At 44.5% G+C, this 288,358-nt stretch overlaps 2 protein-coding genes and 1 pseudogene across 3 annotated transcripts; all 3 read right to left on the minus strand.

The window, feature by feature from the left end:
• Window positions 1-59,380: 59,380 nt before the first annotated feature.
• Window positions 59,381-201,787, minus strand: LOC147433289 (DNA gyrase subunit B, chloroplastic/mitochondrial-like). Of its 2 annotated transcripts, XM_086492900.1 has the most exons (21): window positions 201,498-201,787; window positions 201,312-201,429; window positions 201,131-201,211; window positions 200,928-201,041; window positions 125,724-125,780; window positions 93,807-93,908; window positions 93,545-93,695; window positions 93,345-93,421; window positions 93,024-93,134; window positions 92,816-92,886; window positions 91,277-91,418; window positions 73,554-73,652; window positions 73,311-73,439; window positions 73,051-73,165; window positions 72,906-72,973; window positions 60,537-60,650; window positions 60,348-60,464; window positions 60,206-60,259; window positions 60,029-60,134; window positions 59,826-59,956; window positions 59,381-59,751 (listed from the first exon to the last, which is right to left on the minus strand). In XM_086492900.1, the coding sequence occupies exons 1-21, from the start codon at window positions 201,707-201,709 to the stop codon at window positions 59,683-59,685; spliced, it is 2,238 nt and encodes a 745-aa protein (XP_086349026.1). In that variant the 5' UTR covers window positions 201,710-201,787; the 3' UTR covers window positions 59,381-59,682. The 2 variants fall into 2 exon arrangements, with proteins under 2 accessions (XP_086349026.1, XP_086349027.1); XM_086492901.1 differs by lacking the exon at window positions 60,537-60,650.
• LOC147433290 (uncharacterized) lies at window positions 103,519-104,136 on the minus strand (annotated as a pseudogene).
• An 83,022-nt stretch (window positions 201,788-284,809) lies between the features above and the next one.
• Window positions 284,810-287,619, minus strand: LOC147433291 (pentatricopeptide repeat-containing protein At4g39530-like). The gene has a single exon (XM_086492902.1). The coding sequence runs from the start codon at window positions 287,365-287,367 to the stop codon at window positions 284,962-284,964; it is 2,406 nt and encodes an 801-aa protein (XP_086349028.1). The 5' UTR covers window positions 287,368-287,619; the 3' UTR covers window positions 284,810-284,961.
• Window positions 287,620-288,358: the final 739 nt, after the last annotated feature.

A 288,358-nucleotide genomic window follows, 5' to 3' on the forward strand; every position in this document is an offset into this window, starting at 1 on the left:
CAAGAGAGTGTTGATGTAGGCTTCTATCTCACAAGCTTGGAGTAGGTGATGAGTTCTCCATTAAAGCTTGGAAAGAGATAGTTTTCTCTTTCTTCACACATGAGCTTGTGTGAGTGTGTGTGTGATAATGCCTTGCAAAAATCAGCCCCCTCTCTCTCTTGGGCGAGCCCTCTTGCTAAATGCTCTTCCTGAAGCCTCATTGGCCCTCCCCAAGTCAAGCCAATTATAAAATAAGCAGCATAAGTGATAGCCTTTTGACATGTGTCCCCCTTTCCCCTTTTGTGAGAGCTTTAGGTAATTAAATAATTAAACTAAACTCTCATTGGACCCCTTTTCCTCCTGGCCAATAGGAATCAGGCAAGCCATGGGGCTCCTGAATGCTCATTAGACCCCTTGGGAGACTGCCCAATAGTCTTCTAGGAGACTTAATTCTCATTGGTTTCTTTTATTAAATGTTTTTAAATTAATTAAACTAGATTTACTCTAGCTTAATTTTCATTGGTCCACTTCAAGGGTCATCCAATAGAAATTGGGCACACCTTGTGGGCATCTGGTCTAGGGAGCTGACATGTGTCCCTCATTCCCTTTGTGTAAAGGGAGCCTGTGTGTGTGTGTGTGGCTTTCTCTCTCATCCCCTACCTTTAGGGCTCACCCCCTCCCATGTAGGGATGTGCAAAGACTTATAGGGCACACACAAAGCATCCAATTTTCCTTAGGGTTGACCTTTGGACACAACCTTTGAATTTTGGAACCTTAGCATTTTGGAAGTCTTAATGGGCTGAACCTTAGGGTCTTTTTAGCCCATTGTTGCACATGGTTCTTTTGCAGATGGCCCCCCCTTTGGATCCTTGTTTTCCCTCCTTTGGATCCCTACTGTGGCCGATCTGCTAGCTTAACCAATATTCTAGCTTTTTCTCCCCTGGCCTTCCCCACATTAAATGATCAGTTTAATATGAGAAAATCATTTAGGAGAATTAGATATTGATTATTATGACATTACCTCTCTCTTGAAATCATAGTCGTCCTCGACTATGGTGTAGAGAAGATAAAGCATGTTCATGAGTCCTTTTCTTAGCGGGTAGAGGATCCCTATGTTACCCTACAACATCATTCCACAATGGATGACTAGTCCATTTGGCGCTTGAGAGCTTGAGGCTGCCGCAAGCATGTCTGCACATTAGTCCTATCAATCTTCCATAGTAGAGTGACAAGCTCTACTTGGTGTTTGGGAGACTTCGTCTCCGCAAACTTGATCTAAGCATGCATACTACTTCATTTTTGTGCACAAATAAAGAAAAAGAGAGTCTTATAAGACAAAAATTTTGTTCATTTTTAACATTTTGTACATTTTCTTACTCTTGGGAAGCATTGTAAGCATTGACAAGGTTTAGGTTATCCTTTAATTGTATGCCTTGCATCCATCTAGCATCTTCAAAAGGATAATTCTTAAACTTAATAAGATATCGTCGGATAGTCTTACCGCCTCTTAGTACCTTGTCTTCATGTCGGAGAATGGACTCGGGCTGCAGCACCTCTTCTTGGTCCTCGATCTCCGGTGGGTCTTCAATAGTTGGTTCTTGAGGTGGCTCTCCTTTGTAAGGCTTTAATAGGCTCACATGAAAAGCATTGTGTATGAGCCAATGATTGGGCAACTTGAGTTGATAGGCCATCTCATTGATTGGCCTAAGAATCTGAAAGGGACCATAGTACCTTTTTGCTAGTTTAGCATAGTACTTTTGGTGACCCGTAGGATTCTTGCCCGTTGTGTGCCTTAATCGAGCCTTGGGAAACTTTAACAAGACCCAATCGTTTTCTTTAAAGGCTTGGGCTCTTCTGTGCTTGTCAGCAGCAGCCTTTTGCCTTTGCTGTGAGATAGAGATAGCATCCTTAATCTTTTGGAAAGATTCTTGTAGGTCTCGGCTATACTCATCTGTAGCGAAGATCTTCCCATGTACCTTAAGTAGCAAGGGACTTTTTGATCTTCCCTCAATTACCTCGAAAGGTGCTTTTCCTGTGGAAGTATGTACAGTGTTATTGTAAGCATACTCCACTAAGGGTAAGTACTTCTCCCATTGGGATCTTTGATCTACTTCCGTTACATAGGCTTTTAGTAGATCGAGAATTGTTGGGTTAGCTATTTCACTTTGGCCATCCGTTTGTGGATGATAGGCCAAAGAGAAATTTAGCCTTGTCCCTAAATTCTCAAAGAGACCCTTCCAGAAATTACTGGTCATTCTAGGATCTCTATCCGACACTATGGACATTGGCAAGCCATGGTATTTGAAAATTTGTGAAATGAAGAGGGTTGCCATTTGGTGGGCTTTGATAGTCTTTTTGACAGGTATAAAATGAGCTTGTTTACTGAACCTGTCTACTATCGTCCCTATTCCCGTATTCCCATGGATAGACTTAGGCAATCCAAAGATAAAATCCATGGATATGCTCTGCCATGGTGAATTAGGGATTGGCAAGGGTTGAAGCAATCCAGGTTGCTTCCCTCTATCAAATTTTGTCTTTTGACATACCACACATTTGGAAACATACTCTTGTATGTTCACTTTCATGGTAGGCCAATAGAAATATGTTTCAGTTCCCTTTAAGGTAGATTGAATCCCTCTATGCCCCGCATACGGGGGAGCATGAGATTCATACATTACTTTCTCACGCAGGGAGTTAGTAACACATAGTCTATTGCCATAGAGAAGATAACCATCTTGTAAAGTAAATGGTTCTTCTTTCTTCCCTAATGTAAGGGCTGAAATCACATCTCTAAAATCGGGAGCAATAGCATACTCATCTATCATTGAAGATAGATCATTGTGAGTTGCTATGGAAACCACATTCACTCTCGGCCGTCTTGAGAGTGCATTGGCTACTTGATTATGCTTGCCAACAATGTGAGCAATATGAAAATGAAATTGCGAAAGGAAATTTGCCCACCTCATTTGTTTGTCGGAGAGCTTGGTCTGCGTCATGAAGTACTTAAGACTTTGGTGATCCGTTCGCAGAATGAAAGGAGTCCCCAATAAATAGTGCTTCCATGAGTCTAAGGCATGTAGAACTGCAAGGAGTTCTTTTTCGTATATGCCTAGAGCTTGCTCAACAGGGTCGAGCCTTCGGCTCTCATAGCCTATGGCGTGCCCTTCTTGGAGTAAAACAGCTCCAAGGCAATCACCACAAGCATCACATTGGACCTCAAATGGTTTTGAGAGATCCGGTAGTGTAAGCACAGGTTGAGAGATAAGCTTTTCATTAAGCTTTTCAAAAGCATTGTTCTCCTTAGCAGACCATGTATACCTGACGCTTTTCTTTGTTAAGTCATGTAATGGTCCCGCAATTTGTGAGAATTTTTCTATGAAGCGTCTATAGTATGCGCACATACCTATAAAGCTTCTTAGTTCATAAAGATTCCTTGGTTTAGGCCATCCTTTTATTACCTCTAACTTGGATGGATCTATTTGGATGCCATCTTGAGAGATAATGTGACCTAAATACTGAATCTCTTGCAAGAAAAATTCACTTTTCTTTCGATTAACATAAAGTTTATTCTCTCTTAAAACTTGAAATATTACCTGGAGGTGTTGCTTGTGTTCCTCCAATGAATTAGAGTAGATGATAATATCATCAAAGAACACTCCAGTGAAGGTTCGATGAGGCCTGAACAACTTCTCCATCAAGCGGTTGAATGTGGCTGGTGCATTGGTCAAGCCAAAAGGCATGACAATGTATTCGTAAAGACCAAATGTAGTGCGAAACGCGGTCTTTACAATGTCTTGATCAACTATCCTTATGTGATGATAGCCACTCTTTAGGTCAACCCTACTGAAGTAGGTCGATCCTTGTAGCTTATCAAATAGGTCTTCTACCCGTGGAACGGGAAACCTATTCTTGATAGTGATCCTATTTAGTGCTCTATAGTCGACACACATATGATATGTGCCGTCTTTCTTTTGCACTAATAGCACAGGTGAGCAAAATGGAGATGAGCTAGGCCTAACCATGCCCTTCTCAACTAACTCATGCACTTGCTGCATAATCTCCTCTTGTTGAGCTTGAGAAACTCTTTAAGGAGGTTTATTAGGCAGTGCACTTCCTGGAAGAAGTTCAATTGCATGGTCATCATTACCTCGTTTAGGAGGTAGCTCACAAGGGATGTCGTCAATAAAAACATCTTGAAACCCCTTGAGAAAATTGGATAACTCTAATTCCTTTTGGTTGCTTTTATTTTCTTTTGCTAAAGCATTAGGTTCATTTTGAGAGTCTTTAAAAAAAATCATGTACACGGAAATAGAGCTCTTTATTGACTTATTGAAAGCTGGTGTATGTACAATGGGGATGGTGTTACCCATTTCCTTAGCATCTATATACATGTCTTTTTCCCTGAACTTAAAGGAGATTCTCCTTTCAGGAAATTTAACATCGGCAGCCAGGCGGTCAAACCATGGTGCCCCTAGGATTACATCCTCATGCTTGAGAGGAGAGATAAAGAAGTCCTCTTTGTCCACATAGCCTTGGACATGAAGCCTCAATTTCCCAATTGAGGGAGTAACTGAAGCTTCTTGCCCCTTGAAGGCACTGGTTGCGGGTAGGACATCTCCCATCTCATAGGATTGTATTCCTAGCTTGGTGGCCAACTCTATAGATATAAAATTGTGAGTAGAACCAGGGTCAAAGAGAATAAAAGCATCATGTTCTCTTACCTTTCCCCAAGCATGGCATAGAGGAGATCCTTTGTGGTGAGTTTGGTGAGTCTCCTCCTCTTGGATTTCAACCAAGGAAGCTCTAGGAGGATCTTGGCGGTTGTTCTTTTGGGGACAAGCGCGGTACGCATGCCCTTGTTTGCCGCACTTGAAACACCGGTTATCCTTACGATAACGCTCAAGCTCTTCAGGAGAGAGTTTATTCTTACCTTTGTAAACTCCCTTCTCTTTAGCTTTGTTGGAGTTGCCCTTAGGAGACTTTTGGACATTGTCCTTCCCCTTAGGCTCATTGGAACCCTTGTTTTCCGGGGGCTTATTATTTCTTTTTGCCCCCGTTTGGAAATTGATTCGAGAGGAGACCATAGTGTGGTGTGTTACCGCCGATATGGTACGTGGTCTTTGGGAGTTGACATACTCCGCAATTTCTTCGGTTAAGCCTGCACAAAATTGTTGCTTTTGCTCTCCAAAATCCAACCTTTTGAAGACAGTGGCTTTGAGTTGTAGGTCCCAAAACTTGTCTACATATTTGTGGATGGATTCATTGGGAGAGAGCTTTAAGCTTCGCCATTCGGTGAGTACTTTGTCTTTGGCATCGGTGGCCAAAAATTGCTTCATAATGGAAGCTCTTAAAGCCTTCCATGTTCGTGGAGCTTCACCATTGGCTCGTAGGCTAGACCACCATTGTCTGGCGGACTTTTGAAAGTGCATAGCTACATGGCGTAGCTTAGAGGACTCCGTGAAGCCCTCATCTCCAAACGCCGCATCGAATTGTTGGATAAAGGCCAAGACTTTGTCCGTAGCACCAAAGGTACCATCATAGGTAAGGAAAGAGATGCTCTTCCCTCCCTCTTTGAATTTCTTCAACTTGGATGACCTCTTCCATGAGGCATAGGATTTCCTATGGCCTCTTCTTTTTGATGGTTCAAAGGTTGCACCATCACTTTCTTCAAAGGGTGAAGAATTTGAAGAAGGTGGAGAAGAGGGTGACCTCTTTCTCGCCTTTTTCTTGTCTTGATCTTTGTCATCTTCACCATATTTTTCATAAGAGGAAGAGGATGAAGAAGATGGAGAAGAGGGTGTCCTCTTTCTCGCCTTTTTTTTCTCTTGCTTTTTATCATCCCTCTTTGAATTATGGCGTGGAGAAGAGTGTGATGGTCTTCTCCGCTTTGGTGGTGATGGAGAGCGTTTAGCCCGCCGTCTTCGTGGAGCCATCTCCGCCGAGGTGGCGAGAGACTCGCTTCTTTCTCGTTCCTTCGGTGGAGGCTCTTGAGTTCTCCTTTGGGAAGGAGATGCATCATCAAGAAGTAAATTCTTAAGCCCTTCATATGGATTCTCTTCTTCTTCCCGAATCGGAGAGAGACCTCTTTTGGTAGTCTCACAAGGAGGCTTCCTAGGTGTTCTCTCGTCATGGTGATGAGCTTGGAGAATCCCGTGAGCACGGAGCTGCTGTTGCACTTCACTTTGGAGAGATGGATTTCCCATGGCTTGTTGAAGCCTAGAAACAAGATAGTTAACAAGCATTGAAGCATCATTAGTAGCTTGCTCATGAGCAAAATCAAAGTTATCAACATTAATTTCACTCTCTTTACTATTGTCAGCCATTCTAACAACTTTTAGGTGTACTTTGGCACTTCAAGCCCTAGTTGCTACTCCTCTTTACCCCTTTAGAAAAAGCACTCAAGCTACTGTACCCGCGGCTCGAATACCATTAATTGCAAGGAATAGAAGAGAGGGTCTTTCGACACCAAAACAGCACCGGCTCCTGTCAAGCTTCTAATAGCTCAATAGTGGTTAAGCCGTAGGCAAGCCCCATAGGACTCCACTATTAAGACCATAGCTCTCGACGGTGATGCCCCGTTAACTGCACGAAGGCAGGCGCACTGCAAGGCTGAAAAATCCCTATTCTACTTACTCACCGGCAATTAATAATACCAACCATTTGTAGCTAGCTTGAGGACCTCCTTCTTGAGCAACAAAAGAGAAACCTTCAGCTCTGATACCAATGTAACATTTAATGGCCTAATAACTTTTGTGTAGTGGAAATTAGCATGAACATAGTGGGCATTTCATTAGAGTAGATTCCTTATGAGAATTACAAGAGTGCTTGGGTGGAGAGAGCAACAAAAAGCATAACACCTAGTTAGATAGCATCGACAATACTTTCAAAAGAGAGAGCAATTAAGCTATTGACAACAGTTGAGGACCGGATTTTTATGGAGCCGGTCCCCCCTCCAAAAGGCTTTGTATTATGGTTTCTCCCATCAAGAGAGACATTGTACAATAAAATTCTTTGTGTTCCTTCAAGACTAGCTAGTGCAATGAAGATGGAAACTTCATGCACTAAGCAAAACACTTAACAAACACAACTTGAATTATCCCCTTTCTCAGACCCAAGACCTCACACACCTTCGAAGATGGTGAGAGCTAGCAGGGTATGAGAGTAGATTGAGAGGAAGAAGGAGTATCTTACGAGAAAGATGTACATCTCCTCACATAATCACTCATATGTAGCATAGCTTAGCTTAGTAATTAGCTTGGTAGAGGAGATGAGCATGCATTGAAGATTGGATCTTGGTTGGATTTGCATCCACATGCCAAGAGAGTGTTGATGTAGGCTTCTATCTCACAAGCTTGGAGTAGGTGATGAGTTCTCCATTAAAGCTTGGGAAGAGATAGTTTTCTCTTTCTTCACACATGAGCTTGTGTGAGTGTGTGTGTGTGATAATGCCTTGCAAAAATCAGCCCCCTCTCTCTCTTGGGCGAGCCCTCTTGCTAAATGCTCTTCCTGAAGCCTCATTGGCCCTCCCCAAGTCAAGCCAATTATAAAATAAGCAGCATAAGTGATAGCCTTTTGACATGTGTCCCCCTTTCCCCTTTTGTGAGAGCTTTAGGTAATTAAATAATTAAACTAAACTCTCATTGGACCCCTTTTCCTCCTGGCCAATAGGAATCAGGCAAGCCATGGGGCTCCTGAATGCTCATTAGACCCCTTGGGAGACTGCCCAATAGTCTTCTAGGAGACTTAATTCTCATTGGTTTCTTTTATTAAATGTTTTTAAATTAATTAAACTAGATTTACTCTAGCTTAATTTTCATTGGTCCACTTCAAGGGTCATCCAATAGAAATTGGGCACACCTTGTGGGCATCTAGCCTAGGGAGCTGACATGTGTCCCTCATTCCCTTTGTGTAGTGTGTGTGTGTGTGTGTGGCTTTCTCTCTCATCCCCTACCTTTAGGGCTCGCCCCCTCCCATGTAGGGATGTGCAAAGACTTATAGGGCACACACAAAGCATCCAATTTTCCCTAGGGTTGACCTTTGGACACAACCTTTGAATTTTGGAACCTTAGCATTTTGGAAGTCTTAATGGGCTGAACCTTAGGGTCTTTTTAGCCCATTGTTGCACATGGCTCTTTTGTAGATGGCCCCCCCTTTGGATCCCTATTTTCCCTCCTTTGGATCCCTACTGTGGCTGGTCTGCTAGCTTAACAAATATTCTAGCTTTTTCTCCCCTGGCCTTCCCCACATTAAATGATCAGTTTAATATGAGAAAATCATTTAGGAGAATTAGATATTGATTATTATGACATACAGGACAGTGACAGAACAGTCAGAGACAGTACAGGTGCAGGACAGGTTTACCCACAGCTTACAGTGTCAGAGAGATAGTGTTTTTTGAGTTGTTTTTTGGTCTGTTTTTAGTACACTAGAGCCATTTTACAAAGGAGACTCTGCCAAAATTTCTGCAGAATCTGAAGCTTTCTTGGTTCATTTGACAGGTTGATATTGGTTCAGAGGTCAGTTTACAGGGGAAACTCTGCCGAATTTTTCCCAGAAAAGTAAACTACTGTGAAGCGTAGCTATGGTTGGATCACAGGACACTGCTCTTTACAATATCAAGAAGCTGGATGGAACCAATTTCCCATTGTGGAAGAAGCAGATTTGGCACGTGTTGGTACAAAAGAAGCAGATAAAACCTATAAAGCTCAAGGGGATAAAACCAGAAGATATGGACAAAGATGAATGGAGCCGAATGGATGAATTGGCACTTTCTACCATTATGCTGACTTTGGCAGAAAGCGTTTACTTCAATGTAGCAGACGAGATGTCGGCTTATCAAGCATGGTTAAAGCTGAGTGATCTTTATGAGAAGCAGAGTGCAGCTTCAGAGGTATACTGGCTTAAGAAGCTTGTTGACTTGAAGATGAAAGAAGGGACACCTATGTCCAATCATCTGAATGAATTCAACACAATCTATAGTCAGTTGTCAGCTCAAGGTGTCAAGTTTGATGAACCTGTTAGAGCTATGTTCCTGTTGATCACATTGCCGGAAAGTTGGGACACTTTTCGCACAGCTTTGAGTAATTCTGCACCTCTAGATGGTTTGAACATAGCAGGTGTAGAAGGAAGTCTACTTACTGAAGAAACCAATAGAAAGACAATGGACAAAGGCAAAGGAACAGCCTTAGTTGTCAGGGGAAGGACCAAAGAAAAGTACAAAGGTGGAAAGAGGAATCAGTCTCGTAGCAAGTCCCGCAGTGCTAAAGGCAAGAGTGACATAGAATGCTACCATTGTGGCAAGAAGGGTCACATGAAAAGAGACTGCAGAGAATGGAAAGCAGAAAAAGGCAAAGAGAAAGCTGAAGACCATGGTGAGAAGAACAAGTCCTCAGTGAAGATTCAAGAAATAAATGTGACAAACACTGTTGTAGAGGATGACAGTCTAGTGTCAGGAGAGATCTACTTCTTGAAGAATACAATGGACTCAGCTCTTCTTACAGCATCTGATGGAAATGCACTGAGTGACTGGATTATAGACTCAGGGGCATCACTTCATGTGTCTCCAAACAAGGAGTGGTTTACTTCTTATGTGACCACTAAAGATCATGTTCGGCTAGGCAATGGGCAGACATGTGAGATCTTAGGTGTTGGAGATGTTCAATTGAAGTTTCAGAATGGCTCTTCTTTCACGCTGAAGAATGTGAGACATGTTCCCGCAATTACAAAGAGCTTGATCAACACAGGTTTACTTGATGATGCTGGCTACGTCACTACTTTTGGACAGAACATGTGGAAGATATCCAAGGGTTCTATGACAGTAGCACATGGAGTAAAGTCTGGAGGACTTTACATGATTTATGTATCAAATGTCTCTAAAAATGTAATCAATGTAACCGAGCAGCCGAACGTTTCTTTGTGGCATTGCCGGTTAGGACATATGTCCAAGAAGGGAATGGAAATCTTGTCTCGTTCTGGTTATTTGCCTGGCTTTTCATTTAATGATTTTGAATTCTGTGAACATTGTCTGTATGGTAAGAAAACATAGCAGCCACATAAGCATAGAAGCAGTAGAAGAGATACACAGTTGGCACTTGTTCATAGTGATTTGTGTGGACCTATGCCTAACCTATCTCTAGGGGGAGCTTCTTACTTTATGACATTTATAGATGATTACTCGAGGAAAGTATGGGTTTACTTTCTCAAGCACAAGGATGAAGCGTTTAGTGTTTTCAAAACGTTTGTGACACTTGTGGAGAATCAGAGTGGCAAGAAGCTTAAATGCTTACGCACTGACAATGGTGGAGAGTATGTTTCAAAGGCCTTTCAGGACTTTTGTGAGTCAAAAGGTATAAAACGTGAACTTACTGCTCCTTACAATCCTCCTCAAAATGGTGTTGCTGAGAGGATGAATAGGACCATACAAGAGAAGGTCAGAAGTATGTTGTCTAATGCACAACTGCCAAATGGGTTTTGGGCTGAAGCTGTATCAACAACTGTTCATCTTGTAAATAGATCTCCTAGCAAGGTTTTGCAGAAGGATTCAGTGCCAGAGATGGTATGGTCAGGCAAAATGCCCTCATACAAGCATCTCAGAGTCTTTGGCTGTGAGGCATATACTCACGTTCCAAAGGAATTTAGGAACAAACTTGAGCCAAAGAGTAGAAAGTGCATCTTTCTAGGCTATGGTAATTCTGGTGAGATGGGGTACAGACTTTGGGATCCCGAATCCAGAAAGGTTGTCCGCAGCAATGATGTTCACTTTAATGAATCCAAATATCATTCTAAACCAGAGAGGGTTGAGGAGATTAGAAGAGTTGTCTTCCAAGAAGATGGACCTGCACGTGCAAGACAAAATGTCAGGGCTCAAGAGGAGCAAGGACAGGATAGAGTGGAACCACAGGTTGTGGCTGAGCCTGAGCCACCTATTGTGCGTAGATCTGGACGTGTCACGCGACCTCCTGATAGGTTTGTTCCATCTATGAATTATGTCATGTTGACTGATTGCAATGAGCCTTCATGCTACAAGGAAGCAGTGCAAATGAAGGACTCTGGGAATTGGCAATTGGCCATGCAGTCAGAGATGACAGCTCTGCATAAAAACAAGACATGGAAGCTAGTTAAATTACCACAGGGCAAAAAGGATCTACCTTGTAAATGGGTTTACATGTATAAGATCACCGCTCATGATAGTCAGCCAAAGTACAAAGCAAGGCTTGTTGCCAAGGGCTTTAAGCAAGAACAAGGCATTGACTTTGATGAAGTCTTCTCTCCGGTGGTCAAGATGACTACATTGAGATGCTTTCTTGCATTGGTTGCCATATTAGATTTGGTGTTGCACCAAATGGATGTCAAGACAGTGTTCTTGCATGGTGATTTAGATGTGGAAATTTACATGCAGCAGCCAGAAGGGTTTGTTGAGAAAGGCAAGGAAGATTGGGTATGCCAGTTGTTAAAGAGTCTTTATGGCTTAAAACAATCACCGAGGGCATGGTACCATAAATTCCACAAGTTTATGATTTCTCAAGGCTACAAACGTAGTGAGTTCGATCACTGTCTATATACAAAGAAGGCTAAGGATGGTAGTTGGCTGATCCTTATTTTGTATGTGGATGACATGTTGATTGCTGGCAAGCACTTGGAAGAAATTTCAGCTTTGAAGTCAAAGATGGCAAAATCGTTTGACATGAAAGACATGGGTGAGGCAAGTCATATACTTGGTATGCGCATTGAGAGAGACAGATCAAAGAAGTTGATTTGGTTATCTCAAACAGAGTATATTGACAAGGTTTTGCAACGTTTCAATATGGAGAAGGGAAAGGCACTGAGTGTTCCATTGCCACCATATGTAAAACTTAGCAAACAAGATTGTCCTGTGTGTGAGGAAGAACAGGTTGAAATGGATAAGATTCCATATGCGTCTGCGATACGCTCTAAGTCGAATGCCAGAGATCAATTCGCTCTTGTTCACGGAACTTCGTAGTGAATTTTAAGATTCTCTCAAGGGAAAATATGAGCATGATGAAGCATATTCCAAAGTGTGGAGCCATGTTCAAAAGAGGGATCCTTCTCACTCCAATGACGGTAGTGTACAGTTAACCTCCACACCTAGTTCGCCTTTATCAAGTGATGAACTATAGAGATGAAAGCATTTTACCATCGACAATGGGTACTTACTCCACAAAGGGAGAGTTTGTGTACCAACGGACACATACATTCGGTGACAAATTCTTTATGAATGTCATGATAGTCCAAGTGCAGGACACCCATGGATTAAAAAACTTATGCTCTCGTACGGCGACAGTTTTATTGGCCAGGTCTACATGGCTTTGTTCAAGCTTATGTCTTGCACTGCCAAAAATGTCAAGTTAACAAGGTAGATCGCCTAAAAGCAGGAGGACTCTTACATCCTTTGGAGATTCCCAATGGAAAATGGAAAAGTATCTCTATGGATTTTATTGTAGGTTTACCGACCACTGTACGAGTCATGACTTAGTATGGGTGGTCGTAGACAGGTTGACTAAACTATGTAAGTTTATTCCGACCAAATCAACGGTTAAGACGCTAGAACTAGCCAAGTTATTTGTGGAAAATCTATACAAATTGTATGGTTTGCCAAGTAACAATGTTAGTGACCGTGATCCCAAGTTTAACAGCCACTTTTGGAGAGCTGTATTTAAACGATTGGGTACACAACTAAACCTCAGTACAGCTGATCATCCAGAAACGGATGGTCAAACGGAATGGGTTAACCAGGTGCTAGAGAATATGCTAAGAGCATACGTCAGCAAAAAACAGTCAGACTGGAAAGAACACTTACCTATTCTCGAGGTTGCCTACAACAGTGCTAAGCATGTCACAACAGGTTTTAGTCCTTTCATGCTCATATACGGGTTTCAACCTAGGTCACCAGTTTCGGTGGGGTTGGCAATCGAAAAACTCCAACATGTTAAAGGATTTTCTCCAAGACCACATGGATATGCTGAAACTTGCTCGTCAGAATGTCAGGCAAGCACAGGATCGGTATAAGAAATACGCTGATGAGAAACGTCGGCGAGTTACCTTCGAAGAAGGGGAGGAAGTATTTTTACGTGTACCAGAACATTCAGAAAGTCTGAAAACTGGGCCGACGCCTAAATTATCTCCCTGATATTGTGGGCCTTTCAAAATACTCAAGCAAGTAGGTGATCGTGCCTACAAACTATTACTACCTTCACATTCTCGCATTCATCCGGTGTTTCATGTAAGCCGTCTATGTAAGCGGTTACATGGGGACGACAATGTCATTGACCAACAGGTTTTGGTTGATTACATTGAACCTCCTACCTTACCGCATGAACCTGAACGTGTTCTTGATTATCATGAGTTGCATACACATCATGACGTATGTCAACAAGCCTTAATCAAGTGGAAAGACCGACCTGAAGAAGGTGCCAATTGGAAAAACATTAGTGTTCTTAAGAAGAAGTTTCCCACTTTTGTTTTTGAGGACGAAAACTCTTCTTAAGGGGGGAGTAATGTCAAGACACCAGCAAGGCCGGACTAGACAAGGGCAGGGCCGGGCTAGGCGGTGTGGAACGGCGAGTCCAACTAGGATTACCGGATGAAATGACCGAGTATGTCAACTCACGACCGCCTAGCACTATCACCGAAGTCATCCACCACACTATGGTTGCTTCAAGGATCAATTTCCAGCAAGGGGCGAGAAGAAATTTCAAGCCCATGGAAAACAAGGATCAAAATAAAGCTAAAGGGAAGAGCAATGCTCAAAACTCTTCCCAAGGCAACACCAACACCAACAACAACAAGGCTAAGGAGAAAGGATCTTACAAAGGCAAAAATAAGCTCTCTTCCGAAGAATTAGAGGCCTTTCGTAAAGACCATAAATGCTTTAAGTGTGGGGAGCGAGGACATGTTTATCGTTCTTGTCCGAAAAGAAATGTACTCAATGACACTCCTAGAGCTTCCATGGTTGAAACTCCAAAAGAGGATACTCATTGCAACGGCTCATCACTCTCCTATGCTTGGGGAAAAGTAAGGGAGCATGATGCCTTCATCTTGTTTGACCCTAGCTCTACTCACAACTTCATATCAATGGAATTGGCCACCAAGTTGGGCATTCAAGCTTTTGAGATAGGAGATACTGTAATTGCTAACACAACTTTCAAGGGATAGCAAGACACCTCAAGGTAATCTTCAAGTTGTGAGAGAGAGTAAGCTTTTCATTAATCAAAAGACAAGTGAATTTTTCCTACAAGAGATTCAATATTTAGGTCACATTATTTCTCAAGATGGTATCCGTATGGATCCATCAAAGTTGGAGGTAATAAAAGCATGGCCTAATCCAAGGAATCTATATGAGCTAAGAATCTTTATTGGTATGTGTGCATACTATAGACGCTTCATAGCAAAACTCTCTCATTGCATGACTTAACAAAAAAGAACGTTAAGTACTGGTGGACTGCTAAAGAACAAAATGCTTTTCACAAGCTCAAAGAGAAGCTTACCTCTCAACCAGTCCTCATTGAAGGAGTACGAGCGGAAGTGCGACGCGAGAGAGTGCGAGAAGAAGAGCACGACGACATATTCTTGAAGGATCTCAGCCCACCTCCCTTTTCGATCCTTTAAATTTGTTTGTTGTGTAAACCATTTGATGCTTTCATGGTCAAACACAATCTCGAACTGAGCACCATACAGATAATGCCGCCATGTTTTTAAGGCAGACACTATTGCATAGAGTTCGCATTCGTAAGCAGAATAGTTCTGCTGAGCTGTATCAACCTTCTTACTTTCAAATGGAATCGGCCGTCCGTCTTGTAATAGGACTGCTCCAATAACACGATCACTGGCATCCGTTTCCAAAACAAATGGTTTCAAAGGATCTACAATAGTTAGTATAGGAGTTGTAGCTAATGCATCCTTGAGCGTATCAAAACTGTGCTGTTGAGCGGATCCCCACTGAAAAGCTTTTCCTTTGCCTTTTAGTTGATCCGTCATAGGAACAACAATTTGAGCATAGTTTTTAACGAACCTTCGATAAAAACCTGCAAATCCTAAAAATATATGTAATTCTTCCAGATTTTTAGGAGGAGGCCATTTGCTGATGGTATCCACTTTGGATTGATCCATGTATAAGTCGTTAGGTGAAATAACATGCCCTAAATAATAAATTTCATCTTTTAGAAAACCACATTTAGATTCCTTGGCATATAACGTGTTTGTGCGTAACAACTCAAACACTTGCCTAAGATGTTGTAAGTGTTCTTCTTCAAAAGCACGATAGACTAAGATGCTATCGAGGAAAACAATGACAAATTTGCCCAAATATGGCTTCAAGATACTATCCATAAGTGTCATGAATGTTGCGGGCGCATTGGTTAACCCAAAGGGCATCACCAAAAACTTGTAGTGTCCAAAATGTGTTCGGAATGCAGTCTTAGGTATATCGGCAAGCCCAATACGTACTTGGTGATATCCTGACCGCAAGTCAATTTTCGTAAAAATGCGAGCATGAGTTAGCTTATCAAACAACTCATCTACTCTTGGCAATGGGTATTTGTTCTTAACTGTAACCGCATTTAAGCCCCGTTAGTCTACGCAAATGCGCAGAATGCTGTCCTTTTTCTTCACTAAAAGGATAGGCGAAGCCCATGGTGAAGAACTGGGTTGTATAAACCCTCTTCTAAGGTAGTCAGCAAGCTGACGTTCCACCTCAGCAGCCTCTGAATAACTCATACGGTAAGGTGGTTTACTAACAGGTTTACAGCCTGCAACCACGTCAATGCTATGTTGTACTGATCGTGTCGGCGGTAATCCTTATGGCAAATAATTAGGAAATACATCTTGAAATTCCTTTAATAATTTTTGTAATTGACTAGCAACGTTTGCTTGTTTAGAATTAGCAATTGGTGGAATAGAGGAGAGAGAAGCATGTGGCGTTGATGAATGTTCAACAGAATCAATGTTAGAAAGAAAATGAGACAGTGGGTAACACAAGAAAACCTGATCTATTTCATTATCAGAAACGAGCTGCATAAGCTCAGCAGTATAAATCAGTGGTGATGAAGGTATATCTTTTTCTCCGAACAACAACACATGTGCGCCATGGGATTCAAACATCAAGCTGTTGTGCTCATAGCTACACTTCAGCGATGGTCCTAGGTTATGCAACCACTCCCTACCAAGAACCACATCAGCCCTTTCCATGTTCATAACCTGAAAATCTAAACAAGTAGAGTATCCTTGTACTTCCAATGGAACAGCTCGGCATTGAGTATCCCATATTTAATATCATGTCCATTCATCATTGCTCCTTGTAGTGGTGTGTACTCGGAGTTTGAGGCAGTTTGAGCTTTTTCACCAATCCGTAATTGATGAAATTGTCAGTAGCACCATCATCTACCAAGATACGCACCTTGTGCCCTTGCAGATATCCATGCATACGTACTAACTCATGTGGTCCAAAGGTTGGTTGCCACATGGAAGCTGTGAGACATCATTCATGCAGCACCTCAGTGTGTGTTACTTCCACTGTAGAGAATCTTGAGGAAGACTCAAGAGGCAGTAGTTGCACCATGTGCACTGCTTTCTCCATTCCCTGAGCAACAGATTTCCCCTTGGGACAATCCTTTTTGCCATGAACTCTTCCTAAACATTGAAAACATAACTTTTCTTTCTTGGCTTTATCAAAATCCTCAGGAGAGAGAGGACCCCTGGACCCCTTGGGTTTTTTAGATGCATTTGAATTAGCAACTAGAAATTTTCTTTTATTGTGCCCATACTGAGTGTGTGTATTACCATGTATGCTAGCAGGCACGTGACTATTATGTGTTTTCTTCTCATCAGGATCATCATGAATATGTGCTTTCACTATGGCTTCCTCAAGTGTTTTAGGGTCTTGGGTCTTGACATACTTCTTAAGCTCAGGTGTCAGACCTCGTATGAACCCTCGTACTTGTTGAAAGGTATCCAAGCCTTCCAGCTTGAGGATAATGTCCCGATAGTGAGAGATATATGCCAGGAGTGAAGGGTATTGGCGCATGGAACATGTGTTCCAAGCCATCCAATTCCGATCGGCCTCGTTTGTAGGCAAAAATTCCTTGCTAAACATGGCTTCGAAAGCTGTCCAACTCTGTGGTATCATGTTCTTCTCCTTGAGAGACATCTACCATTTGTAGGCCTTGCCTTCCAGAGTTAAGCTCGTCTGCAGAGCTTTGACTGCATCCGGAGTATGCCGTAAGGTGTGAATTCCATCCCACTTGCTGAGAAAGATATTCACTACATCCTTATTGCGGTCTCGGTCTTCTCCCTTAACGACGCCAAAGTTCTTTAACAAGTCATCCACCTCTTTGGCAGTGAGAGTATGCAATGTATCAATAGTTGGGCCTTGCCCTTGTGTGTCAACGTGCTCATGCATGTGGGTGTCAGCAGGACTCTTAGACTGCTGATGCATTAATTGAATTACTAATGTGGATAGTTTGGTAACATTTTCATTTAAAGCTTTAAAATTTTCATCCATGACTGTCATGCGTGTTTGAAGTGCACGAAATTCTTGAATATCGAGCAATTCATAAGTATCTTCTTCTGCCGTAGCATCACAGGTACTCTCCTTGAGAGAATCCGGCCGTGGGCCATCATTGGTAGGATCAGGAGTACTTTGCTCAAAATCGAATGTCATATTGATATCCGAATCCATGGCTACACAGTGCGGTGAAAGAAGTACTTAGAAAAAATACTTGATATTGAGAGCACTCGCAAAGTATAGTAGCCGTGCTAACTCCGTCAAAATCGAGAGTAGTCCGCTGTATATGGAATTCCATGAGCTCTTGATAGTTGAATCAATTAGGCTTGAAGATGCCGACCAAAAACTTGTACTGCTTGAGACGTAATTGGTTGCTTTGAAACGTCGTAGATGACTTAAGCTTCCCGAAGGAAGAAGTTGCGATAGATACTTGTTCAAAAATCTCAAATCCGTCGAAATTTAACCGCTAACAACTTCTGCAATTTTTGAAATTTTGACAGTTTGCCAAGAAGTGACGGCTTACCAAAGAACTTCGTGGCCCCTTCCTGATGAGCTTATGTCGAATCTTGGCCGACAACCGGTCTCAAATACTGTGTACGGGGTGTGTGCCCGGGTGCGCATGCACCCTTGCTTGAGTTAATTGAGGAAATTGCCCAAGGCCAAAGGCCTTAGGGCGTTTTGAGTGTGAAAAAGAGTCGCTGTAGTCGACTATGGCGACCAATAGCGCCGTGAGAGTGAGGGAGAGAGAGAGATGCTTGTGGGATGCTTCCCTCCCATCGCTATAGTGACGGGATCTGCTCCCTGTCACAGCGCGAGTCCGCCAAGCCGGGCCACACACAATATGGTGGAGGTTGAGGGTCTCTCCCTCCCCGGCACAAGCGGCTCTGCACACGCTATGTGTTTTCTGTTCCTCGCTTAGCAGCGGCTTTTCACGCCCTCAAGGAGATGAACATGAAAAACCTCAGTGGCTCCATGGCCTGTTGCCCAAAATAGACCATGCTCTGATACCAATGTAAGACAGGGGAGACTAGAGCGTGAGAGTCCACCACCCAACCACCCTTTATATAGGCAAGCCCCTGGCCCTTTGCCCTAGTTGGACTCCTCATTCCACACCGCCTAACCCGGCCCTTCCCTTGTCTAGTCCGGCCTTGCCAGTGTCCTGACACTTATGGGAGAGAAGATTCTTTTGGGAGTCTCTTGAAGAGGCCTCCTAAACTCTCTCTCCTCTTGGAGAGGAAGGGAAATCCCATAAGCATAAAGTTTTTGGATAACTTCCACTTGCAAAGTAGGGTTTCCCATAGCTTGATGCAACCTAGTAACAAGATAATTAACAAACATGGGGGCATTATCCTTAGCACCTTCATATGCAAAATCAAAGTTATCAATGTTCATTCTACTCTCTTGGTTATCATCAGTCATGCTAATTATACTTAAGTGTTTACTTAGTGTATTCTTTGGCAATTCAAAACCATAATTTCTACTCTTCTTAGCCTTTGAATTGCAAAGGGATAGCTCCTTTTGGACTCTTTATGGCGCAATAATGGTAAAGTCATAGGCAAGTCTAAAAAGACCCCATTATTAAGACCAAAGCTCCCGAGGTGTGCACCATATCCCACATAGTGGGCACAACAAAACCGATAATAGATCCTAGTCCCATTTATCCTAATATAATTAAAAAAATCAACCACTAATAATCTACTTAAGGGCCTCTCTTCTTAAGTAAGAAAAGAGAAATCAAATGCTCTGATACTAATGTAATGGAAATGGCCTATGAACTTTGAGAATAATGAAATTAAGAGAATTAGAGTGAGCATTTTTGTGAGATTATTTTGCGAACATAGAGGGTGAACTTAATTGATGGTAGCAACATAGACATAGTACTTAATTAACTTGGAATGAACAATACTTTTGCAAGAGAGAGAGTATTAGAGAACATGATAATAGTTGAGGACCGGATTTACTTGGAGCCAGTCCACCCTCCAAAAGGCGTTTGTATTATAGATTCTCCCATCAAGAGAGACTTGGTACAATACAATCTTTGTGTTCCTTGTGACCTTGGTGATGATATGAAGATGGAAAGCTTCATGCATCACGAGCATAACATAAACTTTGTAAAAAGCATTAACTATCCCAAATCTCAGTCCCAAGGCCTCAAACTCCTTTAAAGGTGGAGAGAGCTAGCGGGGAATGAGGGTAGGGAAGGGGAAGAAGAATCATCCATAGGAGAAAGAAATAGTTCCTCACTTATCATCACTCTTCTTGCTTAGCATAGCATAATAGCATAGTAATAAAGATGAAGAAGATGAAAAGATTAAGCATTGAAGCATGACTCTTGGTTGGATTTGCATTCCATATCCAAGAGTGTTGGTGTAGGCTCTCCACTTCTCAACAAGCTTGGAGAAGGAGATGGAGCTCTTGCACTTTGCACTTCACATAATGTGTGTGTATGTGTGTGTGTGTGGGACGATATACCGCCTCTCATGCTTGGTCCACCCATCTCTCTCTCTCTCTCTCGTATTATTTAATTATATCATTTGAACATGTGTCCTCCTTTTTCCTCTTTGAGAGAAAGAACTTAATTATTTATCTTTATGCATCTAAATTCTCATTGGACCCCTTTAAAGCCTATCCAATAGGATTCAAGCACATCACGAGGGCCACATGTGGAGGATTTTGACATGTACCTTTTATGCTTCTTAATTGGTTTGAATTGAACACTTCAAGTACCTTAGTCAATTAAGCATGGAAACCATTTATTCCTCTTGAGAGTTCATCTTTGAGTTGAACATTTCAAGAATCTTAGTCATTTAAGCATGAGAATCACCTCAAGCTTGGGCAAGGTTCCCATAAACACTTTAAGCACTTTAGTTAGCAAGCCGACAAGCACCTCATGCTTGGGTAGGATTCCCACCTCAAGATCAGTCCTAGCTTGCCTAAGGTCAAAGGACTTTTTAACACTAACTTTTGGAGGTCTTTAATGAAGCTAACCCTAAGGTCTTTTAAGCTCCATTAGATGCACTTTGCTCTTTGATAGACTACCTCCTTTTGGACCCCTATTGAGATGTAACCATCTCTCCTCTTGGTCCCTTGCAAAGGTAAATCTAAAAGCACTTATTACACATTGCTCTTTGGTAGACCGTCTCCTTTTGGACCCCTATTGAGTTGCAACCATTTCTACTTTTGGTCCCATGTTGAGATAGGTCTAGAAGCACATATCTACATCCTAAATCTTGTTTCCCTTTTATTTTCCCATTTTAAATGATTAGTTTAATATTGGAAAATCATTTGGTAAAGTTAGATATTATATTTTATGACACGTTCTTGTATTCCAAGATTGTACAAAGCTTGAGCACATTGAGAAAGATAGATAGATAGATAGATAGATAGAGAGAGAGAGAGAGAGAGAGAGAGAGAGAGAGAGGTACTTGTTACAAACAGATAACTGGAGACAAGTATTTTACAAGGCAGATTTTTAGGCAACGGTGCTTTTCAGATAGCACTGTGATTTTCAATTTTTTTTAAATAGAGACTATGGACAGCGGTAGCAAGCTGCTGGCCATGCAATTTCAATCAAGGACATTGGCGTAGATAATGGAAAGTGGCCACGTCCTCGTCTCCGGCCTTATCTCATGAGAGCTTGTAAAGCACAAGGGGATCCAGTTGGTTGTCCACGTTGTAATTGAAACCATCTCTAAATATATAATTAGATTTATCTTTTTTTTTTGAAAGCAATTAAGTTGGGTGACATCTATAGCATGTGGGATACCCATGCATTAACTACATACGGTGCCAAAGCTAATTGAAAGTTGTGTTGTTTCCGTGGATGCAGGTGAGGGTTACCTTCTCAAACATGGTTTTCAAAGTTCCTTGGATTGAAGATGGAGGATTTATATATCTTTAGGCTCTTAACTCTTCTTGTACTTATGTATAAAGTTTGGTGTTTATGTTATATTGTTATTGGAAAACACACACACACACACACACACACACACATGCCGATGTCCCGTATGAGGGTGTAATAGATTTTTGATAGGTACATTCTACTCTTTGTGCAATAGCTTGTGCTCAAGGTGGCAAGAGATTGATCATCGATCTACTGAGCATCCATGTTTTTAGTGTCTCCCATGCATTCCATTTCTTGGGTCTATTGGAGACCCGTGTTCACAAAAAAAAGGGTTGAGTGTATTTTTAACTGGCTAAAATTGTAAAACCCAGGCTACCCAAGCTTGCAGTGAAGAAAATCAATAAATTTTTGCAAGTTTTACTATAAATATCAACAATTCTTCAAATTTCAACCTAAAAATTGAAATAGTTTTATTTGTGCCCTTATTTATTGAATTACTTCAATTAGGAAAAATAGTATAAATAGATGACGCATTTCTTATTGTAGAGTCAATGTCCTAAGCATCCACGTTGTTAGTGCCTCTCGTGCCTTCCATTTGGGGTCTATTGGAGACGTGTGTGCACAAAAAAAGGATTGAGGGTATTTTTAACCGGCTAAAATTGTAAAACCGAGGCTACATTCCAAGCTTGCCTTGAAGAAAATCAATAAATTGTAGCAAGTTTTACTATAAATATGCCAATTCTTCATATTTTAACCTAAAAATTGAAATAGTTTTATTTGTGCCCTTATTTTTTAAATCACTTCAATTAGGAAAAATAGTATAAGTAGATGAAGCATTTCTTATTGTAGAATTTACTTCCTTTTTCTTGAAACAATATGTAGTTGCTCTTGATTAGCTTCCAAGTTGTTGGGGAAACTCTCTCTCTCTCTCTCATGGTGGTGCACCACGTGAGGATGTAGCAAATTTTTGACATGTGTACCCCTCCTTTGTCACATACTATCCTTGGGATGGTGAGAGAGTAACAATGGATGTACTGAGCTTCCAACTCTTCTACATCCATCATGCCCTTTCATTTTAGGGCTATTCAAGGCTTATGTTCACAAAAAATTAGAATTTAGCGTATGTGTAATTGGATAAATTTACAAAATCGAAACTAGATTCCAAGCTTGCCTTGAAGAAAATTGGCAAAAGTTTGTATATTTTAGTGTAAATATTGGCAATCCTTCAAATTTTGACCTAAAAATTGAAAGACCTTTTAATATGCCTTTATATATTTCCAATGTTTGCTAAACAACCAAGGTTAGTATATTTTTAACCAATTAAAATTGAAAAATCTTTGCTAGATTCCAAGCTTGCCTTGAAAAAGCCTGGAAGCATTTTGCAAGTGTTAATGGTAAATTCTCAAATTTTGGCCTAAAAACCAAAAGAGTTTTAATTGTGCCCTTGTTTACTTTGAGTACGTTTTTTTTCGAGCAAGCCTAGTTAATTAGTTCAATTAGGAAACATATTTTTGGCATGCCTTTATATATTTCCAATGTTTGCTAAACAACCAAGGTTAGTATATTTTTAACCAATTAAAATTGAAAAATCTTTGCTAGATTCCAAGCTTGCCTTGAAAAAGCCTGGAAGCATTTTGCAAGTGTTAATGGTAAATTCTCAAATTTTGGCCTAAAAACCAAAAGAGTTTTAATTGTGCCCTTGTTTACTTTGAGTACGTTTTTTTTCGAGCAAGCCTAGTTAATTAGTTCAATTAGGAAACATACTTTTGGCAAGACCTCACGTGCCGCATGGTCATGTTGTCCCATGTGAGGCACAGGTACTGCCAACTCGACTCTGAGACCTTCTAACTTTGCCTCTTTGAGTGAAGTTGTAGCATGTAGTGTGACACCTCACCTGCCACATGATTATGTGGTCCAACGGGAGGCACAAGTAGTGCCAAACCGACTCTGAGACCATCCCACTAGCGTATAGGTGCCTAGCACAAGGTTTTTGCTTGGCATTGCCCAACGTGTGGAACCATGAAGAGCTTAACATGTGCTATTCTTAGGTCTTCTTCTCCTTTTTCCTTGTATGGTTCATGGTGCGTGTTCATATGGTGTAATGGAAATGGCCTATGAACTTTGAGAATAGCGGAATTAAGAGAATTAGAGTGAACATCTTTGTGAGACTACTTTTTGAGAACAAAGAGGGTGAACTTAATTAGTGATAGAAACATAACAATAATACTTAATTAACTTGGCATGAACAATAATTTTTCAAGAGAGTGAGTTAGAGAATTTGACAACAATTGAGGATCAGATTTATGTGGAGCCGATCCCCCCTCCAATAGGCTTTGGTATTATAGATTCTCCCATCAAGAGAGACTTGGTACAATACAATCTTTGTGTTATTTGTGACCTAGGTGATGCAATGAAGATGGCAAGCTTCATGCATCACGAGCATAACATAGACTTTGTAAAAAGCATTAACCATCCCCGGTATCAGTCCCAAGGCCTCAAACACCTCTAAAGGTGGAGAGAGCTATAGGGAATGAGGGTAGGGAAGAGGAAGAAGAAACATTCATAGGAGAAAGAAATAGTTCCTCACTTATCATCACTCTTCTTGCTTAGCATACATGATAACATAGTAATGAAGATGGAGAAGATGGCAAGCTTAAGCATTGGAGCATGGCTCTTGGTTAGATTTGCATTCTATAGCCAAGAGTGTTGGTGTAGGATCTCAACTTCTCAACAAGCTTGGAGAAGGAGATGAGCTCTTGCACTTTTCAATTCACACAATGAGAGAGAGAGAGAGAGAGAGAGAGAGAGAGAGAGAGAGAGAGAGAGAGAGTATACCTTCCAAGAAAGCCCCTAGCTTCCTTGGTCGACCCCCTCTTCTAGCTCATGATCGAATCTCATTGGACCCCTTAAAGCCTAGCCAATCACATGCAGAGTGCATATCAAGCAAGCATGCTAGCCTTGGGACAAGTGTCCACCTTTCCCCTTTGAGAGAGAGGACTTGATAAGTACATACACAATTAATTAAATTAGCTAATTTATCATTGAACCCCTTGAGAGGCCAACCAATAGTCTTTAGGCACCTTATGAGTGCAGCATGGAGAGGAACTTGACATGTGTCCCTGTTGCTTCATTAGGCAAGGCTTGACTTGCGTGAGGGTGTGTGTGTTCTCTCTCTTGCTCCTACATTGAGTGTTTACCCCCCCTTGTGTAGGGATATGCTTTGAATTTGTGGAACACCTCAAGTCCCTTAAGCACCTTAATCATGGAGCACCTTAGCACCTTAGTCATCGAGCACGACAAGCACCTCAACCTTGGGACGAGTTCCCACCTCAAGCACAACCGCCTAAGATCAAAGGCTTTTTAACACTAACCTTTGGAGGTCTTTAATGAAGCTAACCCTAAGGTCTTCAAGCTCCATTAGGTAGCATTGCTCTTTGACAGACTATCTCTCATTTGGACCCTTTTACCTTGGCCCCATGTTGAGATAGATCCATAAGCACATGTCTATATCCTAACCCTTGTTCCCATTTATTCTCCCACATTAAATGATTATTTTAATATGAGAAAATCATTTGGGTTGGTTAGATATTACATTTTATGACTTACCTCTCTCTTGAAATCATAGTCGTCTTCGACTATGAAGTAAGAAGAGATAAAGCCTTAGTCATTAGTCGATGTTTCTTAGCGGGTAGAGGATACCCTTTTTACCCTACGACGTCATTCCAAGATGGATGAGTAATCCATTTGGTGCTTGGGAGACGTAGCTGCCGCAAGCATGTCTGCTCTTTACTCCATTTCATTCTCCCAAAGTAGAGTGACAAATTGTGCTTGGTGTTTGAGAGATGTCGTCATCACAAACATGATTCTAAGCATGCATACTATTTAGATTTTTGCACAATATAAAAGAGAATTAGTCTTATAAGACAAAAACATTGATCATTTAAAAGAAACATGTACATTTTCTTACTCTAATGTAGCATTGTAACCATTGAAAAGGTTCATACTATCCTTAAGCTGTATTCCTTGCATCCACCTACTAGCATCTTCAAAAGGATAGTTTTTGAACTTAATCTTACCATGTCATAGTATCTTGTCTCCATGTCGAGGGATAGCTTCGGGTTCTAGCACCTCTTCTTGGTCTTCAATTTTTGGAGGGTCTTCAATAATTGGTTCACTTGGTGGCTCTCCTTTGTAGGGCTTAAAAAGGCTCACATGAAAAGCATTGTGTATTAGCCAATGGTTGGGCAGCTTGAGTTGATAAGCCATCTCATTGATTGACTTCAAGATTTCAAAAGGACCAGAGTATCTTTTTGCTAGTTTAGCATAATACTTTTGATGGCCTATAGGATATTTGCCCGTTGTTTGCCTCAATTGAGCCTTGGGAAACTTAAGAAAGATCCAATCATTTTCTTTGAATGTTAAACCCTTCTGTGCTTGTGAGCAACATCTTTTTGCCTTTGTTGAGAGATGGATATAACTTCCTTAATCTTTTGAAAAGATTCTTGTAGGTCACGGATATACTCATCGGCAGAGCGAAGATCTTCCCATGTACTTTAAGTAGCAAGGGACTTTTAGGTCTTCCCTCTATGATTTCAAAAGGTGCTTTTCCCGTAGAAGTATGGACAATATTATTGTACGCATAATTTACAAGGGGTAGGTACTTCTTCCATTGTGAGCATTGATCTACTTTTGTACCATAAATCTTTAGTAATTCGAGAATTGTAAGATTGGCTATCTCACTTTGGCCATCCGTTTGTGGGTGATAGGCCGAAGAGAAATTCAATCTTGTACCTAGATTTTCAAAGAGACCTTTCTAGAAATTACTATCATTCTAGGATCTTTATATGACATGATGGATGTTGGTAATCCATCGTGTTTGAAAATCTGAGATATGAAGAGATTTGCCATTTGGTGTACCTTAATAGTCGTTTTGACATGAATAAAGTGTGCTTGCTTGCTAAACCTGTCAACTATTGTCCATATTCCCGTATTCTCATGGATAGACTTGGGTAATCCAAAGATTAAATCCATGGATATACTCTCCCATGGTGAATTAGGGATTGGCAATGGCTGGAGTAATCCAGGTTGCTTTCCTCTATCATATTTAGTCTTTTGGCATACCACACATTTTGAAACATACTCTTGTATGTCCACTTTCATGGTAGGCCAATAGAAGTACGTCTCTATACCTTGAAGAGTAGGTTGAATGCCTCTATGCCCCACAATAGGAGGAGCATGGGATTCATACATGACTTTCTCACGAAGGTAGTGGGTAACACATAGTCTATTTCCATGGAGAAGATAACCATCCTACAAGGTGAATGGTTCTTCTTTCTTCCCCAATGCAAGGGATGACATCATGTCTTTAAAGTCAGGGTCTGTAGCATACTGATCTATCATGGAAGATAGATCATTGTGAGTTGCTATAGACATGATAATAACTTTTGGTTGTCATCGTGAAAGTGCATTGATCACTTGATTGTGCTTACCAGCAATGTGAGAAATATGAAAATAAAATTGCGAAAGAAAATTTTTCCACCTCATTTTTTTGTCCGAAAGCTTGGTTTGCGTCATGAAGTACCGAGACTTTGGTGGTCTGTTTGCAAAATAAATGGAGTCCTCAATAGACAGTGCTTCCATGTGTCTAGGACATGTAGAACATCTAAAAGCTCTTTTTCATATATGCCCAAGACTCGTTCATTGGAATTGATCCTTCGGCTCTCATATGCTATGGCATGCCCTTCTTGAAGCAAAACTTCTCTAAGGCAATCACCATAAGCAGCACATTGGAACTCAAATGGCGTTGAGAGATACGGAAGCATAAGGAATGGTTGGGAGATAAGATACTCTTTGAGCTTGTCAAAAGAATTTTGTTGTTTAGTAGTCCATGAGTACTTAGTGTTCTTCTTTGTTAAGTCATGTAATGGTCCTGCTATTTGAGAGAATTTTGCTATGAAGCATCTATAGTATGCAACATACCAATAAAGCTTCTTAGCTCATGTAGATTCCTTGAGTTAGGCCATGCTTTTATTACCTCCAACTTTGATGGATCCATATGGATACCATCTTGAGAGATAATATGACCTAAGTATTGAATCTCTTGAAGGAAAAATTTGCTCTTCTTTTGATTGATAAAAAGCTTGTTCTCCTGGCAAAGCTTGAAAAATCACTTAGAGATGTTGTTTGTGTTTCTCCAAGGACTTGGAGTAGATGATGATATCATCAAAGAACACTCCAATGAATTTGCGATAGGGTCTAAAGATTTTCTCCATTAAACAATTGAACGTGGCTGGTGCATTCGTCAAGCCAAAAGGCATGACTAGATATAAAGACCAAACGTTGTACGGAACGCGGTCTTTAGCATATCTTCATTCACTATCCTTATTTGATGATAGCCACTTATAAGGTCAATCCTACTGAAGTAGGTAGAGCCTTGTAGCTTATCACACAGATATTCTACCCGCGATACGGGAAATCTTGATTCCTACCATTTACATTTGATGAAACATTAGGACCTTTTAGGGATTCTTTGACAAAAACCATGTACGCAAAAACTGAGCTTTTTATTGATTTATCAAAAATAGGAGGATTTACAAGTGGTATAGTACGACCATACTCACTAGTGTCTATATACATGCTCTTTTCCCTATAGGTGAAGTAGATTCTCCTTTCAGGGAACTTCATGTTGACAGCCATGCGGTTGAGCCATGGTGCCCCTAAGATAACATCCTCATGTTGGAGAGGAGATATGAAAAAGTATTCTTTGTCGATGTAGCTTTGTACATGAAGCATCAACTCCCCAATTAAGGGAGTAACAGAGGCTTGCTATCCCTTGAAATCTCTATCGGTAGTTACAGTGTCTCCCATCTCAAAAGCTTGAATGCCCAACTTAGTGACCAACTCCGTTTGATATGAAGTTGTGAGTAGAGCCATGTTCAAACAAGATGAAGGCATCATGCTCCCTTACCTTTCCCCAAGCATAGGAGAGAGGTGATCCTTTGCAATGATCATCCTCTTTTGGAGCTTTGATCATGGAAGCTCTAGGAGTCTCATTGTGGGCATTTCTCTTGGGGCAAGAACGATAGCCATGTCCTTGCTCCCCACACTTAAAAACATTTTGTAGTACTTACGGAAAGCTTCTAGCTCTTTAGGAGAGATTTTATTTTACCTTTTAAAACTCCCTTCTCCTTAGACCGATTGTTGTTGTTGTTGTTGTTGGAATTGCCTTGGGAAGAATTTTGGGCATTGGTTTTTCCCTTTGCATCACTTTTGTCTTTGCTTTCCATGGGCTTGGCATTCCTTCTAGCCCCTTGTTGGAAATCGATGCGCAAAGCAACCATAGTGTGGTGGATTACTTTGGTGATAGAACCAGGCCATTGGGAGTTGATGTACTCGACCATCTCTTCAGGTAATCCCGCATAGAATTGTTGCTTTTTCTCTGCAAAGTCTATCTTTTGAAAGACAGTAGCCTTGAGATGTAAATCACAAAACTTGTCCACGTATTTGTGGATAGACTCGAGTGGAGAGAAACTTCAAGCTCCGCCATTTGGTAAGCACTTTGTCCTTTGCATCGCTTGCAAGGAATTGCTTCTTGTAGAATTTTCCATGTCTTTGGGGCATTACTGTTGCCACAAAGGCTAGCCCACCATTGACAAGCAGACTTCTAAAAGTATATAGCTACATGACATAGCTTAAAGGAATCTGTGTAGCCCTCGTCTCCAAAGGCCGCATCAAATTGCTCGATGAAGGCCAATACTTTGTTGGTAGCACCAAAGGTGCCATCATAAGTGAGAAAAGAGATACTCTTTCCTCCCACTTTGAACGTGTTGAGCTTTTGGGACCTTCACCATGTAGGGTAAGATTTATGATGTCCTCTCCTCTTGTATTGCTTTCTTCGGAAGAGGAGGAAGGTGAAGAAGAAGGAGAAGAGGGTGACCTCGTTCTTGCATTTTTCTTCCTTTGTCTCCTCTCTTTCCTTTCGGAGTGACGAGGAGAAGGACTGTGGGTTGACCGTTTCCTCTTGGGAGGAGTTGACGACCGTCTAGACCGTTGTCTTTGTAGAGACACATCTTCAACGGAACTTAGGGATTTACTTCTTTCTCGTTCTTTGGATTCCTCTTCTCTTATGGGAGAGAGTCTTCTTTTGGGAGTCTCATCAAGAGGCCTCCTAAGCTCTCTCTCCTCTTGGAGAGGAAGGGAAATCCCATAAGCACGAAGTTGTTGGGTAACTTCGGCTTGCAAAGCGGGGTTGCCCACAGCTTGATGCAACCTAGTAACAAGATAATTAACAAACATGGGGGCATCATCATTAGCATCTTCATGTGCAAAATCAAAGTTATCAATGTTCATTCTACTCTCTTGATTATTGTCAGCCATGCTAATTAAACTTATGTATAGATTACTTTGTGCTTTGGTACCCTCAAAAACCTTACTCGCTACTCTTGTTTACCTTTGAAAATAAGTTCTCAAGCAGCCACACCCGTGGTTTAGACACTACTGATTGCAAAGACTAGCGGAGAGGGTCTAACATTGCTCGGTTTATTATGGTTCTTGTTAAGCTTTCTCGTAGCTCGATAATGGTTAAGCCAAAGGAACGCCCCGAGAGGCTCCATTATTTAGACTATAGTTCCTAATGGTGTACCTTGAACAAAATCCTTCTCAACCAAGATAATAGATCCATGTTCCACTTACCCTATTGCAATGAACATGAACAACCTTTCATGGACAACTTAAGGACCTCTTTTCTTAAGCAAGAAAAGAGAAACCAATAGCTTTGATACCAATGTAATGGAAATGGCCTATGAACTTTGAGAATAGAGGAATTAAGAGAATTAGAGTGAACATCTTTGTGAGACTACTTTGAGAACATAGATAATAGATCCATGTTCCACTTACCCTATTGCAATGAACATGACCAACCTTTCATGGACAACTTAAGGACCTCTTTTCTTAAGCAAGAAAAGAGAAACCAATAGCTCTGATACCAATGTAATGTAAATGGCCTATGAACTTTGAGAATAGCGAAATTAAGAGAATTAGAGTGAAAATCTTTGTGAGACTACTTTGAGAACATAGAGGGTGAACTTAATTAGCGGTAGCAACATAACCATTATACTAATTAACTTGGCATGAAAAATACTTTTGCAAGAGAGAGAGTTAGAGAACTTGACAACAATTGAGGACCGGATTTATGTGGAGCCAGGGTCCCCCCTCCATTACGCTATTGTATTATAGATTCTCCCATCAAGAGAGACTTGGTACAATACAATCTTTGTGCTCCTTGTGACCTAGGTGATGCAATGAATATGGAAAGCTTCATGCATCACGAGCATAAGATAGACTTTGTAAAAAGAATTAACAATCCCCGGCCTCAGTCCCAAGGCCTCAAACACCTTCAAAGGTGGAGAGAGCTAGTGGGGAATGAGGGTAGGGAAGAGGAAGAAGAAACATTCATTGGAGAAAGAAATAGTTCCTCACTTATCATCACTCTTCTTGCTTAGCATACATAATAGCATAGTAATGAAGATGGCAAGCTTAAGCATTGGAGCATGGCTCTTGGTTGGATTTGCATTCTATAGCCAAGAGTGTTGGTGTAGGCTCTCAATTTCTCAACAAGCTTGGAGAAGGAGATGGAGATCTTGCACTTTTCACTTCACAAATGAGTGTGTGTGTGTGTAAGAGAGAGAGAGAGAGAGAGAGAGAGAGAGAGAGAGAGAGAGAGTATACCCTGAAAGCAAGCCCCTAGCTTCCTTGGTCGACCCCCTCTTCTGGCTCATGATGGAAGCTCATTGGACCCCTTCAAGCATGGCCAATCACATGCAAAGTGCATATCAAGCAAGCATGCTAGCCTTGGAACAAGTGTCCCCCTTTCCACCTGCCCTTTCCTTGGATCATAGTCTAGGACACTAGGACTAAGCTCATACCTTACAATCCTCCCCTTGAGGTTTGGACTAGGAAGAAATTGAAGAAACTGACATCTTTGGCACACTCCAATCCAGGAGCAAAAAAGAATATCTCCAATCTAGGAGACCATCCCCAATCCAGGAGACAAACTATCTCTAATCCAAGAGACACTCAACACCTCCCCTCAAACACATGTATAAAACTAAGACCAAGCTAGTCCAAGCTATCTCCAAACAAATACAACTAAAGGGGAAAGGCAAAACAAAACAGCTAGAGAATGTCGTCGCATACTAGAAGGCTACTACCGCCTTCTTCTTCATCTTCATCTTTGTCTTATTCTACCAAATAGACTTTGGGCCTTGATTTTTTTTGGTGCTTCCTCTATCCTTTTTGAAAGACTTGGAAGGAAGGTCACCCTTCTTCCCACAAATGCTTCAAGTCTTCGATGCTAAATAGTCCTTTTCTATGTGCCCTTCTTTGCCACACTTGAAAGAATTTTTGTTACTAAAGCTAACTGCAAAAGCTCCTCGCCTGAAGTAGCATTCCTCCCTTGCTTCTTCTTCTTGGACATTAAAGAGTTGATTACATCTTGGAAATCTGGTCTTGGATCCTTCTCCTCAATGATTGTCATTATCTGGTCAAAGCTAGGTGGTAAGGCTGCTAGAAGAACTACGATTTTGTCCTCTGGTTCTGCACTGTTTACAAAATCTAGTTGTGTGGTCATGCTTTTGAGGGGATTGACCAACCTTACAATATTTTTATACCCTTGGACACCCAAGTTTGGGCTGACCCTAACAATCGAACCGACATAGCTATGTAGAGAGAGAGAGAGAGAGAGAGAGAGAGAGAGAGAGAGAGAGAGAGAGAGAGAGAGAGAGAGAGAGAGAGAGAGAGAGAGAGAGAGAGAGAGAGAGAGAGGATAAGATAAGGCACGCTGTTGAGGTACAAAATGAAAGAGAGTTTTTAATCACTTTCAAAGGCCATTATAAACCTTGCAACATGTTCACACTCTTGGCCGTCCAAGTTTGGGCTGACCCTAACAATCGCCCCCTTCAGTCAAACTTGGCATCATCATTATCATCATACGTCCCCTTGAGCTAAGTTCTTCACTCTCGTGACACAACGAGTTTTTGGTATACTCGTCAATTGTGAGTTTTAGGTTTTCTCACAACATGGTGCTACTACCAAGCTACCAACATGCAACGTTTATGGTTTACGCCTAAACCTTGGAGTTTTTGGTATACTCTAGCTAACCTCGGGTTTAGGTTACCCGTAACCTCATGAGTAGTGATGTGTACAAGGAATGGGGCTTTGCATCGGGAAGGTCTTACCACCGGCCACATTCACTCATTAGGGTAGTGTCTAATCCCCTTACAAAAAATATTATCAGAGAATGGCTCGAGGGGTTTGATTCATCAGCATACATCATCAAGAATGATATACACTATCATACATATTATCAATTTCATCACTATGTTCATGTGAACATGCTCTAAGATAAAAATAAGGCCATTTGAAATATTTTTGATAAAGTGAGAATTCAATATAAAAAAATGACGTGTAGACATGGTGATTTGCGAGCGTCAACGATGACGCGTGTGTGTGTGTGTTTCGTCTCTTTAGTGCACTAGTCTAGGCTTTTCAATCAAACCTGCCTATGTTATCTTCAGATATTTCCTCTTCCTTGACTCGATTTGATTCTCCTTCTTGACCTCGTGCTACAATCTCAAGCACATTCCTCTGCTTTGATACCAATTGATGACCTCCAAAGTAGAAAGAACACTGCTTCTCGAACCGACATAGCTATGTAGAGAGAGAGAGAGAGAGAGAGAGAGAGAGAGAGAGAGAGAGAGGATAAGATAAGGCAAGCGTTCTGAGGCACAAAATGAAAGAGAGTTTTTTATTACTTTCAAAGGCCTTTATAAACCTTACAATATGTTCACCCCCTTCTTACAATATGTTCACCCCCTTGGCCGCCCAAGTTTGGGCTGACCCTAACACTCAGAGTCACCCTTCAAATTTACAAAGGCCTTTATAAACCTTACAATATGTTCACACCCTTGGCCGCCCAAGGTTGGGCTGACCCTAACACTCAGAGTCACCCTTCAAATTTGAGGGATGAGTGTGGATTTTTGTAGAAAGAAAAGGGGGGTTTCTTTATGGCATTGAAAAAGAAAAGTAGAGCCACTCTTCAAATCGCCTTCAAGAGGAAAAATAGAGCCACCCTTCATTAAACAATGTTGATGCTTCTAGGACTCATCTTTGTGTGTGTGTGTGTGTGCGCGCACGCGTGCATGTGAGGATGCAATAGAAATTTAGCAGGTGGGTGCGCCTCTTTTCTCTTTGCAAAGCATGTCCTCGAGCTGGGGAGAAAGATCCTAGATATACTAAGCATCCAACTTTTCTACATCTATTATCCCCTTCCATTTTGGAGCTATTCAAAATCAGTGTTCTCAAAAAATCGAGGTTTGTTGTATTTTTAACCAGCTTAAAATTTAAAATCCTAGATAGATTCCAAGCTTATCTTGAAGAAAACTAGTAAAATTTATGAAAGTTTTAGTACAATTCTTCAAATTTTGACCAAAAAAAACCAAAATCATTTTTAATGTGCCTCTTATTTACTTTAAAATTATTTCGATCAAGAAAATTCGAGACCTCTCTCTCTCTCTCTCTCTCTCTCTCTCACTCACACACACACACACACACACACACACACACACACACACACACACACACACACACGACCTTCCATTTGGGGCTATTCGAGACCGGTGTTCAATAAAACTGAGGTTTAGTGTATTTCTAACGTACTGAAATGATAAAATGCTAGCTGGATTCCAAGTTTGCCTTTAAGTAAACCACTAAAATTTTGATAGTGTACATACAAACCATTGGATTTTAAAAATCAAAGTTGAGCCACTCTTCAATTGGCTTTCAACAGTAAAAGTAAAGAGTAAAGTCTGCTGCCTTCTTCAAAACAAAAAGTAGAGTCAACCCCTTGTTTTTTTTAAAAGCGGTGCAAGGGTTTCTGCAGACGGGTGAGATGGGGGGCATTGCAATTCTGCTACTCTACAGCCTTGCGCGCGCGCTCAAGTGTTGGGGGCCCCATTGGAGGCGATTTAGATTCTACTCGTCAGTAGGTAGTCACAAGGTTTTCATTACATGGTATCTTACAAGATACCTTGCTTTGGGGTGAAAAACATAAATCAAATAAAAAGAAAGAAAGGGGAAAGGGGACAGGTGGCGTGCAAGGAGGAGCAAGGGCTTGGGAGCGAAGGTAGGTAGGTATCCATGTGTCGCATGAAGCGTGGAGCCCATACAAGCAATTGGCAGCTCAGGGAGCAACACACACAGGCGAGGACCAAGGTCTTTTTTAAAATACTATGGCATCGACCTCGTGAACAGACAACGTTTCACGGTGCAGTGGTTAAGGCAAAAGGCTTTCATCTAAGCCTGTGAAGCCGAACTCGACTCTATCTAAATGCAAGGCAATTATCCCTATGTTTGATGCCACATCGGGGGGAGTATAAGGAGATTCAGGATAATAAAGTAATTGAGAGCTAGTAGATAGCTATCTTGTGTGATTTATGGTTTATAGAAGATTAGTTTTTGACCAAGTAGGTCTGCTCAAACCTAGTAGATAGCTATCTTGTGCGATTTATGGGTTGATAGGGTTTGGAAGTGAGAGTTCGATGGTTTATAGAAGATTAGTTTTTGACCAAGTAGGTCTGCTCAAACTAGCTCCGCTGATATTATATTCATCGAATACTCCTTAGATTCCAGTTCTGAGTTGAGATCTCTCTCACTGTTAAAGGCGGATAAGGAGTTTGAATGCGCGACATAATCATGGTACGACTTCACGTTGTTCTCGTAGCCAACCTAGCATGCAGCAGGTGTTGTGATCTTGAGCACAATTCCCTGCATATAAAAAATAAAAAATAGCCTGAACCTCCTGCGCCCCCATAGCTATCAGTTCCCTGCGCGATAGGATGCAGAGCAGCTGGAGCATGTGGTTGGAGCATGAGGAGCCGAATCTCCTCGCATCTCCCCCCTCGCTCAGACGTTTGCTTGCAAATTTCGACACCTCCCATTCAATTTAGAAATGGATCTCGCGTGATTCTATCGTTTTTTTGATTTTCCCTAGCTGGGTACCCCCTACTGGCTCACTAATAATAAAAAGCTACTTTTTATAGAGATACCTAGTGAATATGCCCCCCCCCCCCCCCCCCCCCCCCCCCCCCCCCCCCCCAACAATCTGCTTGGTCTGAGAGAGAGAGAGAGAGAGAGAGAGAGAGAGAGAGAGAGAGAGAGAGAGAGAGAGAGAGACTCGCCTCAACCACGCATTCGAGATCACCCGACTCTACCCCAAACCCCCCTACCAATGCCTACTCTGTAGATTGCAGAAACAACAGAAGCATTGCGGTCGCCTCCAACACTATGCATGAGAAAGGCATTGCAAATACATGTAGCTGCATTGCAACAACAAGAGAGAGAGAGAGAGAGAGAGAGAGAGAGAGAGAGAGAGAGAGAGAGAGTAGCATGCCCATTGTGGCCTCCACGAGGGCGCCGTCTCATTTGCCTGTGTTGGTGCTCCTCTGCAGAGTGTGCGAGCGAGAGAGGGAGAGAGGAGAGAGAGAGAGAGGAAGGCGGTTTACGAGGGGAGGGACATGGCCCCCATATGGCCACGATTGGATGGCCACGATTGGAGAGAGGAACAAGGTGATGAGCACACCCCACATGGCCCCGCACCCCCCTTGCCACCTGCAACAGCGGGTCCCCCACTACTCCTTTTCCTTCACCAAATGTGTGAGCATCCTTGTTAGATTCTGTCTTTCCACTATTTTTTGGAAATCGGGCACAAAACTACCTGCTCAATTTTCTTTGAACTGCTTTATTTGATGGAATCTAACAGAGATTCCATCTTTGAGCCTCAAATCAAAAGGTAGGCGAGGCACACATGGAATAGAGAGAAAAAGCTAGAGGCGGTGGGGTTATTTGGGGGTGCTTATCTTTCTCTGCAGGGCATCCTCAGGACTAAGTGGCACGGGCATGGGAGGGTGGGATTTACGGCGGGGGCATTGTGGGTCCTAGATCCCAGTGGCGACGCCAAAAGTAAATTAAGGTACCTTAGATTACTTTTTAAAATAAAAAGCAATTTAAGATACCCTAATTTACTTTTGACGTCCGCCCCTAATTTACATGTTTTAAGTAAATTACGACCCCCACGTTTCACAATGCATGCATGGCGTAGTGGTTAAGGTAGACGCTTCTCATGCGTGAGATCTCGGGTTCAAACCCGACGTTCCAAAATGGGGGTACCCTAGATTACTTCCGAAATGCGGGTACCCTAAATTACTTTTTACCATAGATTACTTTTGTAATCTATGGTACCCGCATTTGAGATCTACGACCCACAATGCCCCCGCCGTAGATCCCACCCTCCCATGCCCGTGCCACTTAGTCCTGAGGGCAGGGCATGGCCGAACACCCAGGTGCAACGCCCATCTCTCTCTCTCTCTCTCTCTCTCTCTCTCTCTCTCTCTCTCTCTCTCTCCGGCCTACCGTCGCCTCTGCACAAGGCTCGACATCGCAGGTCCCATATATATATATATATATATATATATATATATATATATATATATATATATATATATATATATATATATATATATATATATATATATATATATATATATATATCTCCAATGTCAGACTCTCCATATCTCTCTGTCGCTATCCACGTTTGCACGCCCTATCTCCTCCTCACAGGGCAATGGAGAACTGAGTTGCAATCCCTCACGAACGAAGCAAAAGATATATATGCACCGAGGTGGAGAAAAAAATGAACACGCCGCTTGTACACCTTGGCTTGGACCCTAGAGAGAGATAGATAGATAGATAGATTTTATTATCGTCCTCGGAGGTCAAATATGACCTATGGGACCAAAGTTACATGTGATGTAGTATGTGTATGGCTGATGAGTGACTCTCGATGCTCCAAAATTGTAGTGATGAGAGTCGCAATGGACAGCCCACACTTTGGCTGGGAGAGGAAAGTGTGTAGGTCTAAGTTATGGCTGAAAATGTGAGAGAAGCAAGTTCGGATGTGATCAAAAGCTGAGCACTCTAGTAGTGTGTGGTACTCAGACTCTCGAACTTGCAGTGAGCATAATGTGCACAATCGATTTGACTCTTCTCCATTGCCCCAACGCCCTATCTCGCATCGAAGGAAATGGGAGCTAAGCCGAATTGCTGCAACAGTGCGTATCGCGGACAAGGGAATAGGCTCAAGCATGTAAGTGTGAGTACGGTTTCCTCTTTCAGCGAAGAACATGGTTTTGTAGTTGGGGGCAATATAGGTGGTGTAATGTATGAAGCGTGACCCACCGGATTTCTCCCAAGCCGTAATACATTGGCGTTGTAGAAAAGCTTCATTCACTTGAGAGTCAATTGAAGCATCATGTAGCAAGTGTAATGCATCCCATCTCCCAAACCACTTCTTTATGTCTTGCATCCATCCCGTGCTCAAGATCTTGCTTTTATGCGTCTTTTGAACTTTTTTGCTTGCTTCCCATGCAATTGTAGGAAGTCGATGTGAGGGGTTTTGACACATCTTTATCATGTACTCCACAACCCTTTCCATGCCCATAACCTCAATTGGAAGAGATCCCGACTCAAGAAGTAGGAGCATATATGGTGTTTGTGTCTTAACTTGGAGAAAGTTTGTAAGACAACGCTTTTGGACATTCTCAAACTCTTTCCAAGTAGACTTTGAGATGCTCCCGCCCCACACTTCAACTCCATAAAGAAGAACCGGTGTCACCAATGCATCAAAAAGATACTTCTTGAGAACCCAACACTTGATGTTTCCCGCATTACACATGTTCTCAAATGCATAATATGCTCTCTTTCCCGCTTCCAAACGACGCATAGCACATTCATGCCGCTTGTGATTGGATGGAACCTCAAGGCCAAGGTACTTAAAGCTCTCAACAACTTCAAGTGTCTCGTTGTTGTACACAATGCATGGCTTCTCCTTATGGTTGGTTTTCACAAGCATAACCTTTGTTTTGGATTCAACTACAATCAGCCCACTATGCAAGAAAAAGTTCTCAAGGACAACCATAAGCTTTTGTGCATCTTCTAAAGTGTGTGCCAGAAGCACTACATCATCCGCATACAACAAAAGCATGATTACCGCATTGCAAATAGTGACCTCTTCAATGGCTTCTTCTTGCATAAAGTCAAGTACCATTTGTTCCAATTGATCGATGCATAGACCAAAGAGAGTTGGTGACAATGGACATCCTTGTTTAACCCCAATAGTGCTTACAAAAATTTCTGAAATTTCTCTTCCCATGCGCAATTGACAAATCACCTTCTCATAGATTCGAGAAACCGCAAGCATAAACTCACTTGGCACTTGGAGTTCTTCCATCCTTCTCCACAAATTGTTACGTGGAATCATATCAAAAGCTTTCTTAAAGTCCACAAAACAACAATACAATCGCTTGCCTTTCAACCGACTTTCCTCTATGAGAACACGAAGAGTGACAAGATGATCAATGGTGCTATGGCATCGACGAAAACCCGCTTGTCCCTTTGCACGCTTGTCATTCTCTTCAGCCCAATCACTCAATTTCATCTCCATTATGCACCCAAACAACTTTGCCATAAGAGACCCAATCATTATAGTCCGGTAGTTGCTTACATTCTTTACATCCCCTCCTTTATGCAAAGGCTTAACCCAATTAGTACTCCAATCATAAGGCATACCATGTTGAAGTGCAAGGTTGAACATATCACACATCCACTCATGGGTAAAATCTCCGTCCATTTGATCATCTCCGGCTTGATACCTTGAAGATCTCCCGCTTTGCGAGTGGCCAACTTTTCAAGCCCACCGCATACATCCTCAATAGTAAAAAAAGACGTCATACATGGGAGTGAACCATAAAATGGCATTTTTTCAGTATTTTCTTGCTCATATAATTGACTAAAATGTGTGTACATATCCACTAGACTCAAGTTACCAAAATTCTCAACCCGCTTGCCTCTCAAGTTTCTCTAAAATCTTCCACATGTATGTGCCTTTTCTTGGACTTGAAATTCTTGTTGCTTTACTTCCCATCTTCTTCTCTTCTTTTGAATCAATGCCTTGTATGTATGCAAATGACTTTGATAGTTGTCTTTGTCCATAGTTGCATCAAGCTTTATCAAGGACTTTTGAGCATCTTGACATTCTTTATCAAACCACCTTTTGCGTGATCTATCTTTGTTGATACCATGGAGATGCTTTATGGCAAAGCATTCTTCCGCACAAGAACAAATAGCTTTCTTGAAAGCTTCCCATTTAGTTTCCAATGGTGCATCACATTGAAGCTTTGTCATCCATAATTTTTGCTCAACCATTTCAATGTACATTGGTGCCCGTTTGAAATCCATACATAGTGATAACTTCTCTTTCCTTTGGCTGAGATTATCATGCTTAGTTGCTTCTCCACATGAAAGGTCAATACATAAGGTGCGATGGTCAGACTCCAGGGTCCATTGACCAGACATAAAACTCTTTATGCGATACATGATGGCTTCAGAGAGTAGCATATAGTCAATGACACTATCCCCATTATGTCTTCTTCATGGAAATCCATTGGTTCCACTCCACAAAGATACACCATTGGCAATGAGCATACCCGTGCTATTACACATGTGTAAAAGTAACTTTCCATAGAGATCCGGCTCTTTCTCATCCATTGAAGTACGATCATACAAGTGAACTTCCTCCAACTCCCTTGAAATGTATGGCATATCAAATTGTTGAGTATCATGTTGCAATGTTTTTGTGCGAGCATTCATATCCCCAAATACAATAACATCACCTTCACCTTTGAAATAAGCAATGTCCTCTTCCAAATCAGAAAATGGTTGATCTCTATCCATGCGAGCATAAAAGGGAGAATCATGATGAAGAATGTAGCAACCGGCTACAAAAATGGGTGCTCTTTTTGGTGTCATAATTTTCAGCCATACATAACGTTTGTACTTGTCATCTTTCACAATTGATACAAAATCTTCCAATCCTTTCTTAACCATACATGTTAACCCTCCTTGTCCTCTTCATTGCTTGAGATTCTTTGACCACATCAATGAATGTACATTGTAATCCTCCAAGCCGTTAATCCTTTGTGTATCATGCTCCCAAGTTTCAACAAGAAGTACAACATCGGCTTTGCTTGTTAGTTCATCAATGCCAACCCCCGCATTCCACGGGTATCCATTACAATTCCAAAAGCATATTTTCAATTGTAACTTGGTCTCATAGGTCACGCATCCCTATTTGCTTGAGAGACTTTCCTCCTCCTTGGGCACATTTTCTTCATAAGAGATCTCCTTGTTTTTATTATTCTTTTCCTCATATGCCTTGCGACGCATATTTTATTGCTTAATAGTACGATCTTCACATACAAAACATTTTGTATCCCTCAAATAGATCCAACTATTATCAAGGATAATCTTTCGCTTGGTCTCATCCGGCATGGTACATACAATTGGCCGTTCTCCCGAGCGAGGAGCTCCTTGCTTCCCCACTCTATGTGCTCCATAGACCATAACTCCGGACATGCCAAAGTGGGTTTTGAAGAAATCTTCAATAACAATGGCAAGAGAAGGAGGTGTCTCTAACTTCTCTTCGGGAATTCCATGAATAACAATGTTCTTGGAACGTCGCTCCTGTTCCTTCAACTCCTCCACATCCACATTCTCAACATTCTTTGTTTGAACCATAGCTTGCATGAGTGAGGAATTAGAAACCACATTGCTACCCCATACATCAGCCCAAGACTTGTTTGTGCATACATTTTTCATGTCGCATACATCCTAGCTCATAGTGTCAAATTTCTCCTCTTTCAATACATGGTCATGCTCTACTTTGCTCATCCGCTCCTTCAAAGCATTCAAGTCCACAAGAGAGCGTTTACATTCCTTGACTTCCTCTTCAAGTTGCATCAAACGTGTTGTTTGCATCTCAAGTGTCCTCTTGAGATTCTCATTCTCAACCACAAGTACCCTTAGTGTGCCATTCTTCATTGCAAGTGCTCGTAAGTCTTCGCCTTGTTTGTTTACGGTCTCTTGCAATGATACCAAGTACGCCATGATCATGGTTTCCGATGTCGTTGGTTGGGTGGTTGTGTTGCTATCTCCACACTTAGGAGATTTTGGATCATTTTCCACAATGGTTGTGGACCTTGTTGAAGAAGAAGAACCCTTGCGAGTGCCGGAAGACATTGTATGTAAAATAGGAGATGAGAATCAATTTTGTTGAACCTGTTCACTTCGGAAATGCTGCTACAGAAACGCCTTCCATAACTCTGAAAATTTTTGTCTTTACATCAATGCGTAGAGGTCTTCGTGCTCTTCGATTGAGGCTATAGATCACCCAAATCGGAGTTCGGATGAAGAAGTTATGATCAAAAGAGTGGATTGCTGTCTACTAGGTCAAAAAACGACTGCACTGAGAGAGAGAGAGAGAGAGAGAGAGAGAGAGAGAGAGAGAGAGAGAGGGAGAGAGAGAGAGAGAGGTCACTTGCACACATGTAGCAACACCATCGTCCGGAAAATATCTCCCACTGATCCCACTTCCCTCGTCTCGATGGACCCGATCCCTTGTCTGCTAGTTGAAGCAATGGGCACCGCTTGGCTCCTTTGATGGCCTTTCAGCTCACGTTTTGAAGTCTTCGATAGCCTTTGAGTAAGGCTTCAAGAGTTTTGCCGTGTGCTTGCTCTGCTTGACGCCCTCTCCACAAAATCTTATCCAGTGCCCCAAGTTGAGGCTTAGCTGTCGAGGGAGAGCAAGAAGATGTCATCGCAGCTACTCTGATACCCTCGGATAAGTGTTGCAGACTCTCTCTCTCTCTCTCTCTCTCTCTCTCTCTCTCTCTCTCTCTCTCTCTCTCTCGCTGATGTGGAGAGCCCTTACGCACGGCAAGTGATGGCACCCATACTCTAGTGGTCGGGGTTGACCTCCCTCCTCTGTTCTGGCTACTTTTGGTTGAATGGTTATGTGACTTATGGTGTGTTGAATGCTACTATCTTATGCCGGGTGGATGTATATGTTGTGTCTCTCTGGAAGCCATGTCTAAGTATGTATTCTTTTTGGGTTTAATACAATTAACACTCACAAATTAAGAAAAGGAAACCTCGGAAATGTGCCATATTTATAACCAAGCAAGTGAAAGGGTCACTATGGCTTTCAAAAACAATAAGAAGTGATAAAATTGTTAGGTTGAGTTAAACTGGTATTAGTGTTTGAGAAAAGATTGTCTCAGCTTAGTCTTGAGCCGATTGAAAATCGAAACTAGCTAGTTGCAAACCATGGTAAACAGAAGAAAACCGATGAAATATGTGAGAAAGTCGTCCAAAAATTTTACAAATCTCAAAATTTATGCTAGTATTTTCGGTTTTCTTCTTTGCGAAGAAGAAACTCGATCAACAACCGCTTAATAAAAGAGACTTTCTCGAACGTTAACACTGACTGGAATCGAGCTATAAAATGCAAGAAATGTAAAACCATGTGAGTTGTGAAATGAAAGGTGAAAAAAAAGAACTAATTAATATATGTGTGTGTGTATAGAATCTATTAGAATTATGCAAGGTGAAGCTTCACTTTCTAAAACAATAGAATGCAAAAAAAACATGTGTGTGTGTGTGTAAAATTTACTAAAATTATGCAAGGTGAAGCTTCACTTTAGCATTCTAAAACTATAGAATGCAAGAAAAGTAAACACATGTCACGATGTGAAACACATGTCACGATGTGAAATCAAAGGTAAGTCTCCATCATGCACTGAAAACTATGAAAGTCCCCCTAAGCCAACCCAACACTAAGGGTTTCTTTTAGAAAGCCAAAAATGTAAACTATTGACTAGATGGAAGTGTAGAAACTCTATAAGTGGGATGTTACAATGGTCATGCCAGTGATAAAAACAATTCTTGATTTATAAGATAAAATGTTTACTTATCCTTTAATTTTTTTATTTTTTATTTGGCAAAACTCACAATCGTGAGTGGATTATATTAACAACCCAAAAGGATTACAATTATTATTCTTGCAATTGTCGAGCCATGACATTTTCCAAACAACCATCAGTACATTGGCTAACAAGGGGACCACCCCATGGTAAATGTAAAAAACTTATCCATGTGGTTTCGATAATATTACAATCACAACCTTGTTCCACTCTTCAGAGTTTCTTTGTTTCCCAATGGCTATAATCGTTTCCTTGCTTTCTTGGATGATCTCGATGAATATGGCTGTTTCAATGATGTTCTCAGATAGCCGACTTCTAGATGTGTTTAACGTAACAAAACTTGACGATTTGTGTATAAATTAGCAGTGGTTGGCTCATGAACACCTTCCCACCCAAGAAGAGATCGTTCTTGTAGAACCCAATCTTCAAAGTCTTTTGAACCCACTTGCATGTCTTTCCTTCTAGGCCACAGATCCCCGGGAAATCCTTCAAGAGGTGGGAGAGGTTCTTACAAGTCTGGAAGATATCAAGAGTCCAACTCGTATCATTATTCCAATGACATATGTTTGCGAGACATTGGAACCTTTCAACCTTGTCAAGCCCAAGAATACTAAAAAAAAATGGTTCAACATCATGCTAAGAAGAAAGAACTCACAAGAACGTATTCCACATCATGTGCAAGCCCACACTTCCATAAGGCAAGAGGCATGAATGCTTCTTTATTATCGATCACCAACTGCATAGTTTGCAACAATGACATAACATGCTAGTAGTAGGACTGTACCCATGCCACGCCTTTTTACTAGGAATCTTGGAAGATACCTAAGCTTTAAGAGAAAGGGAAAAGGAAAGGAACCTACTTTTGTTTTGAAATCAATAGCTTGATGATTTAAGGGTTTTAATGGGAGAGCTCACAAATAAGTCACTGAAAGAGAGGAAAGGAGGGGGGGGGTTGTGAAAATTCAAAACACCTGGTTGAAGGTAGGGGGAGAAGGAGAAATTTCACTTGGAAAATTTAAGAAAATAGAGTTAAATTGTGAAATATTCCGATTCTTTTGGAAAATTTCACAAGTCAGACAATGGAGTCAATAATGGGCAAATAGGGGGCTTGGTGATTGTCCAACGCTCCCTATCGCTTGGTGTTGACCTTGGTGTTAAAGCCATTACAAGCGACAGTAAAGACCTTGGGGCCTGATAACCGACAACGGAGACCCTTGTGGTGATGTGATTACAAGTCATACAATGAAGTCAACACCGGGCAAATAGGAGGCTTGATGACTACCCAACGCTCCCCATAGCTTGGTGCTGACCTTGGCAAATGGACGCCAGTCCAGTTAATATCCATGGATATCACATTGTTTTGAGTCAGGGGTCGGGCTTGTTGGTCCAATTAGTGAGTAGGTGATTGCCGATGAGAGGTGCACCACATATTTCATTTGACACTATTTTTACTTGATCGCCAAGTGTGGACCCCCATGTGTGAATGGGATAAACTCTTATAAAAGGTCCATTTGACCTAAAAATCCTTATTCTCTGAGGTGTAACCTAAGAAGTGCTCTTTCTCCATCTCTATCTCTTTCTCCTTCGTGTGCTCACTGGTGTGTATGTGTGTGTGTGTATGCTTGAGAGAGAGAGAGAGAGAGAGAGAGAGAGAGAGAGAGAGAGAGAGCAGGTGCGGCGGCATTGACGTCAGCGAGGTGATTGAGCGTGGCATCAACAACGGCTCCTTCTTCTTCGCACCACAATATCCTTCACGACGGAATCATTGAGTGGTGAGTGACACACCCTTGCCCCTTTAAGCTTGCTAGGCTCTTCTAGTCGTGTGTTTGCAGCCTTTCGAGGCTCGCACACAGTGCACATGCAAGTTCCCAGCTTCGACACGTACAAAAAAGCTATTGAAGATTTGCAAAAGGGCATTAGACGCAATGAACTATCGAGTCAATTTTAAGTACCACGATAGCTTGCAAATTATTTAGGTAGGAATGACCGTAAGAGATGATGTGAAGACCGAGAAAAACTACATGGGTCCATGACAAGAGAGCGATAACTATGCATGAGAAGAAAGCATTTTTGAAAGATTAACTCAGAAGAGTAGATAGGGAAGGAGGATGGGCGACTAATGTTGAGGCTAGATGGGTGACAAGGTGATCGAAGAGTCTAAGTTACTAATATAAAAGACACTGACAAAGAAGAGATGGTGGCTAAGTTAGAGCAGACTGTTCAGCCTTGTCCTTTGACTGGGTCCAATAAGCCTTTACTCTGGAACCATTTATCAAAGGTAGGGATTGGTCATCCAATCTTCAATTGAATAGCACCTTGAGGTAAAATTTCCTCCACTTGAAATAGACCTTGCAAGATGGGGACTAGCTTTGCTTTTTTCTAATAGCGTGCCTAATAGAGTAGTACTAGAGAGCCTTCCAATATTTTAGGCTTGTGAAGATGATGATCATGCTATGCTTTGCGACAAAGTTTCTATGCTTGGAGAGAGTTGGAAGCTAATCTTTGGCTCTCTTCCAACATGGATAGACGAGAGAGGTGGGCATAGGTAATCTTAGCTGTGTCATGGAGGCGACCCACCCTAGATGATCCGGAATTGAATTCAAAAGGAGTGATTGCCAAAACCTATTTGAAAGGGAGTGTGGCCTATGGTTTCTTTGAAGGAAGTGCGATATGCCTAGATGGTGCCAAGGATTGCTTGACCCATTAAGTTGAATGCAGATGGCATGCGTTTTGGAGGAATGTAATCAGAATCTTGTTAGTACTCTTTGCTTGTCCATTTGCTTTGGGGTAGTAGAAGCAAGACTTGCGATGGAAGATCTTGTAGTTGTTCAGTAGTATTGCGACCCGATTGTTGACAAATTGATTTCCTTGATCACTAGTGATCTCAAGTGGGCATGCAAACCTACAAAATATATTCTCATACAAGAACACCATAGTGTTACCTATGTAATCCGTAGTGCATAGTACCTCCGTCCACTTGGTGTCATAATCTGTAGCAACAAGAAGATATTTGTGATTTCTTCGTTGAAATGGACTAACAAAGTCCAAACCCCATCTTTCAAAGGGAAACCATGCCATTTGATACCCATAGAGGACGATTGGATTGCCTATTGGGTTTAGGTGCACAATGCTGACAGACATCACAAACCTTCACATGAGCAATTGCATCCCTAAACACAATGGGGCCACCATAAACCAATCTGTAGAATTTTTTATGATGTGATGTGACCAGGGTAATGGCCACCTCTCGGACCATTGTGGACATCTTCTAAAACATGCTCTACTTCATGAGGGGAGACAAATCTGTGCAACACACCATTTGTTCCAAACTTGTAGAGCTAACCTCCAATCAGAGTAAATGGTCGAGACTTTAGCAATACTCTTCTTTTTTGCAAGGGAGAGACATTCTTTGGATATAGGCTACTAGACAACAAATACAACACATCACCATACAACTCTGGGGTCGTATCCACTTTAAAGAGATTGCTATCTAGAAAGTCATCATCAACATGTGTAGCTTCTTCACATATGTGTATGGAGAGAGGTAGTCAACCATGACGTGATGCATGCCTGGACAAAAGGCTATCTCAAAATAAAACTCTTGGAATAGAAGTAGCCACAGCCAAACTCGGCCTGCAACTTGTGGCTTATTCAACAAATAATGTAGAGCACGATGATCAGTAATAATCGTGAAGTAAACACCTAATAAACAATGTTGAAATTTTTGCAGGACATAAACAATAGTCAAACCTTCCCTTTCTGTGGTGCTGTAGTTCCGCGGCTTTGGTGAGCAGGTGCCTTGCATAGTGAATCGGGCAATCCAGGTTGAATTTGCTAGGCTAAATTAGACCAACACCCACAACATTCTGAATAGCAGTAGTGTGGACATGAAAAGTGAGAGGTCAATCTAGGGTGACTAAAATAGGTGCCTTAGTTAGACACTTTTTGAGGTAAGCAATTTTGAGCTTGAGCCGCGGACTGCTGAAAGGGCACATTAGCATTGGCTAGGCTAGTTAAGGATTGGGCAACGTTAGCATACATGTGAATGAACCTACAAAGCTTTGAACACCCTTTGGATTGAGAGGGGGATGCAATCTCAAAATGGCCACTATCCTTTAGCAAACACCACATGACCTAAAAACGTACCGTGAGTTACCAAAAAGTGGCATTTTCTAGGGTTGAGCTTAAGACGCACTTTCGACACTTCAGGAAGATCGTTGACTGCAGAGAGCTGAGCTAGGTCCTCCCCCAAATTTTCACTGGGGTGGAACACGAGTGTCTGAGAATGTCAAAAATCATCCATGACATTCAAAGATGATTAGTGAGCAAAGGATAAAAGATGATGTATACAATACGATTGAAAGAAAGAGGGGCATTTTTCAACCCAAAAGAAATCCTTATATAAATGAATATACCTCATGGAGTCACAAAGGCAGTCTTTATCTAGTCCGCAGAATGAAAGCGCAACTGATTGTAGCCACTGAACCCGTTCATGAAACTGTAAAGTATGTGCTCCACCACATCTTCGAGCATGTGTTTGGTGAAAGGTGTTAGAATACCATCCGGGATCGTCACCTTGTTTAGAGCACGTTAGTTGCACGATGACCATGGGTGACATCCACTCGGAGTGCTCCATAGGCACAATGATCCTAACTTCTTGCATTTTCTCTATCTGTAATTTGATAGATTTTACATACTTAGGGTTGAGCTTGTAAGCACGGCCTCTAGCTCGCTTAGCTCCTTCAACCAGAGGGATAGTGTGAACACCCAATTTTGGTGGGATCCCTTCCGAATCTTTGTAAGATCAGGCAAAACTATCCTTGAAAGAGTGCATAAAAGAAACTACCTGGTTGAGTAATACCAAGTGTTTCCACAACCAAGGGGCTAAGAGAATGGGTTGAGGGTTGTCAGGGTCCCCAAGGCTGACTTCCCCAACAAGCTCAAGAGGTGTTTCTGAGGAGGATGCGTCAAAAGATGAAGAGTTTGCTACCTCTTGGATCTTTGCAACATCACGAGCTGGTGTCTGATTAATGTTGAAATCAACATATTCTTCTTGTAACCATCCTTGTGGAAGCTCATCAAAGTGAAGCTCATCAAACATAGAAGAGAGCTTGCCTTAGTCGGGGAGTCAGACACATATGAGGTTGAGATTTGGGGAAACTCTTGTACATGAGATCTCTTACCTCTTCTGTGGTCTGTGATAGGCTCACCAAGCCCATAGGCCTCAACAATAGGAGCATTTGAGTCAACAATTTTCATGACCTCATCACTTATTTCTGGGCTAGGCAGCACACTGGGCACGACTACTGTAAGGGCAATGTGAGATGGGGTATCCTCAAGCAAAGATTGGATAAAAACCACATAACAAGGCATATAGCTTGTAGCTTCCAACCACTCAAGCACATGCTCCTTTGGTCCGTAAGGTGGGGTAGGATGTTCCAGGTCGGGGTGGAAATCCACTCACAAAGAACTATGATGCACAATTGGGTCCATGCCTCCTTCAAGTCGGATGGCTTCATTGGGAAGCCAAGAGTATGCATCCACATTGCGCCATTTTTTCAATCATGTAGTGCTTTAGTTTGCCACAATCATGGTCTGCCAATGAGCAAAGAAAAGCCGCCCTCAACCTCAAAAAGACAAACCATGACAAAATCCAAGTTGAATGTGAAGTCATGTACCTGCAGAGGAACCTTGTCTACTATGCCCAAGGGATAGACAGTCCTCTAGTCAACCAAAGGCAAAGTGAATTGGGCAGGCCTAGTAGGCTGGAGATCCAATGCTTGCATAGTGAATTCAGACATCAAGTTGATGCTAGATCCACCATCAACTATTACACCTAAAAATTGGCCTTAAAATAGACACACTTAGACGAGGACTCCTGTAATTAGTGAGGGGAGGACGAGGAATGAAATCATGTAGAACTTGTTAGGAAATAAGACGTAGCTATATAGATTTTTGAGTAGATTACTTAATGGAGAGAGATAGATTTCACACACAAGAGATTAGAGAGAGAGAGAGAGAGAGAGAGAGAGAGAGAGAGAGAGAGAGAGAGAGAGAGTACACACGATATACGTGGTTCACCCAATGTGGGCTACGTCCACGGGAAAGCAGCCACTCAATGGCTTTAGCCCTTCAAAAGAAGAAGTAGTTTACAAAGGGATTAAACCCTTGATAGAGCTCCCGCCTTGCTTCACTCTCACCACCTCACACTCACCTTGTTGCATCAACTTCACACTATGAAATGTGTGTAGAAATGGCCTCCTTTTATAGGCCAAAAGGACTGCCCTCTCTTATGAGAGACAGCCATGTGTAGCCGCCCTTGTGCGAATAAGTCCAAATCGGACCCTCCAATCCGCCCATGTGTGGCCGCCCTTGAGAAGACAATTCCGCTTTTGAATTCGGCCACCTGCCACCGGCCATTGACTTCCGACCACCGGCCACCGGCCATTGACTTTCGACCACCGGCCATCGGCCATTGACTACCGGCCACCGGCCAACCGACCGGTTGTTTTTCGACCACTTTCCGGCCGCCGTCCGGCCATAATATTCCGACGAAAAAGAATATTTCGGCGAAAAAAAAGTCTCAGGGACCTCCGCCCCCAAGGCCTTTAAAGTTGCCTCTGATTTTTGTCCGTGAAAATTTTGGTTTTCGGTGAGTGATTTTCCTTCACGCACGATGGCTTCTCCTCATAATGGGGGCCTTACAAATGTGCGCTTTTACCACAGAAAATTACAAGGGTAAATCAAGCTCCATACTTAACAATCTCCCACTTGGAGACTGATCTCCAAACCAAACCTGTGACTACTTTCCATTCTGGCTTCTTATCCTTGAATGCCGATTGAAGATGAGCAAAAGCTCAACTTCTCCTTGTTGACCACCTTTGTAAACATGTCTGCAGGATTTTCACTTGTATGCACCTTTCCTAGCTTTAGTTGTCCCTCTTCCAAAAGAGTGCGTATGAAGTGATATCTCATCTCAATGTGCTTTGTCCTTGAATGAAAGGCTGAGTTCTTCGCAAGATGGATAGCGCTTTGGCTATCACTGTACAAGACATAATTGTCTTGTTTGAATCCAAGATCTTCTAAGAATCTGTGAAGCCACATAATTTCTTTGCTTGCCTCCATCATTGCTACATACTCTGCTTGCGTGGTAGAAAGTGAAACCACTTTTTGCAGCTTTGAAGCCGAGCTTACTGCTGTGCCTCCAACCGTGAACACATAGCCAGTAGTGCTCCTTCGAGTATCTTTGTCACCTGCCATATCTGCATCAGCATACCCTTCTAGAAAAATATCAGTTCCTCCAAAATACAAAGCATTTGTTGTTGTCCCTTTTAGATACCTAAGTATCCACTTCATAGCTTGCCAATGCTCTTTACCTGGGTTGTCCATGAACCTACTCACAACTCCCACTGCATGTGCAATGTCTGGCCTTGTCCAGACCATAGCATACATTAGAGAACCTACTGCTGCAGCATATAGAACTTTAGACATATAGGCTATCTCCTCTTGTGTCTTTGGACACATATCCTTCGTTAGTTTAAAGTGACCAGCCAAAGGTGTAGAAACTGGTTTTTCATTTTGCATTGAAAACCTTTCTAGTACCTTCTTGATGTAATCTTCTTGAGATAGCTTTATTGTCTTCTTCGTCCTGTCCCTTGATATTTTCATACCAAGTATCCTCTTTGCACCACCTAAATCCTTCATTGAAAAAGATTTGGACAGCTCCTCTTTTAGGTCTTTGATGTCCTGCATGTTAGCACTTGCAATCAACATGTCATCAACATACAACATTAGGATGATGGATTTCCCATCTCCCAAATTCTCCGTGTATACGCAGTGATCCGAGTTGCAGCTTGTGAATCCGTGATCCAACATCCATCGATCAAACTTTAAGTACCATTGTCTTGATGCTTATTTTAAACCATACAAGCTCTTCTTTAATCTGCAAACCATTTTCTCCTTACCTTTTACTTCATACCCCTTTGGTTGAAGCATGTAGATTTCCTCCTCTAAGTCACCGTTAGGGAATGCCGTATTTACATCCATTTGCTCGAGATTTAGATCATGAGCAGCCACAAGGCTTAAGACAAGCCTAATTGAGTTCATTTTTACAACAGGAGAAAATATTTCATTGAAGTCAATACCTTTCTTTTGAGAAAAACCTTTTACCACAAGCATAGACTTGTACCTTTTCTTCCCACCTTCTTCTTCCTTTAGCTTGTACACCCATTTGTTTTGAAGTGCCCGCTTACCTTTAGGCAACTCAACCAACTCCCATGTTTCGTTGCGATGTAGTGAGTCCATCTCCACTTGCATGCTCTTCGTCCATTCTTCTTTGGATTCATGTTGCATAGCTTCTTCATATGATTCCGGCTCTCCAGAATCTGAGATCAAGAGATGGTTGAAGGAAGGAACAAACCTTTCTGGAGGTCTACTTGCTCTTGTAGATCTTCGGGGAATAGGTTGAGGCTCCTCATTTGGTTGACGTTGTTGCATATTGTCACCGTTTGCAGTCCTTGAGTCTTCACCGTCCTCAAGCTCCATGTACTCATCACCTATTTCTTTTGTTTGTTTTCTTTCCAAGTAATCTTTGTACATATTTTGTTCGTTAAAAATTACATCCCTACTCCTTAAGATTTTACCATCTTCAGGATTCCATAGGCGATACCCAAAGTCTCCTTCTCCATAACCAATGAAGAAACACTTTTTGGACTTTGCATCTAACTTTGATCTTAGGATTCTATCTATGTGCATGAAAGCCTCACACCCAAACACTTTGAGAAATGCATAATTCACCGGTTTACCTGTCCATGCCTCCTTTGGAACTCCCCCATCCAATGTCGTTGAGGGTGACCGATTGATTAAGTACACAGACGTACTTACAACTTCCGCCCAAAGCTCAAGCGGTAGGCCTGCATGTAGCCACATGCTTCATGCTCGTTCCATGATTGTCCTGTTCATCCTTTCCGAAATCCCATTTTGTTGAGGTGTCCTTGGGGTTGTCCTTTACCTCCGAATGCCATTGCTAGCACAAAAGCTTTCAAAATCTTGGATGCAATATTCGCCTCCATTGTCGGATTTGAGGCATTTAACCTTGGTACCTGTTTCATGCTCCACAAAGGCTTTCCACCTTTGAAATATGAAAAATACATCGGATTTATTCTTCATGACATAAACCCATGTTTTTCTAGTCGCATCGTCTATGAATATTACATAGTACAATGAGCCACCAAGTGATGGTATACTTGCAGGACCCCAAACATCAGAATGAACCAACTCAAGTTTTTTATTTTTTCTTTCATTTCCTGATTTTTAAAATTTTACCCTCTTTTGTTTACCATAAACACAATCTTCAGAGAACTCTAAGTCCACTTCTTTCAAACCTGGTAGAAGCTTCTTTGTTTGAAGGATTTGCATTCCTTTGGCACTCATATGCCCAAGTCGGTAGTGCCACACCGCACTGTCAACTTCTGTAGTTGCTGCAAAAGCTGAAGGTTGCGTGCTAACAATACACAAGTAAAGTATACCGACTTTTTCACCCTCGGCAACCACCAAAGATCCCTTTGAGATCTTCCACCATTTGTTTTCGAATGCAATGTTGTGACCTTCATCGTCCAATTGTCCTGTAGAGATCAAATTTTTGCGAAGAGAAGGAGCATGCATAACATCTTTAAGCTTCCATTCATTTCCGTTAGCAGTTTTGACGAAAACTGTACCTTTGCCGACAATCTCACAAGCTTCATCATCTCCCAAGTATACATACCCAAAATTACCTTTGGTGTAGTCTTGGAAATGTTGCTTGTGTGGTGTCGCATGGAATGAAGCCCCGGAATCTACTATCCAGGAATTAGACACAGTGTCAATCCTTCTTGACGTGGCCCTTCTTGCCGCAGTTCCAACATTCAAGAACTAACTTTGTGCGTGACTTGCTCCGCCTTGAGCGATCACGACCCTTTTGGTTTTTGAACCTCTCCTTAAGCCTTCCTCTTGTTTCCACTGATAGTGCAGCACTTGATGATTCTCCTGTGCTTCTCCTTCGCATTTCCTCGCTTAGGAGAACACCCACAACATCATCAAACTTAAGAGTATTTGTGCCAGAGATAGAATTACTTACAGCCATCACAAAGCTGTCCCAACTATCCGGTAGAGATGATAGTATAAGGAGAGCTCGCACTTCGTCATCGAAATTGATTTTCATTGATCGAAGTTGACTTATGTTTGTGTTAAAGTCATTTAGGTGTTCTGCAACTGAACCATTCTCTGCCATCTTTAGATTGAACAAGCGCTTCATACGAAATACCTTATTGGATGCCGATGGTTTCTCGTAGAAGTCGTCAAGTGACTTCATCAAGTCCTCCGTGGTCTTCATCTCCGAAACATTGAAGGCCACCGTTGACGCCAAGCTTAACCGGATTGTTCTCAGTGCCTTTCGATCAAGGACAATCCATGCTTCATCTGCCATTGTTGCGGACTTCTTCGCAAGACCGCCTAGTGAAAAATAGAGGTCCTTCTGGTAGAGATAGTCTTCAATCTGCATCTTCCAATGTTGGTAGTTTTTGTCGTTGAACTTCTCAATCTTGAGCTTCCCTTCCTCCGCCATAACTCCCACTCAATTCAAGGAATTCTTTCCTTGAGATAATTTAGGTACGAGCAAACCTTGCTCTGATACCAGTTGTTAGGAAATAAGACGTAGATATATAGATTTTTGAGTAGATTACTTAATGGAGAGAGATAGATTTCACACACAAGAGATTATAGAGTAGAGAGAGAGAGAGAGAGTACACACGATATACGTGGTTCACCCAATGTGGGCTACGTCCACGGGAAAGCAACCACTCAATGGCTTTAGCACTTCAAAAGAAGAAGTAGTTTACAAAGGGATTAAACCCTTGATAGAGCTCCCGCCTTGCTTCACTCTCACCACCTCACACTCACCGTTTGCATCAACTTCACACTATGAAATGTGTGTAGAAATGGCCTCCTTTTATAGGCCAAAAGGGCTGCCCTCTCTTATGAGAGACAGCCATGTGTAGCCGCCCTTGTGCGAATAAGTCCAAATCGGACCCTCCAATCCGCCCGTGTGGCCGCCCTTGAGAAGACAAGTTCGCTTTTGAATTCGGCCACCGGCCATTGACTTCCGACCACCGGCCATCGGCCATTGACTACCGACCACCGGCCAACCGACCGGTTGTTTTCCGACCACTTTCCGGCCGCCGTCCGGCCATAATATTCCGGCGAAAAAAAAAAGTCTCGGGAGCGGAGGCCCCCAAGGCCTTTAAAGTTGCCCCTGATTCTTGTCCGTGAAAATTTTGGTTTCCGGTGAGTGATTTTCCTTCACACACGATGGCTTCTCCTCATAATGGGGACCTTACAAATGTACGCTTTTACCACAAAAAATTACAAGGGTAAATCAGGCTCCATACTTAACAGAACTCTGAGGGTTGCATTGGGAGGTGCCTGCCACTAGACCCTACACAGGGTGTAGAGATTGAATGACACCCTTGAATGATTTCAAGGGTGTCACTTTGAAAATTTGCATCTAGCCGGAGCATGTCGTAGAGTGACACTTTCTAGAAATTATTCTTCAATATACTCTCTGATGTAGGCTTTTCCCTTTGGACTAGTGCGTTCTCTGGTACCTGGAGTTACTCCAAGTCACTCATTGATTCCAATAAATCCCATCGATGTAAGAGAGCAGAGAGGTAGATCGGTTATTAGCTCTAGTGGATGGTATGTCAGCTGCTAGAGGTCGACTAATTTGCAAAACTGGGGATGGAAGATTTGGACCTCCTGGAAGCCTGAGGTCGACAGCATCTCTCTGTGCCCAAGTAAGGACACATCTATGCCCGAGTAAGGACACTAGTGGGCTCCTCCACCTGTTGCAAATTTTCTTGCTTGAGGGGCAACCACATGAGTAGAAGGTGGGGGTTGATGGACGACGCTCACTACTGTCAGGTTGATATTCGAAGATGTGAACTCTTGTTGGTTCAACTCGGGCTTGTGTTGATGCGCGTTGTTTGGGACAATCCTTACTGTAGTGATCGTAGCTTTAGGGCATTGTCGACAAGAAGGAGACCCCTATGGAAGCGGACATTTTCTTTGATAATGCACATACTCTATGTATCTATAGCACAAAATGGGCCAATTGGATGGGCAAGTTGGGGGGCAAGGTGGTCTCTGCTCTTGCTGCATGGAGGTGGGTGATGAGGTGTAGAAGCTTTAAGGGGCTGACGGAGCATTAGCATGATAAAAGCTTTGAGATGGAAAAGTGCTCTCCATACCTTGCAAAGGAGGTGTTGTCAGCAAAGATGGTTTGGATGACCATAAGGGAAACCATGTTGGATGCAGGTGCCAAGCCTTGTTGGATCATAGATGCAAGGACGCTCTGTTGTTATTGCTACAATCCCTTTAGATAGTCACAGTCTTTGTTGTCATGTCCGAGCTTCTTATAGAAGTGGCACTAAGCTCGAAACAGACATTCCTATGGAGGATGCCCAAGAGAGGGGCATGAGCTACACCATACCATAGGCTTAGCCTCTTACTGAGCCTTGATCTCTTCTAGCTCTGGCTTGATCTAGCCCAAAGCCTCTTGATGTGGAGACTTCTCTTGTCGAAGAGAGAAGGATCTCTCCTCTTGAAGACATTGTTGTAATTCCATTGCTTCTAACTCTCGGTATAAAGAAATCAAGGGGTCAGATGGATTTTCCATGAGAATGAGGCAACCTCCTTGCCCCTTCTATCCTGGTAGAAGCAACAACATACTCCTCCAGAGTTGCTTCGGGTTGGAGACTCTCTTGTAGTTTTTGTTGAGAAGACTTGGGGAGAGCCTTATCCACCTACTTCTTGACCATGAATTCTCGTGGTTGTCGGGGAAGCTTGGCGACAAGAGACTTTGTTCTAATCATGAGTTGTGCAAAAGTCTCATCAGGTTGGAGCACTAAGTTTGCCAACACATCCAAAAGCTTCTCTTGAAAGTCACATGGCCTGACAAAATTGTCGGCTTAGTGCTTCCCAAGTTGTGAAGTGGTTCTCTGCAAATTGACTGTGCCATTTGTCTGCTAAGCCATCCAAGGTTGATGAGAAGAGCACCAAGTGAGCCTCTTCTCTATTGAGGCCACGACCTCTGCAAAGGGATACAAACCTCCTTGCGTGGTCGTCTGCATCCTCTGAGGAAAGTGCCTTGAAGGTAGGTTCAAGAGAATACTTTTCAACTCCCCCATTGAGGCTAGTGCAAGAATCGGTTGTAACACAATTGGTGTAGAGTGTTCTCGGAAAGATGACAGGGGTGGTGAGGAGCTAGTGGAGAGAGATGCCCGAGTTGGTAGGCAAAGTGGAGGTGGAGGACTTCGATTCGGTAAGAAAGGTTGATGCTTTCTGTGGTAGTACTGTAGAGGACTCCGTAGTGGGCTCTGTCGATCTTTTGACTGCCTTGTATATGTCATGCAATAGCAATAAACCCACCCAAGATTTGGACACGAAGACCCTTAACTTACTGAACATTAGACCAAAATCGACTAAAACACTTTGCTAGACCAAGGTGAGTGACTAGACCACTCAGCTAGACCAGAACGAGTGACTAGACCACTCAACTGGACCCACACGAGAGACTAGACCAAGCTGGTCGAGGGCTAAGCTGGTCTAGATCAAGCTCGTTGAGGCGAAGTTGGACTAGACCGGAGCTGGACCAGACCAGTCTGTTGGTCGCACAAGTGAGGAGCTTAAACCAGCTAGCTCCTCCCCCTGTACGCTCAACGGAATTAGACTTCAATTGAGGTCCAACCGGGCGTGCCTAAAATGAGCACATGTAGAGCAGGAAAAGTGTCATGCTCTTAGTAATGGGTGCTTCTTAGTGCAATATGCATGAAACCTCACTCCACAAAAAGAAACATCGCACATCAATGGAAAAAAACACAACAATAGACTCAGAATACCATGGAACTCAACTGACTTATGGGACCAATGGCTAGCATCACATTCTGCTCTAAGCAACAGACCCGTGGGTACGATGGGGGCGTCGAGGCTCCAATATGTAGGGAGAGTGTAATGTGGTGCTAAATACAAGACTATTTATGGTCCCAACTCTTTATCATAGTAAGCTGAGAACCGAGGAGACAATCTTTACATAATAGTACAAGTGTACAAAGGTTCTCAAAAGGCTCTAATGAGATTCTCATTTAGATGCAAGTGCAAGTCTATTCAAAAGCTTGAAAAAATAACTTGTTCTAGTGTCAAGAAAGAAGAAACAATCCAAAGAGAGAAAATCGGCAACCATGTGAATGATGAAACATGGGACAGCTATGGCTCTTATGTAGAGTATGGAACGGACCACCTTTTTATAGAAAATTTTTGATCACCAAGCAAGCGTAATTGTGAAATGTAACTCTGAGGTAGCCATGGAAACCCTAATCCTAAATCTCATGACAAAGAACTCCCCTCGTACATCAAGAGGTAAGCAACCCACCTGATCGTTTCTTGCTTGTGAACACCGAGGCTACTTTTTTCATGCTCATGCCTTTGTGTTTGTTAAATAGGGTAAAGAAGTATGCATGTTAGCTGTGTGCGTCCATAGAGAGCAAAAAATTGCACATCAAGCCACGTGTGAGGTATAGAGTGGCAGGTTGAGAAGAAGTGAGGCAAGATGGCTTTGAGAGTATCCATCTCATGCTCAAATACAAGTCCTTGGCTTGGCATCTTGTTTCATAGTCTTCACTGGACTTCGAATGCCGAGTCCTGCAAAACAAAGGTAGAGGAATCTATGTGCTGATCATATCTGAGTTTTTTGGCTCCCTCAAGCAAGGAGCGGGTAACGCTCTCCCTCTCTCTCTCTCTCTCTCTTTTTCTTCTCCACACACACACACACACACACACACACACACACGAGGAGAGGAAAGAGAGCCAGGTATGCTCCTTCTCTCTCCTCATTCTCATGTTCCCTTCCCCTCTTTCTCTCTCCCTCTCACACACACACATAGTGTTTTTGAGAGAGAGAGAGAGAGAGAGAGAGTACAAACATAAACAAAAACGCACACACACATACATAAACAAAGAATGCACACACACATTGAGAGAGGAAAAAAGAGAGAGAGCATACATAAACAAAAAACGCACGCATTGAGAGAGGAAAAGAGAGAGAGAACATGCATAAACAAAAAACGCACACATTGAGAGAGGAAAAGAGAGAAAAAACATGCATACGTCTAGCAATGTCACATTCTAAATAACTCCAGAGAATAGCGAAATTCGATATGCCAACCATTTCACAACAGCTAGAGGCCAGGGATAATATCTTACAAACCCAAACATCAATTATTCAGCTTTGGAGGTTTACTAGCTTTGAACTGTGGATGTTAATAACCTCACGTTATTACCTTAGATATGAAAGATGCCTAATGTGCTGAGAGGAATCAGATTTTACATGGCACATATCCCTTGAATTAATAATATTTTAAATTAAAAAAGGCCACATTGCACAAGTACGTGGACACACATGATTACATTCTGGCATATCAAACGAATAAATGCTTGTTGTACAGAGCACAAGCTCACCCCCCCCCCCCCCCCCCCCCCCCCCCCCCCCCGAAGAGCCTCTTTTCTGACACACACTAGTGTCAAGTATTTCTATTTCAAAAGGAGTGTTCATTTCTGTGCAGCCCTATCCGGTGTCTTCTGATGCCTTAAAACAAGGTAGACAAAATAAATGAAATAAGATGGGGAGGCTCAAGAAAACCCTGTCCCCAATCTGTTTTATCCTCGGGCAAGCTCGAGCTTGCACTAGTCAGCCGTAGACCTGACATAGATTCGGACTCAATCCTGGTATTTGGGAATAGACTTTCAATTGACCATGAAACCAAATGCATATTCCATCTCGTGATGACAGGCTTTGTTGCTGCCTCTACCTAGACATGACATTATTCATTTGTCATTTGAAAGAAAGAAGAAAGAGGGAAGGGGACCACTGTTTTTGGTCATAACCAAAAATGATAGCACTCATTCCATCTCGTGATGACAGGCTTTGTTGCTGCCTCTACCTAGACATGACATTATTCATTTGTCATTTGAAAGAAAGAAGAAAGAGGGAAGGGGACCACTGTTTTTGGTCATAACCAAAAATGATAGCACTCATACCTTCCATTGGTTATATTCTTCTGCTTTGCTAATGGCATTGGCATACAATTTTGCATCACTTCTATAAATGTGTAACATGTTTATAAAGGGCCGTGCCATTGCAACCTGAACTTACACCCAATTGTGTGCCCTTACCAATATTTTGGGCAAGCTCCCTAGGACCGCAACAATGCGAAGCAGTCACTTCACTTAAGCAAGCCTCTCAGCCTACAGGGCTTGCGGGAAGCAATCACGAATTGCAGACGACTATATACACTTCAAACTAAAATGGGTATACTTCACTGTAGTCACAAGTCCAGGCTTTGTAAATTGACTCGTGATGCAAAATTTAGGATGAGCTCTTTTCGTGTATCCACCTGGTTAATAGTCAAAAGATTCCGTTAATGCTTGCTATGCTTATTCAAACCAACTCTTATGATTCTACTCATACCTTGTCTCCCATGAGTGATGTAAAAATTAAACTGGCTTCTGCAGCATCTTCTATGGTCAATTGCTTAAGTAGCCTTCTAGCTGGGTCCATGGTAGTCTCCCATAGCTGCAAGGGCATCATCTCTCCTAAGCCTGCAAATAGGTGATAATGAGAAATGAGGCGTGGCACACAAATGACAACAGGGCTATGGAAACCTTCATCACCTTTAAATCTTTGGATGTTGTAAGATGCATTAGCAGGAAAGCCTTTTTTGAGTCTTTCTAAATCATTTTCGCTGTAGCAATAATGAATATGCCGACCTCTTTCGACCTGTTGAGTAATGGACAAGTAGGTCACACAATGTGGAAAGTTGGTGGCAGCCATATTAACCAGTTCCATACCTTGTATAGGGGTGGGACACCGACATATATGCAGCCCTCTTCAAACAATGCTTTCTGAAAGTGAAATAAACCATAGAATTCCTTACTCTGCTCACGCTCACACATCACAATCAACAGTAAAGGTACCAGCTAGTACAAATACCTGATATCGGAAAAAGAAAGTTAATAATAACGTTCTGATGTGTGCACCATCTACATCTGCATCTGACAAAATAATTATTTTGTGGTAACGTAGTGCCTCCTTCCTAAAATCTTCACCCTGTACATCCACAACGCTGCATCATTCGGAGAGTAAAATGACCATTTTTTGAGCTTCAAACATCTTACTAACTTTCATTCCAAGCCCTAGGCCTGTTATCAAACTCTGTATTTCTGTGTTCTTGTAAAGAGAGGCTTCATCCTTGCGCTCTATATTGAGAATTTTCCCTCGTAATGGGAGAATAGCCTGAACAATCAAAACAGTAATACTCCTATCCTCTCTCTCTCTCTCTCTCTCTCTCTCTCTCTCTCTCTCTCTCTCTCTCTCTCTCTCTCGCCATTGGTACTCCTTGCTCTCGCCTGCGCAGCCAGCTTCAGCCCCCCCCGCCTCTCACTAGCGCAGCCAGATTCAGCCCACCTGCCACGCAGCCTTGACAACACCACGGCTCAGCCCTCTCCTACCGGAGGCTGCCTCATCATCATTTGCAGATCTGCGTTCGAACCCAAGTCAGCCCTACCTACGAAGGTCTGCAGATTGACCCCAATAAAAAGATTTGCTTTAAATTTTAAAACTATGTACAGAGGCCGTTCACACACTCATCCCCACAACTTGGCTCCTTGATAGACGGCATTCATTAGAAGGGTGCACACGAGTGGTAAATTTATTGTTCGGCTCCAAGCCCTGTTAGGAGCTAATTCCCGTGAGCAAGCCATTCAAAGCTTCACAACGGCAACCATTCTCATTGACATTCAAAGGCGAATTCAAGCATTCAGGAGAAAGGAAGAAAACCTTCATCAACGGTTTCTTCGAGCATACAAAGCAAAGAATTGTGAAGAGGAGCTTCACGACGGTGAAGAGGAGCTTCACAAATTGAATTCTCTCTCTCTCTCTCTCTCTCTCTCTCTCTCTCTCTCAGGAGGTCAGGCATCCTACATGTAGCTGGGAAGACATCATACGCGTAGGATTCAGTGGGAAATTTTGTGTGCGAAATGGTAAGTGAGCCTGATACATCTCTTGAACGACAAAACATGGAAGCAATCTCCCTTGCATAGGACACGGAAGCCGGCAATGTCTAACTTGTTTGCAAGTCGCGAACGAAGGCAACCTTCATGCTCACGAACAAGCGGATGGCGCAGACGGAGAGGGAAATGAAGGAGTGGAAAACAGAGATGGAAGGATGGTGGAAGGAGAAGGCCAACCTCCTTCAGATGGTCTTCAATGAAGGCGCACAATGGAAGAAGGAGAAAGAGAGCCTTAACGCAGAAATATAGACACTCAAAGAAGAAGTCTCAGCCCTCAAACAGGAGAACCCAAACGACGAGATACGGACACTCAAAAAAGAAGTCTTAGCCCTTAGACAGGAGCTTGCTCATAGAGTAAGCAGTGGACTAGAGGAAGGCGAATTTCAGCCCTCGATAATAGATGAAATCAAGGAAATCAAGGAACAGGTAAGGATGATCACAGAGGAAGAGAAATTGAGTGTGGCAAAGACATCTTCATGGGCGGAGATGATAACAAGGACACAGAAAAAGGCAGACGAAGCCGAAAAATGAATTGAGGTCGCCAAGAAAGGGAAAGGTCAAGAAACTCCTTGTACACCGACGCTTATCAACATGACCCTCGAAGAGGAACAAAGAAGGCGGATGCGAGCACTGCATGTGAGAGTGACCGGTCTCAAGGACATAAACAATGTGAAGAAAGAGGTCACAAGCCTTACATCCATGATGGGGATGGAGAAGCCTTTGCACACAAAGGCATGGAGGGTAGGTACAAAAAGTGATGGCACGGGAGAGTCTTCAAAGGGGAGAGCTCTCATATTACGCTTCCCCTCGTTGGAAGAGAAGAAGGAATTCTTGAGGAAGAGGCCTACTCTCAAAAAGACAGGTATTTTCCTCGGTGATGACCTGACTCTCTCACAGCTCGCACATATGAGAGAGGTAATGCCAGAGATTACAGCGGCAAGGGAGAAGGGAAAGATGGCCTTCTACAGAGATGGATAGGTGGTGATTTTAGAGTGGCGCACTGCATGACGGTGCGAGACCTATGGGACCACACTGAAGATGGCTACCTAGAATTGTAATGGGTCTATGAGGTTGGACGTGGGTTGAGGACAGTTTCAAAGACAAGGATATTGTATTCTTCTCAGAGACTCGTCAAGCCCTTGGACACGTGATGCCACATGTGGTGGGATACAGATGGGAGACAGTTCACATGACAAATGCAAGATCTGAGTATGGGAGTAGAGGTTCAGGAGGAGCAGCAGTGCTATTCAGAGAGGAACTACAACCATTAGTGCATATTGTACGAAGAGATGATCATGCTAGATATATGTGGGTGAGACTGAGAGCTAACACAGGTCGATTCCTATATATTGCCATATGTTACTTTCCTCCCAGTACATCAGTGTATGCTGCATCCAGAGGGCGGTCGCCTTTCTCTATACTAGATGATGACATATGGGAGTTTTCTAGGGATGGTGATATCATTCTCCTAGGGGACTTCAATGCCGGAATGGGCAACTCGCAGACAGTCTTCTACGACACTTCAGATGAGATGCTTAGATAGTTGGATGTGGGTGAGTTGGGACTTGACAGATGCTCAGATGACAGAGAGCAGACGGAGTATGGGAGATACCTCATGGAAATGACGACTACACATGGATTAGCCATACTTAATGGATTACAGCGATTTCCTGGAGCAGTCGGTTTCACATGCTTTCCACACAGACATGGGGCTAGTACGGTGAGTTATGTTATGACAGAACCGAGCTTTGTCCCCTGCATTCAAGATTTCACAGTGGAAGCCAGGCCAGTGGGCATAGCAGTAGATAATGCTCTCTTGACACTGTCCGTTAAATTTCAGTATAGTATAACCAGACATCAGGAGGCAGGTCACATACCCGCTATACATTTACACCAGAGGCTGATTTCGTTTATACACAGGAGATCTGGGACCGTCTATTGGAAGGCACAACTGGTACAGGCCTCTCAGTGGAGGAGTGCACCACTCTACTGACTTAGACACTGCATGGGGCTGCATTAGTGGCATACCAACACACTCAGCCGGGCAAGAGACGACATTCTAGGAGCATGCCCCAGAATAGTTGGTATGATGAGGAGTGCAGAGAGATGAGAACCCAGATTCAGAGGGATCTTCTTTTAGGAGTCATCACTTACAGACAGTCTCGGATTGCTTTCCGACGCCTTGTGCGACGGAAGAAGCGAGCTTACCTAGCTCAGATGGAGCGAGACTTATATCAGATGTTCTTGAGTAGGGACTCAGGAGAGGCATGGCGACTCTTCCATGAGCACTCACCCCCCCAATGATTACTTCACCTGATGTGTGGGGCCAATATGCGACATCATTATATACAGTTGTTGGACAGGAACCCCTTCCAGACCCTACCAAGCCTTGCCTAGCTACTACGAGCACTTTCTTTACATCGGAGATGGTACAAAGGGCCATCGACAGGATGAGGACCGGGAAGGCATACGATCATGACGGTCTAGTAGCGGAGCACTTTATACATGCCAGGGATATGCTAATGGAGGTTCTTGCAGTGTTGTTCAATCGTGCCATGTGTGAGGGATTACCTGAGACTAGGAGGTTGTCTAATATTGTGCCCATCTTCAAGGCTAGTGACCCTACAGAGCCTGGGAACTACCGCACTATTATGATTGGACACACATTGGCACGGTTGTATGTATCTATTCTAGAGCAACACTTGAGTAATTGGGCAAAGGGAGAGGGTGTACGAGCAAAGGGCCAAGCCGGCTTCAGGAGGGGTTTCTCCACTCTTGATCATATTCTGACACTCAGGGCCATCATTGAGGAGGGCAGAGCACATGGGAGACGGATCTAATGTAGCTTTGTGGATTTTCCCAAAGCATTTGACATGGTACCAAGAGCTCGATTGATGCGCAGACTACAGGAGATGGGGGTGCCCATAGAGGTGATTTGGGGGATTATGGCTTTGTACAGATCAGTGATGGGACATGTACGCACTCCGGAAGAGGTGTCTCATTTAGTTCACTCTACTATTGGAGTGAAACAGGGCTGCCCATTGTCTCCTACTCTATTTGGTATGTATGTTGATGAGGTGTCTGATTACATGGACAGAGAGGGTGACAGGGGGGTAGGGACGTGGATCTTATTGTTGCTGTATGCTGATGATATTGTGCTGATATTTGACTCACCAGAAGGTATGCAACGACATTTGGATGCCTACGCAGTTTTGCAGAGGATAGTGGATTGTGTGTAAACCTAGGTAAAACCAAGGTTATGGTGTTTAACACCACACCGCAATGGGTCAGGAGATCAGTACCTACTTTCAAATATGGTCAAGAGATTGTGGAGTATACAGATGCATACACTTACCTGGGGGTAGTCTTTACTTGGCCGAGATTTTCCTTGAGAAGAGCGGTAGAGACTAGACTAACTAGAGCTGGTGCGGCTCTGGGAGGAATGGAGAGGATGTGTTCGCAGGTTCAGTTCCAGGAACTTAGGACAAAGTTATGGCTCTTTGATACTTTGGTTGCCTCTACTATGTTATATGGGGTGCAGGTTTGGGGACCTTCTGTGGGCCAGGATGGTTGGAGGCGTATGGAGAAGCCCCTAGTATCTATGATCTCTCGGCTGATTAGAGCCAAGGCTTCCGTACCGCATGATATCATTCGAGCGGAATTAGCTGCCCCCCCTGTGGAGATTGAGGCGCTTACTTGATCAGTCTCCTTTGTACACAGTCTGTGGGATACTACCAGAGACAGATATGCCAGGGTGGCTCTAGAGTCCTCCAGACAATTAGCTCTTAATGGGGAAACATCATGCTGGTATGCACATCATGGTTTCAGACACATGGTTTCACCATGGAAAGGTTGCCTCCTTTTCAATACTCTCTACAGGCACCCTTGAGGTCTTTGACGCGGGTAGAGATTAATAGACTCATTCGTCAGGATCTGATCCAGCTGGACACGAGGAGGACATGGATAGCGCCGATATAGGAGTTGGGCACAAAGATGGCTTTCTATAGAGAGCATTTTCTCCACCTCACGGGGAATGGGTTTGGGATTCGACCTAGCTATATGGACAGGCATCTTTCTCATGGTGTGCGATGTGCCATTGGCCAGATACGCACGTCCTCACATCAGCTCGAGATTGAGACTGGCAGATTTAGAGGGACACCAGCAGATAGCAGGATATGCCGCTTGTGCCATCTAGAGCCAGAGACAGAGGTACATTACATATGTCATTGCACAGTGTACTATGAGATACGAGGCCGTTTTCATTGTCTATTCAGAGAAGGTTTTGGGCCTCTATCTAGGGTCATGAGTTATGAGGATCAGAGATGTCTTGGGCTATATCTACTTGAGCTACACAGGCATAGAGAAACTTTACTGAGGAGAGCTGAAGAGAGACAACCCCAGAGACAGATCACAGATTTCTTTACACTAGATATTGTACACCCAGAAGAACAGACAGAGGAGCAGCCGACAGTGGAGAGGTCTGCCCGCACTACTGGCATTCTCATAGACCAAGCATTGGAGCTAGGGAGATCTAGACGACCCTGATGGAGAAGAGGAGCTACACTGTTTCGAAGGAGGCTACAACAAAGGATTCGAGCCATACTTTTTCGTTGTCCAGAGTGCAGATGAAGATGGATCTTTATGAAGATAGATCTCTACTTCCCTCCCAAATTGTCTACACATTGTATAGCTCAGTTCACACATTTCACGCCTTTCACCTTTCACACCTATCCGCTTAGTTTAGGATTCCGTAGTATTTATATCTTTTTATCCCTAGTTTAATTTATTTTGTTTATCTGACTTGGTATCAGATACACCGCATTGTAACTTCCTGGTCTCATAGGTCAGTTTGGCCTTTTGAAGACGTTAATATAACATTTCATTTCATTTCTCTCTCTCTCTCTCTCTCTCTCTCTCTCTCTCTCTCTCTCTCTCTCTCTCTCTCTCTGCGCTGCTGCTCCCGCGCTCCCCTGCTGCTCCCGCACCTCACGCTCATTGCTGCTACCCACACTTCCCGCGCGCTGCTGCGCCTCTGCAAACCCGCGCGCTGTTGCGCCTCTGTCCGCCTCTCCCTGTCCCCTGCTCGCTCGCGCCCTGCTCTGCGTTGCCGCCCTCCCCCCCCTACTGCCTTGGCAACCCCGCCCTCACCCCTTCCTCTACGCGTAGCATGTCCCCCCAGGTTCTTCTACGCGTAGCTTGTCCCCCCCCCCCCCCCCCCCCCCCCCCCCCCCCCCCGTTTTTTCTTTATCGTCATTATCACTCCCCCTCCCTTGCCATACCGTCCCACGCTCCCCCACTCCCTCAGCTACCGCGCCCGTCGCTAGGGGGGGTGCACACGTTTAGTGACTCCTTGGCGGACGACGATCAAGCATGAGAAAGATGAACGATAAAGCAGACCCTCTAGAGGATGCCATTCAAAAGTGCAAAGAGGAAATGACGGAGATCATTACCAAGATGAACCACAATCTTTGGGGCACAATAAACATGCTCGAAGGATGCATGCTGATCCAAGAGAGCAAGATAAGCACGCTGGAAGACCGAGTGACGACCCAAGAGGAAGAGATCGCGTCACTCAAGAAAGATCTCGCCGAAGCACGATCAAGAAACACACTGGAAGAGGGCGAACTGCAACCATCAGTAATCGAAGAAATCAACACGATCAAGGAGCAAGTACGGGCCATCAAAGAGGGAGAAGAGCAGCACAAAGAAATGAAGACTTCTTGGGTGGATGTTCTTACCAAAACTCAACAAAAGGCGGACGAAGCCGAGAAATGGATCAAGGTGGCCAAGAAAGGAAAAGGCAAGGAGATAACGCCCACGTCCACACCCAACAACATCATTAATCAGACATTAGAGGAGGAGCAGAGGAGAAGGGTGCGCGCTTTACATGTGAGAATTTGCGGTCTTAAAGACAAAGGCAATGTGGACGAAGAAGTAAAAGAACTCACAACCTTGATGGGGATTCCTGAGCCGACGCACACAAGGGCATGGAGAGTGGGCAACATAAAGAAAAATGGAAGCAGTGGAGAAACCTCAAAAGAAAGAGCACTCATCCTCCGTTTTCCCTCCATGGAAGCAAAGAAGTCATTCCTGAAGAAAAGACCAACTCTCAAAGAGACTCGCATCTTTCTCGGGGATGATCTCACCCTCTCGCAGATTGCTCATATGTAGGAAGTAATGCCGAAGATTAGAGCGGCAAGGGGAAAAGACAAGATCGCTTTTTACCGAGACGGGAAAGTGGTGATACTAGAGCGACGCTCCACATGACGGTGCGAGACTTATGGGACCACACTCAAAGTAGCTGCCTGGAACTGCAATGGATCTATGAGTCTTGATGTGGGGGCTTTTGAGGATAGCTTTACTAGAAGAGACATCATCTTTTACTCTGAGACACACCAGGCCCCTGGGCAATCCATGCCTCACATCAGCGGATACAGGTGGGAGACAGCCTACAGACAGGAGACACGCTCAAAGCACAGAGGGCGGGGCTCGGGGGGAGTGGCAGTGTTATTTAGAGAGGATCTGCAGCCACTGATACATATAACCCGCAGGGACGAGCAGGCTAGGTACATGTGGGTGAGACTGAAAGCAGAGACAAGCAGATACCTCTATCTAGCTATTTGCTACCTCCCCCCAAGTACATCAGTTTATGCATCACCCAGAGGACAGTCCCCTTTCTCCATTTTGGATGATGACATATGGGAGTTCTCTAGGGACGGTGACATTATCATCCTAGGGGACTTCAATGCTAGGATTGCCCATCACCAGGCAGTGTTTTATGATACTTCAGAGGAGATGCTAAGAGAGCTAGATGTTGTAGAGACGGGCCTTTCACACGATGTGGAATATACTGAGTATGGGCGACACCTGATAGACATGGGCACTGCACATGGATTGGCCATCTTGAACAGCCTACAGAGATTTCCTGCTGCGGGAGGTTTTACATGCTTCCCACATAGACATGGAGCCAGCACAGTGGACTATGTCATGGCACAGCCGAATCTCATCTCCAGTATCCAGGATCTCACAGTTGGGCCCAGACCTGTCGGGGTAGCAGTGGATCATGCTCTGGTGTCGATGACCATCTCCTTCCAGTTCAGTGTAGCATACAAGCCAGGAGTAGCAGCCCCTACTCACTACACATTCACACGGGAGACGGACTCTGTATACATGGACGGAATCTACAGACGCCTATGCACTGAGGACCCGGGGCGACCTCTGGAGCAGCTAACTACTATACTGACACAAACATTACATGAGGCGGTAGCAATAGAAGCATACCCACACACCCAGCCTGAGCAGAGCTGCCGATCTGGGAGCATGCCTCAGAACAGCTGGTATGATGAGGAGTGCCGCCAGACTAGAGCGAGACTTCAGAGGGAGGTGTTGTTGGGGGACGTCACTCACAGACAGTCACAGATGGACTTCCGACGCCTGGTGCGGCGGAAGAAGAGGGGTTTTTTGGCTCGACTCGAGCAGGATCTATATCAGCTATTCTTGAGTCAGGACTCGCCTGAGGCGTGGCGACTCTTTCATGAGCAGCCCCCCCCCCCCCCCCCCCCCCCCCCCCCCTGCTATTTCCTCCACAGAGACCTGGGGTCAGTACGCATCATCTTTGTACACAGTACCTGGACAGCCGCCCCTCCCCAACCCCCCCGATCCATGCCCACACACGTGTCTTTTTCACCGCTGAGATGGTGAAGAAAGCTATTGACAGGATGAAGATTGGGAGAGCATATGATCATGAGGGCCTAGTCGCTGAGCATTTCATGCATGCCAAAGACCTACTAGCAGAGCTTCTAGCAGTTATGTTTAACCGTGCCATGTGTGTGGGCCTACCGGACACTTGGAGCCTATCTACGATCGTACCTATCTTCAAATCAGGAGACCCCATGGAGCCTGGGAATTATCGCACTATTATGATTGGGCACACACTGGCACGGTTGTATGCATCCATTCTTGAGCAACAGCTGAGTAGATGGGCAGAGATGGAAGGAATACGTGCAACTGGGCAGGCAGGATTTAGGAGAGGCTTCTCTACTCTTGACCATATCCTAACACTCAGGGCCATCATCAAGGAAGGCAGATCTCATGGGAGACGGATCTATTGTAGCTTTGTGGACTTCCGCAAAGCTTTCGGCACGGTACTCAGAGCTAGACTGATGCGCAGATTACAGGAAATGGGAGTACCCACAGAACTCATTTGGGGGATCATGGCATTGTACAGATCACTAGTAGGGCATGTACGCACCCCGGAGGGACTTTCTACACCGGTTCACTCCACTATTGGGGTGAAGCAGGGCTGCCCGCTCTCTCCCACTCTTTTCGGTATGTATGTGGATGAGGTTTCTGACTACATTGACAGTGATGGGGATAAAGGTGCTCAGTTGGCAGGGACACGGATTCCACTTTTGTTATATGCTGATGACATAGTGTTGATCTCCGAATCCCCAGAGGGAATGCAACGTCAATTGGATGCTTTGCATACGTTTGCCCACCAAGGTTATGGTGTTTAATACCACCCCACAGTGGATCAGGAGGTCAACACCTACATTCACATACGGCCAGGAGACTGTGGAGTACACAGACGCTTACACTTACCTTGGAGTGGTTTTTAGCGGACCTACATCTTTGGAGTGGTTTTTAGAGGACCTACATTCTCACTCAAAAGAGCAGCAGAGACCAAACTTACTAGAGCCCACGCAGCATTGGGTAGATTGGAGAGGATGTGTTTGCAGGTTCAGTTTCAGGAGCCCCGGACGAAGCTCTGGCTCTTTGACACCTTGGTGGCTTCAGCATTGCTCTATGGAACCGAGATATGGGGACCTTCACTGGATCACCACGGGAGGCCGGGTCGTTCAGACGGATGGGGGAACATGGAGAAACCTCTCCTCTCTATGATCTCGCGGCTCATTAGAGCCAAGGCCTCAGTACCACGGGCCATTATCCGAGCAGAGCTAGCGGCCCCCCCACTTGTGGTGGAGGCGCTCACCAGATCAGTCTCCTTCATAAACCGCACATGGGAACTTCCTAGAGACATATATGCTCGCATAGCACTTGAATCCTCTCGACAGTTAGCCATACAAGGAGATACAACATGCTGGTATGGGGAGATGACATCATGGTTTCAGGCACATGAGTTCAGCATAGACCGGCTGCCACCATTCCATTACTCACTGGATGCACCATCTCTCACTCTTACACAGTCAGAGATCACCAAGCTCATACGCCAAGACCTGACCCAGCTATACACTAGGAGGACATGGATACAACCAGCACAAGAATTGGGCACGAAGATGGCTTTCTACAGAGACCACCTTCTCCAGCTTACGGAAGATGGTTTTGTGGCAAGACCCAGATACATGGATACCCACTTGTCTCATGGGATACGATGTGCTATTGGCCAGTTACGCACATCTTCTCACTAGTTGCGAATTGAGACTGGGAGATACAGCGGAGTACCAACAGAGGACAGGACATGCCCCTTGTGTAACATGGAACCTGAGACAGAGCTACACTATACATGTCACTACCCTGTCTACTACGAGATACGAGGCCGCTTCCATTGCTTGTTCAGAGAGGGTTTTGGACCACTCTCAAGAGTCATGGGATACGAAGATCAGAGATGTCTGGGTTTGTTCTTGCTCGAGCTGCGCAGACACAGAGATAGCCTGATGAATGGCGAGGCTAGCCAGTCTCAAAGACGGATCACAGACTTCTTCAGAGCAGACACGGGACAGCTGCAAGAGCCACTCCCACAGCAAAGCTCCCCCTCATCTCACACCAGAGGCACACTGATTGACCGAGCGATTGAACTGGGGAAATCCAGGCGCCCGCGACTGCGAAGAACTACACAGCATCGACGGAGGCTACGACAGAAAATTCGGAGCACGCTGGCCATGCATGCACGACACCCGGTCAGACTACTAACCATGGAGGAAATTGATGAGATTCGCCAACGACCGATGTTAGATCTCTTGTGATTCAGCTATCCCAACGAGCCGCCCATTTTTTGCTTGGCTCACATCGACCAACTTAGGACCCCATAGTATGTATCTTTGTTTTGTACTGCTGTTAGGTTATTTTGTTACTCTGACTTTGTATCAGATCCACCACTTTGTAACTTTCGGGTCTCGTAGGTCATTATGGCCTTTTGAAGACGTTAATATAACATTTCATTTCATTTCTCTCTCAAAATTGTTACATCACCGAGAGCGATGGTTATGAATAATCAATGTATTCTGATGGGTTACGATGTGCCATAGGCCAGATTGGCACATCTTGACACCAGCTTGGGATTGAGACAGGTAGATTCAGAGGCATACCAACAGACAGTAGGATATGTCAGTTATGCCATGCAGAGCCAGAGACAGAGTTTCACTACATATGTCACTGCACAGTCTACTATGAGATACGGGGACGCTTTCATTGTCTATTCAGAGATGGTTTTGACTCGCTAGATAGAGTCATGAGATATCAGGATCAAAGATGTCTCGGATTATTTCTACTTGAGATACAGAGACATAGAGCTGCTCTATTGAGAGGGCAAAGACAGAGACAGCCCCAGAGATGCATCTCAGATTTCTTCAGTCTGAGTACCACAGAGGCAGAGGGGACACCACCATCACAGAGCTCGGCTCCCACCCATACACACATCAGAGGTACTCTCATTGACCGAGCTATAGAGTTGGGGAGATCGAGACGACCGCGACTGAGGAGGGGAGCCACGCAGCACCGGCGGAGATTGCGGCAGAGGATCCACAAGATCCTAGCACAAGACTCAGAGTGTCGATCAGGATAGGCTTCATGCTACTGCTATATTATATCATGGTGACACTTATCCCCATTTTGTACCTTTGTGGCATGATACCGTTGCTCAGCCTACCAGCCACCCATAGGAGTCGGTAGCACTCCTATCTCAGTTTGTTGTTTGTAGTTTTCTATGTTTGTACCCAGACTTGGTACTAGACTCATCATTGTAATCAGTTGGTCTCATAGGTCATTTTGGCCTTTTGTAGACGTTAATATATCATTTCATTTCTGGCAGCAGAGCTAAAGGCTGAGGGCAGAGAGCGCGCAGGTATGCAGCAGCTCTCACGCGCAGGTCTCAGGGCAGAACGCGTAGGACTCAGAGCTGATCACGCAGGGCCCAGGACAGGGCTGAATGCGTAGCGCTAGAAATTCCTTGATGCTGATTTCATGAATCTCCTTCCAACTCCATCAATATTTAGGTGGGAATGAGGCCCACATTTACATTTGAGTATGCTGTCTCTATGAGATGACGGTTGACCTTGTCAGGCTATATGTGCTCATAAACTAGGGTGCTTGTTCCAAGGCAATAAAATCAATTGAAAAGGCCACACAATCATGCACAACCAGTTGGGTAAAGAGAAGGCCTGCATTCACATTTGGGGTGGATATCTAAATTGGGACAGGACGAACTTATAAGTGAATAGTCGATTACTATGAAACAGAATACCTGAAAATGTCTATCCCTTCCTTGCTTTGCGCTTCCACCAGCAGAGTCTCCCTCCACAATAAAAATCTCTGTTGGCCAATCCCACTGTCAGCATTCATATCAAAACCGGCATGGTCAATACTTTGATCAATAAGCAATAAGAAACCTGCATCTCGCGGATTATTGCAGCTGCAATCAGCCAGCTTCCCTGGGAGTGTTGAAGATTTTAGTATACTCTTCCTTCGGACAAGCTCTCTGGCATTTTTTGCTGCCATTGCCGCCTGCAAGTGCAAAGAGGTGGAAACTGCAATAAGCAGTGCTGAAATTTGAAAGAAAACATGGTTTGCTAGGCCTGCAGTAAAAAGCGCAATTCTTACTACCAAACACCCAATACCATGTTATGATAGAAGAGTGCCACAGTGATACCTTTAACGCTTGAATTGACTTCGCCAAGATTGCTTCCAGCTCCCCTGGATGGCATTCCAAATACTCTGTAAGATTCTCTTGCATAGTCTGCTCAACCATCTTTCTCACTTCTGGGTTGCCTAATCTTGTCTGTACAAGACAATTGCCGTTAACCTCTTTACAATACAAAATAGATATATCCAGCTTGGTTGCTCTTGTGCTGGGTCCTCATAAAATGAGACATTTTGGAAATATAATCAATACCTTAGTTTGCCCTTCAAACTCTGGATTTGGAACTTTGACCGCTACAATGCAGGTCAGTCCTTCTCGAGCATGTTCACCACTCAGATTTTCATCCTTTTCCTGGAGAAGACACAATCAGATCATGAGCAATCGTGGCTGTTAATCTGCTGCATGCTAAGGAACATGTAGGAAGCCTCAAGACGATCACCAACAGAGGTGCAAAGGTACAGCTGCAGCAAGAACAAGTCTAAATAACCCAGAACCTCCAATAAAGTAGGGGATATTCAACAGACATTCCCACTTACCCACTGCAGTACTATAGAGAACTTGCCAACAAGTCTACTAATGAGTCCAAGTATAAATATCCTGGATCTTTCAAGGACCACATGTAAAAATTGGCCAAAGCTAAAACCAGAAAGACTCATATTTCTAACAACCCTGCTCAAAACCAAACATACTGTAGCTTCTTCAACCACAACTTTTTGCACCCAGCCTAAGTGTGAAACTTCCATGACTCAAACACATCAATTGACCAACTAATCAGTGATTAAAAAGCTTGAGAGACTAGAAAACATTGTTGCATTCTCAATTTGCAACCTTTCACACGCAACCTAAGTATAGAAATCCTGGCTATGATGTATCAATTGGCTAACTGATGCCGGAAATCAGCTACGATTCCTACATGCATACAGTGTGGCATCCTCAATGGCATATCCTAACACACCCAGCCCAGACCTCTGCCTCTCCTTAAGCAATCCAAACACTACGCGGTTCAGAAAAACTATTGCAGAAAATGTTGCAAAAAATAAATTAGCAATGCCCTAACCATTTAAACTTGTACATTTCTATATATTAGTCTACAGAATGCTAAAAATTGGTCACCTTAATTTTAGCAATTGTCCTAAACCTGTTACAAAGGCACCTACCACATTATTGCTCCAACAGAACTTACTTGAATCGTCCACAATACAATATAGTGCTATAGCCAATCTTTATTACAGGGCATCAACAGTCTCAGCAATTGTCACGTGCACATCTAACCCTATGTGCATGTGGACAAGCTAATTCCTATTTCTAGGGTTTAGGCCGGCCTAGGAAGTGCTATGGCACCCTTGTTAGCTTGTATGCAAGACGTGCGTGTCCAGGCACTTTAGATTAGTTGCATACCCTATGATTGCACATGAGCATAGCAAATGTCTACTACGTGTAGGCATTGGGAAGTGTTCCCATACAGTTGCACTAGTACTCTGCCCAGGTATTTCTTTGCATGTGAATCACCTCTTATTCGTAGTTCATCGACTTATTAATAAGTGACATTTTTCCACCATTTTAGAAATCATGGGTTTTTTAGGAGGCATTGACCTACCCAGTTTTTATCCCATATATAAGTGATCCTAGGGGTAACTTCTCCACAAGAAGTACCTGCAGTACCTCAGCAACAACTCTGGCGTTTTTGCACCAAATCAGCCAGCGTTTTCAGATTTTCGCACCAGATCAGCCACTGTTTCCAGATTTTTTCCAAAGTACCAGATCAGCCCAGTGTTTTCAGATCAGCCAGCGTTTTTCAGTTTTCAGCCATCATCGATAGCAGATCAGCCCATAGCCTCGTTGCCATTGCAGATCCCAGCCAGCATCCCTAGCGTTTTGCATTTTTAGCCCTTACCCTCGTAGATCCAAGCATCTACCACAAGATCCCACGATCATCTCAACATCTAGTGCCACTGTGTCAGCATTTGTGCAATCTAAAGCAAATACCTCTCTAGAGATAGAAAGGGGGGCCCTTGCAGGAGGGTTTGGGACCCCATCTGGTGGTCTCTCTCTCTCTCTCTCTCTCTCTCTCTCTCTCTCTCTCTCTCTCTCTCTCTCTCTCTCTCTCTCAAAATTGTTACATCACCGAGAGCGATGGTTATGAATAATCAATGTATTCTGAGGTAAGCCCCATCATAAGTAACATACATTCGAAGTTGGCTTTTTGGCCTGCATACCATGCCTAATCTCTCTCTCTCTCTCTCTCTCTCTCTCTCTCTCTCTCTCTCTCTCTCTCTCTCTCTCTCTTGCGCGCTGCCTCACCTGCGTGGCTGCCTCACCTGCGCGCTGTCTCACCCTGCGCGCTGCCTCACCTGCGTGGCTCCCTCCTGCGCGCTGCCTCCCCTACGCGCTGCTCACTGCGCGCTGCTCCCTGCGCGTGGCTCCCTCCTGCGCGCTGCCTCACCTGCGCGCTGCCCCACCCCTGTGTGCTGCTCCCTCTTGCGCGCGGCGCTGCTCCCTGCACGTCAAGACGACCAGCCCATCCATTGAAAACACACACCCCATCCTCATCCCCTGCCCGCTGCCCCCTGCATACACACAAGCTGAGTGTTCTCTTCCCCTCTTCTTCACAATATGAAGAGAGGGTAGCTACGAAGCCAACCATGTCTTCCCCCATCATCAAGACGCCGACACCGACAAAGAAGACAACGTCCTTCATGCTCACGAATAAGAGGCTTGCACAATTGGAGAAGGACATGAAGGAATGGCGGATGGAGAGAGAAATATGGAAGGAGGAGAAAGCCAACTTCATCAAGCTTTGGAACGAAGAGAAGGAGGACATGAGAGCGGAAATCCAAAATCTCAAAGAGGAGAAGGAGAGAAGGGAACGGGAGAACGAGAAGGAGAGGGAGAGATGGAGGAAAGAGCAAGAAGAGATGAAGGCACAAATCGATCTCCTTCATGCTTCCCTCACATCCCTCACCCCCGAGGAAGGAGAGATTAAAGGGGAGGCTAAGGAAGCCCTCAAGGAGGAGATCACCAAAGCCCTCACCGCAAGCATTGAGGACAAATTAGAGGCCACCAAAGAAGGATGGGTCGAAGTGGTCAAAAAGAACATTAAGAAGGTAGCAAGAGAGGAAGCCCAAAAAGATGAGGTACTCATCGTACACACAACCATCGAAGAGGAGAAGATGCGACAAGCTCGCCGTCTCAATGTGCGAGTGACCGGCATCAAAGAAGAAGAAGGGTCTACACCCGAAAGCGATGGGAAAGCTTTATGCAAGAAAGTGGGATACAAGGAAGAAGAGATCCCTTTCTCCAAAGTTTGGAGAGCCGGCAAAGACCCAAAGAAAAGAGCTCTCATCCTCCAATTCGCCTCCGAGGAGTCTCGAACTTCCTTCCTCCGAAAGAGGGTCATCTTGAGAGGGATAGACGGCCCCCCGATTTATCTTGATGATGACCTCACAAAGATGCAACAAGATCACCGTCGCGCGTGCATGCCTCGAGTCCACCAAGCCCGCAAAGAAGGGAAGAAGGCAGTATATCGGGATGGTAGGGTTATCATTGATGGCAAAACCATCGCATAGGGACTCGCGGCCTGTGGGACACACGAGGAGATTCATGTCACGGTTTGGAATTGCAATGGAGACCTATGGACACACCCAGAGAGACTTGAGGAGGTGATGAGAGGTCGAGACATCATTCTACTTACAGAGACACACGAGAGCCCGGAGAGAGGGTTACCACGGATACATGGATTCCAGTGGGAGTCTCTACATCGAGGATGTATGCGCCAGCACACCACTCGCGGCTCAGGAGGAGTGGCCATACTCTTTAGACAGGGGCTTCACAGCAGACTACAGATTGTTGCCCGGGACCCACAGGCCCGCTACATGTGGATTCGCCTCGAGCTCTCACGAGACAGGACCGTCTACATTGCCCTTTGCTATTTTGCTCCCACAGGCTCCAGATTCGCCCCTATTGAGCAGGAGTCACCGTACGCATGCCTCACGGAGGAGATTATGGAGTACTCCACACTGGGTGAAGTCTTCCTTATGGGAGACTTCAATGCTCGTACACGCAGTGAGCAGTGTGAGACATATGACCATGAGGACCCAGAGACACTACACACTCTAGATGAGGAGGCTACTATGAGAGACACAGCAGACAGAGCTCCAGTCACAGCTTACGGACGACATCTACTTCGACTTGGCTCCCAGCACCGTCTCGTTATTTATAACGGGATGGTCCAGTGGCCCACCTCAGGGGGCCTGACTTGTATGCCACATGGAGTTGCAGAAGGAGGGGGGAGTACAGTCGACTATATTCTGGGACCCAGGGAGGCTACACACCTTATCACATCCTTCACCATTCCACCCATACCCATCGGAGCCGACCACACATACCTCTCTTTCTCCATCACCGGAGATACCATCACACACAGCTCCACAACACGCACTCCACACACCACCATCCATTTCACACATGAGTTAGCCTCTATTTACTCGGCCAAGGTCGAACATGGCCTATGTCTCCTCCACCCATCCACACCACTCTCAGTTCTCACGTCACATATCTCTTCCGTTCTCCACACTTCAGCTATTAGCTCTTTTCCACACACCACTCACACAGGACGCACTCCCCCCCCCGGGGCTATGCCTCAGAACCGCTGGTATGATGATGAGTGCAGAGAGCTATACCGACGCCTCCATGCACGGCGAGCCTTAGGAGAGATCACAGAGAGAGAGGCCAGACGGCATATGAAGACGCTGACACGCCAAAAGCGGCGAGCATTCGAAGAGGCACAGGAGCTTGAGCTATACCGCCTATTCATGAGCATGGATAGCGCGACGGCATGGCGCACCCTGCGCGAGCCACGTCCGACTACAGCTATTGATGATCCACAGATATGGCATGATTATGCAGAGCGACTTTATGAAGTGCCAGGGCAGCCTCCTATTCCACAACCACACGAGCCTCGCCCCACGTGCTCCTCCTTCTTTACAGCAGAGATGGTAGAGAGGGCCATACGCCGCATGCAGCACAGACGATCAGCTGACCATACTGGATTACAGAGTGAGCACATCATTTATGCGGCCTCCACTATAGCCCCGTTGATTGCACATGTCTTCAACCGGGCTATAGGGGAGGGCTTCCCAGAGGAGTGGACACAGCACACCATAGTGCCTATCCACAAATCTGGCGACACCCTGGACCCAGGGAACTACAGGACTATCATGATTGGCCACACGATGGCCAAGCTATATGGAGCAGTACTTGAGGCACAGCTCAGCTGCTACGCAGAGATCGAGGGTTTACGAGCTCCAGGCCAAGCAGGTTTCAGACGAGCTTTCTCCACCATTGACCACATCTTCGTTCTGCGCTGCCTCATTGATGGGGCAAAGGCGCGGAAGAAGAGGCTTTACTGCTGCTTTGTGGACTTCCGCAAGGCCTTTGACACAGTCCCACGCGAGAGACTCTTCCAGCGCCTTCACAGCATTGGGGTACCAACAGAGATGATTTGGGCCATATATGCTCTATATGAGAGGGTGACGGGTCGGGTTCGTTGCCCAGGCGGTTTTTCAGAGACCATTGCTAGCACCATTGGTGTTAAGCAAGGATGCCCACTCTCCCCGACACTCTTTGGGCTATACATCGACGAGATCTCCGACTACATACTGCGAGCAGGGGGAGAGGGGAGCGACTTGGCAGGTACTCCGGTCCACATCATGTTATATGCTGATGATATTGTGTTGATTTCAGAGTCACCCGAGGGCCTGCAACGCCATCTTGAGGCCTTGGACGAATTCAGCACACACAGGGGGTTGACTGTGAACCTTGGCAAAACCAAGGTTATGATCTTTCACACATCCAGTGCAGTGAGGAGCGCCGCCACCTTCACAGCAGCAGGAGGACAGGTTGATGTAGTCACCTCCTATGTCTACCTTGGCATCACATTCACCAGCCTACCAGGACCCTTCACTATGAAGCAGGCTGCTGTTGACAGGCTCACCCGAGGATATGCAGCTCTGGCCATGCTAGAGCGGAGATGCCACCAGGCACACTTTCAGGAGCCCCGCACGAAGGGGTGGCTTTTCGACACCTTAGTCACCCCGGCCTTGATGTACTCGGCGGCAGTATGGGCACCAGGATTGACAGCTGACCAGTGGACACAACTTGAGAGACCACAGGTATATATGATCTCACGCTTGCTCCGCAGCAAGAAGACAGTGCCACACGACATTATTAGAGCCGAGCTCGCCACACCACCTATGGTTGTAGAGGCACTATTCCAGACAGTTTGCTTCATCCAGAGGATGAGAGAGCTACCTCCTGACAGACTTACCCGTAGAGCATTTGAGGCAGCTATACAGCTATCAGAGAGTGGGCATGAGAGAGCATGGTACTCACAGGTCAGAGCATGGTTTGAGGGACACGGTCTTGACATGGAGAGCCTACCCCCATTCCAGTACGACCCCCACTCACCATATGTTCACCTCTCTCGCAGTGAGAGGAACTTGGTATTGAGACAGGATCTGTGGCAGCTATACACTAGGAGAGTCTGGGAGGCACCTAGCTTGGGGACGAGGATGTCAGATTACAGAGACCAGTTTCTCACCATATTGCCTGGGGGGTTCATACAGAGACCACGCTACATGGACACATATATGCCACATAGCTCACGGGTGGCGATTGGTCAGCTGAGAGTGGCTTCACACAGGTTAGAGATTGAGATCGGGAGACATACTGGTGTTCCCAGGGGGGAGCGAATCTGCAGAGCCTGCACAGAGGAGGTGGAGAGTGAGGAGCACTTTGTATGTAGATGCAGAGCATACACTGAGATCAGAGGCAGGTATGAGGCCCTATTTGGAGGACAGCCCACTCTCCGAGAGATCATGGAATCTCGAGATCAGAGACAACTCGGACGTTTCTTACTAGAGATACAGAGCCATCGGGACACACTACTACAGCCACACACAGCTACACAGACAGAGGGGAGACAGTCGCAGCTCACAGACTTCTTCCAGAGGATTTCCGCCCCCCCCTCACCAGACACTCAGAGGGGAGTGACACTCCCACAGGCGGAGGTGAACCGAGCTAGACGACGACCACGAGTCACAGGCTACAGGGGCGCGAGCTCCCACCACCGACAGATCGAGGAGATCCGAGCCCGGGAGCGCCGTGCCACTGAGGAGCGAGTGGCTCAGATGAGGGCTGACCCGACAGCTTTCATCCGGGTAGCCTTGGCACCATACCCACCCATGTACCACATCTTACACCCCCCCATTAGTACAGGATGGAGCTAGATAGCTTGATGCATTCTCATGATTGTACTACCTTGAGCATACAGACATGCATATACCCCTAGAGATAGAGCTCCATCCCTCCTCAGATACTCCACTACCTACATTCAGCTTAGTTTTGTATCATTTTTGTTTCATTTGTCTTTCCGATAGACGGATGACATACACACAATGTACATTTGATTTGTCTCATAGGCCGATTTCGGCCTGACATAGACGTTAAAAATCTTTCTTTCTTTCTTTCTTTCTCTCTCTCTCTCTCTCTCGCGCGCAGGGGCAATCTGCTTCACCGAGGACTAACGCGCAGGGCTGAACAGTGCTTTGCTGGTTGGCTGCGCAAGGGCAACCTGCTCTCTCTCTCTCTCTCTCTCTCTCTCTCTCTCTCTCTCTCTCTCTCTCTCTCTCTCTCTCTCTCTCGTGCAGGGCTGAACAGTGCTTTGCTGGTTGGCTGCGCAAGGGCAACCTGCTTCGTTGAGAACTGCTGGAACAGGGCGAACACGTAGGATGCTCAGGACAGGCAGCTCTTGCGGGCCACGCAGAGGTCACACAGACACACCCACACACAGACAGCTCTTGCCTAACCCTATCTGCTGCAGCATAGAGACGCTCGCCTGTTGTGGCTTTCCAGCTTGTTGCATTTCTCGCTTCCCCCTCTGCTTACAACCACTCTGCAAGCTCCTCTACGCGTAGAAAGACTTGTCCTACGCGCGCCCCGGCACCCCCCCTTTGCATTTATCTACGCGTAGAAAGTCCTTTTGTCTCCTACGTTAAAGTTTAAACTTTAAAGACTTTTAAGTTTTGCCCTATTCTCAGTCCCTCACCCTAGTACCCTAGTACCCTACCCCACATTTGTGGCTCGGGTTCGATGGATCCGCCTACCAAAGGGGAAGTGCCGGGTGTAGATAGCTACACCACCCAAAAGAAAACAACAGCTACATTTAAATGGAGAAACAGAGATACTGTACTATCATCAGGATCCTTACGAGTTGGGAAAACCTCCAGGATACATGATGAGCTAATGATGGAGAAGGTCCAGGTGATGCTCAAATCAGAGCTAAACTATATGAGGGATGACATCAGGAAGGAAATGCACGTGAGCGCTGAGAGCTACAGGAACTCCATGTATGGAGACATGATGAGACAACTAAGGAGAGAGATCCGGGGGATACAGAATGAGGAAATTCAGATCTTGAAAACGGAATTACGAAACCTAATCAAGGCCGAAGTAAATATAACATAATGCCTTATGCAAAAGAAACTCGATGAGGCAGTAGCAAGTTTTGAAGCATGGAGAACAAATATGGAAAAGCACATGGGGGAAAAAGATGCAATAATCGAGGAGCTAAAAGGAGAACTTGCGGCTTGCAAATCTGCAACTAAGGAGAAGGGAGACGACCAACCTTCGGTTCTGAAGGAGCTCGAGGACATGAAGGATCAGATAAAGCTCTACGAGAAGGAGATGAACAGAAATCGAAAACGACATCTTCATGGGCGGAACGTCTTTTTAAGACACAAGACAAGGTTGATGAAGCAGAGAAATGGATTGAGGATGCGAAGAAAGGGAAGGCCCATATGCTCGAGACCACACCTACCTCCACCATTATTAATATGACCATTGAGGAAGAGCAGAAAAGGAAGAATCGGGCTCTGCATGTGCGGGTCACAGGAGTCAAAGACAAAGAGAATGTAGATGAAGAAGTGAAGGAACTGCTACAACGCATGGGCATCACAGAGCCTACTCACACAAGTGCACGGAGACTGGGCAAGAAAGGAATCGATGAAAAGGGAAACGTAAAGGATAGGGCACTTATTCTCCGCTTCCTGAATATAGAAATAAGGAAAGAATTTCTAAAGAAGAGGCCAACTCTTAAGAAAACCAATATTTTCCTGGGAGATGACCTTACATTGGCACAAGTGGCACACATGCAAGAGTGATGCCAGAGATCAGGGCAGCAAGAGAAAAGGGGAAAATCGCCTTTTATAGAGGAGGGAAAGTAGTGGTTCTGGAAAAGCGCTCATCATGACGGTGCGAGACCTATTGGGCGACGCTCCGGATAGCGGCTTGGAATTGTAATGGATCATATAGGCTAGATGTAGGTGCCTTTGAAGACAGCTTTAGGGATAGAGACATAGTCACTCAGAGACACACCAGATACCGGGACAGCTTATGCCACATGTGAAGGGTTATTTATGGGAAACAGCAGGTCAACCAGACAAGAGATCTCTACAGGGTAGCCGGGGTTCAGGAGGAGTAGCAGTCTTATTTAAAGAGGAGCTGAAACCACTACTACAGATTATCAGGAAAGATGAGCAAGCAAGGTATATGTGGGTGAGAATGAGAGCCGAGACAGGTAGATTTCTATATATCGCTATATGCTACTTCCCTCCAAGTACATCAATCTACTCCTCACCTAAAGGACAGTCCCCTTTCTCCATATTGAATAATGACATATGGGAGTTCTCTAGAGATGGAGACATCGTTCTCTTAGGACTTTAATGCCAGAACGGCCAACTCTCAAGCAGTATTCTATGATACTTCTGAGGAAATGCTCAGAGAAGTGGATTTATCACAGAGGGGGCTTACTAGGAACTCACAGGATAAAGAACACAATGAATATGAGAGACATCTCATGGAGATGGCAACTATACATGGTTTGGCCATACTTAATGGTATAGAGAATTTCCCTTTATCTGGGGGATTCACATGCTTCCCGCACAGGCATGGGGCCAGTACAGTGGATTATGTCATGACTTCACCAAGCTTTATTTCTACTATCGAGGACTTTAAGGTGGGGCCCAAACCGGTTGGGATTGCAGTGGATCATGCTCTCTTGACCTTATCAATCTCCTTCCAATACAATGCCTCTCAAGTACAAAGGAAGAAGACACACACAAGATATACTTTCACGCCAGAGACGGATTCAGACTATGTGGAAAAGATCTATAATAGGATGTGGGCAGCCAAGCCATTATATACTGTAGAGGAGATTACTTCTCAATTAACAGAGATACTACATGGAGCAGCACAAGAGGCATACCCACATACTCAACCTGATCAGAAGAGAGGATCTGGGAACATGCCTCAAAACAATTGGTATGACGAGGAATGCAGAGAGACGAGAACCCAGGTCCAGAAAGAGCTTACACTTGGGATCATCACATATAAGCAGTCTCGGATTGCTCTTCGGCGTATAGTACGTCGCAAGAAAAGGGCATTTTTAGCCAAACTGGAGAAGGATTTATATCAGCTCTTCTTGAGTCAGAACTCACATGAGGCCTGGTTTATTTCACGAGCACTCACCGCCTCCGACAATTACTCCTCCTGAGATTTGGGGTCAATATGTAACATCATTATATATGGTATCTGGACAGCCTCCATTACCAGATCCGCTAGAGCCATGCCCTGCTACTAGTACTTTCTTTACTACGGAAATGGTGAAAAAAGCCATTGATAAGATGAAGACAAGAAGAGCATATGATCATGATGGTTTAGTAGCAGAAGATCTGATCCATGCCAGGGATCTACTTTCAGAAGTCCTTGCTCGTCTGTTTAATCGGGTCATGTGTGAAGGATTACCCGAATCTTGGAAATTATCTACTATCGTACCTATTTTCAAGTCAGGGGATCCTATGATACCCGGGAACTACCGTACCATTACGGTAGGTCACACATTGACCCGGCTGTACGCATCCATTCTTGAGCAAAAATTGAGTAGATGGGCAGAGAATGAGGACATAAGGGCAATAGGACAAGCTGGATTCAGGAGGGGTTATTCCACTTTAGATCATATTCTTACGCTCAGAGCCATTATTGAGGAAGGAAGAGCAAGCGGGAGAAGGATGTATTGTTGCTTTGTGGATTTTCGGAAAGCTTTTGATACAGTACCAAGGGCCAGATTGATGCGCAAGATGCAAGAGTTAGGGGTCCCCAAAGAGATTATTTGGGGGATCATGGCCTTATACGGGTCAGTAACTGGTTATGTCCGTACTCTAGAAGGGGATTCCGACATTGTTCATTCCACCGTTGGAGTAAAGCAGGGATGCCCACTATCCCCTACTTTATTTGGTATGTACATAGATGAGGTATCGGATTACATTGATAGAGAGGGTGACAGAGGTGCTCATCTTGCAGGGTCATGGATCCCTTTATTGTTGTATGCAGATGATATTGTATTGATAGAAGAATCACCAGATGGAATGCAGAGGCAGCTAGATGCATTACATAAATTCGAAGAGGACAGTGGACTGTCGGTAAACTTGGGTAAAACCAAAGTTATGGTGTTTAACACCACACCGCAGTGGGTTAGGAGATCGGCACCTACATTTGCATATGGCCGGGATACAGTAGAGTACACAGATGCATACACATACCTTGGTGTGGTATTTGCAGGACCGAAGTTTACTCTTAAGAAAGCAGCGGATGCTAGATTGTCCAGAGCCTCTGCGGCCTTGGGAGGGTTGGAGAGGATGTGTTCACAAGTGCAGTTTCAAGAACCACGAACAAAACTTTGGCTCTTTGATACTGTGGTGGCTTCGACTATGCTTTATGGGGTCCAGATTTGGGGACCATCTATGGATCAGGATAATTGGAAGTCAATGGAGAGACTTTTGGTATCTATGATTTCCCGAATGATTAGAGCCAAGGCCTCCGTACCACACGCGATTACTCGAGCGGAACTAGCTGCCCCTCCGATAGAAATTGAAGCTCTTACCAGATCAATGTCCTTTATACATGGTTTGTGGGATACAAATAATTGCCGATATACTAGACTGGCCCTCGAATCCTCTCGACAATTAGCAATGAAAGGGGATACATCATGCTGGTATGCGCAACTGTCCTCGTGGTTTCAGAGACACGGGTTCAGTATGGAAACATTACGCCCCTTCCAATACTCTCTTGAGGCTCCATCATTGGCAATTACACGAATGGAGATTAATAAAATCATCCGGCAGGATCTTATACAGTTGGATACTAAGAGGACATGGGTAGACCCTACACAAGAATTGGGCACGAAGATGGCCGACTACAAAGAAAACTTCCTACAGCTATCTGAAGATGGATTTGTGATTCACCCGAGCTACATGGATACCCACCTATGGTTTGAAATGTGCTATTGGTCAGATTCGTACATCCTCACACCAGCTGGAAATTGATTTGGCAGATTTAGGGGAATCCCACCTAAGAGCAGAATTTGCAAGTTATGCGGAATGGAGCCGGAGATAGAATTACACTACATATGCCATTACACCGTATACTATGAGATACGTGGGCGTTTCCATTGCCTATTTAAAGAAGGCTTTGGACCTCTAGATAGAGTCATGCAATACCAAGATCAAAGATGCTTAGGCTTGTACCTACTGGAACTACATTGGCACAAGGATAATCTAATGAGAAGACAAAGAGCACTACGGCCTCAAAGGCAGATCACAGATTTCTTCGGATCGAGAGAAGCAGGAGTGGAAGGAGAAGCAAGAGGCCAGCAGCCAGCACAAAGGTACCCACATTCACACCCTCATTGACAGGGCGATTGAGCTTAGGAAATCGAGACGACCACGACCGAGATGCAGAAGCACACTTCACCGAAGGAGACTACAAATGATTAGAAACATTCTAGCCAGACACCCAGAATGCTCCTAAGAAGTTTATTTAATACTTTGTATTTAGTTTTTCACATTCACATTTATTTCCACACTTTCACACTTTTCACACTTAGTACTTTAGTACTAAGGTACCCAGACATTGTAACAGATTCACCACTTTTGTATCAGTTTGGTCTCATAGGTCATTCTGGCCTTTTGAAGACGTTAATATAACATTTCATTTCTCTCTCTCACATGGTATTTAATACCACCCCATAGTGGATCAAGAGGTCAACGCCCGCATTCACATACGGCCAGGAGACAATGGAGTATACAGATGCTTACACTTACCTTGGAGTGGTTTTTAGTGGGCCAGCATTTTCATTGAGGAGCGCACTAGAGACTAGATTGACCAGAGCCCATGCAACATTGTGTAGATTGGAAAGGATGTGTTCATAGGTTCAGTTTCAGGAGCCTCGGACGAAGCTCTGGCTCTTTGACACTTTGGTGGCTTTTGCATTGCTTTATGGAGGTGAATTTTGGGGGCCTTCATTGGATCATCACGGGAGGACAGGCCACACTGATGGATGGGGGGACATGGAGAAGCCTCTGGTCTCTATGATCTCGCAGCTCATTAGAGCCAAGGCTTTAATACCACGTGCTATTGTCCGGGCAAAGCTAGCTGCCCCCCCACTAGTGGTTGAGGCGCTCACTAGATCAATCTCCTTCATACACCTTCATACACCACATGTGGGAACTTCCCAGAGACAGATATGCCCGCCTTGCACTTGAGTCCTCTCAACAATTAGCCATGCAGGGAGATACAGCATGCTGGTATGGGGATATGACATCATGGTTTCAGGCGCATGGGTTCAACATAGACAGATTTGCCTCCCTTCCAATACTCACTGGATGCACCCTCTGTGACTCTTACACAGTCCGAGATCACCACGCTCGTCCGCCAGGACCATCATCTCCATAGGAGTGAGGACAACTCGTGGCGTAGATGGCGAAGGGGGAGGGAGGAAAATCTCCTGGTGGGGAGAATCCTTCGTCGCCTCTCTCATGCTCATCACCTGAATGCGAAGTATCCATGCCGCTTCGGGTGACTGCCATGCACTAGGATCTTTGGTTCTTGAGGTTCTTGAGGTTCTTGAGTGCTTGGATTCTTGAGGATCTTGAGGTTCTTGAGGGTTTCTTTCGCTTGCAAATCGCATTGGAGAAGGATCTTCTCTTCACCCAGGTTCTACCCTTTTTTGCGGACGCACCCCTTGGCGGCCTTGCGCTCACACCAAGGTTGCTTTTTCCCACCTCACATCGATTGGCCGACCGCTAAGTGCACGGTCCGCTCTCCATGAGTGAAAAGAGACACAAGGGGAGGCTGGACAAGCCCTTCTTTCTTGGGATTCCTGTCACTCTTCAACAAAACACAATTAGGAATCGCCACGCCCAAGTAAACTTGGGTTCGTGCGATCGCAACAAGCAAAAAAAATCTTGTGGTTCTTTCCTTGAGTAATGCAGAACACTTCCAAAGCTCTGATACCAATGTTAGGTGCAGCGGAATGAATGTCGTATTTTCTCAAGATTAGTGATCTTTATTGCTCAAGGTTCCTTTTAGTTCTTTAGGGAAAGAGAGAGCTTTCCGTCTTGTAGAGTGTTGTGGTCACGAACAAAGTGAGTGGATATTGTGCGTGCAAGTGAATGAGACTGAGAGAAGGAGAGAGAAGAGATACGACACCGAGAGGTTGTAAAACCCTCCTCCGAAGGCCCCACTCTCGTCGGCGAGAGTGGTCTAACTTTGATTGCACAAGGCGTACAATGCGAATGCAATGGACAGATGCAAGTTGGACTATGCCGATGACGATGACGACTTGATGGCTGAAATCTGTAGGCTTCTAATCGCTGAATTTGGGGACTGTTTTGGTGGCTGAAAATGACTGTTTTGGCTGCGTTTTCTTGGGCTAAACTTGGGGGAACTTTTGCAACCAACTGAGGGCTGATCTGCTGTGCTTCATCTGCTGATAATGCTGCGTTTTCCAATGCTGAATTGCTCATCCCAAAACGCTGGAATGGCAGAGGTGCTGCTGCGTTTTCTGGCTGAAAACGCTGGTTCAAAAACGCTAAGGCTATGTCGCGGGAAAAACACCGAGGGCGATGGGAGGTATGGGGATGGGGGTCATGAGGGGGGGGTACTGCTGAGAAGTTGCCTGTTGAGCGGGAAGCTCCTGCTCCCTCTTCTGCCAGAAAGTGTGAACTTTGGTTTGCTTATATATTAACTTAGCAAAATTGCCCTACCTACTTTTGTAGGAAAGTCACTTAAAAATAATAAGTGAAAAACCAATAAATAGGAAAATAGGCTAAATACACTGGAAAATTCCCCTAACTGATGCTGATGGATTCTGATGGGAATTCCGATGATCGAGCTGTGTGCAACCGGAGGATATGCATCTATGCTAAGTGATTGGGCATGCACGGTCTATGAATAGACTCACTAAAGTGCCAGATCACTGCTAATCTAAACTGACTGAACTGACGGGTGTAGCTTGTCCACGGACACATAAGGTTGGGATGTGTCACGTGACATGCAACGTCACTTGGATGCTTTGCATAGCTTTGCCCATGAAAGTGGTTTGTCTATCAACCTTGGTAAAACCAAGGTCATGGTATTTAATACCACCCCACAGTGGATCAGGAGGTCAGCGCCCGCATTCACATAGGGCTTGGAGACAGTGGAGTATACAGATGCTTACACCTACCTTGGAGTGGTTTCTAGTGGACCAGCATTTTCATTGAGAAGAGAAGCAAAGACTACATTGACCAGAGCCCATGCAGCATTGGGTAGATTGGAGAGGATGTGTTCACATGTTCGGTTTCGGAAGCCTCAGACGAAGCTCTGGCTCTTTGACACCCTGGTGGCTTCTGCATTGCTCTATGGAGCTGAGATTTGGGGACCTTCATTGGACCATCATGGGAGACAGGTCGCACTGATGGATGGGGGGACATGGAAAAGCCACTAGTCTCTATGATCTCACAGCTCATTAGAGCCAAGGCTTTACTACCACGTGCCATTATACGAGCAGAGCTAGCTGCGCCCCCACTAGTGGTTGAGCTGCTCACCAGATCTGTCTCCTTCATACACCACATATGGGAACTTCCCAGAAACAGATATGCCCGCCTTGCACTTGAGTCCTTTCGACAGTTAGCCATGCAGGGAGATACAGCATGCTGGTATGGGAAGATGACATCATGGTTTCAAGCGCATGGGTTCAGCATAGACAAACTGCTCCCCTTCCAGTACTCACTGGATGCACCCTCTCTGACTCTCACACAGTCCGAGATCACCAGGCTCATCCGCCAAGACCTGACTCAGCTAGACACCAGGAGGACATGGATACAGCTAGCCACCATGAGGACATGGATACAGCCAGCACAGCAACTGGGCACGAAGATGGCTTTCTATAGAGAGCATCTTCTCCAACTTACGGAGGACGGTTTTGTGACGAGACCCAGATACACGGACACCCACTTGTCTCATGGGATATGATGTGCTATTGGCCAGATACGCACATCCTCACACCAGCTGCGGATTGAGACTGGGAGATACAACAGAGGCCAGGACATGCCTCCTATGTGACCTGGAGCCTGAGACAGATTTGCACTACACATGCCACTGCTCCGTCTACTACGAGATACGCGGCCGCTTCCATTGCTTGTTCAGAGAGGGCTTCGGACCACTCTCTAGAGTCATGCGGTATGAGGATCAGAGATGCTTGGGTCTGTTTTTGCTTGAGTTGCGCAGACACAGAGAGAGCCTGATGAGGGGAGAGGCCAGCCAGTCTCAGAGACGGATCACAGACTTCTTTAGAGCAGACACTGGACACCCGGAGGAGCTCCTACCACACGAGAGCTCGCAGCCTCACACCAGAGGCACACTGATCGACCGAGCGACCGAGCTAGGGAGATCCAGACGCCCACGACTACGGAGGACTACACAGCATCGATGGAGGCTGCATCAGAGGATTCGGATCACTTTGGCCCGACATGCACGACGCCCGATCGGGCTATTGACCATGGAGGAGATTGATGAGATCCGCCAGCAACCGATGCTGGATCTTTTGTGATCTGTGATTTAGCTATCCCACCTAGCTGCTTAGATCACACTTAGCTGTTTCGGATTCCATAGCATTTTATTTTGTCATTTTTGTTACTCTGACTTTGTATCAGATCCACCACATTGTAACTTTCTGGTCTCATAGGTTAACATTTCATTTCTCACGCGCGCACGCACACACACACACACAAAACCTTCACTCACAGTATCATTCTCCTTTCTCTCTCGTCTATTGCACAACTCTCGTGAAGTAAAAGGAAGTCTCTCGATTATTAACAGGAACCTTGAGTTCGCACTAGCACTAATCCTGAGCACACACCATCATTCACTTCCACTGTACATAACAGCAATTCAGAGATCAAAATACAGAATTCAATCGCGACCGTCTTGTCCCAATCTGTCAACAATCCCTCTCTTCAAGCCAACTGAAGTGACAAAGGTGGGTTATCATGTACAGATGTTGAAAAACCATGCTTATTTTGTTCTCCTACATGTCCTAGTGAGTATATTTGGTTGTATTGCTGTTGATTAAATCCTTGCCAGTGGAATGTAGATCCCATATCAGTCTGCATACATCTTTCAAAACCGTAAGAAGATTAGCAATCACTCGTTTCAGCCAGCCCTAAGAGAAATTATAGCCACAACCAAATTGTCTGGAAATTAACGAGATGGGTTCTCTTATTATAAGGGACTGATTGTCACATCTACAGTATAGTTTGCTCCTTCGGGGGTGGAGGTGGGGGTGGGGGGGTTGGGTTGGTGTGGTTAAGCATATGCAGACAGGCACATTTTGCATAGTTGCACACTCCACGTGAGCATATAATACTCCAAAAAGTAAATCATAGCTGAATATTATGACGTGGTATCTTTCATCACTCTGGTCTCATCTGAAACTGAATATATGTGCCATACAGCAGTAAAAATGATCAAAAACCAAGGAGCCTTTATAAATATTTATCTATTGATGGATTATCTCAAAACATGTTAACTTGGGTAATCACCTTGATTATTTTTGTCTTTCTTCCCAGTGTATTTAGAGAGCGCGTGATAGCAGCTTTTGCTCCATCCAAGTGGGTTCCACCATCACTAGTGCGGATGCTGTTAGCATAACCCAATATGGTGTCCGTGTAGGCATCTGCACACCTTTAATAATAGCACAAAAATGAATAAGGGACTGCACACAATGCTACGAAGACTACTGAAAAACTGCAAACACAAATAACACCAAACCAACTGTGAGTGCTCTTCGTCAGGGAGGAATAAAAGGTAATTACAAAATTTATCATGAAGAGTGGCAAACGCTCTACTGCATGCTAGCCTGCTGCTTGCGCCCCCGCATTCAAAGGAAATTTTTATACTGCAGCCCGCCTCGATTCTCCTTGGCAGGGAGCATTGTGGTGGCCAACCAGGTGCTTTTGGCAGCGATGTGGTACATCAATTCCAATTGGATCTTCTCGAGTTCCTGTATAGGCAGATTCAGCAGCTCATCAAGAGCTTTCTTTGGTCAGACATTGGTGGACAGCCTGCATGTGCCAAGGTGGCAAGATCGGTAATCACTTTACCCACTTTGTGGGGTGGTCTTGGGCTCATAGATCCTGGTTTTCAGAGTCGTTCCTCACCAGTGCTGAGCCTTGGAAGGAGCTTCTTTGGTGGAGCCCCGAGACTCCTTGGAATTTCACAGAGATGTGCAGGGTCGGTTTGATGGGAGGAAAGACTTTCCATGAGCTCATTGAGAGCCTTGGAAAGGTTGTGTTTAGGGTGTTTCAGGGCAAGCGTCTTGCATAAAGGAGAATATAAAACTACTAGAAGGATCCTTTTTGCACCAAAGAAAAAACATGAACTTTTCGTTGTAGAGCCCATATTTCTCATTCTTTCTTGCCATTAGTGGAAATCGTGACAATTTTCATAAGTGACAGAGGATGCACAAAAGAATACCTCCAACTGCTGTTAAAAGTGTAAATCTGGCATTTTTCATAAGTGACAGAGCATGCACAAAAGAATACCTCCAACTGCTGTTAAAAGTATTAATCAGGCACATAAACACCCCCCTGCCCCCCCCCAAGAAAAAACAGCAAGAAAAGACAACAGGAAAGCCTCAACATGCAGCACAAGGAACTTTTGTGTAGCAAAAAGAGATGCAACTGTGCAGGAATACACCACTGTATGGCATCAATAATTCTCTGAAAATCAACATGTATCAAAAGTTGCCATCCCATCAGCAACTATCATGACCGTATGTATATTAACTTTCGGCAGTGATAATATAGCAACTATCTCTTCCTCGCTTAGACACGCACATAGATTGTTAGACTGCTTTCAATACAATGACTCAGAAAATAGGTACACTAAAGCCCTCAAATTTATAATGTTTTATTCACTCTCCTGCTTTCTGTGCTATTGTTCTCTTTACACCGCTGTGACAACTTTAAAAACTTTGCACCCTGTTGTTGTGACTTCTAACATCTACTGATAACCTGATCAATAAGCTGCTAAGAAAGTGATTGATTATCTCTGTAAAGAATAGAGCCAAACTCGCTTACCACTGGAGAACAGCCTCGACTGTCATGTTGTCTTTTTCCTTTCGAAAAGAAATGGGTTCATTCAATGATTTCTGTGCCACAGTCAAACCCACATATCAAAAAATGTAATACAGAGCCTGTAACACAACAATTTGAGACAGTCCTTCAAAGGCAGCAATGCAATCAAAGCAGGGTGTACATTCTCATTTAGGACAACCAGAGGCTTTACCTTATCTTTATTCAACCACCCAATGTACTCAACAAGTCCTCCTGCAAAACGATAAAAATTTTCTCGAGCTTTGTCTGGATTTTCATCCTCCTGTTTCAAACGGATAGCCACCTGCAAAGGAAGAATCCATCAAGGCCATCATCATGGAGCATATTGTGTGGGTCAGAGAAAATCAAACAAAACGTGAACCTCTAAAACTTCAAAAAAAAAAAAAAACTACAGTGTTGCTTTTAGAAGAGGGATTGAATATATCAACCTTCAACATATGTGAATAGAAATAATGTAGCATTTTTCAGCAGCACAAGATGTTCAGACACTTGCCTGAGGATTTAAAAACGCCAACTCTCTCACTCGGCCAGCTATGATTTGGTAATCAAAGACAGTAGTAGAGACAAACACTGTCATGAAAAGAAAGTTATCAATTTTATGGGACAACAAATGTTAACTGTTGGTATGTTAATATGCACAATCATCCAGATCAAATGACCTGGCACAGAGAGTAAAGGAAAAAATTACGAGACCTTCTTTATCAGGCCAGAACTTCACACGTGTGCCTGTACGAGAGCTCTCTTCAGAAGAAAGCGGTTTCTGTGTAACCTTGCTCACAGGTCTTCCTCTCTCATAGGCTTGGAAATACTCTGAGCCATTTCTCCAGACTGTGACCTCAAGTTTCTGTTCTTAGAAGAGAGAAACACTATCACAAAAAAATTTGACGCTACATAGTTGTTTCACTGTTTTCAAAAACCAAGAGGAAAATGAAAACAATCAGAGAAGAGTGCTAACCTCAGAGAGAGCATTAACAACAGAGACACCAACACCATGTAGGCCACCAGATACATTATATCCACTATGTTCGCCACCAAATTTACCTCCAGCATGTAGAACCTGCAGAAACGAGGAACACAAAGAAAGCCAGCTGTAGCAGATCAGCTAAAAGATATCCTTTCATCCTTTGACGCATTACACAAGAGTCCCAGCTTGAGAAAGTACAGTACTACATACACAACAAAAGCCTACACGCTGGACTCAAAAATTTGTTGACAGTCAGAACAGTTGATTGTCTCTCTCTCTCTCTCTCTCTCTCTCTCTCTCTCTCTCTCTCTCTCTCTCTCTCTCTCTCTCTCTCTCTCTCTCTCTCGCAGTGAGAGGAACTTGGTACTGAGACAGGATCTGTGGCAGCTATACACTAGGAGAGTCTGGGAGTCACCTGGCTTGGGGACGAGGATGTCAGATTACAGAGACCAGTTTCTCACCATATTGTCCGGGGGGTTCATACAGAGACCACGCTACATGGACACATATATGCCACATAGCTCACGGGTGGCGATTGGTCAGCTGAGAGTGGCTTCACATAGGTTAGAGATTGAGATCGGGAGACATACTGGTGTTCCCAGGGAGGAGCGCGTCTGCAGAGCCTGCACAGAGGAGGTGGAGAGTGAGGAGCACTTTGTATGTAGATGCAGAGCATACACTGAGATCAGAGGCAGGTATGAGGCCCTATTCAGAGGACAGCCCACTCTCCGAGAGATCATGGACTCTCGAGATCAGAGACAGCTCGGACGGTTCTTACTAGAGATACAGAGCCATCGGGACACACTACTACAGCCACACACAGCTACACAGACAGAGGGGAGACAGTCGCAGCTCACAGACTTCTTTCAGAGGATTACCGCCCCTCCCCCACCAGACACTCAGAGGGGAGTGACACTCCCACAGGCGGAGGTGAGCCGAGCTAGACGACGACCACGAGTCACAGGCTACAGGGGCGCGAGCTCCCACCACCGACAGATCGAGGAGATCCGAGCCCGGGAGCGCCGTGCCACTGAGGAGCGAGTGGCCCGGATGAGGGCCGACTCGACAGCTTTCATCCGGGCAGCCTTGGCACCAGACCCGCCCATGTACCACATCTTACATCCCCCCATTAGTACAGGATGGAGCTAGATAGCTTGATGCATTCTCATGATTGTACTACCTTGAGCATATAGACATGCATATACCCCTAGAGATAGAGCTCCATCCCTCCTCAGATACCCCACTACCTACACTCAGTTCAGTTTTGTATCAGTTTTTGTTTCATTTGTCTTTCCGATAGACGGATGACATACACACCATGTACATTTGATTTGTCTCATAGGCCGATTTCGGCCTGACATAGACGTTAAAAATCTTTCTTTCTTTCTTTCTTTTCTCTCTCCACCCCCTCGCAAACCCCCCCGTCCTGCTGCTGTAGTAAGCTCGCGCGCAGGTACAGCAAGGCAGTGGCGGGTCTATCTCAGCACGAACAGGACTGCAGCGACCAGTAACACTGCCGCCCAGCACCACCAGCCCATGGGGAGGGCACACGGACTGCAGCGACCAGGCAGCGACCATGAAGGGAAGGCAGCAGCGAGTGCGTGAAGGGCAGCGTGAGGGAAGCTCTCTCCGTGAGCAGGTCTCAGGGCAGCAGGGCAACGAGCAGGCCCTCTCTATCTCTCTGCAACAGCGCGTGCAGGGTGAGCAGTAACGCGCAGGATCCAGAGTCATTGGACACAGCAGTTCTATTATCCAAGGTTACACAGGCAGCATAGAAGGGAATTGACAACAGCGAGCAGCAGCGCAGACCTGCAGGGATTTATTTGCAAGGAATTTGGAAACTGCAGTGCTCACAGAAATTGCAAATTGACACATACAGAAAGCAAACACATGCCATGTAGGCTGAGTGGGGAAACATATGTATGCATAATGCGGTGCGTATAGGTTGCTCTCTCCTCTCTCTCAGAAAGTGAAACAAATAAGGCAAGACAAATGGCGGCGCACTACATGGTCACAAGCAAGAGGATGACAGCCATTGAAAAGGACTTGAAAGAATGCAAAGCCCACATGGATGAGTGGAAGAAAGAGAAGAATTTAATTCTCGAGTGGAAAAAGAGGGAGGAACAGGCGAGGGAACTAGAACGCAAGGAGTTCCGGGATGAAATTCAAGCTTTAAAAAGTAGCATATCAGCCCTTCGGGAGGAACTCGACGAAACCAAAGAGGGAAGACGCCTTGAAGATGGGGAAATTCAGCCATCAATGATTGACGAGCTGAATAGTATACGAGCACAAGTCAAAGAAATAAAGGAGGAAGGAGAAATGAAGACCTCATGGGTGGAGGTTCTCTCCACAACGCAAAAGAAAATGGACGAGGCTGAAAAATGGATTGAAGTTGTCAAGAAGGGAAAGGGCAAAGAAATTCCGACTACACCCGACATCATCAACAAAACACTAGAAGAGGAACAACGAAGAAGGGTACGCGCTCTACACGTGAGAGTGACCGGCCTAAAAGATTCAGATAAGGTGGACCAAGAGGTGAAGAGCCTCATGTCCATGATGGGGGTGGAGAAGCCCTCGCACACACAAGCTTGGAGAGTGGGCAAGAAGAGTGAAGGTAATGGGGAGAGTTCAAAAGGACGGGCTCTCATTTTGCGCTTTCCCTCCATGGAAGAAAAGAAAGACTTTTTAAAGAAGAGACCAACCCTCAAGAAAACAGGTATCTTTTTAGGAGATGATCTTACGCTCTCACAGCTTGCGCATATGAGAGAGGTCATGCCAGAGATTATAGCAGCAAGGGAGAAGAGGAAGTTAGCTTTCTACAGAAATGGACGAGTAGTGATTACAGAGCACCGCTCTACATGACGGTGCGAGACCTATGGGACCGCTCTCAGGATGGCAGTTTGGAACTGTAATGGTTCGTATAGACTTGATGTGGGGGCCTTTGAGGATAGCTTCAGAGACAGAGACATTGTTTTCTACTCAGAGACTCATCAGGCTCCAGGACAGTTGATGCCGCACATATCAGGATACAGATGGGAGACAGCTTGTAGGACATGCACCAGAACTGCGCATGGGACTAGAAGATCAGGAGGTGTAGCAGTTCTTTTCAGAGAGGAGCTCCAACCACTATTGCACATAGTTCGGAGAGATGATCAGGCCAGATACTTGTGGGTGAGGCTGAGGGCAGAGACTGGACGTTTTTTGTACACCGCCATATGCTATTTTCCTCCCAGCACTTCAGTATATGCTTCACCCAGAGGACAGTCTCCTTACTCTGTACTTGATGATGATATCTGGGAGTTCTCCAGAGATGGAGACATCATACTCCTGGGGGATTTCAATGCCCGTACAGGCAGCTCACAGACAGTCTTCTATGACACATCAGAGGAGATGCTTAGAGAGCTAGAGCCAGAGGAGTTGGGACTTGAGAGATGCTCACACGACAGAGAGCATACAGAGTATGGGAGATACCTGAGAGAGATGACGACTACTCACAGTTTAGCCATACTGAATGGCTTAACGACTTTCCCATTGTCTACAGGTTTTACTTGTTTTCCACATAGACATGGGTCCAGCACTGTAGACTATGTTTTGACACATCCGAGCTTTATCTCTCACATTCAGGATTTCACAGTGGGGCCCAGGCCAGTTGGGATAGCAGTAGATCATGCACTTTTAACATTATCAGTCTCCTTTGAGTACAATACATCTCAGGCCTCACGGGGTGGTGGACATACACGCTATACTTTTACACCAGAGACTGACTCAGTCTATGTAGAGGAGATACGTAGGCTTTTATGCACATCAGAGCCAGTATACACAGTTGAGGAGATCACATCTATGCTGACAGTGACATTACATGGGGCAGCGACAGAGGCATATCCACACACTCAGCCTGGGCAGAGACGTCGCTCTGGGCACATGCCTCAGAACAACTGGTATGATGAGGAATGTCGACAGAGGAGAGCTCAGATACAGCGGGACCTTACATTGGGAGTGATCACCTATAGACAGTCTCGCATTGCTACACGATGAATAGTGCGGCGGAAGAAGCGAGCTTTCTTGGTCCAGATGGAGCAAGATTTATATCAGCTCTTCCTTAGTAGAGATTCAGGAGAGGCTTGGCGTCTATTCCATGAGAAGTCTCCCCCACCAGTGATTACTTCTACAGAGCTATGGGGGCAGTATGCAACATCTTTATACACTGTACCTGGACAACCACCATTACCAGACCCACCACAGCCATGTCCGGATACGAGCACCTTCTTTACCACTGAGATGGTACAGGAGGCCATTGACAGGATGAAGACCAGACGGGCACAGGATCATGAGGGTTTGGTAGCAGAGCACATTATACATGCTGGGGATTTGTTGGCAGAGATGCTTGCACGGCTATTCAACCGTGTCATGTGTGAGGGTCTCCCTGAGTCTTGGAGATTATCTACTATTGTACCTATCTTCAAGACAGGTGACCCCACAGTGCCGGGGAATTACCGTACTATCATGGTAGGACACACATTGGCACGGTTATATGCATCCATCCTCGAGCATAGGCTGAGCAGTTGGGCAGAGACTATGGGCATACGAGCACCTGGGCAGGCTGGTTTCAGAAGGGGTTTCTCCACACTAGATCATGTCTTTACACTCAGAGCTATCATTGAGGAGGGTCGAGCACATGGTAGACGGATATACTGCAGCTTTGTGGATTTTCGCAAAGCCTTTGACACAGTACCGAGGGCCAGACTGATGCACCGGCTTATGGAATTGGGGGTACCCACAGAGCTGATGTGGGGGATCATGGCATTGTACAGTTCAGTGATGGGTCATGTACGCACATCAGAGGGGATATCCGACATAGTTCACTCCACCATCGGAGTGAAACAGGGATGCCCACTGTCCTCTACTTTATTTGGTATGTATGTTGATGGGGTCTCTGATTATATTGACAGAGGAGGAGATAGAGGTGCTCAGCTTGCAGGGACATGGATCCCTCTTTTATTGTATGCTGACGATATCGTGTTGATATCAGAATCGCCAGAGGGTTTGCAGAGACATTTGGACGCATTGCATAGTTTTGCAGAGGATAGTGGATTGTCTGTCAACCTTGGTAAAACCAAGGTCATGGTATTTAATACCACGCCACAGTGGGTTAGGAGATCAGCACCTACTTTCACATATGGACAGGACAGTATGGAGTACACTGATGCATACACATATCTTGGGGTGGTCTTTAGTGGACCAAGGTTCACACTGAAAGTGGCAGCAGACACAAGATTGACTCGTGCCTATGCAGCCCTAGGTGGTTTAGAGAGGATTTGTTCGCAAGTTCAGTTCCAGGAACCTCGAACAAAGCTCTAGCTTTTCGATACTTTGGTCGCTTCAGTTATGCACTACGCGGTTCAGGTTTGGGGACCGTCTATTGACAGTGCTGGATGGACTAATATGGAGAGACCCCTGATATCTATGATTTCTAGGCTGAATAGAGCCAAGGCCTCAATCCCACATGACATCATACGAGCGGAGCTGGCTGCCCCACCTATGGAGGTTGAGGCACTCACCAGATCAGTATCATTTGTACACAGCTTATGGGACACCACCAGGGACAGGTATGCCAGGCTTGCTCTCGAGTCATCCAGACAGCTGGCATTACAGGGAGATACATCATGTTGGTATGCACAGATGAGCTCATGGTTTCAGAGGCATGGTTTCAGCATGGACAGGCTGCCCCCTTTCCAGTATTCTCTTGATGCACCATCCTTGGCTCTTACACGGATGGAGACTACTAGACTCATTCGGCAGGATCTTATCCAGCTTGATAGCAAGAGGACATGGATAGAACCATCACGGGAGTTGGGTACGAAGAGGGCTTTCTATAGAGAACATCTTCTTCAACTCACAACAGACGGATTTGTCACACGGCCCAGTTACATGGACACACATCTATCTCATAGGTTACGATGTGCTATTGGCCAGATTCGCACATCTTCACACCAGCTTGGGATTGAGACAGGTAGATTCAGAGGCATACCAGCAAACAGTAGGATATGTCAGTTATGCCATGCAGAGCCAGAGACAGAGTTTCACTACATATGTCGCTGCACAGTCTACTATGAGATACGTGGACGCTTTCATTGTCTATTCAGAGATGGTTTTGACTCGTTAGACAGAGTCATGAGATATCAGGATCAAAGATGTCTCGGATTATTCCTACTTGAGATTCAGAGACATAGAGACGCTCTATTGAATGGGCAAAGACAGAGACAGTCCCAGAGACGCATCTCAGATTTCTTCAGTCTGAGTACCACAGAGTCAGAGGGGACACCACCACCAAAGAGCTCGGGTCCCACCCATACACACATCAGCGGTACTCTCATTGATCGAGCTACAGAGTTAGGGAGATCGAGACGACCGCGAATGAGGAGGGGAGCCACGCAGCACCGGCGGAGATTGCGGCAGAGGATCCACAGGATTCTAGCACGACACCCAGAATGTCGATCGGCATAGACTTCATTCTACTGCTATATTGTATCATGGTGACACTTATCCCCATTTTGTACCTTTATGGTGATACCATTGCTCAGCCTACCAGCCACCCATAGGAGTCGGTAGCACTCCTATCAGTTCTTTGTTTGTAGTTTTCTTGTTTGTACCCAGACTTGGTACTAGACTCATCATTGTAATCAGTTGGTCTCATAGGTCATTTTGGCCTCTTGTAGACGTTAATATATCATTTCATTTCATTTCATTTCTCTCTCTCTTAGCGTTTTTTCCTGAATTGACCTTGAATTCAACAGTCGATTGGCAGCAATTTGTTTTCCTCTCTCTAGAGTTTTTTTCCTTAATTGACCTCCCTCTCTCTGGATCCCTTGCATTATTGCGGACCTCTCTCAAGGCTTCATAGCAGCTATACTACACGTATTATATTTTAAATACACTACTTGACATTTCTTTCGCGTATAATATGTGGCATCAATAGCTGACGCGTACGTTTTTTTAAACCTTAGAAAGATCACTGAGCCCGTGCCAATAAACAAACTGGGCTCAGTGATCTTTGGTTTCAACGATTTTGAACCTTAGAAAGTTTGTATAATCACGATATAGAGAGCTTGTACGGCTATCAGCTCTGCTATTTTTAGTTAATGGTTTTTATGATTTTGCTCACTCCTCTCTCTCGGAAACTAAGTTTTAATATTAACTTTTGGGTATTGGATCTTGATACTTTGGTTAATACTCTGATCATGAATTTCTTTGTCATGTCAAATAGTCCATATCACAAATATCGCTTTTTTTTTTCCGAAGAAAAAGATCCTTCTATTAGTTAATGAAACTGCCCTAGGGCTACAACCTCCTCTACAATAGAGGGCTACAACAATCATGATGGGGAGACTCTCCCAATGAAAAAACAACATATGTACAATGAGGCTAAATCAAGAGATGGGAGGAGGAAAAAGCCACACAGGTGGACAGTAGTGCCATCTGAGCACACCCTGGACCATGGTGAAAAAAGGCCCAGGACGCCAGAGTCGAAGGAAAGCCTCTCTGCGCTCCCGCATGCAGTCGGAACTGCCCTGGAGTCTCTCGAACAGGTGGACAGTAGTGCCATCTGAGCACACCCTGGACCATGGTGAAAAAAGGCCCAAGACGCCAGAGTCGAAGGAAAGCCTCTCTGCGCTCCCGCATGCAGTCGGAACTGCCCTGGAGTCTCTCGAACTGTCCTCTGAGAGTATGGATCAGCTCTAGCCAAAGATCCCGAACAGTCTCTGCTGGTGGTAAACGGCGAGCCTCGAAGATGCGGAAGCAACGGGCCCGCCAGATGAACCAGAGTGTCAGGCCACTGATGAGCTCCCAACACTCTTCTCTCTCACTGCACCACTCCTGTGGAGTAAGCTCTGTAGCAGGCTGGAGTGTAGGTCGAACCCCTTGCATCACTATCATCCTGCTGGTGGAAGATAGCTCAAACTGAACTGTTGGGCCCGTGAGAGTGGACCAAGCAGCTGCCCCCCAAGTGTACTGTCGAGCTGTGGAAAGGGCTGGCATCAGCCAAGGACACGAAGCCACACCTGCTGCGCCAAAGGACAGTCCCAAAGACAGTGACGCTGACTCTCCACAACATGGTCACAAGCTGCACATGCGGTCGAGAGACCACTAAGTACAAGCCAGCTCCCAACTGTTGTAGCTCTGTGTGCAACCAGCCACTGGAATAGAGTGACTCGTCTCGGCTGTATGGAGTCCCACAACCTCTCCCAAAAAGCTGCCAAGAACTCAGCTGTGAAACCCTCCTCCTGCCAATGAGGTGCTACAGCAGGATGAGCCTCTCTCTGCGCTGCTAGTATGTGACGTCCAAGTCGAACAGTGTACTTAAAGAAAGGGACGCCTGTATGGTTCGTAGAGGAGAAAGGGTCCCTCCACAGCCACTCTCCAGGATCCCACTGTACTCGTGCCAATGGACACCTCTCCCAAGCCCACAGTCTTCAGTGGCCAGTCTCAAGAGCTGCTAGGTCAGGATCTATGACACAAGTCCTCCCACAAATGCCCACCACGCGAATCCTCTGAAAACAGCAGTCTGCCACCTGCGGGGCCTCTATTGCAACTCGATGTAAGCGTCCCTCACCCTGTAGCTTGAAAAACAGGGAGGGTACAATCTCTGAGCAGGACCGAATTGAGATGAGAACCTCCAGTCGCGTGAAGGCTCCCATCCATCTGGGCGCTCCTGACTCTAGAGGTGTGAGCCACTCAGCTGGTACTGCCTCTGAGATGTCCTGACACATGCTCTGCACCCCTCTCATGCCCTGTAGCTGAATGCCCTGAAGCTCCTCTGACAAACCAAGTGGCCTCTCTGAGTGCTAACCATGGGGTTCCAAACAAGGGATTGTCTCAGGCGCTCCTCCGTGCAAGCAGGGTGATGCTGCTCCAAGCCTTGCCACAGTTGCTCCCAAGATCGAAGCAGACTCACAGCGAAGCGGTCCTCCAGTCTCCTGCTCAAGCCAACTCTACGCATCTCTGTGAAAATCCATCGAGTCGAGGGTCGCCATGGGCCTCCAGCTTGAGGCACCCTAGCACTAAGCCACTGAATCTTTCCAAGGCTCATCACCTGGAAGAAGTCCTCTGACGATGAACTTCCCAAGAAGGGCTTTGCTCTGTTGTGCTGGGTCGGGAGAGCTAGGCGCCCACGTCTACAAGGGCGACCACGACATCGACAGAGGGTTCATCAGAGGATCAAGACTATTCTAGCACGATATGGGAGACGCTCGGTACGACTATTTACAGAGGCGGACATTGACAAAGCTCTCTCTCTCTCTCTCTCTCTCTCTCTCAAGCTTGTGCGCCTGCTCTTTTCAAACCCAAGCCTGCATGCCTTCTGTTTTCAGCCCGCGTGTCCCTCTCAGCCCGCACCTGTTCTTAGTCCCTCGCCGGATCCATCCTGCACAGTGCACACATGAAATGACACGCGTAGTGAGCGGACATCAGGCTCACCTCCCAACCATAGAGCCAATATGAGCTCACTCCCAAGCCTGGGAGCTTGTAGCCAAGCAGGCTAGCCTCTGCCACAAGGGCCAGTGTCCCATACCACCAAGCCCACACCAATATGGGTGTGCGAGCAAAGCTGCCAAGGACCAAGAGTCCAAGTGTGGTGATCACACAAGATGTCTCTCAAATGAGACTCAAGTCCTATTTATAGGACTTCATAACCAAAGGGCCATGTTCACATTGACCAAACATAATTGCAAGCACCCATCCTGATGTGTGGGGACGTAACACTTCCCCCCTTATTTTTAAGGGTTGTCCCAGCAATATCCTCGGTTATAAAACCAGGGAAGCGAGTCTTTAGGGATATAACTAACTCCCAAGTAGCTTGGGACTCAGGACGATGCTTCCACTTGATCAAATATTTGGGGTACGAAGACCTACGAGATTTGCAGACCCTTTGATCAAGAACCGATTCGGGTTCAAGTGGAATATAACGAGTGGTGTCTTCTAAGTTCGGGACTTGCTCAAGAGAAATTACCAAGTCATCTTGCTCCAGCCGTTCTTTCAAACGGCTCACATGGAATACGGGATGAATAGCAATGCCTGGAGGCAGGTCCAACTTATAAGAAACCCCACTTATCTTCTTTGTGATCTGGAACGGACCACAATAACGAGAAGACAATTTCGAGCATTGGCCAGTTCGGATCGTTTCGGAATCCTTCAGTACCCTAAGGTACACCCACATGCCCTCTTGGAGTTCACAGGGTTGTCGATGCTGATTGGCATAAAAAGTAGCACGATCCTATGCTGTCTTTATGCTCTCTTTCACGATTTGAAGCATTTCTTGCATATCATGTAAGAAATCAGCCACCGATCGCATCTTGATTCCAATGAATCCGGTGGCAATTGGTGGTTTCGGCTTGTAACCGTACATAAGCATAATGGGGTTATAGCCAGTACCCGAGTGCTTTGTACTGTTATAAGCAAACTCAATCTGCGGGAGATAGCGTTCCCAATCAGATTGACGTCCGGAGACATATGCTCGCATCATGTCCTCCATAGTTTGATTCATGCGTTCGATCTGTCCATCAATTTCAAGATAATCTGAGGACGACATGCACAGATGGAAGACCGATTGCCAAAAATTGCCTGTGAATTTTGGATCACAATCACTGACAATTTCATCGAGCAAACCATATAGTTTGTACAAGTGTTCCAAAAAAAGCTTACGATGGAACATGTGGGGATAAATCGCGCCATTTTCATCAGTCGATCAACAACGACCGAAATGGCATCATGGACACGGTTAGTTCGGGGTAATCCAACTACCAAATCCATAGAAATGCTTGACCATCTACTATTGGGAATTTGCAAAGAATGTAATAACCCAGCACGTTTTATGACGTTCAGCTTTGTTGAGCTGACATTGCGCGCATTCCCGCACATACTTTTCAACAAAAACTTTCATGTGTGGCCAGTAAAAATACCGGCCAACCAAGGTCAAAATACAGTGTATGCCAAGGTGTCCTGCACTAGGGGCATTGTGAGACTCCTACAAAATTTGCTTGTGGATATCCATCCTCATCAACGGGCACACACACTTTGCCTAGCTTGAAAAGTATTCCATTAAGAATGGAATACTTCTCCGCTACCTTTCTCTCCATAGCCAGCTCAGAGGGGTCCGGACCGCCATAGTTTTTTGGGCTACGCATTCCCTCTTGGACTCGTTGCTAGACTACAGCGAAGTGATGATAATTTTGACATCGCCCTTTGAGAGAAAGATAGAAGTCAGTCGAAATTTCAGCAAACGAAAGAGTATTGACCTCCGGAATTCTACTAAGGGCGTCGGCTACCATATTGGTAGCACCCTTACGGTAGCGAATTTCGAAGTCGAACTCTTATATGAGTTCGGCCCACCTTGCCTTTCGACCACGAAGGTCAGGCTGATCACAGAGATATTTCAAAGAATGGTGGTCCGTCCATACGAGGAAGCGGGCACCAAAGAGGTAATGGTGCCAAACCTTCAAGGCATGAATGACCGCAAACAATTCCTTCTCCTGTGTGAAATAACGTGTTTGCACGTTAGTGAGCTTGCAACTTTCAAATGCAACAGGCCGCTTATCCTGGTATAGGACAGCGCCAATAGCATAATCACTCGTATCCGTTTCCACCACAAAGGGTTTATTCACATCCACAATCTGCAGCATCGGTGCAGTAGTAACAAGTCGCTTCAATGTTTGAAAGCATTGATCAAGCTCATCCTTCCATCAAACGGGCGGACTTACAATATGCTTTTTGCTTTTGACGCCCTTTACTAAACGAGTAAGGGACTCGGCAATATGAGCATAGTCCTTATAAATTTTTGAAAAAAGCCATATCTTTTTACTTGCCTAATTGTGCGAAGAATGGGCCAATCCCGCATAGCACGTTTCTTGTCGGGGTCAATGCGAATGCCACCAGCTGAGATGACATGACCCGGATACAACAATTCGGGGCACAAAAACTCGCACTTGCTTTGCTTTGCATACAATTTTTCTCGCCTCAAAACACGCAAGACGAGACGAAGGTGTTGGAGATGCCCCTCAAGTGTTTTGCTATAAATTAAAATATCATCGAGGAAACACCACAACCCACTTCCCTAAATACAGACGAAAGAGATCAGTCACATTTGTTGGAAAGTGGCAGGAGCGTTGGTTAACCCAAAGGGTAAAACCAAAAACTAGTAATGTCCATACCGTGTACAAAACGCGGTTTTCGGGACATCACGCGGATGTATCCATATTTGATGGTACCCCGGAACGTAGATCGATCTTGGTGAAATAATGAGCACTCGAGAGTCGATCCATAAAGTCATCCATGCAAGGTGACGGATACTTATTCTTGACGATGACCTTATTGAGACCTTTGTAATCTACGCAGAAACGCATTCCTCCGTCTTTTTCAGCGAGAAGAGTCGAAGCGCCTCACAGAGACTTACTAAGTTTAATAAAACCTTTGGCAAGATAGGCTTGAAGCTGCCTAGCTATCTCGTCTTCCTCTTTCGGGCTGAACCTATAAGGTTGCCGAGAGACTGGATGGCTACCGGGCAGAAGCTCTATCTTATGATCGAGATCAGGCCCACGAGATAGTGGAAGCCCATCTGGTAAATCCGGTGGAAAGACATCCGCAAATTCAACAAAAACGGAATCCAAATAACGCTTAATAGTTACATCATGATCAAACAAAGACTCGGGAACTTCCAATGCAATTAAATCACTTTTTGAAAAAAGAGAATGACATTCAGACAGGAAATTAACAACAAAATCTTTAACCCAACAAACTGCAAGTTGCACACTGGAATCATGAGAAAACACATTGAAATCATTAGCTGAAAGCAGATTTACATCATAATCGACGGTCAAGGAAGAAGGAAATCCCTCGACCACATGGTACACGCCATCAAGTTCAAAGAAAACCATATGCGATGCATAACCGATAGACAGAGAAGCTTCTTATCGTTAAACAATGGCATGCCTAAAATAACATCTACATGCTCAAGGCCCATGATACGGAAGTCCAAGACTTCATGGTAATGTTGGATTCACAGGTCGAGTCGCGGCACAACCTCAGTCCATTGATCGCTCCAACATTCCGCCTGACCGCATACGGATGGTCTGCGGGTGACGTGTTGAGCTTAAGTGCTTGTACCACAGGAGAAGAAATAAAATTACGAGTAGAGACGTTGTCAAATAAGACCATCACTGCATGGCCATTGATCTCTCCTTTAACACGGAGAAGATCGTCCAGGCCAAATACAGCCTTATTAACACAACAACCTGGGCAACTACGTGCATTAACGTGAAAAATCTCTCAATCAGTAAAAGACAGTACCTGGATTATCGACAACATTTACCGAATTAGTCGCCGGTGCGGAGGTACACGGCTTCCTCTTTTGCTTAGGACACGCCTTGTCGCTGTGGAAGTGGCCGGTCTGGTGGTAGTCGAAACAGTGGTTCTTCTTTTGATCCTCCATGCGAGTTGCCTTTGATTTGCCATCATACTTCAGTTTCTTCTGCGAAAGATCCAATGACTCACTCGCGGCTACAGAAGCGTTTGAACACTTGTATCTTGACGTGGAGGGACCACGGCAAGGAGTCTCCCTACCCGTCAGGCCACCTCCAAAAGCGGCCAAGGTGTTGTCAAAGTTCTTGGCGAACTTGTAGATGTCCTCTAGCGAAGTGACGGGATTCTGCAATACCTCGTTCTGGTAAGCTGACGGTAATCCAAACAGATAAAGCATTTGCAATATAACCTGCAAATTTTCCAAGGCTTTCGTCTTGTGGACGAAGTCCTTGAAATCCTGTGAGTAAACGTCCAGGGTTTTCTTATCCATCTCCAACTTGAACAGCTTCTTGAAGCACTCGATCTTATCGACTTGCACAAAGCGAGCACTAAAGACCGTCTGGAAGTCTGCCCAAGTGGTTGGCTTAGGTCGTAACCAAGCCAACCACGCATATGCATTGCCCTGGAGCATGATTTGTATCTGACTAATGCGTTGGGCATCAATAAAATGATACAAATCAAAGTATGCCGTCCATTTCACCAGCCAGGAGTCGATGGCGATCTCCTCACATTCCTTCTTTTCCCCTTTGAGGGAACTGAAGAGGCAAAGTGCTCATGGCCGCGGGCGAAAACGGGACCTGCATGGCACGTAACTCCCCAAGTTGCCTCTTAGTCTTTGCTAACTGCTATTGCAGTATAGTGACGAGAGATGTGTCGGAGGAGGAAGTCTGGGGAAAAGAAGCCTCAGGATGAAGCCCGTGCATGTGTGTGGAATCGAGAGGAGAAAGAGGCGCCTCCTCCATTGGTTGATGCGTGCTAGCGGCGCCATTCTCGTGCGAAGAAGCGGGGTGTGACGCCATGGCGTTGTAGTATGGAAAAAGACACGGGAGTATGTAGCAAGAGATACGCCCAAGACGCTTAGTATAATAAGCAGATAGTAGTAAGCAAGGGAAGGAGAGAGGGCGTACGAGGTAGGGCGAGAGGAAGAGAGATACATGCGCGAGAGAAAGCTTGCGGTCACACAAAATGCCACGCTTATGCTTGTCGGGGTGAAATATATAGAAGGATACAAGAGGGGCTTAACCGCCCTAGGGGTGGGGAAGATTCCTGAGGGGTTTCACACCCAAGAGATCGGTCACTTAAGTGACTTTAATAATGGGGCCATTCGCACCAATTTCATTTTTTAAAGTATGGGTGGCCAATGCAAAGTTGAGCAATCACTTCATGGAAAATCTTAATCTTAATGTAAATAAATAATAATAGGCGCGCCAACCTTGGTCTACCGACTGCGCATCGTGCTGGATCCGCCGACTGCGTGCCACCTTGGGACTTCACCGCTCCGCAGGCACGGCCCATGCTCTGCACCGCCCCTGGACTACACGCCGCCCTAAGGATGCTGACCTGCAGCATGCGCACTGCCTCAGAGCCCACTGCCTGCGCCGCCTCTGATGCCGCGTTGTTGCCGCCACCAGGGTCTGTCTACCCGCAGCCATGCTGCTGTTCAGTGGCCTGCATTGCATTACAGCCAGCAACAATGGTGCACGGGATTCCTACCTCTTGCCTAAAGCGACCATTGGGTACACACAATGGCCTTTGCAGCATGACATTAAAAAAAAACTCTTACCTCCACACCACTACGAAGCATACTCCAAAATTTAGAAATTCCTCTCACTAAATGCACTCGGAGGGGCTGCCATGTCCCTTGAGTTGCAGCTCCCAAGGACACCCTCATGCAAAAATAGCTACAGAGAGGTAAACAAAGATATACCAAGCGTCCATGAGACTGCTATTAGCAATCAACATTCCACACACGAGAATCCATGAAAAAGACGCATCAGATTCTCACCATCGGCGGGCATGTGCCGCCCTTGCCCTGCTCTCTCGCTAGTAGCGTCCCATACCACCCTATACATGAGTTGAGAGCGCCTGGCCGGCTGGGCCATAACGGCCCCATGAGCTCCAGTGGTTTTGTGAATGTCGCCATGTCGTGCATACAAGCCGGAAGAAGGCTCTGATACCAATGTTAGTCCCTCGCCGGATCCATCCTGCACACATGACATGATACAAGCCAAACTCACACCTAGACACGTGTAGTGAGCGGACATCAGGCTCACCCCCGAGCCTGGGAGCCTGCAGCCAAAGCGGGCTAGCCTTTGCCACAAGGGCCGGTGTCCCATACCACCGAGCCCACACCAATACGGGAGTGCGGGCAGAGCTGCCAAGGTCCAAGAGTCCAAGTGTGCTGATCACACAAGATGTCTCTCAAATGAGACTCAAGTCCTATTTATAGGATTTCATAACCAAAGGGCCATGTTCACACCGGCCGAACAAAACTGCAGGCGCCCATCCTGATGTCTGGGGGTGTAACCCCCCCCCCCCCCCGAAAACCAATTTGGGAGTATTGAGGTTTAGTCCCTAACCCCTAGTCCAAGCGGGCTGATAAATAAATGCGCAGATTGCACAAACTGAAAGGGGCAGGTGGGGGGGGGGGGGGGGGGGGGGGGGGGGGGGCTGACTTTTCAAGGGCTGATTTTCAGCAACCGTGTGCTTTTACAGCATGGCCCCTAAACAGAAAACCTTCGCAGCCACCCTTGCCTCGAGCCCCCCACTTGCCCCACCCCCCGTAAAACTCCAAAGTTCATGGAAAGCATACTTCATGGAAGAGATGAAGAAATTACAGCAGGAGCACACCTCGGGACGGAGATATCAACCAAAGAAGCAAGGATTGTCAATCTCGAAGCTCAACTACAAGATGCCAAAGTTAAACAGGAGACTCAAGAAGCAGCCATCAAGCAACACGTCCAAGAGGAAAATTCTGAAAGAACACAACAGGAAAGCACCCCACCAAAGGTAAAATCTGAGATCTTTGTCAATGAAGTGTTATCGTTTTGAAGAAAAATGGAAGGGTGAAGAGCTTGAAAAGTTGCATCAGAGTTGGAGGTTTACCGGAAGGTTGGGCAATAGGTACCAATCCAAATGAACAACTTGAAGGATGCATCCTAGATGTAGACATACTCAAGGAAAGACTCGCCAAAGTGGTCCCTTTTGTGAACCTTCGTGACCCAACTGACAACCAAGTCAAAGGGAAACAGGCTAGAGTTTGCTATTATGACATAGATGACAAGATCAAGGTAATGAAGCAGACCAAGTCACTACAAGGTATATCAGTGTACATTTCAAATGAGTTGATACCCCTACAACTAAAGAATAGAGCCAAAGAGTTGGCCAAAGTCAGAGAAGCAAGAAGGCAAGGGAAATGGGCAGTTTCCAGAGGAGGGAAAGCTATCATTAGAGATTTCAAGAGTCCACCACCCACCTCAAAGACATGGACCTGACACTTGTAGCATCTAGACACTTTTAAGCACTTTGTGATTGAGTCATGAGAGTTTTAAGGTTAGGAAGCACACACACTTTTTTCTTTCCTCGTACCCGAAGTGGATTGTAACCAAAGATGTATCCAATTTGTCCCATATGTCGCCTTCGGCCTCTAGTGGACGTTAATAGTCTCTCTCTCTCTCTCTCTCTCTCTCTCTCTCTCTCTCTCTCTCTCTCTCTCTCTCTCTCTCTCTCTCTCTCTCTCTCTCTCTCTCTCTCTCTCAACAAGATCGCCACGTTGGAGAATAGCATTTTGGACCTCCACAAAGAAGTGTTGGAAACACGGTCAAAAAATGGGCTTGAAGAGGGGGAATTTCAGCCCTCTTTGAGGGAAGAAATTGACAACATCAATGAAGAGAAGAAGTCATGGGCCGCGGTCATATCCGAAACGCAAAAGAAAGTAGAGGAGGCCGAAAAATGGATTGAGGTTGCCAAGAAAGGGAAAGGTAAGGAAGCTCCTTGTACACCCACTCTTATCAACATGACTCTCGAAGAGGAACAAAGAAGGAGGGTGCGGGCTCTACATGTGAGGGTAACCGGCCTCAAGGACATAAACAATGTGGAAAAAGAGGTCACAAGCCTCACATCAATGATGGGGGTGGAGAAGCCTTCACACACAAAGGCATGGAGAGTGGGCAAGAAGAGTGAGGGCCCCGGAGAATCTTCAAAGGAAAGAGCTCTCATACTACGCTTCCCTTCATTGGAAGAGAAGAAGGAATTCTTGAGGAAGAGACCTACTCTCAAGAAGACAGGTATTTTCTTAGGCGATGACCTCACTCTCTCACAACTTGCGCATATGAGAGAAGTAATGCCCGAGATTCAAGCGGCAAGGGAGAAGGGGAAGATGGCCTTTTACAGAGATGGTCGGGTGGTGATTGTAGAGCGGCGCTCTACATGACGGTGCGAGACCTATGGGACCACATTGAGGATGGCGACTTGGAATTGTAATGGGTCTATGAGGTTGGATGTTGGTGCCTTTGAGGACAGTTTCAGAGACAAGGACATTGTTTTCTTTTCAGAGACTCACCAGGCCCCTGGCCAACTGTTGCCACATGTGGTGGGATACAAATGGGAGACAGCCCACAGAACAGTCACGAGATCTGAGCATGGGAGTAGAGGTTCAGGAGGAGTAGCGGTGTTGTTTAGGGAGGAGCTACAGCCACTACTACATATTGTACGGAGAGATGATCAAGCTAGATACATGTGGGTGAGGCTGAGAGCTGACACAGGTCGATTTCTATATATTGCTATATGTTACTTCCCCCCCAGTACGTCAGTATATGCTGTATCCAGAGGGCAATCGCCTTTCTCAATTCTAGATGATGATATATGGGAGTTTTCTAAGGATGGTGATATCATCCTCCTAGGAGACTTCAATGCTCGAACGGGCAACTGTCAGACAGTCTTCTACGACACTTCAGATGAGATGCTTAGAGAGTTGGATGTGGGTGAGCTGGGGTTTGACAGATGCTCACATGACAGAGAGCAGACTGAGTATGGGAGATACCTCATGGAGATGACGACTACACATGGGCTAGCCATACTTAATGGCTTACAGCGGTTTCCTGGAGCAGCAGGCTTCACATGCTTTCCACACAGACATGGGGCCAGTACAGTGGACTATGTTATGACACAGCCGAGCTTTATTCCTTGTATTCAGGATTTCACAGTGGGAGCCAGACCAGTGGGCGTAGCAGTGGATCATGCTCTCTTGACACTGTCCGTATCTTTTCAGTTTAGTACAGCCCAGAAATCAGGAGGCAGGTCACACACCCGTTATACATTTACACCAGAGACTGACTCGGTTTATACAGAGGCGATCTGGGATCGTCTATGCACAGTTGCTCCAGGCCTCTCAGTAGAGGAGTGCACTACTTTACTGACTGAGACACTACATGATGCAGCATCAGAGGCATACCCACACACTCAACCGGATCGGAGGCGACATTCTGGGAGCATGCCCCAGAATAGTTGGTATGATGAGGAGTGCAGAGAGATGAGAGCCCAGCTTCAGAGGGATCTTCATTTAGGAGTCATCACCTACAGACAGTCGCGGATTGCTTTCCGGCGCCTTGTGCGAAAGAAGAAACGAGCTTACCTGGCCCAGGTGGAGCGAGACTTGTATCAGTTGTTCTTGAGTAGAGACTCAGGCGAGGCATGGCGACTCTTCCATGAGCACTCCCCTCCCCCAGTGATTACTTCTCCTGATGTGTGGGGCCCGTATGCGACATCGTTATATACGGTTCCTGGGCAGGATCCCCTTCCAGATCCTACAGAGCCATGTCCACCTACGAGCACCTTCTTTACCACTGAGATGGTAAAGAGAGCCATTGACAGGATGAGGACCAGGAGGGCTTACGATCATGACGGTCTAGTAGCGGAGCACTTTATACATGCTAGGGATATGCTGATGGAGGTTCTTGCAGTGTTGTTCAATCGTGCCATGTGTGAGGGATTACCTGAGACTTGGAGGTTGTCTACTATTGTGCCTATATTCAAGGCAGGTGATCCTACAGAGCCTAGAAATTACCGCACTATTATGGTTGGACACACACTGGCACGATTGTATGCATCCATTATTGAGCAGCAGTAGTTGAGTAATTGGGCAGAGGGTGAGGGTGTATGGGCAAAGGGACAGGCAGGTTTCAGGAGGGGTTTCTCCACTCTTGACCATATTCTGACACTCAGAGCTATCATTGAGGAGGGCACGTCACATGGGAGACGGATTTATTGTAGCTTTGTGGATTTCCGCAAAGCATTTGACATGGTACCGAGAGCTCGACTGATGCGCAGACTGTAGGAGATGGGGGTGCCCACAGTGTTGATTTGGGGGATTATGGCTTTATACAGATCAGTGATGGGACATGTACGCACCCCAAAGGGGATATCTGACTTAGTTCACTCCACTATCGGGGTGAAACAGGGTTGCCCATTGTCTCCTACTCTATTTGGTATGTATGTTGATGAGGTGTCTGATTACATTGACAGAGAGGGTGATAGAGGTGCCCAGCTGGCAGGGACGTGGATCCCATTGTTGTTATATGCTGATGATATTGTCTTGATCTTTGACTCACCAGAGGGTATGCAGCGACAGTTGGATGCATTACACAGTTTTGCAGAGGATAGTGGATTGTCTGTAAACCTTGGTAAAACCAAGGTCATGGTGTTTAACACCACACCGCAGTGGATCAGGAGATCGGCACCGACCTTCACGTATGGTCAAGAGATTGTGGAGTATACAGATGCATACACTTACCTTGGGATAGTCTTCACTGGGCCGAGGTTTTCTTTGGGGAGAGCAGCAGAGACTAGACTGACCAGAGCTTATGCGGCCTTGGGAGGCTTGGAGAGGATGTGTTCGCAGGTTCAGTTCCAGGAACCTCGGACAAAGTTATGGCTCTTTGATACTTTAGTAGCCTCAGCTATGATGTATGGGGTACAGGTATGGGGACCTTCTGTAGGCCAGGATGGTTGGAGACGTATGGAGAGGCCCTTGGTATCTATGATCTCCCAATTGATTAGAGCCAAGGCCTCCGTACCTCACGCGATCACTCGAGCAGAGCTAGCTGCCCCCCCCATGGAGATTGAGGCGCTTACCAGATCAGTGTCCTTTGTGCACAGCCTATGGGATACTACTAGAGACAGATATGCTAGACTAGCCCTTGAGTCTTCTAGACAGTTAGCTCTACAGGGGGACACTTCATGCTGGTATGCACAGATGACTTCATGGTTTCAGACGCATGGCTTCACCATGGACAGGTTGCCCCCTTTCCAGTATTCTCTGCAGGCACCCTCGCTGTCTCTTACACGGGTGGAGATCACTAGACTCATTCGTCAGGACCTGATCCAGCTCGACACCAGGAGGACATGGATAGAGCCGCCTCAGGAGTTGAGCACGAAGATGGCTTTCTATAGAGAGCATCTTCTCCACCTCACAGGAGATGGGTTTGTGATTCGACCCAGCTACATGGACACACATATGTCTCATGGTTTGCGTTGTGCCATTGGTCAGATACGCACATCCTCACATCAGCTCGAGATTGAGACTGGTAGATTCAGAGGGATACCAGCAGACAGCAGGATATGCCGATTATGCCAGAGAGAGCCAGAGACAGAGTTGCACTACATATGTCATTGCACAGTGTTCTATGAGATACGGGGGCGTTTCCACTGCTTATTCAGAGAGGGTTTTGGTCCTCTATCTAGGGTCATGAGTTATGAGGATCAGAGATGTCTTGGACTATATCTACTTGAGTTACACAGGTATAGAGACACTTTACTGGGGAGAGCTAGAGAGAGGCAGTCCCAGAGACACATTACAGATTTCTTTTCACTAGATATGGGACAGCCAGAGGAGCAGCCACCACTGCAGAGCTCGTCCCACACTCATTCGACCACTACTGGCACTCTCATCGACCGAGCATTGGAGCTACAGAGATACAGACGACCGCGACTGAGGAGAGGAGCTACACAACATCGACGGAGACTACAACAGAAGATTCGAGCCATACTCTCTCGACATCCAGAGTGCAGATGAGGATGGATCCTCACCATTTCTTCCATCTTTGTTTCACACACTGTTACATCCAGTTTACCGGGTACCTATTGTATCAGCTGCTACACCCACGTAGTTTTAGATTGTAGTAGTAGTAGTAGTATTTTGTTCCACTTCTAGTTCTTTTGTACCCAGACATGATATTAGATTCACTATTTTGTAACCGATTGGTCTCATAGGTCATTTTGGCCTTTTGAAGACGTTAATATAACATTTCATTTCTCTCTCTCTCTCTCTCTACAAATCCTTGGAGGAGAGACGTACTCGGGCTTTTGCAGATCCAACCTCCATCTTACGCGGATTGTCCGCACCCCGCACCCAGCCATGCATCATGTATTACACCCTGATTATGGGACTGGATGGAGTTAGAGATAGGATAGCATCTCATGATTGTATTTACCCCAGCATATAGGATTGCATCTCTCCCCCAGTTTTTGGAGCTCCACCCCCACCCTCTTTGTATCACCTCCCCCCAGACATTACACAAGATAGTTTACTTTTACTTTTGTACCCTTTTATCCATTATAGATACACAGAGGACACCCACCTCATGTACTTTGATTTGTCTCATAGGCCGATTTTGGCCTCTTTATAGACGTTAAAAAAACACTCTCTCTCTCTCTCTCTCTCTCTCTCTCTCTCTCTCTCTCTCTCTCCTAGCAGAGCTCCTAGAAGTTATGTTTAACCGTGCCATGTCTGAGGGCTTGCCTGATACTTGGAGCCTATCTACTATTGTACCTATCTTCAAGTCAGGAGACCCTATGGAGCGTGGGAATTATCGCACTATCATGATTGGACACACATTGGCACGGTTGTACGCATCCATTCTTGAGCAGCAGCTGAGTAGATAGGCAGAGAGGGAAGGGATACGCACAGCCAGGCAGGCAGGATTCAAGAGAGGTTTTTCTACTCTTGACCATATCTTGACACTCAGAGCCATCATTGAGGAGGGCCGATCGCATGGGAGACGGATCTATTGCAGCTTTGTGGACTTCCACAAAGCATTTTACACCGTACCCAGAGCTAAATTGATGCGCAGATTACAAGAGATGGGAGTACCCACAAAGCTCATTTGGGGGTCATGGCACTGTACAGGTCAGTAGTAGGGCATGTACGCAACTCAGAGGGCCTATCTACAGCGGTTCACTCCACTATTGGGGTGAAGCAGGGTTGCCCGCTCTCTCCTACTCTGTTTGGTATGTATGTGGATGAGGTTTCTGACTACATTGAGAGTGATGGTGATAGAGGTGCACAACTGGCAGGAACATGGATCCCACTATTGTTATATGTTGATGATATTGTGTTGATCTCCGACTCTCCAGAGGGGATGCAACGTCACTTGGATGCTTTGCATAGCTTTGCCCATGAAAGTGGTTTGTCTGTAAACCTTGGTAAAACCAAGCTCATGGTATTTAATACGACCCCACAGTGGATCAGGAGGTCAGCGCCCACATTCACATACGACCAGGAGACGGTGGAGTATATAGATGCTTACACCTACCTTGGAGTGGTTTTTAGTGGACCAGCATTTTCATTGAGAAGAGCAGCAGAGACTAGATTGACAAGAGCCCATGCAGCATTGGGTAGATTGGAGAGAATGTGTTCACATGTTCAGTTTCAGGACCCTCGGACAAAGGTCTGGCTCTTTGACACCCTAGTGGCTTCTACATTGCTCTATGGAGCTGAGATTTGGGGACCTTCATTGGACCATCATGGGAGACAGGTCGCACTGATGGATGGGGGGACATGGAGAAGCCACTAGTCTCTATGATCTCACGGCTCATTAGAGCCAAGGCTTCAATACCACGTGCCATTATACGAGCAAAGCTAGTTGCCCCTCCACTAGTGGTTGAGGCGCTCACCACATCCGTCTCCTTCATACACCGCATCAGGGAACTTCCCAGAAACAGATATGCCTGCCTTGCACTTGAGTCCTCTCGACAGTTAGCCATGCAGGGAGACACAGCACGCTGGTATGGGGAGATGACATCATGGTTTCAAGCACATAGGTTCAGCATAGACAGACTACCACCCTTCCAGTACTCACTGGATACACCCTCTTTGACTCTCACACAGTCTGAGATTACGAGGCTCATCCGCCAAGACCTGACTCAACTAGACATCAGGAGGACATGGATACAGCCAGCACAGGAGCTAGGCACGAAGGTGGCTTTCTACAGAGAGCATCTTCTCCAGCTTACGGAGGACGGTTTTGTGACGAGACCTAGATACATGGACACCCACTTGTCTCATGGGATACGATGTGCTATTGGTCAGATATGCACATCTTCACACCAGCTGCGGATCGAGACTGGGAGATACAGCTGAGTACCAACAGAGGCCAGGACATGCCCCCTGTGTGACCTAGAGCCTGAGACAGAGTTGCACTACACATGCCACCGCCCCGTCTACTACGAGACACGCGGCCGCTTCCACTGCTTGTTCAGAGAGGGCTTCGGACCACTCTCCAGAGTCATGCGGTATGAGGATCAGAGATGCTTGGGTCTGTTTTTGCTCGAGCTACGCAGACAGAGAGAGAGCATGATGACGGGAGAGGCCAGCCAGTCTCAGAGACGGATCACAGACTTCTTTAGAGCAGATACTGGACACCCGGAGGAGCTACTACCACAGGAGAGCTCGCCGCCTCACACCAGAGGCACACTGATCGACCGAGCGACCGATCTAGGGAGATCCAGACGCCCACGACTGCGGAGGACTACACAGCATCGACAGGGGCTGCATCAGAGGATTCGCATCACTTTGGCCCGACATGCACGACGCCCGGTCAGGCTATTGACCATGGAGGAGATTGATGAGATCCGCCAACGACCGATGCTGGATCTTTTGTGATCTGTGATTTAGCTATCCCACCTATCTGCTTTGATCACACCTAGCTGTTTCAAATTCCATAGCATTTTATTCTGTCATTTTATTTTGCCATTTTCGTTACTCTGACTTTGTATCAGATCCACCACATTGTAACTTTCTGGTCATAGGTCATTCTGGCCTTCTGAAGACGTTAATATAACATTTCATTTCATCATCTCTCTCTCTCTCTCTCTCTCTCTCTCTCTCTCTCTCTCTCTCTCTCTCTCTCTCTCTCTCTCTCTCTCTCTCTCTCTCTCTCTCGCGGAAGTCTGCTGACGCGCTGCTGCCTGCTTCACCCCTCGCGCTGCTGCTGCTGAAGCGCGCTGCTGCATCCTGCTGCCTGCATTGCCCACGCTGCCTTATTCACCCCCAACATCCTCTCGCACAACCAGCCCCGCCCACCACCCCCCACCACCCCCCCCCCCCCCCCCCCCCCCCCCCCCAGGCAGAAAATCAGAATTACAGGGAAAACAAAAAACAGGAAATTCCCAAAGATTTTTGAAAGAAATTGCAAGGACCTACAGGTTTACAAAAGGCATAAATTGCAAGGATTTTTTTGGGCAGAAATTGCTAAGACCTGCAGATTTACAAGCACAGAATAGCTCTTACAAAAACTAGCAGAAAATCAGAAAAGCAAACATCAAGAATGTATGATTGATTTGGGGAAAACCTATGTATACATTATGCGGGACAGGGATGTATGTGTGATGTGGACATAGTGGGTTGGCCTGGCAGAAGTGCAGATTGTGTTTTTGATGGAGGTCATGAGTGCTTCGCCAGTGTGTAAGCCCCATCCGAAGGCAACCTTTGTGCTTACAAACAAGCGGATTACACAAATGGAGAGGGATATGAAAGACTGGAAAGCAGATATGGAGGGATGGTGGAAAGAGAAGGCCAACCTTCTTCAAATGTTTCTCAACGAAGGCGCGCAGTGGAAGAAAGAGAAAGAGGACCTGCACGCAGAGCTACAAGCACTTAAGGCGGACTCCAAAGCACTTAAAGAAGAGGTCTCAGCTCTCAAGCGAGAACTTGCTGATAGAGCAAGCAGAGGACTAGAGGAAGGGGAATTCCAGCCTTCGGTAATAGAGGAAATCAAGGTCATCAAGGAGCAGGTACGGATGATCAAAGAGGAGGAGAAACAAAAGGTGGTAAAGACGTCTTCGTGGATGATGTGATCACGAAGACGCAAAAGAAGGCGGATGAGGCCGAGAAATGGATAGAAGTCGCTAAGAAAGGGAAAGGGAAAGGGAAAGGGAAAGAAACCACATCTGTCCCCACTCCTATAATCATCAACATGACTCTAGAAGAAGAACAGCGAAGGAAAACTAGAGCTTTGCATATAAGAGTGACCGGTCTAAAAGACCAAGATGTGGAAGGGGAAGTTGAAGAACTTCTCCGCATGATGGGTAGTGAGGCTACTCATACAAAGGCATGGAGGGTGGGGAAGAAGACACAAGGCAATGGGGAGACTTCAAAAGGGAGAGCTTTAATCATCCGTTACCCATCCATGGAGGCAAAGAAGGACTTCTTGAAAAAGCGTCCTACACTAAAGAAAACGGGCATATTCCTTGGAGATGACCTCACTCTCACACAGCTTTCACATATGAGAGAGGTAATGCCAGAGATTCAAGAAGGGAAAGACGGCCTTCTATAGAGATGGCCGGGTTGTGATTGTAGAGCGGCGCTCCACATGACGGTGCGAGACCCATGGGACCACACTCAAAGTTGCCACTTGGAATTGTAATGGATCTATGCGACTTGATGTGGACGCCTTTGAGGATAGTTTCACAGGAAGAGACTTCGTCTTCTACTCTGAGACACATTAGGCCCCTAGGCAGTCTATGCCTCACATTAGTGGATATAGATGGGAGACCGCCTGTAGACAAAAGACACGATCAGAGCACAGAGGGCCGGGATCAGGAGAAGTGGAAGTGTTATTCAGGGAGGAGTTGCAGCCATTGATACATATAGCCCGCAGAGATGAGCAAGCTAGGTACATGTGGGTGAAATTGAGAGAAGAGACATATATCTTTACATTGTTATTTGCTACTTTCCCCCGAGCACGTCAGTGTATGCACCACACCCAGAGGACAATCCCCTTTCTCTATTTTGGATGATGACATATGGGAGTTCTCTAGAGATGGTGACATCATCATTCTAGGGGATTTCAATGCTAGGATTGCCCATCATCAGATAGTATTTTATGATACTTCAGAGGAGATGCTGAGAGAGATGGATGCTGCAGAGACAGGCCTATCCAGATTATCACAAGATGGAGAACACACTTATGGATGACACTTGATAGACATGGGGATTGCACATGGATTGGCCATCTTGAATGGCCTACAGAGATTTCCCGCTTCGGGGGGTTTTACATGCTTTCCACACAGACATGGAGCCAGCACAGTGGATTCTGTCATGGCACAACCGAGCCTCATCTCTAGTATCCAGGATCTCACGATCGGACCCAGACCTATTGGTGTGGCAGTGGATCATGCTCTTGTGTCGATGACCATCTCTTTTCAGTTTAGTGTAGCACACAGGCTACGGACAGCAACCCCTACTTGCTACACCTTCACACGGGAGACGGACTCTATATACATAGATGGGATCTACAGACGCCTATGCAGAGAGGAGCCAGGGCGACCTCTGGAGGAGCTTACTACTATATTGACACAGACACTACATGATGCAGCAGCAGAGGCATACCCACATACCCAGCCTGAGCAGAGACGCCGCTCGGGGAGCATGCCCCAGAACAGTTGGTATGATCAGGAATGCCGGGATACTAGAGCTAGACTTCAGAGGGAGGTGCTTTTGGGGGATATCACTTAGAGACAGTCACAATTGACTTCCGACGCCTAGTGCGACGGAAGAAGAGGGCATTTTTGGCTCGCCTAGAGCAGAATCTATATCAGCTATTCTTGAGTCAGGACTCACGTGAGGCATGGCAGCTCTTTCAAGAGCAACCCCCCCCCCCCCCCCCCCCGCCATCACTTCTACAGGGGACTAGGGCAAGTACGCATCATCTCTATACACAGTTCCTGAGCAGCCCCCCCTTCCCGAACCTCCCGATCCATGCCCACACGTGCTTTTTTCACCGCGGAGATGGTGAGGAAGACCATTGACAGGATGAGGACTGGGAGAGCATACGATCATGATATCTACTAGCAGAGCTTCTAGCAGTGATATTTAACCGTGCCATGTGTGAGGGCTTGCCTGATACTTGGAGCCTATCTACTATTGTACCTATGTTCAAGTCCAGAGACCCTATGGAGCCTGGGAATTATCACACTATCATGATTGGACACACATTGGCACGGTTATACGCATCTATTCTTGAGCAGCAGCTGAGTAGATGGGCAGAGAGGGAGGGGATACGCGCAGCCGGGCAGGCAGGGTTCAGGAGGGGTTTTTCTACTCTTGACCATATCTTGACACTCAGAGCCATCATTGAGGAGGGTAGATCGCGAGGAAGACGGATCTATTGTAGCTTTCTGGATTTCTACAAAGCATTTGACACAATGCCCAGAGCTAGATTGATGCACAGATTACAGCACATGGGAGTACCCACAGAGCTCATTTGGGGGTCATGGCATTATACAAGTCAGTAGTGGGGCAAGTATGCACCTCAGAGGGTCTATCCACACCGATTCAATCCACTATTGGGGTGAAGCAGGGCTGCCCGCTCTCTCCTACTCTATTTGGTATGTATGTGGATGAGGTTTCTGACTACATTGAGAGAGATGGTGATAGAGGTGCACAGCTGGCAGGGACATGGATTCCACTATTGTTATATGCTGATAATATTGTGTTGATCTCCGACTCTCCGGAGGGGATGCTACGTCACTTGGATGCTTTGAATAGATTTGCTCAGGAAAGTGGTTTGTCTGTCAACCTTGGTAAAACCAAGGTCATGGTATTTAATACCACCCCACAGTGGATCAGGAGATCAGCGCCAGCATTCACATACGGCCAGGAGACAGTGGAGTATATAGATGCGTACACTTACCTCGGAGTGGTTTTTAGTGGGCCAGCATTTTCATTGAGGAGGGCAGCAGAGACTAGACTGACCAGAGCCCATGCAGCATTGGGTAGATTGGAAAGGATGTGTTCACAAGTTCAGTTTCAAGAGCCTCGGACGAAGCTCTGGCTCTTTGACACTCTGGTGACTTCTGCATTGCTATATGGAGCTGAGATTTGGGGACCTTCATTGGATCATCACGGGAGGACAAACCGTAGTGATAGATGGGGGGACATGGAGAAGCCTATGGCCTCTATGATCTCGCGGCTGATTAGAGCCAAGGCTTCAGTACCACGTGCTATTGTCCGAGCAGAGTCAGCTGCCCCCCCACTAGTGGTTGAGGCGCTCACCAGATCTGTCTCCTTCATACACCGCATGTGGAAACTTCTCAGAGACAGATATGCCCACCTTGCACTTGAGTCCTCTCGACAGTTAGCTACAGCATGCTGGTATGGGGAGATGACATCATGGTTTCAGGCGCATGGGTTCAGCATAGACAGATTGCCTCCCTTCCAGTACTCACTGGATGCACCCTCTCTGACTCTTACACAGTCCGAGATCACAAGGCTCATCCGCCAGGACTTGACTCAACTAGACACCCGAAGGACATGGATACAGCCAACACAGGAGATGGGCACGAAGATGGCTTTCTACAGAGAGCATCTCCTCCAGCTTACGGTTGATGGTTTTGTGACGAGGCCTAGATACATGGACACCCATTTGTCTCATGGGATACGATGTGCTATCGGCCAGATACGCACATCTTCACACCAGCTGCGGATCGAGACTAGGAGATACATCAGAGTACCAGCAGAGGCCGGGACATGCCCCCTGTGTGACATGGAGCTTGAGACAGAGTTGCACTACACATGCCACTGCCCTGTCTACTACGAGATACGAGGCCGCTTCCAGTGCTTGTTCAGAGAGGGCTTTGGACCATTTTCCAGAGTCATGCGGTACGAGGATCAGAGATGCTTGGGTTTGTTTTTGCTCGAGCTACGCAAACACAAAGAGAGCCTGATGAGAGGAGAGGCTAGCCAGTCTTAGAGACAGATCACAGATTTCTTTAGAGCTGCCACTGGACACCCGGAGGAGTTACTACCACAGCAGAGCTCGTCGCGTCACACCAGAGGCACATTGATCGACTGAGCGACTGAGCTGAGGAGATCCAGACGCCCACGACTGCGGAGGACTACACAGCATCGACGGAGGCTGCATCAGAGGATTCTGAACACTTTGGCTCGACATGCACAACGCCCGGTCAGACTACTGACCATGGAGGAGATTGATGAGACCCGCCAACGACCGATGCTGGATCTCTTGTGATCTAGCTATCCCAGCTGGCTGCGTAGTTCACACCTAGTAGTTTAGGATTCGATAGCATTTTATTTTGTCATTTGTCATTTCATTTTTGTCATCTTGTTACTCTGACTTTGTATCACATCCACCACATTGTAACTTTCTGGTCTCATAGGTCACTTTGGCCTTTTGAAGACGTTAATATAACATTTCATTTGTGTGTGTGTGTGTGTGTGTGTGTGTGTGTGTGTGTGTGTGTGTGTGTGAGCACGCGGGCGTTTTCTTGTTGCAAGTTGAGACCGTGGTACATAGGAGGTGTCTACTAGGACACATGATGCACGCGCGGGGGGGGGGGGGGGGGGGGGGGGGGGGGGGGGGGGGGGGGGGGTTACAACTGAAATCTCTACCATGAGTTGAAACGGCAATAAAAATTTCAGCCATGAATCTTGTGCAACAGGTCTCAACACGCAAAATGGTCTATTCTTTCCCACAATACACTCCTTACCAGTCAATATACACCAGCCAGCAACAGACCACCATTGACCTAAGTGGCACAATCTCTCATCTACCCCCACAGCAATGCTATATATTGACAACCATACCGCTAAAGCAGTACACAAAACAAGAGCAACCGTGATGAGTCCTTTGTTCTTTGTTCTCAATAACGAAAGAGTATAGTATGAAATCAACAATATGTCCAACCGGTCACTCCTCACCTACTTATACAGACAATTTTCTTTTAACTTCCCTATGTTGTGCTGCTTGTTCCCACATTGTGGAATATTGAGGGGACTCTTTCCGAGCACAAAGAACCACAACATACCGGGGAGCCAGTGAGCAACAATACAGAGCGTGGGCCAACATCGTTCTTTTGGTGGGATCATGTCAAGTCCATCAACAATATGGTGAGGCACATTTTTCATCTATCAAAGTTCACTGATGCCTACGAACACACTACCTTGAGATGAAAAGAAAAAAAGCAAATGAACTTATAAATCCAACATCAGAAAGTGGTGTAGACTGAACGAAAGGAAATGGGAAAATATAATCAATTTGAAAAGAGAGACCAAAGACAACAACACATTCAAGGCCAAAAATGGACCTTTAGCTTATGAAATCGTGTGAAACCCACAGACAGAACGTCAAAGAAGAAAACAGTGAGGTGGACAACTGGCATCACTGAAGATCCCCAACATGTTCACATTACCCAATGTGTATGGAACTTTGGCAGGTCGTTCAACACTTTCTGAAGTGAGAATCTCTTACTTTTCAATGCCATTTTCGTATTCTGTACACTTGTCTGGACTCTGAAAATTCGTTAGGTAGAATTGCATCCCTCAACAAGCCTTTGTAAGTACCTCATCCTACATCTTTCTTTTGGGCAGATATGCCTATTTGCATCTTCTCAGCAACTAGGCATACATTAATGTCAGACATTTGCAGGAATATATCTGGTATCCAACACATTCTGCTATGAAAATCTCTTACGGTCACAATGCCATTTTCACATTTGTTTAATTGGCTAAAAGTCTTTTGGGTAGAATGGCATCCCTCAAAAACCCTTTGTTAGAACCTCATCCTCCATCTTCCTTTTGTGCAGATGTGCCTATTTGCATCCCTTCTCAGCACCTAGGCATACATTAATGTCAGAGATAGCAGCCATGCATTGATCAGGAAATATTTATTTGGTCATGTATTTGCAGTCTGTCGACGGGGAAGGGCAATCACTGAACCAAAGGCACCCAGCTACAAACCACAGCAAAAAATCGACTGAATACCTAAATTTCCAGTAACTACTTTGAAAAGACCACATTCAAAGGAGTTATCGACCCCCACTAACATAAAATGCTTGAATAGACGTGTAAGTTCACATACAGGGTAAGCTCATCCTTACTATGCATGGTCTGGTATCCCTTATTCATGTCAACAATGTCGATTCTTAAAACATTTACACCAAAGTTCATTTATCAACAACAATTACTCTAATGCATTTCCTTGTACGTCAAGAACTCAACTTTCACCAAGTTCACGCAAAAATACCTGAAAAATACAGTCAGCATTTTCCCCTTACATCCAGATTTAAAACTTGTTTTCCACACATTTTTGCTTCTGGAAACTTTAAACATCAAAGTACCTTTGCCAGAACTCACGCTTGAAGACCACGGAAGTGGCATAGTGATTTCACCAATTATTAGTGCAAGTGGCTTGCCTCACACATACATGCTTACTACAAGAGCCTTTTAGTTTGATGCAAGGCCACTGAGAAAACAGTATGTACCGTAAGGACTGTCTCAAGAGCTGATTTTTTGGTTACTGGATGCAAGTCTGTCGGTATCTGCAAAGGATCATGAGCACTTTTCATAAATAAACAGAGTTGCTAATAGGCATTTGTAATTTTTAAAAAATGAGCAATCACATCCCATATATTTGCTGTACATACTAATCCTAGGAGTAAAATAAAACTAAAGCACAATTAAAGCAATCACTTGAAGAAACCTTCTATGGCATAAAAAATTACAAAAGTAAACTTCTTCTATTATTTGCAATGGAACATAGAAAACAATATGTGTAATGAGAACATAAAGAAGGCATGGACTTGGCCCACATTTATTGAAGATCCACTTACGTTTTTTGCACCTTCACATACCCCTTTACAGAAGGTCTTCAGGTAAAAGCATTCAAGGTAAACTTAGCAACCTTGTTCGCCCAAAATGTGCACTAGCGAGAATGTTTGGAAGCTTTGTTGGTTTTATGTTCCTCCGAAAATTTACTCTTTCCGTTATTGTTCCCTTTAGTTTGAGTAGCAAGAGCATTGTTTTTCTTTCCCGGCAAGTAATGTATCATGGAATTACTCAAAAAGCTTACCAAGTAGCTTGTGGACTGGATTGGTCAATTGGAAACCACTCCTCCAATTGCCACTTGATCCAGGAGAACTCTCCAATCTCAATGATGTTGCCGTTCTTTAAAATGGTTAGCTCATTCAATTCCTTCTCAAGCTCTGCGAGCTTGATCACAAACATGGATCCATAAAAGGTATAGTAGATCATCCCAAAGTTCACGAGTCATAGTGATAAGAGAGGCAAACTAGGAGTAATGGCTCGAGACTCCATGAAATCTCTCAATTGCAGGGAGAGAAAGACTATGGATTCTAAATGATGGGTAACAATCCTGCACTTCTCAAGAGAAACTACATAAAAAAGAAAAATTTCAATAATTATGAGCATAGGAGAGATGAAATCCAATAAGTATTAGCGTCGAAGAGAGATGGGAGATTAAAAGATTGAGCAAACAAATTAGATAAAGTCGGCATGGCAACAAACTCAATAGGAGTAGGGTTAACAACACCTAAAGAAGGATTGATGAAAGAAGAACATGATGCACATGTTGCATGAATTGTACAAGTTGGCAAAATCATCATAGCAGGTCGCCATAGTATCCCCCGATGAGTTAGTGCTACAGAATAAACAGGGGAACAGGGGACAGCACCCTAGGGCCAGGGGACGGACGAAAATGGTCACTTTAGGTGGGGTCAAAGTCCCAAGAACAGCATACGAAACGGCTACGCTGTAACAGACTTGGATCCACTCCAAGTCGAGATTCTACCGCAACACCACAAGAATTCACTTCAAAACAGTTCACAATTTACAATTGATACGACACTAGCCCGCCGGCGGAGTTCCGTGCCTAGAGATATTAGCCCCAAAGACTGGCGCCCCTTCCGGTATTTCTTTTTATATTAATCTGCAACTCAAAGTACAAGTGAGTGGTCGGGACTCACTCTCCGACTCTGCGTCCACATGCTCTAAGAAGTGAGAGCCCAACCCAATATTTTATAGGATTACAAGGGATGCTAAAAGCAGAGCCAAAAAGCTAGTAAACTCAAAAGCTTTTTAAAAAAATAAAACAAAAGAGCTCTCTCTCTCTCTCTCCCTCTGATTCTCTTGCGTAGCCAAAAGCAAGCCAAAGCTGCCGTAAATTGTCCACGCAAAAAGCTGGCACGTCAGCAATACGGAATTCCGTGATATGCGCCGTAAATCACGGGCCTATCCGTATGGTGCAGCCACGTCATCATTCCAACGGAGGGGGGTTTCCTGCAAGAGAGGGTGTGTGTGTGTACTAGGCACCCAGCAGCCACGTCACTAATTTGAGACATACCCCCCTCTTTAAAGCATTGTAATCACCCTTGATTACGCTTGCAAAACAGATAGAAGCCATAAATTGTCTTAGCAGACATTGACTGTTAGTATCGACGCACTAGGAACACACATCTAGCACATGTACCAATTGGCAGTCACATCACACGACATCACATGACAAATCACATTCAACATTCATTCGGATCTCAGACCATGACTTATCGGCAATGCAATTAGCAATCGCATCTAGATCCACTCGGGACCTCATAGATGCCCGATTGACTAATCCCTATTGCAACCATGTCTATTGAGATCATTCATACTAGAATGCTGCAGTCATTTCGTCCATCAGTTCCTGCACTTAAACAAGTCAAGAACAAATCAGTATCATATTATCGAGAATTTCAATTCATAAAGTCATACAACAGAATACTGTCAGCTCTCAATATCCCTGAAGCTCAAAGAGACATCAGTGACTCTAGTATCATCAATCGAGGCATTTGTTGACAAAGGAGCGGAGTAACTCCCCTCTTGTGCATACCCACTGCACCAGATATCCGGCCAAGCTGAGTTCAGGGTTCCATTTGGAATAGACTATGCTAAACCAAAAGCTTCAAGGTAAAGTTTCACAATCTGAGGAGTATCTGCTAGGTCCTCCTCCTCCATCCACTTCGCATCAAATGCAAGATAGTTCTTGAATATAACCAAGACCAGCCTTATCACTTTACCTTTAATCTTTCTGTCTTGTGCCAATATCTGTTCTGGAACAAGGATCTCGTTTTCTTCCACTTTGGGTTGCTCATCAGGCTCCCCATCTTCGGGCACATCGCCTTTAAAAGGCTTCCAAAGACTCACATGAAAAGCATTATGAATTCTCCAAGTTTCGGGTAGCTTCAGTCGGAAGGAGACATCATTTATCTTTTCAGAGATCTGGAAAGGTCCATAGTATCGCATACTAAGCTTTGGAAAAAGCCTCTCCTTTACCTTTTTCTTTCTCAGGCGTACCTTCTCACAACGTAAGAGCACCTAATCGTTCTCCTTCAATTTCAAATCGCGACAATAGCGATCTGCTGCCTTTTTCTGTCTTTCTTGAGATTTCTGCAAAGCCTCGCGGACCTTGGCAAAAGCCGTGTCCAAGTCGCGCGTGTACTCATCGGCTTCAAAAATCTTATCTTTCGTGCTTAAGAAGGGTGGAACCTTCGTAGCACCTTCAATAATCTCAAATAGCGCCTTCCCCGTCGAAGAGTGTACCGTGTTGTTCTAGGCAAATTCCACCAAAGGTAGATACTTTTCCCATTGAGTATTCTAATCCGAGATGTTAGACTTCAATAAATCTAAAACCATTGAATTGGCAATCTCAGATTGCCTGTCAGTCTGCAGGTGGAAAGATGACGAGAACTGCAACCGCGTGCCAATGTTCGCCTTCCAAAACAAACTCGTGAATCTGGGTACCTGTCGGAGACAATCGTCTCGGGAATGGCATGTAATCTGAAGATCTGGGCCCTTGCTAAGTGATCCGGCTTGACTGTTTTCTTCACTAGAATGAAATGAGCCTGCTTGCTAAATCTGTCAATAACAGTCAAGATACCATCGTGACCACTCTGTGTTCTCGCGAGATCAAAAATAAAATCTATTGCAATACTTTCCCAGGGGCGGGTGGATATGGGCAAAGGCTGTAACAATCCCTGTGCTTTATGCCTGTCAAACTTGACCTTCTGGCATACCAAGCAACTGCGCAAAAACTCGTCCACATCCTTCTTGAGTCTCGGCCAAAAGAAGTATCTCTCTATCCCTTTCAACGTGGTAGCAATGCCGCGGTGACCCGTAAAAGATGGACAGTGGCATTCAGTCATAACCTTTTCCCTCAACGGCTGTGTAACGCACAATATGGCTTTCCTCATCAAGTAGCCATCCCGAAATAAAAAATCCCGCTACTGTCTCCCCATCCCGTATCCGTGTGAAAATGTCTCAAAATCTGTATTTGTGGCATACTGATCGACCATATCCTCGAAGCTCCTATGATGTATCGCGGAAATAGCCACAACCAACGTCTTTTGAGACAAAGCATCTGCCATCAAATTCTTCTGTCCCTGCACATGGACAATCTGAAAGTGAACCTGTGACAAAATGTTCGCCCCCACCGCATCTGTTGTTCCAATAGCTGCTTCTGTGACAAGAAGTAGTGTAAACTCTGATGGTCTGGGAAGACAATAAAATCCGCTCCGAGTAGGTAATGTCGCCACTGAGTAAGAGCATGGATAACCGCCAAAAGCTCTTTCTCATAAATCTGTGCTGTCAATTCCGGCCTTGAGAACAATCGGCTCTCGTAGGCAATGACACGGCCTTCTTGCATTTAGACTGCACCCAGACTACGACCACAAGCATCGCAATATACTTCAAATGACTTCTCCAAGTTCGGCAAAGTCAAAACTGGTCCTATAGTCAATTTCTCTTTGAATGTTTGAAAGACAATCACCTCTTGGGTCCCCAAAAGAAAGGGACTCCTTTCTGTGTCAAAATATGCAAAGGGGAAGCAACCTCTGCAAACTTTCTAATGAACCGCCTGTAGTACGAACACAAGCCCAAGAAGCTTGTACTTCATGGACATTCTTCAAATCGGGCCAATCACGGATAGTCTCTATCTTGGTCAGGTCCATCTGCACTAAAAGGCATCACCAAAAAACTCAAATAACCCAAAAGTCGTCTGAAAGGTTGTCTTGTAGACGTCTCCCAGCGCGATTTGGATCTGATGATATCCACTCTTTAAGTTAATCATGCTAAAGCACGAGGAATCCTCTAGTCGGTCAAGTATATCATCGATCCTAAGAATCGGACATCTGTTCTTGATGGTGATTTTGTTGAGACCTCTATAATCGATGCACATTCTCCAACATCCGTCTTTCTTCAAAACCAACAACACAGGAGCGCAGTACGGTGAAGTACTAGGCTAGACAAGACCCTTTTCCAAGAGGTCTTTCACTTGGTTTGTAATTTCTTGGTTCTGGGCTCGGCTCACACGGTAAGGTGGCTGGTTCGGTGGTGTGCTTCCAAGTATCAGATCAATGGTATGATCCTCGAGACGAGCGGGTGGTAACTCGCCTAGCAGGCCCTCTGAGAAGCAATCCGCATGAGTGTGGAGAAAATCTTGGCGTTCTTTATCAAGTTCAGACATATTTGTCCTATTCTCATCATTCATTTGAATTTCGTTAATTTTGAAATGGCCGAAGCCGATACAATAGGAAGAGACTCGCCCTTAAGTTTTACATCTAGTACAATGGTTCTGCCCTTCTCTGTGGTCAAAGTCGCTTTTCTCGCCCGATAGTCGACCACGACGTTGTTCTTGTGGTGCGAGGGAATTCCCAAGAGGACGTCACAACCTTCCAAAGGCATTATATAGAAGTCCTCATGCCCCAAATACCCCTAACAATGCAACCGAAGTTTGCCAATGACAGATGTAATGACTACGTCGTACCGGGTGCCGCTATAATTGCCTCTGCTAGTGGTCCCATCCGATCGGGTGTGATCTCGAGACGCGCCGCCAATTCAGATGAAATGAAGTTGGCCTTGGCTCCTCCATCAAAGACGATCAGGGCTTCTTGGTCTTTCACTTTGCCCCATGCTCGGCAAAGTTCTGTACTCTCGTCCATCGTGCTTGGGTCAGTACCCACGCAATCTGGAACCAATCCTATTTTCATCTTGCCTTTTTCATCCACGTTCCTCAACTGCTCTCGAACCTTCACCCTGTCTTCATCCTTGTCATTCTGTTCTTTCGGTGCCTTTCTAGGGCATTTCGCGGAGATATGCCTAGTTTCCCCACATCCAAAGCACTTCCCCTCTTTGATGTAAAGAGCTCTCTCTTGAGGAGTGAGTTTGGGTCGTGCATCCTTTTCTTTCTTTTCTCGATTGCTCTTCCTCTTTCTAGTTTCATTTTTCGAAGTATGTTCAGTCCTTTGCGTCATGATTTCATCCGTGGGGTAGGTCAAAGTGCCAAAGCCCCATTTCGCATGACTCATCAGCTCCTAAATGGAATCTGACTTTTGCTCTAAGCAGTGATCTCGGATCTTTGTAGGAAGACCCAAGGTAAACCGCTCAATCTGTTCTTTGAACGAGATCTTCTTAAATAAAGAGGCGGGTAGAAAAGAGCTCCAGAATCTCCCGCAATATGCATCCAATGTATCCTTCTTGGTCATCTGAAGATGGTTCCAAGCACTTCGTATGTCGCGTTCGTACTCTCGAGTCAGCCAAGAAGAAATAAAAAGCCTTTTGAATTTCAGCCATTTAACTGGCGCCGTCTTGTTTAATAGAAGCGTGGACCACCAAGTTCAAGAATTTCCCTTGAAGTAAGACACAGCCCTCCGAATCTTGGAGTGCTCCGAGTAACGCCCTCCAGAGAAAGCTATGTCCAGGTCAATCAGTTGAGGAGACCCGATGGGTCAGTTGTTTGTGAGCCCGAGGATATGCGTGCACTTGCTACTGACTTTTACCGTGAGTTACTGTCGGCTGAGCCCCAGTCAGAGAGACAGCATGCATGCAGGGAGTAGGTTTGGGCACAGATGCCTTGTCTTGTGACTAAGGAGATGCGCCAGAGGCTAGAGATGCCTCTTCAGCTTGAGGAGCTGCACACGGCTCTTAGGGCCCTCCCTCGTGGTAGCTGTCCAGGTGAGGATGGGCTCACTCCCAGCTTCTTCTTGGAGTACTAGGACTTGCTTGGCCCAGATCTTTGTAGTGCCTTTCAGTACATTCTGCACACATGAGTGATACCGGATAGCATGAGTGAGGGCCTGATTTACCTCATTCCAAAGGAGGGTGGCTCCTTGGATGAGATTCGACAGTGGCGCCCCATCACCATCCTCAACTCAGCCTACAAAATTCTTGCCAAGGCTCTGAGTTTGAGGATTCAGCCACTTTTGGAGAGCCTTATACATGGGACTCAAACAGGTTGACAACATCTTCACTTTCTGGGAGGCTTCTACCCTGGCACGATTCCGTGGGGAGGACCTTGTGATTCTTCTTCTCGATTTTGAGAAGGCATACGATAGAGTTGACTGGGACTTTCTAGAGGGCACGCTACGCAGGATGGGCTTCTCAGATGCTTGGATCAGAGGGGTGTCAACTTTGTACAGACAGGCTCACAGTCACGTGCTTTTGGCAGGAGGTAGAGGTGAGCGCTTCATGCTCACACGATCAGTCAGACAGGGTTGTCCTCTTGCCCCCTTTCTCTTTCTGTTCTATGCAGAGGCGATGAGCAGATTTTTGGTGTCACAGCAGGTTGGTCTGAGGGGCTTAGCACTCCCTATACGGGGAGATGAGCTTCTGGACGCTGAGTTTGCCGACGACTCAGCCTTGTACTTAGAGGGCCAGGAGGCCAATCTACACAGATGTGAGCAGGCTTTGGAGACCTTCTGCTGTGCATCAGGCGCACTGATCAACTGGAGAAAGACAGTGGCTTTCTCGGTTGGCAGTGCTCCCGTGCCAGATTGGATGCCAGGAGAGGGTTTCAGGTAGATTCCTCCAGGGACTGCAGTTCGGTACTTGGGTTGTCAGGTTGGTTTGGACTTGTCCCCCGAGCAGCAGATTGCTCCTCTTCTCCTGTCCATCAGGAGAAAGCTGTTACATTGGAGCTCAGCACAACTTTCGCTGGCTGGTAGAGTAGTAGTTGCCAACCAGGTGTTGTTGGCGACTATGTGGTACATCACTTCTTGCTGGATCTTCTCGAGTTCTTGTATTAGCCAGGTAGAGAGGCTGATCAGGAACTTCCTTTGGTCAGGGTCGCGACACTCAGATTGCCCGAGCCAAGGTGGCTTGGTCGGTCATCACACTTCCTTGTTCTCAGGGAGGGCTTGGGATCATTGATCCAGCACAGCAGAGCAGAGCCCTTCTTGGGAAGTTCGTCGTCAGAGGACTTCTCCCAGGCGAGGAGCCCTGGAAGGAGTTCTTGCTGCAGAGGCTTCGTGCCAGGGTGCCTCAGTCAGGAGGCCCTTGGCAACCTTCGACCAGATGGATCTTTACAGACTTGCGCCGAGTTGGTTTGAGCAGGAGACTGGAGGACCGATTCGCTGTGAGTTTGCTTCGATCTTGGGAGCTCTTACGGCGTGGCCGAGAGCAGAGACAGCCGACGTGCACGGAGGAGCACCTACGGCAACCCCTCCTCTGGAACCCCATGGTTAACACTCAGAGAGGCCTCTTGGTTGGGAGTCGGCCTCATGTTTCTTGGGGTCCCATGGCAGCAAGTAGCGCTCTCTAGGTGACTGGCTAGAGTTCACAAGTTTGTCAGAGGAGGTGCAGGCTGTCCAGCTACAGGGCATGAGAGGGGTGCAGAGCATGTGTCAGGACATCTCAGAGTCAGTTCCAGCTGAGTGGCTCACGCCTCTCGAGCCAGTAGCACCCCGGTGGATAGGAGCCTTCACACGATTGGAGGTTCTCATTTCAGTCAAAGCCTGCTCAGAGACTGTCCCAGCCTTGTTCTTCGAGCTTCAGGGTGGGGGACGATTACAGTGAGTTGCAGTAGAGGCCCCACAGGTAGCAGAGTGCTGTTTCCAGAGCATCCGAGTTGTGGGCATCTGTGGGAGGACTTGCGTCATAGACTCTGACCCAGCAGCTCTTGAGATTGGACACTGGAGGCTATGGGCTTGGGAGTGTTGCCCACTGGCACGAGTACAGTGGGATCCTGGTGAGTGGCTATGGAGGGACCCCTTCTCTTCTGCAGACAGCCTAGGAGTCCCCTTCTTTCAGTACACTGTTCGGCTTGGACGTCATATACTTGCAGCACAGAGAGAGTCCCGCCCCGCTGCAGCACGTCATTGGCAGGAGGAGGGCCTCACAGTGGAGTTCTTGGCAGCTTTCTGGCAGAGGCTGTGGGATTCAGGCTGTGGGATTCCAGACAGTCGAGGCGCGTCACTTTGTTCCGGTGGCTGGTTGCACACAAAGCCACAGCAGTAGGGAGCTGGCTTGTGCATAGTGGTCTCTCGGCCGCATGTGCAGCCTGTGACCAGTTGGTGGAGAGTCAGCGTCACTGTCTTTGGGACTATCCCTCGGCCTAGCAGGTGTGGCTACGAGTTCTTCGGCTTATGCCTCCTCTCCACGACTCGATAGTACACTTGGGGGGCAGTGGCTTGGTCCACCCTCACGGGCCCGGCACTTCAGTTTGAGATATCTTCCACCAGCAGGATGATAGTCATGCAAGGGGGGCGACCTACACTCCAACCTGCTACAGATCTTACTCCACAGGAGTGGTGCAGTGAGAGAGAGGAGTGTTGGGAGCTCATCAACGGCCTAGCTCTCTGGTTCATCTGGCAGGCCCGCAGTTTTCGCATCTTTGAGGCTCGCCCTGTGCCACCAGCAGAGACTGTTCGTGACTTTTGGCTAGAGCTGATCCATACTCTCAGAGGACAGCTTGAGGGACTACAGGGCAGCTCCGACCGCATGCGGGAGTGCCGCGAGGCTTTCCTTAGACTCTGGCACCCTGGGCCTTTCTACACCATTGTCCAGGGGGTGCTCAGATGGCACTACTGTCCACCTGTGTGGATCTTCCCTCCTCCCATTCTCTTGATTTAGCCTCATTGTATATATGTTGTTTTTTCATTGGGAGAGTCTCCCCATCATGCTTGTTGTAGCCCTCTCCTGCAGAGGTGGATGTAGCCCTATGGGCAGTTTTCATTAACTAATAGAAGGATCTTTTTCTCGGGAAAAAAAAAAAGTATGTTCAGTCCTTTGCATCATGATTTCATCCGTGGGGTAGGTCAAACTGCCAAAGCCCCATTTCGCATGACTCATCAGCTCCTAAATGGAATCTGACTTTTGCTCTAAGCAGTGATCTCGGATCTTTGTAGGAAGACCCAAGTGAAACCGCTCAATCTGTTCTTTGAACGAGATCTTCTTAAATAAAGAGGCGGGTAGAAAAGAGCTCCAGAATCTCTTGCAATATGCGTCCAATGTATCCTTCTTGGTCATCCGAAGATGGTTCCAAGCACTTCATATGTCGTGTTCGTACTCTCGAGTCAGCCAAGAAGAAATAAAAAGCCTTTTGAATTTCAGCCATTTAACTGGCGCCGTCTTGTTTAATAGAAGCGTGGACCACCAAGTTCAAGCATTTCCCTTGAAGTAAGACACAGCCCTCCGAATCTTGGAGTGCTCCGAGTAACGCCCTCCAGAGAAAGCTATGTCAAACTGTATGAAAGACAAAGCCTTCGAAGCATCTCTATAACCAGAAAACGTGTCAAATTTAATTGACTGTCCACCTTCCTTAAACTCTCGGACTTTCTTGCTTTTATCATCCAGAAAATCATATTGGTTGGCTTTATAAAAATTCTTCTTCTTTGCATAAAAGCTGTTGTCGTCAGAGTCCGAACTATCTGAAGACGAGTCCTCTGTAGAACTGTCAACAACTGGGCGAGATTTAGTCTTCTTTGCCTTTTTCTTACCCTTTCCGAAGCTTTGCTTTTTGCTTCGCTTTTTGCCCTTTCTGTCTTCTTTGCTCGAGTTGGAGGAGCTAGAAGAACTCGAAGAAGAAGAAGAAGAACTAGGTACTCCTTCAAATCGAACACGCTTCTTTGCTTTCTTGCCGATGCAAATGTAGACTGACGACACAAAAAACCCGGGAAGTCAGTTCCTTTCTTCTACTTTATGTCGTGCTTTTCTGCTTTGTTCTACGCGTCAAAAAGCTAAGCAATTCGTGCATCAACCACCTCTTCTAGTCCTTGCTTTGTATACATCCTTGGAGTAGGAGGTTTCTTCAATGCCGGTTTGAGGGGTGGTTCCGTGGTTTGCCGCCACTGTGAATGCACCTCGTCAAAGGAGGTCTGGCTCATAAATTTTGCAAATTTCGGGTCCTTTGCAAAATTTAGCATCATCTTTGTTGCATCACCGATCAATCGTCGACGCTCCATCTCTTCGAGCTCCACCTGAGTAGGCCGAGGCGGGCCATACTCCTCGGGTGCATCTTCGTCGTGATCTCTTCCCGCATCTCCGGATGCAGAGGAAGTCGACTGATCTCTGCTTGAAGCCATAGGTGCCGCATAAAAAGGATCCGATTTCCCGTAGAAGAGAAATCGGTCGTGCTCTGATACCACTGTAACAGACTTGGACACTCCAAGTCGAGATTCTACCGCGAAACCACAAGAATTCACTTCAAAACAGTTCACAGTTCACAATTGATACGACACTGGCCTGACGGAGTTCCGTGCCTAGAGATATTGGCCCAAAGACTGGTGCCCCTTTCGGTATTTCTTTTTACATTAATCTACAACTCAAAGTACAAGTGAGTGGTCGGGACTCACTCTCCGACTCTGCGTCCACATGCTCTAAGAAGTGAGAGCCCAAACCACTATTTTATAGGATTACAAGGGATGCTAAAAGCAGAGCCCCAAAAGCTGGTAAACTCAAAAGCTTTTAAAAAAATTAAAGCAAAAGAGCTCTGTCTCTCTCTCTCTCTGATTCTCTTGCATAGCCAAAAGCAAGCCAAAGCTGCCGTAAATTGTCCACGCAAAAAGCTACCACGTCAACAGTATGGAATTCCATGATATGCCCTGCGAATCGCATATGCCCTGCAAATCGCAGGCCTGTCCGTACGGTGCAGCCATGTCATCATTCCAGTGGAGGGAGGTTCCTACTGGGCAGCCAGCAGCAATTTGTGACATACGCTATTAGGAACAAGTAGGAAACGTCCAATGGCCACTTGACAGTTTGAAGCGGTCCACTTTTGGGGCAGTTTTGAATTAGGGGGAGTTTTGAGGCACATTGGGGCTTCCATAGCGTACAAAAGGGAGCGCTTAGCCTCCTCAGTTGATGATTGCTGAAGCCTCAAGAGTCAAGCCTCCAGCTTTCAAGACTCAAGTGCCAATGCCCAAGAGCCTCTAGGCTCTCAAGCCTCAAGTGCTTGGTGTCCTTTCTAATCTAGTGTCTCTCATTGCTCTAGCCACAAGCTTCCTCTCCACCCTCTCATTGCTCAAGCCTCAAGCTCCCTCTTCACTCTCATTGCTCAAGCCTCGGCCCTCAAGCTTCCTCTCTACTCTCTCTCATTGATCAAGCTTCCTCTCCTTTCTCAAGCGCCCTCTCTATTATCTATTTAGGTGCAATTCAATACTCAAAGTGTTGTTAGCTCTATGAGACGTGTAGCTCAAAAACATTTTTATTTTATTTTATTTTTCCATTATTTTTTTTGCACTCTGGACCCCGACCTCATTCCCTAACTTTTGCCGTCCCGACCCCGACCCATTCCCCGTACCATGTTTCTATGGAATGCACTAATTTCGATAATTCTGAGCTTCAAAGAGATAAATTACATAAAAATAGACAAATCGATAAAAAATGAGCGTCAAAGAGAGATGAATAACGATGATTACGAGCGTCGGAGAGAGAAGCGAGATTGAAAGATTAAGAGAATAGATTAGATAAATTCGGCACGGAAGCAAACGCTAAGGAATAGGGTGAACAGCATCTAAAAAAGGATTGATGCGAGAAGAGCATGATGCACCTGTTGCATGAACTGTAGTAGTATGCAAAATCATCATAGGAGGACACAATAATATCCCCGATGGGTTAGTACTAGAGAATGCACCAAACAAAGCCAAGAAGAGTATAGGAGTCTCCTCTCATAAAAGAAGGTACACCTTGACCGGTGTCTTGTGAGTTATGGCATCTCTCTCGATTCATCAACTCGGTCCGCGTATCTCCCGGGGACAGGTGGCAAGGAGTGAGGATTGTTTTCCCGAGAAAAAGATCCTTCTATTAGTGAATGAAAGCTGCCCATAGGGCTACAACCACCTTTGCAAGAGAGGGCTACAACAATCATGATGGGGAGACTCTCCCAATGAAAAAACAACATATGTACAATGAGGCTAAATCAAGAGATGGGAGGAGGGAAGAGCACACAGATGGACGGTAGTGCCATCTGAGCACACCCTGGACCATGGTGAAGAAAGGCCCAGGACGCCAGAGTCGAAGGAAAGCCTCTCTAAGCTCCGGCATGCAGTCAGAGCTGCCCAGGAGTCTCTCAAATTGTCCTCTAAGAGTATGGATCAGCTCTAGCCAAAGATCCCAAATAGTCTCTGCTCGTGGTACAGGGCAAGCCTCGAAGATGCGGAAGCAACGGAATGACCTTCAAGGATAGTTTCAAATTTAATTGCAAGCTATAGACATAATTTCATACTTGAGCATGTGCTGACTATGAGCATAATTTTGGCCTTTCAAAGGTCCTCTAATGGAGTTGGGGCTATTCTAGTGCAATTTGAAAACGTCAAATGGCTTTATATGTTAAAACCAAGAAACTGAGGATTTTCTGGGTCCCTAACTTACTTAGATCTTGTCGCTTACACCCTATCTTGAAATTTTCATTGTGCAAATTGATGATACCATTCAAGGAGGGCAGCGGATCTTTCTCTTTTAAAACAGTGACAATTTGATAAAATTTATCAGGCAAACTTTCTAACAAAATGGCTATGAGATCTTCTTTTGGTACTTGGGCTTTGGCATAGACAAGTTGAGTTTTAATACTCTTCAATCCGTTAGCTAAAAATGTTATGTCATTGTCCGCACGCATAGCAAGAGAGTACAACTCCATCTTTAGACTCATCATTGAATACTTAGCTTTAGTACCAAAAAGCTTCTCTAGCTCTATCTAGGGAGCACTAGAATATTGCACATCATCCAAATAATGAATAAAGCCATCTTCAAGAAATGTGAGAACACCAGCCTCAGCGTTTTTCAGCCTTAGCCTTGAAGAACCTGCACCCGACCCGACCCGCAGCAGATCCTCGCTGTATTCAGCCACCATCGTGAGCAGATCCCCAACGTTTTTGCATTCAGCCATAGCCTCGCAGCACAAGCACCTCGACCAAGCATGTCGTCATCGTCGTCGTCACAACACATGCTGATTTCAGCCCTAGTCCAATGATTCAGATTCAGCCTCAAGCATCAGTAGCGTTTTCAACTTTCAGCCCATTCGCCTCGTCGTCGTCGTCGTCGTCAAGCATCTCAATATTTAAAACCATTGTACTAGACTTTGTGCAATTTAAAGCAAATACCTCTCTATTGCTAGTGAGGGGACCCTTGGAGGGGGGTTTGGGAGCCCATCTGGTGTTGACCCTCTCTCTCTCTCTCTCTCTCTCTCTCTCTCTCTCTCTCTCTCTCTCTCTCTCTCTCTCTCTCTTTTTTGTGGAAAAAGTCAGGGCTGTATATTACTGAGTACAATATAATCCCCAGCGGATGCCAAAATAGGCTATCACGTGGGGTGTACAAGCTGAATGTAAGGAGGAGATCCACTATAGTGACAACTCGACTAGAACAATCTCATGGTGGTCGGTGTGACGAGTGGAGGAGAAACCACCGAGGAGGGGCATAATGCCACGTAATCTGGACACCTGTAAGTGTGAAGAAGAGTGGGGATCGTGCCCAACGCCAAAGGAAGGCAAATCGGCGAGCCTCGGCTGCTCGAGATGTACCTGAGGAAGAATCCCACTGCCAAATCAGGGTGTGAATGATGTCCAGCCAAATGGCAATGAGGGTATCCTGAAGGCTGAAGGAGCTGTGGAGCCGCACTTAGAATGTGGAGACAACGAGCTCTCCAAACATTCCATAGTGTAATACTAGTGATGACTGAAAAAACTTCATCACGTGTCTGAGAATCCCCCTGTCAAGCAATCTGTGGTAGCATAGCCAAAGTCCCTCGCCGATAGCCAGCCGAGGTGAGCATAAAGGCTGGATCTGTGTCTGAGCCCTCGTAGAAAAGATGGGGGCCAGGCATCGGCATCAACCATGAGACAGATCCCCAAGTAAGAAATCCATGCTGAACACCTGCTCTGCTAAGTGGAAAGCAAACTGCAAGCCACACTACATGGGAAGCTGAGCATGACTAAAGACAGTGTGCAGGTGACTCAAGTAGTCGCAAAGGACAGCGAGTACATAACAGATCATGACCCATAGTAGCTAGCCAAGTCCCAACTAGAAGTCCCGCATGTGCAATCATCCACATGAAAAAAGAAATACGACAATCCGCATGTAAATCCCAGATGGCGGACCAAAACTGCTACAAATAGGCATGGGAGAGGCTTGAATGTAACCAAAAACGCATACGAGTGGGCTACTCTGGCTGCTGTCTCATCAATGCTAACCGTCCAATCCTAACAGTGTACTCAAAGAAGGATACAGGTGCACCGGTGGGGTCAGAGTGAGGCCAATGCCACTCGCCTAAGTCCCAATAAAGCTGAGATAGGACTCGACCCTCCCACACCCAAAGCCTCCAAAGTGCAGCATCAGCGGAAGCGAAACGGGGGTCAGCACAACGACGCTTCCCGCGGGAGCCAACTACTCTGATGGCCTCCCATCGAGCTCCGGGAAGGGCAAGGTGAGGAGAGGTGGCATCATATGTCAATCTAGCATGAATCCCCTGAGACTGGTCAGTATCAACTGTGAATAGCATGGTGTCTAAACGAGCTAATAAGAGAGTGCTCTGAGCAAAGAGGCCTTCCCAGCCACAATGGGGAGGCATCTGAACCGTGCCTCTCATGATTGCATCCCACTGTGAAGGAACGGCGGAATCAATCTCAAGTAGTCTGTCTGTCACCCCGCGACCAATGTCATAATGTTCTGCCACAAAATCAGCATCCAGCATACGTGTCTCATGAAACAACCGCATAGAGGCAGCAGGGCCAGTGTCCCAGGCAGCCCAATCAATGTGAGTCCTGTCTCCAAGCTGACGGGGTGGATCAACCGAAGAATCAAGAACTGCACCATTCCAAATGAGAGGCTGGCGCTCAATCTCCTCACGACATGAGGGAGGTGAGCGTATGATAGCTTGTCGCATGGAAACCCAAATCTGAAGGAGCGATCGGATGAAGGGTGAGAGGGAGGCGGTGGACAAGGGGGCATCAGTAAAGAGAGAACGATACCCTGTCTGCCAAGTATGACCATCTCTAGTGCCGAGTCGTGGAGTCACTACGCAAAGAGCGGCCTGAAGAAGCATCTTCTAAGGTTCTTGTCCGGGAAAAAGACCTCGAACAATAAGCTTGGTAAGAAGGGCGCGGCCCTGTAACTCTGGATCAATAATGCCAAGGCCTCCCTCTAACATAAGACGTATAATCGTAGACCAGCGAACGCTAGCACGGGTATCAGTAGTCCCATCTGTGCCACTCCATAAAAAGTTCCGCGCTAAGCGGCGGAGCGGAGCTATCACACCAGAATGTAACATTCAACAAGAAGCCATATACCATATTGTAGCCAGAATGACCTGGTTCGCGACCAATGCACGGCCAGCCAACGACAGATGACGTGAAGACCAATGGCATAGCTTCCTGCGAATAGACTGTAGTACGGGTGCAAACTGCTGCTGTGAGGTAACATTGAATCCAACCTGAAAGCCCAGATATCTGCATGTCTGACCCGGTCGCAGGCATGTGAAACCATCAGCTACCCCCCAAGTAGGTATGTCATCACTGCCAACCAGTAACCCATAGGATTTATGCCAGTTAATGCGTGCGCCACAAGCAATGCAAAAAACCTCTAGGGCCTCCCGCATGGCATCAAGAGCAGCTAGCAAATAGCGTAACATGAGCATAGTGTCATCAGCAAACTCCTGATCGATAAGGTCTGGAACTGTAGGTACTGGCATGGTCAAGCCACAAAATGCATGACTCTGAGCACGAAGAAAGTTAGACATAGTCTCTCCTACAAACAGATACAAATATGCTGCTAGAGGACATCCCTCACGGACAGATCGAGAAAGCTCAAAACTGCGACTGACACGGCCACCAATAGTAATAGCACTGCTGGCAGTCCTGAAGAGAGCGGAAATGCCTGAGATCCATCTCGAAGGGAAACCCATCCTGGCTAAAGTTCCTTCAAGAAAGTCCCACTCAACACGATCGTATGCTTTCTCGAAGTCAAGGATGAAAAAAGTGAGAGGCTCAGAAAATGATCTGGCCCACTCTACTGCCTCATAAAAAGTGAAGATATTATCCAAGATGCATCGATCCATGACAAAGCCTGTCTAAGAAGTATGAATAATATCTGGTAAGAACGGCCGCAAGCGATGGCTGATCATTAACGCTAATATCTTATAGACCGAAGGGAGTAGGGTAACAGGTCTCCGCTGTCGGAGCTGAGTGGTGTCACCCCCCTTCGGAATAAGAGATATGAGACCTGAACAAAGATCCGGATGCATATATCCTGATGCAAAGATGTCCTGACAACCGTGAAGCAGTGGTATATGCAATACATCCCAGTATGTCAAAAAGAAAGCTCTAGTGAGGCCATCCTCTCCTGGACAGGAGGATGGATCAAGACTCTATAGCAGCATGGAGCTCTACAAGTGTGAAGGGTGCCAACAAGATCTCTGTCATAGTGTCTGTACAACGGTGTCGCGTGTGATGCCAGATCTGCTCACGGGCAAGTAAAACCTCATTAGTGCATACATCAGCAGTGAACAATGTCTCGAAATAATCTACAGACATATCAAGTATAACATCAGGATGCATATGTAGTGTCCCCTGAGCATCGCACAAAGTCCGAAGGGTGGTGCCAGGAGGGCGCTCTTTATGCGCAGCAAAGAAGTCTTTATTCATTCGATCAGCTTTAGCTATCCAATGAGATACTGAAGCATGATGAGTGAACTCAGACCTAGCATCCTGTACGCGACGAATCTCCTCTATGAGCTCTGTCTGTCTAGCAGCGAGGTATGCATCCTGAGGCCACTCCTCAAGCAAGCGCTGAGTGGAACCAAGAGGGATGTGAAGATCAGACTCCCGTACTCTCAATTGACGATGAATAATAGCAGTCTGATCACGGCAGTAAATACTAGACTGAGTAATGCAATGAGCAAGAAACTCTCCAGGGGGTCCACAATAAGAAGCATCCGTGGACCATAAGTCACGAATCTGCTGCTGCAATACTGGGGTGGTGAGAACACTGTCAGGGATGCGGCAGCCTCGTCTCTGTGCAGAGGATCTAGTGAAGGAGATAAACAATGAGATGGGTAAATGATCTGAGAGGCTGGTCCCTCTCCATATAGTAGTGAATCCGCCTAGAGCTGCTGCCCAAGGGCCAATGTAAAAACGATCAAGTCTCTCTAATAATCTCCCCTGCTGTCTCTGAAACCCCCAAGAGTAATGAAGTGTAGCAGGGTGGTGACCAAAAGAGGGTATGTGCCAGGAGTCAACACCTTGAATAGCTAGAAGAAATCGATCCCAAGCTGGCTGCTCATCGGGAGAGATGGATGATAGAACTGGAGGTGTGATGGCTCGCCAATCAGAGTCACTCTCAACGTTGTTGAAGTCACCTCCAACAACCTAAGAGTCTACAGCAGGTAGAACAGCAGCCTAAGAGGACCAAAATGTAGCCCTCTCCCGAGGAGTAGTGGGTGCATAGACTGACATAAAGCCAATGATAGATCCCGAATCCGAATAGAAACATAAACTGCTCTGCCAGCAACAAGGGTGCCATGCTGCTCAACTGAGGCCAAGTAACGTGGTCCCACTGAGATGCATACACCGCAACTCTGTCCATGAAGGCCCAGAGCAGGCTCCCAAAAAGTGCGGGCGCCCGAGGGCATGAGATTGCCAAAGGGAGTGGCAGTCTTATGCTCCTGTACTAGCAATATATCCACAGTGCCCACTACATGAGCGTGTAAATCTCTGCGAAGTAAAAGCTTACGGGAACCTTTTACCCGAGAAGTCTGTAAACCATTAGCATTCCAAGAAACTACATGTAAATCCATAGACTGCATGAAAGAGTTTGAATAGCATCTGACTAACTGCGCATCTTCTTGGAGGCAATTGGGCCATCCAAGGGGTGAGCTTCAGGTGGTAGGAAAGCTACCCGCAAGCCCTCTCTAAGATAGGGTGTCTCATTGCACCAACTGCGTACCTCAGCTTGTTTACATGGCATTACCGATGCTGCAGCTTTGACACCCCAAATGCACATAGACATAGGAAGCACCACATCTGAGGATACATGAATGACCATAGGCAATGAATAGCAAGCATAAACATCACCCCACTCCATAGCACCAATACATGAAGGGTAGTGAGGAGACAAAACATCAGGAGAGGAAGTAGACAACCATAAATGAAGCTGAGCCATAGTCTGTGCGTGCACAAAATGTAAACCTGATCCTCGAACCATTCCTGAGCAGTGTGAAATGGAAGGAAAAAGGAATGGGTAGGCTGAGAGCGACTGCCTATTAAAGAGGGAACACAACCTGTCTTGTGATGCATAAGATAGAGCTGCACCCGCAATGGCCCTTCTGAGTCACCGCACATCTCAGCCCGATGAGTGCCCAAGGAAAGAGGGCAAGAGTTGAGAAAACTGCGTGAGACGTAGGTATGAGCTGCTGAGGGAGGGGGAGGACCAGAAGGCGGAGGGGGGAGAGTCCGAGCGAGAGGAAGAGGAGGAGAAGGGAGAGGTAGTAGCGGTGAATGATCCATCTGCATGGGAACAGGGCTCGGGAAGAGGGGAAGGAGCGGGCGGGGGAACTGCAGGTGAAGGAGGAGTTGGTAGTAGAGGCAAGTGATCGTGTTGCGAGGAAGAAGAATGGTGAGGAGATGCAGGGGGTAAGGGGGTGGTGGAAACTTGAGAGGGAGAGAGCAGGAGAGGTAACAATGGGAGCTGGGTGCGTTGTTGGTTGCTGACGAGGACGGAAGGAATGATTACGACCCACTGTCTGCCATGCTGCCTCAGTGGGAGCTGAAGCGGAGGGAGGAACATGGAGGACAGGAGATCGAGGAGCACCTGTAGGCTGCTGAGGTGCTTGAGTAGTAGATGGGAAAGAAGGAGGAACCGGCTATTGACGCTGACCACGTAGCTGAGCATGACTGCCGCGGGCCGGCTGTTGTTGACGTCGATGTCGTGGCAGGGTGGGGCAATCTCGCGCCAAGTGTCCCATCTCGTGAAAGCGTAAGCACTGTCCTGGGCGGCCAGTGACTACCATACGGAGAGAGGAGTCTCGATCGCGCACAGCCACAGTAACTCTATCTGGTAGTGAAGTATCCCCAAACAGCAAGACCTGGATGCGAGGTAGGCCAAATGAGAAGATGCAGGATCTTGGAACTACCGTGCCAAAATGAGCAGCAATCATCTGGAGGAGATGTTCATCAATAAAATCGAGAGGCGTATCCGAGAAGGAGAGCGTCAGAGGGAATCTGGGAATAAGGTGTCGACTGTCAAACTCCTCAGTGGAAAACTCGGGATACCACCTCGTCAAGTATATCATCCTGCGATCAGAGAGTATCGAAGAGAGAGCCAGGAGAGTTGAGGCGGTGGCGGGATCTGAAAGACATACCATGAATATGCCTCTGCCCGAGGAGTGTAAGCTCCAAGATCCATCCCTCAGTAATGCCCAATGCAGTCTGACACCAATCACGTATAGAAGATCGGGGTGGAGACTGACCAATCATCCGGCCAACTAAGGCATGCTGAGCCAAGTGTTGTACTTTGGAGTCAATGCGTGTCAATAGGTCACCAGTGCAATCCACGCGACAGGCAAGTGGTGATGGAGCGTCGTGAGGAGCACTCGAGACCGGCAAAGCCGCCATGAGGAATGGGCGACACTAGCAAATGATAAAAGTCGGACCCAAAGTGAAGCTTGGACTCTCTCTCTCTCTCTCTCTCTCTCTCTCTCTCTCTCTCTCTCTCTCTCTCTCTCTCTCTCTCTCTCTCTCTCTCTCTCTCTCTCTCTCTCTCTCTCTCTCTCTCTCTCTCTCTCTCAGGCAGTAGGCAGATGCGCGCAACCCACAGTTAGGATTTCGCACAGTTAGGGTTTCAGGCAGGCGGCAGTTCGCACAGTTAGGGTTTCGGGCAGCAAGTTTGCGCAGGCACCAAGTTCGCGAAGGCAGGCAAAGACGCGCGCAGGCAACAGATTCGCACACAGTTAACTTTCGCGCGCAGGCAGCAGGCAAAATCGCGCAACAGCAGCCATGGTTAGGGTTCGCGCAGTTAACTTTCGCGCGCAGGCAACAGGCAGAATCGCGCGGAAGTTAACTGTGCGCGACTCTCTCTCTCTCTCTCTCTCTCTCTCTCTCTCTCTCTCTCTCTCTCTCTCTCTCTCTCTCTCTCTCTCTCTCTCTCTCTCTCTCTTCGCCTGGTGCGGCGGAAGAAGAGGGCATTTTTGGCTCGACTAGAGCAGGATCTGTACCAATTATTCTTGAGTCACGATTCACGCGAGGCGTGGCGGCTCTTTCATGAGCCCCCCCCCCCCCCCCCCCCCCCTCTCTGCCGTTACCTCTACAGAGACCTGGGGTCAGTACGCATCATCTATGTACACAATACCTGGACAGTCCCCCCTTCCCGACCCCCCCGATCCATGCCCACACACATGCGCTTTTTTCACCGCTGAGATGGTGAAGAAAGCCATTGACAGGATGAGGACTGGGAGAGCATATGATCATAATGGCCTAGTGGCTGAGCATTTCATACACACCAAAGATCTACTAGGAGAGCTTCTAGCACTTATGTTTAACCGTGCCGTGTGTGAGGGCTTGCCTGATACTTGGAGCCTATCTACGATTGTACCTATCTTCAAGTCAGGACACCCTATGGAGCCTCGGAATTATCGCACTATCATGATTGAACACACACTGGCACGTTTGTACGCATCCATTCTTGAGCAGCAGTTGAGTAGATGGGCAGAGAGGGAAGGAATACGTGCAGATGGGCAGGCAGGGTTCAGGAGAGGCTTCTCTACTCTTGACCATATCTTGACACTCCGGGCCATCATCGAGGAGGGTAGATCTCATGGGAGACGGATCTATTGTAGCTTTGTGGACTTCCGCAAAGCCTTTGACACAGTACCCAGAGCTAGATTGATGCGCAGACTTCACGAGATGGGAGTACCCATAGAGCTCATTTGGGGGATCATGGCATTGTATAGATCAGTAGTTGGGCATGTACGCACCCCTGAGAGACTATCTGCACCGGTTCACTCCACTATTGGGGTGAAGCAGGGTTGCCCGCTCTCTCCTACTCTAATTCGGTATGTATGTAGATAAGGTTTCTGACTACATTGAGAGCGATGGTGATAGAGGTGCACAGCTGGCAAGGACATGGATCCCACTTTTGTTATATGCTGATGATATTGTGTTGATCTCCGAATCTCCGGAGGGGATGCAACGTCTTTTGGATGCTTTGCATAGGTTTCCCATGAAAGTGGTTTGTCTGTCAACCTTGGTAAAACCAAGGTTATGGTGTTTAATACCACCCCACAGTGGATCAGGAGGTCAGCACCTACATTCACATATGGCCAGGAGACTGTGGAGTACACAGATGCTTACACTTACCTTGGAGTGGTTTTTAGCGGACCGGCATTCTCACTCAGGAGAGCAACAGAGACCAGATTGACTAGAGCCCATGCAACATTGGGTAGATTGGAGAGGGTGTATTCACAGGTTCAGTTTCAGGAGCCTAGGACGAAGCTCTCGCTCTTTGACACCTTGGTGGCTTCTACATTGCTCTATGGAGCTGAGATATGGGGACCTTCATTGGATCATCACGGGGGGTCGAGTCACACTGATGGATGGGGGAGCATGGAGAAACCTCTGATCTCTATGATCTCGCCGCTCATTAGAGCCAAGGCATCAGTACCACATGCCATTATCCGAGAAGAGCTAGCGGTTCCCCCATTAGTAATTGAGGCGCTCACCAGATCACTCTCCTTCATACACCGCATGTGGGAACTTCCTAGAGACAGATATGCTCGCATTGCACTTGAGTCCTCTCGAGAGCTAGCCATGCAGGGAGATACAGCATGTTGGTATGGGGAGATGACATCATGGTTTCAAGCGCATGGGTTCAGCATAGACAGGTTGCCACCCTTCCAGTACTCATTGGATGCACCATCTCTCACTCTTACACAGTCCGAGATCACCAGGCTCATCCGTCAAGACCTGACCCAGCTAGACACCAGGAGGACATGGATACAGCCGGCGCAGGAGGTGGGCACGAAGATGGCTTTCTACAAAGAGCATCTTCTCCAGCTTACGGAGGATGGTTTTGACGAGACCCAGATACATGGACACCCACTTGTCTCATGGGATAAGATGTGCTATTGGCCAGTTACGCACATCTTCTCACCAACTGCGGATTGAGACTGGGAGATACAACGGAGTACCAACAGAGGCCAAGACTTGCCCCTTGTGTGACATGGAGCCTGAGACAGAGTTGCACTACACATGCCGCTGCCCCGTCTACTACGAGATACGAGGCCGCTTCCATTGCTTGTTCAGAGAGGGTTTTGGACCACTCTCCAGAGTCATGGGATATGAGGATCAGAGATGCTTGGGTTTGTTCTTGCTCGAGCTGCGCAGACACAGAGATAGCCTGATGAGTGGAGAGGCTAGACAGTCTCAGAGACGGATCACAGATTTCTTTAGAGCAGACACCGGATAGCCGCCGCAGGAGCTGCTACCACAGCAGAGGTCACTTTCGTCTCACACCAGAGGCACACTGATCGACCGAGCGAGTGAGCTGGGGAAATCCAGGCGCCCAGGACTGCGGAGGACTACACAGCATCGACGGAGACTTCATCAGAAGATTGGGAGCACTCCGGCCAGGCATGCACGACGCCCGGTCAGACCACTGACCATGGAGGAGATTGATGAGATCCGTCAGCGCCCGATGCTAGATCTCCTATGATTTAGCTTTCCCGGCAAGCTACCCCTTTTGCTTAGTTCACATTGACCAGTCTAGGATCCCATAGTATTTTTTGTTTTGTTTTGATATGTTGTTAGTTAGTTTATTACTCTGACTTTGTATCAGATCCACCACATTGTAACTTTCTGGTCTCATAGGTCAGTTTGGCCTTTTGAAGACGTTAATATAACATTTCATTTCATTCTCTCTCTCTCTCTCTCTCTCTCTCTCTCTCTCTCTCTCTCTCTCTCTCTCTCTCTCTCTCTCTCTCTCTCTCTCTCTCTCTCTCAAATAGAAAGCTTCCTCCCTCAACTAGAAGGGGATGAACCAGCCATAGAGATGCTTACACTTCTCATGCTCATCTATGCAGACGATGTGGCTCTTTTCGCCCATGACATTACAGCTCTAGAGAAATTGGTCGATGCGTTACATGCTTTTTGTGAAAATGTGGGTCTATCAATCAATGTAGACAAAACAAAGATCATGATTGTAAAGACTCGTAAGATGGATATCCACGCCCCCCTCATGTATCAAGGGAAACAAATTGAGAAAGTCGACAGTTTCAAGTACTTGGGGATTGACATCCCGTGCAACTATGCTTGGGGACAATGCGCACATAATAGAATTGACATCGGCCATGCCAAGTACTATCAATTTGAAAACATGTGCACACAAAGGAGCATAAAAAGATGGGAGATAAAAGCGACCATTTTTGAGACATGCGTAGTGCAAGCCATCCTCTACGGAGTGGAAATCTGGGGAGCAAGCATTTCAGCCCACACATGGAATGAAATTGAAAAAATTCAGAAAAAGTTTCTATGTCGACACATGGGGGTCAAAAAGACGACACCGTACTCCGTGCTACTCTTGGAGACAGGCAAGAGACCACTAGAAAGGAAAGCATTGCAAAAAATGTACACGTATATCATGAAGGTCAAAGCGATGCCTACTACTCGAATCCCCCGCATTGCATGGGAAACGGGATGTGCGCCGCAAAAGACAAAAAAAAAAAGCAAATTTTTGTCATCGAGCCTCATACAGGACATTAAGAAATGGTTCGCTAAATGGAATGTAGAAGCATATGTGGACATGCTTATTGAGGAGGGCAAGGAGGGAGAACATATGCTGAATTTTGAAATTGCATTACTAAATAGCCTCCACACCAAGTGGAAGACAACGCAACACCGCTCAAAATTTGAATACTATTGCAAGCATGTCAACACAAAGTATTGGGAAGGCTATAACACAAACCCAATGGAAGCCCAGGCCCACATACGAACACCCATGCCCCACATGGCACGAAGAGCCATCACTTTGATGCGCACAAGGTCACATATGCTCAAAATAGAAACAGAGGATATGCACGATATGTACATCATGTACAATGCAAGCTCCCGAAGATAAAGCACATGTGACATTGGAATGCCCAGAATACGCTCACATCCGGGCTAATTTTCAACCACTTCTAAGCGGTTGCTCTACCTTTGCGGACCTATTATCCAAGACAGACCCCTCCCCTACAGCTCTCGGAACATACCTCACCCGCATACTTGAGCATCAAAAGACACTCATAGGAACACAAAAAGAGAATAACACACACCACACCATACACCCTCGTGAGGGGAGACTATGTATCACTTTGAGGTCCCATGGGTCATTTCTGGCCCCCGCGGACGTTAATACCAAATCAAATCAAATCAAATCTCTCTCTCTCTCTCTCTCTCTCTCTCTCTCTCTCTCTCTCTCTCTCTCTCTCTCTCTCTCTCTATACATACATACATACATACATACATACATATATATATATATGTGTGTGTGTGTGTGTGTATACATACATATATATACATACATATATATGTATATATACATACATACATACATACATACATATATATATATATATATATATATATATATATATATATATATATATATATATATATATATATATATATATATATATATATATATATATATGTATGTATGTATGTATATATATATATATATACATATATATGTATGTATATATATGTATGTATATGTATATATATGTATATATATATGTATATACATATATATATATATATATATACACACACACATATATGTACATACATATATATATGTACATACATATATACATGTATACATATATATATATATATATATACATATATATATATATACATATATATATATATATATATATATATATATATATATACATACATATATATATATATATATACACACACACATATATGTACATACATATATATATGTACATACATATATACATGTATTTATGTATATACAGCACTTTCTCTCACAGTTGCCATTCTCATAAAATAGAAAGGAGGGCTCTCTCTCCCCTTCAGTAAAAGGAACCTTGCGCACATATTGATCACTCATCCTGAGCATACGCCATCATTCACTTCCGCTGCACATTACGCAGTACTTGACACCCACAATCTGCTAACTGTCTCACTGAGATCAAGCTATGTCTCAGCTGAGGAATATAGCGCATATGTAGTAGCGTTTATGATGGATCACTGGGTAATGACAAGCAAACATCTCTTGCACCTACAATGTAAAATGCCGAACCATCGGCCAAGTGTACACAACCAAAGCTCCCACTAGAGAATGTGTTGAACCACTCACGATGTGGTGGGACAAGGAAAACTGCATCCTCATCTGGCAACCAACGGGGAGAAGTGTCACCTCTCGAAGTGTCACGTGCACACTTCACTTGCGCTACGTGGACATGCTTCTGCTACAGTCTAGCATGAGTCTTAGCTTAGGACCTAGCATGGCACTTTGTGAGCCTCTAGTAGGACGTGCATGCCCAGGCCAGTCATAGTTACATACCCTCTCTTGCACAAAAGTATTTCAGCATGTAGGCATTTGTCGCGTGAACCACCTCTCTGCTTGCATATTATTAATAAGTTAATTTTCAGCTTATTAATTCTTTGATCGTGGGGCTGGCTTTTTGACCATGCTCGACCCAGCCTAATCCACCTATATAAGGAGCCCTATGGGCGCTTGTTGAAGGCAGAAGACCCAGAGGAAGAAGACTCGGGAGCACAGAGCAAGCAATGCCGCGCAAGACCTCAGGCATTTTTCGCAACCACCATCAGTGTTTTGGAGCAGCAGCATTTTCAGCAGCAGTGTTTTGCTCTCCATTGGTGTACCGCCGCAGTACCATCCCAGATCAGCCTCATCTCGCCGCGGCAAATCGTTCCCTTGACAAGATCAGCGTTTTCAGTTTTCAGTTATTCTCGACATCATCAACGACAGATCAGCCATTAGCTTCGCCGCACGAGCCCGATCTCATCAGCATCCCTAGCGCTTTCAGTTTTCAGCAGATTCAGCCCTTAGCCTCGACCTCGTCATCGTCGTCAAGCACCGTAGCATCTAGAACCATTGTACCAGACTTTGTGCAATCTAAATCAAATACCTCTCTAGCAATAGAGAGGGGGGCCCTTGGAGGGGGGTTTGGGACCCCATCTAGTGTCGTTTCTTCTCTCCCTCCCTCTAGCACTCTCATGCACTATTCTCTCACGGTTATCCACTCCCTTTGTTTTGGTCATTGCACATTCTCTCACTAAGTAGAAGGAACCTTGATCACTCACTGATCACTCATCCTGAGCTTACACCATCATTCACTTCCACTGCACATTACATTGGTATGCTGCTAGTTACTGCGGCACGGCCTGGTGCCCTGCAATCCCTGGGTCTTCTCAACATGACCAGCCCTTGATGACCAGCGTTTTTCAGCCCAAGACAGCCAGCGTTTTCAGCTTGGAGCACCAACAGATCCTAGCCGTCGTCATCCTTGACGATAGATCTCAGCCCCTAGCCTTGTCATTGGTTGCAGTTCCTTATCCATCGACATTGCTAGCAGATTCGGACATTCAGCTGTAGCGTCGCCGTCGTCGTCACAGTACCCCAGCACCTAGTACCCCTAGTGCCTTGGCTTTGTGAGAGTGAGCAGTGGAATGGGTGTCAGCCACGCACGCCGAAAACGCGAGAGAGAGAGAGAGAGAGAGAGAGAGAGAGAGAGAGAGAGAGAGAGAGAGAGAGAGAGAGAGAACACAAGTGGTCTGCAAATGATGCTCTCAATACACAATCTCATCTGAATGACTACAAGACCCTAAGCATTCTATTTATAGAATCTTAGGTTGAGGTAGGGCAAAGTGTGTAACTGGTGCAAAAAACATAAAAGCCCAAAAATGGCTAAAAATGTGTGCACCCAGCCAGGTTCAAAAAATGACCGGTCAGACACGTGCTAAAGTGTCAACCCATGCAATCTACATGATGTGCAATGGGTGGCCAACTCGGGACAATCACTAGCCGTGCAAAATGGCGAAGCAACGATGGTGTAACTCTAACACCCCCTCTCAGCACCGGGTGTTGAGACAACACAGATAAGTCGAAGGTGAGACGCCAAGGTCCGTTGAGGTACAGCCTTCGTGAAGATGTCTGCTGCATTCTCTGCTGTAGGATAATACTCCAAATGAAGATCTCCAGTCAAAACCCGCTCCCGAACATAGTGGTACTGCATCTCAATGTGCTTTGTCCGAGCGTGAAAGATAGGGTTCTTGGCAATAGCAATGCAGCTTTGATTGTCGCACAAAAGACGAGTCGTAGCAGTTTAGGAAAAACACAACTCTCCCAGTAATCTCCGTAGCCATATGGCCTCACAAGCAGCATAGCGAGCTACTCTGTACTCCGCCTTTGTGGAAGATAGCGCAACGGTGGGTTGCCACTTACTGCTCCATGAAATGGGTCCCAAGCCTAGTGTGAAAACTACTCTTGCAGTAGAGCACCAAGTATCTGGATTTCCTGCCCAATCTGAATCGCACCAACCAAGTAAGGTGCAGCCCTTGGAGTGACCATAGAACACACCATGGTCCAAGGTGCCGCTAATGTACCACAAAGTACGTTGGGCACACTGCCAATGTCGCTGACGAGGTGGGTGTTGAAGGAACTAAGGACAGAAACTGTGTAACAGATGTCTGGTCGGGAATAAGTCAACCATACAAGGCAGCCAACAACGTTCCTATAATGCTCCAAGTCAATCCGTGGGGAAGGATCGTGAAGCGATATATTCTATCCGAGTTTAAGAGGAGTGCCAATTGGTCTGTAGCCTCTCATCTGGAATCTCTCGAGGATGGCCTTCACATACTTCCGCTGAGAAAAGAAGATGTCGTCTGGTGTCTGAAAAATCTCGAATCCAAGAAAATAGTGAAGAAGCCCATGGTCAGTCATCTCGAAACGCGTCTCCATAGCTTTCATGATCGACTTGATCTTGTTGGTCCATGAGCCTGTGAAAATGATATCGTACACATAGACAATCACTATCGCAACCAAAGAGCCATCAGAGACAACATAACAGTTGCAATCTGATGAGGTATGTCGTAATCCTAGCTAGCTTCACGAGAAACTAGTCAAGTGTGAGGTAACACTGTCGTCCAGCCTGCTTCAGTCCATACAATGCTTTCCACAAATGATAGACCCAATCCTCCTTGCCTGGTATACGAAACCCAAGAGGTTGCTCCACATAAACTTCTTCATTTAAATCTCCATTCAGAAACGCAATTTTGACATCCATCTCGAAGATAGGCCAACCAAAGTCGGCTGCGAGAGCAAACACTATGCGTATGGTAGTCATGCGAGCGGTGGGAGCAAAGGTTTCTTCAAAGTCCATGCCTGGTCACTGTGTGCGAGTAACAAGTCTTGCCTTGTGTTTGTCGAGGGAACCATTGGCCTTGTACTGTGTCTTGAAAATCCATTTCATAGAAACCACCTTCTGCTTGTTGGGCCTCGAAAGCAAAGTCCGGGTTTTATTCCGCTCAATAGCGTCCAGCTCTTTCTGCATGGCATGCTTCCAACAATCATGCTGGAGTGCTTCCTCCACCAAGGAAGGCTCGACTGGTGAAGCCTGAATCTGAGACATAAGAACAAAGTTCACGAACTTTGCGTCGTCATAGACTTGCCTCTGCTTGAGACGTGCAGAACGTCGAGGCTGTCCACGGTCTGGCGGATCTGGTAAATTCACGACTCCAGAGGAAGAAACCGTAGAGTAAACCAACCAGGAACTAACTTCTCCTTGCGAGGTGGGACCACCTCCACCGAAGGAGAACCATCATTCAGATTCCACATCAAAATCGGAATCTAATATGGCATGATCGAGTGAAGTTACTGGCTGCGGTGTAGAGGGTAAAGGAGCAGAAACAGGGATAGGGGTAGGGGTAGGATCAGGTGTAGGAGGCGGACGAGGAGGAGGTAGGGAAGGTATAAGCTTGGATGTTGCCCCCTCTGCAGGTGTGTTGAAGAGCTCCATGAAAGTCACATCATGGCTAACTGTGGTGGTCTTGGCTTCGGCATCATAAAGCCAGTATCCGTCAGAGATCTCGTGAATAGCCCAGGAAGATGAGCTTCTTCACCTTGAAGTCTAACTTCTATTGCTTCTCCTTTGGCACATGGACAAAGGCCATACACCCAAAAACTCGAAAGTGTGAGACCGAGGGCTTGCGCCCGTAGTAAGCCTTATAAGGAGTCATGTCCTGCAAAGAATGGGTAATAGAAGTTAGAACGGTTCTGGATGTAAACCGCAATGTTGGACGCCTCTGCCCAGTAAACACGGGGCAAAGAAGCATGCGCAAGCATTGCACAAGCCATCTCCATGATAGTCTGATTCTTCCGCTCAACAACTCCGTTCTGGGAGTGTAAGGAGTAGTCAGCTGGCGTTGGATGCCCTCTGACTTGCACCATTGTGCAAAGTCCTTCGAGGTGAACTCACCCCCTCTGTCTGAGCGAATACATTTGACGTGCAAGTCCTTCTTTTCAACCATTGTCTTCCAATTTCGAATGAAACTGAAAGCCTCCGACTTGAGCTTTAAGAACGAAGCCCAAGTGTACCTGCCGGAATTATCCACAAGCACAAGCAAAAACACTGATGCACTTTTTTGCTCCTAGCCAAAAACGCTAGGCTGTTCTGGGACAGAAAACCAAAAACGCTGATGGGACTGATTGAAAAACGCCAAGGCTGAATGGTGTTGGGGGGCGATCATGCAAGGGGTGGGGGTTCTGGATCTCTGGCGATGCAGCTAAGCTAGAAAACGCCAGGGGACTGAGGTTTACTGCTGGGAACAGGAAACGCCACGGTTGCTTGAGGGTGTACTGCTGAGAAGTTGCATGTTGAGCGGGAAGCTCCTTCTGCCTCTTCTGCCAGAAAGTGCTAACTTGGGTTTGCTTATATATTAACTTAGCAAAATTGCCCCACCTACTTTTGTTGGAAAGTCACTTAAAAATAATAAGTGAAAATAACCAAAAATAGGAAAATAGGCTAAATGCACTGGAAAATTCCCCTGACTGAATCTGATGGATTCTGAAGGGAATACTGATGATAATGTTGTGTGCAACCGGAGGATATGCATCTATGCTACGTGACTGGGCATGCACGGTCTACGAATAGACTCACAAAAGTGCCAGATCACTGCTAATCTAGAATTGACTGAACTGACTAAACCCCGTTGTGGTGTAGCTTGTCCATGGACACATAGGGTTGGGATGTGTCGCGTGACACTGACATACACTTTGGGAGTGACATAGTCACCATTTCTGATTCTACGATAGGTACTATCCTTGCATGCGGTGAGCGCAATGGTTCTCTATATCACCTCACTGTCCTTCTGTCTAGGACCACGTAGTCTTCTTCTCTATGGCATGCACGATTTGGACATCTATGTTATCAGCAGCTTCAGCAGGCTGCTAGGACCTCTATGGTGGAGGGTTTATCAATGATACGCTCCTCATCAGGCGTATGCGAGACTTGCCAGATCGGCAAGCAACACAATGTTGCCTTTTCGAAGCAGGCATCCAACAAAGCTTCGACACCACTTGCACTGGTTCACATTGATCTATGTGGCCCGATGAGCACTCCATTTTCTGGTTCACAATTTTTGCTTCCCATCGGTAGCAGAATACACAACGTTTCAGCCTATGACACAATAGCAGAATCAGCCCCAAGTTGGTTGCAGAAGTTTCCCCCAAATTCAGCCATTAAAACGCAGCCAAAACAGTCATTTTCAGCCACCGAACAGTCCCGAATTTCAGCGACTAGAAGATCACAGATTTCAGCCATTAAGTCATCGTCGTCATCACCGTCGTCGTCATCGGCATAGTCTAATTGCATCAGTCCATTGCATACGCATTGTAGAACTTTGTGCAATCATAAGTTAGACCACTCTCGCCGACGAGAGTGGGGTCTTCGGAGGAGGGTTTTACAACCTCTGGGGTGTCCCATCTCTTCTCTCTCCTTCTCTGTCTCATTCACTTGCACGCACAATATCCACTCACTTTGTTCGTGATCATAGCACTCCCCATAAGACGGAAGGCTCTCTCCTTCCCTAAGAACTAAAAGGAACCTTGAGCAAATAAAGATCACTAATCTTGAGAAAATACAACATTCATTCCGCTACACCTTGAGTGTTCTCAGGATGTGATATGATTTTGGGCATTTGATGGTTTCGTGATAATGACGTTGTCATGAAATTTGCGGCTAACACTATAACTCTCAATGCCGACAGTGATTCTCCTATTGTCATTCATGGAGAGGACATTGCTCCTTCTCAATCTCTCATTGCTAATATGCACGACAAGGTTGAAAGGATTCAGGATAAGGAGATTCTCTCAATCTCTTTTCCTCCACAGCATGACACACAGGATTTGCATGATTATGAGAAGCATGATGATTTAAAGGATAATGATTTGCATGATGATTTGGATGACAATGAGAAGCATGATGATTTGCATGATCAAGATGTGATTTCTCACAAGCATGATGAGTTGCATGAAGATGTGATTGTTCACAAGGATGATGTGTTAGTTGATGCTTTTTCTAGTGAAGCTAACCTCGTTGTAGATTCGATCAATCACGAAGATCCGACCTTGGCTTTCGAGTCGAGGTCCAAAGAACCCCCACAGGACGATTCGGTCATTCGGGACGAACCGATCTTGGCTCTCTAGCCTTGGTCCAAAGAACCATCACAGGAAGTATTATGTGTTCGTATGATTGATACGCACGCATTGTTCGAGTGTTTCATTCAGACGGTTTCCTGTATTTTAGCCAGCATCGTTATGTGATCCCTTTTTTTGGGCATGACATATTGTATGTTGAGCACGTTTCTCTCATGAATGAGCACGAATGTATGCGGATTTTTCATGAAAAGCTGAAAAGTATGTATGTCAGGAAGTCACATTCTATGTCTCTTCCCTAGCATGAAACAGTTTCCGAACGAGCACATGATATAGTATGAGCACCAAGTATGGGCATTTCCATTGTGATTTGCCACAGTTGATTGATTTCGATCAAACAGAAAAGATTCGATCTCATTGTTTGCATGTGTTTGATGAACGGTTTGTCACTCCGTGTCTAGGTTCATCTACATTGCATGCACAGTCTTTGAGGAAGACAAGATTTTTTCCCTCCACTTTACATGGAATGGGTATGTTCATGGTTTTGTGTTGGAAATGGTTTCAGGAATTTTCAGCCATGGAGATTCCTGAAGACGAAAGAAGCAAGTCTGTACACGAAGGTGAAGCATCGAAGGAGCCACATAAGACTTTGTGTCGCTTTCGACGAGGCCCAAAGAAGCAACGTTGCAGACCTTTATGAAGCTCAAGTACCGCACGACCCACACAGCAGAGTGGGCCGACGAAGAGTCCCTTCCAAGATTCCGGATGCTGTTGGCGATCTCCCTCGACGCCATCCAGTTCGGTACTGGTACCTCACTTTGAAAAGGAGGGGATGTCACATGACACATCCCAACCCTATGTGTCCGTGGACAAGCTACACCACAGCAGGGTTCAGTCAGTTCAGTCAAGTCTAGATTAGCAGTGATCTGGCACTTTTGTGAGTCTATTGGTAGACCGTGCATGCCCAGTCACGTAGCATAGATGCATATCCTCCGGTTGCACACAGCATGATCATCAGTATTCCCTTCACAATCCATCAGATTCAGTCAGGGAATTTTCCAGTGCATTTAGCCTATTTTCACTTATTATTTTTAAGTGACTTTCCAACAAAAGCAGGTAGGGCAATTTTACTAAGTTAATATATAAGCAAACCCAAGTTAGCACTTTCTGGCAGAAGAGGCAGCAGGAGCTTCCCGCTCAACAGGCAACTTCTCAACAGTACACCCACAAGCAACCCTGGTGTTTCCTGTTCCCAATAGTAAACCTCAGCCCCCTGGCGTTTTCTAGCTTAGCTACATCGCCAGAGATCCAGAACCCCCACCCCTTGCATGATCGCCCCCCAGCACCATTCAGCCCTGGCGTTTTTCAATCAGCCCCATCAGCGTTTTTGGTTTTCTGCCCCAAAACAGCCTAGCGTTTTTGGCTAGCAACAAAAGTGCATCAGCGTTTTTTTTTTACAGCCCATCGGTAGCAGAATACACAGCATTTTCAGCCTATGACACAGTAGCAGAATCAGCCCCAAGTTGGTTGCAGAAGTTTCCCCCAAATTCAGCCATTAAAACGCAGCCAAAACAGTCATTTTCAGCCACCAAAACAGTCCCGAATTTCAGCGATTAGAAGATCATAGATTTTAGCCATCGTCATCGTCGTCATCACCATCGTCGTCATTGGCATAGTCCAATTGCATCAGTCCATTGCATACGCATTGTACCACTTTGTGCAATCATAAGTTAGACCACTCTCTCCAACAAGAGTGGGGCCTTCGGAGGAGGGTTTTACAACCTCTCGGGTGTCGTATCTCTTCTCTCTCCTTCTCTGTCTCATTCACTTGCACGCACAATATCCACTCACTTTGTTCGTGATCATAGCACTCCCCATAAGACGGAAGGCTCTCTCCTTCCCTAAGAACTCAAAGGAACCTTGAGCAAATAAAGATCACTAATCTTGAGAAAATACAACATTCATTCCGCTACACCTTACAGTCAGCTCCTTGAGAGTCCACAATCGACACAAAGAGGAGGTTGAAGGCCATGTCCAGAACGTAAAGCGCCTCCACTGAATTAAACTTCAGGTATAATGTAGAACAAAAGAGGGTAATCTGGCCTGTGCCAGACACTGGAATCTCATGGTTGTCACCCATAGTCTCCCCATGAATCTCCTTGAGAGAGCTAAACCAAGATTGTTGGGGAGTCATGTGAGTGGTGGAACCACTGTCAACAACCCAAGTACCTGACTGCGATGTAGCAAGAGCATGGTCCATCGTCGCGACAAGAGCAGTCCCCGCCGTCTCATGAGAGGCTACAACTGCAGTCGAGGCTGTCTGTTTCTCCCTGACTGTGATGTAGCAAGAGCATGGTCCATTGTCACGACAAGAGCGGTCCCCGCCGTCTCATGAGAGGCTACAACTGCAGTCGAGGCTTCTTCTTTCTGCATTCTGATTCTCTATGCCCTTTCTTGTGGTAGTGGTAACATTCAATGTCCTTGTTCTTCTTCTTCTTCTTACCTTTACCTTTCTTGTTGCCTCCTTGAGCTATCAAAGCTCCTTCTCCATCAACAGCACCTCCAGCTCTGAATGCGGAGTGCCCCTTGATCTGTCTGAGGGAAGGGAGAATCTCGTCCCAGGCGGGAAAAGAGGTACATCCAAATGTGAGCGAACTCTAAAAGGGATCAAAGCGTGGGGGAAGCTTGAATAGTATGCCGAGGTGATGTCGCCTCCACGGCAAAGACAAGGTCGTCCCAGAGTTCCAGCATGTGGCAGGTCAACCCATCGAGTGAGCTGAAATCCTTGAGCTGGAGGTTGTCAACTCCCGTTCAAGTGTGGTCTGTCTGGCAAACCAGGTCTCCTCAAACTAGTCAAGAATCCGTCTCTACAATGGATTTGCATGCTTCTCTTTGGAAACTTCCTTCGTGATGCGGTCCGAGAGGTTCATCATAAGAAAGGTGAAGACTCGTATGTCCCAATCCACCCACTCATCGATCTGGTCCTGAGTGGCGGTGGGAAGAGAAGTCTTCGTAGCCGAATGGGTGAAATCATTCAACCATTCCCAAAGTCGATGGTAGGCAATGATTGTGCGGACTCATGTCCTCCACACAAAATAGTTGTGCAAATCCAACTTCTTCTCCTCAACAAACTAGGTGAGGGCATGATTGTTGGATGTAGCATTAGCAGACACCGACATAGGTGCAGGAGTGGGAGTGGCCGTAGTCGCCAGAGACGTAGTGGCCCCCTTCTAGGACTACTGTTGTTGTCTCTTCTGCTTCAGAGTCGACATGTCACGTGCTCAAAGAGTAGTCCCAGAGGTAGATCGATAAGATCGCGAGTCGCCGAAGTAGGTACCGTCTCCAATGTTCTAGCAGTTCAAAATAACCGCATAGAAAACCACCGGATGGTGTCTTGACGAGCAAGGGAGTGATCAACGCACAAGAGGTAAAAATTCAGTATGCTGTCCGCCATAAAAACGCTGCTGTAATAGAGATTTCAGCGTGCTTGTCACGTGCACATCTAACCCTATGTGCATGTGGACAAGCAACTTCATGACAAGGGTTCAGTTCAGCTTAGGAAGTGTTCTGGAACCTTTGTGAGTCTGGTCGCACGCCATGTATGTCCAAGCACTTAGTAGTTGCATTTCCTCTGGTTGCACACAGCATGATCATCAACATTACCATCAGGAGCATTTTACAGTGCACAGAACCTATTTTCCCTATTTTAGCCATTTTTCACTTATTATTAATAAATGACTTTGTTGGGAAACTGGGTAGGGCAATTTGGCCAAGCTACTATATAAGAAAACTAGCGCTAGCACTTTCTGGCAGAAGAGGCAGCATATAGCATCTAGCAGTGCACCTTCTCAGCAAAACCGGCAAGGGAACCTAGCATTTTCAGCCACAAGGACCAGCTAGCGTTTTTCAATTTTGCAGATCAGCCTAGGCGTTCATCTACATCAGATCAGCCCTCGCGTTTTCCACAGCATCAGATCACCTAGCGTTTGCAAACTCCCAGATCAGCCTGGCGTTTTTGCAAACAACAAATCAGCCTAGCGTTTTTGCAACATACAGATCATCCTAGCGTTTTGCCGATTCCCGACGACAAGCACATCCATTGCAGTAGACTCCGCTCCGCAACCCCCAAACCTCGCACATCTCACCTTCCTGCAACAGATCCTCGCCGCACGGTCAGATCACCCTGCGTTTGCAGATTCAACCCACTATTCGCAGATTTCAACATCTGCATTTTCAGTTCATCGACATCGCGTCGTCGACATCGGCATAGAGTCCGAATTCAGCAGATACCAGATTTGCAAATTTCAGCCCTTAGCATTTTCAGTTTTCAGCCCGTCTCGTCGTTATCAACATCGTCGGCAAGACCATTGCATTCAGACCATTGTAGAGATTTGTGCAATCAGTAGTAGACCGCTTCCGCCATAGAGAGTGGGGCCCTTGGAGGGACAACATTCTAGTGTCGTATTCTTCTCTCTCTATCTCTCAGTGTCACGTGCACAGCTAACCCTATGTGTACGTGGACAAGCTACTTCATGACATGGGTTAAGTTCAGTTCAGTTAGCCTAGATTAGGAAGTGTTCTGGCACCTTTGTATGTCTATTCGCAGACCATGCATGTCCAGACACTTAGAGTAGATACATATCCTCTGGTTGCACACAGCATGACCATCAGATTATCATCAGAAACCCATCAAAAGCATTTTCACACTGCATAGACCTATTTTCCCTATTTTAGCCAATTTTCACTTATTATTTTTAAGTGACTTTTGTTGGGAAACTAGGTTGGCCAATTTGACTAAGCCAATATATAAGGAAACCTAGCGCTAGCACTTTTGGGCAAAAGAGCCAGCAGGAACACCTTGTTCAACATTCTCAGCAAGACCTGAGTCTATTCGTAGACCGTGCATGCCCAGTCACTTAGGGTTTTACAACCTCTCGGGTGTCGTATCTCTTCTCTCTCCTCCTCTCAGTCTCATTCACTTGCACGCACAATCCACTCACTTTGTTCGTGACCACAGCACTCTACAAGACGGAAAGCTCTCTCTTTCCCTAAAGAACTAAAAGGAACCTTGAGCGATAAAGATCACTAATCTTGAGAAAATACAACATTCATTCCGCTGCACCTAACATTGGTATCAGAGCTTTGGAAGTGTTCTGCATTACTCAAGGAAAGAACCACAAGAACCACAAGAATTTTTTTTGCTTGTTGTGATCGCACAAACCCAAGTTTACTTGGGCGTGGCGATTCCTAATCGTGTTTTGTTGAAGAGTGACAGGAATCCCAAGAAAGAAGGGCTTGTCCAGCCTCCCCTTGTGTCTCTTTTCACTCATTGAGAGCGGACCGTGCACTTAGCGGCCGGCCAATCGACGTGAGGTGGGAAAAAGCAACCTTGGTGTGAGCACAAGGCCGTCAAGGGGTGCGCCCGCAGAAAAGGGTAGAACTCGGGTGAAGAGAAGATCCTTCTCCAACGCGATTTGCAAGCGAAAGAAAACCTCAAGAACCCAAGACCCTCAAGACTCAAGAAAACCTCAAGAACTTAAGAACTCAAGACCCGCAAGAACCCAAGTTCCTCGTGGACTTAAGAACCCAAGACCCCAAGAACCCACAAGAATCCACGATTGCAGAATGATCATCACTCGAAGCGGATTGGATACTTCGCTTGGAAGTGATGAGCATGAGAGAGGCGAAGAAGAATTTTCCCCACCAAGAGGTTTTTCCGACCCTTCCCCCTCTACGACAAAGATTGCACTAACTCCTATGGAGGAGTTGGACCAAGAAAGAGAAGCAGAAATAAAAGCCTACGAAGAAGATATGGCAGCCATCGAGCGTAAGTACCAAGAAAGAAGGGCAGCCATAGAAGCAGAATCTTATCGCGAGAACAAAGCACAAATGCAAAAGTTATTGCGACTCTTTTCTCAAGCTCAGGCACAGATGCAACAGAATCAGGAAAAGGAGACTCTCAATCTCTTCTTCTCCAAAGCAGGATACACAGGATTTGCATGATTGTGTGAAGCATGATGATGAAATGAATAATAATGATTTGCATGATGATTTGAATGACAATGATAAGCATGATGATTTGGATGCCAATGCTTTGCATAATGATTTGGATGACAATGACAAGCATGATGAATTGCATGATCAAGATGTGATTTCTCACAAGTATGATGAGTTGCATGAAGATGATATGATTGTTCACAAGGATGATGTGTTAGTGGATGCTTTTTCTAGCGAAGCTAACCTCGTTGTAGATTCGATCAATCACGAAGATCCGATCTTGGCTTTCGAGTCGAGGTCCAAAGAACCCCCACAGGACGATTCGGTCATTCGGGACGAACCGATCTTGGCTCTCTAGCCTTGGTCCAAAGAACCATCATAGGAAGTATTATGTGTTCGTATGATTGATACGCACGCATTGTTTGAGTGTTTCATTCGTGACAGTTTCCGGTATTTTCGTCAGCATCGTTATGTGATCCCTTTTCCTAGGCATGACATATTGTATATTGAGCACGTTTCTCTCATGGATGAGCACGAATGTATGCGGATTGTTCATGAAAAGCTGAAAAGTTTGTATGTTAGGAAGTCACATTCCATGTTTCTTCCTTGGCATGACACAATTTCCGAGAGAGCACATGATTGTATGAGAAACAAGCATGGGCATTTCCATTGTGATTTGCCACCGTTAATTGATTTCGATTAAACAGAAAAGATTCGATCGCATTGTTTGCATGTGTTTGATGAACGGTTGGTCACTCCGTCTCTATATTCATCTACATTGCTTACACAGTCTTTAGAGAAGACAAGATTCTTTTCCTTCACTTTACATGGAATGGGTATGTTCATGATTTTGTGTTGGAGATGGTTTCAGGAATTTTCAGCCATGGAGATTCTTGAAGACGAAAGAAGCAGGACTCTAGGCGAAGTTGAAGCAAGAGAGGAGATTCAGAAGACTTTGAGTCGCTTTCGGCGCGGCCCAAAGAAGCAAGCATTGCAGACCTTTATGAAGTTCAAGTACCGCTTGACCCGCACAGCAGAGTGGGCCGGCGAAGAGTCCCTTCCAGGATTCCAAATACTATTGGCGATCTCCCTCGACGCCATACAGTTCGGTACCAGTACCTCACTTTGAAAAGGAGGGGATGTCACGTGACACATCCCAACCCTATGTGTCCGTGGAAAAGCTACACCACAATAGGGTTCAGTCAGTCCGATCAAGTTAGATTAGCACTGATCTGGCACTTTTGTGAGTCTATTCGTAGACCGTGCATGCCCAGTCACTTAGCATAGATGCATATCCTCCGGTTGCACACAGCATGATCATCGGAATTCCCATCAGAATCCATTAGCATCAGTTAGGGGAATTTTCCAGTGCATTTAGCCTATTTTCCTATTTATTGGGATTTTCACTTATTATTTTTAAGTGACTTTCCAACAAATGTAGGTAGGGCAATTTTGCTAAGTTAATATATAAGCAAACCAAAGTTCACACTTTCTGGCAGAAGAGGCAGCAGGAGCTTCCCGCTCAACGGGCAACTTCTCAGCAAGACCAACCCCCGCGACTACTCTGGCGTTTTCTCCACAGAAGACCTAGCGTTTTTGCATTAGATCAGCCTTGGCGATTTGTGCGCAGCAGATCAGCCCCGGCATCATCACGACACAGCAGATCAGCCTAGCGTTTTTGCATTTGCAGAACCCCGGCGACAGAAGGACCAATTTCAGCCCCTGGCGTTTTTGGATTTCAGCAGCAAATTAGGACCACCAATATTCACCTAAAGTGTAGCAGATTCAGCCCGCAAAGACCATCAGTTTTCAGCCCTAAGAAACCTCATTTTTCAGCCATAAAAACGCAGCCAACAGTCATTTTCAGCCACCGAAACACTCCCGAAAATCAGCGAATAGAAGAACTCAAAATTCAGCCATCGAGTCGTCGTCGTCATCGGCATAGTCCCATTGCATACACACTGTACACCTTTGTGCAATCAAAGATTAGACCACTCTCGCCGACGAGAGTGGGGCCTTCGGAGGAGGGTTTTACAACCTCTCGGGTGTCGTATCTCTTCTCTCTCCTTCTCTCAGTCTCATTCACTTGCACGCACAATCCACTCACTTTGTTCGTGACCACAGCACTCTACAAGACGGAAAGCTCTCTCTTTCCCTAAAGAACTAAAAGGAACCTTGAGCGATAAAGATCACTAATCTTGAGAAAACACAACATTCATTCCGTTGCACCTAACATATGCTCAAGGTTCCTTTTAGTTCTTATGGAAGGGAGAGCCTTCCGTTCTTAATGGAAAATGCTATGATCACAAACAAATTGAATGGACACTGTGCGTGCAAGTATATGAGACTGAGAGATAGAGAGAGAAGAGAGATATGACACCAGTAAAACCCTCCTCCGAAGGCCCCACTCTCGTCGGCGAGAGTGGTCTATTTATGATTGCACAAAGTGGTACAATGCGTATGCAATGGACTGATGCAACTTGGGACTATGCCGATGACGACGACGGTGATGACGACGACGACGACGACGATGACGACGACGACGACGACTTTAGGGCTGAAATCTGTGGTCTTCTAACTACTGAATTTCGAGGCTGTTCCGGTGGCTGAAAATCTCTGTTTTGGCTGCGTTTTTATGGGCTGAAAATAGAGTTTCTGTCGCCGGGATTCTGCATATGCAAAAATGCTAGGCTGATCTGCTGTGGTCTTGTCGCCGTGGCTCTCCAAATGCAAAACGCTGGCTGATCTGCGGTGTCTTGTCCAAAAACGCTAGCCAAGATGCTGTGGAGCAAAAACGCTAGAAGCCTTTGGGGTCCTGCTGAGAAGGTGCCTGTTGAGCGGGAAGCTCCTGCTGCCTCTTCTCCCATTTAGTGCTAACTTGGGTTTGCTTATATACAAACTTAGCAAAATTGCCCTACCTACTTTTGTTCCCACTCTTATTTATATTCAATCAATCGTAAGAAATTGTTGTTTTGGGCAAAATGCACTGGTCCATCAACTTTGGAGGCTTGTGGTGACCAAGGGTGGGAAGTCACTTAAAAATAATAAGTGAAAAATGTCAAAAATAGGGAAAATAGACTAAATACACTGGAAAATTCCCCTGATTGAATCTGATGGATTCTGAAGGGAATATTGATGATCATGTTGTGTGCAACCAGAGGATATGCATCTACACTAAGTGACTGGGCATGCATGGTCTACGAATAGACTCACAAAAGTGCCAGATCACTTCTAAATCTAGACTGACTGGACTGACTAAACCCTTGCTATGTTGTAGCTTGTCCACGGACACATAGGGTTGGATGTGTCACGCGACATCCCCTCCTTTTCAAAGTGAGGTACTGGTACCGAACTGTATGGCGTCGAGGGAGATCGCCAATAGCATCCGGAATCCTGGAAGGGACTCTTCGCCGGCCGACTCTCATGTGTGGGTCGTGCGGTACTTGAACTTCATAAAGGTCTGCAAAGCTTGCTTCTTTGGGCCTCGCCGAAAGCGACACAAAGTCTCGTGTGGCTCCTTCAATGCTTCAACTTCGTCGAGAGTCGTGTTTCTTTCTTCTTCAAGAATCTCCATAGCTGAAAATTCCTGAAACCATTTCCAACACAAAAACATGAACATACCCATTCCATGTAAAGTGAATGGAGAAAATCTTGTCTTCCTCAAATATTGTGCATGCAATGTGGATGAACAAAGAGACTGAGTTCCAAACCGTTCACCACACACACGCAAACAATGAGATCGAATCTTGTGTTTATGATCTAAAGCAATCAACGGTGGCAATTCACAACGGAAATGCCTATGCTTAGTGCTCACAGTGTCATGTGCTCTTTTGGGTACTGTGTCATGCCAAGGAAGAGACATGGAATGTGACTTCCTTACATATATACCTTTCAGCTTTTTATGAACAATACATTCGTGCTCATTCATGAGAGAAACGTGCTCAACATACAATATGTCATGCCTAGGAAAAGGGATCACATAAAGACACTGACGAAAATACAGGAACCGATCACGAATGAAACACTCGAACAATGCGTGCGTATCAATCATGCGAACACATAATACTTCCTGTGAGGGTTCTTTGGACCTAGGCTCGAGAGCCAAGATCGATCCTTCCTGAATGAACGAATCGTCCTGTGGGGGTTCTTTGGACCTAGGCTCGAGAGCCAAGATCGCTTCTTCCTAAATGATCGAATCGTCCTGTGGGGGTTCTTCCTGAGTGGGTTCTTTCTAAGGGGGTTCTTTTGACCTAGGCGCAAGAGCCAAGGTCGATCCTTCATGATTGATCGAATCTGCAACGAAGTTAGCTTCGCTAGAAAAAGCATCCACTAACTCATCATCCTTGTGAACAATCACATCATCTTCATGCAACTCATCATGCTTGTGAGAAATCACATCTTGATCATGCAAATCATCATGCTTGTCATTATCATCCAAACCATCATGCTGAGCAATATCATTCAAATCATCATGCTTATCTTTATGCAAATCATTGTGCTTATCATTGTCAATCAAAACATCATGCAAGTCATTGTCAATCAAATCATCATCATGCTTCACACAATCATGCAAATCCTGTGTGTCATGCTTTGGAGAAGAAGAGACTGAGAGAGTCTCCTTTTCCCGAATCTCTTGTATCTGTGCCTGAGCTTAAGAAAAGAGTCGCAAGAACTCTTCCCTCCTTGCTTTGATCTCGCGATCAAATTCTGCTTGTCTTGCTTTGTTCGCTACTTGTCTTTCTGCTTCGTCTTCTGTGTGTCTGCGTTCCATTTCTGCTTTTCTTTCTTTGTATTCACGATCAAATTTGGCTTGTCGTTCTTTGGCTTCCAAGCGTGCTTGCTCGCGCTCACGCGCTATGGCTTCCATTCTTGCTACATTTCTTGCTTTGCGTTGTAAATTCTGTTCCATAAACAACAGCTCCAACTCCTCCATTGAAGTTAGTGCAATCGGTGTCGTAGATGGGGAAGGGTTAGAAAAACCTCCTAGTGGGGAAAATTCTTCTTCGCCTCTCTCATGCTCATCACCTCCAAGCGAAGTATCCATTCCGCTTCGAGTGACGACCTTTCTGAAGTCATGGGTTCTTGTGGATTCTTGTGGTCTTGGGTTCTTAAGTTCACGAGGATCTTGGGTTCTTAAGTTCACGAGGAACTTGGGTTCTTGAGAGTCTTGAGTTCTTGGGTTCTTGAGGGTCTTGAGGTTCTTGAGGTTCTTGAGCTTTTCTTTTGCTTGCAAACCGCGTTTGAGAAGGATCTTCTCTTCACCCGAGTTCTACTCTTTTCCGCAGGCGCACCCCTTGGCGGCCTTGCGCTCACACCAAGGTTGCTTTTTCCCACCTCACGTCGACTGGCCGGCCGCTAAGTGCACGGTCCGCTCTCAATGAGTGAAAAGAGCCAAGGGGAGGTTCGACAAGCCCTTAATCCTTGGGATTCCTGTCACTCTTCAAAAAACACGATTAGGAATCGACACACCCAAGCGAACTTGGGTTCGTGCGACCGCAACAAGCAAAAAAAAATCTTGTGGTTCTTGTGGTTCTTTCCTTGAGTGATACAGAACACTTCCAAAGCTCTGATACCAATGTTAGGTGCAGCGGAATGAATGTTTGCGCTTTGCTCAAGATGAGTGCTCCGAACTGTGCTCAAGGTTCCTTTTAGTTCTTATGGAAAGGAGAGCCTTCCATTCTTAATGGAAAATGCTATGATCACAAACAAAGTGAATGGACACTGTGCGTGCAAGTGTATGAGACTAAGAGAGAGAGAGAGAAGAGAGATACGACACCAGAGACATTGTAAAACCCTCCTTCGAAGGCCCCACTCTCGTCGACGAGAGTGGTCTACTTATGATTGCACAAAGTGGTACAATGCATATGCAATGGACTGATGCAACTTGGGACTATGCCGATGACAACAACGGTGATGACGACGACGACTTTAGGGCTGAAATCTGTGGTCTTCTAACTGCTGAATTTTGGGGCTGTTTCGGTGGCTGAAAAATCTCTGTTTTGGCTGCGTTTTTATGGGCTGAAAATAGAGTTTCTGTCGCCGGGATTCTGCAGATGCAAAAACGCTAGGCTGATCTGCTGTAGTCTTGTCGCCGTGGCTCTGCAAATGCAAAACACTGGCTCATCTGCGGTGTCTTGTCCAAAAACGCTAGCCAAGATGCTGTAAAGCAAAAACGCTAGAAGCCTTTAGGTCCTGCTGAGAAGGTGCCTGTTGAGCGGGAAGCTCCTGCTGCCTCTTCTGCCATTTAGTGCTAACTTGGGTTTGCTTATATACAAACTTAGCAAAATTACCCTACCTACTTTTGTTGGGAAGTCACTTAAAAATAACAAGTGAAAAATGTCAAAAATAGGGAAAATAGGCTAAATGCACTGAAAATTCCCCTGACTGAATCTGATGGATTCTGAAAGGAATACTGATGATCATGTTGTGTGCAACCAGACGATATGCATCTACACTAAGTGACTGGGCATGCACGGTCTACGAATAGACTCACAAAAGTGCAAGATCACTTCTAAATCTAAACTGACTAGACTGACTGAACCCTTGCTATGTTGTAGCTTGTCCACGGACACTTAGGGTTGGATGTGTCACGTGACATCCCCTCCTTTTCAAAGTGAGGTACTGGTACCGAATTGTATGGCGTCGAGGGAGATCGCCAACAGGGTCTGGAATCCTAAAAAGGACTCTTCGTCGGCCCACTCTGATCGTGGGTCATGCGATACTTGAACTTCATAAAGGTCTGCAACGCTTGCTTCTTTGGGTCGCGCCGAAAGCGACAAAGTCCTCTGTGGCTCCTTCAATGCTTGAACTTCGTCTAAGGTTATGCGTCTACCTTCTTCAAGAATTTCCAAGGGTGAAAATTCCTGAAACCACTTCCAACACAAAAACATGAACATACCCATTCCATGTAAAGTGACATGAAAAATACTTTTCCTTCGAAAAAATTGTGCATGCAATGGAGATGAACATAGAGACGGAGTGCCAAACCGTTCATCAAACACACGCAAACAATGGGGTCGAATCTTGGCTTTCTCATCTAAATCAATCAACTGTGGCAAATCACAATGGAAATGCCCATGCATGATGTTCAATCCTTCTTGTGCTCTTTCGGATACTATGTCATGCCAAGGAAGAGACATGGAATGTGAATTCCTTGAATGCAACATTTCATCTTTTCATGAGTAATCTGCATACATCCGTGCTCATTCATGAGTGAATCGTTTCCATCATACAATGTCATGCCTATGAAAAGGGATCACATAAGGACGGTGACTAAAATACAAGAAAGCATCACGAATGCAACACTCGAACAATGCGTGCTGACTAATCTTTCGTACACATAAAACTTCTTGTGGGGGTTCTGTGGACCTAGGCTTGAGAGCCAAGTTCGGTTCTTCGTGGTTTATGTAACAGACTTGGACACTCCAAGTCAAGAATCAACCGCGACAGCACCAAATAACCACTTCAAAACAATTCACAGATCACAATAGATTTGCACTGGCCCGGCGGAGTTCCGTGCCTAGAGATATTGGCCCCAAAGACTGGCGCCCCTTTCGGTATTTCTTTTTGTATTAATCAATCATCAAAGTACAAGAGAGCGGTTAGGGTTTCACTCTCAGACTCTGCGTCCAGATGCTCTGAGAAGTGAGGCCCTCACCACTAATTTAAAGGTTACAAGGGATGCCCAAAAGCAGAGCCCCAAAAGCTTTTAAAATCAAAAGCATCAGTTCTCTCTCTCTCTTAGAGAGTCTTTTCTCTTTTTTTTTTTTAAAAAGCAAAAGCAAAATTCGCGTCGCTCATCATTTTCCAAAAAAAAAAAAAATTTAAATAATCCACCTCCGCGATTTCCGGAAATTAGGGTTTTTGGCAAAAATTAGGGTTTGCAGGAATTTTAGGGTTTCTGGCAGAAATTAGGGTTTCTGTTGTCCGCCACGTCATCACTTTGTGACATACCCCCCTCTTGAAAGCATTGTAATCGACCGCGATTACGCCTGCAAAACCGACAAAAGCCATAAACCGTCTTAGCAGACACTGACTGTTAGTACCTACGTACTAGGAACGCACATCTAGCACATGTACAAAATCGACAGTCACATCACACGACATCACAGGACATCACATGACATTCAACATTCATTCGGATCTTAGACCATGATTTATCGGCAATGTAGCTAGCAATCACATCTAGGTCCAATCGGGACCTCATCGATGTCCGATTGACTAACCCCTATTGCAACCATGTCTATTCGAGATCAATCAGACCAAAATGCTGCAGTCATTTCGGCTATCAGTTCCTGCACTCACAAGAAGTCAAGAACAAATCAGTATCATAATCAGGAATTCCATTTCATAAAGTCATCCAGCAGAATACTGTCAGCTCTCAGTATCCCTGAAGCTCAAAGAGACATCAGTGACTTTAGTATCAAAATCGAGGCATCTGTTGACAAAGGAGTGGAGCGACTCCCCTCTTGTGCATCCCACTGCACCAGATCTTCGGCCAAGCTGAGTTTCTGGGTTCCGTTTGGAGTAGACTATGCTAAACCAAAACATCGAGGTAAAGTTTCACAATCCGAGGAGTATCTGCTAGGTCCTCCTCCTCCATCCACTTCGCATCAAATGCAGGAAAGTTCTTGAACTTAACCAAGAACCGCCTTCGGACTTTACCTTTCTTCGTATCATTATGTGCCAAAATCTGTTCAGGAACAAGGATCTCCTCGTTTTCTTCCACTTCGGGTTGCTCATCAGGCTCCCCATCATCAGGCACATCACCCTTAACAGGGTTCAAGAGACTCACATGCAATGCATTATGAATCCTCCAAGTATCTAGCAGTTCCAATCGGAAGGAGACATCATTTATCTTGTCAGTAATCTTGAAAGGTCCGTAGTATCGCATACTAAGCTTTGGAAAAAGCCTCTCCTTTCCCTTTTTTTTTCTTAGGCGTGCCTTCTCAAAAGTAAGAGCACCCAATCATCCTCCTTCAGTTTCCAATCGCGACGATGGCGATCCGCTGCCTTTTTCTGTCGTTCTTGAGACTTCTGTAAAGTCTCGTGAACCTTGGCAAAAGCCGTATCCAAATCTCGCGAATATTCATCCGCTTCAAATTTCTAATCTTTCGTGCTCAGGAAGGATGGAACCTTCGCAGCAGTTTCAACAATCTCTCATGGCGTCTTCCCCGTCGAAGAGTGTATCGTGTTATTGTAGGCAAATTCCACCAAAGGTAAGTTCTTTTCCCATTGAGTCTTCTGATGCGAGATACAAGACTTCAATAAATCTAAAATCACTGAATTGGCAATCTCAAATTGCCCGTCAGTCTGCAAGTGGAACGATGATGAGAACTGCAACCGCGTCCCAATGTTCTCCCAAATTGCCTTCCAAAACAAACTCATAAATCTGGGGTCTCTGTCGGAGACAATCGTCTCAGGCGTGCCATGTAATCGGAAAATCATCGTGATCATTCTGTATTCTCGGGAGATCAAAAAAAATGAAATCCATTTCAATATTTTCCCAGGGGCGGGTGGGTATGGGTAAAGGCTGTAACAATCCCTATGCCTTATGCCTGTCAAACTTGACCTTCTAGCATACCAAGCAACTGCGCACAAACTCTTCCACATCCTTCTTCAGTCTCCGCCAAAAGAAATCTCTCTCTACCCCTTTCATGGTGGTAGCAATGCTGCGGTGACCCGTAAAAGGTGGACAGTGGCAATCAGTCATAACCTTTTCCCTCAACGGCTGTGTAACGCACAACATAGTCTTTTTCATCAAGTAGCCTTCCCGAAGGGAGTATCCAGCTACTGTCTCCCCATCCCGTATCTGTGTGAAAATATCTGCAAAATCTGTATCTGTGGCACATTGATCGACCATACCCTCGAGCTCCTATGATGTATCGCGGAAATAGCCAGAACCAACGGTTTCCGAGACAAAGCATCTGCCACCACATTCTTCTGTCCCTGCACATGGACAATCTGGAAGTGAAACTGTGACAAGATGTTCGCCCACCGCATCTGCTTTTCCGAAAGCTGCTTCTGTGACAAGAAGTAGCGCAAACTCTGATGGTCTGTAAAGACAGTAAAATCCGCTTCGAGTAGGTAATGCCGCCACTGAGTAAGAGCATGGATAACCGCCAAAAGCTCTTTCTCATAAATCTGTGCTGTCATCTCCGGCCTAGAGAACAAACGACTCTCATAAGCTATGACATGGCCTTCTTGCATCAAGACCGCACCCAGACTACGACCACAAGCATCACAAAATACTTCAAATGACTTCTGCAAGTCCGACAAAGTCAAATCTGGTCCTGTAGTCAATTTCTCTTTCAATGTCCGAAAGGCAGTCACCTTTGTGGGTCCCCACGAAAAAGGTACTCCTTTCTGTGTCAAGGTATGCAAAGGGGAAGCAACCTCTGCAAACTTTCGTATGAACCGCCTGTAGTACGAACACAGTCCCAAGAAGCTTCTAACTTCATGGACATTCCTCAAATCGGGCCAATCACGGATAGTCTCTATCTTGGCCGGGTCCATTCGCACTCCTGCTGCTGACACAATGTGTCCCAAAAAGTGTATCTCTAGTAGGAAAATTTCACTTTTCTTAGCATTAATCACTAACGTGTGATCTCGTAATTGCCTGAAAGACTTGAAGCAGATGATCTCTGTGTTCTGCCTCATTCTTGGAGAAAACAATGATGTCGTCAAAGAAAGTGCCAACAAATAGTCTGTACTCTCGAAAAATCTTGTCCATCATCCGGTTAAATGTCGCAGGAGCATTGGTTAAGCCAAAAGGCATCACCAAAAACTCAAATAACCCAAAAGTCGTCCGAAAAGCTGTCTTGTAGACATCTCCTGGTGCTATCCTGATCTGATGATATCCACTCTTCAAGTCAATCCTACTAAAGCACGAGGATCCCTGTAACCTGTCGAGTATATCATCGATCCTAGGAATCGGAAATCTGTTCTTGATGGTGATTTCGTTGAGAGTGCTATAATCGATACACATTCTCCAAGATCCGTCTTTCTTCAAAACCAACAACACTGGAGAGCAATACGGTGAAGTACTAGGTTGGACAAGACCCTTTTCCAAGAGGTCTTTCACTTGGTTCATAATCTCTTCATTCTGTACTCGGCTCACACGATAAGGTGGCCGATTCGGTGGCGTGCTTCCAGATATCAAATCAATGGTATGATCTCAGGCCCTCTCAAAAGCAATCGGCATGAGCGTGGAGAAAAAAAAATCTTGGCGTTCTTTTCTTCAGGTCAAAACATATTCAACCTTTATCCATCGTTCAGTTCTCCCAAAAGAATGAGTAAGAAAACTGAAGTTCATCAAGTACAATCTCTTAAGCCCTTCATTTATCAAAGTCGCTTTCTCGGCCCGGTAGTCAACCACGGCGTAGTTCTTGTGGTACCAAGGGATCCCGAGTAGAACATCACTCACGTGCCCTGAACACCCCTGTCATTGCAAACGAAGTTTGCCAATGCTCGGTGTAATGGCAACATCCCATCCGGGTGCTAGTCGAACTACCTCCGCCTGTGGCGTTAGTCTGTCGGGCGTAGTTCCAAATCGAGCCGCCAATTCCAAGTGAAAAGAAGTTGGCCTTGGCTCCTTCAAAAGAGCTTCCTGATCCTTCGCTTTGCCCCGAAAGCGGCAAAGTTTGTACTTTCATTCATTAGATTCGGTGCAGGTCCCACGCCATGTGGTACCAGTTCTGCTTTTCTATCTGCCTTTTCTGCCACATTCCTCAGCTGCTCTCGAACTATCATACCTGTCGTCGTCTTTATCATTCTGTTCTTTCTGTGCCTTATCAGGGCACTTTGCGGAAATATGTCCATGTTCCCCGCATCCAAAGCACTTCCCCTCTTTGATGAAGCGAGCTCTCTCCTCAGGAGTAAGCTTGGGTCGTGCATCCTTTTTTTTTCTCTGGGTTGCTCTTTTTCATTCTACTTTCATTCCCAGAAGTCTGTTCGGCTCGTTGTGTCATGGCCTCATATGTGGGGTAGGTCAGACTGCCAGAGTGAATGGCAAAGCCCCGCTTCGCATGACTCATCAACTCCTGAATAGAAGCTGACTTCTGTTCCAAGCAGTGATCTCGGATCTCTGTAGGTAGACCCAAGGTAAACTGCTCAATCTGTTCTCTGAATGAGATCTTCTTGAATGAAGAGGCGGGTAGAAAAGAGCTCCAGAATCTTTCACAATAAGAATTCACTGTATCGCTCTTGGTCATCCGGAGATGGTTCCAAGCAGCTCGTATATCTCGCTCAAACTCTTGAGTCAACCAAGAAGAAATAAAAAGCCTCTTGAATTTCAGACATGTAACTGGCACAGTCTTGCTTAATAGAAGTGTGGACCACCAAGTACGAGCATTCCCCTCAGAGTAAGAGGCAGCTCTCCGAATCTTGGAGTGCTCTGAATAGCGTCCTCCCGCGAAAGCGATGTCAAGCTGCTGTATAAAAGACAAAGCCTTCGAAGCATCTGAGTATCCTGAAAAGTATCAAACTTGATCGAGTGGCCACCTTCCTTAAACTCTCGGACTTTCTTGCTGTTATCTTCGAGAAAGTCATACTGGTTGGCTTTGTAAAAATTCTTCTTGTTCGCATAAAACTTTCCGTCATCGGAATCTGAGCTGTCTGTAGACGAGTCCTCTGTAGAAATGTCAGTCTCTGGGCGAGATTTAGCCTTCTTTGCCTTTCTCTTGCCCTTTCCAAAGCGTTGCTTCTTGCTTCGCTTTTTACCTTTTCTGTCTTCTTCGCTCGAATCTGAGCTGCTAGAAGAACTGTCAGAAGAAGAAGAAGAAGAAGAACTGGGTAGGTCTTTAAACTTGACGCGCTTCTTCAATTTCTTTGCCTTGTCGAATGTCGACTGACGACCCAAATATCCCGGGAAGTCAGTACCTTTGTTCTGCTTTTTGCCGTGCTTTTTGCCTTTCTTTTGCACGTCGAAAAGTTTAGCAATCCGTGTATCAACCACGTTCTCCAGTTCCTTCTCCGTATATTTCTTGGAGGCAGAAGGTTTCTTGAGAGCGGGTTTCGGGAGTGGTGTTGTGGTTCTCTGCAACTCCATCTGTACCTCTTTCAAAGAGGTCTGGTTCATATATTTTGCCATCTTAGGGTCCTTGGCAAAATTGAGCATCATCTTTGTTGCATCGCCAATCAATTGACGACGCTCCATCTCTCTTTGCTCCGCCTGAGTAGGCCGAGGCGGGCCATACTCTCTGTCTGAATCTTCGTTGTGATCCCAGCCCGCATCTCCAGATGCAGAGGGAGTCGACTGATCATTGCCTGAAGCCATAGGTGCCGCGGAAAAAAATTCGGGGATCGGATTTCCCGTAGAAGAGAAATCGGCCGTGCTCTGATACCACTGTAACAGACTTGGACACTCCAAGTCAAGAATCAACCGCGACAGCACCAAATAACCACTTCAAAACAATTCACAGATCACAATAGATTTGCACTGGCCCGGCGGAGTTCCGTGCCTAGAGATATTGGCCCCAAAGACTGGCGCCCCTTTCGGTATTTCTTTTTGTATTAATCAATCATCAAAGTACAAGAGAGCGGTTAGGGTTTCACTCTCAGACTCTGCGTCCAAATGCTCTGAGAAGTGAGGCCCTCACCACTAATTTAAAGGTTACAAGGGATGCCCAAAAGCAGAGCCCCAAAAGCTTTTAAAATCAAAAGCATCAGTTCTCTCTCTCTCTCTTAGAGAGTCTTTTCTCTTCTTTTTTTTTTTAAAAGCAAAAGCAAAATTCGCGTCGCTCATCATTTTCCAAAAAAAAATTTATTTTTTTTTTTTTTAATAATCCGCCTCCGCGATTTCCGGAAATTAGAGCTTTTGGCAAAAATTAGGGTTTGCAGGAATTTTAGGGTTTCTAGCAGAAATTAGGGTTTCTGCTGTCCGCCACGTCATCACTTTGTGACAGTTTATCGTCTCTGCAATGAGGTTAGCTTCACTAGAGAAAGAATCAACTAACACATTATCCTTGTGAACAATCACATCATCTTCATGCAAATCATCATGCTTTTCATTATCATGCAATTCATCATGCTTGTCATCGGTCAAATCATCATGCTTATCATTGTCGTTCAAATCATGTGTGTCATGCTTAGGAGAAGAAGAGACAGAGAGAGTCTCCTTTTCCCAAATCTCTTGCATCTGTGCCTGCACTTAAGAAAAAAGTCGCAACATCTCTTTCATGTGTCGGTCGTTCATTGCTTTTCTTGTTTTGTTCTCGCGATCAAATTCTGCTTCTCTTACTTTGGCCGCCAAGCACGCTTGCTCACGCTCAATAACTGCCGTTCTTTCTTCGCGTTCTAACTTCCTTTCCCAATAAACATCTGCTCCAAAGCCTCCATAGGAGTTAGTGCAAACCTTGGCGTAGATGGGGAAGGGGGAGGGTCAGAAAAACCTCCTAGTAGGGAAAATTCTTCTTCGCCACCTCCATGCTCATCACCTTATGCAAAGTATTCATTCCGCTTCGGGTGATGACCATCCACTGAAGTCTTGGGTTCTTAAGTTCACGAGGAACTTGGGTTCTTGTGGGTCTTGATTCTTGAGGTTCTTGAGGGTCTTGAGTTCTTGAGGTGCTTCTTTCACTTACAATCTGTATTAGAGAAGGATCTTCTCTTACCCGAGCTCTACTCTTTTCCGCGGGCGCACCCCTTTGCGGCCTTGCGCTCACACCAAGGTTGCTTTTTCCCACCTCACGTCGATTGGCCGGCTGCTAGGTGTACGGTCTGCTCTCAATGAGTGGAAAGAGTAACAAGGGGAGGCTGGACAAGCCCTTCTTTCTTGCGTTTCCTGTCACTCTTCAAAAACACGATTAGGAATCGACACGCCCAAGAGGACTTGGGTTACGTGCGACCGCAACAAGCAAAAAAAAATCTTGTGGTTCTTTCCTTGAGTGATACAAAACACTGCCAAAGCTCTGATACCAATGTAAGGTGCAGCGGAAGTGAAAGTTGAACTTTACTCAAGATGAGTGCTCCAGTAAACAGACTTGGACACTCCAAGTCAAGAATCTACCACGACAGCACCAACTAACCACTTCAAAACAATTCACAGTTCACAATTGATTCAACACTGGCCCGGCGGAGTTCCGTGCCTAGAGATATTGGCCCCAAAAACTGGCGCCCTTTCGGTATTTCTTTTTGTATTAATTTGAGTTCAAAGTACAAGAGTGCGGGCAGGCGCTCACACTCAAACTCTGCGTCCAGATGCCCTGAGTTATGAGGCCTGCTCACATATTTAAAAGTACAAGGGATGCCAAAAGCAGAGCCCCAAAAGCTTAAAAGCTGCCCATAAAAAAATCTGCCTCTAAAGGCTTTCACAATAAAGCAAAAGATTTTCTCTCTCTTTCTCATCACTTATGTTCAATAAAGCAAGCAAAACAGCATTGAAATAAGCACCCAGACTTGCGTAGGAAAAAGCAACCAGGCCGTCCGAAAATTCCACCGCAAATGGCGCCGCAAATCGCGGGTCTGCCGTACCAGCCTGCCAGGTCAGCACTGCGTTTTAGGGTTTCAGCCACGCGAGCACTGCGTTTTAGGGTTTCAACCACAACAGCACTTTGGGTTAGGGTTTTTCCAGTTAGGGCAGCTACGCCATCAATTTGTGACATACCCTCCTCTTGAAAGCATTGTAATCGCCCTCGATTACGCCTGCAAAACAGACAGAGGCCATAAACTGTCTTAGCAGACGATTGTTAGTACCTACGCACTAGGAACACACATCTAGCACATGTACCAATTAGCAGTCACATCACAGGACATCACTCGACACCACAGGACATCTCATGACATTCAACATTCATTCGGATCTTAGACCATGATTTATCGGCAATGTAGCTAGCAATCGCATCTAGATCCAGTCGGGACCTCATCGATGTCCGATTGACTAACCCCTATTGCAACCATGTCTATTCGAGATCAATTAGACCAAAATGCTGCAATCATTTCGTATATCAGTTCCTGCACTCACAAACAAGTCAAGAACAAATCAGTTGCATATTCAAGACTTCCATTTCATAAAGTCATACAGCGGAATACTGTCAGCTCTCAAGATCTCTAAAGCTCAAAGAGACATCAGTGACTTTAGTATACAAAAATCAAGGCCTCTGTTGACAAAGGAGCGGAGTAACTCCCCTCTTGTGCATCCCACTGCACCAGATCTCCGGCCAAGCTGAATTCTGGGTTCCATTTGGAATAGACTATGCTAAACCAAAACCTTCGAGGTAAAGTTTCACAATCTGAGGAGTACCTCCTAGATCCTCCTCCTCCATCCACTTCGCATCCAATGCAGGATAGTTCTTGAACTTAACCAAGAACCGCCTTCGACTTTACCTTTATTCTTTGTGTCCTTATGTACCAAAATCTGTTCAGGAACAAGGATCTCCTCGTTTTCTTCCACTTCGGGTTGCTCATCAAGCTCCCCATCATCAGGCACATCACCTTTAAAAGGTTTCAAGAGACTCACATGGAATGTATTGTGAATCCTCCAAGTGTCAGGCAGTTTCAGTCGGAAGGAGACATCATTGATCTTTTCAGAGATCTAGAAAGGTCCGTAGTATCGCATACTAAGCTTTAGAAAAAGCCTCTCCTTTCCCCTCTTCTTTCTCAGGCGTGCCTTCTCAAAACGTAAGAGCACCCAATCATCCTCCTTCAATTTCAAATTGCGATGATGGCGATCCGCAGCCTTTTTTTGTCGTTCTTGAGATTTCTGCAAAGCCTCGCGGACCTTGGCAAAAGCCATGTCTAAGTCACGCGTATACTCATCCGCTTCAAAAATCTTATCTTTCGTGCTTAGGAAGGGTGGAACCTTCGCAGCACCTTCAACAATCTCAAATAGCGCCTTCCCCGTCAAAGAGTGTATCGTGTTATTGTAGGCAAATTCCACCAAAGGTAGATACTTTTCCCATTGAGTCTTCTAATCCGAGATATAAGACTTCAATAAATCTAAAACCACTGAATTTGCAATCTCAGATTGAACGTCAGTCTGCGGGTGGAACGATGACGAGAACTGCAACCGTGCCAATGTTCTCCCAAATTGCCTTCCAAAACAAACTCGTAAATCCGGGGTCCCTGTCGGAGACAATCGTCTCAGGCATGCCATGTAATCTGAAAATCTCGACCACAAACAGTCTCGCTAAGTGATCCGGCTTGACTGTTTTCTCCACTGGAATGAAATGAGTCTGCTTGCTAAATCTTTCAATAACAGTCCAGATACCATCGTGACCACTCTATGTTCTCGGGAGATCAAAAATAAAATCATTGCAATACTTTTCCAAGAGCGGGTGGGTATGGGCAAAGGCTGTAACAATCCCTCTGCTTTATGCCTGTCAAACTTGACCTTCTGGCATACCAAGCAACTGCGCACAAACTCTTCCACATCCTTCTTGAGTCTCGGCCAAAAGAAGTATCTCTCTACCCCTTTCATGGTGGTAGCGATGCCGCCGTGACCCGTAAAAGGTGGACAATGGCATTCAGTCATAACCTTTTTCCTCAACGGCTGTGTAACGCACAACATGGTTTTTCTCATCAAGTAGCCATCCCGAATGGAATATCCCGCTATTGTCTCCCCATCCCGTATCCGTGTGAAAACGTTTGCAAAATCCGAATCTGTGGCATATTGGTCGACCATATGCTCAAAGCTCCTATGATGTATCGCGGAAATAGCCAGAACCAACGGCTTCCGAGACAAAGCATCTGCCACCACATTCTTCTGCCCCTGAACATGGACAATCTGGAAGTGAAACTGTGACAAGATGTTCGCCCACCACATCTGCTTTTCCGATAGCTGCTTCTGTGACAAGAACTAGCGCAAACTCTAATGGTCTATAAAGACAATAAAATCCGCTCCAAGTAGGTAATGCCGCCACTGAGTAAGAGCATGGATAACCGCCAAAAGCTCTTTCTCGTTATTCTGTGCTGTCAATTTCGGCCTTGAGAACAATCGGCTCTCGTAAGCAATGACATGACCTTCTTGCATTAAGACCGCACCCAGACTACGACCACAAGCATCACAATATGCTTCAAATGACTTTTGCAAGTCCGGCAAAGTCAAAACTGGTCCCGTAGTCAATTTCTCTCTCAATGTCTGAAAGGCAGTCACCTCTGTGGGTCCCCACGAGAAAGGGACTCCTTTCTGTGTCAAGATATGCAAAGGGGAAGCAACCTCTGCAAACTTTCGAATGAACCGCCTGTAGTACGAACACAATCCCAAGAAGCTTCTAACTTCATGGACATTCTTCAAATCGGGCCAATCACGAATAGTCTCTATCTTGGCCGAATCCATTTGCACTCCTGCTAACTGTTGACACAATGTGTCCCAAAAAGTGTATCTCTGATAGAAAAAATTCACTTTTCTTTGCATTAATCACTAACTTGTGATCTCGTAATGCCTAAAATACTTGAAGCAGATGATCTCTATGTTCTGCCTCATTCTTGGAGAAAACAATGATATCGTCAAAGAAAGTGCCAACAAATAGCCTGCACCCTCGAAAAATCATGTTCATCATCCGGTTAAATGTCACAGGAGCATTGGTTAAGCCAAAAGACATCACCAAAAACTCAAATAATCCAAAAGTCGTCCGAAATGCTCTGATACCACTGTAACAGACTTGGACACTCTAAGTCAAGAATCTACCACGATAGCACCAAATAACCACTTCAAAACAGTTCACAGTTCACAATTGATTCCACACTGGCCCGACGGAGTTCCGTCCCTAGAGATATTGGCCCCAAAGACTGGCGCCCCTTTCGGTGTTTCTTTTTGTATTAATCTGAGTTCAAAGTACAAGAGTGCGGGCAGGCGCTCACACTCGGACTCTGCGTCCAGATGCCCTGAGTTATGAGGCCTGCTCACATATTTAATAGTACAAGGGATGCCAAAAGCAGAGCCCCAAAAGCTTAAAAGCTGCCCATAAAAAAATCTGCCTCTAAAGGCTTTCACAATGAAGCAAAAAAAAATTCTCTCTCTCTCATCACTTGCGTTCAATAAAGCAAGCAGAATAGCGTTGGAAAAGCACCCAGGCTTGCGTAGGAAAAAGCAACCAAGCTGTCCGAAAATTCTGCCGCAAAACGCGGGCCTGCCATACCAGCCTTCCACGTCAGCATTTCAGGCTGTCCGAAAATTCCGCCGCAAAACGCAGGCCTGCCATACCAGCCTTCCACGTCAGCATTTTAGAGTTTCAGCCACGTCAGCACTGTGGGTTAAGGTTTTCCCAATTAGGGAAGCCACGTCATCAATTTGTGACAGCTCCGAACTATGCTCAAGGGTTCCTTTTACTTACGGAAGGGAGAGCCTTCCGTTCCTTTAGTGAGAGTGCAAATGGACATAGACAAAGTGGTGAACACTATGAATGAAGGCGTTGAAACTGAGAGATAGAGAGAGAACAATACGACACCAGAATGTTGTCAAAGCCCTCCTCCGAAGGTCCCACTCTATGGCGAGAGCGGTCTACTATTGATTGCACAAATCTCTACAATGCTTTGGACTTGTCGACGATGTTGACGACGATGAGGACGACGACGAGACGGGCTGAAACCTGAAAACGCTAATGGCGGAAATCTGCAAATCTTTATCTACTGAATTCTAACTCTATGTCGGTGACAACGGCGATGACGACGATGCAGCGACGACGCGCTCAAAACGCAGGTGCTGAAATCTGCGTTTTCCGGGCTCAAACTGCAAACTACGCTGGATCTGACCGTGCGGCAAGAATCTACTGCGAGAAGGTGAGATCTACGAGGTTCGGGACTTGTTTTGCTGTGTCTAAATGCTGAATACTGAAAACACTGATGTTCTTGGGGTTCCGTCACAGTGAATCTGCAAAACGCTAGGGTTGCTGCATGATCCAAAAACGCTAGGGCTGAATCTGTCTTCTGTTGCAAAAACGCTAGGGTTTCTGTTGTCTTGCTGCTGCCGGATTGACTTGCAAATGCAAAACGCTAGGCTGATGCTGTGGATGAAAACGCTAGGCCTTCATATGCAAAACGCTAGATCTGCTGATGTAGGGGGAGTCTTGCTGAGAAGGTGCCTGTTGAACCTTGGTTCCTGCTGCCTCTTCTGCCAGAAAGTGCTAGCGCTAGGTTTCCTTACATACATGCTTGGCTAATTTGCCCTACGCAGTTCCCAACAAAAGTCACTTAAAAATAATAAGTGAAAAATGTCAAAAATAGCGAAAATAGGTCTATGCAATGTAAAAATGCTCATGATGGGTTCTGACGGAAATCTGATGATCATGTTGTGTGCAACCAGAGGATATGCATCTAATCTAAGTGCCTCGACATGCACGGTCTGCGAACAGACTCACCAAAGTGCCAGAGCACTTCCTAATCTAGACTAACTGAACCCCTATCATGAAGTAGCTTGTCCACGTACACATAGGGTTAGATGTGCACGTGACATTTGCAGGATACATATGTGATTGTTCACAAGGATGATGGTTTAGCTGATGCTTTTTCTAGTGAAGCTAACCTCATTGCAGATTTGATCAATCACGAAGAACCGATCTTGGCTCTTGCTTAGATGAGAAAGACAACTTTCAATTCCAATTTTTGTGTGTGTTTGATGAACGGTTTGGCACTCCGTCTCTTTGTTCATCTACATTGCATGCACAGTCTTTAAAGAAGACTAGAATTTTTCCAGCCACTTTACACGGAATGGGCATGTTCATGTTTTTGTGTTGGAAGTGGTTTCAAGAATTGTCCTCCTTGGAGATTCTTGAAAAAGGTAGATCCACAACTATAGCCGAAATTGGAGCTTTGACGTAGCCACAGATAACTGTCGCTTTCGGCACGGCCCAAAGAAGCAAGCGTTGCAGACCTTTATGAAGTTCAAGTATCGTATGACCCACGCATCAGAGAGGGCCGGCGAAGAGTCCTTCACAAGATTCTAGACACTGTTGGTGATCTCCCTCGATGCCATACAGTTCGGTACCACTACCTCACTTAAAAAGGAGGGGATGTCACGTGCACATGTAACCCTATCTGCATGTGGACAAGCTACCTCATGACAAGGGTTCAGTTCAGCTTAGTAAGTGTTCTGGCACCTTTGTGAGTCTGTTCGCAGGCCGTGCGTGTCACACACAGCATCATCATCAGCATTACCATCAAAATCCAACAGGAGCATTTTACAGTGCACAAAACCTATTTTTTCTATTTTAGCCATTTTTCACTTATTATTAATAAGTAACTTTGTTGGGAAACTGGGTAGGGCAATTTGGCCAAGCTACTATATAAGAAAACTAGCGCTAGCACTTTCTGGCCGAAGAGACAGCAGATAGCATCTTCCAGTGCACCTTCTCAGCAAGACCGGCAAGGGAACCTAGTGTTTTTAGCCACAAGGACTAGCCAGCCTTCTTCAGTTGCAAATCAGTCTTGGCGTTCATCTACAGCACATCAGCCCTGGCATTTTCCACAGCATCAAATCACCTAGCATTTGCAGACTCCCAGATCAGCCTTGCATTTTTGCAAACAACAGATTAGCCTAGCGTTTTTGCAACATGCAAGCGTTTTGCAAATTCCCGGCGACGAGCACATCCATTGCATCAGTGGTTAGACTCCGCTCCACAGTCCCCCAAACCTCGCAGATCTCACCTTCCCGCAGCAGATCCTCGCCGCACGGTCAGATCAGCCTGCGTTTGCAGATTCAGCCCGCTATTCGTAGATTTCAGCATCTGCGTTTTCAGCACATCGTCGTCGAGTCGTCGTCACCGACATAGAGTCAGAATTCAGCAAATACCAAATTTGCAGGTTTCAGCCCTTAGCGTTTTCAGTTTTCAGCCCGTCTCGTCGTCGTCGTCGTCGTCGGCAAGACCATTGCATTCAGACCATTGTAGAGATTTGTGCAATCAATAGTAGATCGCTCTATAGAGAGTGGGGCTCTTGGAGGAGGGTTTGACAACATTCTGGTGTCGTATTCTTCTCTCTCTCTCTCTCTCTCTCTCTCTCTCTCTCTCTCTCTCTCTCAGTGTCAGCACCTTCATTCACAATGTTTTTCCACTTTGTGATCATTTGCACTCCCTCATTAAAGGAACGGAAGGCTCTCCCTTTCGTAAGTAAAAGGAACCCTTGAGCACAGTTCGGAGCACTCATCTTAAGCAAAGTCCAACATTCACTTCCGCTGCACCTTACATTAGTATTAGAGCTTTGACAGTGTTCTGTATCACTCAAGGAAAGAACCACAAGAACCACAAAAAAATTTTGCTTGTTGCGGTCGCACGTAACCCAAGTCCACTTGGGCGTGTCCATTCCTAATCATGTTTTTTAAGAGTGACAAGAAACCCAAGAAAGAAGGACTTGTCTAGCCTCCCCTTGTTCCTCTTTTCACTCATTGAGAGCGGACCGTGCACTTAGCGGCTGGCCAATCGACGTGAGGTGGGAAAAAGCAACCTTGGTGTGAGCGCAAGGCCGCCAAGGGTGCGCCCGCAGGAAAGAGAAGAGCTCCGGTAAGAGAAGTTCCTTCTCTAGCACACATTGCAAGCTAAATAAAGACTTCAAGAACCTCAAGACCCTCAAGGACTCAAGAACCTCAAGAACTCAAGAACCCAAGAACCACAAGAACCCAAGTTCCTTGTGAACTTAAGGATGCAAGATCTTAGTGTATGGTCATCACTCGAAGTGGAATGGATACTTCACATGGAGGTGATGAGCATGTAAGTGGCGAAGAAGAATTTCCCCCACCAGGAGGTTTTTCCTACCCTCTCCCTTCCCCATCTACGCCAAGGATTGCACCAAATTCTATGGGGGCGTTGGTCAAGACAATGATGGACGTGATGTTACAACAAGAAGCGCAACGGGCCACTTTGGAGCGCGAGCGCGAAGAAAGAAAGGCAGAATTGGATCGCGAGCGCGAAGAAAGAAAGGCAGAATTGGAACGCGAGCGCGAAGAAAGACGGTTAGCCTTAGAGCGTGAGTGTGAGCGTGAGCGTGAGCGTGAGCGTGAGCGTGAGCGTGAGCGTGAGCAAGCACGCTTGGCGGCCGAAGATAGACAAGCAGCCTTGAAGTTAGAGCGTGAGGCGCAGAGAGACCAACGCATGCAAGAGTTGGTCCTACAGATACTCACCTCGAAACCCGAGCCGGTCAAAGATGTTGGTGTTTCATCAAGTGGTGCAAGCGGAGATTCGGGGACTCCAACAACCCCGTCACCGAGAATTTGACATTCAAGAAGTATGACGGTAAGATGGATGCTAATGTTATTCATTGTTGGTTGCATCAATTTAATGCTTATTTTGCGACAACTAAGAAGACACGGAATAGCAAAGTTTTGACGGCAGACATGTATCTTGCCAATGATGCCAGTAATTTGTATCAAGCATGGCAAGAGGAGCAATTGGCCGCGCACCTAGAAGGAGCCGAGGTAGGCGTGCCCCTTTCTTTCAATTGGGCCGACTTCCAAGACAAGCTCAAGGCGCGTTCTTGCCACCTCGGCACCTAGCACGGTTAAAAGAAAAATGGCGCAATCTCAAGCAGAATGGTACCCCAGTCGTGTCTTTTTCTAACCGTGTTTTGCAGCTTGGCACCCAATTATGCAAATCGGATGCGAAGCGCAAAGAGGCTTTCATTTTTAGGTTGGACGACTATATCAGGTTTGATGTGGAAGTCTTCGATCCCATCGATCTCAACAAGGCAGTAGCGATTGCTCTCGCATAGGAAATGAAGCACAATAAGGGAAAGCCGAAGGAGACCAAGACTTCTCAAAGTACCTCTTAGACTCCTCAGAACCCTAAGAACGGTAAGAACGGTAAGAATGGTAACTCTTCTAATCAATCTTCATTTAGTCTCTCAGAAAAGAACTCACACAACGAATATAAGGGTAAAGCTAACACAATTACTAAACCTAAGCTCATCCCAGATGAAAAAGCAACACAAGGAATTTTAGGAGGATACATCACTTCAGAAGAACAAAGCGTTTATTCTAAGGAAGGTTGATGTTATCATTGTCACATCAAGGGTCACATAAAAAAAACATGTCCTAAGATTGAATCTAGCGAATCTAAAGAACCCACAAAACCCACATCCTCTGTTAATGCCATCGATGAGAACACGAGAGTAACCCAAGTTTCTCGTGATCCTCCCATTGATGAGTCTCTCATTAAGTGTTATGGTCATGTGAAGGGTCAGTGTTTTGTCATATTGTTTGATCCAAGCAGTATGCATGATGTGATAAGTGACTGTCTTGTCGAAAGAGCCCGCTTGGAGGTTAGCAAGACATCTCCTTTCGAGGTGTCGGGCTTCGCTCCCGGTATGGACTCTCTCATTACACGAGAGTGCCTTGATCTGTTATTCACGGTTCAACAAGTGTCCTTCCGTAGAAAATTTGTAGTATCTCCTCTTTCAGGATGTGATATGCTTTTAGGCATTCGATGGTTTCCTGAGCATAACCCTCTCATTGATTGGGCAGCCTATACTTTCACTCTTAATGCCAAAAGTGACTCTCCCATTGTCATTCATGGGGAGGAAGTTGTTCATTCTTTATCTCTCATTTCTAATGTGCAGACGAAGCTTGAAAAGAATAAGGAGAAGAAGACACTCTCAGTCTTTTCTTCTTCAAAGCACGACACATAAGTTTTGCATGATAAAGATGTGATTATTCACAATGATGATGATTTGCAAGATACAAATGTGATTGTTCACAAGGATGATGGTTTAGTTGATGCTTTTTCTAGTGAAACTAACCTCATTACAGATTTAATCAATCACGAAGAACCGATCTTGGCTCTCGAGTCAAGATCTCAAGAACCCTCACAAGAAGTATTGTCTATGCGCATGATTAGTCAGTACGCATTGTTCAAGTGTTTCATTCGTGACGGTTTCCTATATTTTAGTCACCGACTTTATGTGTTCCCTTTTCATAGGCAAGCCATATTGTATGATGAACATGATTCACTCATGAATGAGCACGGATGTATGCAGATTACTCATGAAAAGATGAAATGTTTGCATTCAAGAAATTCACAATCTATGTCTCTTCCTTGGCATGACATATACATTTTTATACTTTGTCCAGGTTCACATTGAATGTGAACCTGGACATTGAATGTGAACCTGGACACGTTTTTAAAAGGTCACTTAGAATAAAAGTGGAAAACCCACAACTCAACATTAGTGAGTGTTCCCAAAAACGTACGAGCCTCTCTCTCTCTCTGCAACTTCGATCCCTAGCGCTACCCCCTTCTTGCACCCACGCCTAGCTGCATCCGGCCCAATCCTACAGTCCTTAAACGCATGCATCTCCCGATAGCCTCTACTTCGCGCTTTCAACTGGTATCAGAGCTCTAGGGTTCAAAATAGGGCCTGCGCAGTCTGTTGGACAGCAAGTTAAATTTCCTCTCCCACGACAAATTTCGCTTCCATCGCGAAGCCCCTTGCTTCCGGGGTCAAGAAGGTCACCAAAACTGCCAAAACGGGCTGTTTTTAGGTCAAAACAGGTGATTTACAGGTTATCACATGTATTGATGTTTTGAGCGAGGATTTGAATGAAAAGCTGAGTACAGGTGATTTAAATCGCGTATTTAGCTGAAAATTCAGATTTGGTCAGTTTCATGTAAAGAAATTGTGGTCTATCGTATGCAAAGTCTTATGGTTGCTCCTGTTTGATGAAATTTTCAGCCTATTGCATCTCTTTTGTATACACACTTGTGGTTGAGCTAAGATGGCTTCTACCTCTTCCGCATCTGACACTAAAGTTTTGATGAAAATCAAACGGTTCGATGGTCAAGGCTTCGACCTCTGGCAAGAACGCATGCAAAGTATCCTTTTCTTAAAGGATTGTGAAGATGCATTGGAAGAGAATAAGCCGCACGGTTTGTCTGACGAAGAGTGGGACAGGTTGAATAAGAAGGCTATGGCCTACATCAAAATGGCTATCAATGATGACATTTTGATGGACATCAAACGTTTGGACTCTGCATATGCAATATAGCAAAAGCTAAAGTTCAATTATGAGAACACCACCCCTGTGAACCATGTGCATTTGATGCGAAAGTTGGTGAATATGCAGCTTGATGACTCGAAGTCAGCTTCTGAGCATTTGGGTGGTGCTTTTACAGGTGTGTTGAGTCAGTTACAGGACAGTGGGCTTCAGCAATTTGATGATAAGCTGAAAGTTATTTTCTTGCTTATGACATTGCCAGATACTTGGGAAACATTGGTTGTCTCCTTGAGCAACAGTCCCACCCTCACGTATGACGGTGTGAGAGGGTCTATTCTCAATGAAGAGATTAGACGCAAGTCTAGTGGGGAAGGTGACAATCCTGCCTACAATGCAAAAGGTAGAAATCAAAAGCATGATGCGGACAACAGGACTCAAAATAGAAGTAAGAGCAAGACAAAAAAAAAATAAGGATGTCACTTGCTATCAATGTGACAGAAAGGGACACAAGAAACCAGATTGCAGGTATTTCAAGAAAGAGCAGGATAGGAATAAGGAAGCGCAAGAGAAGAAGAAGAAAGATGAGAAAAAAGAGGAAAAATAAGCAGGTGATTCCTCCAAGGATGCTGAAAATGCAAATGTATCCTCTAGTGTGGTCATTGAGGAGTTGTCAGACGTTGAGGAAATTTCGGTTGCGGCTTCATGCCCCTCATATTTGGTAATAGCTAATGCAGAAAACATGCAAAAACTTGGATTTTTGTAACGATTGTCTTTATGGACTCTGGTGTCTCTCACAAAGCTCATCCTCTTATCTTATTCACTCCAATGTATGCACTATGCATGTTAAGTCTTTTAGTGGTGCATTGTATTTTGTTACATTTATTGATGACTATACCAGGAAAGGATGGGTGCATTTGTTAAAAAGTAAGAGTGAGACTTTCAATGCTTTTAAAAAATTTCATGCTTTTGTGATGATAATGGGAATAAAAGGGAGTTGACAGTCCCTTATAATCGGTCTTCGAATGGTGTGGCTGAGAGGTACAACCGTACTTTATGTGAGTGCATTGCATGTTGTCAACCGCTAATCTTTCCCAAGAGTTTTGGGAAGAAGCATTAAAACTACAGTTCATATTTGTAATCTCTCTCCAAAGAGTACGTTGAAAAATGACATTCCAGAGAAGGTTTGGTCTGGCAAACCTGCCTCTTATGATCATTTGAAAGTATTTGGCTGCGAAGCTTTTGTTCATGTACGCAATGACTTGAGAACAAAGCTTGATATGAAGTCCATTAAAGGAGTCTTCCTAGGTTAGGGGGAGGAAGGTGAAATGGACTATAGAGTGTGGTTACCAAAATTTAGAAAGGTACTTCGCAGCCGAGATGTAGTGTTCAATGAGGCAAAATTGCTTAAGAATGCTACAAAATCTGATGCTAACAAGAAAACAATTAGATTTCAGCCTTTCGGAGATGTTGAAAAAGAGCCTCATGATGCATTACCGCAAGTTGAAATTGATAATCAGTCGGTTAACCTTGAGCCAGAAGAGGTAGGACATGATATTGATGCGCCTAATGAGATGGACAGCCACCTGAATTGGCTGAAAATGATTTTCAGCAGCATGATAGAGCTGAAAATGAGTTGCCTCATGATGTAGAACCGTTGCCTAAGAATGTAGATCATTGGGTACACAGGTCAACTCGTTTGAGAAGGCAACCGCACAGATTTAATCCCTCTTTGCATCATGTAATGTTGACAGATGAGGGTGAACCTCTTACTTATAAAGAGGCTAAGTCGTGTCAAGCAGTAAGTGGGAGCTTGCAATGCAAGAGGAAATGAAATCCTTGTATGCAAATGATACTTAGGATCTTGTGCCATTGCCTAAAGGGAGAAAGGCTCTTCCTAACAAATGGGTGTACAAAATTAAGATTGTGGATAAAAAACCCAAGTACAAGGCAAGATTGGTTGCAAAAGAATATGCACAGAAAGAAGGAATTGTTTTCAAGAAATCTTTTCCCCTGTTGTAAAGCTTACAACTTTACGTGTCCTTTTGCTCTCGTTGCGGTGCTTGATTTGGAATTGAATCAAATGGATGTAAAGACAGCGTTTTTGCATGGTGACATTGAAGAGGACAAATACATGAAACAACCTGAGGGTTTGTAGTTCCTACACGTGAGGAACTAGTATGTAAACCGAAAAGGGCTCTGTATGGTTTGAGACAATCATCCACGCAGTGGTATAAGAAGTTTGACACTTTTATGATGTCTAAGGCTTTAAACGCAACCATGCAGATCATTGTTTGTATACGGAAAGGGATGAAGATGGTAGTCCCATCATACTTGTTCTCTATGTTGATGACATGCTGCTTGCCAGGAAACATAAGACTAGTCTCGATGCACTAAAGCGTAAGCTAAATTCAGCATTTGCCATGAAGGATTTGGGTGATGCAGAGCATATTTTGGGCATGCGTATTAAAAGAGAGAGAAAGCTGAAATTGTTGTTTTTATCTCAAAAAAAGTACATTGCAAAAGTACTTGACAGGTTTAATATGGCTAATGCTAAGCCTCTTGGAGTACCTTTACCTCCATACACCAAGCTTAGCAAAGCAGATTGCCCAAAGGATGAGGTGGCATTGAAAGCAATGAAGGGAATTCCTTATGCATCCGCTTGTGGTTCTCTTATGTATGCTATGGTTGCCACTCGTCTCGACATTGCTTATGCAGTGGGAGTTGTTAGTCGATACATGTCGAATCCTGGCAAAGCGCATTGGGAAGCTGTCAAATGTATTCTGAGATATTTGAAAGGTACACAATCAAAGTGTATTTGTTATGGCAAAAGTGACTTAAGTTGCAGGGATATTGTGATGCCAACATGGCAGGTGACATGGTTACCAAGAAATCTCTTGGTGTTCTAGGTTGCAGAAAATTGTGGCATTGAGTACTACTGAGGCTGAATACATTTCAGCCACAGAAGCTTCAAAGAAAGCCAATTGGTTGGGCAAACTTGCAAAAGAACTTGGCATGCCTGCTCATACTCCATTGTTGGGTTGTGATAGCCACAGTGCTGCTGTCTATCTAGCCAAAAATGCCATGTTTCATGCGCGTACCAAACACATAGATGTGCGGTACCACTTCATACAACAGGTATTAGAGGATGGTCTAGTCACTTTGACTAAGATCCATACACAAGATAACCCTGCAGATGTTCTCACCAAGAGTCTTGTTAAGGCTCAACACGAGCATTGCATACAACTGGTGGGAGTTGGTTAACTTAAAGGCGTCATTTATGCCTTTAAGTGGGAGGTTGTTGGGTTAAAGGCCCTAAATAGCCTCTTATGTACACTTTATGTACATTTTTATACTTTGTCAAGGTTCACATTGAACCTGGACACATTTTTAAAAGCTCACTTATAATAAAAGTGGAAAACCCACAACTCAACATTAGTGAGTTTTCCCAAAAACGTACGAGCCTCTCTCTCTCTCTGCAACTTCGATCCCTAGCGCTACCCCCTTCTTGCACCCACGCCTGGCTGCATCCAGCCCAATCTTGCACTCCTTCACCGTGCGCATCTCCCGGTAGCCTTTGCTTCGCGCTTTCATGACACAGTATCCGAAAGAGCACAAGAAGGATTGAGCATCAAGCATCGGCGCTTCCATTGTGATTTGCCACAGTGGAAAACCCACAACTCAACATTAGTGAGTTTTCCCAAAAACGTACGAGCCTCTCTCTCTCTGCAACTTCGATCCCTAGCGCTACCCCCTTCTTGCACCCACGCCTGGCTGCATCCGGCCCAATCTTGCACTCCTTCACCGCGCGCATCTCCCGGTATCCTCTGCTTCGCGCTTTCATGACACAGTATCCGAAAGAGCACAAGAAGGATTGAGCATCAAGCATCGGCATTTCCATTGTGATTTGCCACAGTTGATAGATTTTGATAAGAAAGACAATTTTTCAATTCCAATTTTTGTGTGTGTTTGATGAACAGTTTGGCACTCCGTCTCTTTATTCATCTACATTCCATGCACAGTCTTTAAAGAAGACTAGAATTTTTCCAACCACTTTACACGGAATGGGCATGTTCATGTTTTTGTGTTGGAAGTGGTTTCAAGAATTGTCCTCCTCGGAGATTCTTGAAAAAGGTAGATCCACAACTATAGCCGAAATTGGAGCTTTGACGCAGCCACAGATAACTGTCGCTTTCGGCGCGGCCCAAAGAAGCAAGCGTTGCAGACCTTTATGAAGTTCAAGTATCGCATGACCCACGCATCAGAGTGGGCCGGCGAAGTGTCCTTCACAGGATTCCAGACACTCTTGGCCATCTCCCTCGACACCATACAGTTCGGTACCAATACCTCACTTTAAAAGGGAGGGGATGCCACGTGCACATCTAAGTTCTAACCCTATGTGCATGTGGACAAGCTACTTCATGACAAGGGCTCAGTTCAGCTTAGGAAGTGTTCTAGCACCTTTGTGAGTCTATTCGCAGGCCGTGCATGTCCAGACACTTAGAGTAGTTGCATTTCCTCTGGTTGCACACAGCATGATCATCAGCATTACCATCAGAAGCATTTTACAGTGCACAGAACCTATTTTCCATAATTTAGCCATTTTTCACTTATTATTAATAAGTGACTTTGTTGGGAAACTGGCTAGGGCAATTTGGCCAAGCTACTATATAAGAAAACTAGCGCTAGCACTTTCTGGCAGAAGAGGCAGCAGATAGCATCTGCCAGTGCACCTTCTCAGCAACACAGGCAAGGAACCTAGTGTTTTCAGCCACAAGGACCAGCCAATGTTTTTCAGTTGCAGATCAGCCTAGGCGTTCATCTACAGCAGAGAAGCCCTGGCGTTTTCCACAGCATCAGATCACCTAGCGTTTGCACACTCCCAGATCAGCCTTGCGTTTTTGCAAACAACAGATCAGCCTAGCGTTTCTACAAACATGCAGATCATCCTAGCATTTTGCCGATTCCCGGCGACAAGCACATCCATTGCATCAGCAGTTAGACTCCGCTCCGCAGCCCCCAAACCTCGCAGATCTCACCTTCCCGCAGCAGATCCTCGCCGCACGGTCAAATCGGCATGCCTTTGCAAATTCAGCCTGCTATTCGCAGATTTCAGCATCTACATTTTCAACGCATCATCGTCGCGTCGTCGTCACTATCACCGACATAGAGGCAGAATTCAACAGATACCAGATTTGCAGATTTCAGCCCTTAGCATTTTCAGTTTTCAGCCCGTCTCATCGTCGTCGACATCGTCGGCAAGACCATTGCATTCAGACCATTGTAGAGATTTGTGCAATCAATAGTAGACCGCTCTCGCCATAAAGAGTGGGGCCCTTGGAGGAGGGTTTGACAACATTGTGGTGTCGTATTCTTCTCTCTCTATCTCTCAATCTCAGCACCTTCATTCACAGTGTTCTTCCACTTTGTTTGTGATCATTTGCACTCTCTTATTAAAGGAATGGAAGGCTCTGCCTTCCGCAAGTAAAAGGAACCCTTGAGCACAATTCGGAGCACTCATCTTGAGCAAAGTTCAACATTCACTTCCGCTGCACCTTACAGCTTGTATGCCACCGATCGGTACGGTAGCATCGCAGAGTGTCAGAGGAGGGGGTTCTCGCACTTCTCAACCATCAAGGGGCTGAAAACAGAGAAAAAACAGGAAGTAATAAGTACCAAAATGGTGCCGATTGGGTGTAGATACCTGTCCAAGGTGTAGATCTACAAGTGCCTGTGAGTAGAAGGGTCTCGCATACAAGTCTTGGCCGCTCCTGGTCTTGCAAGAGGCTTAGCGTTTGCAGAAAACGGAGCAACCTCAAAAAACGCAGCAAGTGCACAAAAAAACGCAGCAAGTGCACAAAAAAACGCAGCAAGATCTGAAAACGAAGATCTGTCCAAAAAACGCAACCTGGTCTAAATAACGCAGGCTGATCTGACCCCGATTTTGGGTGCGTTTTTGCTATTGAAGGGGAGCGCTAGAGAGGGATGTCACAGATCATGCCTAAGATGGAAAAACGCTGGCTGTTTTGCAAAAACGCAGAGGGTCCAAAAAACGTTGGGTGAGATCTGCAGTTTCTTCTCGATGGAATGGTGCAGATCTGCTAGCGCTAGGCCTTGGGGAAGAGATCGATGCAAATTCTGTTGGTTCTGGCGACTGATACCATGTGAGAGTGAGCAGCGAAAAGGGTGTGAGCCACGCGCGCCGAAAACGCTGAGAGAGAGAGAGAGAGAGAGAGAGAGAGAGAGAGAGAGAGAGAGAGCACAAGTGCTTTGCAAATGATGCTCTCAATACACAATCTCAATCTGAAAGACTACAAGACCCTAAGCATTCTGTTTATAGAATCTTAGGTTGAGGTAGGGCAAAATGTGTAACTGGTGCAAAAAACATAAAAGCCCAAAAATGGCTAAAAATGTGTGCACCCAGCCAGGCTCAGAAAATGACCGGCCGGACACGTGCTAAAGTGTCCACCCATGCAATCTACATGATGTGCGACGGGTGGCCAACTCGGGACAATCACTAGCCGTACAAAATGGCGAAGCAACGGTGATGTAACTCTAGCAGGCTCGGCATAAGGATCCACGGAACCCATCAAGTACCTTGTCGTCGACATAGACCCAGCTGTATCAGTCGTCATCGTCGTCGTCATCGTCATCGACATAAAATCTTAGTACTCTCGTACCCAGTAGTACCCAACATCAGTAGCATCAGTACTAGTACCCAACATCATTAGCATCAGTACCCATTAGCATCAACACCTTAGCATTTAGACTATTGTGCAAGAATAAAGAAAGTACTTACTCTAGCAACAGAGCAAGGGGGCCCTTGAGGGTTTGGGACCCGGCATTCAGTGTCGTCTCTTTTCTCTCTCTCTCTCTCTCTCTCTCTCTCTCTCTCTCTCTCTCTCTCTCTCTCTCTCTCGTGTCTCGCTCTTTCTTTCAGTTCAGTTCAGTTCTTTCAAGCAAAGTAAAGTGTCCCTTGTGTTTGTGCAGAGTACTAAATCCGAGCTAAATCCTTACACACTTCCGCTGCACCCAACACGAAGACATGTAAGCAAAAGGAACGCTAAAGGTAATGTGATATCACCGTCACTGGCATATGAAGCCACCGCTCTAGCATGTGTCAAAACCTCATCGACATCTCGCATACATCTCCGTTGCTGCCTCATACGTCTAAAACAACGGTGCCTAATGTGCCATGTGTAACCACAATGCCAACTACGCAAGTATCAGCAACTGCGAGACTGCCGTCTCTTACGAGTCATCATGGTAGACTGTGAACTGTCACACGTTTGCTATATGGATGCCAAGAAACCGTAGTATGGCAAGAAATCTTGGGTAAAAACCGACAGAGTCTCCCTTGTAAACTGAGCAAAACCTCAAGCAAAAATCTCAACCATAAACCATGTCAAACTAGCAACAAAGTGGAAGATCACTCGACCACTACACAATCAATCAATCGCATCAAAATCGATGCTTGTATATGCATAAAACAGCTCTACAGTCTGCTATCTGCATGCATACAATCAAGGACAAACAGCTCAACCGAGTGTAAAGCGCATAACCATATATACAAATAAAGAGCAAACAAGCTCAAAACGCACCCCACAAGAAGACTGCCTACAAATTGTAGCCACACGAGCATATGCAATTGACAAAACCTGTCAAAGTGGGAGTCAAACTCGACCACTAAACCATCAGAGAGTAAACTCTAGATACGCATAAAACATGGCGAGAATCTGGAAAAAATCCAGCAAAGTTTTCCATGAAAACTGAGTATAATCTCAAATAATCTCAACCATAAACAATCAACAACACAAAACAATGCGTAAAATGCATCAATGAAGTCGTTCCAACAATGCGCAAAAAACAGACTCAATCTCTCATCCACACATGTCATACACCAAGTCAAAAGTGACTAAATGCTCTCCAACCATGATGGAGAGAAGCAAGACGAAACCTCTGGGTTATGATAAAAAACGCATAAACTTGTCCGAGACCAATCCGTCTCAATCACAGATCCACAATGGGCATACATAAATGCCAAAACTATGGAAACCAAGCTCACTCCCACACGAGTGGCTCTCTGGACGACAACACCTGTCCAAAACACATGTATACCTGTGAACCTGACACTTGTGAGCTATAATAAGCTCAATCCGTATTTGCATATGCATATATAGCAAATCTGCACAAAATCATATGCATAAATCACTCTGAAGAAAAGTCCACACGATCACAATGCGTACAAAACCGAATCCGGATGTGTAACAATCCAAAAGTCACATCCCAAAGCATAACTTGCATGCGCAAATGCAAGGTAAATTCTCTCTCAAATAGCACTACAGTGTGACAAACATAGCCAAAGACGCAAACTACATAATGCTCTGCAATGTTGGAATCCAAACTGCAAAGCTTCTATACGTTGAAATTGCTACAGGTTGCTGCAGAAAATTTAGAGCTCAGAATTTCAGAATTTTGATATGACCAGCGCGTTCTAGCACGTCCGGAACGTGCCAAAACCCTACAATAGACTCCTAGATCATATCTATCGGACTCCGTACAACGAAGATATGCAAAAAACATTGTTTTGGGAGACGAAAGCAGCAAAAACGAGCTACAGTACTTCTTACTCCTGCTTCTTCTCGGCAAAAATCAGCAATGGCTTGTTGCACAAGCACTATACAAACTGAATACACATGCCTAACCTGAGAGCTGCAATCCAAGCTTCTCTTGCACTGCAATCTGCGTGCACACAATGCCGACGTAGAAGCTTTCGTGTACCAACAAAACCGCTCGCAAACCTATAATGCACACACGTTGCCAAGTTGCCCCCTTCTCCCTTCTCTTCAATCTGCTACCATCAATATGCTTGTCATTGCGAATCCATCGACTCGACCATCACACTTTCCCGCCACGAAACCAAAGCTCTAATACCAATTGAAAGTGCGTGGTGCACAGAATGCGTGTGCCTGATGCGGTGCGCGAGAGGGAAGAGGAGAGATCGTGCTAAGTGGATGGAGAAAGCCTCCAAGATCTAAGGAGCTCCTTATTCTTTGGTATAAAAAGAATAAGGTTAGTTTGGTTAATGGACGGCCGGACATCAGACGTCTAGCCCCAGGCAAAGGCATAGCACCTTTATCCCAACACATAGGAACATCCTACCAAGCGGCCAGCAGATCCTCTTTGAGAGAGAACCTCACCAATCTTATGCTGTAGATTTTCTAACATAACCATAGAAGGTGCCATAATACGAGAGAGAGAGAGAGAGAGAGAGAGAGCCAATGAAAAATACCCTAGGCTAAAACCTTGATGTTTTCTTCCTCACCCCTCCACCATAGAAGAGTAAACCTGCAAAGGTGAGTGTAGGATAGTGTTTGAGTAGGCGAGGCGAGGATGGGCGGGTTTAATAGGGGAAGGGGGGGCGGGTGTTGCCTAGTTTGATAAACAGACGGGAGTTGGCAAGGGCACCAGGTGGTCGGGTGCAACAAGGGCAGACGCGGGCGAACAAGGAAACGGTGACAGAGGCAGACGCGGGCAGATAGGGAAGCGATGACAGAGCAAGGAGAAGCAGGCACGGGTGAGGAATGCATAGCGAGCAGGGCGTGATAGCAAAGCGAGCAAGGGTGACGGGCTGATGAAACCGATGCGCAAGCAGGTGGTGGGCTCACGAAACTAACGTGCAACGTTGGTGAAGATGGGGGCAGAGCAGGGGCATGCGGGGAGGACGACGGGCAAGTTAGGGTCTCATAGGGTTAGGGTTTCGACGTGCAAGTAAGGTTCGTCTAAGGTTGCGACTTGCCGTCCGTCTTCTCTCTCTCTCTCTCTCTCTCTCTCTCTCTCTCTCTCTCTCTCTCTCTCTCTCTCTCTCTCTCTCTCTCTCTCTCTCTCTCTCTCTCTCTCGTTTTCACACCTATCCCGTGTGCTTAGAGCACGCCACTCACACTAAGCTCTTAGCTTGGAGCTTTAGTGCAACACTCTAGATTGTCTTACTATGGTTTACGACTTGCAGCCCGTCTTCTCTCTCTCTCTCTCTCTCTCTCTCTCTCTCTCTCTCTCTCTCTCTCTCTCTCTCTCTCTCTCTCTCTCTCTCTCTCTCTCTCTCTCTCTCTCTCTCTCTCTCTCTCTCTCTCTCTCTCTCGTTTTCACACCTATCCCGTGTGCTTAGAGCACGCCATTCACACTAAGTTCTTAGCCTGGAGCTTTAGTGCAACACCCTAGAATTGTCTTACTATGGTTTTTTCTCCTTCGCATGTTGTTTGCTTTGTGATCATTGCCCTTTTACTTATGGATCACCACTTGCAACATAAAACATAGTGGTTTTTATGAATAATATCATATTTCTAATGTAGGAACGCATACAACTTAATGCACAAGCATTTGACAATCAGGATGACAACAAGTTGCGTTCAAAACATCATCCTTTTGAATGTCAAAAAGTTTTTGATGAATGTAGTATGTTTCCCTAGACTTGAAAAGTATTTTGTTTGATAGTGATGGGACAACATACAATGACAGTGGGCACCACGTAAAAGCATAGGGCAGGCAACATGGAATATGAATGTGATTCAAACTACACGGTCCAATTATACCATGCCAAGTACCAATGTGATCTTCAAAGAATCTATATTTATACTATTATAAAAGGGGGAGGAATTCCGGCCCCCTCCCCCGGACACATGGCGGCAGCTCCTTCAACCGGCAATGTCTCCTGCAGCTCCGACGGCATAGGGGACTGATCGCCGGCAGAGAGAGAGAGAGAGAGCCGAAGGCCGCCGGCCATACTAGTTTGGTAAAAGAACTCACAGTTTTTGAAAGATTCATTTGAGAGCATAACACATGCCATATAAATGAACACTTTACTAAAGAAACCAAAACTTGTAAAGGGAAAAGATAAAACACAAACCCCTCGCCCATCATCAGTGATGCACACCGAACCATCTTCATACAGCACAACATCAATATGTGACGCAAACTCCGCTTGTGCCTCGTCGATGGCATTATCTAGTACCTCAAAAACCTGAAGGTGAACAAAGTAGAAATCTCATGTCTATAGAGTATTGAAACAACCGCAAGTAAGAAAACCATCGTTTATGAGTTCGGGCTTACCAAATGATGCAGCCCACGAGAGCCAGTGCTGCCTATGTACATTCCAGGCCGTTTTCGAACAGGGTCCAATCCTTCCAAAACCTGGAGAAACAAGAAACATGAAGAGAGAGAAAGTTGAAACTTTGCAAATATGTGCGTCTGCATTTTGTGCGTGTAAGTAAGTACATGTGTGCATTGGCACCTGAATTTGTTCGGCATCATATGCAGACGAGGCAGCATCAGTAGCAGGAACCTCTAAGGCCAAGCTCGCGGTCACAAAACCCCTGGACAGCACCTCTGATTTACCGTTCAAGAATCGTCTGCGTTGCAAAAGGCGAAATGAGAGACAGAAGTCACAAGACGCACGGTTGTAAGAAAGAGGCATCACCTGCTCAAGCTTTGCGAGGTTCGAGGGTCGCTTAAGAGAAAACGTGTATGACGAAAAGGTCTAGGGGGCCTCCGCGCTCTTTGGAAAGCGATGGTGAAAAAGCGGCGAGACCCGCAGGAGGCCATAGCCACTAAGAGTGTCGCAGCAGAACGGTGAGGACGGTAGTGGGCGGGGGAGGACGGGAGACACCGCACTGCAGCACCAGCTGCCATCAGTCGACGAACGTCAAGTTAGTAAACCCTCTAACTGTAATTCATCAAATTCGTTGGATGTATGGAGTGTTGCATGCAAGATGCCCCTCATGTTAGTGAACTAGTTCAAACTTCAGCTCTAGATCTACTTTGATCCAAGAAGTTAGGCAACGTTGATACAATTCTAGATGCCCTTCGTGAGGTGGGTATATCAACTAAACAACTAGATTTGCTTTCAGATGAGCTTGAAGGTTCGTAGAATAGGAGAAGGAAAAGAGATCTTTACAATAACAAAGTACTTAAGCAAGAATTGCAGAATGTCTCGCACACTATTTTTCCTCTATAGTGTTTTACTCTCCTTGAATACAAAGACTGGTGGAGATGAGGTTCATCTCATACTCCCACGATATCTAATTGTAAGGCTTCCATACACTGGCTAGACCGCAAGTCCGTAAACCTTAAAATTTTGGGATCTAAATGGCTAGATCAATTTGTGCAAACCTTACAGTTATACAAGAACACTACTGAAGTGGATACAGTTTTGGGAAGTTGCTCCCCCATTTAACTTCAAAGACAACAAAAAACCTAAGATAGAATTAATCACTAGTGTTAGAGGTACTTTACTCTCCTTGCAAACACAAGGCAACAAAAAAATAGAGAGAGAGAGAGAGAGAGAGAGAGAGAGACTAAGGCAGGTGCTCGCTTGCACCAGTCATCCCCTCACAAGCCCATGGAGGCATCAAGCTACAATACCGCCACAGTAGTGTGCAAAACAAAGAAGACCAAACTGGAGGCCTTGATAGTGCACAAAGAGAGAGAGAGAGAGGGCTCACACTTTAAAATAGAAACTACTATCTAAAGAGTTGCCTTGAAGACAATCCTTTTACCTTCCAATTTGCAATCGATGGAATCTTGGATTTTTCTCATGAAACAATCCAACTACAATGTGTGGATGCCCTATTAAAGTCACCTCTCCCTTCTTTGTCAAGCTTGCCCAATAAAGCTACTTTTACTTAAAGCTTTAGAAGTTTTGCACCTACATACACAATGTAAGATGAGAGGTGACTCTATTCTCCAAAAAGATACATTGTCCACGTTGGCACGAGCGACTTCTAGCCTTAGCAGCTACTAGGTTTGTGCTTCTAGTGTTGAAGCAAGGAATTTTCAAAAGCCCCCACAAGAAGCTTCCACTTATGCTTCCAATCAGGAAGGTAAGTGCTTGTCGTTGCCATCGTGTTGCTAAAATTGCTTCTATCTGATTTTAGAGGAAACAAATTGATCATAGTATAAACAAAAATTACAAAGTATGGGGATGAGCGTTTAAAATTAAATAGAAAATTGTCCATGTGCTTTGAAAAGTGTATGTTATTTTTCTTTTAGACATGTAGAGCAAATAATGGAATTTTAATAGAGTGATTCTATTTAGATTTTTTGAGAACACAAGGGGAAAGTGTGCATTAACTACACTAGATAGACAAAGAATATGACACTTGGCATGGTTGATGATTTTGAATATGCAAGGCTTTTGACAGAGCTATGAGAATAATTTAGAATGATGAAATCATCATACATAGTCCTAGAGTATGGTTTACAAGATCAGGTGATTGGAGAAAAGGAAAAAAAGTGAAGCTTGGAGTATTAACCTTTATAGAATTAAGTAGTAGTACAATCAGATCGATGTTATGTTTCATCAATGTATTGCAAATGGGCTTTAGCCTATGATCCTAACTTTCTATGTGAGCCTCCTCTTGTATGAAATGATTAATCCCCTTGAGATGATTACCATAAATGAATTCCTCCATCTAGAATATGCATGAACCACCTATGTGAGCAAACATGTATTCCAAAAAAGTACAAAATCATCCCTACAAAGAGGGTCCATCCACTCCTACTTGCAGCATGATGTCATGACCTCCATCTCATTAGATGTAAGCCCTAAGATGCTTCTCTCCATCTATAAAAGAGAGAAACTACATACACATCATAACTACGCAACATGACAATGAACAATGCTTCTTGCAAATATTTGAGGGAGGCGCAGTGGGTTGACATGAGTGGAATTGAAAAAAAAAAGCTTTTCTCTTTGATAACAACTCCACTACTCTCAAATGCTACCACCAAATAGCACAGCTAACCATTCACCCTTGATAGCTCATTTGAGAATCAGCAAACCCTACACACGACCAAGCCTTGTGCCACTCCCTTTTGCTTCTCTATAATTATTAAAGTCTAGAAAGGGAGAAATTTTTAGTGTTTATGCAAGAGATAACACAAATGCTTACACGTGCCTTGTGTAATGCAAGTTCATGGGCATGCCATGGAGCCCCTCCTCATTTCTTCAAGCCCATAGTAGAGGGTAGATAGTGAAAACCCTCCCAACGATCCATGTGTGTGTGTGTGTGTGTGTGTGTGTGTATATATATATATATATATATATATATATATATTGCAAGCCACATATATATATCATGTTGCATGCCATCTTGTGGCTCTTCGCCAAAAGTGAACCCCGCCCCCGAGAATAAAAGTGGGGTATTTCTTCTTAAGAACACTAGTGTCTTCCCAAGTTGCATCTTCTTTAGTTCTAACATTCCACTTGAGTAATGCCTAACAATGAGCATGATATTGTGTATGCAATTCATGAAAGTCCATAATCTGTTCAAGCTCATGTAGTAAAGTAAAAGGTTCAATAAGTTTAACTAAATTTTCCTAATCAATCACATTATCATCTTGATGTGAGCATTTCCTTGAGCAACTTACATGAAATATCAAATGTACATGTGAATGGAATGGAAGTTCAAAGCTAGAGGCCATTTGTCCTACTTAGTCGAGTATTTTGACAAACCACCATACATTGGAGACAACTTAGTGGTTGGTCCAATTCTCAAGTTTTCTGGCTTCAACATATCCACATCGTCTTGGATAAATCCTTAGCTTGTCAATTGCCAATCCAATGTAGTTGGTGGCCTAGGTCCAAAACCACACATGAGCATGAACATACTAAGAAATTCTAGAATTGGTGGATAATCTTCCCAATCTGATTGTTTGTTGCTCCCATATGATCTTAGCATATCCTCAAGCACTTTATGAAGTGGTTCAATCTCACCATCCATCTTTGGTTCATTAGCTCTTAGATGGAGTTTCATGTGTAATCATTTAATGTGTTACCAAGAAACTCATATAGCCTTGTAAATATTTTCCACGAACAGAAGTGATAGATAAGAAATTTCACATCTTAATCAACTAGTTTACAATCACCCATATCAAGTTAGGTCTTCCTTTAGTAGAAGGGAGACCAGCAATGAATCGATAGAGATGCTTTCTCACTTTATATTTAGGATCCCTAGGCGATGCAGGAGTCACCCTATATCTCTAGGGATTGCAAGAGTCATTTTGGATTGAGGCACTTTGTTTTTTTAGCTTGGCATTTTTTACGATGCAAGTCGTAGGCTTGAGCGTGTCTTTCTAAGCTTGGCTAGTAAAATTGTTGATGTAAGAGAGCATGGATGTTCCTTATTCCTAGATGAACATCACTTGGACTATCAAGACACTTACAAAGAACTTGGTGTCAAGTATTTGCTTCTATCAATACGCATACTCTCTCCTTGTGTACTACGTACCCATGTTCAATGGGGAAGATCTTTTCATAAATTCATTTAACCACTCGAAGAAAGAGAAACCTATGTGAAAAATAAAGCAATACCATCTTGGAGTGAGAAGAATCCCTTATTTGTGAATGGCTACATACCTTGGATTATGTCTTGTCATGCTCGTATCCACCCATAAACGATATCAAACAATGAAAATGCACTCTTCGCTTTGGTGAACAAGAGAAAATTGACCTCTTGTGATGGTATCTGCATGGTATCTTTATAGCCACCCATCTACGAGCAATGCCCTTGAACCTTCATCTCGCCTTAATACCTAGGCTAGATTATGGTGAATCACCACTGAGCCATCTTATTTAGAGGCTCATCCTATATATAGCCCCTTAATTGTTAGCTCATCTTCAGGCATGACCCTTGTCTGAACATTACTCAAAGAAGAGTTTTTGTCCTTAAAAACAAGAGTGAAAATTCTCCCTTAGAGAATAATATGGCTTCCACACTTTTTCAAGTTTTTGTGTTCACTATAAAACAATGTTGTAACATTTTAATTGTTAGCATCATATTCTATATGTAGGCCAAGCTTCATAGCGTGAAGACTCTTGGACAAGAAGAACGTCATAGTTGCATATAGAGATGATTATAAATGGGTGATACAATGCTACACTTGTAGTTATCATATAGATTATTCACATTATTGAAACTGACTTGAAAGTAACCAAGAATGTACATCCCTAGGAGCATTAATGAAAGATGGTTTTACATAGCCGCACTTCATAAATCTCGTAGCATGCTTAAATTTTCACTCTTTTGAGTATGCGTTGAAAGATAATGATTGCCTCAGGATCTCGATCAAAACTAAGCACTCATGTTTATCTTAATCCACATCATGGGGGGTAATGGACTAATTATACAAAGTGATACCATGTTCACTACTAACACGCAATAGTCCCTAGTAAATGTTTCTTCTCCATCTTAGAGGAGCACGTGTGGACCAAAGCCTACCTTCTTGAGGTGCTCATGCTTTCAACAAGTATCTGACTTGTTGGTCTTTTTGGGGGTCCACCTTTCAAAAATACCTATAGCATGTGTGGTCAAGAGGTATTTATAAGATCCCTTCTTGCACATGTAGTTATGTAACTTTTAAGATATTAAAAACCCCTTCATATGAACTCACGTGCTACACCTACATATACTAAGGTGGACCCCCAGGGTTGGCTTATGCAATCTAAATTTAGAATTTCCCTCAAAGATCATATAAATTTCTATCAAAGAGAATGACTAGCACTATGGACCATCTACTGACAAAAAAAATTAAGGCACCATGTGTTTAGTCCTAGGGAACTCTCATACTATCTACTTGTGGAGTATGTTCCTTTATATATTGATATACACTCCAAAGTGTGAAACTGTGTGTAAAGTATCGTTAAATTAATGAGTCTATAGCAAGAAGGATCCTTCATTCATCTTGACTCTACACTCCTAAGTATAGGACTCACCATGGTCTTACCCAAATGTTGCATGACTTGTTTTATACACACAATTTCTAATATATTTATCCAAGAGCTATCGTACTATAGTGTCTTGTACAATATTGCAACACCATGCCCTTTATATACTCTTTCATCAGATCCATGTATGCCAAATAAGCCTTGCTTAAGTGCGATACTCTTTAGTTTGAGTTATTTTAGCTTATTACTTCTTGCATCTAAGCTTACTTTTCCATTGTGGAGTATGGCCCTCAATCCAAACATAAGTGGAGAGAGAAAATACAAGTTTGTACCACTTCATATATAGCTATCCATAAGATTGTCGAGAAAATCACCCTTTCAAAGTGGCATGTAAGGACATAATAATGTGATGCCAATCATTTCACAAAGCATACATTACCCATTTAGAAAACCTAGTATGTTCATTTTGAGAACTCTTGCAAACAAGCTAGTAGTCCATATAGGAAACTATTGGAACGGGGTAAAGTAGTATTTATTGTAAATGGTGGGAACAGCTGCTTAGAAGGCGACTGAGTTGGTAACTTCCAAAAATAGTAACTACGAGTAGTTACCATGGTAAGTAGCTCAGTGCACAGTCGGCCAGAGTCCAGTCGAAAGGCTATAAATAGGGGCCATTACTTCATTTTGGGGACTTTGAAGTACACTCGATCCCTTGCAATCTAGCAATAGCTTGGTCACACACACTCTTGTAATCGTTATCAAGCTCATGGCATATTTGACTCCACTCACTGTACATGTATACTTTGATCTGATATGAATATACATTTATAGTTTCAGTTCCAGTTCCAATGTCTATTCTCATTTCCAGTTCCAGTGTCTACTCTCATTTTCAGTTCCAGTGTTCAGTATTATTTCCAATTTTAGTCTTCTATTTCATTTACAATATTGTCTAAATTGAAATTCATACTAATTTGAACTAACTCTAACAACCTACTTGGAATATCTGACTAAGAGTGTGAAGCTCATTCCATTTTCAACGATCACGGTGGCTTGAGCTAAGTTGCTATTGACAATCGAACTATCTGCCAGCTGGTGTTAGAGTCATCACACATCTGTCATGCTGCCCAGAGGAACTACATGGGGTAGAAGGCCGGCTACAAGATTCATGGATAATTTGGACCACGTCAACTCAGTTCCAGAAGAGTCAGAGCGAGGCTCTGATATACGGAGTGGGAACTTGGGAATGAGATAGTTGTTCCTCCAGAACTAGGAACAACTGATGAATCGAGGGATTCTCAACACTCATCCCATTCTAGACTCAAACAGGCAGAGAGAGCAAAATGATACAATTGATCTCATGGATCTCAACGCAACCAAAAACGTGCTAAAGAAAGCGAGGGCAGCAAGAAAAGACATCACTCAACATGACATAAACCAACAAAGAAGAAAGCTGAAGACATAGTAACTAAAGCTAAAATTGACGAGTGATGATTGGGAAGCAAATATGGACCACCACAACAAATGCAAATCCAAAGACAAGAAATGAGTTTCCAGATTCAGAGCTATTAGTCATGAGCATTCCACTAATCTAAAAGTTTCCTTTCCAGTATTCAAGGGAGGCAAAAAGGATGATCCTGATGTTTACATCGAAGCATTTGAGTAGTAGGCTGAGCTTGAGGATATTGATGAAGATCAATTGGGAGAATTTTTTCCCTAGACACTCAAAGAGGCAGCAAGGAAATGGTATTACCATTACCCGTCATGCCAACCCAGGTCATACAAAAAGCTCATCAAGGCTTTTATATTAGAATATTCAAACAACAGGGGAGGTGAGGACATCATGTGCAATCTTGACAAGATTAAACAAGGAAAGTTGTTAGTTAGGAGCTATGTGGAGAAGATTAAGGAACTAACTAGACAACTGCAAGAGCATCCTCAGAAAATGATTGAGAGCATGTTTTCTTAACAATTTTAGAAGTAAGAAATTGTGAGAATAGGAAGCACTGACGGGAGCAAAGCGAACCCCGAACCCCGACGGCCTCTAAAAACACCGGGGACCGAATGGCGCGCCTCGAGCCTGTCATGGTAAAGCAAATAGGGGGCACCACCTAGCTTCAGCGGCTAGGACGCAAACAACACACCACCATAACAAAGTTTTCATCCAAGAGAGATGGATGCTTGGGAGTAATGATGAAAAGGAAAGGGAATGAGATCAAGTGAGAGAGAGAGAGAGAGAGAGAGAGAGAGAGAGTGAGGGAGGGGGTATAGCGGCTTAGTACTTAGGCATCACAAAAGGATGGCGAATCCGCACACCCTTCACACATACACAAGCTCACTCCAAAACACAAAACTAGGTGGCGATTCCGCACACCTCACATGGGCAAAACATTGCAAGAAAACATACTCACAAAACCTCAAGCTTTATTTAGAGAATTAGGCGATGAAATGGGGAGCATAGGGTAGGGGAATGAGAAGGGAGAGAGTGGTAGAGCACATGGCGGATAGGTGGGAGTTGATGGCGAAGACTCGCATGAGGATTATGGCCATCATCCTTCATTTAGTTGCCCTTCATCTTCCATAGCCAAGGGTGTAGAGGTCATGCTCAAGACAAGCATGGTGATTGCGGTGATGGTGATGGTGATGGTGTGTGCACTAGGCACACACAGTGCATAGTGTGTTCTTTGGTGATGTTGTGTGTGTTTTTAGTGTGATGGTGACCCCTCTTTATATAGGGGAGGAAGGGGGAGGAATTCTAGAATTTAGAAATGAAGAAATCATTATCTACATAGGCCATGTGACTGTGGGCCCCACTTGTCTGGCTGTGTGTATATGTGCCAGAAGAGCAGTCTCATGAGAGAGAGACTAAGAGAGAGAGATGGGTTGATGAAAAAAAGTGAGAGGTGACATGGAGAATAAAGTAATTACAAGAGGGGAGAGAGGGGAGTGTGTTCAGAGGTGAATCTGTGTGCAGATGTGTGTGAACACAAGAAAAATCAGGTAACCACCGGGTGGGGATGGGTCTGTGGGCACCTTTTTCAGTGAAACTGAGTGTGTGTGAGTGTGGGGGAGGCCATTTGGCTACAAGACAAGAGAGATTTCGAATTTTAGAGAGAGGGGGGGTATTTGGATCATGGGAGAGTGTAGGAGAGAGAAAAGGGGGGGTGGGGTATATTGTTTTGGAAGATAGGAGAGGTGGCATGTGAGTTAGGGTGCATTATTGGTAAGGACAGGGGGTGGGGTAGCTTCAGGGGAGAGAGAAAGGAGAAAGGACAAGGGGAAGAGAGAGGGGGTTGACCTTTTGAGTGGAGGAGGGGAAAAGGGACACACGGCGGGGCAACAGTGAAGAAAAAAGAGGCAAGGTGGGGATGGGCTGCCCCGCAGGCATGAGGTGGCCTATTTTACCTTTCTTATATATTTACATAATCATACTTTATTTTTTTCTTACTTTTTCCAATGCTTTTTATCACTCCCTCCCTAAGAGGGGGTTTTCATGGGGTGGGGACGAGAGAAGAGGGTATGGGAGCTTGGCTTGTGAAAAGCCCCCATCATTAGCCCTCCCCTTTTGGCTAGAGGCATTCATGTCTCTAGCTCATCTGTTTGATCATTATCGTCGGAGGTGGCGGCTGATGGTGTGTCCTCATCTGGAATGTCAATTGGTGAAGCCTGGTCAAATCGAAGAAAATAAGGTTTAAGTCGCCAACCATTTACCCTGGTTTTATGAAGTTTTCCATCAGCCTCCATAAGCTGGTAGCTTCCATTGGCATACTTTTTCCTGACGATGAAAGGACCTTCCCATCGGAGTAGGAATTTCTTATCCTTGCGCGTGTCGAAGCGATTGTCGTAGCGGAGCACCAACATTCCTTTCTTCAATTCTTTTTTCCGGAGATGGAGCGTTAAAGCTAAGCCGTCTATGCTCTACTTGTGCTGCATAATAATTTATTGCTTCTTCTCTGTCCAGCTGCAGTCTTTCCAAGTTGATGATGTGGTCTCTCAAATGCATGTTGGGCTGTTGAAGTTGGCTTGCCATTACTCTGAGACTTTGTAGTTGCACTTCAATGGGCAAGATTGCTTCCTTACCAAATACTAGATGATACGGTGTGAATCCCAAGGATGTACGAAATGAAGTTTTGTAGGCCCATAAAGCTGGTAGTAGATACTTATCCCAGTCTCCAGGATGATTGTTTACCTGCTTGGTAATAATTTTAGAAACCATTCCATTTACCTTTTCAACTAGGCCATTACATTGAGGGTAATATGGTGAAGAGTGCCTCCTTGTAATGCCCAGCTTCTACATTAATTCTCCTACCAAGTCTGCTCTGAAACCTGGCCCTCTATCAGAGATGATCTCTAAAGGTGTGCCAAACCTACAACATATGTGCTCGTAGATAAATTTAGCTACCTCTACCGCTGTGATTCTAGTGGTGGCTGTAGCCTCTGCCCATCTAGTCATGTAGTTGACCCCCATGATAATGTAGAATTTTCCTGAGTTGGCCCTAGGTAATGGCCCAATGGCATCGATACCCCATTTTTCAAATGGGCCATATGAGAGAATAGGTGTCTGTGGTTCAGGCATAAGTGACCTAGTGCCGGCCTTTTGACACAACTTACATGTTTTGCACCAGTGGTGTACATCACGGTTGAGGCTAGGCCATATGAAGCCTGCCTGCAAGATTTTCCTACTTGTTATGTCTAGGGCAAAGTGACCACCACAAACCCCGTCGTGACAGCTAGCAATTACTCCCGTGATTTCCTGAGAGAGAGGGACCTTCCTGAGTATTTGGTCCTTACCCTTACAGTACAAACCGTCATTGATGAGTTGATACCTTGTGGCCTTCCGCGTTAGCCATTGCTTCTGTCCCTTTGTTAAATCTGATGGGCATTCCCCTGTTTCCAAAAAATGCATGATGTCAGGCAAGGCATCACTTCCTTGAAATAGAGGGATCTTTAGTTTTATTGCTCCAACCACCACTTCCTGTAGTCTTTCACTTGCTAGGGCATCTGCTTCTTGGTTTTGAGCCCTTGGGATATGGTGTATTTGAACTTCTTCAAACTTACCCAACAAGGTTTTTACATCACTTAAGTGAGTCCTTAAACTAGGATTCTTGCATGTCCATGCTCTATTTACTTGCCTTACCAGAAGTAGAGCATCCCCAAATACATTAAGGCGTTGTACACCTTGCGAGACGCACCATTGTAGACCCTTGGTTAGTGCTGCATACTCAGCTTCATTGTTAGAATGTGAATCTAACAATTGGCCCAACGAAAATACCTTTGTCCCTTTGTCATCAAAGACCACTATGCCTGCAGCTGCTTTGTCGGACGCTCGCTTGTAGGCTCCATCAAAGTAGAGAGAGTATGCTCCTTCTACCATCGGTGGTACTGGAGGTAATCGGACTTCTCCTTCCTTAGATTGCTTCTCCTTCCCTTCAAAGACTTGGTAGGTCATGAGTCCCCCCAAACTTGCCCTTGTCGTTCTTTCTACCTGTACCGTGTAGTCAAACTCTTGCAGACGAACTAGCCATTTAGTAATTTTAGCACACATCCATGTGTTGTACAACATAGGGAAATATTTCATCCGTGGTTAGAATCACAAATTGCTTAGGCAGCAAATATGACCTAAACTTTGTAGTTGCAAATCTAAGAGCTAGGACTAAGTGTTCCACATGGGTGAAACCTTTCTCTCCTGCTGTCATCATTCGACTAGAGAAGTAGATTGGCCTCATAAAAGATGTCGTCGTATCCTTTTGGAGTAGCACAGCCCCCAATGAGTCATAACCAACACTTGAGGTGACATAGAATTTTTCATCCCACTTAGGTGGTGAGATAGTTGGCAGAGTGGCTAAGACCTCCTTTACCTTGTTGTAGTGATGTTCGCTTTCCTCGTCCCAAGTGAAAGTTGATCTTTGAGTGAGTTGTTGCAGTGGTAGAACAAGTTGTGATAGTAGATGTATGAATCTACTTAAGTACCTCACCTTCTGTAGAAAAGAGACCAGTTGACGTGCGGTCGTTGGTGAAGGTAGGGCTATGAGTGCGGACACCTTACTTGGGTCGGCGTTGATACCTTTTGCTGAAATTTCATGGCCTAGTAGAATGACTTTACTCTCCCCAATGTGGCATTTATCCACATTTAATTGCCCACCTAGACTCTGCAACCTGGCCAAACCTTCAGTTACCTTTTCTAAATGTGAAATACGAGAGCTATATATACAAAAATCATCAATGAACACTCTTATGGATGTTCCAAAGAACGGTTGAAAAACATATGTGACATATCTTTGGAATGTGGCAGGTGCATTTGTGAGACCAAATGGCATAACCCTGTATGCAAAACAACCCCATGGTGTGATAAAAGTGGTTTTTAGCTGATCTTCCAAGGCTATGCGTATTTGAAAGTATCCAGAATAACCATCACAGATGGTATAGCATTCAAAACCCGCTACTTCATTCAGAATTTCATCCAAGAAAGGGAGAGGAAAGTGGTCTCTCTTTGTAGCTGCATTTAGTGGTTTATAGTCAACACAGACCCTCCACTTACCATTCTTTTTAGGAGTCACCACTACGGGTGACACCTATTCTGAGTTTTCTACAGGATAGATGAATCCCGCCTCCAGCAGTTTCCTTACCTCGGCCAAGAGTGCCTTTTCTTGTATGACCCCCAATCGTCGTAGCTTTTGCACAACTGGTTTTACCCCTTCCTTCAGCTTAATATGATGTTCCACCACTGTAATTCCTGTGATTCTTTCATAGTTGTCAATGAACAGGTTAGGAAATCCCATCAACATTTGCAAAAAACTATCTTTCTCCTCAAGTGTTAATTCCGTAGACAACATACCCTTCAACCTACTTCCTCCTAGGCCAGGTGATTTGCTCTCCTCTTCATTGGGTTGCCCTTTTGGTGATGGATCATAAGTTGTGCCTACCCTTTGTGGATCCTTCATAATGATACCCATCACATCAATGGAACTGTCACTTTCGTCGGTGGATGTGGTCTCCTCCTCAGAACTGGAAGATTCGCTAGTGGTTTCATCTGCCGATGTTTCCAGATTCATTTGCTTCTGCTTGCCAATCCTCATGTCATAGTAGATTGTCTCCCCTTTCTTACCTGTCATGCGTAGAAGGCCAGTACCCCAGTCTTGTTTTGCCTTCATGGCCATCAACCATGGCCTTCCCAAAATTAGTGGATAGCCCTCCCCCTTAGTAGGCATTACAAAAACATCTACCTCTACCTCAGTGTTGAAAGCTTTGATTTTCACGGCACTTACCACACCCACACACTTTACTTTTGCGTTGTTTGCCATCTTTGCCTTGCATGGAGAAGGCCTGTCAACCTCGAGCCCTAATCGAAGCATCATAGCTTCGCTCATTACACAGATTTGTGCACCTCCATCAATGTAGGTGTTTCCAACCCTCTTTCCTTTTATGTTTACGTCGACAATTGGAAGGATGTCATCCATGTTGCATCCCGAAATTGCTCCGGCTACCTTTGTTTTGGAGCGTCTTGTACTTACCATTTTAGACCATTGTCGCCTTACTTTTGGTGCAAGATGTAGCAGCTGTGGCCATGTAATCTTCGGTCCTTGCTCTGCCACATCCAATGTTAGATCATAGGGCTTAGAACTTTCCCCTAGCTGGAAGTCAGTGATACCCAATTTCCGTCGTGGCCTGGATGGCCTCTTGCTAGTTTCTCCTCTCATGCTTCTCTCATCATCTGATTGTGTAGCTTTCTCCCTCCTAGCTCTTTTCACAGTCATGGATTCAAGTGGTTCTAAAAAGGGTACCTTCTCCTTACCCTTGTCCCTCTCCTTAGCTTTGGGTGGATCCACTACTACGGCTTTTCCTTTCTCTTCTAGCCTTATGATGTTTACAGGGCGATCAGGTGGTGGGGCTGGTGGAAGAGGTGGGATGGATGCTTGTAGTGGTGTTTGGCGTGGACGTAGAATTTGTGTTGGTGGGGGTGGTGCTCAGGGTGGGGGTGTTCTTTCTCTAGGGGGTGACAATTGGTTCCTCCTACCTCCTCTATTATAGTTTTGTCGTGGTTTGGGACAGTAGTACATACCGTGACCGTCTTCTCCGCAGTTGTAGCAATGATACTCCCTCTTTTGTCGTCGTGCTCTTCCAGGGTCTTGATCTCTTTCTTGACTCCTCCCTTGTTGTATTAAGTGGACATACAAATTCTGCAGTTGGTCAGTAATATGGGCCAACATATCTTGTTGGTCATCTCTTACCCCAAGAGCCGGTGGTGGTGGTGGAATGGTGGTTGTCGTAGTTGCTGGTCGACGCAATGTTCCTGATTCTGTTGACTCGGTTTCTTTGGCTTTCATTCGCAGCTTCTTGTCTTTAAGGCGAGCAATCTCAACGGCTAACTCGTATGTAGCCGGGAATCTACCTTTCACCTTCTCCTTGAGAAGCGGCCATAAGCCATGCGTGAACCGATCTTTTTTTAGGAAATCGGGTGCAGCTTCCCCCCTAGCCAGTGACTCAACCCACCGTTCCCACAAATCCACAAATTTGGACTCATAGGTGGCATATTCTAAAAGACCCTCCTGCTTCAAGTCTCTCAACTTGTCCCACAACTTTTCTGAAGTGGTACCTCCCCCAAAGCGCCTCTTAAAAGCGGTTTTTAAGGGTTCCCAGTCATCCTTGGTTGCTTGTGGAAGTGCATTGTACCATGATCTAGCTTCTAGCTTCATGAGATGCTTAAAGATTCTAACCCGGGATTCATCTGTATCTTTGTTGCTCACTACACATGCTACTTCAAAGTCATCTAGGAAGTCTGTTACCAAATCCTCCCCCTTCTTTCCTTTAAATGTTGGAAATGCTACACTTGCCATGATTACTGAGAGAGAGCTAAAAAGACACACTGCTTAACTTGCAAAAGTTTTTTCTTCTTTACAAGGAGGCGTGTATACCCTCTTATACTAGGACATAGATTAAAACTTCAAACGGTACATTGCCTTGTACCAAAGGTAAGACAAATGGTTGATCTGATGCCAGAACCTCAAAAAATCGCTCCCCACCCAGCATGGTGTCAATGACGTGTTGGTAGTGAGCCTTCAAATCCAGTATTACCTTGATTGAGCGTACATGTGTTGGTATGTGTGATCTGTCTTGAGGTAGGTTGTACTGATTCATGTGAAGCTCAGAGGTGCTTAGTCACTGTCCAAGCTTGTGGGAGAGGGTGGTGTTCTTTCCTGAAACAAACTCAGTAGATCCCTAGTTTCTCTAGTGAGAGTGTGAGCCAATGCTTCCGTTATCTGTGTTGCAGCATCAGGTGCGACTTGAAAACTGACTGTGATAATTACCTCGGTGACTTGAGTTACCCGATTCTCAAAGTAGAATAGTGTTGATTCTCTATTGTGTAGAGCTCCTTCCATTTTGTTGTTGTGGGTTGGTTGTAGGTTGCGGACATGGTTTCGACCTTCTCCTTCTTCTTCTTGGCACTTGGCCTATGTATATCCACTGGGTTTGGCATGTTGGTTGACTCTCCCACTGCAAATCGATTACCGTTACGCCTGGCACTCGAGCTTCGATGGAGATGCGGAGTTCGTCTAGTTGTGCTTGGAGCTCTTCTTCTTCTATCGTCCAATTAGCAAATCCTGCTAGCCATTCATCCATTCACAATAGTTTAAGGGTTTTAGTCTTGTAAACTGAAGGGTTTCATGAAAATATTCCTCAGTGGCGGCACCAAATGACGGAAGCAAAGCGAACCCCGAACCCCGACGGCCTCTAAAAACACCGGGGACCGAATGGCGCGCCTCGAGCTTGTCATGGTAAAGCAAATAGGGGGCACCACCTAGCTTGAGCGGCTAGGACGCAAACAACACACCACCATAACAAAGTTTTCATCCAAGAGAGATGGATGTTTGGGAGTAATGATGAAAAGGAAAGGGAATGAGATCAAGTGAGAGAGAGAGAGAGAGTGAGGGAGGGGGTATAGCGGCTTAGTACTTAGGCATCACAAAAGGATGGCGAATCCGCACACCCTTCACACATACACAAGCTCACTCCAAAACACAAGACTAAGTGGCGATTCCGCACACCTCACATGGGCAAAACATTGCAAGAAAACATACTCACAAAACCTCAAGCTTTATTTAGAGAATTAGGCGATGAAATGGGGAGCATAGGGTAGGGGAATGAGAAGGGAGAGAGTGGTAGAGCACATGGCGGATAGGTGGGAGTTGATGGCGAAGACTCGCATGAGGATTATGGCCATCATCCTTCATATAGTTGCCCTTCATCTTCCATAGCCAAGGGTGTAGAGGTCATGCTCAAGACAAGCATGGTGATTGCGGTGATGGTGATGGTGATGGTGTGGGTGTGTGTGTGTGCACTAGGCACACACAGTGCATAGTGTGTTCTTTGGTGATGTTGTGTGTGTTTTTAGTGTGATGGTGACCCCTCTTTATATAGGGGAGGAAGGGGGAGGAATTCTAGAATTTAGAAATGAAGAAATCATTATCTACATAAGCCATGTGACTGTGGGCCCCACTTGTCTGGCTGTGTGTATATGTGCCAGAAGAGCAATCTCATGAGAGAGAGACTAAGAGAGAGAGATGGGTTGATGAAAAAAAGTGAGAGGTGACATGGAGAATAAAGTAATTACAAGAGGGGAGAGAGGGGAGTGTGTTCAGAGGTGAATCTGTGTGCAGATGTGTGTGAACACAAGAAAGATCAGGTAACCACCGGGTGGGGATGGGTCTGTGGGCACCTTTTTCAGTGAAACTGAGTGTGTGTGAGTGTGGGGGAGGCCATCTGGCTACAAGACAAGAGAGATTTCGAATTTTAGAGAGAGGGGGGGTATTTGGATCATGGGAGAGTGTAGGAGAGAGAAAAGGGGGGGGTGGGGTATACTGTTTTGGAAGATAGGAGAGGTGGCATGTGAGTTAGGGTGCATTATTGGTAAGGACAGGGGGTGGGGTAGCTTCAGGGGAGAGAGAAAGGAGAAAGGACAAGGGGAAGAGAGAGGGGGTTGACCTTTTGAGTGGAGGAGAGGAAAAGGGACACACGGCGGGGCAACAGTGAAGAAAAAAGAGGCAAGGTGGGGATGGGCTGCCCCGCAGGCATGAGGTGGCCTATTTTACCTTTCTTATATATTTACATAATCATAATTTATTTTTTTCTTACTTTTTCCAATGCTTTTTATCACTCCCTCCCTAAGAGGGGGTTTTCATGGGGTGGGGACGAGAGAAGAGGGGTATGGGAGCTTGGCTTGTGAAAAGCCCCCATCAGCACCAGCACCAACCAAGAAGTTCAATGATCTGGTGCAAATGGCATTGAAACTAGAGCAGTAGGCCAATAAAGAGAAAGGTCACAAGAAGAGACAATCCAGTGATATTGAGTCCTCAATCGAAGAGTCAGAATCTAGTACCAGTTCTGGTTCATCTGCAAGTGAGTCAAATGACAAAGGCAAAGGGAAGAAAAAGGGACCATGGAATCAAAAACTGGAGGAGATGTCAAAACAGCTTGCCATAATAGCTAAGACAATACCTTCGGTTACGAAGATGTAAATTTGGTGCTCAAAGTGTAGGTCCAGAGATCATAGGCCTAAAGTGTTCACATTGTACCTACTGCTAAGCATATGGTCATGTTTGGAATAATTGTGGCATCATAATTCATCACTTTAAGAAAGGAAAGGATTTGTCAATGATTTCATTGACTAACCCTGAGGCAGCAAAAGCAGACTAGTGGGTCTAAGGAAAATGAGACCAATACAGGTATTGGTCCTGGCAGAGGCAGGTACCGGGGAGGTACTTGTAGGGGCAAGGGTAGAGGAGATTTTGCAAAACGAATCCAGAATTGCTACACGTGCAGAAAGTATGGTCACGTTGTAGCCCAGTGTCCAGATGCTGCAAAGCCAGAAGCACCCAATCAAAGGCACCATAACTAGTGTCAATCAAGGTAGTGATCATAAACAAGGGTATTATCATTGAAGAGATTCCAAATGAAAAAGAGGAAAAGCAAGCTGTTGAATCCAGGAAATGAGAATAACAGAGAGCAGTATGGAAGGTGAAGGGCAATGAGAAGGTAGTGGATAAATGGCAGGAATAGCGTGAGCGTGCAACTAAGATCATTGAAAATCTAGCCAAGAAATTACCAGAACAACTAGAATTTTCCGAGGCTCGCACAATTTAGAAGCTACCACCCCAATCTTTAGAGGTGAAGGAGCACTAGAGTGAGAAGGCATCATCTGGACCAAATGAGTCCATGATCTATATAGTACAGAGTTTAGTAAAGGAGGTACATCAAGTTAGATCAGACTTGGCCGATGCTGGAGCCAGTGAACTGATGAATGAACAATTAGGGGATCCATCTCAGGTTCAGCCAACAACCAGACAAGGAAAAGTTGCGCGGAACTGTGAGGATAGTCAAAAAGAAAAATCTTCTAGTTTAGATTGCAGCTCTGGGAATAGCAAGATGAAATCTAGGTGAAGGTCTACGAACGCATCCAAAAGTTGATGGTGGAGTTGGATGACATCAAATGCACGTTATTAGAGGCTGCAAAGTTTATCAGATAGAAGAGAAAAGCAGAGGCTGAAGCAAGAGCAATAGATCTGACAGCCATTAGAGATGACAAGGTTCTAGTAAAACTTAGACTACAACTCAGGAAGTAGTGGGAACCTCTATCATGTGTGATACTGGATGGGGGGAGTTGGTGTCAATATACTCGGAGAACATTAAGACAAAAATTGGGAATCAATGACTTAAAACCAACACCATTCACGGTGAGAATGGTTGATCATAGGGTGGTTCATGCTACTGGCTTAATAAAAAAAATGCAGATCAGAGTGAGCAAAGAAAAGCTCAAAACCAGCTTCTTAGTCTTATATGTATAAGGAGTGTATGGGATGCTTTTAGGCAAGCTGTGGCTTAGAACTGCTGGTGCAATACATGATTATGCCAACCAGACATTGACAATTTAGGGGTGCAATAGGAGAATTCAGATAAAGACTAATAACACATGAAGAAGCTGGAAGAAATCTCTAAGACCTGAAGAGCTATGTAAGAAATATGGGACAAAGAAGATTGAAAAGATGCTTGCTTCAATGAATATCTTTCCACTAACAAGATAGATCTGAGTGTTGTGCTGATGTATAAGAAGTAGGTTGAGTACCCATATTAATTTACTAAACTAAACTTTGGGGAGAGTGTTAGGTTTAATGGCCATGACCACCCATCACCAATTGCTCCTAACCAGAAGTGTACAGCTATACACTTGTGTGAGCCATTAACATTAAGTACAATGTGCATTGTGCCTTAGTGCATAAGATAGAGAAGAAAGAAAGGGGACACACAATGTGTGATGGCTCTCCCTCTCCAACCTGTGTGTGTGGCTATGGTGGTTAGTGTGTGAGTGTATTCTTCTTCCACTTCCGTTGTCCTCCCGGCTCCTCTCATTCATATGGTATCGGAGCTATTTTATTCCCGAAATCGCTTTCGTGCGCGCGCACTTTTAAGAGTGCAAACAGGCTTCCAACTTTGGCATCGGCAAATTCAACATTCCAAGAGCGTTTCCAACAGATGTCTCGTGGTTTTACCCCCCTTTCGGAGCCAGTCGTGCCATCAAAAACCTCATTTGAGCTACGATTCAGGAGCTAAAATTTTCAGCCCTCCTTTGGTAGTTTGTGCTGCAAAGCTTCCATAGCCAGTTATAGGTACCATTGTTGCAGTCTCTTCCATCTATGAGAGCCCACGGCTCATTTGGGAGTGTGTAGTCTCTTTTGGAGTGGCCTCATACACACACATAGAGTGGGATTTTGACGGCATTGTCATCTTCGATCACATGTATAGATACAGGTACAGGTACAAGTACATAGAGTGGCTTGGTTAGCTTTCTCTGTGCTTCTCAACCTCGATTTTGGCTTTTGCTATGGCATCAGCATCGGCTCATAGGCTATAGGTTTTAGTGCTTACAATATATCTGGTTCCAATGGGAGCATTTTTTTATGCGTACATGCATATGTTGGCACTTTTGACAGTGTTTGAGCTCTTTTGAGAGCGGTTAGACTCCCCGTAGGGATATTCCTTTGCATGCACATGCTTTTGGCACCTGTTTGAGCATCGTGATATACTTTTACTTCTTTGTGGATACTGCCATTGTACGCTTTTGTGGAGCCATCTTTTGGCTAGTATGGCAGTCCTGGCCATTTCTAAGACTTGGCCCGGATGATAGCCAGTTCTGAGACTTGGCTATACGTTTTGCTGCATAACCTACATTGTTGAGGGTCGATAGCATGAGGTTTTCATTAAGCTGGGGTAATCTCAAATGTGGAGATACCTTCAGTGATACAGGTAGCTGGAGCATCACTTACGAGGCCTCGCCATAGGACATATATAGAGTGGTATAGGTGCTTTTGACACCGAGTTGGCGGTCTATGGTCAGTTTGATAGTTTATGCACCTCAGTTGGTCTCTATACATTGTGCTTTTGAGAGGCATTGCCCTCTTTTATGCTTGTGAGTGACATACTTGGTCATTTTGTCTCGTATTTTGGTTGACATAGTCCCAAATACAAAGGAGACTCTGCCGAAATTTTCCCAAAATCTTTTGGTAGTTTTGTCACCATGTCTACTGGCAAAGACCGTGACATTTATGACATAAAATAGTTTGATGGCACTAATTTTCAGCTTTGGAAGAACCAAATGCATGATGTGCTTTTCCAAAAGAAGCAAAAGTTGCCTATTGCCTATGCAGCTAGAACTGAAGATATGCACATGACTCAATTTCTGTGGGAGGAGCTTAATGAGCTATGCAAGTCTACAATTAGATTGAACCTTGGTGAGTCGGTGTACTTTTTAGTGTTAGAATGCGAGACTGCTCATACTTTATGGCAAAAATTATGCGACATTTATGAAAAGGATACGGTTAGCAATAAGGTTTTCCTGATGCAAAAACTTTTCAACCTTCGTATTAAGGAGTCAGCTAGTGTTGCGAGCCATATCAATGGTTTTGATTCTCTTTTTGCCCAGATTTGTGCGCATGACCATTGATGAAATGAAAGAAATATTTTTGCTCTGTTTGTTGCCACCCTCTTGGGATATCTTTTGCACAACTGTTAGTAACTCTGTTCCTAATGGTACACTAAAGTACGATGATGTTACTAGTGAGGAGATGCATCGAAAGACCATGACTAGCTCACATCATGGCGAAGCTCATTATGTGCAAAGGGATGATAAGCAACATAAGGGCCATTCTTCGCAACGTGAGTCTAAGAAAGAGGGCAATAGAGATGCATCAAAGGGTAAATCAGAATCTTGTGGTCACCGCAATGTTCAATGCCATTATTGTGATAAGTTTGGTCACATAAAGAAGGATTGTTATGCTTGGAAGCGTGACAAGGAGAAGGGCAAAGGTACAAGCAAAGATCACGATGATAAAGAGGAGAAACCAAAGAGTTCGGTTAAGATTGAAGAATTGAACATAGTTCACATGCATAGGATATACCAGGCCGCTGCGGGCTCCTTTGGCAATCACTAGTGAACCGCAATGCATCTGGAAAGACTGCTCTAAGCAGTACGTGACAACCAAAAGCTGCTAACTGCCTCAGTGTAACAGAGCCAATGGTTTCCTCGTATGTAGTAAACCAATGCCTATGAGGTGTGACATGCAACGAAGCACCCGAATCAAGAATCCATGTATGGGATACTTCATCACTAACAAGGAGTTCGATTGGCATATAACTCTGCAAAGATAGAGTTGTTGGGGTAAAGGCGCTCCGTGTTTTGCCGCTCGGACGTCCAATGTCCGACCGCCCGCCCATGTGTGTACATACCCTTATTCTTCATTACATATGAGAATAAGGAGCTCCTCATCTTTAGTCTTGTGACGATGCTCCACCCACACCGGCATGTGCTCTTCCCCCTTCCCCGCACTCACCGCATTGCGCACGCATCCACGCACATGCACACTCATCAATTGGTATTAGAGCTATGGCGATGAACCTTGTGCATGATCGCTCTTCAACGATCGATTCAAAAGCGACAGAGCTCGCAGGCTATGGTAGAGCTCGGAGCTCATGCTTGAGCTTGGTGGTGGCGACGGAGTTCGGTGCTTGGCGGCGTCGGATCGGAGGCGGTTCGACACGGATTTGGCAAGTAGACCTCAAAGATCAAGGTAACATGAGCTTACACTCCACCAAGAAAAAGGGGAGAGAGAGATCAAGTTTTCTGTGAGCTAGGGACATTAAGAAGCATGTCGCTCACGTTTGGCAGCTTGACAGCTGTTCAGTATTTTGGTCATAACTTGAGCTAGGAAGCTCCGATTTCAAAAAAAGAAAATTATCGAAAAGATCTCTTCAAGATCTACAACTTTGTAGAAGATACGTTTTCTGATTCGGTGGGTCGAAAATCCAAAACGCAGAGACTGTGTTTTTCGAGACAGTTTGGTGTACAACTGCTTGGAGAGTGAAAGGAGATTGAGAGAAAGCGATCTGTGTGAGAACACACTGGCTCTACGTGCAGGGAGTAAGCCCGACATTATCTGGCATCGGCCCGAGTTCGGTCTTCTAGCATCATCTATGGCCTCAAGCATTGACGGCTCGGCTTGGCACATCGGTTTCAACATTGATTTGCGGCTATTTGACTAGCGCACTTTCACCTGGATGTGGAAGCTGGCATTGAGCATTTTCTCGATTTCGAGCACAGGAAGCCATAGCATTGGCACTTCCACCCGGCAGTCAAAGACGGCTCCGACAACCATCCCTGGCTTTACGACTTCGACGATTTTCTCCAGTTTCGGCTTTGACGGCACATACCGACACATACGGTTCTGACGGACCATTCCAGAGTAGGTTTTTCCTTGAGCGCACACAGCTCTTGGAGACCGTTTCTGACTGACGTGTTTACCAATCGATGAGTTAGTAGTTGCCAGTTCTTCAACGGTTTTGCTTACAGGTTACGACCAACTTGTGTGGAATACTAGAGAGCATTTTTTTGCACAGTTTGGTGCAACTTCATGCTATGTATGCATATGTGGATACAACTTGAGCTGAGATAGCTTACAGGCAGCAGATTTACAGGTTTACAAGTGTCTTTGGACAGGTACACGTCCATAGAGACACTCAGTCAGGAGTGAGCCAGTTTGCCAGGCTTTTGGCAGCGTATGTAGACCATTTGTGGATCTGTTTACTAAGACACTGTGTGTCTAGTTTTCATGTGATTTGGTTTGATTTAGTGAGATTTTTTGAGTTTTTACTCAGTTTCCAAGGGAAACTCTGTTGGGTTTTTCCCAGATTCTCGCTATGGTTTGCACGTATTCACAGTTTGTTCTTTGATGGTTTAGTGGTCGAATTGACTCCCACTCTTGCAATTATCTGCAGTTTTTGGGCTTGTGGTTTGTGTTGATTTTTGACTCATTTTGCAAAGGAAATTCTGTTCATTTTTCCCCATCTTCTCGCCATAAAAGTTCGCAGTGTTATGCCATCTTCTACAGTGGTCAATATATTCCCACTTTGACAGTGATCGAGTGTTTACTCTCACTTTGACAGGTTTTGTCAGTTTTGACACAGTTTAGTGTTCTTGTACCCACTCTCGTAGGAGTGAGGATTGTGATTGTGTATGTTTGTGTGGCTACAGATAGATAGTCACAAGTTTCACAGGTTTTGGTAGATATTTTGCAGGCAGTTTCTTTTGTGGGATGCGTTTTGAGCTAGTTTGCTCTCTACTTGCATATATGGTTATGCGCTTTATACTCAGTTGAGAAGTTTGTCCCAGTTTATGCTTGCAGAGTTTGTTACCATATACATGTGGTAGTGATGTGTGTGAACACACTAGGACCGCCGGGGCATTTTTCCCCTCTTTAGGAGGTTTTTTCCCCCGAGCATTGTATATACGCCCATCACTCTAGGGCTATCTATCTTTTCCATTCCACACTAAGAAACACACTCTCTATTGTGTGCCTTGAGCTTCCTTTGTCTTCTCCAAGCTGTGTGTGTTTCTCTGCAACCCTAATTCCAACAATTGGTATCAGAGCAGGTTGCGTCCTCCCGGGCTTAGTCGCCAGTCGCTCTAGCACATGCCTGCTCACTTTCTCTGATTTCAGTGAGCTTTGGCGAATGTTCGCAGGTCGACAATTATTTCGGGTAAGCTCGCAGAGCTTAGTCTGCTCAGATTTTTGATTCGGGCTCATTTCGGCCTCCTTTTCCACTACAGGCAAGTCTACACAGGCAATTTCGTTATTTTGTGCAGAATTTCTGTTAGTGCAGTTTTCTGCATAATAGGTCCTTACAATCTTCTGCGGTTTGTGCTATATAGCACGTGTTGTTCCCGCTTCGTTTCCCCTATTTTAAGACATTGTTCACATCAGGTGCAACATTTACCATGGCTGACAACAACACAAATGTGTTCAAGATGTTTTCTGCTGAGGACAGGTTGGATGGGGACAATTACCCTATGTGGGCTTACATGATGCAACATGTTCTTGTGTCAAAGGGCGTTTGAAATATTGTGCAGGGCATTGATGTACGTCCTGGTTCTGAGGATGTACGCGATGTTGAGGATGCTACAGGTCTTGTTGCAAGGATTGCTGCTATTAGAGTTGTTTTGCCTACAACAAAACAAGATCGTTGGGATGTAAACGATGCGCAGGTTTATGCATTGATTACGTTGTCTGTGAAGCACATCATTGTTCCTCACGTCCGTTCAGCAAAATCTGCAAAACAGGCTTGGGATATTTTGGCTGGTCTTTATGCAAGTTGCAATGAGGCTAAAATTGCTTTACTGCGTAAAGAGAGATGGAGTTGAAGATTATGCACGAGGAAGATGATATGGACACTTTTCTTGCTAGTGTCAAGGATATCAATGAGCAACTTATTTCTGCAGGTGATGTCATTTCAGACAAATCCTTGTGCAGACTGTTCTTGATGCCTTATCAGATTCTTACCAGACTTTTGCTAGTACTTGGAGACTTATGACCCAAGGAAATCCTGAAGTTGTCAAGTTTGATGCATTATGCACATTGCTATTGCAAGAGTTACTTTCCAAAAAAAACAGGACTAGAAAGCGTGTAGTTGAACAGGCTTTTATTGCTTCTCAAAGAAAGGGTGGTAACAGCAATGCAGCCACTTCTTATGGTTCTGCGCTGCGAGTTGCAAAACTTATGTTCCTAATGCTTCTGCTAGCGGCAATTCGTTTGGAAATTTTGGTGATAAGGGCAAAAAGAAGATGCGTTGCCATTATTGTAAAGCTAATGATCACTTGATCAAACAGTGTCCTAAGTTGAAGGCCAAAGAGGCTAAGAAGAAAAAGGGTTGTTCCACTGCAAATGCTGGTTCCACTACAAATGCAGCCATTGTTGAGTCTTCTTTGAAAGGAGACTGTGTTGCTGATGTTGATGCACAATGGGCTTTTAGCGCAGAGTGCACTTACAATCCTGCTATCCATGATGCATGCTTGTCACTTGCTGCAGATTCACATGTGTGGTATTTTGACAGTGGTGCTACAAAGCACATTACCTCACATCGTGAATTGTTCACCTCTCTCGAGTCTGTCCCTCATGGGAATTCAGTCACTTGTGCCAACAACGCCTCTTATCCGATTCAGGGAGTTGGAAAGATTGTGCTTACTGCTGCAAATGCCAGTTCCTTCACACTTGTTGATGCACTTTATGTACCTGGGATCAAGAAGAATCTCTTATCTGTATCCGCACTTGCTAGACTTGGACTTGTAGTCAAATTTGTGGATGACATATGTACAGTTCATGATCTCAGTTTTGGTGATGAAATTGCTGCATCTGGCGTTTTGTGCCGTGGGCTGTATAAGCTCACTTTGTATGACAAGTGTGGACAAATTTTTGCAAATGCTGTTGCAGATTCAAGGGATATTTCAGATACAAAACTTTGGCATGCACGTTTTGGTCATCTGAATTTTGCCAGTTTGCTACGTTTGTAGAAATCTAATATGGTTGTTTCTTTGCTGCCTCTTGAAGCATTTGTCAAACATGTTTGTGAAGGCTGTATTTTGGGTAAGATGCAGCGTTCTAGGTTTCCAACGGATGGATCAGTTCGGGCCACATGCAGGTTGCAGCTTGTGCATAGTGATGTTTGTGGGCCCATGCAAACTCTGTCCTTGGGCAATTACCTTTACTTCATGACTTTCATTGATGATTACTCCAGGCATGCATGGGTATTTCCGCTTAAAGCGAAGTCCGAAGTTTTTATGTGTTTCAAACAATTTCTGGCTATGGCTGAAAATGTCTCGAAATGTACTATGGGCACCCCTCCGTTCCGATCGGGGGGGGGGGGAGTATATGTCTCATGAATTCAATGCATTTCTAGCTAGTCGTGGGATAAAACACCAATATACAGTGCCTTATACACCTCAGCAAAATGGTGTTGCTGAGAGGAAAAACAGGTCACTTACGGAAATGGCACGATATATGGTCAAAATTCAAGCTTTGTCGCATTCTTTTTGGGTTGAGGCTATCATGTGTGCCACTTGCGTACTAAACAGGTGTCCTACGAAAGCTTTGCAGTCTATTACTCCATATGAAGCATGGCATGATAGAAAGCCTTCTATTGAGCACATGCGTGTTTTTGGCTATTTGGCATAAGCTTTGGTGCCACAAACACAACGCAGAAAATTGGATGATAAGGCTGTCAAATGTATTTTTGTTGGTTATAGTGCTGAAAGCAAAGGTTACAGGTTGTATCATTCGCAAACAAAATGTATTCTGGTTTCACGGGATGTAGTGTTTGTGGAAGATTCTCTTCAGCCCTTATTGTCATGTACTAGAGACAGTAATGTAAGCTCACATGACATTTATGACACTTTGTTTCCTCTTTTCAGTGGTGGAAATACGAATGTAAGTTCCAATGAGGCAAATGTACAGCCTATGGGGGTTCGTGAAAATGTTACAGATCAGCCTATTACTGATGCAGATGTACATGATTTACTTGATGAGGAAAGGGTTGAAAATGAACAGACTAGAGGTATGCCAAAATGGCTGGTGCACACTTTGTGTGACAGTAAATTGGATGCACCTTTGTCTAGTCATACTCGTTCAGGCTCTTGCCATGCATCTTATGCATCAGATTGTTATGCTTTGGCTGTGTCTAGCTTACATGATGTTGAGGAGCCTCTGTCTTTTGATGAAGCACAGAATTCAAAAAATTGGATGGCTGCCATGCAATCAGAATATGATGCACTTTTAGAAAATGACACATGGACTTTATGTGATTTGCCTCATGGCAAAAAGGCCATTGGTACGAAGTGGGTTTACAAGTTGAAATGCAAGCCGGATGGTGAGATCAATCGCCATAAGGCTCGACTTGTTGCAAAGCGTTATGCACAACAAGAAGGCATAGATTATGAAGAGACTTTTGCTCCCACTTGTCGTATAACTAGTGTGCGTTTTCTATGTGCATTGGCAGCTCATTTTGGTTGGGATGTACATCAATTAGACATTGTTACTACTTTCTTGAATGGTGACATGTTTGAGGAAGTTTATGTAACGTAGCCTCGCGGTTTTGTCTTAAAAGGACAAGAGGACAAAGTGTGCAGATGTAAGAAAGCTTTGTATGGGTTGAAGCGATCTCCTCGTGCTTGGTATGAGAAAGCTGACACTCATTTGGCCAAACGAGGCTTTCGTAACAATCCAACAGAAAGCACATTGTATGTAAAGCATGAGGGTGATGTACTTCTCATTGTGGTTCTTTATGTAGATGATTTGCTGATCACTGGACCAAATGCATATTGCTGAATTTAAAGCTGATTTGAATGCTACTTTCAAGATGAAAGATTTGGGATGTTGCATCATTACTTGGGTATACAGTTTAAGCAGTGTGATGGTGGTATTGCTTTGTGTCAAAAAAGCTACATAGAGACATTACTATGTAAGTTTGGACTTGAGGATTGAAAACCTATTGCCACTCCCATGGAAACACGTTTGAAGTTGAGTCTCCATGATGCTGGTGATCCTGCTGATGTCACTCTTTACCAAACTGTTGTTGGATGCCTCATTTATGTATGCAACACAAGGTCGGATATTCAGTTTGCAGTCTCACAGGTTAGCAGATTTATGCATAGCCGAGGGTCCAAGCATTGGTAGGCTATCAAGAGGATTTTCTGCTACCTTAGTGGCACTTTACATCTTGGCTTATTTTATCCCAAGGGGGGATCATTGCCTCCATACTTACATGCTTTTTCAGACTCAGATTGGGATGGTTGTTTTGACATGCGAGTGTCCACAAGTGGTTTCTGTTTCATGCTTGGTAGTTCATGTATATCATGGTTGAGCAAGAAGCAACCTACTGTGACCACTTCGAGTTGTGAGGCTGAGTACAGGGTAGTCTTCACAGCTATGGTTGAGTGTGTATGGATCAGACGCCCTATGGTTGATTTGGTTGTTGGACAGGACACTGCCAACACTATCTACACTGACAGTCAAAGTGCATTGGAAGTTGCGAGGAACCCAGTTTTTCATGCTCGCACAAAGCACATTGAGGTGCATTACCACTATGTCAGGGAGAGGCTCTCAGCAGGAGAGATCAGCTTGGATTATGTGCCAACACAGGACAACCTTGTAGATCTTTTCACAAAGGCATTGTCTCGTTAGAAGCTCAAAGCTTTCCACAAAGCTTTGGGCTTGCTCCCCTTTGTGGACTGATCATGTCCTCAGGGCATGGCACTTCCCTTTACTCATGTGCCAGCTCTCGTTCACCGCATCACTCCAGGGGGGATTTGTTACCATATACATGTGGTAGTGATGTGTGTGAACACATGTGCGCTCCTTGCCGCACTGTCGAAGCAAGGGACTTGCCAATACACCGTGTGCGAGCCACAAACGGCTCCAAGCACACAACAAGCCTAAACTAGCAAGCTCAAGAGAACAAAGGGTGTGTCACTCACCGCTCTACGATCGCCTTCGTGGTGGATTGCTCGCCGCGATGAAGAAGAAGCTGCAGTCGTGCCGCGCTCAACCGCTTCGCCGCCGTCGTGCCTTCGTAATGTTCGATCGCACACTCACTCTCCAAAATGCTATATATATACATTCCCTAAGATCGGAGATTGAGAGGTCAGGGAAAAAGGTTGAGAGGGAAACAAATGAATGATGACTGTCAGCAAACACTCCCCCCTTCCTTGGGTAGATCATACCGTTTGAAATGAGCTTGTCACCCTTTGAAACCAATTGTTCCAGTTGGTAATAGGTGAGGATTTTAACCAATAGTTTTCGACCGCCCTATGCGTTTCATCTAGTTGCAAGGGTGGTAAGGTACTCTCCCATGATTTTATTTGCAACGTTGTTGTAGGTGGTGAACTTACCCCGGAAGGTGCAAACTCTTTCGTGCTTGTATGGATATGTACAGTGGTAGGTGGAGGTTGTGTCGAAGCTTCTATTTGCGTATAGGAACTACATGAAGAGCAAGAAGCTTCATTTGATTTCCCTGTTCCTGAGCTAGGTGGAACAAATCGTTCTTTCTTTGGTACCCAAACTAGCTCTAGAACGGGTGTGTAACATTCCATGATTTTTTCCTTTCCGCGATTTTCAATTTGTTTTGGAGCCACAGGATTGGGTTTACATGGGCCAGGTGACAGGTAAGAGTACACTTTACGTTTGGGCACCCAGATTTGATCATTTCCTTCATAGTATCCTTGGGCTTCCAATAGTCGTTTAGGAATCCAACGCAGCGTTTCTTTATATTTCTTGGAGTGAGTGGTACGGTTCTTACCCACTTGTATGTTTTCTCTGTTATATTAGGATGGTTCTTGTGTGTCTCAAGCTTTCTTTCGACTACATCAGTTGAAGCTCTAGAGAGTTGGGCTATGGGGACGTATGGTTCAACCTCCTGGACATGCAATGTCTTGGGTTTTATTTCCTTGGGCAATATCTCAGGGACTATGGCTTGAGTGGTAGGGCTAAGAGTTGGTTTTTGCGTTGTAACACCCCCAGTCCCCCAATCAATAGTGTATTTGGTGGCTATCATCCACGTGCGGCCTAGGTTTATATTACCCTCCATAGTTCCAGTAGGCATGACCAAAAAGTCTTGAGCTACAACCCCATTGTCATAACTGACAGAAGTGTGCCAGATTCCAAAAACCGTAGTTTTTTTCTTGTTGACACCCTTGACTTGGATAATACTCTCAGATAGAGGTGGCTTTCCTAACTGACACCACACCCCATAGGATAGCAGATTGTATTTAGCACCCGTGTCCAATAAGGCGTTATATAGCACTTTTCCACAGGCACTATGTAACTCAATGGGGTATCGTAGAGGTGTGTCAGAGTCCAACCCATCCTCTTCGATTTCCACGTGGAATGCATTTGTGACCCCAAGGTTAGCCTCTCATTTTTGTCTTATACGTTGTTGTCGCTCCTTAGCCTCAGCTTGAGCTTGTATCTTGTTTAACTCGGTTTGTGCTTTGGCGGCCTTCTTTTGATGAATGGCCCGTAGTTCTTCTTGGCTTAAAGGATCATAATATCTTTTGAATTTACTCCCATTGAGGAATCCAATGGTTTCAACTCCATCAAGAGTTTCCACACGAAGGGTACCTTGTGGGGTAATTTCACATACTCTATATGGTCCTTTACCAACATATTTCAACTTTTTCTTCTCTTTACGTACTCCATACATAAGGACTTTATCACCAATTTTGATGTCCTTGTCCTTCACATGGCGATCAAACCACTTCTTTCTCCTATGCTTTTCCACAAGAGCATTTTGCACAGCCAACTGTCTCTCTTCGTCTAGTTTTTCTAAGATAAACAAACGCTCGGTTAAGGGGTTACCATTCCATCCTTCTTGCGAAGCTACCCTAAGACTAGGAATGACAAACTCCCAAGGCATAACCGCTTCTTGGCCGTATACCATTTTGAATGGCGTACAATTAATAGCCACTTTATAAGCAGTACGATAAGCCCATAGAGCAGATGTCAACTTCAAATCCCAATCAGTGCGATGAGCTTCTACCGTCTTGGTTAAAATAGAGATTAGAGTCTTGTTGGTGCTCTCGGCTTGTCCATTAGCTTGCGGGTAATAAGGTGTAGACTTATGGTGGGATATCATAAAGGTCGTGGTAAGCTCTCTTATTACCTCATTTATAAAATGGGTACCATTAGCACTAACAATTTCAAAAGGGCAACCAAATCTTGTGATAATGTTCTCAAAAAGAAACTTAGCTGTTGTCCTCGCGTCAGCTTTTTGTGAAGCCTTAGCTTCAGCCCACTTTGTTACATAGTCCGTAGCAACTAGAATATATCGAGATTGAGTGTTGCGAGCTGCGGAACTAATTGGACCTACAAAGTCTAAGCCCCATTTTTCAAATGGTTGGGTTACTTTAATAGGATGTAAGGGCATTCTGTCCTTGCGCTGTGTGGTCTTGTAACGTTGGCACTCATCACACCCTTTTGTAAAAAGTGATGCATCCTTAAATAAAGTTGGCCACCAATAGCCTGATTGCAGCACCTTTCTAGCAGTCAGGTCCCCTGAAAAATGTCCTCCTGCTATGCCCATATGTGCTTCTTGCAAGATATACAAATATTCATCCTCGCGGGCACAACGCCTAAGAATATCGTCCTTGCCTAATCTATACAGGGTTCCGGCAATCAAACAATAGTGTTCACATTCTTTTACTAGCCTTCGAGCGATATCCTTACGAAGTTCCTTGGGTGGAAAAACATTAACTAAAAAGTTAACAATGTTCTCACTCCATTCAGGCATAGTCTCAACTATGAATAGGGAAGTATCAGGTAATTCATCATCAACTCCTGTAGGGGCTTCACCATTGGGTATGCGAGACAAATGATCAGCCATGACGTGCCTTTTACCGGGTCTCACTACAATCGTGAAATCAAACTCCAGAAGAATTAACAACCATCGTGTGATTCTTCCTGTGGAGCATGGCTTGTTTACCAGATACAACAACGCTTGATGATCCACATAAAATACAAACTTGTTTGCCAGAAGGTAGTAGCGAAATTTCTTTACTGCATAAACCATTGCCAAACCTTCTCGCTCTGTAGTGGTGTAGTTCCTTTCAGCATCGTTCAATTGACGGCTTGCAAAGCTAATGGGATAGTCCAATTTATGTTCTCCTGGTTGAGTGAGAACACACCCAATAGCAAAGTTTGATGCATCAATATGCACATGGAAAATGACATCCCAGTTAGGTGTCCTTAAAATCGGAGCACTTGCTAGTGTTTTCTTCAATTGTTCATAGGCCTGGTCACACTCTTCAGTCCATTTAAATTCAATGAGAAGCTTGTACAAAGGACGTGCTATCTCAGCGAAAAATAAAATAAACCGTCGATAATAACCCACGTGTCCCATGAACCTTTGAACTCCCTTGTAATTAGTTGGTGGTGGTAACTCTAGAATCACTTTAATTTTGCTCTCATCGGTTGAGATACCATTCTTGGGTACTATATGCCCTAAAATAACTCCATGCTTGACCCAAAATTGGCATTTGAACGGGTTCAATGAGATACGATATAACCTACATTTTTCAAACACCTTCCGCAAACATGATAGATGTTCTTTCCAAGAAGAGTAAACACAAAGGTCGTCTAAGAAAGCTTCACAAAACTCTCTCAAATATTCTTTAAAAGCAGTGTTTATTAATCGTTGGAATGTAGCAGGGGCATTTGTTAAGCCAAAAGCCATCACACGAAATGCAAACACGCCAAATTCTGTGATGAAGGCAGTTTTAGCTTGGTCCTCTAGCGCTATCGTGATTTGGTTGTAGCCTGAGTACCCATCTAGAAAGCTATAAGCTTCCTTGCCTGCAACTCTTTCGAGTACATGTTCGGAATATGGTAGGGGGTAATGGTCTCTTCTAGTAGCTGCATTAACTTTTTTGAGGTCCACGCACACCCTGAGTTTCCCATTCTTTTTTGGCACGATAACTATTGGCGACACCCATTCAGAGTGTTCAATAGGATATATGAACCCACATTTGATAAGCTTTTCTAGTTCTTCTTGAATGATCTTTGCGTACTTAGGATTCATCGGGTAGGGTCTTTGTTGTACGGGCTTCGCAGTGCTAATCATAGGGATTGTATGTTGGACCACAGAAGGCGGAACACCTTTCATATCATGGTATGTCCAAGCGAATACGTCCTTGAATTCCTTGAGAAGCTCTTTGAGGACCGCCTCTTCAACTTCTGTGAGGTCTTGGGCAATAAAAACAGGTTTTGATTCTTCACCGGGGTCAGCTAATTCTATTTCTTTAACTATTGCCGGACCATCATAGATTCCATTATTCCCATCGATAGGTATTCTTTGGGCTTTTGTGTACACAACCTTTGCTTCCCCTGTGGTGTAAGATTTGAAATGTTCTGGTGCAGGATGCAAGTCTGTGGATTCTGGTTGTGCGTTGGTTTGTGCTTCCATTTCTGCTTTCTTGTGTTGTCGAGCTAACTCTTGGTTTTGACGCCTCCTTGCAGTGCGGCTCAACTTTGGCTTGTCTATGATCTCTAATTGGGCTATGTCATGGGGTCGTGGTCTACACCACATAACATTTTGGAGATATTCACCCCAATTGTCTACCAATTTTCGATGAGCATCACATGCTCCTATATAACTGAGCCATTCTGCTGAGGATCTCTTCTTGTTTATCCTAGCACGTACATTGGCTCGATATCGACGCCTCTTAAGGTTTTTCTTTTTCTTATTTGAGACCTGCTTTTGATTTGCATTTAGATCTGGCTCACTAAAGGAGTCCTCGTTGGTGTCCTCTTCACTCTCGGAGGAGCTATCATCGGTTGATGTGCTCGGTCCTTCCGAATGTTTTGACTCTGAACTTGCTCCACTCTCTAATTCATGAGATTCAGAATCCGTTTCACTTTGGGAGTCAGTGTCCAAGTCGTGTTGGTCAAAGTCTTGTATTGAGCTATCGGTGTCACTGTCAGATTGGTCCACAATTGCCTTGCCCTTAGAAGATGCATGTATGGCACTTATCATGTTCAGAGGTGCAATTTGTGGTACCTCTTCCCCCTCTGGTGTGACCCAAGTGGTTCCTCTATTTCCCCAGGTATCTATGGTTGCAGCTAGGTGTACCCAATCCACACTGTCCGACTCAGTCATCCCAGGTAGGATATCCATATAAGGAGAATCTTGGCCAATGTTTGTATCCTTCTTACAAGTGTAACAATATTGTAGTGGGGCCGAGTGAACTGTGGTGTCAGAGCGATGATCAATAATGGTTTTACTCCCTAAGGGGTGTACCTTACCAGTCACCAAATCCACTCTAAGGACAGAGTCTTGGAATTGCAAATAGACATGATTTTTAGACCAATCATGAACCATTTGTGCTTCCCTCATGAATGGTCGTCCTAAAATCATTTCATATGACATAAGGTGTTTAGAGAAATCCATTACAATGAACGTATGTCGTACCTTGTGTCCTAGAACTTTGATCTTAAGATCCTGGAGCATCCCCATAGGTTTGGCTATGGTACCATTTGCCATCTTTACCACAATGTTAGTAACACTGAGGCGGGGTTTTCCCATGGATTCCCAACAATCTTTTGTAACGATGCTAACTCCCGCACCACCATCAAGAATTCCCTTTATAGTTAATCCCTTGGCAGTGATGGGTAGGGTCGCATTAGACTCGTCGCCTTCAAAATACTGCCCTAATTCGTTAATGGGTACCTCTATCACAGACTCGTGTCCATCTAAGTCAAGTGATTGCACATGATTTTCCTCATCAATCATAATCGAGTCAGGCCTATTTGGTTGCGCAAACTGCGGTAATCCCGTTCGTAGCTCTCCATTAAGGAATGCTCGAAGTGCAAGGAATAACTCAGGATCACCATACAGCTTTGCTATGATCGTGGTTCGGACCTCAGAAGACATGAAGTCCACTAGTTTGGCAACATTCATTGGTGTTTTACAGGGTGTAGGTCCTTGACTAGGAACTGGTGAGGATGGAATCTCATATTCCTCAATGGGATCAGTTATACCTTCGTTAAACATCCTTTCCAACAAGAAGGGTGTATGCTCACTTTCTGATGTCCCGTCCTCACTCCCTTCTTGGATGATACTAGATATGGCTAACGGTCTATGGTTCATGTGGGGTGGATGAACTTGCGTGGGAAACACTGTGTCATGAATTTTGACCTGCATGGGTTCTGGTTCTAGTTTCCTTTGAGTCTCCTCCACTAAACCTCTTAGATGTTTCACCTGCTCAATCTCGTCTACTGGGTTTGGGTACGTCCCAATCTTCTTTTTACGATTTTTCCCTTTTTGCCCCTGCGGTTTATCTTGGGGGTCTTGGATTGGATTTGGAAACACTTGTGGTGTTTTCAGAGGCTCTTTATGATTTTCTCTTATTCGGTTTTCATTTGGTTCCATGTTACGGTTTTATTTGTCGGTCTTTCCCTTTGTGGTATTGGTTCTAGTCTCCATTGTCTCGACTGAATCTGAATCATCCTCGAGGTCATTCATATACACGGGGTCATCTCCTGTTCCTATGTTTGTTTTGGAACTTGGCTTTGAATTTTCCGTATTCTGCGACTTCTTCCTTCGTGTCTTCTTTTTCTTTGCTTGGATAACTGACGCGGTATCTCTCTCTTCGAGGATATGTCCTGGCCCTTGAAGCATGGACCGTGTAATCACATAAGCGAGTGCAACGGGTGGTATTGGCGATGTCACACTAGCAATTTCGACCAAATTCAGGGGTGTGATTTTAGGCGCATTTGGGTTATAGGGGCATTGGGCAATCAAGTGATCTATGCCACAACGATTACATGTGAGTATTGGCATTGCAGACGTGCTCCCTTGATTCATTTGCATCTGTGCAGCATTCTTTTGCAGCCTAATAGGGCACTCCGCTGCTCGATGTGGTCCACCACACTCGTAACATTGAAGAGGTGGCCTCCTAGCCTGGGTGTTGATATTTTGACCTCTGGATGCGAGAGCAGCAGCTTGATAAACCGGCTTGACTTGTCCCCAACAATCTTCCATGTAGTATATAGGACATTCTTCCAATGTATCAAGACCGTAGGCAATACTAGTGTCTATTTCCTCCTCACAGCCATCTGCATAAGCATTTGATGGCTCGCAACCCACTTGGTTCATAGGAGCGACTCTTGGATGCGGGGGCTGCGGTCCTAGCACAGGAGGTGGTAGCGGTGTAGCTTGTACAACATTTTGAGATCTAGGGACCATGTGTTGCGGTAGTTGCTCAACAGGTGGAGTAGGCATCAATACAGGAGCTCGAGGCGCATCCGTCCAAGCTACAGGTGGTCTATTTGCCATCATACGTTTGATCATTAAACAATCCTTAGCTTGGTGACCATACCTACCACATGCGTTGCAAGTTCCATTAAATTTTACTCTAAACGTAGGGCACTCACTAGTGCTATGTGGACCTAAGCAAATGGAACACCATTGTTGCTCCCTTCTTGGATACATGTGACTATTTTGAGGGGGTCGATTATCCTTAAGAGACTCTTGGATTGCCTTGGTGAGGTCTGTCAAGAATGTCTCAAATACCTTTGGCTCATTGGCAATGGGCTTTGCAGTCATGGGTTCATACTCAATGGCTTGTGAGCTAGTGGATCTCGTGTCAGTAGACACCCTCATGCCTGCTATCATCAAGTTGTCCTCTAATTGGATTGCATTGGCAGTGACATCTTCCCAGGTTGTGATACCTCTAATCACTAGTCCATTATAGATTCCTTCATTCCTCAACCCTCGAATGAATCGATCAAGCAGTTGGTTATTGTTGAAGCGCTCATTTACAGGGCAGCGAGAGTTTAAGTGCTTTAGACGACTAATGAAGTCCCTTACTGACTCTCCTTCCTTACGTTCGGCCTTCTGTAGCTGAGATGCTACACCCCAAAGCACACCTTCTCGTATGTACTCCTTTAGAAACAACCTTCGAAGGGTAGGGTAGATTGTTTTCTCGTCCACCCTTAGGGTCCTATACCAATCTCCAGCCTTCCCACTTAATGTCAAGCTTAAGGCATTGCACTTATGTAGTTCGTTGCGTTCCCCTAAGGAATCACATACTTGTTCAAACACTTCAATGTGTTTCCTAGCATCTTCGTCCCCATTGAATTTTTGCGTGAGTTTGGCAATTTGTACTGCCTTACTTCTAGGCTCTCTATCAGATGCATGACGCATATTTTCCGCGATAGATCGACCTATGGTTTGAGCAAACGCTGCCAAGTCACCTATGTGAGGAGGCAGGGCCGGTGGAGGTACTCTTGGAATCATATGTGGGAGAGGGACGGGTGCCGGTCTTGGCATATGTGTGGATGATGCAGGATATGGAACATAACCGGGCATAGGTCCACTCGGATAAGGGCTAGGAAGCGGCACTCGAGGAGCATAAGCAAGTGGTACAATTGGAGGTGTGGGGGCCATGTGTGCATAAGGGGCTAGAGGCACATATGGTCGAGGCCCCATATTAGGTACTACGACACTAGGTAGTGGCACTGCGCTAACCGTAGATGTCATCGGTACATTCTCTGTCAGGCTTATCCCTGGAGTGAGCACTGGGTTTTCCTTAATAGAGGGTTGAGCCAAGTTAGGGAAGCTAAAGTTGTCGCTCGGAGGCTCAGATTGCATAGAGACCCCAGGTGAAATGACGTAAGATGGGTCCATGGGACTCATTAGAGGAGTCTCCATTTGTGATAGAGTAGGCTGTTGAGCCTTGCTCGTATCCAGAAATCTCATGGGGCCAGTTGAGAGTATATTTACCCCTCGGTTTTGCCTTTCTGATTGAATAATGCCATGGATAACATTACAGATCATTTTTTGTTGATCTTCGATGCTCGTGGCACTAGAGGTGGATTGTACAATCTCTATCCATCCTACATGGTAGGCGTGGCCAGAGTGTAGATCCGTCAACACCTCAGTGTGGAGGTCGTATGTCCAATGATCATTAATGAACAATCCTTCTAGAGTCGACGTGTTAATGGTTTCTTGTGAGGTAGAAGCAATGTTGCTCCCCGTGGTTTTACTTGTCAGCAACGGTACTCTAGAGGGAACTTCTGAAGGAGGCAGCTCAACAGGGCCTTCTTGGTAAGAAGTTGGCAGGATATCCACATGGACACTCTTTGGGGGTGTGGGGTCCATGTGCGATGTGAAAGGAGAGTCCACTTCCCCACCCCCTTCGTGTGCTTCATTTGCATCAGGTTCCGAGCGAGTAGCTCTACCTAATGTTTCCATGAAACGGCTAAACATACTAGTACTAGGTTGTGGAGCTTCGGGAGGTGCATGGCCTTCTCTCTCAGTGTTTTGGGTAGGGTATGCTTCCATGATTTTTGAGTCGGAGGAGGAATCACTAGCGGCTATTTTAGGGTCTTGGGTGGTGCTACCTTGTGTCCCCGCTGAGGGTCTAGAGCTTATCGTGGATGGGTAATGGGTGTCCGTATGAATAGAGGCACCCTCAATATGCTCGTGTTCTAGCACCCGCCCAGAGCGTAAGTGCATGTGCTTTTGATACCCTAAGGTGTCAAAAAGCTGCTCTAGGAGGCCTTGTGACTAGTTTTTAGCGTGTTTTTTGTTTGTTTTTTTGCTAGGTTTTTTAGAGCGTCTCGTGGAATGGGCCGTGTGATAGCTTGAAACGAGCGTATCGGTCAGAGGGTCGTGCCGTGCTTTACAGCCCTCCGTTTGGTCACTCTATGCCCCCGGAATCCCTAAAACTGTCAATTTCCAGTAGGGAACTAGGCCCAAACTAGAAAGTCTAAGGGTGCAAGTGGGAAGAGAAAGGAGGAGAGTGGAGGACTTGTCCCACATGCTCTCATTCTCTCTTGAGGGAGTAGGGTATATATATAAGAGTGAGTCTAGTGTATATCATAAGACTGAGGACTGAGGCCTGGGCCTGGGCTTGGGCTAATGATCTCGACCCCGATCTATCTTTTATACAAACCAACCCGTCCGTTTTAAGAGTCACGTTTTTTATTTTCGAAAAATTTCGCCGCCCGCTCACTCGCGTTTTTATTTCCCGACTTTTATTTTTATTTTTATTTTTATTTTCTTTTTAAAAAAAATTCTGAATTTTTTTTTTCCAAAAAAAACTCTTTTTTTTTTCTTCAGAAAAAATGCAGAAATTGAAGAAAATTAAAAAAACGCAGAAATGCAAAAAATTGCAGAAATTGAAAACACCGAACTTGAAAATGCAAAAATTGTAGAAATTGAAAAAACGCAGACAATAGCAGAAATTGAAACTTGACAGCAAATGCAGAAAACGCAAAAAACAGAAATCTCCACACACTCCTTCCCTGCCTTTCCTATGATAGAAATTGCACCACAAGGAAGCGTAAAGTGTTAACCGAGCTTAGTGTAGGGCATATCCCCGGCAGCGGCGCCAAAAATGTGCGCTCCTTGCCGCACTGTCGAAGCAAGGGACTTGCCAATACACCGTGTGCGAGCCACAAACGGCTCCAAGCACACAACAAGCCTAAACTAGCAAGCTCAAGAGAACAAAGGGTGTGTCACTCACCGCTCTACGCTCGCCTTCGTGGTGGATTCCTCGCCGCGATGAAGAAGAAGCTGCAGTCGTGCCGCGCTCAACCGCTTCGCCGCCGTCGTGCCTTCGTAATGCTCGATCGCACACACACTCTCCCTCTCTCTCTCTCTCTCACACACACACACACACAAGGAGGTGAAGAAGAAGAAGATGGAGATGGAGCAAGAGCACTCTTCAATTGCACAAATGAGAGAATGAGTAAAAATTAGGTTTAGTTGGCTTTTATAGGAGCTCACCCCATTCACACTTGGGCGCCCATGCTTAGCCAACTAACCCTAGCATGTTCGTGTTAGAGTGCGCCTCTCATCGGCGATCACGCTTACCCTTTTCCTATTGGTCCGACAAGCCCGGTACCTGACTCTAAATAATACAACGTTTATAGATCATAGGGTGTCCGTGTGCCGTGAGGGTTAACAACACACTAGGACCGCTGGGGAAATTTTTCCCTCTTTAGGAGGTTTTTTCCCCCGAGCATTGTATATACGTCCATCACTCTAGGGCTACCTATCTTTTCCATTGCACACTAAGAAACACACTCTCCATTGTGTGCCTTGAGCTTCCTTCGTCTTCTCCAAGCTGTGTGTGTTTCTCTGCAACCCTAATTCCAACAGAGTTTGTAGATTGTGGAGTTGCTTTTAGGCATATGTGAGCGTCAGTTCTGATGCGATTGATCATGCTTTTGAGCATTGTGTAGTGGTCGAGTTACCTCCCACTTTGTTGCCAGTTTGGCATGGTTTATGGTTGAGATTGTACTTGAGTCAGATTTTTCCCAAATTTCCCACCATATTTTGGTTCTTAGCCATACATTTATGGTATGCTCATAGTGGTTACGGGTTTCCTTTGATTTCGCTTCATGTTCTCACATCGACGCATATTCCGAGCGTGAGACTACAGCCTGCAACTTATAGGTTTTCACTATTGAGCTGCTGGTTGGTTTATGCTTGATTAGCGTAGTGGTCGAGTGATCTCCCACTTTGCTGCCATTTTGGCATTCACTTATGGCAGCAGACATGTGTGACATTGAGAGACGGCGGTCTCATTCTTGCCAATACATGCGTTGTTGGCATTGCAGTCACATAGGGCACATTAGACGCCATTGTTTTAGACGTATGAGATAGTAGTGGAGACATATGTGAGATGCAGATATGGCTGTGATAGATGTTAGAGAGGCAATTCCAGTGGCAGTCTATGCCAGTGACGGTGATGTCACGCTTGCCTCCAGTGTACCTCTTGCATATTTGTCTATGGTTAGCACACTTTCTCCACAGTGGTTACTAGATAGCGATGCAGTTTTTTACATCACACCATATCGGGAGTGGTTTAGCACATTTTCTAGTGGAAGACTTGGCTGTGTGCACTTGGCCGATGGTTTGGCGTTTGACATAGAGGGTGCAAGAGACGTTTGTTTGTCATTGGCCAATGTGGGAGACCATAAGAATGGAAGAGAACCACTCTCACCCAATGCCCATCAACTCACGACAGTGCTGAAATTGATGGCTGGAGAGACTTTTAGTGAGTGCATCCATTGTGTTCTCTGACGTAGGAATCTTCATTAAATCAAGGCTCTTGTTTGCCATACATTCACGACTGAAGTGATAACGCACATCAATGTGTTTCGTTCTGGAATGAACATTGGATTGTTAGCCAAGGCAATAACACTCTGACTGTCACAATGAAAAACAGTGTACACTGCTCCAATCCAAGATCTTTCACTAGACAAGCAAGCCAAATAGCTTCTTTGCATGCCTCACTCAATGCAATAAACTCTGCCTCTATGGTAGAAATGGATGTACAGTCTTGAAGAACAGATCTCCAAGAAACAACAGAACCAACAAATATGTAAATCCACCTGTTGTTGATTTACGTCTGTTAACACAGCCACCATAATCATTGTCTACAAATCCCTGAATGGATGACTCTCCACGACCATAGCATAACTGTCTTCTGCAGTGCCACACAAGTATCTGAGAATCGACTTGATAGCATCCCAATGCTTTTTACGAGGTTAGACATAAATCTCATGACAACTCCCACTGCATGTGCAATGTCAGGTGTTGTAGCCACCATGGCATACAAGAGACTACCACAAGCTGAAGCATACGGAACCTTAACCATTGAAGCTTTTTGCTTAGTATATTTGGGACATTCATTCTTGCTAAGTTTCAAATATGCAGGCAATGGAGTACTCAAAGCCTTCCCTTTCTACATGTTGAAATGATCAAGAACCTTGTGCACATACTCTTTTTGAGAAAGGTACAACAACCTCTTCTTACAGTCACGAGTAATGTGCATAACCAAAATGTGATTGGCTTCACCCAAAATTTTTATGTCAAATTGACTTTTCAGCCTGGTTTTCAAGTTAGCAATGTCCTTCTTGGAATGACCAGCAATAAGCATGCCATCTACATAAAGGATAAGCATAATAAGATGTCCATTGGGTTGTCTTTTCACGTAAAGTCATGGATCCTGATTACTGTGCTTATAGCCTTGGGAACGCATAAATGCATCAAAATTTTGATACCATTGTCTGGATAATTGCTTCAAGCCATATAGAAGTTTCAGAAGCTTACATACCAAATGTTCCTTGCCCTTTAGTACAAACCCTTCAGGTTGCTGCATAGAAATCTCTTTCTTGAGGTCACCATGTAAGAAAGCTGTAATGACATCAATTTGATCAAGCTCCATATCTTTAGTGGCAACCAAAGCAAGCAACATTCTCAGTGTGATCATCTTGACCACTGGAGAAAAGATTTCCTAGAAATCGCCACCATATTCTTGCTTGAAACCTTTGGCCACTAAACGAGCTTTGTAATTGTCAATCTTCTTCTTGTAAACCCATTTACATAGCAATCTTCTTGTTCCCATGCTTTGTTCTTTGCAATACCAAACAACTCCCTCTTCATAGCATGTTCCCACTGAACCTTATCATTGGCTAGCTTAGCCTCTTTGTAACAAGAAGGCTCACCACTATCTGTCAGCAAAACAAAATCATGCATGGAACAAAATGTTTTGGTGGATGTGAGGCTCTTTGAGATCTTCGCGGCTGATCAGAACTCATACTAGCATGTGTAGTAATTTGCTCAGGAGCTGTCTAGACAGAAGGTGATACATTGAAAAACGCGACTTCCTGAAATTCAACCTCTTTCACTGGTTGTCTATGCATCTTAGTCTCATTAAAGACAACATCGCTGCTATGGATCACTGAACATCTTTTCGGATCCCATAAACGATAGCCAACTTGATCATCTACACCATAGCCAATAAGGATGCATTTCCTTGACTTAGGATCTAGCTTAGCATGCAACTCCTTGGGTACATGTGCATAAGCTTTACAGCCAAATGTGCGGAGTTTTTCATAAGACAATTTATGTCCTTACCATAACTCCAAAGGTACAAAAAACTGTAATGAAGCATGTGGTGATCTATTGATCAAGTACACGACTGTGTATAATGCTTTAGCCCAAAATGCTTGCAGTAAATTAGCCTGTATAGCATAGACGTAATCCGCTCTTGGATGTTATACACTTGTGTGAGACTAACACTAAGTACAATGTGTATGTGCCTTAGTGCATAAGATAGAGAAGAAAGAAAGGGGACACATAGTGTGCAATAGCTCTCCCCTTGCAACCTGTGTGTGTGGCTATGGTGGTAAGTGTGTGAGTGTGTGTGCGTATTCTTCTTCCGCTTTCGCTATGCTCCCGGCTCCTCTCCTTCAGAGAGTCTAATCCAGTTAGATGGTCGGCCAGTAGCACAACCCGCACCAGACAAATTTGATTTCAGAAAAGTGAGAAAAAGTAGCTCAATAAATTTTGATGAGGGGAACCCAGTAATTGAGGAAACATATATTCTAAACAGATTATTGGATTTAGGCAATCCCTTCAACGACTAAGTTGTTGATATTCGAACCGAGAAAGAAGTTGAGTCACCGGTGGCTAAACAGAAGGGAGGAGGCCCAAATTGGTTGCTTCTAAACAATCCGGAAGTTGAAGAGTGGAATCTCAGCTAAGAGGAAAACCAACGAATGATTAAACTCAATAAACATATGAATCCAGAGATTACTGGTTTAAAAGGAGTAGATCCAGAAGTGTGCCATCATAGGATACCATTGAAGCCCGATGCTAGATCAATTAGATTACAGAGGTATAGAATGAATCCAAATTATGCTAAGAAAGTCAAGGAGGAGATAGACAATCTCCTCAAAGCAGGGTTCATTTCAGAGGTAGCAAGTAGTGACTGGCTGTTTCCTATAGTGATAGTGCCTAAAAAGAATGGAAAACTAAGGGTATGCGTGGACTATAGGAAGTTAAATGCTCAGGACCCTTTTCCACTACCCTTTACAGATATGTTACTAGATGAGATTGCAAGCCACGAGATGTAAAATTTTATGGATGCATACAATGGCTACAATCAACTCAAGATAGCACCCAAAGACCGGGCCAAAATTACATTCATTACTGAATAAGGAGTAATTATGTATCTGGTAATGCCATTTGGACTCTGCATTCTCCAAAAACCTTTCAAAGATGCATGATGGAGATGTTCAGTAAGTTTGTACACAAGTTTTTGGCCATATTTGTTGATGACTTTACCATCTCTCCATAGAAGAAATGCAATGCAGCTAAAGCATTGCCTCCATATGACTTGACCAAGAAGGGAAATAAATTTATCTGGACTAAATATGTGAGCAAAGTTTCTAGTGCTTAAAAGACTCGATCATTAGGAAGCCAATCCTTCGCCAACAGAACTGGGATGTGATTTTCCATGTGCATGTTGATACGTATGGGATGGCGATGGGAGCTATACTGGCCCAACCTAATGGGAAGACAGACTATCCCGCCTACTTGCTAATCGTAGGTTTAGCCCAACAGAACATGGCTATTCCGCCACTGAAAGAGAAGCACTAGGAATGGTGTTCAGCACTACGAAATTTAGACATTACTTGCTATAAAATTATGTTTCAGTTATACATGGATCATCAAGCACTGCTATTTTCGATCAACACGGTTATAATTCAGGGAAGATTGATTAGCTGGATGATGTTCTTAATGGAATTTGCATTTAAGATCTTTCATAAGCCAAGAAAGACACACTGTGGTGCAGACTCAGAGATAGGCATTGGAGATGAACCAGTGGACACCGAGTTATTCCAAAATTCAGTTGTAGAAGAACCTAATCTAGAATGGTAGGAAGTGTATGACTTCAGAATGGAAGATTTCCAGAAGGTTCATCCCATGGAAACAAGAAAGTAGTAATCATCAAAAGTCTAAAGCTCACCATCTTTGGAGAAGCCCTCTACAGATTGGGCATTACTAGAGTGCTTAGAAGATGTGTACCTATGGGAGGAAGAATGCAAGTCATAACACATGCCCATAGTGGAGATGGTGGAGGACATTTCTCCACTGATATTACTTATGCCAAAGAATGGTAAGGCCTACAACAACAGATATGACACCCTTGACTCCAAAACATCCACTAGGAGTTTTTATGAAATGGGGACTAGACTTCATGGGTCCATTCAAGAAGGTAAGTACTAGAAAGAATAGATATATCATCATGGCTACTTGTTATTGAAAAAGTGGATAGAGGCAAAGGCAGTAGTAGACGATACTGCCAAGTCAACTGCTGTATTTTTATATGCAAACATCATCTGCAGATATGGTTGCTCCATAAAGATAGTTTCAGATTAGGGTACGCATTTTATTAATGACACTATGGAGATACTAATGGAACTATTCTTAGTTAAGCACATGAAATCAATGCCCTATTATCCAAGGTGCAATGACCAAGCAAAAAGCAACAATAACACAATCAATACCATTCTCACAGAGATAGTTTAGAAAGAACCACACCAATGGGATACAAAGCTCCAGACAATGTTGTGGGCCTATTGAACTACCTATAAAGTCACCACTAAAATGACACCATTCAAGATGGCATATGGAACAGAGGTAGTATTCCCTATGGAGTTTGTCATTCCTAGCCTTAGATTGGTAGTAGAACATGGAATGGATTTCAACTAGAATTTGAAGCAAAGGTTGAATGAATTATTGTAGCTAGATGAAATCAGACAAAGGGCCATGTTGGGATAGGAAGTTATTCAGTAGAGAATTTTTTTTTGCATGACAACAAGATAAAGGTGAGAGAGTTAAAAAATGGTGATGTGGCATTGCTATATTAGTCAAAGTTAGGACCAAAAAAGTCTAACCTGAAGATAGCATGGTCTGGACCCTATGAGGTTGAGTGGGTTCTTTCTAATGGAACAATGAGATTAAGGGACTTATTGGGATTACTGTCGCCAAGAGTTTAGAGCGAGGCCAAAATCAAACTATATTATGCCAGATAAGAAGAAATCCCAGTAGCAATAGAACCAAAAAACCATTCTAAATTAGAAAATGAGCCACTAGACTTATTTCATGTCCAACCAATAGGAACACATCAATCACCAGAACTAGTAGACTCTCTCACATCAACTTCAACTACAACTTAGCTATGGGGAAAGCCAGTAAAACCAGTACCATATAACGATTACCAGGTGGACATATATGCACCCTTCATTAAGAAAATCTTGTCAATAATAACAATAAAAACTAGCGAATGCATGAAGGACACATCACACATAGTGCACAAAAAACCATAGCAGGAAAGGACTGGAGCATTCATGGAGTGTGTGCGTATAACAATGTGAAGAGTGCACTTTACTCACATAATCTTGTGCCACTTGCATCACGCCTTGCAGAGCTCTTTTCGCCTTCTATATTTTCACAACAAATCTTGTCACCACTTACACCTGCTCCATTAATAGTTTTTTTTGCTCTACCAGATACCCCTCAGTGCTCTTACTTTGACTCGCCTACAATCTACAAGTGAATACTCTCTCTCTCTCTCTCTCTCTCTCTCTCTCTCTCTCTCTCTCTCTCTCTCGACACATAGGATTGTTTGCCTAAATCATGTATGGGCGATAAGAAAATGTCAGAGTAGAAGAAGGATACCATAGAAGAAATGTTTGCATAAAACGAGTCCCTTTTGGCATCAATTGATGATGCAGTAGAAGCTATGGTGCACAATAAAATAGGAAAATATGTGCTCCAAGAGAAAGAATAGAAATTGCCCAAGCTGGAGGTAGGACTTGAGTCCATGTGAATCCCCTTTGACTCAAACATCACCAATCAACACCTTCAACTCAGAGGAGGGAATGTTCATCACAGGTAAATGGAGTAGCCCTTGAATCACCGGGAATCAACTCATGCTTTGAGGTTACCAGATGATGGCAAACCTACACCAACCACTACTGATGGGGTCAATTGATATTTAAAAAAAGAAGAGCAGGCCAAGAAAAAGAGGAAGACAAGAGCACACGGCATTCCAGTAGTAGCACTACAATGCTCAATAGTACATAGGTTTATTGATAAAGCAATCAGTCTGGAAAACAACCCAACATACATCTCTAAAAATTTGTTTGCCATGCTACTAGCTAAGATCCATGACCCAATGGCCAACATTAGCATCAACAATTTGTGCACACTAGTCTTATGCAGCAGACAGCCAAGCCAAAATCTCAAAACCTATTTAAAGCCTAGTATGTATGGCAATTTCTCTACTTGGCACACTTCTCACCGCCATACTCCAACGTTCAGACAACTTGGACAAGAGCAGTTGGAGGGAGTGCGAAACCACACAAAATCTGTCTATCATCAACTTCAAAAGACACAGAGACAGAAAAAATGACTGAACATAAAGAAAAGGGTGTGGTATCAAAAGACACAGGAACGGAGCCATAGTTGAAGGCAAAGGAAAGGGAGTGGTATCACGGGGTGTCAAAAGACCACTACCACTAATTATTCAATGCCTCTTGGGAAACTTTGGTATACACCAAAATTCAAGAAAAGGGGGAAGAAATATTGACGGCAGGAACAACTACTTAGAAGGCGACCGAGCTGATAACTTCTAGAAGGGTAACTGTGGACAATTACCATGGTAACTTGTGAGACAAAGGGACTGGAGCATGCTAATCTCCACCCAGCCATGCTCTATATAGGCCCTTGACCTGCTAATCATAGAGACCCCCTTGACTGCATGTCCGTTCTGGCCCTTGGCCCTACCCGGTCCTACCCTTGGCATGACATAACTAGCACAATGCACAGTCGACCAGAGTCTAGTCGGAAGTTTATAAATAGGGGCTATTACTTCATTTTGGGGACTCTGATGTACACTTGATCTCTTGTAATCTAGCAATAGCTTAGTGTTTCGCACTCTCTTGTAATCTTTATCAAGCTCATGGCATGTTTGACTCTACTGATTGTACTTGTATATTTTGATATGATCTGAATATATATTCCTAATTTCAGTTCCAATGATCTGAATCTATATTCCCAATTCCAGTGTCTATTCTCATTTTCAGTTCCAATGTCTCCTCTCATTTTCAGTTCCAATGTTCAATGTTACTTCCAGTTTTAGTCTTCTATTTCATTTATAGTATTGTTTGATATGAACTTCATACTAATCTGAACTAACTCTAATGACCAACCTGGAATAGTTAACTAAGAGTGTACAACTCATTCCACCTGTCTACAATAATTTTGGCATCCACTCCACTAAAAAATTGGAGATAAATAATGGTGTAACTAAGTTTCATTTGCAACCAATCAATCCATACAAGTTTAATGTTTTGTATCACCAACAATGCATAAACTATTGCTTTGGAGTGAACTTCAAAACCATGATTAGCATAATTCTATGGTAGTTTGCTACTTGTACATCCCTGTAGGCCGAGTGAACCATACAACACTTCCCAAAGGTGTCGGCTATAACTAATTCCATGCAATGGTATTTGGTATCAATAATCTAAGACCACATGAGCCCAAGATAAACTTGTAAGATGTCTGTAATGAAACAATCTTGAGTATAAAAGAGCATAAAGTTGTATGTACATCTACAACTTCACACATTGCCATCATATATAGAAACATGCATCCAAATGGAATAATAGAAAATTTAACATGAATAAAAAGATTCAAGAATACATAAAACTATCTCACATAAGAGATATCTTGCATGCAAACAAAACAAGCTAGAGACATCATATCACTTTCCAAGACATTGAGCTCATTTGAAGACACTTACACTACCTTAGGAATGGTATAATTGGCTATGGTGGATAAGCCAATGTGACATTGAGAGCATTTGAAGACACTTACACTACCTTAGGAATGGTGTAATGGGCTATGGTGGATAAGCCAATGTGCCATTCTTAATAAGCATAAAATTAAAGTATATAAAGAAACTAATTACACACTAATGACTCAATTCAATAGAAGCATAAACTTGACATAAACTCAAGATTATTGGATTGTTAGAACTGTATACACTAGCTTGGTTAATAGCCTCAAATTAAGCACCTTTGCACACAGAGTGGGTACATAAGAGGTAAGCCAACTAGGACTACTGACTAGGCTTGTCACATAGGACACACACATGGTTTCCAAAATAGTCTACACATAGGCACATATGATTCGGCATCCACATAAGAAGAGGTCGTTCTCACATACATAAGGTGCAACAAAAGCTCACACCTAACAAACCTCCCCTTGTGTATTTTGTTGCACATCACTCACTCAATCCTCCCCTCAAAACACACTAGGGTCAGGCACATAAGACACAAGTCTCTCTTTGAGCAAAATAAGGCGGGGGGATTGACACTCTTTCCTACACACACATAGAGAGTAAGGTACACAACAATTAAATGCTCACAATATTTCATCACTTTCATCAACTAGGCCAACATGGTCATTGTCATTGTCAATATCTTCAGCAATAAGGTCGATTCTAGCCTTTTCTTTGTCTTTGAAATGTTCTTGTATCTTTTACCTGTAGAGGTTAATTTTTGAATCTGAAATAATTTATAGCATGGTGTTCGTTTCACAAATGCAAAAAGGATTGACTATACAAATCCTTGGAAATATGAATGTAGCTCGTTGTCGAATCCACTTCATTGCTTGCTCCTATAGGATGACACTAGCTTCCTTTAGTCTTCAGGTCTAGCACTACTTGCCTTCCTTTCTATTTATCCGGCAATGTAAACACCCTGATCTTCCAATCCTTCTTGGCCCCTATTTTCAATAGCCACGGCCTCCCCAAGATGATAGAGTAAGCATTATCACCTGCCTTCATCACAAAAAAATCAATCAAATAGTCTATATACATTACCTTCACCCTCACGTCTTAAGACACACCTAAACACCTCGCCTTGGCATGGTTGGCCATTCTCATGCGTACGTTTGACTTGTCCACTAATTTAACACATGTCTCCCTCATAGCCTCTTCCGTCATAACAAGGTCATAACACAAACCTGGGCTCCTCCATCTATGTATGCATGCACGTGCATTTTCTTTTCAATGACTGCCTCCACAAGAGGAAGAACATTTGCTTGACTTCCCATTCTCAAGGCCACATTCTGCACCGCATGAACATTTTTTTTGGCCCTTTGTGTTGGGTTTGTGGCCTTTAGCCTAACATCAATAGCTGGTGTAAAAACCTCTTGTACAATAAGCAGTCCAGTAAGCAAGTAAGCATGTGAGGGCACATGGCTTACCACATGTGGCAGATTAGTTGCACAAGAGGCCAAATTGCCATCCCAATCACCATGGATTTTTCACACTTTATGGAGCCACTCTTGACCTTTGGAGAGTTGTCTCTTGACCCTTGGGAAAGGCACCTATGACCCTTGAGAGGTGCATATAGCCACTAGTAGCTATTATATAAGAGGCTAGTTTCTTGTACACATTTCTACCCTCAACCTAGTTATCATTGTATGATCATCTTGCTAGTTTATGATTAATCAAATCATGATTTGGGTCTACTCTCTCTCTCTCTCTCTCTCTCTCTAATTACTAGTGTAATTATCAATACTATTAAGATGAATGCTAGTCTTTTTGATCCACTCTAGCCCAACAAATGGTATTAGAGCTTTGGTATGATTAGCATTCACTAATTAGTTACCCTAATTACCCACTAGATTAATCCTTTTTTAATCACGTTGGTGCAACCAAAGTGGTGCAGTGCATTGTAGATCTAAGACGGACATGGTCAAATCATGTTTTAAGTCTACACTATCTTACTCTCTCTCTCTCTCTCTCTCTCTAATTATTAGTGTAATTTATAATGCTTTCAAGATGAATGCTAGTCTTGTTGATCCACCCTAGCCCAACACTTGATAGCCTCATGCTAAAACTTGTAGACCACTGTCACCTCAGCTTTGGGTTCAGTGCCAACAACTATCCAAAAGTGATATTAGCTTTTTGACTTTGAACGTCACTTACCATATCATAAATTGGATGACCGCAGCCAAGCTGAAAGTCCACTTGATTGATCTTGTAATGTCTCCTTCTCTTGCTAGTTTTAGGCTGTTCTTTACCCTCATATACCTTTCTTTACCCTTGCGAGCTCTAGTTTCCCTCTCGATTTCTATTTCCCTCTTAGATCTTTCTCTCTTAGTGGCCAACACTTCAACATCTTGCTTATCCACCCCAATGATATTCACCCTAGGGATTTCACCACCATTTGGTGGAGATGGTTGCATTGGATTCTCAAATTCGTGCTCCCTTTGGCCATTGAACTGCCCTTGACCTCTCCCTCTACCAAAAAATAGGTAAATACCACCTCTTTCTCTTGGTAGTTGGGGACAATTTGGAGCATAGTGACCCTCTTCACCACAGTTGTAGCACTTGCCTGACAATGGTCTTGTCCTACCTCTTCCTCATCTTGGATGTCCCTTGTCCATCACATTTAGCTGCAACCCTTGCATTTGCTCTAACAAATCCTAGACCGTGTGTATGCACTACTATGGAATAGCAACCATAGCCCTATTTCACTGATTTTATTGGTGGGTTGTCTCTCAAGGACTTTGCAATTGAACACGCATCATCATTTTGTAGCCCGTTATACCTTGTTCTATCTTCTTCTTAATCATCCTTCTTTTTGATCGTGCAATTGCCATTGCCCCGTGTTTTTGGGGCTTTTATAGTCCACTTTCTCTTGCACTATAGGATGCAAACACGCCATAAAATTATCCAGCTTGAAATACAAACGATTGGCCAATGGCATAGCTGCTCCTAGCTCTGCCTAACATGCTTCAAAACGATCCAAAAATAGGTTAAACTCCTCAACTACATCTTGTTTTAGAGCCTTCAACTTTGCATCCATTTCAATTGGGGACGCTTCCCTACAAAAATAATGTAAAAACTCATCCATAGAGCCATCCATGCCTCTCTCAGCTCCCCTTCTAAAGCTTTGAACCATACCTTAGCTTTACCATGCATCACCAACGGGAAGAGTTGCATTTTACTGTCCTCATCTAGCAACTATAGAGATAGCATGTACAATTCAAAATCTGCAAGCCATTCATCTGGATTTTCTTCCCCAATGAAAATCAGACCATAGCTTTGTGTCCCCATGCTTACCAGCACAAAATCCCACTTCTTTATGTCAATTGAAGAGCAATTAGTGCACCTTCTCTGTGGGGGCACGAGAAGATGGAAATGGGGGAATGGGGAACATGCCCAACACACACAACAATGCCCCTATGTAGCTCAGGGTATTCACAACACCCCTTTCCTCTCAAATACACCTTTGAAAAGAACCACTCACACCAGCCAGGTATTGCATGCATGCTCCATAGGCTTAGTGTAGCACTGCACTCAAGCCCACCCATCCCGCAATGCTCATTCCACAACCCTTTACTTACAGAACACTTCTCTCTCACCCTCCCTACAACACAAAACACCGTCGGTTTGGCGTACACCCACACATGCACATGACATCGTGGATTGCACAAGAGCAATTGAAAAAAGAAGAGGGGAAGGGGGAATGACAAGAGTTGCAACAATGATGGCTTTCCTTGCTCAAAAAACAATTTACAAGGCTTATGCAATCAATACCATGGATTTCTCTCTCCTCGCTCAACTTCTCCAAGCTCTTGATTGTTGAAAAAAAACACCCTCTTGGCCTTGCTTTACTTCTTCCACAAAGCCCAAAACAAGAAGCCCTCCAAAATCCCTTCAAAAAAGGTTTTATTTTCTCTTATAGAGAGCTCCTTAACCTTTAGAAAGGTTTCATTTGATTGGCCCATCGAGGCACCTCACTTGGAAACTTTGAAGAGGCAGTGTCCCCCTCTTTATTTTAACATATGAGCACCACTTTACTTGAGGGGGGGGGGGGGGTTTGGCAACGACGGCATTGTCGTTGCTCCTTTGCACACTTTGCCTTGAAAAAGATTCTACCCCATGGGTGCTAGAACGAGCCCCACTGGACAGGCCATGTCATCACCTTGCTCGTGCACTACCGCCACCAAAATCGGGCAGCCTTTCGCTCGACGCCGCCAAGAGCCACCCAGGTGCGCCCATCGCACCACCTACACAGTGCTAGCGCACTCCCAACATAGTCCATGCTCCCAAGGAGTTTTTCTCCTTTCTGATGTTTCTAATGGGCACCATACCCCAGCCTATATACCCTCTCTTCCACACTTTGGGTACCACATGCGGGATAGGAAGGTGCCACATGGCACGCCCGGGTGATATCCTCTCCATGGTTTCAAAAATCACTTCAAGAAAATTCCAAAAAATCCTTTTTTTCACCTGCTTGCAGTTTATTGTCTAGGGGTTGCATGACCAAGTTGTAAAACCCAACCAAAAGCTCTCATTGTGCACTTCAATCTTGGAAGCCCCTTGGAGTCCGATCTTCCCAAACTTGCAAACCCAAACCACCAAAATCCGCAAAAACCATATGTCATTGCTCCTCAAGCAAATGCACCCCAACTTTAACTTGGCATAACTTGTTGATCGGGAATCTGATGGATGAGCCGTCTCTTCTTGTCAACCCACATGATAAGCTCTATCTTTTGGAACTTGGTCAAGGCTCAAAAATCACGAGATAACACACCTATCAAGGTGACCGAGTTGCCCCACTACTGGCTCCTGAAAAACTCTGAGCTGACCATAACTTACTCGATCGAGCTCCGATTGAGGATCCAAAAAGACCAACATGCTCCACAACTTTATCTCTTTGCATCTATCCACTCACACTAGCTTTTGCCACTTGACCCCACTTGCCTTGTTCAGAAAGGATCTGCAAAGCATTCCACCTTTGGATAGCCATATCTTTCACCCAGTAGCTTTGTTTGAGGAGCTGTTTGGATCGACTTCTAGACACTTCAAAAACAACATTCTAGAACATAACCTGAACACTTTGAACACATGGATCTACCATCCCAATCGGCCCACTTATGGAGCCTTCCTGGCTTAAGAAACCACATTAAGCATATACTTTCGTTATCACTTGCTTGCCCAAGTCTTCCACACCTACCTTTGCACCCCGACCTGTAACTGCTAACAGACATACCCATGTATATGCCCATTCCTAAAATCGACCAGCATTGGCTGCACCAATGTCTCCATAGTGTTCCTATCTTGTTTTTCTTGCATTGAGGACTAATGGATTTTCTTGTCTACATCCACAAACATCCTTGCCAAACCTCCTAAATATCATCTACACATTGACTTGGATCTTCGATATGAACCATGATGTAAGTGAAGAAAAATTAACACACAAGTGACACTATGAAGAAAAGACTTAAGAGATGCCTGAGCAGTACAAAGAGAAGAAGGTATAGGAAAATGATAAAACTTCAGGAGGTATGTCTCAAAAGCCATATTCACAAGAATATAATGTCAGAGGTAAGAAAATAATGCTGATCAATCTTCAACAACAATATGAGGCCAAAAATGACTGAGAATGGTCATAAAACTCTGGGATGGCCTACAAGGACAAAGAAAGTTGGCGATCGACTAAATAAAAGCACCCATCAAGTCTAAAGTTTCCTTTATACACTTCATGAGACTATAAGGCCATGTATAGGAAGTAGATCTTTATACTATAAATCTTTTATTTTGTATGTGACTTAATGAATCCTAACAAACAAAAGGGACTAACAAAAAAAGAGGGCGTAAATGACAATTCAGTCATCTATCACGATAGATGTCTATAGGAGGAACCATGGGTCAAGCCAAATTCTGGTCATCAGCATTGGTTTTGCATGTTTAGAAGATGCTCATGGTATAATTCATTTCAAGATTGGCAGCCAGAAGGTGCTAGAGATGCCCATTAGTCATTTCCAAGACTAAAATCCAAAAAGTTAGCTTAGAAATCCAAATACAAGTCCAAATCAAGCAAGACTTTGTCGAATAGAGAATACAAGCTAAGGGTGAAGATTTTTTAAAGAAAAAAAGGATAAAAGTTTTACCCCTAGCCAAAGGTGCAACTTTTCAAATCTAAAGCCATGACAATCATCTACGTGCCTTGTACATCATGTATATGAGTTTTGGGGACAAATGGACAATGTTAGCTCAAAGATGGTCATCTATCGCGAATGCTGTCGGATAAGGCCTTTTTGAAGCAAGTTATTAACTTGGGGAATTAACTGGGGTTTTCCAGGCTTTAATTAAGTCACGTATCAAGTAGAAGCAAAATAATGATTTACATCGCACACAAAAGCTAACAGTGGCAAGTGCGACTTTGATCACCTTACTGTAGGAACAAAGAAGTCTGCAATGAAGAAGAGTAGACACAAAGGTTAAAAAATTGAAGACTCAAGCCTTAAGTCATTTCTGAAGCACTGGACATCAAAATATATTTTAGTAAGGAATTTACAGAGGCATCCAAAAGACAATGTACAAGTAGTGGAGCAAAAGACAACAAAGACTGCACCGACATCGACAATCAGGTCATCTCAAGAACGACATGAATTCGGGGGGGGGGAGTGTTGATCCATGGGTCAACAATACGACAAAACTCAATTTCCATACCAAAGTCTTATTTTTTGAGAGTTATGAAATGATTCGGATTATGGTTAAAAACATCATTTGTAATGAGTAGCTATTCTAGTTGCAGAAGCCAAAGTGAGATGGCACTTCCAGATTGTAAATACAAAGCCATTTGACCCATTGAAATCTCTTTTTGGTTTAAACTATGGTAGCCTTGGTATACAAGGTACCTAGGTCATTTTGTAAAGGGAAATTTATATTAATCAAGTTTTTATGTTGTCGTTAACTGTGTGTGAGAGAAAGAAAGAGATAGAGAGTGTGTGAGCTTCATCCTAGCGCTACTCCCTAGTCGCTCATTACATTGGAGATTTGACTGCACCATTGCAATAGGCTCGGAGTGAGCTACGCAGCAACGCCAAGCATTCCACACGAAATGGAGCACACATGCTAACACACCTACGAGCTATTTGTGGTCATACATGTATCAAATGATGTCTGTCTTCTGCATGCAAGTAGTCATTAGAATTGTGGCAACATAAGCCACACATAGGTACTCATAGATTTTAGTTTCGGGCACTTGCACAATTCTACTATGTCTTCATACACGTTTCCACAGATTGGTTTGGAGTGATGATTTTGAGTGTAGAGGCTTTTGAGGAGGTGTATCCTAGTGAGGGGATGGTGTTCCTTAAGTTTTGTATGATTCTAGTATGATTTGGTGAGTTTCCTTCTGTTTGTGTGTATGTGGGTTGGGTGGTGTAGTTGAGAGATTCTTGATTTTGGTTTAGTTGGCCTTCTAGAGTATTGAATGTGTGGGATGGTCTCAGCTTGACAAGCTATAGAGATTGGCTCCGTGTGCCTATTATGGCATTTGTGTCCTTGATCTACATTATGTTAATCTAGGTAGTGTTGCATGCACTTTATGGGTGGTGTGATTCGCTCCCGCAACACCTATATTTTGACATCGTCCCCATGGATACCCATATCCAACAATACTAGGTCGAGGGTCTCTAGAGCCATCTATCACTCACCTACCTTCTTGAATTTCAAGGCAAAGCCAATGTAGAGCTATACTAATTTATTGACAATGTTTCAAAGAGCATGCATTGTACAAATGTGGACATTAACAAGTGAATATCCAGAACTGTGCAAAATTAGGATCTTCATTGTGATGAGTAGGAGACTTTCTCCACCACTTTGGGTCCATCACCTTTGTAGACACCATGCAGAACAAGCATGGAGACCTTGCCATGGCACCCATTCCACAATTATACATACACTTTAGGGTTTTGATGTTACCTACAAGATTCCATTATACTTGAAAATCTCCCCTCCCATCCACAACAAGCACCTCTCCTCAATTCATTTGTCTATCAATTATACCACAAATAGGAGTTTTGTAAAACATCCAAATTAAAATGTCATGGTCCTCTTTTGTTATCTACAGAATTAATCCTTATGTGATGTGAAATGAAATGTAGATTTTTAGTACAAAATCTCTACAAAAGTTGAAAGAAAAATGAATCATCTCAAAAGCACCAAGCCATCATATGTTTGTTTCTGACTAAACACTCAAGTATAAAGGATCATTAGTGGGATATTTCAAAAATTCCTTATTCATTAATGTGATTGTGAGTTGCTCTAGGTTCTTATCTCTAAGAAAATCACCTCATCTAGCTTCAAGATAAAATGTAGCACCCTGCAAGCCTCTTCAAATGTGACATTGTAGAACTCTACCATTTTACTTTGCAGCATAACAAGGTCCATGAAGATATTGCTATATTAAGCTACAATTGTTCCTTGGGATTTGTAAGTACTTTTAATATGAAAGGGACATCTAAGGAAATCGGTTTGTGTGTGGTTGAGCTGAAGTATCTCTTTTGAGACACTTACTGTTGTTGGTAATAGCTAGACTTTGTCCCCTTCTTCACAAATATGGAGGATATAGATTTTTGAATAGCTGAAAACCCTTTCTTGCTCGCATCAAGGAAGTCAAGTGTGCCATGTTTTTTAGTGGCGGCACTGAATTCTTTGAAATAAAACAGCCCATCGTATCCCGTAGTAGAACCTTAAACTTTTTGTCATGAATTACATGTATCCTTTGCAAGACTACTGCTTAATTATCAAGGGATTTGAGATCAATGGTTTCTTTGTCTGGATAGATAGAATGTCTACAAAGGAAGCAATACACACATAAGAAACCAAGTAGTTTAGTTGAAATAGTTTAGAATCCTCACCTCAATGCTTGGATTCTTTTCTTAAGACCACCAGATCCAACCTTCAAGGTTTCAAGATTTTGTACATGAGCTCCTAAGCTCGTATCTTTCTTGCGTAGGTCCGTACCCTTTCTTGAAGGACATGTAATTCGTATGTGTACTATGATATGGTTTTTTGGTCATTACAATGTAAATGAGAAAGTTGTAGGATCTCTTTTGCTTGAGCATGAACCATGCATTTATGAATTTCAGCTTGGCCAATTAGAGTTTTGCAATAGCCAAGCAAAACATTCTCTCCATCACCAATAAAGGTCAATAAATCGGTAGGATTTGCAAATACAGGAGAGTCATTAGTCATAGGATTTGTTAAACTTTTTGGCTCTAACTTGTTATTCTTTGCTTTTGGTATTTCATGGTTGTTACTAAGGAATGCATTGCAAGACACAAAATTCTACTACAACAACAACTAAAAGAAGGACCACTGTGGATAAATATAGTAGCTCTAACAGAGATGGAAGAAGATCTAGTGGATCCAAATATTCAAGTTAAAGTGGGGAGCAACCAAGTGTTGACAAACACACTAGTAAATTCAAGAGCCCAAGGGAATGTAATTTCCTTGAGCCTATACAACAAGCTTGCTCGCACGGAGTTGCACACAAATCCAAGGGTATACAAGCCATCAAACACGAGCACAAGGCATGGCCATAGTACCTGTGCAAATCGGCTCTATGGCTTTCCCACACAAATTTTATGTGGTCAAAGATTCTGAGACGAACCACCAACTGCTGCTTGGCCAACCATGGGAACAAACTTACAATCTCAAGATTGATTAGTCACAGGAAGCAGTTCAACTCCACCATATGAATGATCTTCAGGACATTCCATTCTCTCACCCAACGAAAATATCCAAAGGGGTCTCAACAGAGGAGCACCTATTGAATACAACGATGCAATGGAAACCCAAGCCACCGGTCAAAGAACCCACAAAGATAGAGTCCACAATGGAACCCAAAAAAACAAGGCCACAAAAAACCTACCAATGGATCAAAAAGGAAGAGTCCACCAAAGAACCCTCAAAAGCAAGGCCACAAACATTCACACCACTTTGGGATCACAAACCTAAGCAACAAAGCTTGCAACAAATGATTTGGGTTCCCAAAGTTGGTGTTCAAGCATAAAAGGGTCAACAGTTCATGTGGATTCCCAAACAAGTTGTGTCTCGCGGCTCAAGAAGAACTACAACCACAACTAAGACAAGAAAAAGCCCGATGGCTAAAGAAAGGTATAAATAAGCAAACATTTAAGAATGGAAACATGTACCCTTCCAGCTCAAGAAATAGACCAAACAACCTAGCTGCCTAAGCATGGACCAAGTCCATAGAAACCACCCATGAAATGCGAATTTCAAAGCTCTTGCTTCAAGCACAACAACACCAAGTGAAGATTTGGGTCCCAAAACCCAATACCTTGCCAATAAGAAGAGCATTTACGTCACTTATGTCAAAAACCAAACAGTTTTTGTAACCCAAGAGTCAAGTATCCATGGTCAGAACTGAATTCTACAATTTATCTATGGAGGACCGTATATTTCAACTAAAACTAAAACTCCATGGCACATAGTCGTTCAAACATGGAGCACCATCTTTGCACCAAACGCCATTAGTCCACAACCTTATCGTCCCACCTCCAGAACTTTATTAGCAATCATTTGGGAGGACTCACTATGGGGAGGAGGAGACATTCAATATGGACCCCGTTGCAAAATGATTTATACATATTATCGGTCATTGTTTAACAATGCATTGAACCTTGTTGCATTTTATTGCGATTTGATTTTTTAACAAATGCTAAGTAATGCCCATAAGTACTTAAAGGGGGATCAAGTCATGTCAGGGCCAAAAGGAACCCCATACTCTTGTATATACTCCTTATATTTATGTTTTCATATTTGTCTCTAATTATATGGTAAAATGTGGTCAAAAATCAAGAAAAAGAGCAAAAAAAGACCAATAATGGACTAAATATTTTGTATATAGCAATTTTTTTTTCTTGGCCATGAATAGTTTACTTAAACTCCGGGAAATTTGTGGATAATTTTTGGCTTTACTTTGCTAAATTTTGGATTTATCGTAATTTTTCAAGTACCTTTTTGGATTTTCTTTCTAAAAATATAATAAAAAATCTAGAGAAGCAATGAAAAATTTGAAGCCAAACAAAAGAACGCCATACGTTAGAGAACTTTGAGAAATTTTTTTGGATCCGAAGGAAGTATAAGGTATACAACAAAGGTAATGGGATCAAAATCCAGAGTTGGGGTATGGGAGCACTAGGCACATATACTAACATATGGGGAAACTTTAGCTCAATTGCCTACTAGAGCCCTGCGGAAGAAAGAGAGAAAGACCTATGAGTGAGAAAACTTCCGAGCTTCCATACGCATGACACGGTGATCACCATGGCAAGCGGAGATAGCGGTGAGTCTCTAACACTATCTAGAGCATGTATGTGTATGCAAAATACGAACACACCCACCACATGGAGAGATCGGGGCCTAGACATCGCAATTAGAGACATGGTCACTACCACCACATGGGGCAATAAAAATATGCATGCATAGTATGAAAATGACAAAGAAGATGTAAGGAATCCATAGGTACCATCCAATCAAGTAGAGTTGCCAGGTATCAGCTATCACGATTGCTGCCACCCAGGCCCAAATCAAACAGAGGTTGAACCTACATGTGAACCTCAACAAGGGGAGTCCAAGGATGCCACCCCATAAAAAATGGACCACCAAATCCCCTCAAAATAGGAAAAAGCACAAAAACCAACAAAAAACAAATCTACTATCAATCTGCAAGTCTAAATAATTGGTGCATGGTGCCAAAATACCCATCAAACCATGTGGAAGCTACCCATGAAATGTTCACAAAAAACAAGTCTAGGTGTTAGCTGCTGTGGTTGCTGCCACCCCACTCCAAACTGGCAAGAAAAGTTCCAACAGGTTCTGCCAACCAATACAAGTCCCCAGGTACAAACCAGAGTGATTTTGACCACCAAATCCTCACACAGAGACAAATTTTGGGCAGATCAATCTGAAAAGATGAAAAGAGGCTGTAAATTGGCAAAGGGCAGTGCAAAGTAAAAAATTTCAACACCAAAATCTTCAGCACCCTTAGTGGCACCTATTGTAACCAAAATTTAGGCAAAAAGATGGTCATAATTTAAGATAGGGTAAAATATGTGTTTTTTGCTCGTTTTTTAACCAAACAAGTCACGATCGACTAAATCTTAAGCCCATGGACATGAATTTTCCCATAGATAGCTCAGAAAAGACTCAAGGAATATATGGGGAGGAGTTGAACTTGTTTAAAAAATTTGAGGACTCTATAATCGGGCAAAATGCCTTTCAAAATAGGGATTTTTTTGGAAAGGAGGCTAAGGCTCAATTCACAAAGATGATGCATAGCATAAAATGGATCTACCTATCAAGAGGGACCAACATCTGCCAATTTCATAAACATTGGTTGGAGAATGATAGCTACGGCGATTGCCACCACAGGGAGATCTCAAGAGATTTGGGAGTACCAGTGTAATGACCAGCCCCCGGGGAGTCCAAAAAATCTATGAACACAAGAAATGCACATTTCTACCCCACAAAAATCAAGTGATAAGCACCTACGAGACAAACAAATGAATACCTAGCGGGCTACATGTTTAAATTACAGGATCAGGGCACGAATAGGTACACAAAGGCATGAGGAAGGCAAATTTTGGTCCAAATTGAAACATATGGCAGTGATCGCCGCGGTTCATACCACAAGAGTCAAAACTGGGAAATGTTGATGTCCATAGCTCCAACAGGACAAAACCACCCTTGTGATGCATAATTAACACCAAGAGAGCATTGTTCCACCAAGAAATCAAGGAAATTGGGAAATCCAAGTGCCATAAGTTGAAAGTGGCCAAAAGTTGAAAAAGACCAAGGGAAATTTTGGTGCTTAGAGATTACCAACTCCTATATGGAGCTACAGTAGCAAGAAACATGGCAAAATTCCCCAAAGAATTCAACTTAAAATAAAATGTGCATTTTTTACGTGTTTTTTGCCAAACAACTTCCTAGTAGATAGCCATGATAGCCAAATTCAGGGTGCAACCTTTAGAAAGCTCATGAGAGGTCCTGGAAGCTACAAGAGGAAATTGAAGATGATAAAAAAACCATAAGTTGGACAAAGAGTGCAAAAGAACTCGCAAGGAGGGAAATTCCTAAGTAGGGGTAGAACAACTAGCCAACTGGGACATACAACATATGTTTGCATAGTACAGAATTAGGGGAACCACATGGTACCACCCTTGCCCAATTTGGACACAAATGTCAACTATTGTGGTTGCTACCAGGAGGCCCTTTTTGAGAATTGAGGCCCAAATGAGTTCAAAAACATAACAAGTGGGTAGTCCAAAGAACAAGAAAGATGAAAGGAAGCCAGACATTGACTCAACATGACAAGTGAAAAGTGATAGTGTTAGTGACCAAGTTGCTACCATAGTAATAAATTTTGAAACCGAAGAAGTCCTTGGATAGTGCTTAGTTAGAGAACTCCATAGACACCATGGTTGCACAAAATAGACCTCATAACACACAGATACTAACATAACTAATTGGAGGGCAAAACTAACTATAATTGGAATTACTCAAACTAAAAATCTTGCACTAAACTGTGAGATTTTAATTTTGGACACACAAGTTCAAGCACTCCAAAGAAAATGAGGCACTGAAGCATCTACAAATTTGAAGATAAAGATAGCTACCAGGTCGATATGGACAATATCACTGGGGGTCAAGAGCATGCTTTCTCAATGAATCCATCCAGCAACAACATGGCCTCAGAGTGTTCAATTGTGTTTGGAAAGACAAGCATGGAAGAATATGGGAGGCACCTCAAATGCCCAAGGATTTCAACACAATTGCATTACACACCTTAGAATGCAGACATGGCTATCACGAGGATAGGAGTCAAGGACTTCCTTGTAGAGCCCATAGTCCAAGATGACTACAAGCGAGCCCATGAGTTGATCACAACTTTACAAAAGGTAGATGAAGAAAAAGCAACGGCCATACTGACATATGCAGAGGGCAAAAAGATACCAATAGAGATATGCAGACATAGTGATAGAAATCACCAAATTACCAAGGGGGGAGCCTATGAATCGACAAGGATATGCGGATGAAGATATCAACAGGGTGAAGCTCCCTAACTTTAGTGGCGTCGAGGAAAAAAGGACCGAACATCTTATGAGGGTCCTACACCAACACTTACACTTTGATAGACAAACCAGGTATACAAGACCATAAAGAAACCTAGCTTCTGCATTACACAAGCTAGTACCCCATCACAGAACCATGCCAATTGACTTGGCTAAATGGGGGGTTTGACTGTTTGGTAGCAACAACATAAAAGAAGTATTGGACCAAACAGATAGGCACTTCACACCTAGGAGGAGCTGAAATCTTGACCAAGATAGCGGCTTGCCTTGTTGGCGAGAGGGATGCATTAAAAGATGCTCCAAAATCAAATGAATGGGCCGAAAGGATGAGGCAGCCAAAAGCAAAGAAAGGGGTAGGGTCTTCTACATCAACAAGGCCAACAAAGCAAAAAGGACAAAACAGCCAGAGTATGTAAGAGATGAAGGGGCCACCAGCTCCAAGTTTGTTCGATCAAAAACTGAGGAGAAAGAGGTTGAAACCCAACCCATAGACAAACCGATCAAGAGAGGAAGTCAACATCTATTTATACCCAGAGAATAGAACAAAGGGAAAAGAAGGCTAAGGAAGAGCTAGAGAGAAAACGGAGGAGTGAGGAAGAATGTAAGCAAAGGCAAAGGGAGGAAGCTCAAGAGAAAAGAAAGGCTGAGAAGAACAAGCCCAAACCTTGTCAAAAATGATGAGAGAGAAAATTAGAGAGCAAACTGGTCAAACATCAAATAGGCCGGCTGAAGGAGAAGTGGAGCGGGAGAAAGCCAAAAGGACCAAGATCCAAGAGCAACAAGAAGAGCGTGCCACCGCTAAGGAATTAAGAATCAAAAGAAAGTTTGAACACCATCAAGTAACCACTAATATAGGGGAGGGCCATACTGATGAATCCTAGGAAGATAATATTGAAAAATTTAATGGAACAAATCTATCAACAAGAGGAGCAGGCAAGGCAAGAGAAGGAGAAAAAGCAAGAAACACACATTGAAGAGTCACAAATACCAAGCCCTGTGCCAAGCGCCTTGATCCATGTGGAATACCCGGCTAGTGAACCCAAAATTTGCATTGAACAAACCAGCCAGCCACCCACAAGTAGAGCCTATAAAGGTGGAGGACCTTGCCTTACGCTCCACACCCAAAGACTCAAAGCTGAAAATGTAATGAAAGACTTGATGGCAGCCGAATATAGTTTGGAAGAGGCCTAAGATGCAGCCGGATTACCAATGACATTCATAAAAGAGCCCAAGCAAGAGCCAAAAATACAAAGGGAGACAACATGCCAAGATAATTAGTTGCAGGGATTGCTAAAAATGCAAGAAAACCCTGTGATGACTGATCAAGAATTAGCTAGAAAATAACAATACGCCAAGTGTGGCTTCAAAGGTGGCTTAGTGGAATCCTTCTGCATTGTAGCACAGGGAACCCTCAAAAGGGACAAGTTATAAGCTAGTAAGGACCCTGGTGTAGCTTCCCTTGCATGCAATCCTATTCAAAGGTGGGGCTTCTATGAGTGAGATCTTCCAAGATGCTGAATGGAAGAATGGGTATTGCAAAAATCAGCAACTAATGGTAGATGGCAAGGTGAACTAAATGCTATCACTGATGGAGAGGTCATAAAAAGAAAACGGTTTGAAGACAATCATCATCAAGGAAGGGTAGTGGATAATAGTTTCTTTTTATGCACACCCTATATCTCCCATTCTTCTTGGGCACAATAACTACTAGAGAAATCCATGAATGAAAGATAGAATCTTTTCTAAAAGCATTCTCACCTCTTTACAAAGTTCCTTCTGATGAATGACCCCCAATCTCCTTAGCTTTGGAACCTTTGGCTTGGCACCTTCTTTAGGGTTGATTCTATGATCGACCCCTTTTTCTCCTTGCAAGTGTGTATAGTTAGTGGAAAATATCTTTGGAAACTCTACAAATGTGAGACCGAGGGAAGATAGACACGCTCATAACCACCCAACCTCCCTATATAAAGGCCCCTGGCCCTCTGGCTCTTAGCTACATATAGCCCCTATACCGCATGTGTATCCGGAGTTGACCCTTGGCTTTGGCCATCCTACCTTAGGTTTGACATTACTCCCCCCTTTGAGAAGCATTTTTGTCCTTGAAAACAAGAGTGGTGATACACTAATGTTTTCCACAGTGGCATCCTTCATGGATCCAGCTGGTTGCTTGACCGGAACACGGTTCAGTAGGAGGTTTAATGAAACCAAAAGTAACATCTTGATTTTCCACATTGTTGTCCTTTTTCAACCATCTTGTGTTACCGGCTCCTATCCAACATAGTGTGTATGCTCCATTTAGAACGCACATGGGCATGCTAAACGAGTTATCACACAAAGATGTACCCAAAAGAGTACCTCTTTTCACTTTCCATGAAAGTAACTGTCTAACGTAACGTATCAGCAAAATATAAGTCCTTGAATTGTTTTCAATTTTCATTAGTAAACAACCCCACCATAACTAGTGTTCAAGGTTAATGAATTATACATGAAGATACTAAACTAGTCGCAAACATGCTTTTAACTTATGGCAAGCAAACTCCAACTAGAGCAATAAATGCTTACTAATTGGATTGCTTGGTGCTAACGTACGCACTGTGCATATCCTTTAGCACAAGATTACACTTTGTAATTTGCCTATCCCCTTGGATAACAGACAATACTGAGGTGTTTTTCTCCATAATTTACAGAAAGTCTTCCTAGATGACTGGTAAACGGGGATCACAATGTCGTAAAATATTGCTGAGGAATAAACAATGATATTCATAACCATCTTGGTTAGCTTGAAAGATCCTCAAGCACCCAAACTGAGCCATGCCCTTGATTGGTGATTGATAGATCCAAACATAACCTCATAGAGATACTGCACATAGAGTGAAAAATGCTTCATAGCACTAATGTGATGAATATGCATGTCACTCCAAATCCGTCTTTGCTGAACACTAGGGCCCATACCACCTAGTGTGCATGCATTTAGCAAAAAACAGATCCGAACCTGTATATCCATGATCATCCTTGCCAATACTTAAGGTGAATGTGATGCTCCTAGCACACATTAAAGAGTAGTGTAAATAGTTTTTAAAAGAAACTAAATACTTTTTGCTGCAATCATTTGTAAGCCATCCTAAAACGTTTGAACCATAATAGAAGGTGAAACATTAATCACTGCTAGGTACAAACAATGAAACTTGTTCATTAACAACTCATAGCCTTGCTATATGCATAAACAACCATCCGTTGATGTTGTTTATAGCAGGACTTGTACGTTTAACTAATCATTCTGAGTATTTGATAATTTCTTGCCACCCACTAAAATTTTTCCTGATACGACGTGCTAAAAATAGTCTAGAAAACGGATTTGATCAGCACTGTGTTGTGACCCATAATTGAAATAGTGGGCCCCAGTGTCAGCCCCAAAGACTCATATTCTCGAATTAGGTCTTTGAGCGAGCTCAACGGAGCGAGCTTTGGAGCGAGTTTTTTTTTTTTTGGAGTGCCGCCCTCCCTACCTCCCCTTCCACCTCTTGCCGCCCATGTGCTTCGTCCTCTTCCCTTCCTCCTCCTCCAAAATCCTTCCTCTCCTCCACCTCCTCTCTCCATCTACTCCTCTAACCACATTTTCTTCCTCCAACTCCTCCTCTAGAAGCCACCATCCCTTCCCTAAAGTTCTCTATCTCCTACTCCCTTCTTCCTCTCTCTCTTCTTAGTCACTCTATAACCCCTCTCCCCCCCTCTCTCTCTCTCTCTCTCTCTCTCTCTCTCTCTCTCTCTTGTGTGCTATCTTCCCTTTGTGTGAGTGTCTCTCTCTTGCCCGCCACCTCTCTCTCTTGTTGTCTCCCCCTCCCACCCCCTACCCCCCCCCCCCCCTTCTCTCTCTCTCTCTCTCTCTCTCCCCCCCGCCCCTTGCCTTCCCTCCCTTCCTGGAGTGAGCTCCACCCCTCTCTCCCTCATGTCTCTCTCTCTCTCTCTCTCTCTCTCTCTCTCACACACACACACACACACACACACACACACACACACACACACACACACACACACACACTGACGAGAGGGAAGGGTGGCAAGGGTAGACTCTCTCTCTCTCTCTCTCTCACACACACACACACACACACACACACACACACACACACACACACACTAGGACGAGAAGGAAGGGTGGCAAGGGTATAGAGAGAGAGAGAGAGAGAGAGAGAGAGAGAGAGAGAGAGGGTGGAGAGAGGTATTTAAAAAAAACAAAGCACTAGCAGTATCTCTAGTGCCTTCCTTTTTTGTAAAAGAGGGAGAGAGGGGGAGAGAAAGAGAGAGTGATAGCGGGAGGGGAAGAGAGAGGAAGAGAGAGATAAAGAGAAGAGGGGTGGCAGGTGGAGAGAGTAGGATACTGGGAGAGAGAAAGAGACGGAGCGTGGGGGGGGGGGGGTTGTACAAGGGGTGAACCCGTATTTCTTAAAAAAAAACAAACAATACACTTCACCTCTCTCCCTCACAATTTTGTTGCCCCCTTCTCTCTCTCTCTCTCTCTCTCTCTCTCTCTCTCTCTCTCTCTCCTTATTGATCTCTCTCCCACTGCATCTTCCTTTTTCCTTTCTTTGCCTCCTGTCACACTGTCGATTGAGTCCCTCCAATCCCAATGAGAAATGAAATGAAATGCTATGTTAACTGTCTTCAAAAGGCCAAAATGACCCATGCAACCAAATTGATACATTTTTGTTGGAACTAATACAATGTCTAGGTACAAAATAAAATGAGAGAGAGAGAGAGAGAGAGAGGAGAGAGAGAGAGAGAGAAGGGGGTAGAGGGGTCCGCAAGGGAAGGAAAGGGTTGGGCACGCGAGGGGGGGGGGGGGGGGAATTGTGAGAGGGGGAGAGTGGAGTGTAGGTTTTTTTTTTTTTCTAAGGGAAAGAAATGGAGTGTTAGGGTGCTTAGGCTCAAAAAGAAAAAGAAAAAAAGCCATCCAACGCAATATCGCTTTGGATGCCTTTTTTTTTTTCTTTTTGGGCCTAAGCACCCCTAACACTCCATTTCTTTCCCTTTAGAAAATAAAAAACCTACACTCCACTCTCTCCCTGTCACAATCCCCCCACCCCCCGGCCTCTCTCTCTCTCTCTCTCTCTCTCTCTCTCTCTCTCTCTCCCCCTTTCACTTCAAGTTCGAGAGTCTGAGTACCACACACTTCTAGAGTGCTCAGCTTTTGGTCACATGCAAACTTACTTCCTTGACATTTTTAGCCATGAACTAGACCTACACACTTTCCTCTCCTAGCCAATGTGTGGGCTCTCCATTGCGACTCTCATCACCACAATTTTGGACTATCAAGAATCACTCATCAGCGATACAAATACTACATCACATGTAATTTTGGTCCCATATGTCATATTTGACGTCCGAAAACGATATAAAATCTATCTATCTACCTCTCCCTCCCACGCTGGCCCCTCCCTTCCCTCGCTCTCTCTCTCTCTCTCCTCCCCTCCCCTCCCCCCCCCCCACCCCCCCCCTCTTTCTCTCTCATTTTCCTTTGTACCCATATTGTATTATATCCACCAAGACTGTATCAATTTGGTCTCATATGTCATTTTTACGTATGAAAATTCTTGATATAGCATTTCATTCCATTTTAGCTAATATAACAATTCATTCCATTTCATTTCATTTCTCTCTAGGGTTGGAGGGACTTGAGGGGTGATGTGGTGGGAGTAAAGAGAGAGAAAGGGAATAGGGGGTGGGGAGAGGGGGGCGCAGAGAGAGAGAGAGAGAGAGAGAGAGAGAGAGAGAGAGAGAGAGGGGGGGGGGGGGGGGGGGGATCGGAGCTAGGGAAGAGGGAGGGGCGGATGTAGAGCAAGAGGTGGGGGCCAGAGAGAGGAAAGAGGTGGGGGAGAGAGAGAGAGAGAGAGAGAGAGAGAGAGAGAGAGAGAGAAGACATGGGGGAGAGAGGGGTGGAGCTCACTCCAGGAAGGGAGGGAAGGGAAGCGAGAGAGAGAGAGAGAGAGAGAGAGAGAGAGAGAGAGGAGGGGAGGGGGTAGGGTGTGGGAGGGGGAGACAACGAGAGAGAGACACACGCACAGAGGGAAGACAACACAAGTGAGAGAGAGACAGAGAGAGAGGAGGTCCTTGGCTACTCCACTAGAGGGAGGGGCGGCAATGGGCGGTGGTGGTAGGAGTAGGGGTGGCACATGGTGGTAGTAAGTTAGCATCACTAACCACCAGTGGTAGGCTAGGGTGGTGGGTGGTGATGGTTGTTAAGGGGCGTGGGAGGTAGTGGTGGTGGGATGAAAAAAAAAAGCTCGCTTCGTTGAGCTCGCTCCTTAACCGTCCCCCATATTCTCCACATGTGGAATATGTCTCATGTAAGGGTGTCTAAAAAAAGAACATCCTTCAAGTACGAGATGTACTTGTGCGTGGAGGTAATTGCAAACACTCTACGACAGGAGTGAGAGGGACCCTCATTAGCCTTGCTCCACATTGGCTAAACCAAACTCCTTGATTTCCTAGACCATGTTGCATCCCATGTGACAACATGTGCCAAATACAAGTGGGTCTATAACTGCATAATGCAGGAACCGATGTTGGACACTACAACCCAAATTTCTTGGCTCTTACTTGACCTTGTCATCTTGCTGAAGAGCAAAAATGGATGAAAACAGAGAAGTCTATGCATCCTACTTGGAAAAGGAAACAAAAACATAGAAATAAAACCAAATCAGATGCGTACCTGGAGGTTGAACACAGTATTCACTTATTCATAGTAGTGAAAGGCATCTACCCAAATTTCCCATCTACAAAGGCCTAGGAACACTAATTGAAACTTAGTGAAGTGCAAGTAGTATTGCACGTGTAACCTTGGGTGTTGCCTTTGCAATCCAGACTCCTTGGTTAAAATCAACATTGTCAAACCCCTTGGTTAAATTGTGCAGGAAAACTGCTCAACAAGCAGCCGGACCTTGGCCTATGTCGTGACCCCCCTTGGGTTTGCCCGTGGCATTACATTACTTTTGAAGTTGAACTTTTTCTACTACCCCTTGGCAGTTTGTGGACTTATTTCCTTGAAAATGCAAGTGTGAAGGTTCCAAGAATTCACCATCAACCCTTACTAAGTGATTTAGTAATCACGAGCTGGGTCTTACCCCAAAATTGTACTCATATAGGCACTCTTAGTGCTAATAGGAGCTCCACTGAAGTTGGAGGCGTAGTCACAAGTAGATCTTTTGCACACCCAAAAACCCATAATCTTGGGTTTTTGTGAACAATCATGCTGTCTGAAATACTGGCTTCATCTATAGACCTTGGTAGAGATAAGGCCTTACGAGTTTAAGACGTTGGTGCAGCCAAAGTTGGTCTAAGCTAAGAAATGGTCTATGCTAAGCAGAGGTTGCAGGTAGGTGCATTGCAGAAGGCTAGGGTAGGTACCAAGGTCCTGGGAAGCCAAAGGGTAGCGGAAGTGTATGTTTAAAACAGTTTTTTAGGCCAAAAGTGCTGCGGGATGGTTTAGTTGGGGTAGCAGGTGAAGGTGTCCAAAGTGCTCCATTAGTGTTCAGAAATGTAGTGCTCGAGATGCTTTATGATCTCGTTTAGACGGCTCGTCAAACGGAGCTATGCAGACAGAGATATGCTAGTTTGAAGGTGAAGGTGGTTGCAGATTCCCAATGGGATGGACATGTGCAGCTAGGCCAGATAAGTGGATGTGAAGTGATAGGGCTGAAGTGCTTGATTTATGGAGCCTAGCATCTTTTCAGATCGATGATCAGACTCACGGTTTGCAAGATATGAGCTGTCGAAGTTTGGACGGGGCCCGGATCTGGGGCGATTTGATCGCATTGGAAAGCGTACCTGTAATGATTTTTTGGGTCTCTCTAGGGTTTCCAGAGATGATATGCAACATATGGGATAGGCAAGAAGAGACGGCATGCCATTCCGAGGTCGGAGTGCGGAGAAATGATCGATCAAAATTGACAGTGGATAGTGCAAGGGTGACTGCAGATAAATTTTTTCCGTTTTGGAGGCCTTGGTTCGAGGGTGCCGAGGGACCGAAGTTCCAAAACGGCAAGTGTAGACAGAGCCTGGAATGCGGAGTCTCAATAGGTCTTTACTACTTGGAGATCCGACCACGGAGCAATAAAGGGGAGCTTGGGAAGAGGGCTAAAAAAAAGGTTTTAAATATTTATTTTTGAAGGTTTTTGGTGGGCTTAAGGGACCATAAGGCCCATGGCTGCCACATGCGAGTATATATCCCATATGCGTGAGGAGGACCAGTGGCCCACGTGGTAATCAGATGATGTGGCAGCATCTGGGACGGAACCCGTCCTCGGGGCCAAGGTTTTTAGAGGAGGAGTTACCCCTCCCCCCCCAATAGCGACATCGCTATTGCTGAGCCAAGGGGAGGGTCCCGCAGCAATGGACAGTGAGCCAATGAGAGAGAGAGTAGGAAAGAAAGCCCAAAAAGGCGACCAAGAGGGGGGTCGAGTGCAAAGGGCGGGCCCACTTCAAGGCAAGGCCGGGCAAGGCCGGGACCAAAGTGAAGAGAGAGAGAGAGAGAGAGAGAGAGAGAGAGAGAGAGAGAGAGAGAGAGAGAGAGAGAGAGAGAGAGAGAGAGAATAGGAGAGACATGATCAAAGGGTGCCCAAACTGGATCAAGTGCAAGGGAGGAAACCGTCATGTGTTCAAATGAGGGCAGTTGAATGGCCGAGCGAGGACAAAGACAAGGAGGGAAGGCCATGACCAAAAGGGAGAAGGAGGAAAGAGAAAAGAGAGAGAGAAGAGGCAGGAGGAGCCGGACAAAGAGAATCAAAACTGAGTTAAAAGAGGTAGTGCAAAGCTAGGCCTAGAGGGTAAAAAATAGAGAAAGAGAAATAAAAAGTAAAAAAGCCTAGGGGCAACGTTAAAAGAACTCAACTTGACTTTCACACTTAAAAGTGTGTAGTGCTAAAATAATGCCCAAAAAATGACTAATGGCGAGACTCTTGCTTGTCCATTATAATCGATGGGTACTCAACTGGATAGAATTGTTCGATCTTGAAATTCATCACTGATGGACTACAAATAGATGGCTCTTAGCCATTCCAAAATAGGTGGCAGTGCTTGGCCCTTCCTGTTGGCTCTTAGCCCTTCCTACTATCGTATTGACATAGAAAGATTGCAATAAAAGCATGACTAGTTTCACCTTTCCCGCAAAGAAGTAGGAAAGAGAGACTGTTAGGCTGAGGAAAAATCCTTTTTTGAATGTGTTGTATGCCCCTTGCATAGGACCCAGTGCAGACCATGTCTGTGTCTTAGCTTATCCTATAAGCATACAACATTGTACTTGTATCATGCCCTCGTAGAGAGAGGTATCGTAAGTCACATCTTGACCAACTTATCGTGTATGTCATCGTGACTGTATCAAAGTGACTTAAATACGACACTTTACCTGGGAAAAAACATAATTTTTTTGAAGATATTAGTCATGTACGCTGTCCTTGACAGAGTAGTTAGTGTTATAACAAAAGCGTAATAGTAATGAGATGTAATCATGTAAATCTCATTGGAATGCCATGCACGTTCAGGTGTAAGCCCTTGGCGACATTGACGGCCTCTACCAATTGAGTGGATACCTAAAGTGCCTTGCACTATCGTGCATGGATACATCACAATTTGCTGTTGTCTTATGTAAATTGTGAGCTTATATCCGCACATTGCCCAATGCCCAAAATTGTGTGCCAATGTTGTTGAGTTGCAGTCATCGGCATGATCATGGCACGAGTTAGAAGCCTTGCATCTTGAAAATTGTGTCAAAACACTTTACGTTGTACAATAGGCAATCGTTGCTAAAGAAAACTTAAAATTGTGCATCCTGGTTGCCTGGCTATGGCAAGTTGTCTTGAGTTTGGTGAAATAAAACTCGCTACTAGAATGTGGCTCATAGACATATCTGCTACGGAAGAGAATGTCGTTTTCCGTGCCATCTACAGTCTCTAGTGACATAAAAACCTACTATTAGCATATTCCAAACCTTTGGAAACCATTATGCCAAATGTGGAAAGGGAAGCCGTGCTTCACGTAAGTACTCATGGAGTGCTTGTGTTCATAGATAATAGATGCTCCCGTTGACACATGTGTTCACGTAGAGAAGAATCGACTGTGTCAAAATTTCACAAAGAAAGAAAGCATCATTGTAACATGTAGGATAACTTGAATGAATATGCTGTAATAAGCAAGCTATTGTATCCTATACAAATAACTGAAAGGGTTATCTAAACGGGTAGATAACTACTAGAGAACATGCAAGAAAATTGATTGACTACTTAGTATCGGAATCCATCCAAAGGACCTATGAATCTAGCATCTGGGGACAATGTTTTCGTTGATGCTGTTCCATACAATTGAAACATAACTTTTGCAATTTTTCTTTCTGAAATTCGAATGTGGAATGTCTCCTCTTTGCCACCTTGGTGGAGGCTGGTTCGACAACTGCCACAGGTGTAGATATTGTAGCCTGTGGGATGCATGAGATGATCAACTCCGTAAAGTGATCCACCTTTGTAGCAAGCAAGGCGGGCACGAACCGCCAAATTTCAAAACCGTCCTTCAAACTTTTGAAAGTCACGTCTTGTGACGTATTCTTTGTCGTTGATTAAATTACTAATATCCTTCAAAATTTCAAGCACACTCTGAGGAGGAGGAGGAGTAGATGCTTGCGAAGGAAGTTCAAAGTAAAAAAAATGATTCTCGAAAAGTTTCGTATCCAAAAAATTGAACGAGGAATCCATGATGGTTTTGTGTGGTGATAGCAAATAAAGGGAAGAATATCTGGGTATCAAAAATCTCGTAGCCGTACGATGTATCATCGTCTCCAAGAATTAGTCGTTCTAATTAAATCTGTAATCGTAATTGAAAGATATAAAATTGCCTCCAAAATCAATTCGTGCTTGAACGTGTGAAGAATGGAACCCAAATCCCAAGACATTCTTGGATCCGTGGTTGTATTGAGGCTCCAAGTTACTTGTTGCCGTTCAGTTAACAAGCCATTCCAATCGGAATGTGCTTTGACGAGCTTCCTGTCGAACAACTTCCAAGTAGCAATGCTTTAAGACTTTGAAAGTGGAAGGCAAAATTTTGCAACTGCAGCAAATCGGCCCTGTGATGTGCCAAACCCTTGCGAAACTTTCCAAACCCTTCTAGGATGCGGCGTTGAATTTTGTGGGAAGCTTCCCCAATTTAAAAAAAGATCCTTGCCCTAAGGCCAAAGGCCTTTGGGCGCCTGTGTGTGAAAAAAAAGAAGCTCTAAGAGCAGCTATGGAGCGCATACCCGCAACGAGCAAAGAAGAGAGAGAGAGAGAGAGAGAGAGAGAGAGAGAGAGAGAGAGAGAGAGAGAGAGAGAGAGAGAGAGAGAGAGAGAGAGAGAGAGAGAGAGAGAGAGAGAGTGCACGTTTGTTTGACTCAAAACTCGGCCCCGTGTCCAGATGCGCTCTCCCCGCCTCTCTCTCTGATCGACCCACCTTTAAGCAAGTTGGCAACGATCGACCCTCTCCCTCTCCTCGACCTAGGGTCGTTGCACGCGGACCTTCCTCGTCCTCCAGATCTTTCGCCTATCAAGCGAGCCTGCACGTGGTTCCTCCTTGCTTCCCTTAGCAAGAGGCCTTCCCCTTACTCCTTTACATGACCATGCAATGCAAGAGTGGCTCCACGCCTTCATGCCCAAAAAAGACCTTGCTTCTATACCAGTGTGAGACCAAGGGAAGATAGACATGCTCATAAGCACCCAACCTACCTATATATAGGCCCTTGGCCCTCTAGCTCTTAGCTACATATAGCCTCTATACCACATGTGTATCCGGAGTTGACCCTTGGCCTTGGCCCCCATCCTACCTTAGGCCCGACAACAAACATAACTTCATACTCTTTCTTCTATTGTTTTGTCAAGTCTTATCCCAACATGCTTCTTACGTTTACCTTAGCAATCTCTTTAATTGCTTTTGGAACCTCTTTCTCTTCCTTGATCTCCACATCATGCAAGGATGTTAAAGGGTTCATGCCCTCATTCATCAATTCATGTTACTATAGTGGGAAAGAGCGAGTGCAGTCTATGTGCACATAAAATTCAAATTTCGTGTCCTCTACATGACCACAAACAAATGAGTATCCACAATTTGTTGTAGCTCTTGGCCTAAAGGCATGCTATGTAGATTATTATGGCTAGATTTATCTCAAGAGCGAGTGAGACCTAAATAGACACACAAATCCTCCTTGTGGAAGCGTAGCCACTTGGAGAAAGTGGCCCAAATTTTTATGAACATATGATCGACATGAAATACTTCCATCTTAAGAATAGTGAGAACATAGACATAGCTTAAATCTATAACAAAGCCTATCTTGAGTTGATGGACCACAAGATCAAAGTGCGACTATGGCATGCAGATCAAGACTTGGTGTACATTGAAAAGGATGAAAATTTTTACCATAGAGAGCCCCAAAACTAGAACCCTAGCCAAGAGCTAATCACAACAATTGCTTGGAGTGCACCAATGTAGCGAGATACAAATTAGTTGATGGAGCTCTATATTCACTCATATAGAGCATGATTGACAAAAATTCACCACTCATAGGAGTGCCCCGGCTTAGCACAAAGCATGAGATACTTATGACCCCGTCAATAATGAGATGTAGCCTAAACCTAGACCGTAAGAAGACATACAAGAAGATAGTGTTGATAACCTTGGTAACCTAGCCAATTCACTCATGTAGAGTATGATTGACAGAGCTTCACCACTCATAGGAGTGCCCCGGTTTAGCACAAATCATGAGATACTTATGACCCTGTCGGCAATGAGCTATATGCTAAACCTAAACCGTAAGGCCTACGTGAGAGAAAATAGTGTTGAGAACCCTGACACCCTCTTGGAGCCCCTATAAATTTTAAGAATTCTTCCATTGATGCCATATGCTTGCGAATACGACCTTGACCAAGAATGGAAGAGAATTAAAAAAAAATGGTGGAGAGTCTACAAATTGATCCTCAAGCTGATTTTTTGTGTGGAAAATATAGCATATGCACTAGCCTTTGAGCTATAAGAACCACCATCTAGAGGAAAAACTTGGAAACATCACTTGTAGAGAGAGGATAACACTAAGAAGTTGAAGAACAGCAAGACCCAACATGACAATGGCCAAATTCTAGCACTTAAATTAGTGTCTAGTAATCACCACTAAACTAGAAGTCTTTGATATTATTTTGAGACCGTATTAACTTTATCTAACCTTCTATTGGTTGAGGTGAGCTAGTTCTATGTGCTTATGTAAAATTTGGGTAAATATTTCACACTTGATGTGGTTCACTCTTGGCACATACACCATGTTGATGAAATCCATCTGTAATACCATGGGAAATGATCCTTATGTCCAATATCTCATGTTAGTGCTAAATGTAGGTGAGAAGTCATCCATATGTACCATGTATTGAGCTTGATATCTTAATACTCCCTTTCAAGCTCAATGCCATCTCTCATACTCCAAGCATAGCTCAAAATTGCCTTAGATTCTCTACTCTAAGGGCCTTCATGAAGATGTCTACATTTTCTCATCCACCCTCATGTAATGCACCTCAATGTGCTTCATCCTCACATGGAACACTAGGTCCCCACACCAATCATATGCTACTAAGGCTGTCATAATAAATGACAACCAATCTATGGACCTATATGCCCAACTCTCCAAGCAAGCATGCTATCCCATATGGTGCCTGTGAGGTTCCCACCCCTCCGTCTCAAACGACGGATCTGATGGTAAAACTGGTGGCCACTAGATCTACAATGGAAGCAAACAAAGTGGTTTATGGTTCATCTAGCGGACGATCTCTCATCACAAAGTGAGTCGAGTTCGAGCCTACTAGCATCGAGATCTAGTTCCACCCAGCAGAGGAAGCGTGATTAACTTATCTAGCGATCCTGAGACCCACTTTCCAAGAAGAGAAGTCTCGAGTGCCTTTTTCCCCATGTTTAAGAGGCACGTACACTTGAAAATTTTCCACTCTAGGGGCAATGAGTAATACTAGCGTCAACTTATAGAACTATGGGGACGGAGAGTTCTCGACTAATTGGGACCACCCTTCTCATAGGCATTGGCAACCCGAGCCAAGCCCCCACTTTCCACCCCATACTCACACTTCCTTTTTGTTATCTAATTACTACCACATATGGTTGTTCAACACATAAGTTCATTGATTAGTTTACGATTCACAAGTTCCTTAATACAGCCCTTCAACCAAAAATGCAAAGCGGCACCAAGACAGTAATTCTAGTAAAAATTCTACTCAAACTTATTCATTAAAATTCCAATGTTCTGGAGGTACAACATCCCCCCTCCAGCGAGAGTTTACTCCTCCCGTTATCGCCTAGCTGCCCATACAACTAGGTATGTCCACCGCTTAACCAGCAGACGTGGACATTCCCACCGCATAGAACGCAAGACGTGGGTTCCCACCGCTTAACCAGCAGACATGGATTCAAGAGCCCTTAACCAGAAACTCTGTCCCCTTTGATCAGGAGGGGGTTCAGACTAGTATCAACATTGGAAATAGAAATGACAGGCCGAGCTAAATTTTCCCTAGCAAACATTCTTTCCTATCTCAAACAGTATATCCAACAATCATTCTTTTCTACTTGAAAATTGAAATAAATTTCAATTCAAATGCCGTGATCTCCGTTGGATTTCTCCAACATGTTTAGGGATATGTTCTTTCCTTACTTATCGAATGCAATGTTAAATTAAGCAAAACTTGAATTAAAAATGTGACCTATCTCCACAATTTCCTCGTCATTGCTCCGTGAGTTGGCCAGTACTTGGTCGACTATGGGATCTTTTCCTTTCCCATTTGTGTTGCTTGTCATAGCCTCGCGGTCGTGGGAACCACCAAAACGAGTTCTCTTTACCGGGGCCATATTATACTCACTACTTAAATTGACAACTTGGAAAAAGAGAGCTAATATTTGAGAGCACATACGACCAAAATGACGGATTAGTTTCAATAAGAAAACTCCTTTATACGAGAGGTTTGATTACTTCAAGACATAGAGATTTCTGATAGCCCCTTACTTGGTCTATGGGAATTGGCCTAAGGTTAATTATTTGGCCTAGGCATGCTTAATCACTTCCTAATGCAAGTAGAGATTTGCAGATTTACCACATGCATAGGTGAGAGGATTCCTTTTTCCTAGTGGATTAATTGTGGAATTAATTACACTAATTACATCCTAATATTTGAACAGTTTGAATCTAAACATAGCTATATAAACATTGTGTGGTAATAGAATGAAATAGACTAACCTTATCACATTGTTGGCTTGATTCTATCATTCATTAACTATACTGACTTAGTGGATAATTCTCTTATTGCTAATCATACATTAATCTATGATTAGGAGAGGTTAATTGTTTGCATAATTGACAATGAGAATTAAGAATGTGCAATGGAATAATCATATAGCAATTTAGAGAGTGTCTAATGAGAAATTTAACTGTGATTATGCATACTAGCAGCGGAATTATGAGAACCATAGAAGGAATTATAAAATAACGTGAAATTAGCTTTATGTTACCGTAGTTTGGGCTGAATTTGAATCAATTTGCTGATCCAAAGGAGCTTCTTGTGGCGAGAATTGGGAAGCACTTCTGTCTTTTGCTCCTTCTCCAAAGGCTATGTGTGCTGGCAGCACCTCCCCAAGGTGTGTGTGTGTGTGTGTGTGTGTGTGTGTGTGTGTGTGTGTGTGTGAGCATATATGTGCTTGTGTGTGTGTGAGCATGCTCTTACATAGGCTCACAAGCTCAAAATTTTGAAATCACCTGTTATGCTGGTCTGGAGTCCACTCAAGCCTTCATGGACAGGGTTACTTGCATGGGGTGCATGGGCTGCAAAGTGTCCCATTTGCTATTCTAACTCACTCACTCACTATCTCTCAAGCTGGGAAAGTAGCACACGAGCTCTATCTGTGTGTGAGGGTGCCCTCTACCTGCCATATCAACTCAGCAGTGGCCTGGAGCCGGTTCCCACACAGCTCCCGAGCCCCAGTGCCTCCCCACACAACCTTAGGAAAAATTGTTTTTAATCCTAGACTGGCAATTCTAATCAGATTTTGATGCCGAAAGTTGTTATGCTAAGCTAGAACTAGGTGCATAATCCCGAGTACCTGCCATATTTAGCAGCCCCCGACGTCCGAAAATGCATTTTTTTCAAATTCGGGGTACGGGTGCAGTTTTTCGAGACGGTTAAAACTAAACGGGTCGGGTGACCAAAAACTTACTATTTTTCGAAAATTTTCACAAAAATTATTTTAATTCACTTTTGGAAGCTTTATGACATTTTAAACATCATGGCATTGATAGATTTTGGCAAACTGCTAAAAATAGTAAGTTTTTCCATTATGATTGTTTCATGGTACAATGGTATTCTTTTAGCTCGGGGTCGGAGACTTTATAGTGCCATTGGAGTACCCTTGTACTCAACCTCTATACTTGACAAAACAATCGTGGGTTTCTTATTACTACATTTCATCCATATGGTTTGTGAGGCTCTTTAGTAGTTTGTAAAACACAAGGTGTTGTTTCCTCATGACAAGCACAAGGTGTCGAGGTGGATGCAGGCATTATGTTACCTTCATTTATACACATACAATGAAGGTATAAGTGTAGTTCATGGAGAAGAAACATGAGGTATTTATTCACTTTCAAAACCTCAAGGATGTGGCTATAAAACAGACAACAAAATATGTAATGTGCCTGAGGTAAGATGGAGAGAGAGAGTAATTTTCCAATGAGTTTAGCAATTTGAGAAGGCATGAAATTTAGAGGCAATTTTCAACTCCATAGAAAAGCAATGTTGCTGAGTGAAAGAGCAAGTACAATAAAGAAGTTGCAAGGGAAATGATGAATAAGAAGAATATTATTAAGCTAAGGTATTCTCTAGAGCTGTATATTCTTTGAATAGGACACCCAATGCTTATATACACCATGTGACACCCTAAGGAGAACCCCATTGCATTTACCTCTCACATACTAAATAGTTCTAAGAGAAAGTATTCAATCTAAGATAAGGAACTTCTCTTCGTAATTCATGTATTGAAGCATTAGAAGCGCTTCAATTATGGGTGTGAGTTTGTGATTTGCATAGATCACCAAGCACTTAAATGGCTTCAATCTATGGCTAGTGTGCATTGTAATGCTAGGCGAGCACGTTGCTCTCAAATTTTTGAGCAAATTGGTGGATGGTTAAGTATGTGTTTGGCAAAGCTAACCATGCTGCTAATTCATTGAGTAGGAAAATCCAGATTCTTTCTCTTGAGCATCGTTCTTTTCTCTCTATTCAATGTTGATTTTGATTATCTTAAAAATAACTATATGGGTTTATAATTTGAAAAGCATTGGCTGCAGCAATATATGCACAAGGTCCATGAAATTATGTGTTTCATGATGGTTGATTTTTATTTAGGAACCGATTATGTGTATTACCTTCTCTTAGAGCACCAATTCCGCATGACACGCATGATGCACTAGCTAGTGATCATAGATGTATATATGCTACATCAAAAAAGATTGATTGATTCTTTTATTGGCCAAACATACACAATGTGTGTATAATTACATGAAAAATGTGTTTTCTAACAAAACGTTAAAAGTCCCACATGGTAATCAATCATTAGGTGTTGAACTATAATATTTAAGTGCATTAATCCCTAGTCTATTCTTTAAGGTCTAAGGATAAACGAGGAGTCACATAGTAAGAGGTGCCAAGAGGCATGGAGAAACTACCCAAAAGTTATAAAGTAAACCAATGCTTTGTATGTTTCAATCAATCCATGGGCAAATAGTTGTCTCTTCATCTCTCTCTCTCTCTCTCTCTCTCTCTCTCTCTCTCTCTCTTCATGTCTCACTCATTCTCTCTCTAATCGCCACTCCATGTCTCTCTTCCTTGTCTATGGGAAATGGGGCTCAACGCATGGTGATCCTACTTGGTGTCTCTTTATAGACATGGGAATGTTATTATACAGACATCTTGGGTGAAATGATGAGGTGGTTACAATGACGGATTGAAGTTGCTTCGCACGCAAGAGATTGCGTTCGAGTCTTGTGGAATTTGATCTCTTGCTAGATTGTGATGGCTATAAAAGAAATTCATTTTACTTATGTCCCAATGGGTCTGGAACCCATGAAGCAATGTTTCCAACAGAGAACAACCACTTGGGTAAGACCGTTTCGTGCCTGGCTGCTTGTAATTAAATAATGGGAAAATTATCAAAATACCCCTCTAATTTGTGGAAATTCCCAAAATGCCCCCAAGTTTTTGTCATGAATTCCCAAAATGCCTCCAAAATTCCCAAAATACCCCTAGTTGTGAGATTAAATTTCTCCAAACATAATTTTTTTTGTAGCTTTATATAAGAAGAATGATTGTACATGCTGCTAAACCTAGAATTTGAGTTGATTATGTATGCTTTGGAGATGAATTGCTTCATTATTTTTAGACCTAATTGCCTTTTTTTATCGAGGTAATTTGTGAAGAATTACATGCTAAGCACTCAAAAACGGATCTCAAATGTCCAAAAAGAATAAAGATTAGAAATCTTGAACAATCTAACCAAAATAGATACAAGGGTAATTTGGGAAGTTTTGAAATTTGAGGGGTATTTTGGGGATTTCCACAAATTAGAGGGGTATTTTGGTAATTTTCCCTTAAATAATTTATCAAAAGATGTTCATTGTGAGTGGAGCATAACGACCGACTACAAGGAAGTAGTGGAATCTAGAGATTGAGCACCCGCGGACAGGTAAAACGACCAACTATGGAGGATTTTGAGTGCGTCAATATAGGCACCGTTAGCCATTTTGGTAGCACCATTCATACCTTCCTCTCTGAATCATTACAAAGAGTCTATTCACGCACAGAAATAAAGGGAGATACTCTTTGCATTTAGCAAAAATGTGAGCAATGGAAGGCTCTTCCACAAGAAGATTTAGAAATTTTCCCATGTAGGAAAACGTAGTCTTTTCCACTGTTTTTCATACAATGAATAACATCACGAGCTTCTGTTCGAGAGGCACCGCATACCTAGCTAGGTACGATTGGGGGTAGGGGACCCCGCCCCCCCCACCGGACCGACGGTCCCCTGCCCCCAATCGTACCTAGCTAGGTATGCGGTGCCTCCCTCACAAAAGCTCATGATGTTGAGGTAAGTCACAATGTGGGAATTATTGTGAGAATTTGTCCAAAAATTCTTGTGGTCATTGACACGGTTCTAGGAGATTTTAATGTACATGCCACATAATTTAAATACATTATTGACGTAAAATGAAGGCATGGCAAAGAAATTTATGCGACCTTGTTTTTTTGGGGGGAATTCTGACCACAAATGGGTAAGGTGTGAAAATAAGTTGATGTCTCAATGTGATCATGCCGACTACAAAGCACGACATTGTTCATTCATTGATGTCTTCTCATGCCTTTGCCTATCCTTGAGCGACCATTTGAGGACATAAGCATGGATTTTGTACTAATTTATCAACTTCATCTTTTGCATCAAACATGCAATGTTTGATTGCTTTAGTAAATTTTGTATGCTAATTGTTTGCAAGGCTAATGTGACTCCACAGTATGTTGCAGAATTCTTCATAAAACATTCATATAAATTATATGGTTTGCCCAAATCTATAGTGTCTAATCGTGATATCAAGTTATTTTGGTGCATAGTTATATTTTTCATTGGCATTTCATTTATAGTCTGATAGAAAAATTAAAAGTTATAATCAATTGGTATTTGATATTCTAGAAGCTTATGTTCATGATCAACAAGCTCAGCAACCAATATTTATCTTGAATTTAGATTGTTATGAATAGTACATACTCTAGGCTAGGTCGATATTAAAATTGCATAATATTAATCTCATTAGTTACACCTATGGGGAGGCTCTTTAGAGTGTTCAGCTTCGGGCTTAGCAATGCTAAAGAGTCATACTCTAAGCATGCTAGCAAGCATCATTGGGATGTCTATTGAAAGGAGGGTGATTCAGTGTACTTAAGGATAATGAAGCAAGGTCTCAAGCAAGCTGGTATCTCTCCTTTCGTATGTATGGTCCATTTTCATCATCAAGAAGGTAAATGATGTTTCCATGCAATTACATTTGCAATCTTCTTGGATAATGTATAATGTTTTCCACGTTTCTTGGCTTAAATTGTTCTAGGATGAATCTCCATGGAGCATTCCAGAAGAGGAACGATCGGAAATAGTTGATGAAACTAAAGTTAGAGAGTCACCACATATCCTCTTACATCGATTCAAACACAGTACAAAAAAGAAACAACTCCCTGGCACACAAGCATCCCACTCAATCTCCATCTACTGCCCTTTGATGCCTCATCATTTTGCATCCTTTTTTTTGCCTTGCGTTAGCATCGGATTTATTACATTTTCGTCTCAAAAATCTCCATTTTTGCATCTAACATTCAACCCTTGAATCCTCTCGCGTTAGGTGTGCAAATCAGCCCCATAAAAAGCCCTCGATGGCATCTGCAACCTATACTGGGCCGGATCAAGAAGAAGCATGAAATCAACCGTGGAGGTGCTTCATTGCAAAGAGTTACCGCAACTACATCATCCATTCGCATGGGATTGAGTCTTGCATTGCGATATTGCATTGGTGTCTAGGCACTTTAGATTAGTTGCATACCCTTTGATTGCACTTGACGTAGAGATGTGTAGAGAGAGAGAGAGAGAGAGAGAGAGACCTATGCGGTCCAAACTAACTCTCTTGAGAGTCCCTACTAGGACATTCAAATCCTGGGTACAAGCTCACAAAGGTTCGTCCTAAAAATCTCTGTTTTTGCATCCAACATTCAACTCTTGAATCCTCACCTCACGTGTGCAAATCAGCCCCATAAAAACCCGTCGGTGGCATCCGCAACCCACATTGAGCTGGATCAAGATGATGTATGAAATCGCTTCATTCCAAGGAATTACCACAACTACATCATCCATTCGCATGAAGTTGAGCCTTGCATTGCAGTATTGCAGTGATGTACATTACATTTATGCAATCTAGAGCAAATACAACATCAATCTAAACAGGGACCCTTGAGGGTTAGTTGGGACCGCATGGGTGCATTTCTCTCTCTCTCACATGTGCAATCAAAGGATATGCAACTAATGTAAAGTGACTAGACATACACGTCTTGGGTGCAGGCTCAAAAAGGTGCCAGAACACTTTCTTAAGTTGTCCTAAACCCTAGAATGAGTTAGCTTGTCCACATGCACATAGGGTTAGATGTGCACGTATAACAAGCATCATCAAGGTGTCTCTTTTAAGGAGGGTGATTTGAGTGTATTTAAGGATAATGAAGCAATTGGTAGGAAATCTCTCCTGTCACATGCACGGTCCATTTTCATCGTCAAGAAGGTAAATGGTGTTTCCACGGAATTAGCCTCTCCATCGCAAAACTCCTACTCAATACAGATTCTTTGTCGACAATCTCCTATACTCTAAAATTAATTACAGCTACACATAACCTCTCAAATCAGCCTCCATGCAAATGCTGAACATCAACAGCGACGCTAAATGTGGATTCTCCCCCAGCAACAAGGCACTTTCAAAAGCATGTCTACCAAGCACTACGTCACCCCACTTCCGACACATGCACAAAATAATATGCCATGTGGAAAGATCAGGTTGGAAAGGCATCTTTTCTAAGAGGAATGAGAGTCTCTCAAACTGCCCCGCTCGACTGTAAACATCAACTATACAATTGAGGTGATCCATACTAGGAGCAATGCCATAACCTCTGTACATATAAGCAAAGTAGTATAGGCCCTCATCCACAAGACCAGCATGACTGCAAGCTGTAAGAAGGCTTAAAAATGTAACTTTGTCTGCCTCAATGCCTTGTTCCTCCGTTCTGCGAAACAGCTCAAAAATCTGTAGGTTCTCTCCTCTGCATGCGTGACCTGTCATTAACACAGTCCATAAAACGCTGCTGATACTTGGAAGCTTGTCAAAGACATTTTGAGCTTCTAATAATAAGCCGCATTTTGCATAAAAATCCACGAGCGCCTTCCCGATTAAGCAGTCTCTTTCAAATCCCTCTCTAACTAGTCTTGTATATAACTTCAGGCCCTGATTTAAAACACCTGCATTGGCACACACACGTAAGCTGCAAGCATATGAGATGGCATTCATGGGCAAACCTTGTAGTTGCATCGTGTCAGCAGAATTTAGTGCTTCCACAGTGAGGCCATTCTTTGCATAGCCCACAATCAAAGAAGTCCATGAAGCAACGGTTGGAGCAAGTAGTCTGTAAAACACTTCTTCTGCATCTCGGAGAAACCCACATGTAGCATACATTTCCACCAACATGCTGCCAATATAAGGATCTCTTTCAAAGCCTTCAGACACTATAAAAGCATGTAGTTCTTGGCCTCTAGATAAAGCACTTTTGTCCCCGCAAACTTTCAAGCTGCAATAAAATGTGACTACATCGACAGGAATACCCTTAGAGATCATCTTACTGAAGAAATGCATAGCTTCCTCTCCAAGGCTGTGTTCTGCATATCCACCAATAAGTGCGGTCCATGAGACGATGTTTCGATCTGTTAACTCATCCAAACCTTTCAGGGCTTCTGTAAACAACCCAAACTTGACATACATGTCCACCAAAGCACTTACAACGTACTTGTTACTTTCAATCCCCAATTTGTTAACTTCTAGGTGCATTTCCTGGCCCACTTTGAGGGTTTCACAAGTGGTCAAGCAACACACAAAAGTGACTGTGGTTGGGGGCACTCCCAAACGACGCATTTGTTCCAAACAGTTATATACTTTGTACCCAAGATCATGTTCACAATAACCATGAAGAAGGATATTCCATGATACCACGTCTTTAACTGGTAGTCCATGAAATAGTACCTCTGCTTCTGTGAGTGACCCACATTTGGCATACATGTCCACCAAAGTATTGCAAACGGCAAGATTTATCTCCAGACCCCTTTTCACAATTTCGATGTGTACTTCTCTGCCCCATTCAAGGCTCCGTGTAGAGCCACATGCTTTTACGCTGCATTTTAATGTGACAACATCAAGATATATTTCCTCCTTGAGAATCCTCTTCCAGCAGTTGAATGCTTTCTCAGACAATCCACGTTCCCCATAGCTTACCAATAGCGGGGTCAAAATAACACTGTCTATATAGGGCAATACATCAACCACCTTTTGTGCTTCTAAGAGATAAAAAGATTTTGAGTACGCATCCACCAAAGCACTTCCAACAAATACGTCCTCTTCAAATCCCAGCTTGACAATCTCACAATGAATCCTGAGGCATTCATGTGATGCTCGAATATCACCACAAGCCTTCAAGATGCAGATGAATGATACAGAATTAGGTAACAGGCCGTCTAGTTTCATTCGTTTCATGCAATCTAAAGCTTTTCTTGCATGCCCGTGATCAGCATACGCTCCAATAAGACAGGTCCACAAACTAACATTCCGACTGGGGACCTTATCCAAAACGTATTGTGCCTCCATGAGCAAACCACATTTTCCATACATGTACACCAGTGCCCTCCCAGTAAGACAATCAATTGCATGACCATATTTGATAAGCACACCATGTGATCGTTGGCCACATGCAATATACTTCTGCTTCCCACAAGCTTTCAGAACCCCCAAAAGAGTATGCCTGTCAATATAAACGTTAGAGGGATGCCCTTGTGGTTCATTGAAGTAATCCAAAGCCTGTTCAAGGTTGCCACCATCAACCAACTTGGCAGTCGAAGAAATCCAATTGCCGCATACAAAGGCACCCGTATTTTTGAGATCTGTGAGCACCACGGGAGGTTCCACCTGCTGGCTAAAAGTGCGTATGACCCATGGTCTTCTTGCAGCATCACTGCGAGGAAAGAGGTGCATGTAGTTTGGTCATGCAAGTTGTTCATCTCTTGGGATCGCTTATGCTAAGATCAGGAGGCCTAAGGGCATTCAGCAGAGGGAGAGCCATGCTCTTTCGCTCTCCCTATTACATCAGTAGGCAGAAAAGTGAACTTCCCTTGTACGCGTCATGACTAAGGCGTTCAGTAGGCAGGAAAGTGTCTCGTGGAAAAGGCAATTTTGTATAACCTATAACCTTTGCTTTCCTACAACCTGCATTTGTGGCGCCAAAGCATAAGCTAAACAACCAACAACGTGCATGTGACCAATAGATAGCTTCCTATGATGCCATGCAGTATTCGACAGAAATCATTATACCAAACATACAAAATTCCTTTTCTTTTTCTTGTTTTCATCAAGAGGAAATTTTAGAAAATTAGGTCATTTTTTCGGGTTTTTGCACTATTTTTTTCTGTTTTGGGGCGGAATTTCTTCTTTTCCCCTTGCTCTCAACCGTTATTTTTGAAATTGAAAACGGCACGATATTATGCTGAGACACATTTTCTCGAACACTGATGCTATGCTTCATAAGGAGTCATAGATTGCAAAGCTTTTGTAAAAAACCTGTTTAGTACATAACATGATGGTCTCAAGCCAAAACGAATGTGGCAAAGCTTGACTCTTGACTATACATCGTGCCATCTCTGTAAGCGACGTGTTTTTCCTTTCAGTAACACCATTTTACTGAGGTGTATATGACATTGTACACTGGTAATTTATCCCAAGACTAGCTAGAAATGCATTAAACTCATGAGACATATACTCCTCCCCTCGATCTGAACGGCGGGTGTCCTTCGTACATTTAGAGACATTTTCAGCCATAGCCAAAAATTTCTTGAAGCACAAGAACACTTCGGACTTAGCTTTAAAAGGATATACCCATGCATGTCTGGAGTAATCATCAATGAAAGTCACGAAGTACAGGTAATTGCCTAAGGACGGAGTTTGCATAGGCCCACAAACAAGTTGTGTA

This window comes from Adiantum capillus-veneris, chromosome 20 (genome assembly GCF_014529385.1).
Source record: "Adiantum capillus-veneris isolate H3 chromosome 20, ASM1452938v2, whole genome shotgun sequence".
Taxonomy (NCBI): Eukaryota; Viridiplantae; Streptophyta; class Polypodiopsida; order Polypodiales; family Pteridaceae; genus Adiantum; species Adiantum capillus-veneris.

Bases quoted from the DNA above. Each gene is read 5' to 3' on its own strand.
- LOC147433289 (XM_086492900.1), bottom strand. From the start codon at position 201,709: ATGGCAGCTGGTGCTGCAGTGCGGTGTCTCCCGTCCTCCCCCGCCCAC. The intron at 201,212-201,311 runs GTGCCAATGCAC...TTGTTTCTCCAG, and splicing joins ATGATGCCGAACAAATTCAG to GTTTTGGAAGGATTGGACCC. The intron at 93,422-93,544 runs GTCTCGTAATTT...TTTTCATGACAG, and splicing joins GTTCTGGCCTGATAAAGAAG to TGTTTGTCTCTACTACTGTC.
- LOC147433291 (XM_086492902.1), bottom strand. From the start codon at position 287,367: ATGCACCTCTTTCCTCGCAGTGATGCTGCAAGAAGACCATGGGTCATA.